We start from the raw sequence: 286,316 nt of genomic DNA on the forward strand, positions 1-286,316 counted from the left end.
TCAGTGATATTGTGTTTGGTGATTTGCACTTGACAATGCTGTATGGTTAGAATACAGTATAATTTAAGTTTTAGACATGTACTTGGCTCAACAGCATTCACATGGCTTTATTTTTGATACTTCAACAAATGTAGTCAATGTAAACAGTGAGTAAAAGGCTGTTAAAACACATTCAGGCTATTCACAGCCTATTAAAAAAACAACTCACCTTCAAATTTCATTCTGCAGCTGCACCCCTATCCCGCTTACTCAGAAATATTACAATATAACCTCCAATATTATGGGAATTATGTTCAATCTCTGCAGTAAATCACATTATGAGTGACGGAGACATAAAGCTTCATACTGATTTTTACAATTTGAACTGAGATTACACATGATGTGCAAATAATATGTCAGTGGAGCTGCTCTAACAAATGTGCAGTCACAGTGATGTAAAAACAAAAAAAGGACATGCTGAGGTAATATTCTGAGCTGAGGGTGACTTCATGCGGTTTGATATTTAAATGTGAGGCCAAAAAGCGCTTTTCAAAGAAATGACAGCTCAGTAAAGCAGTAACTTTAGCTGAGTGAGTAACAAATGTCCAACTAGGATTTTGATTCTGATATACTGTAAAGCTCCACTAATGAATGCACTTTAAATGCTTTATGCGCTTTGATTCGGACTGAATCAATGAAGGAATAAAAGTGTGTCTGGCTTCGTAAGTGGGAGGAGACAGAGAAAGGTTCATAGCATACAATGGTAAGTGACCCATAGTTTAATTCACCTCTCTTTGTGAAGCCCCAGAGTTTTGCGTGTCAAGGTTAACACAAACAGCATTTTCACTAGAGCTGCTTTCTGAAATACACCCCAGTACACCAAATTCTGTTAATACATTTGCAGTTAACATTAGATTCTAGTTTTCTTGCTTAGTGGCAAATGCACAGACCTTGTGTAACATGTTTTCAGGCATCCTCTGATCTCTGTTCAGCATCATCTGAGTCACTTCGCCGTGTTTCAAGAGTAACTTTTATAACTGGAGTAACTTTTATAGCATTTGTATTCATAACATTTATATTCCATATAGTACCTTATAGAAATAACGATTTTAGATATGTAAGTAATGTAAATAATGTAAATTACCAAAACATATTTCATTCATGTCATTACCTTCTACAATTTCACAAAAGCTTTTACATAATGGTCTAACATGTATGGTATATGTTTATGGATAAGCAGGCTACAGATACAGGTTTTCCTGTATCTGCTCCATAAAAGCAAGCTATCCTTCCCCATGCCTCTTGTTTGGGAAATAGGGGAAATTGTATAGTTTAGTGAGAAAACACTGATGATGACTTGGTACCAGCGTTGGTGAGCAGAAGAGCAGTTGGCATTGAAAAGTGTGCAATGCTTTTTCACAGGAGAAAATAAGAAAACGTGACAGTGACATTCGAGACAGCCATATTTCTCCCTTCAGAAAGCGTCTGACACAGCTGAACAACTGGCCTGTGTGTATGGACGGTGACAAACATGTAAGTGTTGTTGATTACTATCAAATTTAATATTTGCATGAATTTTGTATGTGAGTGCGGTAATGGTTGCAATGTCATGCCCTCTTTACAGGAGGCATTTATTCGAAGTATCCTGTCCAAGCCTTTTAAAATTCCAATTCCGAATTACACAGGTAAGATTTATTTGGCACTATGGCCTTACCTCTCCTTCACATGTGTAGTACAATAGGTAAAGAATCACTGACTCCTATCTCTTCGTGAATTCCCCATAGGCTCTCTGGGAATCAGGGCACTTGGTCTAAAGCGTGCAGGAGTAAGGAAAGCGCTTCATGATCCCTTTGCAGAAGATGCTTTGGTTCTTTATGATCCTCCAAGTTTGAGTGCTCACGACCTGATCAAAGCTGACAAGTAGGTTCTAACCACATGGGACCGTTCCTCCAGTAAACCATGTACTTGAACCCCTGTGAAAAGGTTTGACTCTTAGTAAGTTAAAGCTGCACAAGCTAAATTTACATGTTAGGTACTCCAAATGGGACCAGGTAAAAGACTGAAACTAGTAATTAAGGTCCAGCAGTCACTCAAGGAAATGCAGTTTTTGGCTCTTAAGCTTTGGCTTCAGTTTGTAAGTCGTAAGTATGTATACATAAACTGCAGTATACTTTAGTAAAAGAATAGTATGTTTTAGTAACTGCAGTCACCTCACAGCATTAATTGATTAATGCTGATCAGATTTGCAGATATAAACCATGCTTTGTACAGCTCTAAGAAAATGCTGCACAGCTTTTACTTGCAGAGCTATATCAGTGTTTTGACAGTAATGTTCTTTGTCCTGTCCAGAGAAAAACTACCAGTCCATGTTGTGGTTGATCCAGTTTTAGGGAAAGCGCTCAGACCCCATCAGAGGGAGGTAAACTCAAGGTTTATTTCTAAACTTTACTGACTGAAATAAAACAAGTAAAAAATATAGTAATAAAAGTAATAAGAAATGTAAAAGTTCTGTATTACATTTATTATAACACTGATAAACAGTAGAGATTTTGAATTTCACATTAATACATTGTTTCTCTTCAGAAACTTGAGAAAGGATTAAGAAGTATGCTCATTCTTGAGCTTGGAAACAGTAGATTGACTCACTAGCTTTTTCTGGAGCTTTCAACCACTCCATAGTTTTCACCTGTAAGATGTGTGAGGGGGACCATAAGATGCAAGCTCCAGAAAACGGGAGTTAGTGGATTATAAGAAGGTTTTTTTTCTTTTAAATTAAGAATAGATGTCTTTTCATTCCTTAAGGGGGTGAAGTTTCTGTGGGAGTGTGTGACGGGCAGACGCATCCCAGGATCGTACGGCTGCATCATGGCTGATGAGATGGGCCTGGGGAAGACTTTGCAGTGTATCACCCTTGTGTGGACCCTGCTACACCAAAGCCCTGATGCTAAACCTGAGATAGACAAGGTTATTGTGGTTTCACCCTCCAGTCTGGTTCGCAACTGGTACAATGAAATTGGGAAGTGGCTGGGAGGACGCGTCACACCAGTGGCCATCGATGGAGGTTCAAAGGCTGAGATTGACAGGCAATTAGGTAGTTTACCTCTCCCTTCTGTCTCATTATGAATATATACATACAAAGTTTATGCAAATATGGTTTTGATACATCTACCATGCACTAAAGCGAAGAAACTTTAACCTCATTTAACCTCTAATATTTGTTCTTGTCATATGGATATACCATAATAATGTGATGAAAATTAATTTATATACATTTTCAAACATCATACAGTGCATTCTGTAGTGTGATTGGATCTATAAGTAATCAAGCCATTATCATGTCACCTTTATTCTTACCCTTCTTTGCTGTACATGTTGTAGTGCATCAAGTAAATAAATCAGACCAGCTAAAGAACAAACAATATAACAAATGTACACATTTAACTACCCAGCCTGTCTGCTGAAGACTTTCTTCAAACTATGCCCGTCATGATCAGTGAAATCGATAGCTGCTTCATGGCTCCCTCCTTATTTGTCTCTTTTAATCATGGTTTCATGGTTCCACTGGCACATTACCAATGCCCACTTTACACAGCCTACATTACTTTAGACTTGATACGGTTATTTCTAGCCCATCTTTGTGGAACCGGTCTTGTTAGCCTAACATCTCAGTGGTCTTGGATGAAAAATGCTCACCGTCAATATAATGTGTCTGTCAGTGAGCTCATTGAAAATAGTTTAAATGTTGGGGGGCTCACAAGAACCGTTAGGAATCATCCTGTCCTATCCTTTTTCAGTATATGTAATAACAGTTGATCAGTAGAGATTGTATTCATTCCTATTCAATGTTTCCTGATCCCTAAACACTGTGTGAACTCATTAGAATCATTTTCATGTCAGATCATTTTCAGGCCAAGAGTAGTTCTGGTTCAGTTCCATTCATTCAGTGACAGCACACTGACTGAATGGAACTGAGAGCGGAAACATTGAAACTATTACATGTTCCCTGTGTACACTGAAAAATCTTAGATAATATCTGGTTCTAATGGTGTTGATTTGCAAAATGTTTCTTTTTTGAAAACATTAGTTTATTATTCGTCTTGTTTATTAATTGGATTGTTTTCTGTGATTTGTAGTGAATTTCATCTCTCAATATGGTTTGAGAGTACCGACCCCAATCCTGATCATTTCATATGAGACATTTCGCCTGCACACTGAGGTTCTGCACAGGGGTAAAGTGGGACTTGTCATCTGTGATGAGGTATTGTATCTCATTCATTACTATCACTTCATAGCTGTGAAGGACTATGATGAAGTGACATTAATAGCCGTGCATGCTGTAGGGCCATCGACTGAAGAACTCTGACAACCAGACATATCAGGCCCTAAATGCTATGAATGCCCAGAGGAGAGTGCTAATATCAGGCACTCCCATCCAGAATGACCTGCTGGAGTACTTCAGCTTGGTCCACTTTGTTAATGCTGGGATTCTTGGTAAGCAGTTCCACACACACACACAGCTAAACAGCTATTATACATCCGAGTTATTTCTGCTGTGTGTCCTGGTACCTTTTTATTAGTTTATCTCACCTTAATGGCAGGTACGGCCCAGGAGTTTAAAAAGCGGTTCGAGCTTCCCATCCTTAAGTGTCGAGATGCAGATGCCAGTGATAAAGAAAAGAAGACTGGAGAAGAGAGACTCAAGGAGCTGATCGGCATCGTCAACAGGTGAGCTGGAAGCACACAGATGAGTGTCCATCGCTTTTATTTTTGTCTCCTTTTTTCCATTGTCATGCTTCATTCTTTACATGTATAATTAGCATATTGTTATTATTAGATATATATTTTTGCCGTTTATTGCTTTGTTTTTCTTTTGACGTGATGTTGCTTTTCTAAGTTCTATTCTATTCTCTAAAGTCTATGCAATGCCACATCCTTTCTGAGAGATGCATGAGACTGCTTTATGTCTGTGACAGTGTTTGATCTGTTTCTCAGTATGTGCACCTGGCAATACTCATCTGTGCTCATCTGTCAGTAAGACTGACCATGTTCTTCCTCAACAGGTGTTTGATCAGGAGAACGTCTGATATCTTGTCCAAATATCTTCCTATGAAGATTGAGCAGGTTGTGTGTTGCAGGTAGGTTGATTAAATTGGTTTCCAGTTTTGACACAAAACAGAGGTGGAATATCTATATATTTATGTAATATTTGCGTTTGTCTCCTGTAAAATTCTAATGTGTTCTCAGTAACTGAATACCAAATGAAATCACTGTTGAATACTTGATGTTGAAGTTTGAAGAGGATACAGTTTATTTTGCTTTGACTTTGAACACCATCTGTCTGAATAGTCACAGTTGTGCAATTCCAAAAACTTTAATTCCAGGATCATTTTAGGGTTCTCAAATTCAGATAGACAATTGCCTTGAAGCTCAGACCTTATTGTTTGATCTGATTTGAGCTAACTGTGCAACTTGAACATAGTTTTTGAACATTAGGGAGGTGAATTTTGTATCAGAATTAGAGAACCTTAAAATAAATAACGTTTTCACAATCAAGCAACTTGAAAGGGACTATTGATAAATTCACTCATTGACATTCACTGACACTCAGTGAGCCATATGGAGCTCAGCTGCTAGCCACGTTTTTTCTTAATTATTAAGTAATAAATGTCAATACAAGCCACACCCTAATTTAAATGAACTTGATTTAAATTTGGAAAGATGTAAATATCAATCTTATTCAGTTCTGATAAAGTACTGAACTTCTATATAGCATCTGTTATCAAATATATTGTGACACGTTTCCTAAGGATGTTTAAAGAATCTATAGACGATATCTCAGCATCTCAGACCAAATGTGCACCTCGCCCCTCCCCTCTTTGCTGTGGCTCCTTCATTCTCGTTCCCCCTGTACTCAGATGCTTACTGACAATCTCTCTTAGCTTTGTGCTACTGTGTTAGTTTAGCTGAGTGTGTCAATGGGCAGCGTCTCTGGCTCGTTACTGGCTCAGCCTCGTGGTGCATGCTCAGTCACATTCAGTCAAATGACTTCATTCTCTTCTCAGGTTGCCATTACTCCACCATATCTTCGCATAGCAAATAGTTATTCAATGCTATTGTACTGTTCTGAATGTCATGTAGAGCATCTAATCAACTGTAGAAACATTATTAATGTGAGTGTGTCTCTGCAGGCTGACTCCTCTGCAGACAGAGCTCTATAAGCGCTTCCTGAGACAGACTAAACCGATTGAAAGATTACAGGAAGGCAACATAAGTGTCTCGTCCCTGTCTTCCATCACATGTCTCAAGAAACTGTGCAATCGTAAGTGCTTTAACCAAATATGAATGTTGTAATTGTAAATATTAACAGATAGACTGTCCTCTCACTTCCTGAAGCAGTTGCCGTTTACTCAGATGCTAAAATTAAAAGGACAGTGAACCGTGGTTGAAGATGTCTTAACTTAACTCTTGTATGACATTGGCCATATAGTATTCACATCATCTGTTGCTTGCTAGAATGAACCTTTTTGTTGTTTGAACCAGACCCATCACTCATCTATGAGAAGTGTTTAGAGGGTGAGGAGGGCTTTGAGGGGACTCTGGATCTGTTTCCATCGGGCTACAACACTAAAGCCGTGGAGCCTCAGCTCTCTGGTAAGCACACGCACAATATAGATCAGAAAGTTCAAAGGGTGTTAGAAGTAGTCCAGATATACAGCACGGTGGGCCCTGCTCATTCTGTTCCTGCAACTACAAGGTTTGTCTTGGTTAAGAGGAATAGAATAAAGGGGAGGTAACACTGATACTGCTTTTATCATCATCATCATCATCATCATCATCATCATCATTACATGGTGGTTGGATGGTTTTATCTCTGGCTGGGACATCAGTGATGTGTTCACAGCTTGTTTCTGCTTCTCCCAAGTGGACACATTGCACGTTTAATAATTGTGAATAGCATGTTGTCATTCCATTTCTGGGAACAAAGTTTTTTTCCTGTGTTCCAGGGAAAATGCTGGTCCTTGACTACATACTGGCAATGATGAAGACTACAACTAGTGACAAGGTGGTGCTTGTCTCTAACTACACTCAAACTCTGGACCTCTTTGAAAAGCTGTGCAGATCTAGAGGGTACTTTTGTTGTGTACCACCATCTAATTTTGTCTGTATTTTCTGATTTGTCAGTTAAAGTGAGCAACATCCCTCTGCTTGGTCTTTTCCAGGTACCTCTATGTCCGTCTGGATGGCACAATGTCTATTAAGAAGAGGGCCAAGATTGTGGAAAGATTCAACAGTCCATCTGTGAGTTGGAAACTATTTGAAACAACACCGCAAGCTTTGAAAAGCAGTTTTGAATGAATCAATCAATCTGTTTCTCAGAGCCCAGAGTTCATCTTCATGCTGAGCAGCAAGGCTGGTGGGTGTGGCCTGAATCTGATTGGTGCTAATCGCTTGGTTATGTTTGATCCTGACTGGAACCCAGCCAATGATGAACAGGCGATGGCACGAGTGTGGAGAGATGGCCAGAAGAAGACGTGCTACATCTACAGGCTGCTCTCGGTCAGTTTGGGTGGAGTAGATGGTGGACAGACTTTTTTCCCATTTTCTTGTTGGATGGTTCTATCATTGTATGTGGACAGGTGTGTGTGTGAGCCATCTTTTAGTGAATCTAGTGTGTTTCAGCTCACTGAAACTTCACTCTTCACTGCCAGCAGCTAAAGATATTTTTCTCAGGAGTTGTTGGAGACCAGACCAGAGTCTCCAGCAATATATGCACATCATAGAAATGTGATAACAAAGCTCATAAGATGCAGGTATAACATAAATCAAGCATCAAAGCATTAATATCCGGATGTTTAATGTTAATTATTCAACAAAGGATTTCATATGTGTCAGAGGAGCAGGATGGTGCTGAAAGCTGCACAGTTTCCATGTTTGACCTGTGTGTTTGTGTGTTGACAGACTGGTACAATTGAGGAAAAGATCCTGCAGAGGCAGGCCCATAAGAAAGCACTGAGCAGCTGCGTGGTGGATGAGGAGATGGACGTGGAGCGGCACTTCTCTCTGGGTGAACTCCGAGAGCTCTTCATCCTCAATGAGGAGACCAGCAGTGACACACATGACAAGTAAAAAAAAAGTTTTTTTATGTCACTCACTGCTGATTCTGCTGAGAATTAGATTTAAAATGATGGTCAGTTACCAAGAAACCTCTCAGGTACATTAAAATTGATCCAGAGAGCCCAAAGTGCTGAAAGATCTTTTCTTACGCATGCAGCTGATATAGCTGGCAAAGCTAAGATACAGTAGTACCACATAATCAAGTGGTATTATTATTATCAATTTCCATTTAATCTGCAGTTCAGTTCTGTAAATTAAGTCCAAATGTAATTATTAGTGAGAAAGCCCAGTATTTCCCAGCTCTTGTAGTGTCATTCAATTAGGGGGGTCCCCAACTTTTCATTGTCAAATTTGGTTCATCACGCCTTCCCCATCAGCAACTGATCGTCAAATCATTTTTTGTTTTGTTTTGCTCTTAAATCCAAATTCTGACCTGTGGCATTGGCTCCCACTTTTTCCACACTAGACAAGTAGAAATGTCGGCACAAGGTAGAGTATGGTGATATTGTGGTAGTCAGGAGATGTCATCTGGCGCAGACACGGCTCCTCAAAGACCAGAAGTATTCATTTCTCAAGCAATTCTAAACATGAGACCTCCATCCTAGTTGTAGCGCTACATGTGCCTGTAAAACATCAGCAGCAGTGAATCTTCATGAATAAACACCAGAAGGATTATCAGTAATTACAGCCCAAAGAAACAAGAACAACTCAAAGGAAGTGATTCATTCCTCAGCAGCACGTACAAGTGATTTAAGAGAAATTATGGCCATTTTCTCGTGCTTTTCCTAAATCTTCTCTTGGGTACACATGATGGAACGATCTTAATGCAAAATGAATATTCAGTTCACTAAATGATCTGTCTGTCATCGTGGCCTCCCAATTCTCTCAGAGGTGTCTTGGATTTGATCATTTCTACAACAAGAGTGGTAGACAGAAAGATCCCCTCTTGCACTATCTTACAGTCTTTACGCCGGTTGCTGCTGAGTGTCATCCGTTGTTGCTGAAGTCTCAGTCATTGTCACGTCCTCTTGACCGTGTCTCATATCAGTGTGTGTGCTACATTCACGTAGCCTGAGCCATTTCCCCCTTATGTCTGCAGTGTAAACACTTCAGATCTCATTTTCCCACAACAGGAACAGGTAGTTTATATGAAGTTAAAGGGTGTTGTGCTAATGATCACATCTCGCAAACATGCAGGTCTCTTTGCACGTGACTTTGCATTAAGCCCAATATGTCTCTGACCTTTTATATTACATTTCCACCTCATCATGTGCTGCTGGCCCCAGAAAAACAAGGTGATGACATCTGCATTAGGTGTGCGTGTTCTCATTAAACATTCTCTATTAATGCCAGTTTATGCACGATGTGTTTGTGTGTAACCATCAATTGATCTGACATTTTATCATACCTAATGATGTATGATTATAATGTATGTGATATAATCAATCAACCCCTGTTCCTGCCTCTTGTTGTGCTGTTAGGTTTCGTTGTCGCCGCTGTGTGAATGGCAGGGAGGTCCGGCCGCCGGCGGAGGACTCTGACTGTACCAGTGACCTTTCTCAGTGGAACCACTGCTTCGACAAGAAGGGCCTGAGGGACCAAGTGCTGAAGGCCTCCTGGGATGCTGCGGTCTCCTTCGTCTTCCACCAGCGCTCTCATGACAGCCCGAAGGGTGTAGTGTAGCGGGAGGCAGACAACAGACTTTTTAGCACACTGCCACATGTGCTGAAACTGATATTTATTTACTGTTGAGTTGTTCTATTGATTTTTTTATTAAAACAGAGAAAATAAAGGAAAATATAAGTGATCTATCCAAATCATGTAAACTGCTAATGGATCCACCAGTTGAACATCAAACTGGTGTGTCCAGCTCACTGTGGTGTTTGGACACCTTCTCATTCAGTGTTTTTTCTTTATTCTTTATTTTCTACATTGTAGATTAATACTGAAGACACCCAAACTATGAGGGAACACATATGGAACTATGTGGTTTCCTGTGATGACAGCTGTGTAGACTCTTAACAGTCCCTCAGACTTATTTTGTGGAATTTCTCATGGCAAAGGTACGGTTGGTCCACAGCTCTATACAGTGAACAGCCCTGTTTGACAACTGTTCTAGTCCATATTGTGCAAGAATCAGTCAACTGAGAGAAGAGAAAGGACAGTCCGTTGTTGTAATGCTTTGGGACGAGTTGGAGTGAAGGAAAAGCAGGCAACAAGTGCTCAGCACCTCTGGGAGCTCCTTCAAGACCATCCAGGTAACGACCTCATGAAGCTGACTGAGAGAAAGCCAGGACGGCGCAAAGCTGTCATCAGATCTACTTCGAAGAAGCTAAAATATAAAACAAGTTCTGGGTCGTTAAACACTTTCTAACATGTTGTTTACTATGTAACTTCATATGTGTTCAATATTAATCTACAATCTAAAAAAGAATCTCTATATGGTGGGAACAGTTGAACACACTGCACACAGCACTCTTCAGTAGTGCTGACAGCAGTGATGTAGCACAGGGACACCTTCCAACCCAACCTCACTTTTCATCTGAGAGGACTCCGTGTTGTTGAGTTACCTCTCTGACGAGGGGCTTGCTAGCTCATGGGACATTGCAACATGTTGTAGCTCTATTGTATTGTTTCCATCTAAAATCTGTCCCTTTAATCACAGTTATGCTGCTGTCCTCTGAGGCCAGGCAGGATGCTGTCTGGTGCTTTGCTGGCATTCAAGGAAAACTGCAACATGCCTGCAGAATACATTTAGCATGGCAGTGGCTGTTATTTGGGGGGAGTCTAACATTCTCGCTAATATTTACTAAGTATTAATATTAACAATATAATATTAATGGATACTAAAAATGAAACCATACTATTGTTCATATTCATCCATAGTAAACACTTTATAATCTGGTAGAGAGAAGTTACTATGAAACAAGTGAGGAACAAATGCACAATCATAATCTTTTAGTTTTAGTGAAACTAAAAGATTATGTTGAGTTATCAGTGTAAGTACTGGTAAAATACTCAGGAATGAATGAGGGATTACCTTTGAACCTCTCAGTATGATGCACCACTTTATCTGTGGGGACACAAAAAGGCTGCTTACTTTTGATAATGAGCTCAATGTGATTATGAGTTGTAATAAAAGATTTTTCTCTTTTCCATAACTTTGAATTTATTGCACTTTTCTAGGAGACGTGTGCATTTATGTCACTCCTGAAGAGTGCTCAGCGTTTATAACTTGATTACAGACTTTGTAAGTCAGTTAAAGACCTTGCCAGTGGACAGATTGGAGTGTACAGTGATCATTTTTAACACTGAATATTTCCTGTTTGCTGACCAAATGCCAATCCACTACAGCAGTCCGATTATAGCAAGTTCAGGGTTTTATGAATCCTGCATATTAGGCAAAGTATCCCCAGAGAAATACATTAACTGCCAGTAACAGCAGGGCATTCACATTGCAGACTCTTCTCCAGAGTGGCTCCTCCTGCAGGGAATTCAGTTCACTCTTTTCAGTCACAGGAGATACAGAGCCAGATCTCAAACCAGTGAGGCCACAGAGCCACAGAGCAGCTCTCTGCCACCGGGAAGCTGGCAAGCGGTCCGAGTCTGGGCTGATGTCGGAGTTCATGGGGTCAGAGGTCATCTGGGGACCTGTGAGGTCGATCCGATGATCCTGGCTATGTCTGGACCACCAGGTCAGCCTGAACAGCTGGACATGAGAGCAGCAGATCACACGTCTGTGTTAGTGTTTTCACTTGACACCTTTCAGTGCTCACCACGGCCTACTGTACAATTGGGGACGTAGTAGTACAGGTTCACATTTGAATGTGGACTAGCCCCTCCCCACTGCAGGAATTAAATGTGTATTAGCCATTGGGGGGGGGGGGGATAATAATTCATGCCAGGAATAACATCATTCTGGGTCAACGTCCACATTCACTGCATTCAGTTCCTAAACATTCGGTTGAGATAGAGTTTTGCCACTAAGCTCAACCGTGCATGAAAATAATAATTCTAATAATAACCCACTGCAGCCTTTTTTAACATGTAAGACGAAACGTTTTAAACCATCTACTATTGTGAAGTTCTGGGAAGCACCAAGTTGTGCTTTTGGCCACATGTAGACCCTGATTACTGGGTGATGTAAGCCCACCACAAACTGCAATGCTTCAACAAACACTGTTTTTATTGTGTTTGTGGTGCAGCTGTCAGTGGACTATTCAATATTAACATCAGTCTTTGTCGTCTGTGAGAATGCAAAATGCTCAGTAATAAAACTGTGTCACAGTAACTGTGATGTTACTTTTGACTATAAATCTTAGGAGGCTTCCTTCAATAATGTCTCTCAGGTCGGATAGAAGTGGTTAACACTTTGTGCACGGATTGTTGACGGGTTTGTAATTAAAGGCAGCATCTGCATGTTTCAGACGACACAGACAGCAGCCTTAAAGGGAGAAACTAGCAAGAGTCGGTAGATTTCATTTTAAACCTGAGAACATGAATCAAATCGATACGCGTACACTTCCTTACATGTTCTTTAGGTATTGGGGCGGTGGCCAAGCTGACAGCAACGATGATGAGGCAGGTGAGAGCCAACAGGATGAGAGCGAAGTACAGGTAGTGGACATCAGCCAAGACGGCAGGCCGGCGATCAGGCTGGCCGCAGGAAGGAGGTGTGTAGGAGAACTCCAGAACCATGCGGATCAGTCCCACTACAAGTCCAATCATCAGACCCCAGAATGCACCCTGGCGCACACACACACACACACACACACACACACACAACAATATTAACTACAGAAACAAATGAAAATGACCTCAAGGATCTGCATGTCTAATCTTGTGGCCGTGTCTCTATCTATCTCTTTTTTAAAAAAGAAGAGCACAGTTAGCAAAGAAACATTTATTGATAACCTTCCGCTCACCATAGTCACCACTCTACATCTCAGTGAAGGAATGAACAGAAATAAATAAACTCTTATTCAGTGATGACAGACGGTCAAATAGAGGTAACCTGGATTTAATTATGCTTGATGCAATGAGATGATTCTCATTGCATCAAGCTTAAATTTGGATTTCTACATCGAGGCTTCATCTTCCTAAATAAATGACACCAATTAGTACCAACTGAATGACACACTCACATCCTCCTTCCCATATTCATTGGGAGTAAGGAACATTCTGCCGCTTCAGACCTTCATCAGTGTAAAACATGTACACTACTCACAAAAAGTTAGGGATATTCGGCTTTCAGGTGAAATTTCAGGATGAACCACCACCAATACATTTCCTGCTTCAGTTAGAATTGGTATTTAAACAGTCCTCCTCATCCTGCTGTTCACATTCTGACATCAGGAGACCAAGACGACACCTAACAATTGATCAGCAGCACCTCACAGTCACAGAAAGGAGAGGAGTGGACGTCCTTTGGCCACATCCCAATGTTACGTTTACCCTCGTTTACCCTCCACTGTTGTTAGCTTTTCTTTCAATAAATTGTTTAAGATGAAGAAACTACCATTGCATGCTGATACTTAAATGCCCTACTTTCATGATATAATGTCACTGTAGCATTCACTTTTTACATTTTCCATACGTTTCACCTGAAAGTCGAATATCCCTAACTTTTTGTGAACCCTGTATTTGCTCGAGTAATTTAATGTGAAAAAATCCTCTGCAAGCAGGCACTCTACTCACAAGGTAATACAGTGACGTTTGGCCATGTGATCATCATAATTGTTTTGTTTTTGCCTTGTTACGTTTGTGGAAAGTGGCATGTTTGTGTGTGTATGTGGAAGAGACGTACCTGCTCGTTGGCACGTGGCCAAAAGATGGCCGTTAGGAATACAGCGGTAATGGGCGGAGCCAGAAAGCTGGTGACTGACTGAATATAGTCAAATAGCTGTCCACTATTGGCTGTTTGGATGATTGGAATCCACAAAAGACTAATGCACACTAAGACCAGGATGAAGACCCTGAAAGAACACGACATTAGGACGTCAAAGTGGTAAGAACACACAGTGACCTACTTTAAACTCCACCAACCTCGTGTCTGTGTGGTTCTAAATCACAAATGATACAAAAGATAACAAATACATTTCACTGCATCATCAGTTAAACTCGTCTGGAATGAATGGATGGCCAAGAACCATCCGACGCACAGGCAGAGGGAACACAGCAACACGTAGATGTGGTGGTCAGCACGGATCGCCTCACAGCAAGAAGGTTCCAGGTTCGAATCCAGGTTGGAACCTGGAACCTTCCTGTGTGGAGCTTGCACGTTCTCCCCCCGTGCCTGCGTGGGTTTTTCCAGCTTCCTTCCACAGTCTAAAGACATGCAGCTTAGTGTGAGTATGATGTGTGCATGAGTGGTTGTCTGTCTCTGGGTGTTGGCTGATGACCTCTCCACCCAAAGTCAGCTGGCTCCAGCTCCCCCGCGACCCTGACGGATAATGGATGGATGTACTGTGTATCCCTCCCTCGTGTTGTGTATTGTTGTGTAATGTGTCACTGTGATTGCTTGTTTCCCTTTTTGTATGTCTATTATGTATGAAAGTAAAAGTGTTCATAAAAAATACTCTCAGAATTCATTCATTACTCCGTTCAGACAACTCAAATGGATCAGTTCTACTCTACTAGGCACCAGATGTAGAGCAAACCATTTCGCAAAGAAACTCCAGAAGAAAACTAGAAGATTATTTATGCATCACTCTCTTGGCACTCCTGGGCTGATGTATCTCACCATCCCTGTAGTCTTGGAGACGCAGCCACAATAACATTAATCACACTAGTACTAGTACTCCTCTTGGCCATTACAAATGTCTGGAACACAATCCTCATTAACTGGAAATCAAGAAAGGCCATAAGCATTACATGGAGCAGAGCATCGTTTTTTTAAAAATCACAGATTATACAATCTGACTCAGCCTTTACCTCCCACTCATCAACTTCCTGCAGTCTTGTTTTGACCTTCCTTACACTACATATCACACCAGCAACATGCAGTACAAGGGTAAACCACCATCAGGCACAAATCTCAAATATTGTCCCTGGTTGTGTATTTATGTGGCAGAGTGTGATCTCCGGCTTACCCCTACCTTCCAACAACCATAAGTTCCATTTCTGAGGCTTTAGGCCTGGCTCTGTGATAGAGGTCCAGTGTAAACAGAGTAGAGCTGCTGTTAAAGATGGAAGTCAGAGATGACATGAGTGCAGCTAACATCACTGCTAGCATCAGACCACGAAGACCTGCACAGGCAGAAGGAAAGGTCTACATTACATTACACAGTATGTCCCACTGTAAAGGCACCAAGCAGTACCTCACTGCCTCCAGTCATTCCAGGGAGGGGACAGCGGGAACTGCCTGGCAGGTCAAAACAACTGAGGCAAGCATCTTGGTTAAAAGAGGAGCAATGAAGGAGCTGATAATGTGTCCATGCTGCTGGTGTCCAGATGTCCTAAGCTGTAGAGCACAGTTAGTTATAAAGAGCTGCCTAAAGCTAGCTTGCACAGCTACTACTATGTAAAATGAGTGATTTTTGATTTGGTTTACAAGCTGTTTGTGTAGACAGAGAGAGAAATAAAGAGAAAGAGTCCTACGAACACTATGATGTAATTACAGCATCAGAATGTCTTCAGGTGGGTAGCTGTCAGACAGGATGTCACACAGGGGTGAACGGCGACTCTAAAAGTGTGTAGTAAATAACGTTTGAATTTCAAGCACTGCATGGATTTAAGTATGTCCAAATGTCCTGTCACCAGGCACTGAGGATGAAAAGAGCCCAGCGACTGAGTGCAAGGTGAAAGATTTTAAGCGAAAACGTCCAAAAATCAAATCTGGACTAAAGAAGTATGTACTATGTCCAATGCAAGTGTTTAATAGCTCTGTACGGTTGTGTGTGTGTGTGTGTGTGTGTGGATGTGCTCTTGGATTACACGCTTAATGGGGTCAGAAAATTGGGAGAACACCCACAGTATACTGTAGGGCCCACAGTGTTTTTGTGGGTTCCATTTGGCTGGAACTCCACTGGGGGAACAACATTTTTCTGAACTATGCTGTTATTTTGTTATTGACAAAACTAAAATGATCCAAAAGTAACTAAAAGTATATAATAAGTACAATAGATTTCTGGTGATTAAGGTTAAGGTCAGAGTCAGGGAAACACTGTAGTCACAGTATACATTGTGTCTATGGGAAGTCCCCACAAAGATAGCAACACATATTGTGTGTGTGCGTGCGTGCGTGTGTGTGTGTGCGTGTGTGTGTGTGTGTGTGTGTGTGAGAGAGACAGACTCACCGACAGGCATCAGCTCCACCACTAGTTTAGGGTATGCAATGTTGGAGCAACCAACTGAAGCTCCGCACACTCTCTGACACACTGATGGATCGACACAACCCACCTCATCTACAAACACACAGACAGAGACAGAGAGAGGACACAAGACGGAAGACATGAAGTCACTGGTTTATTAGAATAGTTGAAATATTCATGACAATAGTGCATGTTGCCATAGAAGCAACACATTTGTCAGATTCATATGTTATAAAAAGATAGAGATTTAGGGGGCGGTGCAAATTTGGATGGCAGCCATTTTTTAAAAAATGGCACCAAATGTTAATGTATGTTGCAGAAAACTGATCTAATTATTGATGTTAGCCACGGCGTGTTCAAGCTGAGTGAGTCAGACGTCACAAGACAACAGACATGTTTTTCCCCTCTTTATGTATTTAAGGATCTTTTTTTTTAAAAAAAAAAGCTTTTGACCTGAAAAAAAGAAACAGAAAAACCTTGACTTCATAATAAAATGACAACAACAACATGTATAGAATAGCAAGCTCTTCAGCTTTCCCCTGGTGGCTCATACAACAGTTTGATTTTGCCTAACTACCAACATGGGGGCGGACTTAGCGAAGGGTCAATTCAACAAATACATTTGGCAAGAAACCCACGGAACTAAACATATTTGGGCAAAATGATGCATGTACAGCACGTCAACATAACAAAGCGTTTGATACGTCCAATGAGAGGCAGACAGATTTACCTGGGAACAACGCTCTGCTGATCATGCCGGGCATGACAATGAAGAACATGGGCAGTAATTTGAGGTAGCCTCCCAACACACTGCCTGCTTTGGCATGAGACAAAGACTTGGCTGACAGAGACCTCTGGACTATAACCTGCAAACACACATGTAGATATTTGTCTTTCTCTTCTTGTGAGGACCGACCACCACAACTAAATACCTTTTTTTGTAAACCCAAACCCTGACTCCTCGCTAGCGAGCCAAGGCAGCACCTTAAAACTGAAAATCTGGCGCTGAAATTAAAATGTGTCATTCAAAACAAACCCTGAGAGGTTGGCAGGGAAACACTTGTATTTCAAAAAGTTGTACTGGCACTGAAAACGTTTTTTTTTACATTTTTAAAAAAGGAAAAAACAGGAGAATTCAATTTTCAAAAACTTGACAAAAATCCAAATCAAAGGATTCTTCTGTTTTTCAGTGACGTTGTTCAGTTTCTTTCTTAATGTCACTCTTTTGGTCAGAGACAGTTTTCTCAGTCCAGCTCCATTCAGACGCCTCATCCTCACCCACCAGTAATGACGATCTTTCACAAGTTCACGAGGTCCCAAACCTCAAGCGTGTCCATTCTGGACACCACTAATGCACAGGTGCTGTAGTGTGATCTATAATGTTCCTGGTATCATTCACTATCAACAAAGCTAATGGCTGCTTGTCAGTTTTTTAGATCCCTCACCTGCATTCAAAAATTGCATGGACTGCATGTATGAGCGTAGGTTGAGTCACCTGATCTGCGCACCAGACCCATGTAGCCAGAACAGTGAGGCCAAACACCAGACCCGGCCAGGGTAAATCCCCTGACACCGGGTCTCTGAACAACCGGAAGGCATCACTGCGAGGTAGGTGGCAGGTGGTGTTGGTGACTGTCACAGAGGGAACGGCTGACATATAACGGTCCACGAGGCCCTCATACCAGCCAACTCTGGAGAATGCTGAAAAATGTACAAACACACACAGACACACACACACACACACACACACACACACACACACACACACACACACACACACACACACACCTCACTTTAGAATTGATAAATACTAGACTGGGTTTACCTATGAAAGACTTCCAAGGATTAATGTGAATGTGAGTGTTTTTCTGCAAAAAGACGGAAGAGAAAATTGGGCAGAATCTTGTGTGTGTGTGTGTGTGTGTGTGTGTGTGTGTGTGTGTCCTACCTATGAACATTAGTGCAAATGCTCCTCCAACCATGATCAGGGTCTGTAGTGCATCAGTGTACATTACTGCTGCCAAACCACCTGCACACACACATTCACACATATTGTTATTGTGTAAAATGTGTGTGAGTATCAGGATTTTTATTGTTAACTGTCCTATGATGCAGCATTTTAACAAATAAACCAGTTTGTTTAGACAGTACTGCGTGTTGGAGTACACAGTGACACTCTTCCCTGATTAATTCATAGTCTTTTTCCACATTTCGTTCTTTTAATAGTCCTATTTAAGCTGTGTCTTGGATAATAATATAGTCAGGGACAGAAGGAGGAAATATTTGGATTAAATGGTGGTTTCTATGAGGCTAAGGTACAGTATGTGTTGACATGAGATAGATTTCCATAATTTCAACTTTCCCTTTAACATATCCTGCTAAATTATTTCTACAGATTACGAGACAATCTCATCATACCATGAATTATTATATTGTGAACTGACAGACAGACGATCCATAAATGCCCACAGGAGATGCTTTTATTGACCCAAAGGGTCCTGTGTCACACCAGTGGGGGGGTCCAGGAAGAAAACCTAAGGACTTTGGGAAACTGAGTTCACAAAAGGGAGGTCCGTTTGTTAGATGAAGAAACATTTCACTTTTTTGAGGTGGTGGAGGCCCGACAGATGAACACAGCCAGACAGACTACTGGAAGTACCATCAACGGAAGAACATCAGCAGGACAGATACGTCACTCGCCACTGATTGGTCCAGAAGAAGAACCCCTGGCTGACTGAATTAGAGTGAATGAATACAGAACATTGAATTGTGTGTGTGTGTGTGTGTGTGTGTGTGTGTGTGTGTGTGTTGTTACCTGCTACAGTGTAAGCAGCAGTGACCAGCAGCAGTATGCCAGTGGACAGGTAGAGATCCCAGCCCAGCGACATCTGTATGAACAACGCCCCCGAAAAGATATCTGTCTGAGTAACAAACACACACACACTGTCATATGTATGTCACTTGGGACAAAAGACAAAATAAATAAGAAATATAAATGTGTGTGTGTGTGTGTGTGTGTGTGTGTGTGGCTCCATGTCTCACAGATATTTTGGTGAAGATGTAGAGGATAAGCGACAAAACAGACATATATATGCGTATCCTCCGGCCTCCAAAGCGCTTGGCCAGGTATTCAGGCATGGTCATGACACCAGCAGAGATGTAGACGGGGATAAAGATCCAGCCGAGAGCGACCAGGACCCACGCTGCCTACACACACAGCTTCAGGTTACTGCAAGACACTCGGGAAACATTCTCAGTCAGGAATCACACCACTCACCAATGTCACATTTGGCCCAGGCACCCAGGCAGGCTTTACTAATCTACCACTTCCATCCTGTGTGCTAGGAACAGTGGGACAATGACAAATAATATCCCAGCAGCCCCGCTCCACAGGCGCCCTGGCTGTTTTGCTTGATGCCCCTTGCCAGGCCTGCAATTCTAGGAGCTCTCTCTCTCTCTCTGTCCAACCTCCACCCTGACAGAAAGCCCCCCCCCCCTCTGAGCCTGGGTCTATTCCAGGTTTCTTCCTGTTAAAGGGGAGTTCTTCCTCCACTGTGTCCTAATCTAATATCTGATGCTGCTCATGTGGGGATTCTTTTCATCTTTAATGTTGAATTCCTGAATCGTTGGGTCTCTCTCTAATTAAAGAGTTTGGTCTAGACCTGCTCTTTATGGAAAGAGTCTGGAGATAACGCTGTTGTGAATTGGTGCTCTATAAATAAAGATTGATTGATTGACTGATTGATCTTTATTTATATAGCACCAATTAATAACCAGTGTTATTTCCAGTGTAATTTAACCAGTGTTATTCCATAAAGAGCAGGTCTAGACCAAACTATTTATTACGAGAGAGACCCAACGATTCAGGAATTCAACATTAAGGATTCACACATGAGCAAGCACATGTTTTTGACCGGCAGCAGACCCTCCACACAGCCATGGACAAATATGGACTGCTGAAATAAAGAGAGGAAAACAAAGATAAAATCTGATGGATAATAATTATTACAATTAATGTAGCGGTTATAGTTTAAAAAGCAAATATAAAAGTAAGTAGAAGTGTACATATGTGTGTGTGTGTGTGTGTAGATATATAAACATATATTTATATATAGGTTGAGACGATCATTTGTTTTTCAACAGGCTATGTGAGGGCTGTTTGACCAAGAAGGAGAGTGATGGAGTGCTGCATCACATGATCTGGCCTCCACAGTCACCTGACCTGAACTAGAATCAAACTAGATCACTAGATGAGGAACACCAAGAGTGTGCAGAGCTGCTATCAGAGCAAAAGGTGGCTACTTCTATCTACATCTAAAATCTAAAATATATTCTGGTTTGTTTAACACTTTTTTGTTAACTGCATGATTCCATGTGTGTTCCTTCATAGTTTTGATGTTTTCAATATTGATCTACAATATAGAAATATATACAAAACATACACATCTAGTCCCAGATGTGTGTCTTACATTCCATTCAAATCCCCCGACAGCGATCCCTCCGGCTGCTCCTGTTCCTGCCAGACCAATAAACAAACCGCTGCCAACATTACTGGACATCAGAGAGGCTCCGATCTGTAACCACATAACACACACACAACCAAAACGGCTTTTCTTATAGGCACCTATTCCGAGACACAGTTGTAAGTACATGGAATTAAGACGGCAGGTTAGGGAACAAAGGGACAACAACTTTGTGTTTAAGAGAGAAATAAATCAATTCAATAAATAATTCAATAACTATTGATCACAGAAACGTTAGTACTTGTTCACATGGCAGGTCAAATGGATAAAGGGGTAAAACGTTATGACATATTCATATCAAAGCCAGGGCAGTGATAGACTGACCGATGGTACATTTCCTTCAGTAAACATAGCTGCTTCATCAAGTCCATTGTCAACAGGCAGCTGGTAATGTCACTGCCACTGGCTCCACACAGACATTAATTGTGCGTCATAAGTCTTATTCTAACGTTTACCAACTTCCAAATGAGTCATTTCATTGTACTGTACCGTGAGGAGTTTTAAAATAAGGAGTAGGCTGCTATAAAACGATCCCAGGTGACTGTCTGTGCCTTTTGTGCCTGCTTAACTACCGCAGAGTTAAGACAACTGTAGCTGTACCTGGGTAACCAGTATGCTCTTTGTAGTTGTTAGCCAGGCTGCTATGTGTTAGCCAGGCACGTATGTGTGTGTGCTGGTGTCTTGGTTCTCGCCCCCCCGCAGGTTCCTCCTCTGCAGTAGAGGTGCAACAGGTGTCCCTAATCCAGTGATTAGCAGGAGTGTATATGATCTGCTGCTACATCCACTCTGTCCCCCTCCTTCATTCAGCCAACACCAGTGTGAACAGACGTGTGACTGTCGTTTGATCAGTGTGATCTTAGTGTGGTTGTTGTGAGGCAGTAGGTTTCCCAGTGGCAGTGATTTTGTTGTTAAGTTTTCCACAGTTGATTAGTGGCATTCAGCTTTTGAGCTCGCTTTAAGTTGTGTAATCTTTGGTTTACTTCATAAATATTTGTTTTCTACTCACAAAGCTGAAAGTTTTAAAATTTTGCCAATACACCTAATTTGCAATGGGGGTTGAATAATTTGGTACATTACAGGTGAAAATATTAATATAATAATATTTTGTGCCACATGCATCCTAAAGCTCAAGAATGAACTCACAGTACGGTGGCCTCTGACCACCTGGCTAACTACCAACTTAGTGTTACAATAGGTGCAAGAACAGCTGAACTAAATGATTCACTGTTAAAACAGAACAAGTATTCAGACAATAGAGCATACGGTATGTTGACCAAGCCATATAGTGCATAGCACATTAAAATGGAACAGAGAAAAAAACCTCATGGACAACAGTCAGAACTTTGGTACTCACAGGCCACCAGGTCATTGAACGGCCAGCCAAGAAGTACCCCCCCACGGTGTTGCGATTGGCTCGCACTGATGACTGTTGAAGAGACAGGGAAAAGATCAAAACGTGTGGTCTTGTATGCAATATCCTCCATTTACAACCGAAATAAAGTCCAAGTTTCCACATTGGATAGATCAGCCAGCTGTGAGATAAATCTGTTCATGATGCCTTGGCCAGAAATCAAAGTAGGGATGAGTTCCCAGGATTGCTGTGCTTTATTATGGTCTTCATAAGTATCATGATAAGTATCATGAGTAAATACTGAGGCATTTTCCTTATAAAAAGACTGATAATCTAATAATGGCTGTTCCCTTGCACGCACTGACTCATCAAAGAACAAGAGCCATAAGCAGGCAGGCACCTTTCAGGTAGCCTAGATTCTGAAAGAAATCATTTCTATCCATGTTTAGAAACAGTGTTTTCTTTATTTATCATTATTTTTTTCGTACATATTTTTAATCACATTTTTAATCTGTTTACCGGAGATAGGCCTTAAGATATCTGAAGGTGTAAGTGTAAAGTGAGTTGAGTCACTTCCAGGTCTTACCCAGATCCCAACTACCATGACAAAGACAAAGTAGATGACAACCACAGCGATGTCAGCAGCATCCAGACTGAGAACTGTGCTAGGAGGTGCCGTTGTAGTGAGCCCAGAGGAGCTGCTGCCTGCATGGCAAGTATAGAATAGAACTTCACTATGATGGCATTTCCCTCTCTCTGACAAACATATACCTAACTCTAAAATAACAAACACAAACCAGAAGGCACAGTACAATATATACAAAGTAGACATGTGTGAGGAACAGATCAATTGTTAGCTAAAGCTAGCAATGGAGGTGGGAATGGAGTCAGACAGCAAAACTATTCTGAGGATATCAGCACCATAAATCTCACAAGTAAGAGAATTATATGTTGTGATTGTGATATAATGTGAGCTCCTATAACTGCCAAACATTATAGGCACATTCTCTCTGCTGCAGGGGAGCCTTCCTGGCATCTTCATGTGTTAGTTATTTACTCCCTAAATTGGCATTCAGTCAGTAAAACTCTGAGAAACTCTGGTCTAAACATTTTGAAGTCAGACTCCAAATCATCAGTCATAATGTAATGTTGATAATGTCCCAAACCCAGTTCACAGTCAGTGTTTGTCTCCCACAGTGCCCACGGAAGAAATGGCAGACACAGAGACCAGAGAAATGACTGGTATTCACTTAGGAGCAATCAAAGTCTCCTGGAAGTTCATCCAACATTCAAGGAAAATACATATAGATATATATACATAAATACAGTAGGTATACTGGGCACCGGCTTGTAGTCTGATGTGAGGTGATCAAGATAGAGACCTAATATACAGAGCTCCCCCTCAAAAGGGATTTCTATAACAGCCATAGGTGAGACCAGGTTGAGTATGTCTCTCCCTAGAACAACTGGATTTTTTAGTATTCCCACACACAGTGCAGCAGAGCAGAATACCAACATTAGCAATGTATTTGGTAGAGTTGTCAGGAATGTTATCAATCAATCAATCAATCAATCTTTATTTATATAGAGCCAATTCATAACAAGTGTTCCATAAAGAGCAGGTCTAGACCAAACTCTTTAATTAGAGAGAGACCCAACGATTCAGGAATTCAACATTAAGGATTCAAGAATCCCCACATGAGCAGCATCAGATGTTATATTAGGACACAGTGGAGGAAGAACTCCCCTTTAACAGGAAGAAACCTGGAACAGACCCAGGCTCAGAGGGGGGCGGCTATGTTAGAATTATTCTGATGAAGTTTCGGTGTCACACAGGTTTTGAAAAGCATATTCTGACTCATTTTCTGCAATATCGACTTTTAGATCATCTGTCCAACCCCCATTGCAAATTAGGTATATTGCCAAAATTTACAAACTTTCAGCTGTGTTCAATGAACAACTCAAACAAGAACAATTGAAACAGCTCAATACAACTAAGATTGCAAGTGGTTTCTCCTAATTCAACACAAAATGCGACATTTGGATGCATGTTTGAAATATGGGTAAGTCAAGAGAACTGTTCAAACAGTAGAAAGAGGAGATCATTGACTTGCACAAACAAGGAAAAGGATACAAAAAGATAGCAAAGGTACTGAATGTTCCTACAGATGCTGTTGGAAGCATAGTTTGCAAGTTCAAAGATAAAGGAACACTGGCTACACTACCTGGATGTGGCAGAAAGAGGAAGCTCTCAATGGCTGCCACCAGATCTCTGAGGAGGCAGGAGGACAAAAAGACCTGCAGCAAGACTTGGTGGCAGCAGGCACTGAGGTTTCAGTTTCTAAAGTAAGGTGCATACTGAATGCTGAATTTGCAATGGGGGTAGAATAATTTTGAGAGCAACTGTGCAACCGTGGCAAACATGTCTTCAACCGTAGCCAACGTGTCTTCAACTGTGGCTAACAAGATAGGCTTCTGTCTTGCCCTGGTTGGAGGTAAAATGCTGTATCTTGATGAGAAGTTGCTTCATTAGCTGTTTTAACATGTATTGGTCTCATTGTATTTCTGTGCCTCTCCCCCAGTGTCCCGGTCTTACTTGCTCTGGAAAGCTATAAAGGCTGTTTCTTACATGCCATAAAGCTTGTAAGCTTGTTGGTACAAAGGCAGTTGTTCAAAGAGCTTACAAGTACAAAACGGAGTTAAAGAAGGGTCAGACCTGTAGTGAGACTGGTATGCATGTTGATTCCAATTTTCCAGATCGTGTTGACTTCTAACAGACGCTCAAGTCTGTCTCCAAGTAATTCTGACTGAGTAACAGAGTAACATCAATCCCGTTGGTAAACTTGACAGAAGCTTAATTATTAATCAGTTTGTTACTGAGTTGGTCAAACTTCACTGGTGAGCTATTATCTCTAGCATAAAGACTAGCATAAATGACGTAATTTAAAAAAAATACATATATGTCTATGTAGTTTATTCATATTTAGCTGGCCAATATGCTACTTAAACTTAATTTGACAAAAAAAAGTGTTTAAATCGCACATTAAGCTCCCAGTTTCTTGGGAAACCCCACATGACAACTGGTCTGTAATGACTCTGGATGGATGGATAGATGCTGTGATTCATGAAGCCAGAGAACCACAGCAGGAGAACCAGGACCAGGATCCACAGGAACCAGAGAACCACAGCAGCAGGACCAGGACCAGGATCCACAGGAACCAGAGAACCACAGCAGGAGAACCAGGACCAGGATCCACAGGAACCAGAGAACCACAGCAGGAGAACCAGGACCAGGATCCAAAGGAACCTGAGAGATGAGGAAAGCACAGAAAGGCTCCGGAGAAGATACCAAGTTAGTAACAGACATTAAAGAGACATGAAGCATCAGGATGGAGAGAAAGAGGAGGAGAGAGGAGCCCAGTGCATCATGGGAGTCCCCCAGCAGTCTAAGCCTATAGCAGCATAACTAGGAGCTGGTCCAAAGCCTGAGCCAGCCCTAAACTATAGGCTTTATCACAAAGGAAGGTTTTTAGTCTACTCTTAAATGTAGAGAGGGTGTCTGCCCCCTGAACCCAAACTGGAAGGAGGTTCCACAGGAGAGGAGCCTGATAGCTGAAAGCTCTGGCTCCATCACTACTTTAGAGGACTTTAGGAACCACCAGTAGGCCTGCATTCTGGGAGCACAGTGCTCTAGTGGGGTAGTACGGTACTATGAGATCTTTAAGATATGATGGAGCCTGACCATTAAGAGCCTTGTAGGTGAGGAGAAGGATTTTAAACTCTATTCTAGATTTTACTGGAAGCCAATGAAGAGAAGCCAGTACAGGAGAAATATGGTCTCTTCTTAGTTCTCATCAGAACACGAGCAGCAGAGTTCTGGACCAGCTGGAGAGTCTTTAACGACTTATTGGAGCAGCCTAATAATAATGAGTTACAATAGTCCAACCTAGAAGTGATAAATAAGTGGACTAATTTGGGCCTGATTTTAGCAATATTACGTAGATGGAAAAAGGCAGTTCTAGAAATCTGTTTCATGTGGGAGTTAAAGGACAAATCCTGATCAAAGATAACTCCAGATTCCTCACAGTGGAGCTGGAGGCCAGAGTAATGCCATCCAGAGCAGTTATATTGTTAGAAAAGGTGTCTCTAAGGTGTTTGGGGCCGTGCAGAATAACTTCAGTTTTGTCTGAGTTTAGCAGCAGAAAGTTGCTGCTCATCCAGGACTTTATGTCCTTAAAGCAGACTTGGAGTTAACTGATTTGATTAATCTGGCTTTATTGATAAGTATAATTGGGTCTCATCTGCATAACAGGAAATTAATAGAGTGTTTCCTGATAATATTACCCAGAGGAAGCATATATAAGGTAAATAGTATCGGTCCAAGCACCGAACCTTGTGGAACTCCATGTCTAATTTTAGTGTGGACAGAGGACTCATTGTTAACATTTACAAACTGAAATCGATCTAATAAATAGGACTTAAACCAGCTTAATGCAGTTCCTTTTATGCCAGTTAAGTGTTCTAGTCTCTTTACAGGATGTGATGGTCAATGGTGTCAAAAGCAGCACTCAGGTCTAACAAGACCAGTACAGAGAGAAGTCCTCTGTCTGATGCCAGAAGGAGGTCGTTTGTAACCTTCACCAGTGCTGTCTCTGTGCTGTGGTTCGCTCTAAAACCTGACTGAAAGTCCTCAAATAGACTATTAGAATTTAGAAAATTACACAGCTGATTAGCTACAACTTTCTCCAGGATCTTTGAGAGAAAGGGAAGGTGGGATAAAGGTCTATAGTTGGGGTAGGCTTTTTCAGAAGAGGTTTAATTACTGCTACTTTAAAGGACTGTGGTACGTAGCCTGTTAGTAAAGACTGATTGATCATATTCAGTAAGGACGTGTTAATTAAGGGTAGGACTTCCTTAAGTAGCCCAGTAGGAATGGGGTCTAGGAGACATGTTGACGGTTTGGATGAGGAAATAATTGAAGCCAATTCAGCAAGATCAATAGGAGAAAAACAGTCCAAATACACATCCGGTGTAACAGCTGTTTCTATGGTTCTTAGGTTTGAAGTTGAGTCAGAGCCTGTTGAGGGCAGGAGGTGATGAATTTTGTCTCTAATAGTTAGAATTTTATCATTAAAGAAGCTCATAAGGTCGTTACTGCTGAGCTCTAAGGGAACACAAGCATCAATAGAGTTCTGGCTCTTTGTCAGCCTGGCTATTGTGCTGAACAGAAAACTAGGGTTGCTTTTATTTTCTTCTATTAATGAGGAGTAGTAGGCTGCTCTGGCATTACAGAGGGCCTTTCTATAGGTTTTAAGACTGTCTTGCCAGATTAAACGGGAGTCTTCCAATTTGGTGGCCCGCCATGTCCTTTCTAGTTTGTGTGAATATTGCTTAAGCTGGGAATTATACCAGGGAGCTTGTGTCTTTTCTTTCATTATCTTCTTTTTTAGAGGAGCGATAGAGTCTAGTGTCATTCGCAGTGAACCTGCAGCACTATCAACCAGATAATCAATTTGGGAGGGGCTGAGATTAGCATGGGGGTCATCCATAGCACAGGGACACACTGGCTGAAATACTGAAGGAATCACCTCCTTAAATTTGGCAACAGCACTATCAGATAAGGATCTAGTGAGGACCTCTCTGTCATATAGTGCATAGTCCAGTAAGAAGAAATCAAATGTTATCAGGTAATGTCTGATAGAATAGAGTTATGTGGAAAGACTGTTAACTGTTCAGTTTCAACACCATAAGCCAAGACAAGGTCAAGAGTGTGGTTAAAACAGTGAGTGGGTTCATTTACACTCTGAGAGAAGCCAATTGAGTTCAATAGTGAGACAAAAGCAGTGCTGAGACCATCATTATCATTGTCCACATGAATATTAAAGTCACCTACTATAATCACTTTGTCCACACTAAGGACTAAGTCTGATAAAAACTCTGAAAACTCAGTTAAGAATTCAGAGTCTGGACCAGGAGGGCGGTACACTGTGACAACCAACACTGGTTTTAGAGTTTTCCAGGTTGGGTGTGAAAAACTAAGAGTAAGACTTTCAAAGGAGTTATAATTAAGTTTGGGTCTAGGTTGGACTAATAAACTAGAGTTAAAGATTGCGGCAACTCCACCTCCTCGTCCAGAATCTCGAGGAATATGAGTATTAATATGACTGGGAGGAGTGGCCTCATTAAGGCTAACATATTCCTCAGGACGTAGCCAGGTTTCTGTCAGACATAATAAATCAATATGATGGTCAGATATCAGATCATTTACTAAAACAGCTTTGGATGGCAGAGATCTGATGTTTAAAAGTCCACATTTCACTCTCCTGTCCTGTTTCATAGTGCCAATGGTAGTATTAACTCTGATTAGAATTAGATCCTCTCCTGTTGGACTTAAATGATCTGAACGGTCGAGGGACCTCTAATCACTGTAGTGACCTCTAATTTTGGAAATACACATAATTTGCAATGGCAGTAGAATAATTTTGAGGGCAACTGTGCAACCGTGGCCGACATGTCTTCAAAAGATAGGCTTCTGTCTTGCCCTGGTTGGAGGTAAAATGCTGTATCTTGATGAGAAGTTGCTTCATTAGCTGTTTTAACATGTATTGGTCTCATTGTATTTCTGTGCCTCTCCCCCAGTGTCCCTGTCTTACTTGCTCTGGAAAGCTATAAAGGCTGTTTCTTACATGCCATAAAGCTTGTAAGCTTGTTGTTACAAAGGCAGTTGTTCAAAGAGCTTACAAGTACAAAACGGAGTTAAAGAAGGGTCAGACCTGTAGTGAGACTGGAGTCGCAGCAGAGTTGTATTTGTGACACTCACCACCACTAAACCCCCAGTAACATCATCAGTACAGCGATCCTCATCAGTGGGGGTGGAGGGCTCAAATATGTAGTGTAAAGATCGGATACAGTTAGTTAAAAACATTACGTGATTGTATGAACAATCTCTCAACAAGAGGTGGAAAACAGCAGCTGCAGCACATCAACACAAACACAGTCACTCATTGTATAACCTGATTTAAATCAAAAGCTTCAAACAGTGGTGGTAGCTTAGTGCCAGGTACGTGCACACTGGCTTTAACTTACTTTAACCTTAAGCAATGTTATGTGTGTTTCATTTTACACATATTTAAATAAATAGACATGAACAGACACACACAAACATGACTGGAGGTTCTGCCCACGATACCGTGGTTTCTGAAAACCCAGAAAATCTAATATCTATATTTATTTAACTAGAACTAGGATATTAACACATATGTAAATGCACTCACTGATAATAAAATCATTAAAAGACACCTGTAAAAATAATGAACAGATGAACTGAAACAGAATTAAATTGAGTACTGCTTACATCAATGAGTGAACGGACTCGGAGTATATTTTCACAAAAACTTTATTACGCTCATTATTTTTACAACATATAGTTAATCTTACAGAGATCTTCATAGTTTGGGTGGTCCAGCTAGCTTCCATCCCTCCGTCTTGCCAACTTTTGTGAAGAAGGCCAGTGTACCCAGACCCAGACATGCTGATGTACCGGTCATAGCACTGTGGGCTGGAGACACACACACACACACACACACACACACACACACACACACACACACACACGGCTTCAATTAGACAAACTTAGCATCATTTTTACAATCTGCCATAAAACTCTAAGAACTAATCGATCACTTTATTTGTCCCAAAAAGGCATTTGGTTGCTTTTCAGTACTGCCATCCTGTTTCTCATAGCCATAGGTCCCCAAGCCATGGAGCAGGTGGAGCACCTGTTCCCACTATCACAGATGGGGGAGTAAACATGTTTTTGCCACGTTTTGATCATTTGCCATTTTTTTAACATTTTAGCAAGTCTGGATCAAAAGGAGTTCTGTCTGGCTGTGTAATATGTAGTATGTAAATTAAAATGTACTGAAGTTGTATCCGGAGCCATGCTTTCACAATTGTAGCACACAACCACAAGGTCTACACACACAGCAGGACTGACTGTTAGACACATTCTCACCTAGTGTTACTGGAATACTTTGTTTGGTTTAGGCAAATGAGGCAGGACAGAATGCAAAAGTATGCTATGGCTGTAATTCAGAGTTTACCAAAAATGAAACATCTTTTTTTTCTTTTTTTTTTTTTTACAAGAAATCTGAAGAAGTCCTCTCTCCCATTAGCACTAGCTTCACAGTGGAGCATTCAGGCCCAGTCAGGACTACAAACAGCACTACGGTGGTCCAAACAAATCACCAGACAACTACCTAAGATGCAATAACTAACTATGTTACTGCTCCCTGGATGTCTGTGTGGTTTGTTTTCAATCACTGACTTCAGGAAATCAGGCGATATAGTTTAAAGTCTGACAAGGACAATCATAAAGGTGAGGTCCTGGTGGGTGAATGGGTCTAAAACTTTTATCAGGGAGACTGGGGTTCAAGTCCCATGTTGATATACACCATCTCTGTGCCCCTTTAGGGTTTAGTTCTAAGTTCATTGATAACTGGAAGCTGAGATGTACATGATGTTGAATCAAAAGCTTGGTTTTGAGTCAGAATACGTCCACATAAGTTAAGTAGATTTGCAATTTGTCTTGGCAAACTATGAAATATATGCATCATGCCCACAAAATGTTATCAGTCGCTCACTGCTGAAACTAGTGCAGGGCACAATGAAAAACTAATGTTTTATGTCGCAATATAAACTGAACTGAAAATGCAGCTTTGCTGGTTGTGATTAAAGGCTCTATGTTGTAGGAAATGGTATTTTCAGGTGTTAATTAAATGAAAATTTTCATGCCACGTCTCCCCTTGCCTGTAATTTACCATGCACCTCCACTTTTAACAATAGCTAGGCTCCCATGGCAACAGAAATGCACAAAAATGGCCTTTATGACCATTGCAAACTGCCTGTCCCCGGCCAATGTATATTTCTATTTGTTATAGAGTTAGGTAAAAGTGTCGTAATGTATTTTCACTAGGGGTGTGAGTCTTTGGGAATGTCATGATTCAATGCCGATTCAGATTCAGACTGGCTGTCTGATTACATTCAAAAACGATTCTCAATTTTCAAACTCTCAAAAGCTTTTTGACTGAATGAATAGAAAAGGGGGGGGGGAAGAAAGTCTCTTGTGTCAACATACTGCGAACAAAACCATTCATTAGTGTCTTTGATGCACTGAAATATAATATGAAACATAACTGGCTATTAAGACGGATGATCTGCAGCCTTTCTATTTTCAAAGTTAACAGCAATGATTTCCTTCATTGGTGGACACTGATTGATTTGTGGGTGCTAGAGAAACGGAAGTCAGGAATAAGCAAAAGCGCACAGGACAGATACTTACTTCTGGCTCCCAAGAAGATTCCAGAGGCACAGCCCCCTATGAAGTAATTCAGTGGATCCTCTGGGGCTTCACGAGCCTGCGCACTGAGACACGTTGCCATGCCGAAGATGGCTCCCATGGTGGCTGGTACAACACAAACCAACAGTCATATCAGCATTACAGAATTTGATGCGATTTGTGTGATCCAAAGATCGGTACCTTAATGCATTTAGCCAAAAATGTCACATGACTTAGATATCGACAGTTTCACATCCATAATTGTTCTTGCTCTGAACTGCAGCTCATTGGGTTCAAAATGAAACAATGAGGTTGACATGCAAATGGGAAATCGAGTCAGATAAGATGCAACCGGTGTCTGGCACAACAGAGTGTGTGCATGTAGTGAGCCAGTGTGCACATACAGCAAGGAAAGGGAACAAATAATAGAAATAATAAAATGCCAAAAAGAACAAACAGCAAGAGGTTTCTATATTCATCATAACCTATATTCATTTCGTCTTGGTACCATGGTATTGTGAAAGAGTTGACCAGCATTGTATAACTTGTCCACAATAAATTAGTATTTATCAAAGGCCAAAAATGACAAATTCTAACCTTCCCTACTGGGTTCATCAGTGATGATGTAAGACTGGCCAAAAAATTGTTTCTTGTAACAACTACATGCATTTCTAAGGTTTCCACGACTTATCCATTAAGAGAAATATAAGGAGTGGAAATTAGGTCTTACTGAGGTATCAAGGTTAAAACAGAAATGTGGTGAAGTTACAAGGAGCTGCAGCCAAAGCCTCTAGATGCACAGCCATAAAACTGGTGACGCATGTTCACAATATGATGTGCCACCTATGATCTATAGTGACACTGTAGACCATGCAATCGTGTAGCCAGGGATTTTTAAATGACAGTGTGAATCCTTACCCATCGTAACAGTTGCGTTGGTCGCCCTCTGGAGCGCTGCCAATGCAGAATCAGGCTGGAATGCCACTATGTGATAGGCTGACCCCACCAGTCCTGAAAACAAAAAAACTTGAAGTAAACAAAGAGAAACTTTCATCTATAGCTGACTCTGTGTTGCCTGTGTCAAAGTCAACTGTGTCTCTAGTAGTCTATGGAACGTAAAACAGAAAAATGGTTCTAAATCTAATCTAAACAGACTCTAGAAAAGCCTAGATTACTTATCTATCAGCTAATTACTGATTTTAATGCTCATTTTGTAAATGTTCCATTGTATTTCATTCAGGCAACAGTGCTTGTTTATGTTGGCAAGACCATAGACTACATATAAGAAGTGGATACAGCCACCGTAACGTCACCCGTGGACTGTAATTTTGAAGCCTCGAGTTCAGCATTTTCAAAATTGCAATCTTCATTTTGGAGCCACGAGTGAGCCCCCCTTACCGTGGTGAAATAGGCAACATATCCCCGAGGTTTGGTGGTTTTCTGATTACCACAAACACATGTACCATATCATATGTGTTAATATGTTCCGCTGACTTTAACAAAAGAATAACAAAATGTTATTGCTAACAGTTGATCAGATTAGTTATAACAACTTTACTACATACCGCCACACTGGTTAACATGGATACAAAAGTAAATTATGCATAATAACAGTCTTGCATATTTCCGTCAAAGTCTGTGTTAAAATGCAAATGCATCCAAAGTGTGCTTCGGTTTCTGTTTTTAATGTTCTGCATCAACCCCAGGTGGAGCTTGAGGCAACAAATTGTAAAAGACTGATTACTGACAGTACATTGACATTACTAACAATGAATAATAGTTGCCGTATTTCACATAAAAACATTATATTACTGTCATCTCACGAGCTTATACGTGGATCTTATACGAGTGTGACTATGTGCTCTCTGGAGCTGTGTAGAACTACACAACTTAAGCAATGTTTCCACCCAATGTACCCAGGAGAAACTAAAGGTTCCTTCCTCCATGTCTTCTACATTTCCATCACGGTGTAAAAGGCCTGTGAAGATTTGGCAATTTAGTCCACTGACTAATGAAGAAGAGTGGTGGGCGAGCAAGCTAGAGACTGAATGTAGAGAGGGGGAAGTGTTAACAACGAATCGTAGAAATCAAGCATTATTTTCTGACTGTCTCACAGCAGTTATGTTCCAAAGAACAAATGAACACTGCCACACACAGAAGATTCACTGTGTCTGCTGTCAGGTCTCAATATGTGTGTCTAGTTGAGCCCTGCAGCTCTGAATACAGAGCAGAGCCACAGAGACAGCCATGTTAACTTCACACTAACATCCTCAGTGATGAGTGTATCCAGTGTATATTTGTATACATTGTATTTTAGGAAAATCAGTCTTTATAAAAAGGTGGCTGAAATAAAATGCTGCAAATATGCGAATGAACTTGAACTAATGAAACGTTCAGCGGTGCAAGTCCTGCTCCGAAGTTTAATACTGTGGGGGAAACACAGAGACCCTACGAAGGTTCCCAGTTACTGGGGAAAGTTCCTGCGATGGAAATCCGGCTTCAGCCTCACATCAACATTGTTGACGAAATCAGCCAAATCAAAACCAAGGTGGTACTTGACCGTTTCATTCCTGTATTAGTTCAGCTAGAGAGTCAACCTGTCCAACAAACCTTTACAGCCTGGCTAACGTCACTTCACACACCGGGGTTAAATAGCACTGTTGACTTGGTTGTAGAACTCAGACATTGGCTGTTCCTGACTTAAAAATACACTGCAAAACACACCTGCTGTCAAATTGAAATATATATATAGCAAAACAAATTAATTGAGCGTATCGTTTTGTTGCTCCCTGAACATTTCGTACCAGTCCTGGGTTAACTTGCTAGCTCAACCGCCTTAGCATGAATCACAACACTTACGCTAATTCAATACAGTAAGCTAGCTTTCACAGCCCAGCACAGCACCCTGCGTCTGTATACTTTTCTCAAAGATATTTACCCAAAGCAGTGCCTAGTTTTGTAGTGACCCATGTCTTTTCGACACAGTCGGTGCCCTCTGGTATGTCCCAGTACCCCATGTCGGACTTAGCAAGGACGCAGTTTAACTAACGGAGTTCTCGCGAGACACTTCTTCCCCCAATGCTTTGTCGGCTGATAACCCACTTTACATATTTACAGCGCACTACCGCCACCTCCTGGTGTGGAGTGTGATGCGTTGGCACTAAAATAGTGGGAAAATAGGGTTTTTGTTGTTGTGGATTAAATTCTTTTTTCCTCAGCTAAAAGTGTTATGCAGCAAAAACTGGCCACCCACTACTCTACTGTAACAATGAAGTTTACATTTTCACAATTATCTTGAAAATGGTCTAGTCTATTCTAGAATTTATCTAGTAAATACATTCTTTCATGGTAAGTAAATTCTTTCATTGTTAAGTCTCGCATGTCGCCTACATCATTGCTCCAATGATGTTTCTTCTTTAAAAATAAGAATGGTGTGCTAGGCGGTTAAGGAAGATGGTATAGGAGATTGTACCAAAGGCTGTGGAGAGGTCAAGGAGAATGAGAGTACTGATGTTTCTACAATCAGCAGCGATGAGTCGATCGTTGGTGATTTGGGTTGGGGGTGACTGAGGCCATTTAGAAAGAGCAGGATACTGTACCAGACTTCAAGGAGGTGTTGATGACACTGACCATGATGGGGCAGACGACAGGCAGACATGCTTTGACTACGGCTATAAAGGCGTGGCGTCCTTGGAGCAGGTGGGAGCCCCTAGTCTTAGCGACCAGCATGGTCACCAGGAGAGCATCCACAGGCGCGAAGGCAGAGAGGCAGCACGGTGACGAGTGAGCAGGGGAGGGGGCAGTGTCCTGAGGCGGAGCAGGGACTGGAATTGGGGAGGCAGGTGGCAGAAGTTGCTGATGGATAGCATCAACCTTCTTCTGGAAGAAATCCAAGAGCTTGGAAAAAGGGTTGGTGTCACCTGGAGGGAGGTTGGTGTCAGTGGGGGAAAGTAGGCAGCCTAGAGCTGAGAACAGTAGTCTGGGGGGGGGTTTCTGGTCAGTAACGATAGTGGAAAACTGCTTCTTGTTTTTTTAGAGATCCTCCTTGTAGGAGCTCACATGGTCTCTGTAGGTCTGAATTTTAAATGTAGAGACAAAAACACCCCAGTTTTGCACATGTGGTGTCATTGCCTCAGCTTGTGGGAAGTCCCACTTGAGAAGGATGTGTCAATTCATGCATGTGGTGCGTTTTATTCTCTCGAGTCAACAGCATCCTTGCTCTACTGCTCTTCTTTTCTAAAAATCCTATTTTCTAAATCTCAGAGACCGCTGGGCCAATCATCCCAAAACTTATCTTACTGTGAGTTGTTAGAGGAATTACAATGATACATCAATCCGTTTCAACTATACAAAGAAAGGTATATGAAAATAGACACGTAGTCATGTGAAACAGTCTTCACAAAAGCTCCTAAGCTGCATCAAATGTTCCTTAAAGTAGAATTTATATACACCAACAGAACGTGTATTTAGACTTTGTCTTAAACAAAACACTAATGTCACATTAACTTCCTTGGCTGCCTTGAGTAAAAACTAGTCTCTGCCTTTCTGATTCTGCTTTTCCCACATGCTAATGTTGCTGGGCGTTCATTAAAGTGTATGGATGATGCCCCACATCTGCTTCCAAACCAACAGACTTCTTTGTATTTGGTAAAGATGGCTCCTGTTTCATCTTCATGACAGTAGTGCTGTATGTACACACGTTTTTCAGATTCCATGAGCGTACTGAGAGTCCGTATTAAACTAAATGTAGATCAATGATCCCAGGAGGAGTTAACAAAAAAAAAGCACTTTATTCAAATGGAGGGTTTGTTTAACATGTCATCTAAGAGCAGGGAGATGACAGGCCGCTGCCTGTGGCAACACACCAGTGACAGTACACTGTCACTACCTACCTACTGGCAGTACCTCTGTCTTTGTGAATGGCCGACCAACCAGGGCACAACACGCCCATCAACATTTGCAACAGCAGAACAACAACATCTATAACAACAAGTGTTATATGAAAATTCCCCACCCAGATAAGCAGCTTTACAATAATTTATTACCTTAAAACTGTTACATATTCGAGGTTTAACAGGTTATGTACACTTCACAGAAGGGAACGTCAGAGTCCAAGTTTAACTCTGCAGCAGACCTCCCCCCCTGCTGCCCGTGATGTTCAGTCATCCTACCATAGAAATGTCATGTAGTCCAGGTTACAGTGTTCCATGATTGATCGTTATCTTTTTTGGTACATGAATGTTCCAATTTCTAAATACTTTGTGGGCAAACGCTGTCCCAGTTCCACTTTACATTCACAGACGAAGACGTTACTTCCTCTTCCAGAAGTGGCTGTATTTGTCAGCTTTAAAGTCGTCTTCATAGTAGACTGCCGTCTCTTTTTTCGTCTTCTTCACTTCTCTCTTTTTCTGTCGAGCTCGACGCTCTTCTTCCGACAGAGTGGCCAGATTAACTGGCATCTTTTAAAACACATGAAGAAACACCATTACATTTACAAAACATGAAACATGAACGTACATACTACCTGACTCATGTGCTACAGGACCAGTGCAGCTTCATATCTTCAGCATGCACATTCTGATTCTGTCATTATGTGACTGTTAGTTGTCAGTATTAACAGGATTGGGTTAAGGTAGGGTAAGGTAAAGTAGAGTAACCGGTCGGGTGATTAGACTTAACTTAACATATAAACCAGATTTAGTTAAAGTTAAAATACACAGATGCTATTGACAGCACAGTAAAGAGATCGTCCGACAAACTGGAAATGACGTAGCACCGGAGAAGAAGAACATCAGACACCATCAGACTCAAGTCTGATGAAATAACCCCGATCGGGCCGTAGTGACGTCATCAGGGTTATCTCAGCTTTTGCTTGGGGACTAGAAATGTATAACTGTTCTCAACCCATACATCACTTTAACCCCTGATGTGTTTTATCTGTCCCTGGAAGTCCCCAAACTCAGAGAGACGCTAGGATCAGTAGCTCTTGTTCTAGTGGCATATGTTGCTTCTGTTGATCACTGCTGGTTTATGGGATGTTGTTGTCATTTTACTGGCTTACAGCAGTTGTTGCTCCTCTTCCACTGCCTTAAAGGGGCGAGCACTGTGTAAAAAGCTGATACCACAACATTATAGTATGTTAAATACCAGGCACAGCTGCTTGTCAGGAAAACAACAGGTCATACAGCCTGAGGATAGAGGAGATCATTTTCATGTGGCACACAGCAGCAACACACCACTGCCAGTTATCTCTGCTATGCCTTGCAACAGTTTACCACGGGCCCTCACTACAGCTACAGGAAACAGTTCAAACTGGAGGCAGACAACATCCTTCTTTCGGCACTAGTATACCAGCATACTAACAGTGACCTGCTGAAATGAAGAGAACTAGTACATGTATATCATAACTATCTATCTATTTTGGTATTGGTCCAGATCTAGATGAAATGTCCGAGACATTGTTCTACTAAAAACTATGCATATTCAGTGTGTCCCTCATGTTTCCATAAGCTAGAAAAATAAAACCAGTGTTGAAAATGTAATTCATTCAGCTTGAGTTTATTCTAAGGAGACTTTCCAGTGGTTCCTGAAGAGCACACAGCTGAGTGGAGCAGGTGTTGTACTCACCATGAGGACGCGCCTGGGCTCTCTGTATCTAATGCTGACCGTGGATCCGTCAGGCCTGACCAGCAGCACGGGGTACAGCCGCTCGTATCTCTGGCGACCGTAGCGGACCACCGAGGTCCTGTTGGAGTTCAGCTGCGGCGTGTGGCTGTGGAGCAGAGAAGCCTGGCCACGGAGCGGCCACACCGGCGAGCAGTCTGTCCGGGGGGGGAGGACAGGGCAGACACACCTGCCGGACACACACACAGCATTATGGGAAACTCAAGCTACTTCATCCATGGAAGTAAACAGCTCGACGGTTCAGCAGTGACCCTTCGTCTCCTCCGAGCTACAGGTTGGACAGCCTAACTTCAGCTCTTGTGTTAACCTAGTGACAGAGCGAGTCTTACCGTGACAGCACACTCCGTGGAGAACACAGCCTCAGTAGAAACATGTTCGCTGTTTGGAAGACAGACAATTTAAACGTAGGACGGCGGCCGGGTGGTGAAGCAGACACACACCCGACAGGAAGCTCTTCACCGGAAGGTCAAACTTCTTCTTCTTCGTGTTTAATGGAGGATCGCAAAGTAACTTTCGAGGCGCATACCGCCACCTACTGTACAGGCCTGTGTAACACATGGCATTAAATCACCTGCATACTGATTCTTCTCTGAAGTCCTGCCCTGTTACATGTACTGTATTTATTAATGTCTCCCTCTCTGAATTATATTTCCTACAATGCCTGATAATGTGTTCTACATCTTCCAGAGTTGTACTGTTGCCCACATGTAGGAATGTTTCGGGTGTGACTCTGGTGGCCAGCTGGGGCCTTTCTGTGTGCAGTCTGCATGTTCTCCCTGTGCTTGCGTGGGTGCTCTCTTGGTAGCAATTGGTGATTGTGAGCAGCCCGCAGGTGTGAATGTGAGTGTGAATGGTTGTCTGTCTCTATGTGTCAGCCCTGTGATAGACTGGTGCCCAGTCCAGGGTGTACAGGGTCTCGCCCAACGTCAGCTGGGATTGGTTCCAGCACCCCAGCGACCCTTAAGGATAAGCGGTATAGATATGTTATTTGCGTGTCAAATGTGTGCTCGGTAAGTGCAGAGCTGGATGAACTTGTGTTAAGAGCTGAACATGACTACGAATGCAGACAGAGTTATCTCATTTGTTGTACAGAAACTTGTCTCAAAGATCACAATGAAACCCCAAGCCTATTACGATACTGACACATGTGAAGAGCAACTCTTCGACGAGACTACTTGAGAGATTATCTTTCAATCCTGCCAGGATGCCACTTGTGAATACAAGGAATTACTGTGAGGAAAAAGTGAAATCATTAAGGCAAAAATTGAGTTTAAAATAAATTGGAGGGTGAATTTGTAACTGGTAAAATAGGACAGGTGTGGGATGGATTAGACACTTTAATGGGTACGTCCAGTAGAAAGTGATAGTCTTGGATGCAACAGTCAAACCTTTAGTAATGAACTGAACAACTTCTTCTGCAGCTTTGACACTGCAGGTGGCAGGACAGCCTGATGAAATATGAAAGAAATCTTCCTAAGACAGCAACAGTTATCACTGTGGATAACTGCAAGTCTTTATAAAACTTAAAAAGCAAATAAGACCTCTGGCCCAGCTGGACTACAAGGAGATTGTTTCAGTCTTTCCTTGACTCGTGCACACTGCCACAATCATGGAAACTAGCAATAATCAGGCCTGTGCCAAAAAATTAAATATGCCAAATGACTTTCAGCCAATTGCTATATCCTCCATATTGTGTAAAACTGTGGAACAAGTTCTGACCAGTCGTTTGACCCCCAATGTGGCCACTTTGCTAGATCCACTCCTGTTGGCATATAAGAGCAACAGAGGCACAAGTGATACTGTGCTGACTCAGCTTAACACAGTGACAGAACAACTTATCCCAGAGGACATGCCAGGATTTTATTTGTGGATTTTAGCTTGGTGACGGCACTCTTCATTGATCTCAACATCAACGCAGGGTTAGTCCTCAGGGTCTGCCATCCACAGAGGGTCTGTGTCAGGGGCAGTTTATCAGTCATGGCTGCCCACAATGGTGTGCTCTTCCCCCTGTGCTATTCTCTCTCTTTACTTACAAAGCCAAGATAAATGACAAATATTTCAGGATGACATTCAGATGACTTGGCTTTAGTTGGACATCTTGAGAAAATTGATTTATCCTCTTAAGACCTGAGCTCTTGTTTGATATGCATTTTTTATTTCTCCTTGCTATTTGGGCTTATTGGACCCTGATAAGTATAAAACCTAAGCATCATCTTTTTACATGGTATAGTTTTAGAGAAACATTATGTCCACATATGTGGACAATCAGTCTTAATTTCCAGAAAACACAATAAAGTCACCTTTGTGCAAAACTCTTTATTTCCAGCCTGAACATAGCAGTTTTTTTTCCTGACTGCTTGTGCATGTATTTATAACACATACAAAACATATTTTGCAAAAAACAATGTGAAATATCAACAATTTTGCCCACATACATGTCCATACGGCCCCAGCTAAGCAAAATTAACTACTATGGTAATATAACCCAAAATGTGATGTCCACGCATGTGTACGCCAGGTCTTTAGAGGTTAATAGACGAAGCTACCTGTGTGGCCCACACTAGGGACCTTCAAACATGGTGTCATGTTAGCCAGCTGTAAATCATTGTGGCCAAGATGAATGAATTACTTATCTGCACAAAACCAGATCTAAAAGCAGAGCCAGCTTCACCTGATGGTCAATGTGTTGAAACTGTGGACATCTTAAAATACCTTGGTACAGCACTGGACTCCCAGGTGAGCTGCTCTAAAAATACTCAGTATCTTTCCAAGAGATGCTCCCAGCGACTTTATCTTCTTAGAAAAAGTCACTGTGTATACAAACTGTTGCCCATAAAGTTAGAATCAAATGTTTTTTACCTCTTCTCATGAAATGATTGTGACAGTGTGATTTATTCTTGATAAATAAAGTGTATATCTTCTCAACTTTATTGATCAAACTCTTCCAAACATATCACAGTGAAACTTAAACCACAACGAACCCTTGCAAACTGTGGATTCAGGCTTTAACTAAATTGGGGGTATTGAACAATTATTCCAACTTTATGGGCAACAGTGTGTATACTGTGTGATTTTAGAGCTAGTGTGAACTATTCTAGGGGACTTTAAATGAGAATATGGGACCTTTTAAAGGTTGTTTGTCTAGATCAGGGCTGTCACATACATCAGCATACTGGTATCCCTCAAAGGGCCACATGTAACTGGAAGACACTATAAATGTAACTAAATGTAATGTAAAATAAATGCAGCTACTCCTTAATGTTAAATGACTGAACTTTTTACTTATTCAACACAAAAGACATGCTGGTTTTTCTCCTTGAAGCACAAACATGTATTCGCCTTCCCATCTTTCTTGAAACAGCCTTCCATCTGCATCAATTTTTCAGAGAGGAGGTGTGGCAGGAACATTTTCACATCTGAAAATATAGAGCCTTCAGTCATGACTAATAAAGCTGCCACCCTTCAGTATTAAGTTCATTGCACTACACCATGAAGTATTAGTTTTTCAGTGTGTTCTGTTCTAGTTTCAGCAGTGAGCGACAGCACCTGGACCTGCCCGCTGCGCCCCACCTGGACCAGCCCCCCGTACTGCACCTGGACCAGCCCCCAGATGTCCACCAGTCTCTGAGCCAGCCACCAGGTGCCCTGCGCCCAAGCGCTATTTTACTTGCTGCCCTAATAAACTGTCCTGCGGTTTCTCTTCTGTTCCTCGCTTCTTTTCTACCTCCTCCTACTGGACCTCAGTGAACCCCCCCCCCCATTTCTACCTCTTGCTGCTCTTGCTGTTCCTGCCCCTGCTCTTACTGTGCCCCCCCCCCCCCCCCCCCCCCCCCCGTCGCTCTCCTTCCCCTTGCCTCTCTCATGTCTCTTGCTCAGATGTCTCCCATCCTGCTCGCCCAAGTTCCCATCAAAGCTCTCCCCTTTCTCTCTCCCCAGGGTGGGAGGAGGACACCTGGACTTTGGTGCACCCCCGCCAGGCCAGTGAGTTATGGCCAGGCCTGGAGCCAGAGTGGGTAAGAAACATGAATAAGGCTATGAGATTGAGAAATGTGTTTGGCAGCAGGTGGTGAAAGAGATCTGCAGAACCTGCAGGTAAGTCTTCAGATAAGTCTTAAGGTAAGACTTAAGGTAAGTATTAAGGTAAGACTTAAGGTAAATATTAAGGTAGGTATTAAGGTAAGTATTAAGGTAAGACTCAAGGTAAGTATTAAGGTAAGACTTAAGGTAAGTATTAAGGTAGGTATTAAGGTAAGTATTAAGGTAAGACTCAAGGTAAGTATTAAGGTAAGACTTAAGGTAAGTATTAAGGTAGGTATTAAGGTAAGTATTAAGGTAAGACTCAAGGTAAGTATTAAGGTAAGACTTAAGGTAAATATTAAGGTAGGTATTAAGGTAAGTATTAAGGTAAGACTCAAGGTAAGTATTAAGGTAAGACTTAAGGTAAGTATTAAGGTAGGTATTAAGGTAAGTATTAAGGTAAGACTCAAGGTAAGTATTAAGGTAAGACTTAAGGTAAATATTAAGGTAAGACTTGAGGTAAGTATTAAGGTAAGATTGAGGTAAGTATTAAGGTAAGACTTAAGGTAAGTATTAAGGTAAGACTTGAGGTAAGTATTAAGGTAAGACTTAAGGTAAGTATTAAGGTAAGACTTAAGGTAAGTATTAAGGTAAGATTGAGGTAAGTATTAAGGTAAGACTTAAGGTAAGTATTAAGGTAAGATTGAGGTAAGTATTAAGGTAAGACTTAAGGTAAGTATTAAGGTAAGACTTAAGGTAAGTATTAAGGTAAGACTTAAGGTAAGTTTTTTGGTTTTCAAGGTCCCTTTAATAAATCATTGCAGGGAACAAACAAAAATCACAGAGAGACCGTCACTATTACTAAGAGAAAAAAACCTGAAAACCAACCAAACCATTCGTCAATACAAAGTGAAACGAGGTGCTGCTGTAATCAAACATCAGAAGGTCAGCACCAGTTCTCCACCTCCTCCTACACAACACAGAACGTCCCCAACAGTCCACCTGTGAACAAAAGCCTGCACATTGTCCACCGTTTGATAATATGCGTGCTGCACCTTTAGACGAGCCTTCACCGGTCCCTTCAGGGTGGATCCACACTACCAGCACTCTGGGCACGGTTTCTCCGTGTCAGCCAGACAGCCAGCTTAGCAGAGCCAGACAAAAAATGAACCAAAGTGTGTACATGCTTCTTTTTCCCAGAGTATTTGGGGCCGTATACAAACAAATCAAAGGAAAAAACCTCTCCGAGACCCTGAAACCATGTCCTTAGGAGAGGTGACGGCCGGGGACACTGACCAAAAAGATGCTGTAAGGCAGGGCTGTCAAACTCCTTTTCACCGAGGGCCACATCCATCAGCATACTGGTATCCCTCAAAGGGCCACATGTAACTGGAAGACACTATAAATGTAACTAAATGTAATGCAAAATAAATGCAGCTACTCCTTAATGTTAAATGACTGAATTTTTTACTTATTCAACTTACAAATATTACATATATATTTGTATAGATGTAAAAAAAAAAAAGGTGTTTGTTATTATAACATAAATCCTTTTAATTTATCAGGTTATGAAACCCACATTACTCCATCAATCAACGCTCAAACGTCGACACTTTGGCATACATAGCTCCGTGTTTGGTGTCAAAATGCCGACGTAGATTGTACTCTTTGACAACCGCCACCGCCTCATAACACAAAAGACATGCTGGTTTTTCTCCTTGAAGCACAAACATGTGTTCACCTTCCTGTCTTTCTTGAAACAGCCTTCCATCTGCATCAATTTTTCTCTTCCTGGACATTTTGGGTCATTGTTGGTATTTCTAAATTCACTTCGCGGGTAACATAATCGGCATGCATTATGGGAAATGTAGTTTGTGGTTTTTGATTTTTGGATTTTAATACAATCAGACCTTTTAAGCTCTCGCGGGCCACATTTGGCCTTGAGTTTGACACATGTGGTCTAGATGAATTGTTAATTGGAAGATCACTTAACGGGGGCTGAAGCCAGTGCCAGCTGACATTGGACGAGAGGCAGGGTACACCCTGGACCTACGCTCTGGACTGGTCGCCAGTCAATCACAAGGCCAACACATAGAAACAGACAACCATTCACGCTCACACACTCACACCTCCTGGCAATTTAGAGTCACCAATGAACCTAACCGGCATGCCTTTGAACTGCAGTATTGTGACCAAGCAGCAGCCAGCCGCAAGCAATTCTGCTTCTCTGCGTCCTGCCAAAGCTAAAGAAGCCATGCTAGAGTAGCAATACTCCTCAATACGTCTCTCTCAGTTAGCCCCACAGAGCAGCAGTTCTTCAATGGTTAGCTCCAACACTTGCTACATGGGGCTCCATCACTGTTTCCCTGTAGGAGCAAAGAAAAGTAGCTCTATTTTCTCCCAAACTCACCAACTAAGCAGTAGCAGTACGTTACACTTTCACACTCACCTCCGTGTTTCACTAGGTTTAGGTACATGTATGAAGCTGACCTTAATGGGATGCAGCTGCCTGTAGCTCAGCTCAACTTAGGGTACTGGAGCTGCTTATGGAGCGTTGAGTCAGATGGAGACTTGGAACTGCTCATATCCAATGAGGAGAATGACTGCCTTAGTGCCATCATGTCAGGCTACAAAGGCTGCGCCATGGATGCATTGGACATGCAGTATGTGTGTAAACACGCTGCAAAGAAGCTCAGGCCCCACCCTGCAAGCAGAGACAACCACATCTCCCTATGACATAAGAAAAACTGCCCAAGATAAAGACAACAGGTAAATCGCTTCCTCCCATCTTCCCAGAACTCCTGGATGAGCTGGCCATGACATAGCAAGCCAAGCCATACAGAGACAAGATCCGGTAGTCCCTGCTCAAGAGCAAGGGGGTTGAGGCACGCATGCTGCATCAGATACTGCACTGGTTCCCAGTTATGGCTTCCCATCCTCAGCCCAACAACCCTATGACAGCATCGAGGTCCTCCAAACCTGACCGCTTTCAGTGTGGCCTGGCGAAGAGCTACAGAACTGGAGGATGAGATGATGGCAAGGCCAGGAAGAAAATGTACATAATTACCAGCCACTGTCTACACCTCCTGTCGTCCAGGCTACAGGCAGAAGAACGGGCCTGATGGTCCTACAAGAGAGAAGTAGGTGGTTAAACCTCACCAACCTCGCCACCAGGGGGAAAGAGGATCTCCTACACTAAAGCTCTATTTGCTCAGGTAAGCTCAGCTGAGCACAGCAGGTCCCTAACCCATGCCTGACCATAGGAACCCCAGGGCTCAGTCTGCTCAAACAAACCTCTAGTCTGTCCAGTCATAAAGTAGGTGCATCTGTAGTCCTAAATCTGGACTTACTAACTGAAACAGTGGTAATATGTTCAAGAGTAACAGAACAAGGCACTAAGATCAGAGTCACTTTGGTTCCTGCTCATATTATGGGTAATGACAGAGTGGACAAACTAGTCAAACAAGCTGTTAAAATATACAAATATGTCTTTTTGAACCTTGTCAGGTAGCAGGAACTGTAGAACATGTGTGTGTTATCAGATATATATATCAGAGACAAAAGGACACGATGAAAGAAATGAAAAGATCAGGACTAATAGGAGCAGGGTTCAAGAGAGGACTGGAGTATGATGAAAATGAACAAGGCAGAAGATTTTTTTGTCAGTTGCCTTGAGTAGGGAAGTACTATTGTTTCTTTGTGTATACACGGTTTTTTCTGTATATATTATGTTTATTTAATTTTCTATTTCTTTAACTGTGTGCTTTGTCTGTCCCCTTGAGCTGCTGTAAATGCTGCAAACTTTCCCCACTGAGGGGAAAAATAAAAAGTTTTTATCTTTTTATCTTTATCTGAAGGGAAACACCTGACACTACTCCCTCCGGTACAATAGGGGGCGGTGCAAGCCGCCATTAAACCAGGAGAGAAAGAAGAAGATGAAGAAGAAGAAGAAGAAGAAGAAGAAGAAGAAGAAGAAGAAGAAGAGTCTTGTGACCGAAATGAGGAAGTATTTGAAAGGACTCAGCTGCTGCCGGTAAGTAATCATCTCTATTGGGTCGGAGGAGGCATATGTGGTTCGCTTCTTCCATAGTTAACTGTACTTCACCGTGTTCCCAATGGAGGAGACAGAAGAGTGACCTTCTGAACTTATTGTGAGTAAAGACGCAGGTCCCTGTTATTTATCCTCCAGACACCCGGAAGAAAAAAGGTTTGAAGACTTAGAGTTTTTCCATGATTGAAGTAACTGGGACATAAAAACATATCACACAGGTTTGTTGTTACATACATTACAGTGAGCACATGAACTAGTGTTACATTGGATCAACCTTGTCCCACTAAAAGGACCCTAGCAGCTACTGTTGACTTCCTGGTACTGTCAGGACTGCTCTGATGACACAGGACCGAACACCTCCAACACCAAGGAGATGGTCATGGACTCACCCAGTCCCTTAGTGAGGAAGGGACATCAAGGTGGTGCAGTCCTACATGGGTGGACTGGAGGAGCAGCTCCTCTCTGAGGGAGGACTGAGGGGTACAGAGGGACCTGTGGCCCCACAGACACCAGACTGTACACCCCCTCAGCTGGGGGCAGTGGCTCATCACCCACCCCCCCTCTCTCCTTCTCCCCCAGCTCTCTGACTGACTTCACTGGAGCATTGACTTCATTGTCATTTATTATTTGTCAGTTTTATTGTTAGTTTGACTATTTGAGCTGTAGGATACCTGAACCCCCCCCCCCCCCCCCAGGGGATGAGTGAAGCATCTATCTACCCATTTATTTATTAATAAGAAAACGATACATGTTCTTTTCAGTTCGCTGTAATTCGATTATTTGTCTGTGACGCTGAAGTCCGGCCCGAACCATCACAGCCTTGGTTCTGTACTTACTCTGGTTTCATGTGCACCACGTCTAACCTGAAGCAGCGGTTCAATGTAATGATTTGACATTAGGAATGTGAATGAGATTGCTGTGTGTAGTTGCTGAGGTGCTTTGTGTGCCTTATGTCCTCCAGGTTGGCAGTATCCTCAGGTTGCTGAGATGTCTGGCTTGGCGAAAAGAAGGCTACCTGCTAAGCTCCTGCTCCTGCTGATGCTTACCAACATCTCTGGTGATTCACTGTTATGGCTATTTAAAGGGATTCCACTGGCTTCAGTGGGAAAAAAATGATTCTAATGAGCCCACAGAGTGTGTGCTGACACAGAGGGCTCTGGCAAAAAAAGTGTGTGTGTGTGTGTGTGGTTCTGAAAATTCATTCATTCAAAACACATTCAATAACGTCTCTATGAGTATGATGACAAAATCATGAACACGTTTGCTATATGATGATGCCAGTCTGTGTACTGTTTGTTTCTGTGATCATCTTGGATTAACTGTCCACTTTTTCCTTGTCCTTCAGAGTCTGGAGTGCATTTGTGTGCTCCTGACAGTGTCACACTGGAGGAATCCTCTAAAGCCAACATCACCATTACTTCCAGGTAACTACAGAAACACAGGCTGCACGAGAGTTTCACAAAAGGTCTAACAAAAAGCAAGGTGCTTGCGATTTGCAAACCTGCTGTATAATCTGGATGCTCTGCAGGATTTGTTAGGCTACAAAATGCTTTTAACCAACCACAACATTCATCTACAAGTTTGTTATTGTGTGCAATTGCTATCTCAGAATAGCAATTGTTATATGTATTGTTATATATTGCTGTTTAAAATCTATAGCTTCAACCTCTATACTACTACAGACTGTGGTTGTGAATAAATGAATGGCACCAACACAACCAGGAGCATAATGCATAATAACAATGTTGCTGCATGTGACTTCATCCAGCTCTCGCTGGATCCTTTTATCAGCAACCAGACAGAGAAATCTCTGCTCTCCGTCAACTGTCCTTTTTGTTAAAAAGTTGCGGTCACCGTTGTGCATGCATGTAACACACAGGTAGCAATTGTGTCTGCAGCGTTAGCTCCACCTTTTAGTATTGGCTCAGCTCACTTAGAACCTCCATTAAAAGTGGTACCAAAAAAGGTACCAGGTACTATCCACAACTTTGGCCAATGGAAAACCCAAAAGAACTGTTTTCAGTGAGGAGAGTCAAGTCAAGCTGTACCATTCAGTGGAAAAGAGGCATGATACAACACTCACTTAATACAGTACTACAGTGCTGCAGTGAAGCTACTGAATACTGCTTCTGCCTCATGGCAAAGGCGTGAGTATGAATAAAGGAGAAACTAAAAAAGCAAATAAACATTTCAAGTTACAGAAATAACCGTTGGGATCCTGCTAGCTGTTCTGTCTCTATAGCTTGCTGAAGCAGCTGTCAGGATCAGTGTTGTGCTGACAGGATGTTTGTGTCTTCCTCTAGTTTTCCTGTCACCCAGTCAGCTGTGCTTCATTTAAATGTAACCTACAGCTCCAAGTGGAACTACTCCTCTATAATCACAGTGCCTGAGCAGGTAACGCATGAAGCTTCTTCTGGATCAGTCTGGATTTACGTGTTATGTTTATGGATCACTGAGCTTGGCACCAGCTGATTGAAAGACAGACTAAGTTAGCCCTTTCCTCCAAACCCCTTTAAACACTTCCTGCACCCAGGCTAATAAGTTGTCTTTCCCTGCTTCCCAGAGGTGACAACATTCTTTTCCCTCCCCCTTCGTAGCCAGCCCCGGCCTCTTGCACCTGTAGCCACACCTAGCTTTCTTTCTCCTTTTACCCCTTCACTCTCTGTACTTCCCTTTACCAAAGGAGAAGAGGATGAATCTTAATGTTTTAGGTGACACCACTTTATCTTACCTCTAGCAGCATCTTCCTGTTCATATACCTTAGTATGAATCCCATGAAATGAAAGTTGGCGAACAAAATGCCTCATAAATGTAGAGATAATAAAACTGTATCCACACTATGCTTATAGTGCCAATACACTTATATTCCAAACTCCCCCTAGGAGAAAAGAAGCAGATAGGAAGTACAATCTGTTGCCGTCTTGTGTCCTAGAGCTCCACAGTTGTCCAAAAAAGATTAAGATGTTTCAAATAGAACGAACAGAACTTAGATCTCTGTGAGCTTGAACCACATTAAACTCATTATCAGTGTTGTGTACGCTGAAGAGAGCAGAATTAATAGCATGGATCACATTTAGCTCCGGTCTCGATGCCTAACTGAGCAGAGGATGCATGGAACTATGTACCAATCAGTTGTTGACAGTTTGTTTTCATCTTGTCTTTGGTTAGGTGCTGCTGCCAGTGAATGCAACCTCAGTCAGTTTCGATGTGAAATCCCATGATGTGGGTCAGGTGACCACATACCTGTTGAGCAACAACTCAGACCTCAACAGGTGAGTCAACACAGAAGCAGCATTTCACTTTCCTTATCTTCCATCAGTCTAGCATGGCAGTAAAGTCAGTCAGTGACTATCAGTGATACTACTGTGCACTATGCTACTTTGCCACTGTCCACTTTCTTAGTTTTTCTTTCTTCTGTAGTTTTCCTGTCAGAATCCGCTTTATGGTCGTCCACAGCCAAGCCCTGTCAGTAATCAGTCAGGTGATTGGCTGGATCTACTTTCTCGCCTGGTCGGTGTCCTTCTATCCGCAAGTTTGGGAAAACTGGAGGAGGAAAAGGTAATGTTCTGCTTGTCATGGCAGACAACTCCAGCTTAGATTTTTCCATTTCCAAACTAGAAACAGTTTGAGTCATTTTAAGTCTAAAAATAAGCAATGTAAGTGAAGAGTTGGGCTTTCTGTGACATCCACACCACCAGTTGTGTCATCATATAAACACTAAGCATCTGATGAGCTCAGAATTAATTCCAATCCCGAATTATTGCCATAGTGAAAACTAGTTACATTACATTGATTTTTGCACCAAAAATAAGCCACAGGGGCCAGGCCAAGAAAGCGTAGCCTCCTTTTCATCAATCACAGGTGGTCATCTGAAATTAAGAAGCTGGATTCTCTGTTGGTGCACATCCAAGATATATGCAGAAGAATAAAGTTTCACATCACAAATGAATAATGATTTACTTCACTTTAGATAGAGCTTTCCTTAAAAGAAAGTCCTCTGAAAATCAACTCGGCACAACTAACCAAACAAATAAAAAACTGTCTGACAACTGTCTATTTCCCTATGGAAGCCCAGCGGTCATGCTGTTTCGACTTATCACTCTGCCTCCGATGTCTACTGAGATCTGATCTTTGCATAGTTGTGATTATGGTATAATTATAATATATAAAAATGCTGTGACTCAGACAAACAATGCTAACATGTTTGCTTCCAGTGTTGTAGGTCTCAACTTCGACTTCCTGGCTCTGAATCTAACTGGCTTCATTGCCTATAGTGTCTTCAACATAGGGCTGTTCTGGGTGCCTTATATAAAGGTGACCTCATCCACTCACTCCATTTATATACACACACTTGTGTCTGATATATTTTCTGCTCAGGTCACTGTTCAAGGTTTTAATCTCAAGTCAGCTGACAGTCCAGTGTGTAGTAGTAATACTTCAGGAACACAACATGTGTCTGATGGACATGTAATCATGGTTACATGAGGACTTTCAACCACTCCTAAATGGCTAAACTGTTGTTTAGAGCTACAGTAGGTTTGGAGTGAAGCATGTACAGTTTATAGTGTCTATTGTGTGTTCAGCTGCTTTATGTCTGTCCTATAGGAGGAGTTTCTGAAGAGGAACCCTAATGGAATCAACCCCGTCAGTGCTAACGATGTCTTCTTCAGTCTCCATGCCGTCTTGCTGTGTTTGATCTATGCCAGCCAGGCTGTGGTGTATGAGGTGTGTCTCTGTTTGATCCATGCCAGCCAGGCTGCTGGATACAGTTGTGCTCATGAGTGTACACACCCTGGCAGGATGTACGATGTGCACCGTTCTTTAAAGAAAACACGAGTGGTCAGGCAACAACATGGGATTCACATGAAACTATCAGGCATCACAGAACAGCACAATCACTAAACAAACATACCCTTAGTATACACATACTGTGGATTTAGCATCAATGACGGCTTGCAGTCTTTGTGATAGTTGTGGATGAGGCCCTTTTATTTTCTCAGGTGGTAAAGCTGCCCATTCTTCTTGGCTAAAAGCCTCCAGGTCCCGTAAACTCATGAACTGCACATTTGAGATCAGGAGGTCAGGAGACTGATGGCCACTCCAGAACCTTCACGTGTTTCTGCTGGAGCCACTGAAGGGTGCACTGGGCTTTGTGTTTGGGATCATTGTCATGTTGGAAAGTCCCAGGCACAGCTTCCGGGCTGATGACTGCAAATTGTCCTCCAATGTTTTCTGCTAACATGCTGCGTTCATCTTGCCATCAGTTTGGACTAAATTCCCTGTGCCGTTGTAGCTCTTTCCTGGCCACTCGACCGTGCAGCCCATTTTTGTTAAAGTACCTCCTCATTGTGCATCTTGAAACAGCCACAGCTGTTTTTTTGCAGAGAAGCCTGTATTTCAGCTGAAGGTGCTTCTGGGTTTTTCTTTGCATCCCGAACAGTTTTCCTGGCAGTTGTGGCTGAAATCTTTGTTGGTCTAGCTGACCGTGGCTTGGTATCAACAGAACCACTCATTTTCCTACTTCTTTATCAGAGTTTGAACACTACTAATTGGCATTTTCAAATCTTTGGATATCTTTTTTATATCCTTTTCCTGATGGACTGGACAGTTCTTTTGCTTTCCCCATGGCTCAGTATCTAGAAAACCTGTGCAGCTCTGGATGAAATGTGCAGGGCTCTGCAGAGCTCAGAAACTCACTGACTATTTATACACAGACACTAATTACAATCAAACAAGTCACAGGCGTGGACACTTACCCCTAATAGCCATTTAAACCTGTGTGAATATTATCAGGCCAAACATTCAAGGGGGTGTACCCTTTTGATCAGGGCCATTTCAGTTCTCATTATGATTTAAAAAGGGCACACAGATAAGAAATGGCTTCACCTGACCACTATCTCTAAATAAAAGAATATATTCATATATAATATATATATATAGTCATATTTTCCAAAAAACGGCCAATATTTCACAAATTGTGCCGGGGTGTGTAAACTGTATGAGGTGTGTCTGTTTGATCAACATCCGCTCTCACAAGCATGAAAGTCCCAGTGAGTGAAAGTGAAGAGTGTCAGATATCTAAGCAAACGTTTACCATGCTCAGCAACAAAGAACTTGTGTGCTTACTTTTTCTGTCTGCGCTGTGTAGTTTATTTAGGATAGAGTAATCTAGTGCAGGGAAGGAAGGAAGGAAGCCTTAAAATGACATTAGTACTCATCTAAACCACACACTAACACCATATAGTGCATTATTACTACATTCATAACCCAAAACAACAAACGAGTATAAACCATAGTTAAAGAAAAGAGAGTTAAAAAACAGAATGAAGAGAAAACACCAAGAGAAGTAAATAAGCACAACCTACAGAACCGACGTTTCTATCAGGTTCAAGATGGAATAAGTTTTTAACTGTTGTAAAAGCTTACTCAGAAGACTTCAGTATCCAGTTCAGTGAACTCATAACTGTGGACCTCTAAATTTGATTATGACAGCGCTGCCGACCCTCAGGTGAGAGCAGAGTTTCTTTTGGTTGACGACCAGCTCTCCAGCGGTGGACTGGATGAACTCCACTGACCCACTGCTGGATGAGTCATTCCACAATCTAATGGCTTTACTGTCCTGGAGTAGAAAGCAAATACTAACTGTGGGCACAGTAACAGAAGAGAAGCTTTTGTAGGAAGTGTTGAGCTCCATTGAACTTGTAACTAGAAACTTAAAAGCAGTCGAGGTGATTTGAATGAATGCGTGAAAGAAAAGCATGGTTCTGTTTAACAAGCGGCTGTTCTCAGCAGAGTATGACATCACATTAGGTGGTTAGCACTGTTGCCTCACAACAACAGTCTGCATGTTTTCTCCTGTACCAAAGACTGTACAGGTTAGGTTCACTGGTGCCTGAATCACCCATAGGTGGGACTGGCTGTCTGTCTCTGTGTCCTGCCTTTTGCCCAGTGTCAGCTGGGATTGGCTATAGCCCCCCTGCGACCCTGTAGAATAAGCGGTATAAATGAATTTACCGTCATAGTTCAGGGAATTATCATTATTCCAATTTTTGAATGCATCTTTAAAATGGCTCTGCAGTTTGTCTGGATATCCTTGAATCTGTTTTGGTGTGTAATCCACTGTTTCCTCTCTCTTCCAGAGGGGGGGCCAGAAGGTCTCCTGTACAGCCTTGCTCTTGTTGCTGATTGGCTGGACATTTGCCTTGGTCAGCTTGTTTCTTGCGGTCGCCAAACAGATCAGCTGGCTGGTTTACCTGTACTACTTCTCCTACATCAAACTAGCAGTCACTCTGGTCAAATATGTGCCACAGGTACGTTGTGCACATGCACACACGAAGGGACCAAAGGAATGGAAACATCCTGCACGCAGGAAATACTACCTTTTTGTTTAAGGATTCCATTTATGGTAGTGTGTGTTTCCTATTGTGTCTGTGTCAGTAGTGGCATTCAAAAGATGGATTAATGTTCAGTATAACACCAGTTATTGTGAGAGTTCTAAAGGTGTGTTTTTCCAGGTGTATATGAACTACAAGAGACAAAGTACTGACGGCTGGAGTATTGGAAATGTGCTGCTGGACTTCACTGGTGGAATCCTCAGTATTCTGCAGATGATCTTACAGTCTTACAACAATGGTAACTACTGTGCTTCATGCTGTTTAATACTCTATGCTGCTATCATTCGTAGCATTAAGGACAGTCACACATTTAAAGGAGGGTTTGACAGAATGGTAATTTAGCTTCTGCGGTTGTAGACGTGTTCAGAGCTATTCTTAAAAAAAAAAAAAGTGAAAACGCTTAAGAGGTTCATTCATTTACAAAAAGTCTGAAAGGTAAAAGAAACCCGATTTAGAAATGTCTTTGCCTTTGCACTGGCTGGAGGCGTCGTGGTTCCTGGATGCTCATACGTACATATGTCGTCTGTCAAGAACACCTAGAATGAACTTGTTTAAGTTTGGCTCAGACGTCCACGTGGGCTGCAGGATGAACTGGTCAGATTTGGGTGGTCAAAGGTTAAAGTCAGAACATTTTGAAATCCTAAAGGTCCGATGGTCTCCTGCACTATAGGCCAATATTCACAAGGGCTGATTGTGACCATATTTGACTGAATACTGAATTGGTGTGACACTAATTTGGGTGTGGACAGACATGAATGGTTGGTGGACGCATTCATCTGTGAGGCTGTCATTCTAGTTTTCACATGTATATGTGTTTTCACTGTTTTGCAATGTCTATAGAAATGTTGAAATAATAATAATGATAATAATAATAATATTAATGCCATCAGTCAAACGAATCTTTAACTTTGTGTGTTGTCTCTTTTTGGCAAATGAAGTACACCCCTAATAAGTGGAGTGTAAAGAAGAATAAGAATAAGACGGCCTTTATTTATCCTGGAGGAAATTATTGTGCCAGAGTGCGATACAGAGGTCATCACAACAATACAAAATATTAAAATACAAAATTGAACAGAAACTTAGACACAATAAAATACAATTAAATAGTCTGTCCCTTTTCTTAAAACAAAAAGTGCAGATTTGTGAGACAGAAGGCTTTAACCATAACTGTACAAAAACCTTCACTTAATGGACTGTGAAAAGGCAACCAGAGTAACTGAACATCTGCCACCAGTGCATCACGAGGCAGCACTCAGGTTTACAACGAACCACTGTGTGCTGTATCCTGTTCAGGCCACAGGGCTTAGGACTTAGGACAAGACGGCAATGTTAATGAATTGAAACATGTCCACACACCGTGCTCCAGTCCCACGTCAACTGTCTCTGTCAAATATGATTAAACAAAAGGAAGAGACGCAGATTAGGTTGTGAGATGATGATCAAGGTTTGTAGCATTTGCTAGATGGCACAAAATATAGCAGAGGCTGATGGAGCGTCATTCGTTTTCAAGGTGTTTGGTCATAAACAAACACTTTGGAAAAGTTTGGAGCACAGTAATCACAAATTATCCCAAGGGCTGCATGAATGTCAGATCGCCATTTAATTTGGTTCAATTGAATAGTTAGTTCAGTCTGGAGCAGACCGGGGAACCATGGTGACTGACATCCTCACTGCTAACGTGGCTGAAGATGAACACAGAGGACGTATTTGCAAAAAAAATTAAAATGCATTGAAAACATTGAACTACTTTTACACCTGCACTTAAAATAAGTATTGTGCTGTATGTGTGACTGACAGCATGTTGTTTTCTGTCTGTGTGTCTCCTCAGAGGAGTGGAGGCTGATCTTTGGTGATCCTACTAAGTTTGGTCTGGGTCTGTTCTCTGTGGTGTTTGACATCATCTTCATGGCTCAGCACTACTGCCTCTACAGACAGCCGGCACAGTACGAAGCTGTTGCAGAGCAACAAGAAGACTGACACTGACTTGATGTTGTCTAGATGGACTGCCTAAAAACCCAATCATGAGGGAATGCACAGCTGATTTGTATCAGACAACAAGAATGAGCACAACAGATAAACCAGCAAGTGATTCAAGCTGCAGCAGAGGTCAGAGGTCGTCTGTGGCTCCAGAGCAGCTTGTGCACAGTGCCTTCCTTTTTCCTTTTCTTTTTTTAATATAAAACCACTGCTATGAAACTTTTGGTTGATAGACAGTTTAAGAAAAACAGATGTACTGTAATGATGATGATGATGATGATGATGATGAACACTTTATTAAATGCAATATCACGACTGTCGTTGCAGAACTTTCAGCCTGTTTCCTATTTTGGCTCACCAAGTATCAGTAGTCACGTAGATTCTGGTGAATAAGAAACAAAGGATGTCTAAGAGTCTCCGTTACGTAGTTGAGCTGTGTAGGTCAGGGTCACTACTAGTTGAAATACTGTGTGGCAGACCAGAACTCCTAATCAAAAATAAGAAATGAATATATGTATGAGTCAATAAGTAAATAAATATACCATTAAATTCACTAAAGGTAATATTAAAAACAAATGGAGTCACTAAAGGTTTCATACATTGATAATTCTGTTCCAAGTCCCCAGAGGTTAAAGTCTGCCCCCTGAACCCAAACTGGAAGGAGGTTCCACAGGAGAGGAGCCTGATAGCTGAAAGCTCTGGCTCCATCACTACTTTAGAGGACCTTAGGAACCACCAGTAGGTGTGACGCACATGAGATGTATGGTCACATTTATGTAATTTTGTTTGTTTTATTTTGAAAGGGTTATTTCTGTGAGATAAATGTACTAATATGAACCGTAATGGTCAATGATTATCTCTTAAATGAGATGACAAGACCTCATTGTATTTATACACTTAGAGCATTTCAGTGTTTCCAGTAGGAGGCAGAGTGGGACTCTCCTTTTGAACGGACTCTTGTTTACTTCCTCATTCTGCTGAGCGAAGCTGCACGGACCAGAAGCACTGTCACCTGTCTCATTCTTTCTCCTGTTTATACAGGACTCTTCTCTGTTAATGGGTTCTCTATCTGAGACCTGTTACATAGGCCTGCAGTCTGGGAGCACAGTGCTCTAGTGGGGTAGTACAGTACTATGAGTTCTTTAAGATATGATGGAGCCTGACCATTAAGAACCTTGTAGGTGAGAAGGATTTTAAACTCTATTCTAGATTTTACTGGAAGCCAGTGAAGAGAAGCCAGTACAGGAGAAATATGGTCTCTTCTCTTAGTTCTCATCAGAACACGAGCAGCAGAGTTCTGGACCAGCTGGAGAGTCTTTAAGGACTTATTGGGGCAGCCTGATAAGGAGTTACAATAGTCCAACCTGGAAGTGACAAATGCATGGATCATTCTGCATCATCTATAGACAGGATGGACCTGATTTTAGCAATATTACATAGATGGAAAAAGGCAGTCCTGGAAATCTGTTTCATGTGGGAGTTAAAGGACAAATCCTGATCAAAGATAACTCCCAGATTCCTCACAGTGGAGCTGGAGGCCAGAGTAATGCCATCCAGAGCAGTTATATTGTTAGAAAAGGTGTCTCTAAGGTGTTTGGGGCCGAGCAGAATAACTTCAGTTTTGTCTGAGTTTAGCAGCAGAAAGTTGCTGCTCATCCATTGTGATCATTTATCAGAATATGCAGCTGAAATAATGGGAGTGGATAAAGGAAATCAAACATATGTGAGTACTACTAGGTTTAGATTCAAGTGCAGTCCTGGTTAGTCTTAAATACACCTATTTTAAGATGCAGACAGGATATTCTCTACGAAATCTTACAATCCGTATAAAGAATTATTAGACTAGTGACTGCAGGTAGCAGCTCCTGTAGGATTTGAAACAGTCGAGCTGACTATACCAATAAGTAAGGCAGGAACTAAAGCATTCACATGCAACCAAATGATGTGGTAGAGGTTATGGCATAAAGATACTAAAGGAAGGCATTTATATTGGATCCAGCAAGAAGTAGGAGAGAAAGAGTGCCTGGTGAGCAGGATTAGACTGCACACACTACATGAGATTCATCTCTACACCTCGTTAAGAAGCATTAAGAACATGTGATGTCTGCAGTCACAGACAGACTGGATCGTCGGACACTCATGTTTTTCAATAATATCATACTGTTAATCTGTTAGTCACACTCCTATTGTCAGTGCTATAGTCACTGCTAGTACGTTGGTTGCTGTTTGTGTTGTCTCTCTCTCTCTCTCTCTCTCTCTCTCTCTCTCTCTCTCTCTCTCTCTCTCTCTCTCTCTCTCTCTCTCTCTCTCTCTCTCTCTCTCTCTCTCTCTCTCTCTCTCTCTCTCTCTCTCTGTCCAACCTCCACCCAATGCGGACCCCTACAGAAGCCGTCCCCCCCCTGAGCCTGGTTCTGTTCCAGGTTTCTTCCTGTTAAAGGGGAGTTCTTCCTGCCACTGTTTCCTAATATAATATCTGATGCTGCTCATGTGGGGATTCTTGAATCCTTAATGTTGAATTCCTGAATCGTTGGGTCTCTCTCTAATTAAAGAGTTTGGTCTAGACCTGCTCTTTATGGAAAGAGTCTGGAGATAACGCTGTTGTGAATTGGTGCTGTATAAATAAAGATTGATTGATTGATCCTGTCACTCTATTCTGTCCTAAATATGACAGTTATTAAGGAATGAACTGGAACGTAAAGGATTGAACAGTTGGACCTTAAAACAATCTTCTCAAGCAGCCCTGGAGAGCTGGTTTTAGAGCGTGTCAGCAGGTAGTAAGGTAAACATGTATGCACACTGCAGGTGTAAACAGGTAGTAATAAATCTGTGCAGTAAGATGTGAAGTGTATCGGTGTGGTGCGACTAAGTGGCACAGTGACGAGCCCACAAACGGTCCTACGGTCTGTGGATGAAGCTTCCCTGAGCCTGATGCTGTGGGACCAGACTCAGTGGTGCACCTGTGGTGACGTTCAGTATTACTGGTCTGAAGGTTTTACAGCTGGAACCCTAGTGCACAGCTGCTTCCATGGAAGCAAATGGGCCCGGGGACAGCTAGGTGTTTCCCATCATGCAGTGAGTGAGAGCGACTGCAGCCTCTTTGATCTCATGAGGTTATTGTTGCCTACATTTTCATGGCATCAGAACAAGTTGGGATAAGATCAAGTTGGACAGAAATCTGTACCAGCATGCATTGTGCCAGTTATCTATTGTGCACAGGCACGGCTCATGTCGAATAAACTTAACGGGATGTACTGTAAATAGTAGCGATGTCCTCCAGCATGACTAAAGTGAATGTGTCTGAGTCTGAATAACATAAATAGCAGCATGCATACTGTATCTACTCTACAAATCTCTTAGAAGCCAAAAAGGAATTCTATATTAGTTTTCAGCAGCTCAGCTGCAGCACATAAAACCACAGGTTAATGTCCCTTCAGTCCGGTTAGATCCTTACCTTACCAGCCGACCTGGCCGGGGTCGATCCGGTCACAACCATTTATCTAATAAAGGGATAAGACGACACATATTAATAAGATGGCTGTCACTGGATTGTTCTGTCAAATCCACTATTGCATCAGTTTAATCACGTTCAGTGTATTTTCGGTTCATCCAACAAACTCCTGCACTTAAAGCTTGAGTTGAGAAGAAAGATGGAATTGCTGTGCTTCCAACAGGATTTTGTAAAAGTTTAATTTAGATACGTTACAGCTTTCACAGCTGTGGTTGTTTATGGGTCTGTTCAGCTGCGTCAGAGGCATTTTGGTCCGTGCAAAGAAAAGTACAGGACATTTCAATCTACATACCCAACAGCTTAAATTTACAAATGACATAAAAAATGTGCAACCATACGCCAAAGAGTGAACAGGTTCCATATAATGAGTACCAGGGTAGTGAATAGTATAATACAGCCGCTCAACAAACGCTGCAGAAACTCTGGGAAAGAGGAGAGCTAACAGTTCTCACAACGCAGCATAGCTAAAATGAATATAATTAGGTCTCTACCCTCATAGTACACGTCATAAATATAAAGCTGGTTAACACAGTGGTAATACAGAGCATTTCAAAAGTACTGATCTGTCTCAACTCAGACGCTTCAGCTGAAGTTTAGCTGCAACAGAAATGCTAGTTAAAGGGAAACTCTGCTTATTTGTATCAGTCCAAAATAATCATACAAATTGTATTGTAGTATATGCAAATGAATCATGTTTAAGCGAATGGCACTGCCACTGATTCAGCAGACACTGATACCTCGGACTTGTTTTTGCTAGAAACCTCTCGGGTGACTTCTCACCGTGGAAGAAACGTTTGTTGAAGATCTCTGTCTGGTCTCAGGTTGAAGAAAATGATCTTTACTTAAGAATCATGTGATGTCCCGTGCCCTTACCTGTTCATCTGTGTGGCTCTGTCCGTTCAGACAGCTGCTGGGTGGGGCTGGGTGGGGCTGGGTGGGGCTGGGTGAGCCTAGTGTCTCTAGTTTATAAAGTGGTGACGGCTACCAACAGGCTCCTCTTCAGTTCCTCACACACCATCTCCATTGTTATGCACACCCTCCTCTACTGATTCTTCTGACCTCCACACTCATGTTGTGTTGTGTATTTAATGAATCTCAGTTTTCTTCAGAAATTACCTTGATCACCATTTGAAACATTGGCTGACTAGACGTCATGCTGACAGTGTCAATCCTGGTGTCACACCAAAAGCTAAAGTCATGACTGAATTTCAGGAATGCTGTCATGCTGTTGCAGTAGATCGGCTAGACAGACGGTCCGGAGTGGCCGGCCTGCATTTGTTATTCACCAACAGTTACTGGTTTTCAAGGATTACTACGTTTACGGTCATGCAGCATGGAGGGAAATACAAACATGTAGTATTTGCAGTCATCTGCTCTGCATCCTAAAAACAGGAAATGCATACAATAAAACACAGATGTTTGTCTGGAGAACCAAAAAGCAAGAGTTCCACACCTAATACACGTCTGTCTCACATGGCACACAGGCACAGAACATTCTGGGCTCTTACTGGAGAACACCATTACACTGTGGCTATGGCCCGAATGGTCTTTTAATATCTTCGGGCTCTGCGCTGCACCTCACCTCTCCGATGCTTGAATGTTGTACTTTCTATTGCTCGTCTGTAACAGTTAACCAGAACAAGGCTCGGAGAGTTTCTTTAGGCATCACAGCCGTTCTGCGCTTTCTTAATCTCTGATGCTGCTCATGTGGGGATTCTTGAATCCTTAATGTTGAATTCCTGAATCGTTGGGTCTCTCTCTAATTAAAGAGTTTGGTCTAGACCTGCTCTTTATGGAAAGAGTCTGGAGATAACGCTGTTATGAATTGTTGCTATATAAATAAAGATTGATTGATTGATTTTAACCAGGTTGGAGATGTGAGAGGACCATGACGGAGGGGGGGGCTAAACACACAGCCAACAGTCCAGAGTGCTACATTTGCCAATCAGTTTCTGTGGAGCTGAAATCACCAGTAAAGATGTGAAGGGCGGTGGGGATGTCGTCCTCTGAGTGACTGCAGGCTGGTCGGGATGATGTGCTGTGGGACAAAGCACTACATCAGAAGGGGGGGGGGGGGGTTGGTTCCTTGTGATAACAGGATTATTAGTCCTGAAACGTTTCTTGCGCTGCGACAGTCATTAAGAAACATATCGAGAATGTTGTGACCAAAACAGAGAAGAGCAGAGACGTCAGAGCTTAGAGTCTCCGTGCAGATTGTGCTCTGTGATAGATCTGCTGAAGACTGGAGGCAAACTGCTGGTATGGGTCAACATGTTTCCCATTAAAGTGGGTTTTGATTGTGACTATTCTTCTTCAATACTGTAGTCCCCCCCCCCCCACACACACTCACACACTCAGACAATCCGCACTTGACACTAAGGATCTCAATTTTGTTTTGTTTTTTTATATCTTTTAATTTTTCATTTACCTTAATTCAGCTCATGGTTTTCAACTGTCGTGTGACAAGTTGCATAATTAAATAAATTATAGTTACAGTGACATATGTTCTGCAAATTTTATTTCCCACGATGAGAGTCTAACCTAAATGCACTTTATTTATACGTCCTGACACAGATTCTGAGGAATCCCTCATTTATGGATTTATTTCATCGGCCTAAAAGTATTTACAGGATATGTAATGACGCTGACGCTGAAAATACTGCCATCAGTCGGAAAAATAGCCATCAGTGTTTCATTCTGTAATGGAAGTAACTAGAGCCCCTCCAATTCACTGAAAATAGAAAGGGCATGAACTTGGTGGAGCCGTAGCCCTGCTTGGGTTAGCAGTGTCATCAGCCAGTATTCACACCTGCGTCGTTGTGGGCTTAATACTTCCAACACACATCGTTTTATATACTTCATGAATGCATCTTCTGACAGTGTCCCTGCCCAGATATCAGACAGCCTCTCACAGTACATAAAGTGTCATTAGTTACATTTTTATTTTCTATTTACATCCAATTTGTTATATAAATATAATACATAATTTTAAGAAAACCTGTCAAGTCAAGTCAATTCATACAAGAGTTTGATCACAATATGGGGTGGTTAAACACAGGTTAGAGTGGGGGAGGGGGAGGGGGAGGGGGGGTGGAGGTTATGCTGACTGGACTGGCTGGACTCTAGAAAATCAACCGCATGCACATGAGGCAGTATGGGTAGTGTGTTGCACTGACAGGTTGAAAGTCACACAGAACGGGCAGTAAGATGAGCTTCATTCATCAGCCTGAAGAATGAAGGCTGCACAATATTCAGGAAGTAAACGCCTTGTGTTTGTTACACTAGTTAAGAACTGCTGAATCCATTCAGGGATTTTACACGTCTGATTCCTCTAGAGTTCCACATTTTGCAGATTGTGGACCGTCTGCTGTAACAGAGTCTGGAACTGAAGGCTAGTCCAGCTGCAGTGGACCAGAGGCACAGAAACCAATACCCCAGTGTTGTGATGAAGCTTAACATTGACACACACACACACACACACACACACACACACACCCTGTTCAAAACAAGTGCAGAAGTTTGTCTCTGACTTTGCTTTAAGGCTTCAGATCAGAGTCAACATTCTGGTCCGACACCAGTACGTCTGCTAGAAGCCAGATGATGGGATTACTGTTAGGTTCCAAACACAAGTGGGTGTTTGAGATGCTGGTGACAGGTGGGACTAAGGGCGGGTGGAGACAGTGGAGGTACAGGGGGCTGGATGGTAGGAAGGTACACCTGTATGTTGATGAGAGGGGCCCGCACAGAAAACCTACCATGCAAGTGAAACTCTTTGATGCTTGGCTGATGAAACTAAATAGTTCTGAGGTCCACAAACTGCCTGACCACTTCATCTGAGACATCAACTTGCCAATCTCTAGAAACTGTAGCCGTTTGTTTCAAATATTTTTTCCTGTTTTACTGATAAAAAATAATAAAACAAAAAAAAAAAAAAAATCATCTTTGCTTCTTGCTGTCCAGTATTAGCCCAGAGAACAAGGGTGTGTAGAGGAGAAGCTAGTGGAGTCCAGCAGAGTCCTGGTCCTCCTGTCTGTAGGGAATGATGCTCCACTCAGGCGTTGTTGATGATTATGAGAGCAGGACTAGCTGTCTGCTGACTCGTATCACACATGGCGCCCTGCTCGGCCGGCTTGGCAAACACTCGCGGCGTGTTAAGGTTGTAGACTCCTGCCTGGAGGAAACAGGCTCGCAGAGTCAGGCACAGCACCTCCTGAGGCTTCAGCTGCAGCTTGTACTGGGTTTGACCCACCCAGGTGAACGAGCTGTGGACCTCCAGAGACTCCGGGCTGAAAAAGGCACAAGTGGAAGGAAAGTAAAGAAAATCATTTCACTTTTACAAAGACGACTGAAGGTTAAAGATATATTTAACGGGATATTTTAATACTAGTCCTGTTCAAAAGTCTTTCTAACAGGACTCCTTAATTTCACTGCTATCAACATCTGGTTTTGCCAAAGTCTGAGTGCATAAGTCACGTTGTAAAGGATAATGTTGAGCAACGCAGCTGCCAAGGTGTTCATAAAATCTAAAAACAAAATCTTACCCTGTACTTTTGTGCCGCAACTCTATGATGACATCCACTTGAGCCAAGGAACAGTTTGACAGAGTCAGAGTCACCGGCACCAGACAGAGACTAGAGAGACAGACAGAGAGCAGCTTCACTAAGCAGTTCCTCTGATGTGTGCCCACTGTGAGGATGGCAAGAGTGTGTGTGTGTGTGTGTGTGTGTGTGTGTGTGTGTGTGTGTGTGTGTGTGTCCCACCTGTCCTGCACAAAGGGGTGTGTGTAGGTCTCAGGGTAGTGCAGATTGGTTTTGATGAGTTGGGACAGCTCTGCAGATGGGAGGACAACTGGAGGAGGCAGCTCTGATTTAAACTTGAGCAGCACCATCTCCTGAGCCTCCTGCGACAGAAACACAGAGTCACAGTGCACAACGCTACACCTCCTCTTCATGGCCTCATTTTCAGAATCAAACCCTACTGACACATGAGGCGTCACACTTTGGGTGTCAAGCTGCATTAGTTTTCTAGATTTCAGTGCCTGGTACGAACACTGTCTTAGCAGTTTTAATTTTGGCGAGGATACAATATGTCTGGTCGTGTCATTTCAAATGTAAGTACCAGCGGGAAACTATCACCGTGAGTTCCACGTGAGGACTGCCGACACACTGACACAGTGGTGACAAAGTCAAGGCAACGTGTTGACCACGTCAGACCAGCTGTGGGTCCTCAAGACCTTCTGCTTTCATGGTGTGGGAAGCATCAACAACTGGTCTAGGAACTACTTCTCAAGACCCTAGTCCTACAGCCAGTGGTGTAGCATCTACGCTTGATATCAGCTTGTAGAAAGGTTACGTCAATGTTTTCAACTTGCCTTTTAGGGAACAGACACGTTATGTGAAACCTCGGACCATGTTGTGGTGTGCATACTGTACCTCTCTGGGAGTCAGAGAGCTGGCCTCTTTGTCGATAGTCTGCAGGGCCACATGGAGCTGGCCCTCTAGGATCAGCTGTTTGTTATCCTCGACCATGTACGCCTGTGCAGACACACACACACACATCACATCACAAACTGGAGACAGAAGCACTAACAATCCATTTAGAGTCTCATTAAAGTTAAAGTTAATATTGAAATCAAGTTGATTGGTGATGGTCAGCCACAGCTCCTCATGTGACTGTTAGGATCCTCAAGTGCCAATTCAAAAAAAGGGGATGAGGAAAATCATCTCCTTCAAGCTGGTAAGAGTTAAAACTGTAGCTTGTCGTGTCATTTTGAATGACAACATTTTTATTCTAAGTCAGAATAAAAATGATGTTTTAATAAAATAAATACATTTGCCCGATGCAGCGACGTGCTGATTCCAACCCTTTTAGCTCAACAGAAGGAAGCAGCTCAGACAGCTACACTTAGCTCCTGCTCACTCCTGAGAGCTTAGTTCTGTTTAAAGGAGTGAAACCTCTCACACACACTTTCTGGGGTCTTTCTCCAGTCCAAACACTGTCCATAGGTATGAGTGAGAGTGTGAGGGGTTGCCTGTGTCTACATGTCTGTGATGGACTAGTGACCAGTCCAGGGGGCACCCTGCCTTTCACCCAGAGTCAGCTGGGATTCAGGGATGGATGGATTTGTGGTGTCATGTTTATTGGGAAGTAACTGCAACATCCTTTCAAGTTACTTAGCCAAGTGTCATGTTCATTCCAGCTCACAGAAATCTGAGCAACTGTGGAAGAGAATAATAATGCAGCTCAAACTTGAACTTTGAACCCTAAATACATATCAGGGAGTCCTGTGCTTTGTTGTGCTTTCTGTTTTGTTGAATTAGAAATCATATTCCTTTGTGACTGGTTTTGGGTTTGGCCTCACTGCCTACGTCACAAAGGGAGTTATCATGTCGCTCTGTTATGTGTACCTTCCAGATGACGATTATGTTGAGGTCCAACTCATTACACTTCTTGACAATGTTGATGATGTCAGAGGCTCTGTCCTCAGTGGGGGCGTGGCCCTGATTCTTGCTGCTTGACGTCCTGGATGACGCCACGTCCACTCGTTGAGATTCTGAAGTCCGACAGCTACGGAAGAAGAAGTCTCCGCAGGGTGTGGAGGAACTGACGATCTGCACGAAGACAATAGCAAGAAGTGGTGGGAAAGGCAGAAGTGGGTAGACAGAGAGAGGGAGAGCAGAAAATACCCAAGAAGAAGAACACAGATCAAATGGAGAAAAGGTTCTAGCTTCTAGTCGGCCTTTTTCACAGCACGGCTTGTCCCAGTGGGAAGAACACAGGTGTTGTTGAGAACATTAAGGATGGCTCTGTCCCAGTAAGCTGTGACGGCCAGAACCCTGAAACTAAAGCAGCTAAATGGAATTCAGCCATTATTCATTTAATCATCTACACATGTGCTTTTCCTACTGCGACAAAGCCTCTGTGAAAAAGGCCCATTCTGGCTGCAACAAACACCGAACCTTGTGAGGCAGATTTACCATCACATGCAAGTCCATCGTGGCATGGACCACGGAGGTTCACACCAATCATCTTTAAGTTCCAGTCGGGGCTTAGGTGTGACAGCAGCAGCTACTTAGTTAGTTCCAAAACAACAATGGCGGCTCCCTTAGGGGTTAGTACACATGCTGCTGAAGTATCAGTTATATCTCTGTACTTATTTAATCCCAGGCACTATTTCTCTTTAGAAAATGTACACTTTACATTTTGGATTTGTATTTAACGTTTGTATTTTAAGTTGCGTCAACTGTGTACTCTTGCAATGCAATTTCCTTCGGGATCAATAAAGTTGATCTTATTCTTATCTGATCTAGAAAAGATTTGATCATTGAGAGAAAAGCACCGAACAGCACTGAAGGATTTTCTCCATGGAAAAGAAGTGTTGGCTTTAGCGAGATTGTAAACTACTTTATATGGTTTGTTGATTTGATGTGGATGTGTCACACTGGGATGGACAGATACCCTCCTGCCTCAGATGGTTGTGTGCAACAACTCATCTGGAGCGTCACCACAAAGACAAACTGGAATCTGTGCTTGATCTCTGAGCTCAACACCATCAGATGACAAACGACTGCTGTTCTTTTCTAAAACTGTTACAAAGCATCAAAAAGAGAACACGCATCAGATAAATGAAACCAACAACAACATTTTGCTTTCAGTTTACCCGCTCATTTCCCAGATTCAGGTCTGCAAAGGTGTACTTCCCCACAGCGTCCAAGGTATCTACACACAACAGACACGACACAGTCAGACTGAAAGCCCTAAATCTACAATACTGACTGTGGTTTGATGATGTGACCTGTATGAAGTACCTTGGTAGGGCTTGCACCGTGTGGCCCTGAAACACAACTTGGCTCTTTCTCTGCTGGTGAGTTTACAGTCTAGAGGGGACAGGGAGAGATGCTGTGACTGTGATCAATCAATCAATCAATCAATCAATGTCTTTATTTATATAGCATAACAAACATTATCACAAGACATTTCTCATATAGAGCAGGTCAAGAACAAACTCTTTAAACAGGTTTGTCATATGTAGCAGTAACACTAGAATGGCCAACCCCTCCGGAGGCAGAAGTCAAAAGGTTTAGTTTACTTCATTATATATATTTGTTTCCTGGTTAGGATTAGTTATTTCATTTCTATTTAGTTCTCCATGTTTGATTCATGCTTAAATTGACCACAGATTAACCCCTAATGCATTTAGTTAGAGTTAGTCAGTTCACTCTGTGTTCAACTGTGGATCTTTGACCATCAAGCAGGATATTCATTTTGCCATTACATAATTACTACAGTATTATGTAACATTTCATTATTATTATTCATTTTTCAAAGCTCCAGAATATTAATGAACCATTTGTGTGCATTATTAAAAGCACCTTGTAGTATCAGTGTATCACAGTATCTTTAAAAGTGGGTCCCTGTGCTGATCTACACAGAACACAAATCCAGCCCCTATGTGAGAAGTAACTGATACAGATGTATGAGAGATAAATGGAAGTGGAAGAAATAAAGCCCAGGTGCCAGACAAACCTTTATCCTTGGCTGGGTTGATACACTTGTGAAGGCGCCAGTGTTGACTGCTGCTGGACACCTGGACAATGTGGAATTCACGCACACCAGCTTCACTCTGGGAGCCAAGAGGAGGCAGTTATAGGCTGTTCACCTTGACATGTGAGAGCTTCATACAGGAGGTGTGTGGCACGCCGTGCATCTCACCGTGTTAATGTTCTCCACGTCAACAAAGACCAGCGTTCCGCCGCTGCCTTTGTCATCCACACTGTGAAGAGGAGGAACGCTGCTGCGGCAGGCCGACACCTGCACACTCAGAGACCGACTTGCACAGATAAACACTGTGTGACGTAACACCCGATGACTTCGCACGAAGAGAAGGGAGAAAGAGTAAGGTGATGGAGACGCTGTGAACACACACCTCAGCTAACAGCCATTACATCTCTAACCATTTCTAATGGAAGTCTGTGAGAAGAGCAAGAGTGACCACACACAAAGAAGAAATGAAAGGGAACACTAACAATGTGGAGGGGGTCACAGAGCGACACAGGGTGTAAGGCTTATTTCTAAGTAGTGGACACTAAGCGTGTCTCTCCTTAATGATTAAGAGTTCATTACTTTTATCAGAACATTTTGGATTCTACTTTAAAGAGATGATGACCCCTTTCTGCTACAAGCATCCCGGCTCGGTTACCCCCGAACAGAGGGAAGTGACCGTAGCTCTCAAAAACTCTCACAACTATACATCCGGACCAAATTCTGGATTATGACAGGGCAAAGGTATGCACACATGAACACACACTCCAGTCAAGTCAAAGTAAGCCACTAAGCATTTCACAAATGTCTGTCGACCAAATGAATACTGGTGACACGCACTGTGTGAAATATGTTGTGCACAAGTTGAAACCCAGATGAAGTTCCTAGAAAAGCTCTCTACTGATCAGCTCTGTTCTAGTCTTATACAGGTTCCTAATACTAATGTTAAAATGAGACATTTGGATAAATAAGCCCTACTATGCATGCAGTCTTCTTTACCTGATTTTGTTTCCTTTCTCCGTGCTTTCGTAGTAGAACAGGAAATTGATTTCATGGACTCCCTCCTGGTCTGGTCCTCGGAGCCAGAGGGGCAGCTGGGTGGACTCGCCTGGTTGCAGCATGCTGCCTTCTATTGGGATCTCCACCACACCGGCCGGCTGGCTGAAATCCTCGGCTGAGACCAACATCTCAGACGCCACTGAACCTGGTTGGAGTGCCGTGGCCATGGTTTTATAAGCTGAGCAGTTTTCAGCCGAGGTGGGGCTGAGGGGCGTGAGGGGTGTCGTAGCCTGACTGCCAAAAGTGAAGAAGTCGGGGTGTGTGGAAGCAACTCGGACGCCGCGCAAAGCAACGCTGCTGACGTTACAGAACTCAACGTAGGCCTTTCTGATCTCACCGCACAGCAGAGCAGTCGGAAACTGCAGGAAGAAAACCTGAAATACACACACACACACACACACACACGGTGATAAACAGTCAGGTTTAGCACAACTGTGACCCTTTTTTTTTGCATGTTTGATAGTTTTGAGTTGTCCAGAAGACTGTAAATGACTAAAACATGATTTTGAATTTTGAAAGTGATTCTTCTCATGTCTGTATTATTCGTCTAACACTTTGTATTTTGTCATGGGATTTATAACACATTACTTTGACTACATTTCCTCTTGTCTGGCCTTGTGCTTCTCAGCCTGGGCTGTGGCTTGCTACGTTTCTGACGGACATTAAACTCACTCACAAAGTAGAGAGCCTCAGGGTAGAGACACAATTTGAGGACGGGTGGAATGTGTGCTAAATGTTGTCAGTGCAAGGCTAATCAGCAGTCAGACATACTCAGACATAGAGTGAAACAGCATCCCTTCTTGTAAGCAAGGCAGGTATTATGTAGGGAAATCCCATTTAATTCTAACACATACTCAACATTAAATGACAGACTGTGTTCAGGGGCAATAAAATACTAATCAGGACATCCTTAGTCTTTAGATTGGCCACATTCTGTTAGAGTGTCCTAACAGTACCTCCATTAGGGGCATGGGTGGTGTTATGATGGGATTCAGACGGAGATCAGGACCATGTCGAACCAACATCTTGTCCTCTTTGGTCTGGTTGAGTCGAGGTCCCTGGATCTTGAGATCCTGTCTGCCACGAACAACCATCAAATCTAATGTTTGCTGGCCTGTAGACATGGAAATATCCACACAGTGTGTTAAGAGTGGCAGTAAGAATATCTGACATTGGGAGTTTTCTTTTCTTTGATAAATGTTTTCTCTAAAAATGACCTTACACAGATCAAAAATGCAAATGCAGTACAAGTCAGTCGGTCAGAGTCAGCAATGTGTCTGTACTCCTAACACAGTACTTTCATTCAGCAAGCACAACTGCAAGTCGGTGACACGACTACTGACATCAGAGTACAAACTGATACTAAAGCATCCGACAGCAACGTCCAAGGATCCAAGTTAAAGTAAATATCAGCTGACAAAACTCTGTGCATTACCTTCAGCGGTGGGAGCCATCTCTGCAGAGACATCAGCAGCCAGGTTGTACACCACACCAACAATGTTCAGCTGGCCTGTTCTGTGCGGCAGCAGTCTGAGCCGAGCCTTGTATCAAGAGCAACAAAACAAACTCATGATCTGCACTCTTAATTCTAGCTCACTTGCATTACTGTCTCTGGTCTGCAGGTGGATCACATCTCATCAAGCCATATCATCTGGATAGTGCACTTCTACGCCACCAACAGTCAAATACATGTCAGTTCACCTCTAGACAGTCATGTCAGCACCTTACCATTTTGGTCTCCTCTGGACTGATGTGAAATTCAAGAATGACCTCAGAGGTAACGATGTCGTCCTGCTGTGTCATCTGCAAGAGTAAATAGATATTGAATGGACCATCTTTGTTTTGGTTTTTCATTGCATCTATCCATCAAACGGAACACAGATCACAAGATGAAATGTTGCCCACCCCTAGAGCCAGGGTCTCCTCATTGGTGATGGCCACCTCTTCAGTTGTCTTGTCCATTGATGGAGACACACCACCGGCAGTGAATCTCCAGAGGAGTGAGAGGTTGGAGAGAGCCAGAGAAACCTTCAGAGGGTTCCTGAACGCAACCTCCACTATGATGGGTTCTGTAAACGGAGCATGAGTAATAATTATTGTTCTTTATATTGTGGCCAGGGTCCATTCAAACTGTCCCACTGTGTTTGAGCACTGAAGATCTCTTACCCTCCACTACAGCCAGTGGGTGGCGCAAGTTGTCTGTCTGGCTGTTCAGGCAGCACTGGGTGGGCTGGAAGTTTGCTGGGACAATCCCCCGGTTGGCAGCAGCCACGAGCTGTTCCTCTAGATGGCACCACATGGCTGCCAAATCCTGGTCATACTCCTGGTCCAAGGACACATGAGTGGCTGCCTGCTTTTCCCCTGCACACACACACACACACACACACACAGATGAAATGGTAATTGGTCTCTAGAGAGGCACAATACAAGTAGTCATTTCGACCACTTTCACACTACATCCACGTTCATCCATTCACACATCATTCAAGGACACCTCGACATGCGGACTGGAGGATCCAGCTCCATCCTGCTCCATCTCTGAGCCACATTACTAACCATTAGATAATAAGAAGCAAAAAATCTATCACTGGTTAATCAACATAATCAATACCACTACACATTCACACCTTGGAACGCCAAATTAGAGTAAACCTTTATCTAAAGGCAGCTCATTGATTCATTGATTAATACTGCTGTTAACATATATGGTTCACTAGTATTGCGTGGTGTACTGCAGGATTCAAATAGAGGCCTGTTTGAAATCATTTCAGTGGCAGAGTCCTGCCGACACAGTTGCAGTTCCAGGATTGGTAACAACTGATCTACACTACAAGGCAACTCGAACAAAGGAGGATGGACTTACCAAACAGAGAGTCTAAAAGAGAGGCTGACGACAAACAAAATAAAACACTAATCAGTATTGGAAAAGCTGCCTACTTTATCTTCCTGTAACATCTAAACGTGTAGCAGGTTTCTGTTAGTGTGTTAGTGTGCTGTGTAATGGATGGAAGACCATGAAAGCAGGTGATGAGCGGCTATGTAGAATGCTGCTAATGGTCTAACCGTAGCGTTAGCCAAGGCTGCAGTTCATTCTAGCTCATGTTTATGTAACGTTCTGTAACCGCATCACGATTCCAATCGGGACCGGGATGCACAAAAGTTGGCCTCTGAAATAAATTCATTTTTCTGCTAGCTTGTGTATGTAGATCTGAAAGCAGGCGATGATGTTGAATGTTGCTAATGCTTATCCGTCAGGGTCGTTGGATCCAATCACAGGGCCAACCACTCGCACTCACACCTATGGGTAATTTCAGAGTCACCAGTTTACCTAACCTGCATGTCTTTGGAGGATGCCGGAGTACCCGCAAGCACGGGGAGAACTCCACACAGGTTCAAACCTGGATTCCAATCGTGTGCTAACCACCACACCATGCTGCTAAAGAATTGCTGCTATACTGTGTAATTGCATTGGAATCACATACACGATCAGTTGAAGCTGCTCAGACAACATTTTCCTTCACTGAGCGGCTGTGGGTTCGATCTCCACTCCACTCGTGTCGTAGTGTCCTTCCACAAGACAGTAATCCCCAACTGAATGATTGGTTTCCTCCATTCACACACTGGTGTGTGCGAATTGTAGAAATTATGTGTATGTAATCAACATTTCACATGGTGAAAAGATTGTTATATCATCTATTCATTATTTGCATCTGTGTTCATTAGGGATCCATGCCATGATGTCTGCTGCTGGAACCCTATAGTTTTTGTCCTCTTTATCCATTTATTTATTTATCTTTTGTTTCTCTGCTAAAAGCCTTTGTGCAGCCAAACTGTAAAACCTGATGACACCCTGCATCTGCAGATTTAGTTCATCATCCAGTTCAGATCAGCCTCTTTCAAGTAAGTATCAATGAATTTGAACAACTCGTCCTCAGTTGCTCTGTCAGTTACACATTCACAGTTGCCCCGCGCCCCCCAGTTTGGGAACCACTGCCTTAGCCCTTGCTCCTCAAAGATGCTCCTCCTTCAAGATGGTGGAGCAGAATATCTTCCTGCTCAAGCGAGAGATGAGGAGCAAGGAAATACCAAATAAGAGACATGGGAAGGACCCAGAGATATTTTGTTTAACGAAGGTCATGTGGATAGATTTTTTGATTACATTTTAGTTTTTTTAAATGGGGGGGGGATTGATCATTGTATTACCTTCTGCAAGGCGGCGCTCATGTCCAAAGTAGACCCTTGTGGCTGAGCTGTTGATGGAGGGCAGAGGCAGCTGAGGGAGGCTGACTTCATTTCCCCCGATCACACTCTGAAAACACACACATGCAATCACCTTGGTTATTTGTCTGCTTTCATTACTTAAATATCACTATCTATCTATATAGAATGCTATAATGACATATATATTCTTGATATTTGATATGGTTGTTGATTTTTTTCTTATATTATTCAATGAATTCAGTTATGAAACGAGTCAAATCCAAGTCTTCGAAACAGTTGTGCTAACAATGATCCTTGGTTATGTATCATTTCTGCTGCACACTGTCGAAAAACTCTGCTTTTTGCTACACTTAGATTGAAACTTTTATCTTTGTCTAGTTCTGGTTCAGTGCTCACACGTGGCCACAGTCACTTGGTGATATCATGATGTACAGCTGTGTCTGGTATGCAGAATTACAATGGCAAGACATTTTGCTATGGTTCTTCTTCTGAGCTGGTGGACGTGTGGGGATGTTGAGCAGAAGAGGTTTGAGACCAGAGCCTTGGGGAGCTCCAAGTCATTGTTATTTACTCAGATATGTAGTTGCTCATTTAGACAAAGGGGTCTCCATCCTGTACAGTTGGCTAATTCAGCATAGCGACTACAGTTACCTTGTAAACATAGAGGTACTCTCTGAGGAAGGCGCCTTGTTGTGTGGCCGTTTGCCTGCTGTCATTGGTCAGGATCTGTCTGAAGGCCGTTACAGCATTCTCTGGTTGGTGAAGTGTGAAGGACTGACGGCCAATCGTGAAGTTGATATGGTCCTCTGCCAGAGACCAGCCCCTCTCCTTGTACACCTGCATGGCTTGGCAGTAACAGCGCAGTGCGTGCCTCCTCTGCATTGGACACAATCCAGAGGGTACAAGACAAGAGGAAGAGGAGGTTGTTACATAAGGCAACCATCAAGGACCAGACACTTTCATCTGTGGTTCTTCTCTAACACCACCAGTAAATCAATCAGTGTGAGGAGGGCCGGCCATAGTGATTTGGAAAGTGGTAGGAGGCACACTCTAGATGCTCTGTCACAGTCCAAAATAGTTTTTTCTTCTGTTTTGTGATTTATAAGTGCCACTTATGGCACATATGTGCATGTGATGATCAGATATGTTGCTACGCATTTTCCTAGTTGACTCAAAGTAAATCCATTTTTTTTCCTTTTCACTTTTTGTGTTACATATGTACAACTGACACCCTTCTCTCCAGGCAGACTCAGTCTAGAGGCCCATACTTCTCATCAGGGGCATCTCTGATTCTGTGATATAGAGTTACTTTTATCAGCAAACATACACAGTACAATATCACTCAAAATAACATATCATATGACATAAAAGCTCTCAAGTAACATAGTTCTTGGTTTTTCCCATGATATGATCAATAATATCAGAAAGAGCATCAAAGCAAAATGTGTCTGGGTGCCTCCTCCTTTTGAATCCTGGATAGCATGGAGGCTATGTCAGGCAAAACCAAAGAAAGATAATGATTTACTCACTAAAAAAGTCTTGTAATGACCACCAGTAGTGATATAGGGTTGACATTTTGAATTTCTATGTATTTCAATGAGTGCCCTATAAAGGGTTAAGTACTGTAAACTGTAACAAAATATACTGCTGAACAAAAAGAATCTGGGACAGTAACTGTTTGCAATGCTACAGGTTAAAGATTGAACCAGTATGGCTATGAGAGCTGTACCGTCGGCAGGGACATCATCACACTCCCACATATAACCCTGTTTAGAGCTTCTGGGCACCAGTGTTAGGTTAGGCCACGCAGACCAGGAAGGGTTGAAAGGCTCACCTGTCCTGCTTTGCTGAAACGATGACCGGCCAGGATCATATGGAAGGCAAACTTGCGCACCATAGGACTACGCATATTAATAAAACAATGGGCGGCCTGTTCCAACAGCAGAGCACTGCGCAGGTCAGAGTCCTGAACAAAAAGGTCAAATAAAAAAGAATTGGTTGAAGTTTGACTTGATAATTCTACTTCTGTGAATTCATTCATCCATCGATAGAAAACCCCACAGCAGGTTACTAGATTCACAACTGTAAACTGGTGAGAACAGCAGTTCCCACAGTATTCAGTAAATCTATTACACAAGTAAACACAATGTATCACTTTTACCCAGTTGTGTGAGAATTATTAAAGCATGGTGCACAGACAGGTTTAATGATAGTGGAGTTAAGTGTGCAGTGCACCTGGGTAAGACGGGACATACAACAGGGCTGAACATGGTGTGATGTTTCCTCACCTCGCTGGTCATCTTGATGAGGAGAGTTGCAGCATCTGAGTATTTGCCCTGACTCTTGAGTATCTCCGCACTGAGTAAAGCACAGCGCTCAGCCAGCACCATGTTCCTGTAGAGGCAGAGGGAAGAATGTTAACATGCTGACGTCAAAGCTGCAAACACTGACAGCTGCCACAGACACAAAAGGGACGTCTGAAAGGACAAGCAAAACTTTATGGGATATTCTGAATTCTTATCACAGGCAGTTACAGTAAGTATAATAATGAGTTTTGAGTCAACTCATGCCTTATGTAATATTTTCCAATAATCAAACGTTTGTGTCTTTTTTTCCAACAACCTTCGATTATTTTAGTATTCTCAGGGCGAACACTGGAAAAACATCTATGAAAAGAATATGACACTGGAATAGCACAATATCCTGTTACACAAACACTGACTTTAAACTGGAATAGCAGGCAGAAAAAAATGTTCTAATCAGGTCATACTTGCAGACATCTCTGTACGTCTGTATCGCTGTGTCCATGTAGTGTGCTGGGTATGGTCTGGGAGCTCCAGCCTGCAGAAAGGCTGACACTGCAGCCATTTCCTGCAGAGCATGGCGAGATGAATGAATTGACCATGAGGACAGATGCAGTAATCCAGAAAGGAAGGGGAGAGAAAAGAAGGGTTGAGGACAATAAACGCCGTGATGCAGGAGTTAAAATAAGAGTATTTGCCTTTTGAAAGAAGAAAGAGCACAGACCTCTTACAACTGAAAAGTTGAGCTGATGAGCAGTATTACTATAAAACTGAAGTGACTGGGTCAGTTCACTGACTTTATCACTCTTTCCTATTGTACTGCTGTTACACTACGGCCACAGCCTTGGCTACTGTTCAGCCACACTTACAGTCTCACCTAAGGTTAAAACATTGGCTGAAGTACAGAGTGTATCCCCTGTGACATTAGCAAACACCTCAAATTGAAAACGAAGGCTTGAAAGCAGGCTTCCTTAATGCAGCGTTAAGATTTGAGTCAGGAAATGAATGCTATTAGCACATGAACCTCGTGAGGACAGATAGAAAGGTGCTGTGAGTGTGCATGTTCTCACCAGTGCCCCTGCAGCATACAGCATGGCCTGATCTGACAGGAAGTCTTTCTTTGCAGTGTGGTAACAGCTGTAGGCCAGCTCATAGTGCTGAACCAGGAAGCACAGGTCGGCCATCTTCCTGATCTGCAGCTCAGGGGCTTCTGGGGGATATCTGACATGACAAATGTGAAAGATTAAACCAGCAGCCGGTGTTTATGGTGTACCACCGTGCTAATATGTAAATACAAAGGAGCCTCATGAAGTGTCAGATGAAGTGTGATGCTGGGCAACTTACAAAAGGCCACATGTGCTCTTTGGTTCACTGATGCTCTTCTCTGGAACTTTGCCTCCACCAAACCACTTCTTGGTCGCAGTGAACAGAGACCGACTTAGACCTTTCCTGGAGACTAGCTGTGGAAAGGGAGGCAGATCATGTGTTTGAGTACTGGGAGGATGTTGATTGTCAAGATAAACAGTTGTCCAGTAGCTGCCTGTGAAACAGCTAGTAGTGTTCTCAAGAAAGTTCCGGGTTCAAATCCACTGGCCAGCAGGTTTGTAGTTTGTTCTAAACACCTAAGTGATGACAGTCTAATGTTGGATATTCAGACTTTGAGTTGATCATTAAATACAGCTGAAAGTTTATACATTTTGCCAAGACCCTTAATTTGCAATTGGGGTTGAATAATTGAGTCCAACTGCAAATATTTTTCAGGTTTTTTTGATGCTGTTTTGAAGGCAAAGGGAGGTCCCACCTAATATTGATTAGATTTAGATTTTTCTTCTGTTTGCTCACTTTGCATTTTGTAAATTGCTAAAAAATAAACATTTCAATTTTATATTTTTGAAAGCATTCTTATTTTACAGCATTTCTTCACATCTGCCTGAGACTTATGCAGTGCTGTATATCGCAATTGGGCTTGGGCATGGCACGTCAAACCTGTGGCACGTTAACCCACTAATTTGTTTTAGTATTTTAGAAGTACAAGGAGTGCTCGAAAACTCGAAAATTTGCATGTGCATCATCAGTGGCCAAATGTAATATTTGATATGGGTCTTGGGTGTGGTTGTGGTAAATCAGCTCAAGGGCGCCCCCTGGAAAATTAAAGGTCAGGTCAATATAAGCTTCCCCCACTGCCCTTTATCACTTTTTCTTGCTTTAGCTCTGCTGGACCCCTGAAGGTCCCATTCCTGGCCTCCAGCTGCAGCCTCAGTGTGGCCTGTACCAGAGCAGACCACCTGTTTCAGGGAAACGACACAAAGTCCTGCCTGAACCAAGTTTCTCAGCACCAGCAGGTATGACCTGAAGTCTGCCAGCTGGTCTTCAGAGCAACAGGAGCTCACCAGCAAGTTAGCACCGAGCTGCTAACTAGCAAGGAACAAAGGGGCACAGAGCCATTTTGGAGGTAGTCTCCATTTGGTTCTCCCACCTTTTGTAGTTATGTCTTACCTTCTTTTGCATATTCACGTGTATATGTAAGTCTGTTTTCTCTAGCACCAGATTGTGGACACAGAAGGGGACATTCATCTCACTTCTAGTGCGACTTCCAGGGGCACGCAGCCCTACTGACTGCACAAACCAATGCATGTGGGGGCAAGGGCCGATTCAACGCTGCTTGCAGCTTTCATTACGTTTGTTCTGTAAATCTGTAAACGTCATATCACATAGTCAATATTCTGTATGTCTTTTATTTTATGTGGCATTTTCTTTTACGGAGATTTAGCGATTTTAATGGCAGGGTTCACCTCCCCACGTTCTAACAAACAAAACAAATGCCCCCCCCGCCAACAGTAATTTGCAAAAGGTGTCATCACTGCCACAAACAAGCCTAAACCATAATGAGAATGGCTTCAGCCAGAGCTTTCGCCAGACCAGAAGCATGGAGATAGGTCTGGCTATGCGAGACAGACTCATTTATAATTGATGAGGGTAGGTTAAATAACAAGAACACCTCTCTGTAGAATGCAACACTGTTCAACAGCACCACAAACTACATCCTCCAAATGACGACACAGTTGAATTAATCCTTCAACTCTGAATATCAGATCCAGTAAGATAGTTATAGTATTACACGTTAGCTGTAGCTGGAGTTGAATACATTTTTGAAGTTTTGGTGAGTCAGTCACACTGTTAATTTAGCACAATCTAAACCAGTTATGTCAGTCAATCAATCAATCTTTATTTATATAGCAACAATTCACAACAGCGTTATATCAAGACTCTTTCCATAAAGAGCAGGTCTAGACCAAACTCTTTAATTAGAGAGAGACCCAACGATTCAGGAATTCAACATTAAGGATTCAAGAATCCCCACATGAGCAGCATCAGATATTAGATTAGGACACAGTGGAGGAAGAACTCCCCTTTGTCTGTCAATGTTCAAGAGTTGGAGTTGTACCTGGTCATTGAGTTGTCTGATGTTCTTCTCTATGTGTGGCAGCAGACCTCTGAAGGTGAACTCTTGGATGAACTGTCTGATGTGGTCATGATCATTCAGGGTGAGACATGCCCCATGGCTCCCTGCTCCCCCTGCCAGGCTCTCTGGAACTCTTGCAACTTTCTTCAGGTCAGTGTGGACAGCACTTAAGGTGTGCAGGCTCCCTGAGCTGCTCGCTGTGTCCAGATGCAGAGGATGGCTTTCCAGACTGTTGGACACTCCATCTGGTAAGAAACAGTGTCAAAACTAAGCTCACTGACAACACAGCAACCACTTTACCAAAGTCAGCCAAAAGCCCTTTGCAGATGAATCAGAGGATTTGACATCACTTATTCACTTAATGTTGACGGTTTCCTGGCGCCCTATGATCACATAGTAACTAGGGGCATGAAGTTTAGGTGTTGAGAGGCCAGAGAAGTGATGGACATCATTTCTTCTGGAGGCTTCTCCTAGGTCAGGTTCTTGCCACCTCTCTTACCAAAACCCATCCCCTGATTTTTCAGTTTGGCCCAGGAAGGCAGCTCTAGGAAGAGCTCTGGATGTTCCAAACTTTTTCCATTTAAGAATTATGTTGTGTTCTTGGGAACCTTCAGTGAAGCAGAATTGTTTTTGCAGCCTTCCCCTGATCAGTGCCTCAACTGACAACGGACCTTATACAAACAGGTGTTTGTCTTTCCAAATCATGTACAAAGAATCTGCCAATCAAGGTGTAGAAACATCTCAAAGATGACAATCTAAACAAGAGGACACTAAAGTTATTATATTAAGCAGCTTACCTTTCACTGTTGCATGGTGGCAGTCCACTTCAGCTGCACTGATAATGTTCTCAACAGCAGCACTGCTCACAGTTGAAGCTACATCATCAAGCATATCCTGTATTGAGGGTAACCATTTTAACACAAGGCACATCTTTGATGGAAGACATAACAGACTAATTCCATGGCTGATGCATGTGATGTGCTCTCTTGCAACTCTGCCACAACTGTAGTCAGTCACTGCGTGCTGAAGAAGCTAGAGTGCTTACCTGATTATGCAGATTATTCCTGTGCAGGTATTGACTCCAGGGGTCTGGAATCTGTTCATCATCTTCAGCTGAGAAGGTATGAGAGTTCATTTTCAACAGGTAGCAGCCCTGAGAACCATATCTCTGTTTCATATCCTCATAAATCGTATCTGCCCTGGAGAGGAAGGAACACGGATCAAACATGATTCACCTCCAGCAGTTTGTTAAACATCTGACTGCTTGTTTTACTCTAAAGCATGCACTGATGCCTTTTAAATCAAGGTGCATCCCCAAAAGACAAAAATCCCAATGAGAGAGAACATGATACAACATGGACTATTTCATTATTGTCACCCATTCACTCATGCCAAGAAAATAAAGCTCACACAACGTGGCATGCTGTAAAGGTATCTTTAACACTACTACTACTACATCTACTAAAATATATACATGTACATAATGAAGCTTGTTTCAGTACCTCTGTTCATCCCCCTCACTCATGTCATGCAGTAAGACGTAGTACTTGAGCGTGTTGGGGATAAACCACTTAGGGTTAGTGTATTCTCCACTGTGCTGAATCCTGTGCTGTTCCTGGGAAAGCTTGAGGAACTGCTCCACAGGGACTGCCTCAGTGGAGGACACCACCAGCAGGCCTGGCACGACTCGGACGTCAAGGACACAACTATAAACCATATGGATCCATCAAAGGAGAGCAGACACACTGAACCATGACAGCTTTGCACACTCTTGGCATCCTCTCAGTCAGCTTCATGAGGTCATCACCTGGATGGTTTTCCAACAGTCTTGAAGGAGTTAGCAGAGGTGCTGAGCACTTCTTTGCTGCTTTTCCTTCACTCTGTGGTCCAACTCATCCCAAAACATCTCACTTGGGTTTAGGCCAGGTGACTGTCGAGGCTAGGTCATAGGACTCAGCACTCCAACTGAGGGTCCAGCTTGACTCCCTCTCTCACTTCTCCTCTGGACCCCTGAGGGTCCAGCTTGACTCCCTCTCTCACTTCTCCTCTGGACCCCTGAGGGTCCAGCTTGACTCCCTCTCTCACTTCTCCTCTGGACCCCTGAGGGTCCAGCTTGACTCCCTCTCTCACCTCTCCTCTGGACCCCTGAGGGTCCAGCTTGACTCCCTCTCTCACTTCTCCTCTGGACCCCTGAGGGTCCAGCTTGACTCCCTCACACCTCAGTAAGATCTCTTCCTCTTACAGTGGCTAAAACGTCATATGAAAAGAGCAGTAAAGGTTCTCCTGGAGTTCATGAACAGCACACAATGTTGTATTTTAACAGAGCTTGTGAGATGAATGATGTCACACTACTGAATACTGCTTAACCTCAGTGGAATTTTAAAGAAAGACCCGACCTGAGCACGACGACTCATGACCAGTAACAGATTTGTATGCTGTTGGAAGGATACAGGCGAGGTAGTGATTGAGGAACTCATGGTCAGAGGCAGGCATCGACTGCAGGAAGTTCTCCCTGTAGGTTTCAAACCAGGGTGTGGTTGCTAAAAACACAAAGACAAAATGAGACAGATGACCTACAGCAAACAACAGCCATTGTCTCATGCTAAAGGTTTTTTCTTCTTCACCAGATGATTATAAAAAACATGGCTTTTAATTTATTGTCATGATTTTGATGTTAAAACACATGTGAACAACACTCTGTTTCCTCACAGTAATGCAGCCTAGGCTGCTTAAAGTTCCAGGGGGGGTTTGTCATTACATTATTTTATCTGTATACATTTGTAAGTGGAGAAAAGAAACCTTCCAAATGGAAATTTTAAAGTTTAAATGTTTTTTCCAGCCCATTCACCTCAGTGTGGAGGAGTCAGATCTGTGGGGGGGTTGTGCCAAATTACAGTGCTTAAAGACCAATAAGTAGATCTTGGCTACAACCTCATCAATTAAATCACAATGATGGGGGTGCCCTGGATGCATGAGAGTTAAGGTGCCAACCATAAACCACGTCTTCAGTTTGCTTCCGGCAGTTTCAGTTTCATGTCCTTCCCCATCTCTCTCTGAATTCACATTCAATTATTCAGTTCAATTAACTTTCTGAGCATGGAAGTTTTAACAGCAATGTTGCCAAAGCATCAAAAAAACTTTTAAAAAAAGCAAAGTGCAATTTCTGCAGATCTCTCTATTTTAAGAATCAAACCAGAGGTTTGGATTGATTGACTTATTGCATCTTGATACATTTCCATACTTTTTCTTACTATTCCACCACATTTGCAGTAACAGAATCATAAATCATTAATATCCATTGCAAAAAAGCTGTTTCATCATCGCTTTTCCGTTTTCCCCCACTTCCTCCACCACACTGGGATCTCAGTGGTCACTCAGATGAACGCTGTGTTCCACTACATCATGTATAATGAGGTCCTGCAGTGATATTACCTTCTAGCACGACACAACTTTAAAGGTCAGAGGGTAACCACCGTACACAAAACTAAATAATGCTGACTTTTTATTATTGCAAGTACAACTTTTTGATATCCATACATCTTGGCGATTTTTACTAAAACCAATATGGAATATTGGCACCGGCAGGAGGAAGAAGACGCTGATTACAGATTACAGAATTAAGCAATAGAAGTTATTTTTGACTCCATAATTCAAAGCTCTGTAAATGTACTCTGATCCTGCTGGGACTTGGCTACAAAACATGACCTCTGTGTACAGTACAGTACAGACACCCTTACTATATGGATATGCAGTATCAGAGACTACATTAGACCTTTAGATATGTACTCAACAGTGGCATTATCTGGGAATGTGTAGTATAGAACACTGTACGGTTAGGTAATGAATAGGGGAAAGAGCAAAACAGGAACATCTGCCCGAGGGGCGTGTTGCATTATGCTCATTGTAGATTTGTGTCCGCACTAAGACAGAAGTATGCATGCGTTCTTTTTGTTAAATGTACAATGGCTAGTTCTGTTTCAAGATTCTCAATCATTTTGGAACTGGGTGCACCTGCTTAACTCCATTTCCATCTCACAGCTAGCCATTAATGGTTGTAGATCGATATTTGTGCCTGCTCCAAGACTCGTTAGACCTTTCAGTTAGAACAGCAAAGTAGACATGCACATCATTACCAAGAGTGCTGGAACAGCTGGTGCAGCTGTAACTGTAAGTGGAAGTGGGGTGTTTGTTATGAGGAGAATAGAGGCGTGTTTGTGTGTCCGCTCATCTTTGAACAAGCCATTTGTTTGTTTCTCTCGCTTGCTGCATGATCTATCTGCTTGTCCGTCTGCTCGACAGCTCTCAAGCGTTTGAACGAAAATGAAGGACCTACACAGCTCTGCCAATCCCACCACTCTGTCAAAATAAAGGTTTCTTATCATTTCAGTAGCAGTGATGAGATACGCCTGAGTTTCAGTTGATTGGTTTTGAGTAGTCCTCATTAGAAGGTAATGATTTAGCAGCCGGAAGAATTGTATGAATCATGAAGGGAGATGGCTGACACATACGTCAGCTGTGTTCATAAGTGTAGTGATAGTGAGTGGAATGTGTGCATTTGTATGTAGATGGTCTTGACTTGATTCTGTATATACCTACCTGCAGTGGCTTTTAAATCATGATGTTACAACGTTAGAGGGCTCAGGAAACTGTGCTGTATCATTATGTGTATCCTTATCAGGACATGACATAACCCATATCAGGATAAGACATTCAAAGATAAGTTCATTTTATCGACAATTTCAATGCAGGACTTCCACCGTGACTGCATCATCTCCTTCTGGAGTTCTGTCTCCTTCTAGTCCATAAAGCAGTCAGTGTAAGCGTAATTGTTGGAAGGCACTTTTTACTTGTTAACAAATAAGTAAGAGTTCTTTGATAACCAAACACAAGGGATCCTTATCAGAAATGTTTGTGTTTTGGCAAATATATTATCGAAACTGGCACGATCCATAAAAACTCTGTATAATTTCAGCTCTAGTCCTTACCACTGAAGTTTAGGTTGTAGGCCCCAGCCGTGATCACGTTGGTCATAGAGCCCTCTTGTGGCTGGCAGGATAACACCACTTCATTGAGCAGGCGGCGCTGGGCGGGGCTGAGGGCAGCTGATGCTGTGCTTGGATTAGTCACCACATTGTTGACACAGATTCGCAGGTTTTTTACAACCTGCACCTGGTTGTTGGGGTCCCGGATGTGACCTAGAGAAGAAGACAAGAACAACACTTTGCTCAGTCAGGTAAACCCAGTGTACTGATTTGATGATTAGGGGAATGACAGAAAGTGCATTGACAATAATTTGATAATCATTTAATGATAATCAAACCACCTGCTATCACGTGACTGAAGTTCAACTGAGATTTCAAGGAAAAGCCAGTAGTAAGCTCGCCTACAGGTAGAGACAGGAAATGTGGCCCAGGCGTTAAAAACCACCACAATCACCTCAGTGCCTAAAGTCAACTGCAGCACACACACTAATCTCAATTAAGTGTTTCAATGAGCTACTCATGGGACACATCAAATCCCCTCTCCATCCTCCAGTTTGCATATCGGTCCAAAATGTGTTAGCTTACATCTATGTATTGGCTTATAATGTATTATTGAGGAGCTTTTAAGCGTCGACATTACTAATTTCCTTATTCAAAGATTATTATTTTGCCTTTATTGGACAGAGACAGTGAAGGTAAACGTGAAGAATGCTATTTATTGGCTTCAGTTGAGCAGTCAGCACAACCATTCTCTGGTAGCTGGCCTGAACACCTCCCTTCGGGGACTGGATTCACAGCGAGACACCAGACCCTGCTCTGCCAAATACCGCTCCGATTATATTATCAAGTTTGTGGATGACATAACAGCGGCAGGCCTGAGTTACCTTTATCTATTCATCGATAAGCTCTTCTAAGAAATGGTGAGGAGTAAACACAGTTGAGGTGAAGTGGCTGAGTGGCTGGCACTCTGATGCCCAGAAAACAAACCATCTCTCCACATTGATGAAACAGATGAAAAATGACTTCTTGAAGGCCCACGTTGCCCACCGTCCTCTCATCAACAGGCCATGCGTTGGGGGAGCACATTAAGGATGTAATGATACCAAACACTCTCAGTATATGATAGCAGAATGAAACGTCCACACTACCATATTGATCACAATAAAAAATAGATATTCATCTAACATTTTTCTCATATTCTTTATGACAACTTTGGTCCTCCTGTTTATAAATGTAAACTTAAGCTATATATACTTCATACAAACTATAATTGTTTCACTGTAGTTGGTTAAGAAAAAATAATTTCAGTCAAGATGGTGGTGAAAATAAACAGGGATTCATTTGTGTCATAGAGTGTGCCACTTGTGGATCATGGATCATAACATGCTGCGTATGGAATTCATCTGCAGACGCTGTGCTTCAAAACAAGACCAAACCTTTCTATGGATGTCTTTGAGCCATGACAAAGTTCCTCAACTGCAGCATGTGCTCACATCCAGGGCAGGCACAACACAACAGACTGACTGAGTGCACACGTGATGACAGACTGTAGCAGAGCTCCGGCACATTCATCCATCCATACATGACCCATACCACTCATCCTTAAGGGCCGTGGGGGGGCTGCAGCCAGTGCCAGCTAACATTAGGCGAGAGACGGGTTTAGTCACCAAATTAACCTAACCTAGTCTTTGGACTGTGGGAGGAAGGCAGAGAGCCTGGAGAGAAGACTGGCCCCATGTTCTAACTGCAAGTTGCCAGATTCAAATCTGCAACGTTCTTACTGTGAGACAACAGTGTTAGCCACCACACCACCATCGAGAACTTTCACCATACGCATGAATCCTGTTCTCTCTACAGCTGAGCATGGCGGCATACTGGCAGTGGTATTAGTTATCACTTTGGCACAGTCTGTCTTTGCAGTTGGACGCTGCCTGAGTGCTGTAGGGAGAGGGACTCGTCTTCATGTCTGACTTAGTCTTGTTCTGCTAGTACATAACACCACAGAAATCCTTCAAATATCTGATAGAATTCCTCCTTTTCACTCTGCAAGATCCTGCAAGCAGTCATTTTCAGCACATGCGCAGAACAGAGCAGGAGCAACATCCTTTTCATACCAAGTCTGGCAGTGTGTGAGTGTGTGGAGCATTGGACGTATACTAGTTTAGCAGGAATGCTAATCAGTATGCACTGGGAGTACAGGATGTACTACACTACCCCAGAATGCATTGCGCCATGGCAGACTGAAAAGCCAACAGTTGTAGCTCCACACTGTGGCTCTTAAGAGGTATGGCTGTAGAAAACACTCGGCAGTGATGGCGAGTCACAAGAAGCAGGAGCTACTCAGGATCAAGGACGTTAAGAGGTGAAACACACATGTATAGTGCAGTGTAGAAACAATATTTACACATAAATATTCAAGAATTATATTTAGCCTTAAAACAAAACTGAGAACTATCACACTGAGTGCTGATTTGATGCAGAGGAGACACACTGCTTCAGTATACTTCACTGTCAGGGCGCTGTTGACTGTTCATTTAGGAAGCAGCACATCCTGACTGACCATGTAGAGCTGTAGTACTGTAGAGCTGTAGTACTGTAGAGCTGTAGTACTGTAGAGCTGTAGTACTGTAGAGCTGTAGTACTGTAGTGTTGTAGAGCTGTAGTACTGTAGTGCTGTAGTGCTGTAGTGTTGTAGAGCTGTAGTGCTGTAGTGCTGTAGTGTTGTAGAGCTGTAGTACTGTAGTGCTGTAGTGCTGTAGTACTGTAGAGCTGTAGTACTGGAGAGCTGTAGAGCTGTACAGCTGTAGTACTGTGGTGCTGTAGTACTGTGGTACTGTAGTATTGTAGAGCTGTAGTACTGTAGTGTCAGACCTCTGGACACACTTCCCTTACTGCATCTGAAGCACTTCCTAAATGCTGCGCGTGTCGTCAAGTTCATTAAACTGTTTTCTTAATTTGCTTGTGTGTTTTCTTAAATCGAGCCGTCGGGGCCACCGTAGTATTCTGCCAACAGAAAACATTTCAGTGCGGTCGATGGTGACTTATCAGTCAGGCTACATGCATCAGACTGTTCTCTTAATACTACGGTAGTTGTAGTCTACAATATTAATATTACTGGTGTCATTATTTCACACAACACTTTAGCCAGCAGGCTGGCTGGAGGGGGTTTACTGAAGCCCTGACAGTCTAAATATCAGACACATCACTGATACATGCTGTCAAACGTCGTGGCACGGCTTGCATCTTGTCTTACTCGGCTATCGGGTTAGTTTAGCCTAGTTTATTTATGTGTGGACTGCAACTACAGCCCGTTAGCCCGCTAGCTTGTTTACTACAGCTCTTTCTTGTTCGGTCCGATAATCCGGCACCAACAGAACTGGTGTAATGAAGGTATCGTCGAGAGCAGCTTTCAAAGGCCAGACCAGGTGTCATTCGGCCCTCAAGTCTGGACTTCATCTTCCCTCCTGTCAACGTTCAGATGCTTAGTCACAATCCAGTGTGCTAACCGGCTGTTAGTGCGGAGCTAACGACGCTAGCTGTCTCGGAGAAGCTACGGCTGTGACAGCTGACACACCGACGGCCGGGGGTCACAGCGGGTTCTAGGAGGGTTCTAGGTGGGTTCTGCGCTTACCTTCGGACGTTAGTCTGCAGAAAGGCCTCAGCAGCTCAGCGAAACTCAGGTTGTTCTTGCGAGTCACTCTCTCCGCTTCTTCACTACACAAGACGGCCACCATCGGAACAAACGAGTCCTGGACGAACTCCTGCACTGACTGAACACACTGGGCCATGTCGGACCGGCGCCACGAGCAGCTACACACCGAACCGAGTCAACTGTCCTAGAGTCCGAGAAAGCCCGACTGTTTCATTGCTTTAGACAACTCCTCCTCTATTTGCAGACAACAGCCATGTTGAATTCGTAAAGCCACTTCCTGTGTGGCGCTGAGAGGATCAGGTGACGCCTGTCTGATACACTCACTTCCTGTTCCTCCCATGACGCCATTAAAGCCACCGGAGGCTCAAGAAAGTCCGGAAACTGAAAAGACTGTTGCACATGAGCTAGCACTTAGCTTAGCAAAAGTTAGCTTCCATAAAAGGAAACTTTATTACACAAAACCTGTCTATTGTTAATGAAATGTAACAAATAAACATTTCAGCCTTCTATAAAACCCAAAGCCTTTCAATGTATATAAGATTATGATGTTATATGTCAATATTTAATACTTTGGATATTATGACGTACAATTGTCCAAACTGCAGAGCCCTGTCTCCTTTTCTTTCTTTTTCTGATCATTTATTAATCCCTTAACCATTGGCATATGTTTGCTGTTTGTTTGTTTTTTTGCAGTTTTGCAATTAAAAATGCAACATAAAAAGAAGAAGGGAATTTCATGAACTGATAATTAATAGTGTGCTGAGATGATTATCACGTGAGTCAAATCAGAAACACAAAGTTGTGTAAAAGCACTGTATGATATATGGATTCACTTTAGCCTTGACATTCCTTTTGCCTATTAGTCTTTGATTATTTAGAAGGACTCTGTCAGAAAGGGATCCCTAAATTCATGCCACCTTTACCTTGGTGAATGACCGTGTCACCGTTCTGTCCTTGCTCTTTTCCCATTTTGATGAAATAAAGGAGGTCGCTGATGCAGGAGCTTTAGTGAAGACAAAAGCTTGTTTTTAGAGGGGACAGTTTTTGTATGTTAGATTAAGAAGGTGTGGGGCCATAAGCCAAACATCCATCAGGGTTCCCTTGCAGATTTATCTTTCTCAAATGACTGAATTATTTGCTAAATAACCTAATAATATTCTAGCTTAAAGCAACTTTATTCAGGCTTTCAGGCCAGTGGGGTGTTCCATCAATGCAGGCAATGAAAGCTACGCTTACTTGAAAAAGCCCAGCTTTCACTTAAAACTCAACTCTTCCATGAACACAATTCAGCTGTGAGAGAGAATAGAGGAAGTCTTAGTCACAGACTGTATAAAACGTGGACATTGATTCATTTCTGAAAGGTGAAGTCGATGTGGAAGCACCTTAAACTGGGGGTGAAAAAGGAGTTTGTAAAAAGAAGTCCAACTGTATGGAAGTGTATGACAAAATGATTGGTTACCTTAGTTCACTCATGTTCCTATTGAGTTTAGGGTCTCAGTTGCTAATTTCAGGTTTTCTTCAATGCAGTATGATGTTTATTTAGTAAATGATGGTCCCGTTCGGAGTAAAACAGACCATAAAGTAGCATCCTTTAGGGTACACTTTGTAACTAACCAATCAGAGGTGGGTCATCCCTAATCCTAACCAATCAGAGGTGGGTCATCCCTAAGCCTAACCAATCAGAGGTGGGTCATCCCTAAGCCTAACCAATCAGAGGTGGGTCATCCCTAATCCTAACCAATCAGAGGTGGGTCATCCCTAAGCCTAACCAATCAGAGGTGGGTCATCCCTAATCCTAACCAATCAGAGGCAGCATCGTTGCAGAATGAATTTCCCTTCAAAACCAAGAATGGCCAAAATGCCAAACTCAAGGCTTCAAAACGGCGGTCCACAAACCAATGAGTGACATCACAGTGGCAACGTCCACTTCTCATATAGGCTACAGTCTATGGACTTGCCCGGATATCAGTTATCTGTTATGTGGAGATCTGCTGGCTACACTAGAATCACTAAAACTTCAGCCTTTGCCCCAAATGCTGGTTTGTTGTTAGACAATAGCTGGTGGGTTTAAGATTAGGGGAAAAATATTGGGACAAGAGCCCTTTTTGGTGATGATCCCGTGATGGTTCCTCCCTGTAGCTCCATTAGCAGGCTTTGTTCTACTGCTGAGAAGAACACACTTCTTGTTTTCCCCTCTTTTTGTGACAGAGAACGGTCTTTTTGACAACCACCTGTTCTGGGAGGTCTGGTGGTCATACTGGGTGTCCTAATGACAAGTGGTACCTATTTCTGTTTTAATGTCTTTTCTATTTTATCCGTTAACTGTTTAAAGTCGTATCCTAATCACACTGACAAAACTGTGAAACCAATTATTTCTTTTTTCTTGAAGCAGATTCACTGGATCCTTCCTGACTGGCCCTTAGGTTAGCAGAAAGTGAGGCAGGGGTGCAGACTGAAGCTGTGATGGAGGAGCAGGAGGAAATCATTTGTCAATTGTCCGAAAAAAGGCCGAGCAGAGGTTGTACTTCCTGCGACAGCTCAGGAAGTTTAACCTGCCACAGGAGCTGCTGATCACAGTCTACTCTGCCATCATCCAGTCTGTTCTCTGCACTTCCATCCCTGTCTGGTTTGGATCGGCCACCAAACAGGACAAGCACAGACTGCAAAGGACAATCAGGTCTGCAGAGAGGATAATTGGAGCCGATCTGCCCTCCATCCAGGACTTGTACCTGTCCAGGGTCAGGGGGAGGGCAGGTAACATCTCTGCAGACCCCTCACACCCCGCACAGAAACTCTTTAAACTCCTCCCGTCTGGTAGGCGCTACAGATCACTGTACGCCAAAACCAGCAGACACAGAGACAGTTTGTCACCTGATGAACTCTCTCTAGTCTCAGAGACTCGGGAACCACTGTGCAATAGTCCCATACCTGCACATTGCACTATATCTGCACTACTTTGCGCTATATAACTGCACCACACCTACCTCCACTGTACACACTGTTGTTATGAGTGCTCATATTGTTCATATTCTTATTGTTGTAGTTTATTTCTTACTTTTTACTGTACATAAAGAGAGAAGTTGCACCGGAGTCAAATTCCTTGTTTGCTTTGTACAAACTTGGTCAATAAAGATGATTCTGATTCTGAACTCATTAAGCATCAGAGGGGAACTGAAAGAAATCATTGTGGATTTCATGCAGCTTCCTTCCACCCTGCCACAAATGATTTCTAAGAAATAGCCCGGAGGACGCTAGATGAATAAAAAAAAGCACTGTGTTGAAATAAAGCACAGCTAAAAGCACTGGATTATCCCCTGCCGGAGTCGTACTGCTACGACATGGCTGGATCAGATACTTGAGCAGAAGGCCTGTCATCTTGAGGGGAGGCCATTCCTTAATATTATGCAGCACACTGCATGCTTTCACAATTAGCATACCTACGCCAAATCGCTTCATTCTGCAAAGGTTTGTATTGTTATACTGTATATTGGCACAAGCCTACACACAGGCCCAAACATCCAATGTTAAGTCCCTCCACACCACTCTACCCTCCCAGCCAGCTGGCCAAACATTCAGCAGGTCTAAATGCACACCATAATACCTGTGCACTCGCATACTAACATAAACATCACACGGCTTTCGGTGACAATAGCAGCGACTGCTCGTCTTCTGCCAGGCTTAAACACTCACCACCATCATTTACCGCACTGGAAGTGTTTGATTCCAGTCCAACGTTGGCACAGATGTACTTTTCTCCTGCCTGTCAGGGCCATCTGCCTTTACACTGCTGCCTTTGACAAACCACAAGAACACTGTTTCGTTTCTGTCTTTTATACAATATCAGCAGAACTGTAGAAATCTTATATACAATACAGTCAAAACCATTTAGTACAAATTGTGACAATGGACCAAACAACATTCAACACTGTAGTGAAGAATACATGTTTTCCAGGTAGAAAGGCAATGTGATTTTGGTGGCGGGATGCACACGTAAGACAAAAGTGACGTGGGAGTCATTTGATGTTGCGTAATATGCGGCGAGCATGACTGCTTTTCATGGCCGCCAGAGCAGCCTCCAGTGTGGAGATGAGGTGCAGCAGGGTGCTGGGGTCCGTCTGGAGAGCTCTGCTGCTGCGCTCGCTACCACTGTCCCGCTCTCTTGTCAGGAGCAGACGCATCATCAGCATGGGACGGACCTGCTGACGGACTGAGCGACTCGCCAACTGGCAGGAAGAGGTGGGAGGGGTGGGGGGGGCACCGAAGTAAATAACAGAGAAACAAGGGCAAAAAAAATAGAGCACGTACAGTGTTAAGTGCTAGAAACACAAAATGTTAGAAATATAATATCTGTGCGCTCACTGGTTCTGATGGTGGAAAAGTTGATCAATTACCACAATAGAGTGTAGAAACAATGCAAAGAAGAAATATTCACATACAGTGCCTCACAGTTCCCTTCTTCCTGGTTTCATCAACAACTGTTTTAGAGCTTCAAACTAAATTGAATATAAGTCAAAGAACACCTGAGTAATGTTTCATTTGTTCTCTAGAGCCTACAAAGCATGGGTGTGTGACCCGGCATCGGAAAGGAATGAAATCTCCAGTCATTACTGTGCAAGCTAAAAATATTCAAGTCGAGCAAAACATATGTCTGGCAGAGAGCTCTGGTTTCCCACGGAGACGCCTTTAGCGGTCCTATTCTGCGGGGGAATCTCAGTGCTGAATAAAGCATCGAGTAGCACCCGAAGCTCTCCTCTCTCATTCACCGATGAACTCAAACGAACTGATAACTGAGTTCGATGAGACACAATCAGCACGCTGGGTCAGCAGTGGTTAGCACTGTCAGGTTCCAAGGTTGAACCATTCTGTGTACACTTTCTATGTTCTCCCTCTGCTTGTGTGGGTTCTCTCTCTCTCCAAGTACTCCAGGACCCCCCCCCCAGTCCGCTCAAAGAAAGTTAGGTTAAAGCAACAGCTGATAACTCTTAGAAATATCTGCTGAAACTGTCAGTATTTACGTGAGACAGGTCACGTGTGAAAACAAAAAAGAGAAATCAGCTTCCTTTGGCTCCTTCCAGTGCTCGTAATGTGTTCAAGACTCCACTGCGCCTGAATCAAACTGTCTCTCCTGCAGTGTCAGGCACTGCTTCTACACAGGCTCTGACTCAGTCCAGCTCAGCAGTTCTTAACAGATAGTCTCCCAATACAGTCTGAACATCTGCCACAAGTTAATGTGACAGATGTGCAAGAATAGAAGAAATCAGGAAGGGCACAATCTGTGGTGGATCCTAAACAGATCTGCTACAGATTGTGGTGGATCCTACACAGATCTGGGATCGACACCTCTTTGATTGGATCCATGTATGTTACATCAGATTTAAAAAGCCTGAGCCTGAAACGAAGCGCAGGAGCCTGGACAAAGACATGAATTACTGCTGCAAGTTCTATATTTACAGCATCATCCACTTGAATCCACAACAGATGAATAATAATGTCTACATTATCCAGCATATTAACCCAAATGCACACACCTGTACATCCAGTCTCCACTCCAGGTTGTGGTAGGCAGGCAGGTTGGGGGGCAGCTGCCCCAGGGTGCTTCGGATCTGACTGTGGTGCTGCAGGTAGAGCTGCAACAGAAAGCCTCACATGCTCACCTGGCCAGTACACTGTCATCCAACTGTGCACTGCTCAAATGAATCAAACGGATCCAAAGTCACCTGTAAGAGGATCTGGTTCAGCTCTTCACCAAACCCCAAAACCAGCACGGAGTCCAGGAAATCCACTTCAGAGATCTACACACACACACACACAGCTAGTGAACATGTGGGTTACCAGGTATTGGTGTTAAAGTGTTTCATGACCACACGTCACATGACCCCCCCCCCCCGTCTTCCTGCTTGTCATCACACAACAGCAGAAGAAATGGTTCCGCACGGACAATGAACCTGAGCACAAAGCACTGGTCTGTGGGACGGATCTTATCGTTCATTCAGGGTAGTCTAGACGACGTCAAACATGGTTCTGAAGCTGTGCCGATACGACCAGAGAGAAGTGTGTGTGTGTGTGTGTGTGTGTGTGAGTCACCATGTGCTTGGAGCTCTCTGTCATCAGGAACATCAGGCCCTCCACGCCGTGCTGCACCATCTCCACAGGAACACACAGCTTCCCTGCAAGCAGTCAGTCGTTACGGACTTACTTTGTAATCTGTGTGTCACAGCTGGAAGATGTGGGAAAATGACTGATTTATTTCTCAGCTTTGCACTACTAATAGTCAATCAGCTGCCTCGCTCTCCTCTGTCTGGTGGGACACTAGGCTGAATAAAAAACGCTTGCTGGAATATCCTGGAAGGTGTTTTAGGTGAGGGTTTACTGCAACGTGTGACAGAGAAATGTGAATAACGGGCGCTACATGTGGGGAATAAGGTGCTATTAAGCACCTGACCACCGAGGCACGTTATCCCCTTCACAACACAATGCCTGGATCCTTCCCGCTGTGTTATCCAGCACTGGGGATTTATCGGAGAGTTATTTACCAGGTTTTACAAGCTGCTGTCCCTTGACATACATATGTGAAATAAAAGAAGGAAGAAGAGCTCTTCAGTGAAGCTCTTTTTTACTGTGTGGATATCCACTCAGCGTCCACTTTCTTAGGTCCACTAGCCAACCAGCAGTACACAAAAGAGCCCAGCGACACTCTCATATTCACTGTGACTACTGTTGACATGAGGTTTTGATTCAACTCATCATTGTGGAGGCTGCACTTGTGTTATACTGAGGGGTGTTTCCAATATTTTGTCCACACGCTCTATCAGGTATGAATACTACTGACTGGGCTGTTGTGTCAGACTGCACTGCCTTCAGTAAGGTGAACCTGATAATAAGACAACTAAATACATGTTTCCAGAGCAACAGCAGAGGTGAGAACACTGGAGCACTACTGTATGATGTGTCTGAGGCGCTGCTTTAAACCACACTGCCTGTCACTGGTCCCACACTGTCTGCGGTGTGGACTAGAGCTTGGAACAGCAGCCCAGTCAGCTGCTTGGTGAGCACTACTTCGTGAGAGGTGCAGAGTCTTACTGGCTGCTCCCTCGTAGATCTTGGGGGTCGTTCCTCTTTTTAGGAACTCCAGCGCTATGCGGCCGAACTCTCCGACCACTGAGGACAGAAGAACACATGGACGCGTACACTTCATTTTCAGATTCCATGTCTTAAAGGGTTGAAATGTACACTTTGTTCCAGACATCCTCATGTTTAATCTGGAGGAGGAAACTGTTATTTTCAGGTACTTGTACTTTGAGGATTTGATGCTACTTAATAACTTTTTTCAGATTTAAATGTACTTTTTACTCTACTACATTTTTATTTGACAAGTAACTTCACTCATTTAGATTTTTACACTATATCAAGCAAAAAAAGGTAAATGTCTATCTGAACAGCTCCTTTCTAGTCATTTCACCTACTCTGAGCTCCATCACATCCTCATTCACACGTCATTCATTCAGGAGGAGACTGTTCTTTCACACACTGAAGCTGCTTCAGGAACAAGCTGGGGTTCAGTGTTTTGCCCAAGGACACTTCAACATGCTGACTTAGAGGAGCTGGGGATCGACCCTTTGATTGAGGGACGACCCACTCTCCCTCTGAGCGACAGCCGCCCACAAAACATCCCCCCCATGAGGCGGTGGTGGTGGTGTGTCTTCCTCAAGTACCTAGGATTACACTCTTCCATCCTGACCGTGGGACTTCCAGCCCACACTCAGTGCAGATGTTCCTGTTCACTATGCCAGCCACTTGGTTATAGCGCTTCATGTACGTTTTCCTGTCTGCAGCTTCCACCCTGTTATTATGTGCTGGACTCCTTCAGGAGCACCTCTGCACAGCCTGCCCCTGGGGTCCTGTCTGGTGTGGTAGACCCCCGCCCCCCCGCCTGCTCTTGTGCTGCCATGATTAGTGCTTCTGTGCTGTCTTTTAACAGCCTTTTCCAGCCACTGCTAGGATTTCTTCATACCAACCACTTCTTCAGGTTTCTGGGGGCCATCTTCCTGATGGGTTTCTGGATCTTGATTGTTTCGTCCCAGACAGTGGCTCCTCGGCCTCCCCCACTCCACTTAGCGTTAAGTCTCAGGGTGCTGGACTTTGGATGAAGCCCTCCATGCATCCTGAGGAGCTTCCTTGTCTTGTCTTTATGTCCTCCTTTAGCCTGTTTATTACTACAGCAGGGTGTCTGATGACTGGCAGGGTGTACGTGTTGATGGCTGGGACTTTGTTCTTCCCATTCCGCTAATTGTGTGTGTGTGGGGGGGGGACATTGAGTCATTGGCTATATCTCTATCTATATATCTATATATCTATATCTCTATCTAATAATACACTGTGTATTCAGTACTTCCTTTTAATACTTTAGCAGCTTATTAGGATTCTGTTCTGTCCCTCCACTGCTGTGTGCACACATGCTGTTCTAAAGGAAACCCTTAGAGTGGGAGTTCTGCTGACACCCCCAGCTTTCCCTCAGTCCCATCATCAGTGCTCCGGACGCTCTGTTCCACTGACTGGTCCCACTCATCACGAGCCCGCTGCCCTGCACACCGCCTCTGTCTGACTACTGTGAGCTGACAGTCAGCTGATCCGTCACCACGGCCCCGATCTGATCCTGAGTCAGTGCACTGACGGAGCTGGGACTCACCTGCGGCATCGACCGTGGGCAGGAAGGCCAGGTGTTCTTTGTGCTCCTCAGACAGAACCAGCAGCATCCTGACAGACAGACAGACAGACTGCAGCTCACAGCCAGCACCAGCCGAGATCCTCCCGCCGGAAACGGAGGAGTTCCTTCTTCTACGGAGTCCTCCTGCAGCCCGTGCGCTTCCTGGAACATGACTGCCCCCCTCTGGACCCAGAGCGACATGGACGGGACACCTTGTGGAAACGCAGGGCCGAGAGAGGAAGCGGACTTTTCTGAAGCGTGCACGTGATCTACAGACACACTGACACACTGCAGCCTGCCATGCTCTTCATTCACTTCCTGCCAGGACACTTCTCTTCTTCCTGTCCCCTCTGAGAACAGGCTGACTGCTGTCTGCAGGAGAGAGAGCCCATCCTCTTCATAGAGAGCCCATCCTCTTCATATTCCTACAGCACTTAGTCCACTCATGGTGCCTCAGCACTCCGTAGAGAACGGGGGGGGGGGGGAGCTGCTTGGGCCAAGACACTCAGTGGACATCTGGACTGGGGTCTGATCAGTCCCCCCTCCCATGTCTTTGTGAGACACAGAAAAGGAGAATGGATGGTTTCTACATGTGTGGAGAAGCAGGGACACTTAATCAGCATGGCCTCCACATGTCAAAGCAAAAAGGGGACTACTACTAAAATCTAAAACCTCCTGGACTGTTCTACACTGTGTACAACACAAGTCTGCATGCCTTCTAGAATAATCTAAAATGTAGAAAATAAAAAGACAGAAAAGCCTTTTGAGCAGTACTGATGTTCAAATCTGTCTCTTTTCAGGATGAAAGTCTGCAAGTAAAGTGAGATATGAGCAAACTGAGGACTCCTCCTCCTCCTCCGGCAGTGTGAAGACAGAGCTTTTAGTGAATGAATCAGTGCCAGTCTGTATACGTTTCAGCCTTGAAATCAATTCTCTGGCACCATTTCACTCATGTGTACTAATAACCACCAGGGATAAAGTGTGTATATGTAAAACATTTATTGTGTGTACAAAAAGTAGTTCAACAGTTAGTCGTGAACGAAAACATTTGGCAGCCCCCCCCCCCCCAAATGAACAATCCCAGGTCTCTGTTTGTGATTAAAACTTGGGTGTTAAGGAACGATCGGTCTACTATGGACATGTGAACATTCCCCTCTAGGACGTTGGCTTCTCTAGAAACCTGTCCTAAAGGCATTCATTCATTAGGGCCCGGGTTCTTTTCTAAAGCTCTACTGTGACTGCAGTTGAGTTGAAAAACTGAAAATCAATTGCAAAGAGTATCATTTTCTAAAAAACACGTTGATAATCATGCATACTAATATGCAGCCAGGTTCAGAAAACATGTCTACTTCCTAGGTAGTCTCTTATGGGACTTAGGGGATAAAGATTACATTTCATAATAAAATTGCAGTAACTGCTGAAATTAACATTTGGCCAGTTGTTAAGAAGATTATGATGTTTTTGAAAATCTTGCTGGCTGGACTGGTGACTTTTTCGGGGGGCACCAAGGCTGTAGTGATGTGAACGGCTTGGGGCCTTAGTGGGGCCTGCCGGGTTTTCAGGCTGCAAGGTGGAGCGTTTCAGGCCTGTATACATGTGCTCTGAGGTGTGAAATTATCAGAATCCAAACATCTATCTAAGCCCAGCAATCAGGTTTCTCCTTTCTGTTTAGGTCATGAACACCCAACCTTAATCACCACAGAAACCCTAAACACAAAATAATAAATGAAATACTTGATGTAAACAAATTGATTACATAGACAAGACCTCTCTAGAAAAATAACTACCAATATAAAGCACGGCATACAAAAACAAGAAAAATGGGTTTCCCATGAGAGCACACACGTCGAGTGCAACACACGAAAACAATGGAAGAGTACAGAGAACACACAGACCATCAGAATATCATCTCATACACTGCATCATGTCTCCAAGTGTTGCCTTCACTGTTTACCTTGTGTGTACTTTGTAAGTGGAGGTAATGTTTTGTCAGTTTAATCTTTCAGATTGACAAAGCCAGTCCCACAGCTTTTAATTTAGGCAGATTCTTTCATGATGTGGGGGCTCCAAACACTAAAGTCAACAGTTCTTCCATCCGCATTTTGGCCCCTCTGGGTTTTAAAAGCAGCAATGCTGCTTTGCATGGTTCGAGAAAATAAACCTGGGCCAGTCTGTCCCATCGCTGTCCGAGCAGAGAAAACCTTGTGTCTGTTATTACAACAGAAGAAAAACATTTTAACGCATTACCACAAGTTTTATGGCTGTAAAAGTAGTTATCTAGAGCAACACCCCTTCTTTATAGGAGATCCATGTGTGCCCATTCCTAGGAGACAGCTGGACTAGACCCTAGTCAGCAGTGTGGTTTCATACACTTCACTGCTAATTACATGACACAGTTACCAGATCAAGTTCAGTTTCATTTCCGTGCCCTGCTGTAGCATACATCCAGGATCTGTATGTACGCACTTCCTGTTTCTGGTCTGGTCTTGCAGCTGTATGTCCAGCTTCTGCTTCACATTTTGGCCCAAAGAGACTGAACATGTAGCACATAGGTGAGCTTCTAAGGAACTGTTTCATATCAGTAAAAAGCTTTAAGAACAAGTTAACACACCCCTGATTTTACAGATTTAACTGGTCACTTCACTGCCCCAAGCTAGCAACATGTCAACCAAGAGCTCCGAGGTAGCATGACAGGCCTTCTAGCAGCTGGCAGTATTTGCAAAAACTACTAATCATCACTCTGAAATGCAAAGATTCTTGATGTGCTGCCTGCGTGAAGATAGAGTTGGAGTCAGTCAGCCCATCCCCACAACATAGAACATTTTCTTTCCACTACAGCCTCCATAAAGGCAGCCGAGACCTAAATGAACCTGTAGTATTTCTGGTAAAGCTACAGGGAGCTCTCAATAGTTAACTGAAATATAGCTTCAACACAACAAGAGGCTCCAAACACCTCGAACGTTTGTCACCTCTGCCAAGTAAGACTGAGGAACCATCACATTTCAGTGCCATCTTCAAAGAAATAAAGAGAAGAGGACAGAAAGCACAGGGGCAAGGGGGGGTGCTTTCAATAATGTGATGAGAATTCTGACAGTAGCTGATGTCATGACCATGTGTCCCCCAAAATGTCTGACGTGGGTGGAGTCTAAGCTCAAGTCCAAAACCTGCCACTTGGCTACAAACAGCAGTGAATTTACAAGCCAACGTTTGATTAGAGAAATCAATTTCCAATAAAATCCCACAAGATTGCATCATTTCAACAGGCTTTCAATCAATCCATAATTTCAACTGCATTTCTGTGCAGATCTCAGGAAGACATAAAAGGTAAAGATCTGTTTAACCAAACAAATGTTACATATGGAAAACACTTAAAAACCTTTTGTCAGAGAGCTCCTGATTTGTACCTTTTACCTCAGATAAAAGGTTCTGTTTGTTGACTTCTGTGCGATCGTTTCACATTGTGTTCTACTGTACATGGAGGATGAAACTGACCATATGCTTACCATGGAAGAATGACAGTGGAATGAATCATTGTAAAGGACTATAAGTATGGGTGGAAACATTCAACTGCACCCCCACAGTTGACTCAATATTTGGATGTATCCTCTTTTCATGATCCACATACATTGGCATTGCAATATTTAGGGAAAGGACTTATCAAAGCAGGTCCAGAAATGTAGAGAGCAGTAAAGGCAGTCCAAAGATTCTTATATTGTCTTGAATGATAAAAACAACAAAAGATGAAGCAATGGACAGGATCATATCTGAGTCGCTCTAGAGAAAAAAAAATAAGGGGAAGGTCAAAGCAATCAAGAGAGCAGGAAGCTTCACATGATGGAACATTCTCTGGACGACACCTTGCCCTGTGGGAGAAACAAAAAGGTTCAGATCATTGTTCAAAATACCATTATGAGCCATTCACATGGTTCCGTTCAATATGCTTTACTTGCTACAATGTAGATGATATTTAGAATCATAATTGGGGCCCAGATGTTTCTGAGAAGCATTAAAGCATCTGATAAAAATATATCACCACTATGCAACTCCTTGTTTGGTTTTTTTAAAAACATGACATTTGGTGAATTGAGCAAACATGGAAGTGTTTGGACTTTAAACTTTTGTGGCAAACATACACATCAGGTGGAACTAGACAACTAATACAGTCTAATGCAACAGTCCAGCAGTAAATGCTACTGTCATGATTCCACTTTGATCATTTTGGGGAATGTAGTTTGTGCTGGTGTTCAACAGGATTGCATTGTCCAGAGGTGTTTGTTATTGCGCCCAGACTCATTGATACAAATGGGGCAGGAAAAGTAAAAACATGCGACACAATTCAGCAACACCCCACAGTGCAGCCCCCCCAATTGACTACACAGTTTGATCACCACCAATCTAAAACTGTTCTAACAAAAAAAATGAGCACAATGCTCTTCATGAAGACAGGACAGACTGCAGGACTGCTGTATTACACTGAATTCATTTGATCTAGGTGTACCTAATAAACTGGCAAATGAGTGCAGATAGTGATCACTAGAGCCACAGTGTGGTTCTTTCAGGACAGCCCATCTAAAGACATCAACAAATGTAAAAGGTCTGGACTTGTATAGAGCGCCTTTTCAGTCATTTTGACTTTTCCATCACATCCTCATTCACACATCATTGATACAGGAGGAATCTAAGTTGGAGGAGACTGTTCTATTCACACACTAAAGCTAAGCTTCAGGAGTACGTTGGGGTTCAGTGTCTTGCCCTCCGATTAATGGACAACCCACTCTAACGCTGAGCCACAGCGGGGTGTAATCAAAAGAACAAGTTTGGAGCAAGTAAAAGGAGAATCAGAATCAGAATTACTTTAATAAAGAAAGGAGACATAGAATGAAATGGAAAACTCTGTTTTGGTATGCATTTCACACAGGTAATACTCACAGTTTGTGCCACTTCCTCCTCTTCCTCTCCATTCTCTAACTCCACTTGAGTCTTGGTTACACTCCTTTGGGCCACCTCCTACAAGACAGTCAATCAGCCAACCCACATGACTCAAAACAGAAACACTGCGAATGCTGTGAAGCTCACATACACAGAGGAACATTCAATATATATCATGAGGTGATTTGTGCACAAGAGTCATGCATGGACATCTTTACCTCGCCGTCAGCGTTCACCAGAGTGGTGACTATGTGATTTCCTGTGCCCCATGAAGCCTGGCTCTTCCACAACAAGTCAGATGGTGGACTGTGGGCCACACCAGCATCAGCAGACCATACCTGTATACACAGAGGGCAGGTCAATACATCGTATAGTTAAAGGAACTGAACAAAATCAGCCATCTCATTAATATCCTGCCAGCTATTTTGCTACTTCACACAGTGACTAATACTAAACATTTCACACCGACAAAAAGACTGTTAAATTACTGCTATACCCAGTCACTAACATAATGCATTACTTCTTTCCCTCTCTCATCCAACCTGAGCTCATCACAGACACTAGTTCTAATGCCAAAATAAAGACTGAAGTATCGACAGGATCATGTCATCTCTTTAGTTTCAACACTGTCAGAGGCAGTTTTATATATAATATCATTTATATTACGCAAACACACACTCTTCTATTTCACATTTCTCACCGTGACCGACTGTCCAGCCTTGAGGACAAACTTTGGGGAGAACTTGTAGACAACCTCGTCCCCGTTGTCAACCTCTCTCTTCAACCTCCAATTGCCCAAAGGCTGATCCTGTAAAACACAAGACCCACACAAACATACATGTAGAGAATCTTTTAAAACCAGACCTATTGATCCATACTTAGACACTGTTTTTGCTAAACTTATGTCAGACCTCAGGAGGCTAGTAGGTTTTCAGCCTACATTACATGATTGGCTTTGTGTGATGCTACAAATTACTAACTTCTGGTCATCTCAACTAGACAAGATATGAAAACCTGTTGCATTTCTGGTATTAGTCCAGTCTTGCATACCTGCTCCGTATCATTGGTCAGTGTGACTGCGTTTCCGTCCATGTCAGTGGGTGATATGGTGACTGCTCCGCTAGCTGTGGCCTCTTCAGACACCAGCAGCTGGCCCTCTTCTCTTCTCATCTCTGCCAAATCCTGTGCCTCTACCTCCACTCTCTTCCTCTTGGAGCGGGAGGCAGACGACCCTGTGATCCTGGAAACGGAGACTCGAGCCGATGGGCTTGGGGACAGCTTCAGTCTGAAAGAAGCACACCAGTCACCAGTGAGTTAACACCATCCTTGTTCCAGAACTATTGTTCTATAACTATAGCAATGACCACTGCCCAGAGGCCTGTGTCCAAGGCCTGCAAGTTTGTGTGTCGTACCTGTGCTCCTCTCCCTCCAGCAGTTTTCTGTATGCATTGATCTCCATATCCAGGGCAAGCTTCACATCCAACAGCTCCTGGTATTCACTGAGCTGAGCGTTCATCCTCTCTCTAAGTTCAGTCATCTCCTGTTCTTTCCCTTCAATGGCACGGCGGTGCTTGTCGCGCTCTGCCGACAGAATTTCCTCTAGCTCTCTGATACGATCCTCAGAGGCAGCCACCTACAAATACAAACACACACATCCAACCAGCATAAGCTGTAATCAATTAAGGCAATTGGCTATGCAACTCATGACGCTAGATGGCAAAACGCACCATGAACTTGAAGAATTGTGCATGTCTTGATTTGTGTCCAGTGGTCATTAAGCAGTACCTGTTTCTGGAGGGCACTCAGCTGATATCCAAGGCTCTCTATTCTCACACGGGACTCCTGCAGCTCCTCCCTGGCTGTGCTCACTGCCTTGTCATTCATCTCTGAGGACACCTTGGCATTATCCAACTGCAGGGAGACGGACTATGTGTGAGAGAAGGTTCTCTGTGCATCTTCGAGTCATATGCAACTGAATCTGGTGCTTCTCAGCTTGAGGACAGCAAATTTCCAAAGGAAAAACACAGGACTGCAGCACACAGTCGGTAAATTTGCAGCCTTGAATAATGCAAATATTTCAGAGCTGCCAGAGTCAAAAAGCAATCAGAGTGCGTGTGGAAAAGAATGATTTCTCTCTCACCTTGGCCTGGAAGGTTTGCTCCAGTTCCTCCTTATAAAGAGAGACTTGCTCATCATGTTGCCTCCTAAGGTCCTGGTGGGATCACAAAACATGATTAATGCTGATCCTCAAGCAACATCTCCAACAGGTTAGTGTAGTGCAAGTCTAGTGCTGAGCATTAGGTTGTAGGGTTTTATTGCCTATGAAATTCTTGATTCTGCTAAGACAGTTTGATTTTTACAGCTTGATATTTGTTTAATTTCAGACATGTTAAGCCTTGCAGAAACCCTGTCACATGTCACACTCACTGTGGGTGACTTTTAACTGCCCAGCCAAACATGATCAGATTTTCTGGAGACATGCAGAACATTAACATGGGAAAACACAATTCATCGTACTAAATCAACAGTGAAAAGCATCACCTTAGGACAGGTTTAAAATTCAAAAACACTTGTCAACACGTACAGGGAAATTCATGACATTTGTTGCTTTGCATCTGTGATGTGACTGACTGTTGCTGTTGTCGAACAATCAAAAGGATACATGAATTTCATATATTCACATCAACTCCATACTTGCGTTCTTTTTCAGTGACATATTTACAGTATATACTGTTTCTATTATGCGTTAGGGGTGGTGATAAGACCAAAATGCTTTATCACAGTAACAGTATACATCACCATGCAGTCATATAGTCAGTCAACCCTAACCCTTACGTACAAACAGAAACACTTAAGTTAAAAACAGGACTCAAAACAGTGACAGGAACATCCTTTCGAATGGAATTTTTAGGGTTCCAAATAAGAATAATAATTTCAAGTGTTATGGGTTTTAAGGTTAATGGGTGCAAATAAATACCAGGCTGACTTCTGGCTTTATCCTGCTCTGTGTTTACAATTTCACTCTCTCCTCTCCTCCTCCATGTCTGCCCAAACCATGTTACCTCCATCATTGGACACATTTTTACCGTTGCACGGTATATGCCATAATATCACATCACCCAGTTCTACCAGACATGGCAACAGCCAAAATGACAGCTGCTGTAACATAAGACATGTGTAACAACATACCTGCAAGGCTTGTCCCAGTTTGAACTCATAGTCCTGTCTGACACCAGAGTCCACCTCCACTATTCTCTGCTCCTGTCGACGTCGGGATTCGCGCACCTCCTGAAAACAAGGAGAAAGATGGGATCACAACAGGGAGAAATCCTTACTGCTATAGACATTTCACAGGTTTGGTCTGTTTACTAAAACAATCTTTCTGCTTTGGTGACTCTATTAGAGATTGTATCATAGTGTAAATACTCATACACACACAAATGATTTATGGTAGTCATGCTTATGGCAGAAAACACAGTTGTGACCCAAAGGATAAATGCTGGGATTGAGCAGTAAGCGTTAAAACATATTTAATCAATAGTTAATAAACAGCAATGTTTATTGTTTTTATTGTCTGACCAGAGTTTTAATTTGACCATGGAACTATCCATCTCACAAAATGTCATATTCTTGTTGAAGACAAATTTATCACATCACATTGGGGGTGGACAGTATGGACACAGTGCACATGTGTAACTTGGGGAGGGGGAGGCTCACTCTACTTTATCCAATGCAAAAAAAATTAATCTAAAATCACTTCGACATCAATCAATTATTAGATTTATCAATGTCATTTGTGAGGTCAACAGTTGAGATGTCTCACCTCCAAGCAGTTGAGATGAGTCAATTTAGCAGTTAATTTGCTAAATAATCATGTACAAAACAATGGCAGATTAGTTGATGGTGAAATAATGATTTGTTGCCATCCTATGCAAATGTCATTTTACACAACATACACCCCGCTTACCTCTTCAAACATGCTCTTCCTGAACTCCAGCTCTTCACTCAGTGATTGACAGCGGTTTTCCAAGTCTACACGCATCAGTGTCTCTGTCTCCAGCTGGCGCTTAGCAACAACATGGCTGTCCTCTGCCTATGTATGATGTAACACCATAAGAAATATTAGGGCATGGACACCTCAACATTTTAACAGTTTTAATGACTCACATGAGCAAGCTGTGCTAAAACAGAAATACATGTCAGTCTGGCTTACAGTCCTCTCTGTAGGTGCAACATTTACTCCACTGATCCTGCATTTGGTTTAATACTGTTCTGTGTGGTGCTTAAAGAAGTACCACTTCTGTAACTTCATGTGGACTACAACATTAAATAAGATTGAAGTGCAGCCACACTAGCAAAGTTGGATCAATATAATGGTCATTTTAAATGCGACTTCAACATGTAAAATGTTCAGCTTTGTTACATGTGTTTCCTTTGAGATATCTACCTTATTTAATCCTGTTTTGTTACAATGAGAATGTTAAATCGAATGCCGTCATCACCACAGTGCTCTCTCCTCCCAGTCCCACATCAAAATGCTAACAATAGCCTCTTTTGAAGCTCTTAGCCCTACTGGATTAAGAATGCACCGTCACAATTTCTCAACCATTCCACACACTGTTTTACAGAGAAGATGTAATACTGTCACAATGGACTGCTCTTGTATACTCTCACTAAAAATCTAATAGGGATGTGTATTTCAGGCAAAAATACTACTTGATAGTCACTGAATTGTTCCAAGATTCTTCTACTATCAAAGAACCAGTGGCGAAAAAGATGCCCATGTCTGGTCCAAAAAGTTGCACTTGAACACGCCGTAAAATCCTACAGCCAATGGTCAACTAGCACATACATTGATGCATGTTATGTGCCTGTGAGGGGGGAGATAACTCTCCATCCCAGCAGGTGGCAGTAGTCTTAATCATCATTGAATAAAGGAAAAGACCTTGGGCTGTGGCTATGCAAACTGTAAACAGTAAGCACTGTAAACACTGTAAGCAGTGTTTGCTTACCATTTTCACACTACTTTCACTCATCACAGGTTAATAATAGAGTGGGAGTGGGGTGTTCGCAATTTCTTAAATTTACATTTTAGCTTATCAGGCGTGGAATAAAGTTATTGCTGTTATTTCTGTAGTCTGAATAATGCAACGGCATATCCACTAACTGCACCATCACATTTTAAATCTATAATATGTGGTTTTGAAGCAGGACAGAGTTAATGCTGAAGAGTAGCATTCACTCTCTCATTTATAAACAACTGAGTGTCTTTCTTTCCCTCTATTCCCACTGTTAGCCACCACTATGTTTTTCCAGGCGCTTCCAAGATGAGCCTTGTAGTACACACCTTAGCCAGCAGGCTCTTGACATCAGCCAGTTCAGAAGTCAGAGCAGCATTCTGGCTTAGAGCTGTAGAAAGAGCTGCTTCACTCTTGTTCAGCTGGCCCTCCAAACCACTGGCCCTGGACACAGCTGCAGCAAGATCACTGTCCTTCTTCTTGGCACTGGAACACAAGACAGACAGGGTGAAGGAGACAGTTATTTTGCCTTAAACTGGACATTGACTCTGCCCTTCCAAGTGATCCTGATTCCAAAAGCTTACATGGTCCTCACGTTAATTTGATCTCACACAATATGACACGTGATAATTATGTGTACTGTATCATATTACCTGCGTGTTGCCTCTTCCAGGTCAGCCTGAGCCTTGCCCAGGTCTATCTGGAGCCTGGCTCGCTCTCTGGCAGTTTCATCCAAAACCCGTCGAGCATCAGCTAACTCTGCCTCATACAGAGCTTTCAGGCCCGTCACCTAAAGAGGACGCACAACTACATTACTAGAGAGCCTGGCTGAGTGAAAAAAGAAACTACAAACTACATTGATCACGGTTATACATTTGGGATGCCTGCTTGTCTGGGACAGGTAAATCTAGCAACTCACTTGCCCATCCGTGCAAGTGGTAAGAAAAACAGGGCTAAAAAATGGCATAAAAATACAAAATTAGAAATCAGATGTGGTGTGCAAAAAATCTATTTATTTATGACACAATTCTATCAGCGCATGCTGCCATGTTGATATTTGACCAGTGTCTGAAGTGAATTCTCAGGTGTAACTCTTGTTTATGAACTAAGGCAGTTCAGTGTTGCAGTACTGGTTCCGTCCCGTAATAACTTACGTTAAAGTGAAATTTAATAATCATTTCTAAACATCTTTTCTTTCTTTTTTTTTATTATCTAATTTTATTTATCTACCCTGACTGTTGTGGGGCCAATCCACAAGAAGTCTTCCCAGATGTGACATCCTGTACAGTTCCAAGCTTCCACTGTTGGCAAGGATTCAGTGCCAGCATTGACAGGTCGCAAACTGTGGCATTCTAAACTATACTCTAAAACCAGTCTGCTCTGTGTTTGCTTTCAGACACCCACCAGAGTCACTATGGCGCACTACTTAGCAACAATGATGGTGGGGTCATTGTTTTCTTCAACTTTTTTCTGAGCCATAAGTATACTTTTGCTTCCCGTCATTGACAGGGCATCATCTGTGGTCATTCCATCAAGTTTATCTCACAATAGACCAGCACCAGCTGAGTCACATGACTGCTGAAATAAATCAGCGGCTGTAGTTATACCATGTCATGTCCAAATTAAGCAGCTCTCTCACCTCAAACTCATCATTTATACCCCAGAGGAATTAGAAAATGAGCACTATTAGTTACATCAGAGCATTATCAAGCACACAGAAGAGGCGCTGAATTCTTAGGATTAGTTGAGCAGCAGATCATAAATGTCAGTAATCAGCTCCACCGCTGTGACTGCTGACAGGACCCAGACATTCCTGCCAGCTGTGGTCAGTAAAATCCTCACATCAGAAGAGAAAAGGAACGCCTCTCTAGAGCTGTACAGCCCTGCCTCATAGTATAAACCATTGTGTAGTGTTATGGCGTCTGTCAAACCTTCAAACTCAGAAATCTATTAATGAAACCGGCCATTCTGGACTGTATTTACTGTCTTGTTAGTACCAGAAACCAACCCACACCAACTAAGCCCCTTGTGTTGTTTTAATACAGTTCTATCTTCTGACTGAACACCTGCTAAAAGCTTAAAAATAGTTATAATAAGATAAGAATCCATTCTCTATTACTACAGCTAAGCTTCAGTCCTATTCAGGGCTGGTTTCATTGGTTCTTGGTGCAGTTTGAGAGAAGTATTTTTATTGTTGCTGCTGATGGAAAACCAGCTCAACAACTCTCAGACCTTTTTGACGGCGTTACTGAACTTGTAGCGGACGTTCAAAAGAATCTTAAGTTTGCACAAATCCATGAGAAGCTCACTTTGTAGTTTCAAAGAACTACAGGAAATGACAGCCAGCGGTATTTCAAACGGTTTTTTTCCCGGAGAAGTAGAAAATAGAGCACAGTAAAATGACCGCTTTAAAGCATCATTACTGAAATACGATGTGAAGCTACAAGATAATAGAGGGTTGCAGTCAAATGAAGCTCACACTCTGGACACATGGGTCATTTTTTAAGATTGGCGCGCTTGTTACCCAGCCGCTCCCGGTCCGTTTGAATGCAGGCTAGTTCAGTGACTCTAACGAGCACCTCGCCGGTCAAGCTAGCCGTGTTTTAACGGTCCGTTGCTACTCTCAATTAGCGCTGACGTGAATTATTTGCACTGCTCTGTAAGTTAATGGTTTATCTCAATTCATTCTTAACGACATGTGGACGTTTCGTTTGGTCTGATTCACCATAACTAGGTTAAGACCGAAGCCGAGGCTACGTGTGGATGAGTGCCAACACCTCAACCTGGTATTTGACTATTTCTGTTGAACTCACCTCTCTAGTAGTCACCTCCTCTTTCTCAGACACTTTAACCATCAGCCGGTCGTTCTCCAGCTCCAGTGCCCGCACACGGTCAATATACACCGCTAGCCTGTCGTTCAAGTGTTGCAAATCTTGTTTCTCTTGTAGGCGAGAGATCCGGGTTGGGGAGAGGGGTGTAGAGGCCGACGACCGGCCAGCTTCACGGCTTGGGGTAGCAGTCGCCATAACGGTTTCTTTTAAACAACCTTGAGTTTGCTACACCGCTCAGTGAGCAATAAAAAAAAACAGGTGTCTTCTGTCTTCGTTAAATTAGAACGCAGAACCAGTTTCTCCTCTTAATCAATGGTACGGTGGCAATCAATGAGTGGTAAGAGCATGCAGTGTCTCGAAGAGTTGTCTGAAACAGTAATGTGATTCCAAGATGGCCGACACCGCTATTAGGACCGCGCCAAAAGCAGAGAACGCTTCCTGTCTCGCAATGGTTGATGGGTGACCGGGAAACAAAGAAGGCCCAGAGAGGGACAGACAGTAGACAAGGGGACAGACCACAGACTGTGGTCTACATGTTGATCCGTTCAGACAGACTGTGTTATGGAACAGACAGGACATATCTGGTGGTGGGAGGAGGCTTCAGTATAGGATCTGATTGATCTTTTTCGCCTATTTGCATTTGTGAACGTAATATTTTCCATATGTACTTTTACAATCATAATCATTCTTATAAAATGTCTCTCTTTTCACCTGGTTTACTGGTTAAATCAAATGTGTAATTTTGAATCAAACTTTTTAAATCGTATATGTATTATATATATGCTCGTATATATATATTTTATATTTGTTTCATGGTTCTCAGACTGTTCAAGTTCTGTTGTTGTGGAAAAAATGGAAAAACTAATAAAAAGTGAGTTACAAAAAAAAAAAAACTTTTTAAATCGTTACCCAATATTTATACAAAACTCTGATTGATTTTAACCTTTGCTTTGCTCGGCAGGGAGCATTGTGGAGCCCTGCCAAAGTGTCCTAAAATGGCTTTTAAAATGGCATCTACCATAAGGTTACATACAAACTGTGGATTCACATCAAACATATTTTTACCTTGCATTAATTCAATAGCCCAGAAGATATTGCACTACAACTAACAATTCAGTAGGAATAACCGGAATTTCTTGTTTCTTGAGACATGATGTATAACTACAGCCATGAATTATGTCATTTTTGGGGCAAGGCCATTTTGGCCTATGATAAAAACAAATGCCCCTATAAGGGTCATCGCAGCCCAAATGTACAATAACAATAAGTGATATTACATGTATGATGACAAAACAGTAGACTACACGATCAACAATCAGGAAGCACTTTATTGAAAAGCAAAGAACAATATGAATATAGACAAAGATTCAGGTGAACATGGAAAACATTTTATTATTCCTGATTCCAAAGTGTGACAAAATGCCAGTCTGTGAAATATTTAAAGTAAACAAATGAGATTACATATCAAAAATAAAGTGTCTAATATAATAAACAACAAGAATGTCCACATCTTAATCAATACAGACAACCTGATATACAACAGGTAGAGATTATTGGATGGCACAAAAAACAGATGCTCGATGCTCTTTTCACTGGACTACCATGACATTCAATAGGATGACTTCAACTCATACAGAATTCAGCTGCCACAGTTCTCACTGGTACAAGAAAACATCATTACATTACACCATTACTTAACTCACTTCACTGGCTTCCCATTAACAGAGAATTCACTTTCAAACCCTCTTGTTAGTTTTTACAGCACTACATAAGTCAGCTCCCTGTCATGTTTCTGACTTGCCTCCATCAGACCTCTCAGGTCTTCCAACTGTAGCTGTCTGGCTGGTCTCAGAATAAGATCAGGAGCTGGTAAAGGTGTTTTTTGTTACTGTGGAATAGTCTGCTTGATGAGCTGTGATCTCTAAAAACTGTATCTTTCTATCATTTTATGTCCCTTTAATGTCTCTTTTTTAATGTAAAGCATATTGAGTTTCTCTGTAATGAAATGTGCTCTATAAATCAAGTTGTCTTGCCTTGCCTTGCCTAATCTGTTGGTCCTTCAAAGCTTGTTTAAAATTCATCTGGAGCTGCTGTCATAGCCACAGGTCCTCAAGCCCAAACTGTGCAGGTTTGTCTACAGTTAGCTGGATCATGACCTGGGCATTTTAGAGTGGACCCAATACATGAACTCATTTCAGGCTTCGGATTTATCATGATAGAGTGTTGCTGTAATTCTCATTTTAGAAGAGAATAGTCTTTTCCCCAAAATGTTAATTGTAATTTTGTGTTAGGACAACACATCATAGAGACGTAGAGTAACAATTCTACAGTTTAACACTAGAAATACTCACATTACATATACACACGCTCAACTTGCACCAATATCAAAAAGAACACAAAGAAAACAAAATGCAGGTTATTGTAAGATCACTATGATCTCTTGGTGTAATTATCACAATGGAATGTTCATATTGAACAGATACCCTACTTACACATGATAAAACAAAACAAAATAATAAATAGGCTGAATTTAAAAACTGAAAATGAGAGTCTTTAACAAAAAAAAACCTAAACCTGATATAAAAAGACATAAACTTAGACCTTAAAAAGACCATTGGAGCCAGAACATATGATATTTAATCTGACATTATGAAGGGAATTTGTCTTGTTGGGATTTTGTTCACTTACTGTTGTACCTACTGAAGTGCCTTTGAACATCGATGCATTCACATCTGATGCACATACTAAATCTAAATCACATGACTAACTGCTGAAAATTGTTCATACAATTAAAACTTTGAAGAGATTTTGATAAGGTTTCATTTCTCTAGCAGGCTTATGATCATGAGTGGGAGAGCACAGCAGTCCCCGCAGTGTGAACAGTACCTCCTCCGGCCCGGCAGGGGCACTGCTCTGCGCACCGCGCTCTCATGTCTTCCGGGTCAAACCTCTCATCACCCCGCCTCGCTCCTCCAACAGTCCTTCCGGCTTCACCGCCATCACAGAGCGCAGGTAGGATTTTAATGTCGACAACAATGACCTAAAATCCACTTATAATCTCCGCCATCCGTCTAATTCTCCAAGAGCAATTAGATGTACGGCGACTTGCGGACATTACTGAATGTGTGTGTCCGTTATTGTGTCACCACAACAAATGACACTAATGAAAATGTGTATCCGCGCCAGTGACTGAATAGCACCTCAGATTATGTTCATTCAACATGCTGCATTCAACTAATAGTAACTGATTAGTAATAATTCTCTCCTGGCATCAGTGGGACTCTTAACTTTCAACCTCAGCCCGCATGTTGTAGAGAAACTGGACCTTGTTCTTCAGACACCTCTGAACGAAACCTGTTCGGACGTGCGACCCTGTCGGTTAAACCATGTGTATGTGCTGTGTGTGTGTGTGTGTACATACATGTATATATGTACTGTACTGTGTCTTTAGCTCGTACACGCACACGTCTGAGCAGCTTGACGTCCCCACGGTGTGTTGATGGAGCAGAGGAGCTCATTTTACTGCAAAACTCGTTTGGAGTTTTTGTGTGTGACGTAATCATTGGTCGTCAGTGCACCAGGACAGGAAGCTGAAATGTTCAACGTGCTGCGTTAAAGGCACGTTTCTAAGAGGGTCCCAAATAATTGTGCCTCGATGAAATACTATAAAGGAATACTGTAAGCTTGAGTGGCTTTTTCAGTGTTAAGGTGGTCCTTTATAGGTCCCACGAGGAGGACATTTGCAGCAGACAGGAGATGTATATAAAAAATAACTTTGAGTTTGTGTGCAGTGTTTTCAACAGTGTGCTCCTGTTGCCAGGGGCGACGGCAGCACCCAGCAGTCGGTGTGTGTGATTGCTTTAAGGAAGAAGTGATGTCCCCTCCTGCTGGATGGTCAAGTGGCAGTTGTCACGTACTTGATCTTATGTTTGTGTGTGTTCCTCTACAGACATGGCGATTCGCTACCCCATGGCCGTTGGCCTGAACAAAGGCCACCCAGTCACCAAAAACGTAACTGCTCCCAAACACAGCCGCCGGCGCGGGGTGAGTATCTGCTGCTGAGTTTAGTGTGTGTGTGTGTGTGTGTGTGTGTGTGTGTGTGTGTGTGTGTGTGTCCTTAGATATCTTCTACCTCAGTGCTCCATCATAAGGAGCCACACAGTTGCCTTGCATGACACGTAGATCAGTAAAACATTGTCGATTAGAGCTGAAACAATCAAGTAGATTGCAGAAGAATGTTGATGACGACAAAGTAATAACTGGTCAGTTTCATAAATGTGAATATTTGTATTTCTATGATATAACAGTGTCTTGTGGTTTGGGGCAGTTGGTTGGACAATACAAGCAATACAAACATGAACCTCGCCTTTGGGAAACTGATGAGCACGAGCTATTGACATTTTGTAGCCCAAATATTGAAACGATCAAACATCTGTCAGATGTAGTTTGTGGCAGGAGGACGTTACTGAAGAGTGATGGTGGCTAAAGCTCCAGTGGCCAGCTGCTTTTTACACAGCGGACATGTATACCTGTTAGCGGTTTTGAAAGATGCGTTAGTGATGGATTGTCGGATCATTTTCAGTGATGGACTGGAACAAGCTAGAGCATTGTGGCAAAAGTATCTCTCAGGGCAAATCTTTAAGTTTTGAATGATAAAATCCCTTTGGTAAAGCCAGTTCAGACCAAAGTAAATGTTAAGGTATGTAAGTCACACTGTTAGAAGACAGAAGATTACATTTACAAAGGGGTCTACCTCCATTGCCCACTAATAAGAATCTGAACCGATGAAAGGTTTCAGATGACGGTGGTTTTGTAGAAACTTTGTCTTCATGCATCTCGTCTTTCCTCTGCAGCGTCTGACCAAACACAGCAAGTTTGTTCGGGACATGATCCGCGAAGTATGTGGCTTTGCTCCGTATGAGAGACGAGCCATGGAGCTGCTGAAGGTGTCAAAGGACAAGAGAGCCCTCAAGTTTATCAAGAAGAGGGTGAGTTCATCTTTCTCTGCCTGTGCTGTGAAAGGTGCAGCCATGGTAGTGTGTTCCCACTCATTTCTGTCATCTAGAGCTATGGGGGAGGAAAACAGTTCACATGCACACAGTCACAGTGATGGAGCTTTACCCTGAGCTACCTGCACAGTGTTATAGATCCAGAGCCGGTACTTTTGGCTACTTTCCTGAGAGAGAGCTCCGTTTACAGTGCTGAAATGAGTCAGTCTAATGTCGCTGTGTTCCTTCCCCAGATTGGCACTCACATTCGGGCCAAGAGAAAGAGAGAGGAGCTGAGCAACGTACTGGCTGCCATGAGAAAGGCTGCCGCCAAGAAGGACTAACCTGTCACTTAATAAAAGTTTGATAAACCATCAAATCTGGACTGATGGTCTGTTTATCGTCTATTTAGCTGTTGCTAAACTGTTGGCAGGTCTGGTTCTGAGAGCCCATGTCCAGCACATAACTAGTAACGCATTCCAACTCCACGGCTCTGTGTTGAGTACTTTTTTTTAAAATCCAGAATTAAAGTGAATTGATTTACACAAGCTGTTGCAGCATGAAGCTGCTGCCAGCGGTAGAGTTGTGGGAAAATACAGAATACAACGTACAGAACAATATTGTTGAGATGGTAAATGTATCAGATTTATGATGAGAAAACAGTCCACATAGTTTCATAAGGATAAAAGGAGTTACAACTTTTAAAATTTGACTGTATATTTACCATGAGTGGTAGTTGTGTTGATTTAGAATTGCTGCTCTGGTATCTGGAATCATCAGGGACAGATGTGGGAAACAAAGATGGCATTTTGTAAAGTTCTGAAAAGCACACTTTTCAAATATGTCCGAGTAGGGTAGCATTAATATAGCAGAGGGAATAGCTTCCAACACAATAGCCGAATGTTTCAAGACAAGAACTGTGTATTATGAAGAAGCAACCAGGGATGATTTCAAAGCTCAACTTAAACTAGTATTAAACACTTGTGAGGTGATTGTGAAGCGTGTTACTAGACTCTCCTGACAACTATTCTGCTCAGAGCACAAAGTTAAGTTTCTTTGGGAATGAAAAGCAAATATTAAGACATGACTCAGTGCTGTGGCTGTGGGTCACAGTCGAACCCACAGCAGCAGAGAAATAGGTTTGCTTGACGGTCTTCAGGTGGACTCAGAGGCACGATGGTAGCAATGTGGAGGTACTGGTAATAATCTCCCCTCCTGTTCTATCAGTCAAGCAATTTTGAAAGTCTGAAGTTATAGTTAGTACCTTTGTTTTCCACATAGTAAACCACGAAACAGAACAAAGAACATAAGCTCAGAGGAACAAACTTAAGGGTGTACAAAGAGATCGACCAGTGGGTATGTGTGAAGTCAGCAATGTGTTTAGAAAAAGTAGTGACTGAAGTAGCATTTTTGTTTTGTATCATGTTCCAATGTAGGTCATGGCAGGTTTTGTAATCTTGAGATAAAATCAATAATTCATGGAAGATGGATCAGTCTTGTCTTGGATCAGTTTTTATAATTTACTGTAACCTACTTATGGCTAAATACTTACGTTTATTATCTCAGACATCTGGTAACCACCGACAGGTGTCTGATCCACTGTTCCGTTCACGGGAAGGTCCGGGGGGTGAGGGGAGTAACAATTAAACCCAGAAGAAGAAAAGACAGGGAAGTGGGACATCAAACAAACCAGGGATTTATTCTCAAACTCTAAACTTTTTTTTCTTTACAAAAAGAAAGACTCATTAGGCTAAATACAATCCTCATGACTTCAGTTGTTGCTGCTAGTAACTTCACTGGTGTGTTTTTTTTGTCCTGGATAGAGACGACTGCTGGCTTGATGTCCACGGTCAGGTTCCCCTGCAGCAGTAGACCCTGTTCACAGCTCACAGTCTGACTTGTCATAGCAGCAACAACACCAGAAAGGGCTCCAAGCAGTTTCCCCCGCGGGATTATTAAAGGAATTCTGATTCTGATTCTGATTCTGATTCCATTAGTCAGTGAGCAAACATCACACCAGAGCCCTGGATCAGGCTAACCTAAATGGAATGCAGACACATATCGATCATCAGTTCCACCTGTGCTTGTCCTACACTTTCCAAACGTCTGCTGTGAAGAAGGTCTGTTGGTCTTTTCCCTTTAAACCCATCAGTACTGTGTGCCAGCACCACCACCACACCTGACTGTTAGTAACCCAACTCAAGCCACAAGCTCAACTATATTCAAAAGAAAAGGCTAGAGACTTTGATGTCAGATTTTCACTTTTCTACCAAAACCTCCAACCAAATTCTCTTTATTTTCAGAAATGTTCCACCCTGCAGGTCACCCAGGCTCCTGAGTGTAGTACAGGAGGCCATATCAGTCACGCTTCGTAGTGTGTGCGGCGTTGCCCCTGGTGACGCGTCTCTATCCACTTTAGACCCACCCGTGCTTCTCATTCTCGGCCTGTGATTGGCTGTTAAGAGTTACCCTGCGCCTTTGACTGGCTAGGCTAGCTGTTTGTTAGTTAACTGGGTATATTAAGCTGATTGCATTATCGGATCAGATTTAACCTGCGGTCCAACAAAATAGTTAAGTACACATAGTTTATGCTATTTTCAGGCAAACGCTCCCGTTAGCCGGCAGTGTAGTTAGCTGAGCGTGAAGCTAACGTCAACAGCAGCCTCGATTTTCAGCAGATCCTGGGTTTTCTGTGAGGAAGGAAAACAGGCGATTTCTGAAATGTCTTCAGACGAAGACAGGGCCAAGGAGATTTTGAAGGGCTTCAAACTGTATCCTTTTCACTGCTGAGCCGGTTTGGTGGTGTTCTGCGGAGGTCAGACACACGGCGGTAGGCTAACTGTCTGCTCTGTTTCTCACTGTACAGCGTCATCTAACATTAGCATGGTGGTAGTAACGTCTGGTGGCACTGCCAGGCTAGCAGCTGCAGCTAACCGCTCACTTTCTCCTCTCATTTGATAACGGTAGCTCCTTGGCCGGTGTGCTGTGTTCATGTGACGCGACCAGAGCAAACGCTCCTGTCGCCCGGACCCTTAGGTTAGCTGCTCCCCCCCTCCGAAGGACGGCCTGCCGGCCGGACTGAGTGGCCTTGCCCCGTGGCTAACCTGCCGGGCTACGAGCCCAGTGTGGCAGCTCTCAGGACAGGCACACCAGCGGTGACATGTGATGGAGAAGCCACGATAGATCCAGACATGTTAGTCTAACTTTGACTCTTCTTGTAGTCAGCTCTTCGCTCATAAATGTTCCTCTGTTACTTCCGACACCAGTGTTAATGCTTTCCGCTTCCCTCGGTGTGTGACAGTGCCGTGCGGTGACTGTCCCGTCCTTCTGCCGCGGCTCAGACAGAAACAAGAGAAGTAAACGAGGAAACAGAAGGATCTATGTCAGCCCACGGGCAGACTTGAAGTATTTTCTATTATGCATGTTCTCCAGCATGCACGGTTTTACTTTAAGTTTCGCTTTGGCTTCCAATACATTGCTTATGGTGAGGTCACTGATCACATAGGAAGTGCATAAAAGCAGTATATTTTAAACTGTGAAGTGTACTAATGGTCCGATAAGCTGATGTGACAATGTCAGGTACTGTCACAGTGCTGCTTCAAGGGCTTTCCAAGCACCAGCTGCCAGCTTCAGAGCAGCTACTCCACCACAAGTAGCCACAGCTACTGCCAGCCGCATTTCCATCCATTAGAAGATGACAGATTAATAGATAGTGGGGAAAACAGTTGGGAAGGCCTCCTCAGATTAGACTAGACAGACAGTAGGCCTAATGGTGCTGAAGCATTTGTTTGAATTGATTTCACTGCTTGAGTGTTTACAACCTCTGTGTTTAGAAGACGATGACAGAAGTTGTTGCAGACATCCATCAGCCGCTCACCTTGTGGGGAATCGTTTGTCACCTTGTCATTAAATGAAAAGCAGGTCACCAGTGGAAGCTTGGTTGTGCAGTGTTTGCAGCAAAATGCCCCAGTTCTTCTCGACATTGAAAAGTTCATCCTCTCAGTAAGTCATCTGGCTTCTGTTTCCACAAAGCATCTTGAGGCTTAGTTTATTATAGTCCCATTGTAAGCTGATGGTCCAAAGTCATCTGAGCCTTAAAATACTTTTGGGAAACAGGTCCCTGCTGGGTCTTCTTGGCAGTGGCCACTTTACCTCTTGTCAGTACACATGTTGCAGTTTAGTGATGTTTGGTGTAGAGTAAACCAGTTGTGTTGTAGCTAAGCACCATAAACAGAACAATGGTACTATCACCTCTAGCACATGCCATTAGTTGTGCCATTGTTGTCGTGGGACATATGGTTTACAGTTTTATCATATTTTAAAGATCACAACAGGAACTACCAACAGAATAACAGTATTTATTGTTGTGAATTGGCGCTATATAAATAAAGATTGATTGATTGATATTTGGTAAAGCAAAAAAGTAAATTAATTGAATATAAAGCCAAAATGGAAAAATGCAACATAAAATTTCAAAGAAAAAGGTGTTGCTTATTATTCCATGGGTTTGTTGAATACTTGATTCTGACTGGTCCATCACAGCATTCTATGGTCTGTTATTTCTGTATAACAGACTGTTATAGACACAGTTCTGATAACGGAATAAAATGGTTTTTAAATAATTTAAACATTTTATTTTTTTCCAGAAGGGTCCTGCATCATCCTATTGGGGTTAGTTTTCCAACAAAGCTGTACATTATCTTGTCCATGTCACAATTCGCTGCAGAAACCCTGCAATCAGTGCGTCTATGGCCTTGATATCCCAGAGTCCATTTGGAGGATTTTTTTGAGGATTTGAATGAATAGCTGTGCAAGGTTGCTTGATTTTAGCAAACGTCATTGATTTTTAAATTTTTTTTTTTTTTCTCCCAAGTCTCTCCCTGATGTACCTTTTTTTAAAAAAAACAAACAAAACTGCATTTATCCAAATATGTTGTAATACATATTGCTGTCCTAAAATAAAGAATTTGAATCTGAAAATGCTTTTCGTAAGAGATCACGTCTAGACTAAAGTCTTTCAACTTACAACAGAATGTGAAGAAATATCAGTATTGACATCATGTCAAAAACGTGTACTGCATTTCAGCGATATCCACTGAAGTTAGCATGTTAATTAGCTAGCCCTGGCACGCACGATCTCTTAATACCACTTTGTAGCTCAGGGGCGATAGGGAGTTACTGTAGTGTCCAGTCACTCCAACAGGAGAGGAAGAAGTAGCACTGCCCCCCAAGCCCCCAGGCTTTGAAGCCAATTTTACATAGTAGCCAAACCATGTGATTACAGCAACGGCATCCACCACGTGATGCTATTGGGCCCACTTTTTTTCCCCATAGACTTACATTGTGAAAGAGATGCTTGTAAATCACAATCCCCGTTAAATGACTCATTTCGCATTCAGAATTTGATCCATTCGATCCGATGACATTTAGGACTGAGCAACTTTCAAGCGAATGAAGGGAGCCCCCCCCTCCAACACTGTTCCCAGTTCTCTTTATACATCTATTGCTGCCTCAGCTAACAGCTAACTTTGGTTCTATAGTGCAACTAACGACAACACAAACCATACCTCTGTCATTTATTTTGCTGTGGATTAAAAGCGTTAGACTTTGAAACGGTGACTGCCCACAGCACTCGAGGCGAAGTGGGCTATGTGTCAGAAATACAGTCTTTAGCATGGAAGCAAAGTGTGGGGTTTGGATTAACACATCTGTGTATGCAGACACCTAATGTAGTATACACAGAACCACGTGGGCAAGCGAGGGAGTATATCCGGCCTTTTAAGCTGATCCACCTGAGCTGAGCAGGAAAGCAGGAGGATGATACACACACTGTAGTCTGATCTATTGATAGCCTTAAACCTTCATCACACCTAAGCATAATATTATTTGACATCAGTTTGTAGTCCTTGTTGTCATCCAGAAGGCTTTAGATAGATAGTGACATTAGCTGGAAACCTTGCTAGAAAATATAGTTCCAAGAGCATGAAGTCAGACTCATCCACAGTATGTGTGGAGTATGTACCAAGTAACATCCAAAATCAGTTTCCTTTCATCTGAAGTTGCACTGTTTGCTACATTTTGCCTGCTGCTACTGTAAAGACCAACTTTGCCAAGTGCCACTCAACTGGGAATGTTGTGTTATCTAATCCTTGTGCAATCAAATTTTTTTATGAAAGCAAACTGTAGCCTTATATCAAGGGTGTGATTGTCTGTGTGTGTGCGTGCGTGTCTGTTGGTGGGCTACACAGCAAGTTGATGTTTTCCATGTTACTGCCCGGACCGTGTCTTCATGTGACCATGTCGGCCTGAATTAGCCCCAGTAATACCCTCTGGAATAAGTAGCTGAGCACTGCAGCATGCAACACTTACTGCAGCTGAGTGCTCACCACACAGATAATGTGACCATACAACTTTAGTTTAGCTAAAACTAAACTTTTATTCTACCTAACGAACCTCGTCTCTCTTTAGCATCTCAGTCTGTATGAAAGATGATGGTGTGAGTGTCTGTATGTTTCTTGGTAAGGTCAGGCCTCTTGTTGTAGTGTGGTAATGCCTAAAGCCACGGTTTAGTGGAACAGGGATTTACTACCTTCTGTCCAAACTGTACAGCCTTATTATAGCACACAGAGGCTACACAGCACATCATTTCCTTTTTTTCTAGACTGTAACATTGCTGCTATTTGTTGTCAAAATCCTTCTGAAGAGTACAAATAAGAATATAAAACTAGACCTGTTAAAGTGGAAATGTTCACCAGAGCCTCTGGTGTGAAGCTGTCTCACTTTGTTGGCAGCAGTACCTGCTGCAGTAGTGTAGTTACTAATGGTCTCACATATTCAAACCCAAAGTCTGGCTGAATTTATTAGGAATTAAGAATTACCACAACCAAAAATAATAGAACAGTTTCTTCTGTTCATTTTCGTTCACACACACAGTGAAACTGTGCAGAGACTATCATTTTTATCCTGAATTAGTTAAAGCAACCAAAAGGCTAATCATGTGCCTTATAAACAGGCAAACCTGATGTCAACATTTTCCTTTATTTCCAGATAGCTTGTGACGTAAAATGACATTTTAGTCTCTCAAAATGACAATGGAGAGAAAGAATCAGAATTCAATAGTCCAAGTACAGGATGTTTATCTGACTTTATCTGTCGATTCAGTTGTTGGTAGCAGGTGAATCACGGAGTGTTCTGGACTGGCACAGCTTGGATTCAGCCTGCCAGGAGCACTCCTTTAACTCCACGTGGGACCTGTTCGATGAAGCAGGGTGACTAAGTTATCTAGAGAAGCATGTGTTCAACTTGAAGCCCCAAAACCTACAACATGGACTGAAATAATGAAGTTCTACAGGTAACTGTGTAAAACCTGTTGAATCAGCCCTCTGATCTGGTTTGAACTTCACTGGGAACATTCTGCGGTGCAGAGGTGCTTATCCATACACGAATTTCATTTAATAATTCATTGGGCTGGTATTGTATTGTATAATGGTCGGGTGTAGAAAGCTTCCTGAACTCTGAGTCATTAATGTGTCTTTAAAAATGAATGGAGACTAAACAGTGACAGCAGCTTTTCACTGGGGGCTCATTAACGTGTGTGTGTGCATGTGTGTGTGCGTGTTCTGACAGATTTGTGCAGGCACCCTGGTGGTTTACATTTACACAACCTGCAGCCGGCCCTGAGGAGGCTATTGTACAACCTTGTATGATGTTGTTGGAGCTCAAATGAAAGATTTTCTCATGTTTGGAAGGAAGTGATTTGAGAGAGAGTGAAGGAGAAGGACACACTTGATCACATGTGAACTATATACTGCATGTGGGTGATGGATTTTCCTTCCTAAAACTGAACAAGTTGCCAGTTTCTATCGCTGGCTGTTAATATAGACGCCCTGCTGAAATGATGAATGTTCGTTTGTAGCACGACCTGTTGAAAGAGCATCAATGAGAAAGACATTGTTCAGGATTATTCTGGAAGATGTGGAGGATGATGAGTTTGATTGGAGATTGGATTTAGTTTGACTTGAGAGGATTACAGAAACCATTCAACTCAGCACACTTTACTAGAAAGCCAGAGGAAGAGGTGGGGGATGGTGGAGCTCCACTGTCAGTGGAATCTTACTTGGAAGGGTTAGGTGATGCACGTGTGTGTTTATTAATGAGTTTGAATTAAAAACATAAATAATGTGGATATAAAACACAAGCTAACAATGTATAAATAATGATTATGCATAATTAAGTTAGTTAGTTGAACAATAAAGAAAAGTCATTTCATTTTATTTCTGTTTTTTTAGAACCTCATTAATTAATATTAATTTACAGGTTATCAGGGCTTGCTGCTTTGTAAATCTCTACTATGAGTAGAATTTGAAATTTGATGACACAAATGTGAAGATAATTTTGACAGTGATTTGAATCGAAAAATAGAACTGCAAGAAATTCTAGTTCTCCTGGATGTAGTCACTCCTAGTTTTGAGGAAAATATAAAATATGTGCTCTTTAATGTTATTTATTAGATAATAATTATAAACCTAATATGATGTGATGTTTATCCTGTAGTTCATATATGATCCGTTGTCCCTGGCTGTTTCACTAGCTCAGTAGTCGTTGGTCTTTGTTAGTACTTTTATACCCGTCGCTCCTACATTTTTAAAAACGTAATTAACCGAAGCAATTAAGCAATTAAAGGGATTATTGTTTGAGATAAAAATGAAAACATAAAGACATGTATTAAGGTAAGACCACATGTTTTCTGTTGATGTTGATGCAGAAGTGTTGACACACTTAGACAAACTAATCCAGACTAGACTAAACTGTAGATGAAGTATTGTAATATGACATCATTTACAGAGCGTGCTGGTGGAGATGCTGGTCATCGTACAGTGCCACTTACACAAGTTGTTCTTCAGCATATCAGCTGTCAGACTCATAGTATGAGCTCAGGAAGAGTTCCTGAATGCAACAGGACGCACATGAAAGCAGGTGTGCCACAGAAAGTGCATCCTTCCTGTTTAGCGGGTGTATTAGTAACCTGTATGCTGCTAGATTCTCTTCACTCGTGTAACAGTATGCTGACATGGTCCGTCACAGTCCTGGAGCTTTAGAAGCTGTGTGTTTTGAAGCTGTTGTTGGTTGTGAAGTGGGATGAAGGGCTTCACAGATGGCGTGGAGTCGAGTGTGTGTGTGTGACACTAAGTAGTATCTGAGTGTGACAGGATGCTGAGCAGAGAATCTTCTAGAACAGAGGGCTGTGGGATGATGGTTCTTTACTGGCGTCCATCAGCCAAATTTTCAAAAAATAACATTTGGCTATCTCAAGTCTAGGTTTAATCAGTGTGTGCTATACCTAGCCACTGGCCCAAAGCCAATGTTGGAGTCTCATAATGGGCCCAAACGTCTAAACGGGAGCATAGCATATTTAATCAGGGGAAGCCATAATGACAACCATATCAGTGTGTTGGACTGAAAAATGAAAATGAATGGATTTGGCATCCACACAGGGTAAAATCCTTTATATTGCCCTTTCCCACTCCTGCAGCAGCTGTGTGTGTGTGGACACATCAGTAGTATATTATAAGTATATAATGTATGCATGCTGATGAACTGGTGCTCCACACCCCAGTGCCCCACCGGCTGAAGAATGACCCCAGGTGTGTTGCTGAAGACTGAATGACTGTGAAGACAGAATGAAAAGCTTTAATGTACAGTGGGAGCGCTGACTGGGTCCTCACAGGCTCTGTGAGTGACGGTTGTATTGTGTATATAGTGAATGTGGAGGTCAGGAACAGCTGACCATTTGACAGACTGATGGGACAGCTAGCAGCCAGCATCATCTGCACAAAGGCTTCTCCAGCCTTCACGGTCCCACTTGCACACTGATGTCTTTAGGGTACCTATAAGCTTGCAGTATCCTTTTCTTTTATCCTTGGTTGAAACTTGGCCAATATGGGTTTCTAAAGCACGATACCGTTTGCAGGAAGTTTGGGCCAATGTTGTGCTTCCAGCTATCCAAGTCAAATACTAGTGCCTGCTTAGCCCTGTTGCTAATAAAGGACCTTTGGGTGTTCTTTGAAACAAACTGGCAAACGTGGTGCAATTAAATTTGTTGGAACGTCAAATCAGCGATGCAAAAAACTATTAGTGTTAGTATTAGCATAGCTACATAGTAACTTTTGATAATAATGTGTTGTGCTGTACGGGAAAGAACTGTAGGCACACAGAAATGTACAGACAGAATAGGATGTAATATTCAGTGGCAGCGGCGTTTTGATGTGATCATTATTACTTATTATATTCTTTATTATGTATTTGTTTGTTTGTTTTTTCCCCCAAACTATAACCGTGTCCAAGAAAATCTCAAGCCCACAAAATGTGATTGTTTACAGAGCTTGTGGCTAGTCATCAAATAATTTCATTAAGAGATTCATAGAAAGTCTTCTGCAGAAAATAGTGTGGGTAGCTAGGCAAGAACCCCGGCCATGTTACCTCCAGTGCTGATGCACAGGATCCACAGGACCCTGAGAGATGAGGAAAGCACAGAAAGGCTCCAGGGAAGATAGCAAGTTAGTAACAGACATTAAAGAGACATGAAGCATCAGGATGGAGGGGAAGAGGAGGAGAGAGGAGCCCAGTGCATCATGGGAAATCTAAGTCTCAGCCTGTTGCAGCATAACTAGGGGCTGCTCCAAAGCCTGATCCAGCCCTGAACTATGAGCTTTATCACAAAGGAAGGTTTTTAGTCTACTCTTAAATGTAGAGAGGGTGTCTGCCCCCTGAACCCAGACTGGAAGGAGATTCCACAGGAGAGGAGCCTGATAGCTGAAAGCTCTGGCTCCATCACTACTTTAGAGGACTTTAGGAACCACCAGTAGGCCTGCATTCTGGGAGCACAGTGCTCTAGTGGGGTAGTACAGTACTATGAGTTCTTTAAGATATGATGGAGCCTGAACATTAAGAACCTTGTAGGTGAGGAGAAGGATTTTAAACTCTATTCTAGATTTTACTGGAAGCCAGTGAAGAGAAGCCAGTCATTTTTCAATTCAATTCAATTTATTTGTATAGCCCAATATCACAACAGAGTGTCTCACAGTGCTTTACAAAGTTCACTGAAATAAAGTGTAAGCGAACAAACAATCTAATAAAGAGTCCAGCAGTCGATGAGGCCAATGGATCAGTCCGGTGGATCAGTCCGAGGCATCACCTGCCCTTTATGACCCTCCTTCTTCGGGAAGGAAAAACTCCAAAAACCCAGTGGGAAAAGAGTACAGGAGAAATATGATCTCTTCTCTTAGTTCTCATCAGAACACGAGCAGCAGCAGCGTTCTGGACCAGCTGGAGAGTGATGGTAAATGCTCAAAGACTGTTACGACTGCATTAAGGGCAGATCCCTCTAGTGGTGTTATTTCATGGATCTCTCAGTTCAGTTCAATTTGTATATTGTTTAGGTTGGTTGTTGTCACTTAACCCTTTCCTGGCAGAAACTGGATGAATCTTCGAGATGCAGAGACAGGCAAAGTACTGTGGCAAGGAACTGAAGACCTCTCCGTACCAGGAGTAGAACATGAAGGTACAGTCACACACCAAACTTCAAGTGAGACATGTCTTAGCAGTTTCAAGTTCAAGTTTTCTTCTTTGTTAAGCATAGTAATTGTATTTATTTGTAGTACAGGTAGATACTATTCAAGCCAACAGGCAGGTTTCATATGAGACCAACAACTGGATGTGTAAGATCAATATCCAAACAATATAAAGCATAAAACAGTGTAAAACGTTCATGTCACATTATGCCATACTCATAGAGAACATATTCAGGAGGATGCACACGGTTTCACAGTGCAATCAACATTTTGAGTGCATGCACACATTTTTTCCTTCCTAATGACTGGTTTAGATGGTTGGCTTAAACTGGATATGTTTGGTTTTTCTTTTCACATTTCCCCGTGGACCTTATTATACCGTCATATCACAGCATCAAGCAGTTATTGTGGCAAAAAGTTTATATGTTTTATTTCTATATTTACATTTCATGGAGAGTACCAATTTTCAGTGTCATTAGTGAAAGTGTGTAAATGATTTTAATTCATTTGTTAACTAAATGAATTATGGGAAATGCCCTGAGAAATGATGTGAACAGACTCTGCTGTCTCAGCTTTGCTGGCTCTGTGCAGACTTCACTGGGGTTGCTGGATGTCAGCATTGTTCATGACTGTGATTGAACAAAAAAAATCATGATGTACATGTTGCCATGGAACAATCTCCAGTTAGTTTAAGAAGTTCAGTAGCAGGCCTTTGAGTATGAGAGCATTCTGTAATGTTTGAAAAGCAACGATGTGACATGTTAGGATGTAATGTTGAATACCTGGTGGCTTCTTCTAATAATACAGACAGTTTTACAGGTTGTTAGTATTTGGTCATTAAATGCTTAGAAAAACATGGGACAAGCACAGTGGCAGGCCTCAGTCAGCAGGTGGCAGTCCACCAGTGCCCCGTTCTCAGTTTAAGGGAAGCCTAGAAAGCTTTAAGAGGAAAAGATCCCCTAAAAACAAAGTGGTCTGCTTTTTGCTTTTGGTTTCTATGAGTCTCATTTTGCAACTGGACACGTTGCAAGTCTTGAATCCTCTATTGTTTGCTTTTAAAGCTGACTTGGTCTCATTGTCAGCACAACTAATTTTGTTTGACTGTTTCTCTAGCTCGTGTCCCAAAGAAGATCCTGAAGTGTAAAGCAGTGTCCAGAGAACTGAACTTTTCCTCCTCAGAGAAACTGGAGAAGTTCAGACTGGAGCAAAAGGTGTTCTTCAAAGGACAGTGTCTAGAAGGTAATCATCTAAAACACTGTAGCAGTTCGCCGGCCATTCAGTAAAAAAAGAAATCACATATTATTCTGTGAATGCTATTGCTTTCAAGGTGCAGGGGTTTATAATGTGGACTGTGAACTCTACATCATGTAAGGCAGCTGAGTTCATACAAAAACATTTATTTTTAATGGTAACGTACCAAAATGATCCAATATATTTCAAATGTTGTCTTTTTTCATTTTTTTCATGCATATAACATGTCAACGTGTGCTCCTCCCCATCACAAGAGAACTCAGATGATGACTTCAGTGCAGTTGAGAGGGTGTGAATAACACACGTCACTCCAAACAGGGAAAAAGAAGGAAAATGATCAGATGCATTTTGTTGGTACATTCAGAAACCACAAGAAAAGTATGTCAAAGAGGAACACAGGAAATGATTGTATCGCCAAAGATAGTTCCATGTGAGTCTATCAAAGAGCTTCTCTAGAAGGTAGATAGTCATAGTAGAACTATTTCAGGTTGTTGTTACGGTAGCCAAAAGATGTCTTATGCTAAATGTGCCAGAAGTACTTTTAACACCTTCAGATCTTCAACCCTGTGCCACTATTCAAGTAGTAAAGCACACATGCCTCTTATGACAGGAGGGTGGGAGAAGAACAAGAACAGCATGTTCAATCACCAGCAGACAGCTCCTGTAGCTGTGATCTGTTGTAGCTGGTTGGTGATATTGTCACTTACCTGGTGCTGTGTGTTGTAGTGCCCCCCCTGGGGCCCCGTTGTACAGAGGTTACACAATCCGCCCCGACACAGCATGTTTATGTTGCTGGAGAGGAAAAGGTCTCTGAAACACTACTTGGACCGTTGTGCTAACCTAGGATTCCTAATGGTATGATCTACTGTCATGGCAGCACTGAGCTATCTGTGTGTCTGTGTCTCTCTGTCCAGAATGGTTCTTTGAGTTTGGTTTTGTTATCCCCAACTCCACCAACACATGGCAGTCTCTGATAGAAGCAGCTCCAGAGTCCCAGATGATGCCAGCCAATGTTTTAACGTGAGTCTCCATGCAAAAGTTTAGTGTTTCTGCACCGCTGAACCACGCTGTAGATCTTATTTCTAACCTCTACGTCTTATTCTTATGTTGCTGAGCTACATCTAACCAACATACAGTGATACAAAAACAAATGTATATGCACATGTCTGTTACAGGTGTCTAACATATTATAGATAACTTTTTTTGAGGAAATGTTGGGAGGATTGTGCAGACATACATACATACTTTCTGCTTCAACTTTGACCTGCAGTACTGGCTGTAGTAGTGTGCATCCATGTTCTGCTGTGCACTGTGGGACTGTTAGAGTTTATTTCATAGAGTAAAAGTGTGTTCACCTCCAGTCTGACTTCAAAATAACCAGGTTTCGATCATTTGGATGAACTGTTTTATCTGACAGCTCAAGTTTCACCAGAGTGATTGAACCACATTCTCAGTTGTCTCAAGATGTTTGACTTTACTCTGAGGACAGCATTACCAAGACTGTCAGGAGTGAAAACCATAAGATTAAGTGCCAAGTTGTAATCAAATGAAATGTTCCTTTAACTTTGTGTTGATGCTCGCAGTGGCAACAGTACATGGACTCATGATAATGTCATATTATTATAGAATATTCTAGAGTTTTGATACCTCAGTTAAAGTTGACATGTGTCTTTGTATTCCAGCGGTAATGTGATCATAGAGACCAAGTTCTACGATGATGACCTTCACGTCAGTACCTCCAGGGTACGACTTTTCTACGTCTGACCTCTGACCCCTGACTCTACCTTGCAAAATGCTGATGTCCTGCCAAGGTCTATAAATTACCAAGGTTAGCTACAGTTTGCAGCAGTAAACAGCTCACTGCTGTCTCGGGATCAGCACATTTGGGTGAAACCCGACTGTGGTCCCACAGTCAGTGAAGTGAGCTTTATGTTTGGTTGTTCTCTTGTTTTGTGTCGACCTGAAAACTTCTTCTAGACCTTGGGAGGAGAGGGAAGAGGAGGAGAGTGCACTCTGTTGTTTCCTCTGTTCCAAGATCATCTCTCCCTGCATTGTCCCTTCCAGACTGTTCCACTGTAAATACATTACCACTGATCTCAGCCAGGGAGCCACTCTGAAATGACACGTTGTTTTTTTTTTTGTGTTTTTTTTTTAAATTTCTGCCCTCTCTCACTCCAGGGTTGCATTTTCTCAGGAACAGAACACCAGACTTGTGACCTGTCTGATCTGATCTCCTTTCTGTCTGAACATGGAAACACTGCTCTCCATGTGTTGTCCATTTAAACTCAAGCTGCACATCAGTGTCAAGGGAAGATGCAGCTCAGTGTCACCCCTGAGCTCCATTGAAAAGGTCTTCATCATAAAAAACTAGATAATATTTCCTGCTGTGTCCCATTCCAGAGGCTTCCTTGTGTGAAGTCCAAATTACTTGACAATTCATCTTCATGGGTAAATAAGGCCCCTCCATTTAAACGGCCCAATGAAATGCAGCTCCTTTTGTATACATTTGAAGGACACAACAGGTAGACTGTTTGAAGTCCTCAATTTCCCCAAAGCCTTTGCACAGTTTTTGTCTACTTGTATACTCAGAAATTTGTTCTGTCTATTATCAGGGAAATGGCAGTTATACAGATATATTTAGTCATATTGTTGACCGACAACTCAACTCTGACATTTCTACTTCTAATAGTTGACGAGGACTGCCTGTATGCATTGATAATGGTGGTCTCTGTGAGGCCAAGTACTTGAACTGCTGATGCAGCTGTAGTCAGGATACACCTTTGCATGCAGCCTCTAAAGTGGGACACAGCTTCGACCAACTAAACCTTTCCTGTTTTCTGACTACATCAGCCAGTGTAGACCAGTGGTTTTCAGTGCAGTGCGATGGAAAACCAAACACCTGTTTGATTCCAGCCCACCACTAGAGCCACTGGCTCCACCGCACTGCTCCCTGTTTGTATTGCATGAAATGAAAACCTGCACACCCTTGTCACGATGACACACGTTTGAAAAGCTGTTTGAGGGACATTCATCAGCAAACAGGATGGGTTTTTGTCACATTCATTATTGTGCTTGTATTTGGCTTTAAGACGTACTAAATATTCAACTTTCAAACAAATCATCGGCAGGTGTAGACCAAGACATGCACCACTTCCTGTCAGTAGTTCACCTGTTTACAATTCTGTTCCAACTAGACCTAGATGTTAACAGCTACTTAAGGTCTTTACTGCTCTGCTCCTTACATCCTGGCTAGAATTTTAACTTTGACTTCCCTTCCAATTCACTGTGTTCATATCATTATTTGTTTTTTTTTTATTAGCTGCTAACTGAGCTGTGTACAATAGACTTGTGTTTTAATATGACAGGAGTTGTGGATTAAAATCATCCAATGTTGTAATAACATGATGAGTGTGTGTGGTCTGTATTGCGTTGCTGTCAAACAAGATCATATACATGCACCCGTGTGGATTAATCATGCGTGACCTTTCAGAACCTTCTAATATAGCGACTAAAATGCATTGTGATCCAGCACAACAAGCTATTTTCTGAAAAATGTGGACACAAGGGGGAAGTAGCTGTCACATAATATTTGGTTTGCATAGCAGGAGAAGCAGATTCAGCTAAACTGCCATCTCCAAGAATGAAAACACACGGACACTGAGTGCACTGATTAAGGTGACAATGTAGTCTTATTAGGTTCATGGGAATCTTGAAGGCTTTTAGTACTGATGATCTTAACTCATGCATGTAGGTAACCACTCCTGTGGTTTAGCCCAGAATGGTCAGCCGACTGTAGGACCTGTTTAAGGGAGTTTTTGGTTTCTCTACTCAGGGGGGGAGGGAGCCCATGTAGCTGTGTGCGTGTGATGTTGCTCTAAATTTGATGGCTGAATGCTGAGAATAATGACAATTAACAATGTCCAGAGTGTTACTCCGTTCAGACTACCCCACAAATATTTTAGAATTTGTCGGCTCCTCTTTCGTATTAGCAGCCTATTCTTATCAGTATCCATTAGTGACAGAGATCTTCCACACTCGTGTAGCTACGTGTGTCTTTAATCTGACAGGTATTTGAAGATCTGTGAGGCTTGATGCTTGAGCCTTTCCTTTGTGAAATGTTTGCTTGGAACATTAATCCATTACCTTCATCAGTCTCACATTCAGCTGAACCATCATCCTTTTGGTGATTATCCTCACACATTACTTTGCCCAGCGTTTGGTTGTTGGCCTCAAACATTGTCTCCTGTCTTTTATTTTCCAATCCACTGGATGCAGATGGATCCTCACAAAGTTTTACAAAATGTTTCATTTTCCATCAACTCAGCTGCCTAAGAGAGATTGATTTCAACAGTGCATATTTCTAGATAGTAACCCCACTTGTCACCCCGCTGGCTGACCAAAGAGAGCTCCTGTTACTGCTGTGCTACAGACTGGCCTCCTGTGTCAGATCCATGTGCTTTGGTAATCAAAGTATGAATGCATGTTACTTCCATGTTCTCTCCATGCGTATCCACGCATGGAGAGAACATACACACAATAACTGAAGAGGGATTGCTGATTGTTCTACTGAGAAAGGTGCCGGTGCTGGCGAACTACATGTCCCAGCAGACTTAGCGGTCCACCAGAAAGGGGCTTGTCTCGACCTTGGAGTTTGACGTACAGCAGCATGGCGAGTAAGGAGCCGAATGTAAGTGTTTGAAAGCTAAATCATCTCTGTGAGGGGTTGTTACTGCGTGGCGCGTGTATCTCCCACTATACTAACTAATGGCCTCGGAACCAGTTAGCATGAACTCCATGAACCAGCCTGTGGTTAGTGAAGCAGCCAGGGCAGGTAGTTACCGTTAGCATGTTGACTGCTAGTCAACTCTGCTAGCTCTGCTAGCTTGTGCGCCGCTAAACTTCACAAACCAGCGAGGTCAAATGAAACCGTTTAAAAGAGGTTCTTCTCCTCAGTGTGTGTGTGAAAGCTTGAGTGGACTGTTAGATACCCGAGGCTGCTGAAGAAGCCTGTACAGTGTGTTTACTCCACACTGACAGTATATACTCCCACTGATGTAAGAGGGCAGAGCTGCTCACTAGCCTCTAACTGTTCATTCATTTCAAGTGCGCACTGCTAAATGTTCCACACACACTTAGACAAGTGAGGGCCTAGTCCTACTTTTTCCTTTAGTCTGTGTTGAAAGCTGTGTTTCAGGAGTAAGTGGGGATTCAGTGTCTTGCCCAAGGACACTTTGACATGCTGACTCATAGGAGCCGGGGATCGAACCGGCGACCTTCTGATTGATGGACGACCCAGTGTACACAGCCCACAGCCTGGTTAGCTGGTTAGCTGTCTGTAGGTTGTTCTAATGAAGGGACCTGTCAGTCTAATAAAAGACTATCTAAAGATATCTTCACTCCTCTGCACACAACTGAGACACACTGAGACATCTTTCATGATAGCTGGCCAGATAAATTTCTAGATTACGTGAGTAGCAGAGGGTGAGGAGACATGGAATGAGGCACATGAGACACACTCCTAGTTAAATTAGACCGTTACTGTAGTCTTTTGTAATTGGACAGTGAAGCTACCCATTATTCTTAGTGGAAACATCAGAGTCCAGTCAGTCCTCATGTTATCAAGTCCAGTGTCTTTAAGAGACAAATGCTTTTCATGTTAGACGTTACCTCTCAATAAGATAATCATCCACTGAATGGAACTGCATGGACATGTTCTTATTTTCACTGTCACTCTCTCATTCCCACTAAACTGTAGCGCTTCGTCCAGCACCTCAGGGATCTGACGAGTCGGCTGTCTTCATCTGGTGGCAAAGGGGCAGGATTAGGGCTGAAGTTGCTGCTAGGAGCTGGTGCTTTGGCATATGGCATTAAAGAAGCAACCTACACAGGTAAACGCACTCTCGTACCAACAACTCAATATGTGGCAGATGTGGTTCATATCAACTCCACAAAAGCAAGTGAACCATTAATTGTAGGGTTCGTTCTTGGATCTCACACTCTGCCCTGTTGAAGTCCTTGAACAATACACTGAAACTAGATAGTAGCTTAGAGGTATCAAAGGCTTAACTTGCAACTTAAAAACACAAGCAACTACTTGTGTTGCATAAAAAGAAAATTAAGAAAGTAGTGTGGCGGTGTGTCAGAGTGGACACAGTGTAAAGAAATGCACTGCAAATAGAGAAAATACAAGCAATTAATGACACTTCATGCAATCAGAATGTTAGAATTCCTCATTTTCTGATACCACCTAGGTCTGGTCATAGCTTTCTTACAGGCCGGTGTTTTTTCACTCCATTCTGTGCATCGTATGTGGATTGATATATTTGATAACATGCATCTGTTCTTTGACTCAGGCGAGTGATGAATGTCGCTTTAAAGAAAACCTTTCTGTATAGATTGCCTATTGGACTGTCTCACTGTGTCTGTTTCTATCTACTTTCCGTCATGACGTATTAGATCTCAGACTGAGAACAATGTATTCCAGGTCAGGAGGTTTCATTCTGGAGACTTGGAAATGTCATGTTTATATCAATTCAAGTTAAATCCTAATTATTAGGGATGCACGATATTATCAGCACATTATTGGTTTTTAATAATTTTAATAAATTAATCGGATGCCAGCCAACACGCTATGATAATAATTCTACACTTTGTTTGTGTAGGACTTTCAAAGAAATATATATATATGTGTGTATAATATATATTATATAATTATATATATATATATATATATATATATATATATATATATATATATATATATATATATATATATATATATATATATATATATGTGTGTGTGTGTGTGTGTGTGTATATATATATGTGTATAATATATATTATATAATTATAAAGATAGTTGTTACTGGATGTAAGTCACCAGTTCTATCAGCAGTGCATGCACCTAGTGCTAAACATTAGATATATATTTCAAATGAGACTTATTAGTTAAATAGTGAAAGGGAAGGCAGAAAGTTGTGCAAAACATCGGCATATCAGATATCAGCAAAAACCCAATATCGTGCATCCTACTAATTATATTATTCATAAAAGCTGTCATTAAGAGCAGCATTGTTATTCAGAAATCTTTGTTGAATCTTTCCCAGTGCTTACATTTTAGATTATTTAGCCTCATACTGTGTGTGTGTGTGTGTGTGTGTGTGTGTGTGTGTGTGTGTGTGTGTGTGTGTGTGTGTGTGTGTGTGTGTGTGTGTGTGTGTGTGTGTGTGTCTGTGTGTGTCTGTGTGTGTCTGTGTGTGTCTGTGTGTCTGTGTGAGCAGTGGAGGGTGGTCACAGAGCCATTATCTTCAGCAGGATTGGCGGAATGCAGATGGACACTATTCTGTCTGAGGGGCTACATTTCAGGTAGGACCAGGAGATTTTTGCATGAATTGTTTCTGTGACTTTACAGGTCAGCCTGCGTATAACCAGCAACCAGCCATGCAGTCAAGTGTGTCATGGCCTGTGAGTAGCTGGTGTCGCCATAAGGCTCAGTGGAAATGAATCCATAGACCTAAAACAAAGTCATTTTACCAGTACTGTCTGTGGGCTGCTGCGGATCAGCAGGAGAGCAGGGCTGAAGATCGGTGGTTCGATGTCCTTCGGCAAGTTACTGAATGGCGAATTGCTGTGAATGGTTGGCACCTTGACTGGCCCCCCGCCATCAGCGTGTGAATGGGTGAATGTGAGTTTAGTGTTGAAGTGCTGAGTTGTTGAAAAGACTAAAAAGCAGCTGTAAATGTACAAAGCACTTACCACTGTCTTACCAGGCAAAGACACAGACTTTTAAAATGGAGCTGTTGTTTGAATAGAGGAGACTTTGCTATTTGTTAAGTTCATTAAGTACAGTCCATCACTACTTAACAGATAGATGGAGTAAAGTAAAACAGGTTTTGTCAGCTAAGGGTGCTAATTTACTAAACCGTACATTAAGAAAGTGCTTACTGTGAGTGAGTGATGTAGGGGGTGATGTACTCTGTGTGCGTTTCACTGTGAAGAGGATAGGAGTCACCTCTTTCAGAGACAGAAACAGCAGGAAGGCATCAAGACCAGATGATGCGTCACATTCCTGTCTGAAAGCCTGTGCTGACCACCTCTTACATCATCCCCGTCCCCAAGAAACCCTCTATCACAGGATTAAATGACTACCGGCCTGACATCTGCGGTCATGAAATCCTTGGAGAGGCTGGTGTTGGCCCTCCTGAAGGACATCACAGGGTAATCAGCACTGGCTCCCCCCAGAGAAGTGTGCTTTTCCTTCTGCTCTTCTACCTTCTCCACACCAACACCTGCACACCAGGAGCCCTCTGTTACACTTCTGAAGTTTGCAAATAACACAACGGTCACTGTTCTTATCTGGGACGGTGACGAGTCTTAACAACCTGGAGCTGAACCCCCCCACCTCAGCACTGTGTCTGCTGTGGAGGAGGTTTCTGAGATCTGCAATCTCCCAGGACCTGAAGTGGGCATCCAGTATTGATACAACGAACAAAAGGCCCAGCAGAGGCCAGAGAAGAGGACCAGTGTGTATCTTGATAGTAGCCGGTACCACCAGGAGTGCTAATGAAGCCCTGTTGACCTGAAACAATCATTTTCCCAGAGGGACCAGTGGCTTGATATTATCATCTGTGTTGCAGGATCCCATGGTTCCAGTATCCTATCATATATGATATCAGAGCCAAACCGAGGAAGATCTCCTCTCTGACGGGAAGCAAAGGTAAACACTGGACACACACACCACACTCACACACACACACGCTGTTTATGATAAGCTAAATATTGAAGTGTTCTGCTGCCATGTCTTGAGCCTTATCTTAAGGTTTTCACAAAGACACATTCTTCTTAACTAAAGCTTAACTTTGGAGAGCATGTTGGATTTCAGCTGTAGGAAGTCTAAAAAATGTTTATTCAACAGTTTTGAAACAATAATGTAAAGTAATGCTTTGAAAACAGTAGCGTTTCTTATTGGCTGGGCTAATCTGAAATAAGGAAATGATTATTATTATCATTATTATTGAGATAAGAACTCACAGTGCATTAAGAATAGATAGCATATATAGAGGTCTACTATCAGAAGTGTAGAAAGAAACAAGGATGCAGGAACAGTATGGCCTCTCATTGCATCACTCCAAGTTACTGTATAAAATAAAGTCTTTTGCTTCATCGACAGCATGACGCTGAAGTGGAGGCTCATCAGCTGATGGTCATCAATGTTTAGCGGGAAGCTCTGCACTTAACACAAGTGAATATGATTGTAGACGTTTCTATCACGGACAAACGTTTGATGTCAAAGGATTACTGCTATTGCTCAGATCACTACCAGTGCCACCATTCAGCACATAAAACACTGCCCAAATCTCTGATTAAAAGAAAGAACAAGGTTGAACATTTGAAGAGTTGTATACTTCAGGAAATACAGTGCAGTGATGTGGTGAAGAGAGCGTGATGCACAAGACCTGTGAAGTCATGCAAAGATGGGTTGCACCAGAAGAGGGCACTAAAATGTGAAGCAGAAGCAGACCTCAGGTGGACGCTGTTAGCTGGTAGCCTGTGAAGCAGCACTGAGTCACACGTGACACTGGTGACGAGCGAACATAAAGAATGCCTTGTGCGTGTGGAGCCCCAGTCGGAGGCTGGTCGGCGCTCCGTTAACAGCTTCGACCGTGTCATGTCTTAGTGTCGTACAGCAGATAACTTGAGATGAGGCGTCTGTGTGTAGATCTGCAGATGGTGAACATAGCGGTGCGGGTCTTGTCCAGGCCTCTTGCGTCCAACCTGCCGACCATGTACCAACAGCTGGGGAAGGACTACGATGAGAGAGTCCTGCCCTCCATTGTCAACGAGGTCCTCAAGTCTGTGGTGGCAAAGTTTAACGCCTCGCAGCTCATCACACAGAGAGCACAGGTACTGTAGTCACTACAGCCTCATGTGTCTGTACACTGTGCTATTGTTTTACCCCAGCCTATATTCATATATTCGAGGGCGGCTGTGGCTCAGAGGTACAGTGGGTCGTCCATCAGTCGGAAGGTTGCTGGTTCGATCCCCAGCTCCTATGAGTCAGCATGTCCAAGTGTCCTTGGGCAAAACACTGAACCCCCACTTGCTCCTGAAGCAGCTTCAGTGTGTGAATGTGTGTGAAAGAATAGAGTCCTCCTGAGTGAATGACGTGTGAATGAGGATGTGATGGAAAAGAGCTCAGAGTAGGTGAAATGACTAGAAATACAGATCATTTTTACATTTTCTCTTGATCAATGAATGTAATAATTAGCTGTTTCAGCACAACCTGCAACAGTTTCTACTACTGAGAAGCTTGTTCCATTGTTCAGGCATCCAAAAGCCTAGAATGCATATAATGCAGTGCATATTATGAATGTGACTTGTTATAGTAATGTCATTATCACTCGACACTGTGGCAACACTGTCTGTCACATTCATGCCAGTAAAGCAGAGTGAACCGAATGAATGCAAACCAGTCAACCCCCCCACCTGAAGAGTTGCCACAGTGTCCAGCCCACAGCTGTGATGTTTTCGGCCCACTGTTAAATGTTGATGGTCTTTATTGTTTCGCAGGTCTCCCTGCTGTTGCGCAGGGAGCTCTTTGAGAGAGCCAAAGACTTCAACATCATTCTTGATGATGTGTCCATCACCGAGCTGAGCTTCAGTAGCCAGTACACTGCTGCTGTGGAGGCCAAGCAAGTCGGTAAGGCTCTGTGGACGACACCCACCTCATGCTGACTGACAACATAAAAGGCATCGTGTTGTTGTGTCGGCTGCTGCTGTTTTGGTTCCTCTCACTGCGGTGTTTGAATCTCCTGTAACATGCAGACAATGTTCCCAGAAAGGGGCAGAGTATTCAATACAAAGGTCATACATTTGCTGGTAGAAATTGTATTCATTCTCTTTTACTTCAGAGGTTTTTGAAGAAGTCTTGAACAGTACATTTGCAATAAGAAGAGTAATGATATAATGCCTGTGTGTGTGTGTGTGTTGTTAGCCCAGCAGGAGGCCCAGAGAGCCCAGTTCTATGTGGAAAAAGCCAAACAGGATCAGAGACAGAAGATCATCCAGGCGGAGGGAGAGGCTGAAGCTGCCAAAATGGTGACTCAGTGAAATAACAGCTCTTCCACTTTTGGTTTTGACATAAATTAGACGAATCTGTTGAGACTTTCATCTATATATGACTGTGAGGAGTCATCTCTGTTATTGTCCTTACATTTCTGGTCCTGTATGACTGGCATTGGTATTGACTAAACAAAAACTGTGTGTGTGTGTGTGTGTGTGTCAGCTGGGCCTAGCAGTGACTAAGAACCCAGGTTACCTGAAGCTGAGGAGAATCAGAGCGGCTCAGAACATAGCAAAGACGGTCAGTGCTATTGTTTCTCTGTTCCACTTTGATTTTAACAGGAGCGTTTAAGTTCTGTGTGGGTATTGCATGATGCCAGAATTGGCACCCAAAAAGTTACTGGACATTGATGATGATGATGATGATGATGATGATGGCTGTGTCTGCTTCCAGATGGCATTGTCTCAGAACAAGGTGTACCTCAGTGCTGATAGTTTGGTCCTGAACCTACAAGACAGCACAGTTTTTAACAAGTACGTTTGCACACAGAACTCTCTCACACACTCTCACTCTCTTATCTCACACACACACACACACACACACACACACACAAGAATAGTCAGTGCGATATAAGTTCAGTCTCTCACTGATATCACATTAAGCCACAGGCAAGCGGTCGGCTTTGACTCGCTGTCAGCTTGGAGAAAAGCGTGAGTGGTCGGCAGCCATACATTAGTGGTACTGGTGCGTCGGTCCACCCACTGCAGGCCGTTAGGGTTAGGTGTTGCTGACTTCAATATATATAATATACATAAAAAGCCTGTCATTTAATATTGGCGGTTAATGAAGTGTGCTTTTGTTTTTTCAGCATGTCACTGGGCCAAAAGAAGTGATGAAGAGGACACGATGAGGAGCAGTAGAACTATCCCTGTGATCAACTTCATCCAAAGAGTCTCTGTAGGTTTTGCTTTTGGCATAGAGAATCAGCATATGTGACTATGAACAAAAATGAATGTGGACAATAAGAAAAGAAGCATTTTATCATTGTTTTTATGTTCTTTACCTCTCTCCAGCTTGTGGGAGTGGCCTGTATTATTTTGGTCAATGAATAATTTTAGTGGAAGAAAACGGGGATCTCATTTCAAATCTGTAACTAATTGTTAAAGAGGACAAAGTCAGCAAATCATAAAGATGGGCGCATGTCTAATTGATCGTCAGCGGTCATGCAATGGGCTTCTGTGATTAAGAATGAATGCAACAATTATTCCAAATAGTCAGTGTGTTCTGTTTCTGATAGGTGTTGTGTCCACGCTGCACGAGGCAGCGCTAGCACTGTCCCCAGTGCTAAAGGACAGATTTCACTGCTCTATTCGTCTCTCACAGTCTGGCTGCCAGTCTTTTCTAGGCTCTACACACATCAGTTTCAAAGTTCCATATCTCTCCTGAGGTGGAGCTGGTGTCACAGATGGGTTTTGATGTGTGTGGGTCCATGCAGGAAACCTGATAACCACCAGTGTTGGCAGTCTGGTAATAAACTATTAGTAGTAGTAAACCTTCTCACACCATTCCCATATTTTAGCAGTACGACTTTATTGAATTGAACTTAAAACAACCACATTATTACACTTTGCATTAAAAGATCCCTTTGTAGAAGTTCCATGTAAGAGGTCCACAGTAGAAAGTGTGCAGACTATAGCTGTGTAGCAGGGATCAGATGAGGCCCATGTAGTCACTACCATGTGGTGCAACTCGATTCACTCCTACTCCTGTTATGATGCAGTGTGAAGAAGTTGCTCTGCAGTGAGTTTTACTTCATTGGCTTTTCTTAAACAGCAGATCATAAACTAAAAAACACATTGCACATTTGTTTCTGCAGTGCAGCAACTCTTTCTTTTTGACCTCTAACACTTGGCTCTTCCACAAACAGGCCTTTTCACAAGTCCTTTGCTGTGCAAAACATTTAAAAAAAGATATTTGTATACATTAAAACATATTTATTTATGGCAGAGACCTTAACCTTTCATTTGCTGCTGGTTAGAATCTTCTAACGTCAATGGTGCAAGAGAAATACGGCAGAGAGAGAAAAGTGTTCCAACCAACCCTGACAGTCCACATGGCAGCAAAGAGAACAGACAGGGATTTGTTAGTGTCATGTTGTGCCTAACGTCAGTGGTTCATAATATATGCAGGTTATTTCCATAGGTCTGCATCTGCATCTGCAGGTATACACACACCCTCACCACCACCCTATCCAGCCTTACGCCTGGCAGAGATGACAAACGGGGTTTTACAGATGCAAAGATGGTGGAAAGAGTGCATCGCAAGTTCATACCACATTTCATCTGATCCATATTTCTTTAATCAGGGCAGTCACTTCATGAACTTTTGTGCTGATGCACTGATGCAAATTGGTGAATCTTACAATCCACAGTGTGTATGTCAGTGTCTCCATGGTAACACAAGCTGTCAGGTCCTTTAACCATGTGTTTATCGAAATCATGCTCATGTTTTTCTGTCCAATGGCAATGATGATTGTTAACTAAAGACTTTTTCTCTGGAGTCCGGCTCAGCGGAGTTTGTAATACCAATCATCACGGTCACAAATGACAGGACACAAGGATTCACTGAATGGTGTGACTTTGAGTGCGAATGATGTCGTGTGCTCTTCAGTTCCTAGATCTAAGCCAGACAGTGTTTTCCTTCTATACCACCAGCACGCTGTATAAGAGAACACCCTTTAGGGGGGGGGATTGTTCAGCCCTCCACTCTACACACTTGAGAAGCAGTGATGAGGAACACTGAAGCTGTTCACTCTTGTCAAGGCCAATACCATTGTTCCTGTTTAAACTCCAACAGATCATATACACACCATGTGGTCAAAAGTGGACCCTGACCACATGCTGCATACTTTTAACCTCGGTTTGTTTTCCCTGGTTTGGGTTTCTTGGTTCCAGTGGATGCAAATCCTAACGCCACAACACACAGTGGGACGTATTTTAGACAATGTTGTTCTTTGTATCAACATTTAATGTGTCCCCGTGCACAAAGCCAGGTAAATAAAAATAAAGAAGTGATTTTCACAGTTTGGTGTGGAAGAGCTTGACTGGCCTACACAGAGCCCTGACCTCAGTCCTGTCAGCACGATGAACTGGAGCACCGACTGTGAGAGTCCCTGTAGCCAGGTTGTAAGATCTGGTAGAAAGACTGAAAACGGGGGGGCAGATGCAGTTATAGCAGCAGATTATTTATGTAGCATTGCTGAAATCAGGTCCATCCTGTCTATAGATGATGCAGAAAAATTAGTACACGCATTTATCACTTCTAGGTTGGACTATTGTAACTCATTATTATCAGGCTGCCCCAGTAAGTCCTTAAAGACTCTCCAGCTGGTCCAGAACGCTGCTGCTCGTGTTCTGATGAGAACTAAGAGAAGAGACCATATTTCTCCTGTACTGGCTTCTCTTCACTGGCTTCCAGTAAAATCTAGAATAGAGTTTAAAATCCTTCTCCTCACCTACAAGGTTCTTAATGTTCAGGCTCCATCATATCTTAAAGAACTCATAGTACCGTACTACCCCACTAGAGCACTGTGCTCCCAGAATACAGGCCTACTGGTGGTTCCTAAAGTCCTCTAAAGTAGTGATGGAGCCAGAGCTTTCAGCTATCAGGCTCCTCTCCTGTGGAACCTCCTTCCAGTCTGGGTTCGGGGGGCAGACACCCTCTCTACATTTAAGAGTAGACTAAAAACCTTCCTTTGTGATAAAGCCTATAGTTTAGGGCTGGATCAGGCCTTAGACCAGCCCCTAGTTATGCTGCTATAGACTTGGGTATTTTTCACCAAAGATATTTTGACGTTTGGCAGCGTCCCTCTTGTGTAGTGGCCTTTGCTGAAGGTGAATGTGAAATTAGTTTGATGTTTTGGATAATTTTGTCATTTCACGTCTCTACATAAGTGTCTCAGGTCTCCACAGTGTTGTCAGCGTTCCTAGGATGCTCATGGGACTTGATGTATAGTTTTTGTTCAGGTGTAACTGTATGCTCAGGGGATGGAAGATTCAATGAGCACTAACTTGTTAATGCCGCCCCTCATGACAAACTTCAGCCCACTAATGCAGACTTTGCAAGCACTACTGTGTGATAGCAATAAACCCATCTATCTAAGTGAATATAGCCCTGAGGTCGGTCAGGTCAGGAGTCTGGTTTGGTCTTAGATCTCACAAATTCAGATTTATTCAGATAAATATTGTTCACTGATTGCACACATTTGCACAAACACGGCCTTCATCTGCACTGTTTTGATGTCCAATCTGGGTACGTTAGGAGTTTTTTCTTATGAACTAGGTGGCAAACCAAGGAACCATCCACATTTCTTTTGCCTTGTGGAAGAAAACAAGAACATAGTGCAGGCAACAGTACTGATAAGAGAACAAAGAGAAAAGGATCCTTTCCTCTCGTGGAGTGGCCTTTGCTGAACTGTATGTGATGTGTCGTCTGGGAGGGCATGACTATGTACTAACTGCACAGAAGAACTAAGCTTATTGCCAAGTCAGGCAACAGTAGTTTCCACTAGAGGGAAGTAAAACTCAACTGTGTGTGGGAGAGAGAGAGAGAGAGAGAGATGGTTTGACTGAAATAATTCTACATGTCTGTTGGTCCTTAGCGTGTGCGTTGCTACTATTATGTTCAGAGGGAAGACTTGGCTGAGATCCACCTGAGAGTCCTCAGCTCTTGGGTCTAGTGTAGTAGACTAAGCAGTCTCTGACATGGACTCTACTATCAAATGGTTTTCACATTAGACAGTGAAAATGTATACAAGAGCAAAAAAACATTATACCCACATGAAATAGGTACTGAGGGGGGGAAATCATCCAAATCAGTTTTGGTATATGTGGAACACAGAGGGACCGCCAGCATCACCCAACCAGACCGAAGACATACCGATGGATCTGATGGCTTCAGATCAGTGTTTTCTAAAGGACATTCCTCAGACAGCATTAAAAGCACAGTCGCCCAGAGATGCAGGGTGCTGTGTTAAAGCTGTTCTCACCATGTTTCATCTGCTGTTAACGGCTCAGACCGGGGGAAACTACCACGGCACGTGTCAGCAGGTATTCTGCTATCCTAAATAAAAGAATACTAGATTTTCCTCCCAAAACACCACACCACCAGCCACATGTATACCCTTCATACCTCAGTTACCAAACATGGACGCCAAACAAAAAAAGATTCCCCTGTTTTATTGATTTCAAGAAAGCTTCTAGAACGTCTTATGTGTTACGACTTCTACATCTACACTGTGGTAAGAAGAGGAGTTCTTTGGGGCTGTAATTTAGGTCTGACTTGGCAGTAAATCTATCCATTCATCTATCTATCAACCATAATTATCAGAAATTCAACATGGCAGTGAATGCAGTAAGAGAAATGCGAATTCTCCAAATTCCAATTCAAATCTGGCTTGAAGTATTTGATGTGATCAGATCCATTGTGCTGGGTGGTGGTGAAGTGTGGGCCCACCTACATGCACAGTTCTGTAGACATGTAGAGCAGAAGTAAGCAGATACCCACTGATTAGTAATATTAAAAAGAAAGCACTTAAATGTTTTACTCTTTCTTAAATCCAGCCATCCAAGACACCCTCCAGTCCTCCATGGCGTTATCAGGACTCGAGCTATTGGTCATACACATTATTTTACATCCCAAAGTCTACAGTAGTAGAACATTTAGACAGTCTGTGGTACTTTGGCTCTGTAAGGGAATCCACTGTACACACCAAGTCAAGCCCAAATGGCCCACTGGCCGTGTCCGTAGTCTTCCTCTCCTCTTCACCCTCCAGGCCTGATGGCAGAGTGGACACAGGTGTGACTGGAGGTGTGAGGAGGAGGAGGAGGATGGAAACCTGAAAGGACTGGAGAGGAAAACACACGCCGACATGCAGACAAGCACGGCGAACTTTGGCTGTAACACTTTCTAATAAGTCCACAACTCTGAAAAACACAATGAATATAGACCCACAACTCCGCTGTGCCTCGTTCACTTTGCACATGACCCCGGACAGCTTGGCCCCCGGACAGCTTAAGCAGCAGCGTGCTTAGCCAAGTTCAACGTATTGCTGAGCGCCTCACGGGACAGCAGCAGCCACACCACCGGAGCAGGGGCACACTTTGTTAGGCCTTGACACTTTTGGACGTCCATCCACCGACTCAGCGACTCGCGGCAGCAGCCTTTCTTCAGACACAACAGAGGCAAAACAGCTTCTCATTCTGAGCGGGCTGGTGGCCTTGAGCTCTGGCTGAACACACATCAGAGGATGGCGGGCTCGGGCTCCACTATTAGGCTCAGAAGAGGACACAACAACGTCAAGAAACACTTTACCCCCCGATATGTTGTTTCCCATGACCAAAGGAAGACGGGAGCAGAGGACCACGGGACAGAACCCAGCACTGACGTCAGACTGGACATGAATACCATGGAGTGGCTGGTCACTGTGTTCATTTTGCAGGTAGACTTGGCACAGAAGGCAGGACAGTGGACAGGATGTCTCAGTGCTGTAACAGGCTCTCCTGTGACTGACACAGTCCTTTACAGACAAAAAGCTACTGACAGTCATCAAGCACATTCTGAGCGGCTAGTGTTACCGTAGGAATCTGATATCTTAATGATCCACACTTCATATAGATATAGGCAATGGACCCAACGAGGCATTACCACCCTCTGCATCGTGATCATTCTCAGTCCAATTATTTGAATGATCTGACAAGATTTTTATTGGTATTTACAGATATTACTTTCTAAAGGAGATTAGGGGCCTCAATCCGGAAAATCTCTCCAAATTTAAAACGCAGCTCAACAACAGACTGTCATGGTTAACTGGCATGAGGAAAGCCTGAGGGGGGGGGGTATATTCAGCTGGACACTAGGATACTTGTAGGTAAAAATCTAGCTGCTGTTGCTAGTTTGTCCAACATTGCAGAACCTGTCTTTCAACGAAGCAGATTTGTGGCCAAGTGCTCCACAGAGCCAGAGGACTGTGGGATACCTGCCTTCTGACAACAGGTGGGAGCTGGTCGCGCCCTTCAGCACCACAGAGAAGAACGTCTTCCCTTCTGCCTCCGAATTGGCTGATGTTGAGGATGAAGGAGGATGAAAACGTCCACCTCCTCCCTGAGTGCACCTGGCGTTCATTTCGCCATGTAAGTAACGGAGACAGCGGAACATTCACAAGAAGAAGAAGTGACGTGTGAAAGAGAGAAGAGATGACTAAACCTAAGCCAGCACCTAAAACACAAACAGGTGTCCTTAAGTCCAGATATTGTCTTTTTATCTTGGATTTCATGAGTGATGTATTACTATTGTTCTCACTTACCCAAACGTATCTTTCTTAAGCTTAACTAAACAAAGGAAGCTGTTTGTCCGAGTGACACACAGAGGCCTTTCATAACTGCTACAAATCACTCTTCCAGGATGTGATAATGCTCTGGGTCTGGTGATATATGGTGCTTAGAATAAACGGTTAAAGTAAGTACAGGTTGTTGAGGTCGGGGCCCCTAAACTCGAGCACTGTGAGGTTAGGGGCCCTGACCTCAACAAGGTGGAACGACGGTGGAGGTCTGAGTAGCAGTCAGTTGCTGTGTAACAGCTTCACTTAATTATGATTACTACATGTCACTTCATCAGAAACAGTGGCTGACATGAATGCTGGCGTCACTCTTCATGGGAGGACTCATAAAGGGACCCAGCACTTCCTGCCTTTATGCTCTTGCTGATGTCATCAGTGATTACGTAACTCGTGTATTTGTTTTTACAGGTTAAGAATATTGGAATCTTGTTTGTGCTGATGTTTGATGATACAAGCAGCTGTTTCAGATGATAAGAACGAGTGAAATCTTCTGCCTCGGCTGACTGATCGGTCGAGTGAAAGGCCGAGAGGAAACAGTCAGTGGAGCTACGTGCTATGAGTTCATTATTCTTTAACTGAGTGAACTGTTCCTTTTACCTGTATCATGTTATCACATCATGCACCAGGCTGGCCAGGACTGTCATTTCTAATCATGTTTTTTACTGCATAGAATATCTTTATGCTGATCTGGAGCTGAGTTCCTAACATGGCAGAATAACATGCTAATTGATCTGTGATGTAACATAGATATGTCTCTGCTCTGTCTGTACTTCCTTTAACATATTATAAAATTCCAGGCATTTGTTAAAGATCTTGTTATTGATTACTACAAATAATCATTTTTATTTTCCTTTTCTTGCTTTATGAAAAAATGTGATTTTTGTATTACTACATCAAGTTTAATACGTTTAAATATGTATAATATATCTAATATTAAATGTTTAAACAAGTATCTAAGCAGTGATTTGGACCAAACTTTAATGAATTAATTGTCACTTTGTCACCAGTACTGATAAATGATAACACTGATTACAGAAACTTCCCACGTCTGATATCTTTTCTGATCTCAGTTTTAGAGGGACGTTTAGGGTTTCTGGTGCCTAGGGTTAGGGTTAGGGTTAGGAAAGGTATGCTTTGGTGTGTGCCTGTTCTTTTCAATTAGTGAATGGGTGAATGTGAACATAGTCATAAAGACTCGTGCTATACAAGCACAGTCCATTTATCCTGAAGTCTGAGATAGGACAGGACATAGCTGTTGATAGGATATTATCTATCTTTGAGACGAGCAGTTAGTAGTCACGTCCCTGTAGAGTGTCTGTGGTGAACTGTGGTACATGTGAATAGATTCCAGTGTGAACACATATCAGGCCATCAGAAACCATCATATAGCCTTCATATCATATCAACGGGTGACGACATTTGTTCTGACAGCTGCAGCTCCTGACTTCGTGTTGTGGAACCCGTCGGTCCGTCCAGGTCCACTTGGAGATCCACTCTGGGTTTTCCATGCAGCCGCTGTGCATCGCTGCTCTTCTCTTCCTCTCTGCTCCGCCATTTTGAACAGGGGCCCACAGTGTGCCCTGTGATGGAGGAAGAGGGGAAGAGCGCTGCTGACGGAGGAGGGAGGGAATGGACAGAGATTTGACAGGAGGAGGCAGAATTACAGCTGCGAGCTCGACAGTCATCGCCCCCGGGAGGAACAGGAAGGACAATCAGATGTGTTCTTCGAGGTCAAAGTTGTAAAATTGGCAAACAAACAAACAAACAAATCAATTTTATGAATTTATTATGGTACATTACACTAGATGACATCACCCCCCAGTGCATCAAGCCTCTGTGTGGACATTGTATTGGTTTAAAGTTCTGAATACACTCAGCACCACACTGCAGGAGTCAGACGGGCAGACAGACTCAGACAAACAGAAGCAGAGTCACTAAACACAGAAACACTAGAGTCCACACCAGGCATGTCAGGAAAAGGACCAGTGCACATGTTTAAAAACACACATGACAGCATTCTGATCATTTCCCAAAGGCTGTCATTCGTTGCACACTAGATTAGTTATATTATTATATTAGTTATTTATTCATCTGATTTTTGAGACCAAACTGGTTGTTTTCAGCTCCTCTGACCCCAAACAACCAATAATGTTTGAGCTTTAAAGGATTGTGTATACTGCACATACGCAATCAACAGAAATAAAGCTTGTAAACCAGACGGATGACGAACACGGGGCTCTTTAACGTGTGCTTTAATTGCCTCCAGAGATAGATTATCAGACAGGCCTACTGGGAACAAGAGGAGCAAGTGTACCTCTAAGACAAAGTCACTTGCCAACATTTTTGTCTGAAGATAAAAGAAAGAGGTGGGTCCTGATCCTGGTCCCGCTGATGTGGTTCTCTGGTTCCTGTGGATCCTGATCCTGGTCCCGCTGATGTGGTTCTCTGGTTCCTGTGGATCCTGATCCTGGTCCCGCTGATGTGGTTCTCTGGTTCCTGTGGGTCCTGGTCCTGGTCCCGCTGATGTGGTTCTCTGGTTCCTGTGGATCCTGGTCCCGATCCCACTGATGTGGTTCTCTGGTTCCTGTGGGTCCTGGTCCCGGTCCCGCTAATGTGGTTCTCTGGTTCCTGTGGGTCCTGGTCCCGGTCCCGCTAATGTGGTTCTCTGGTTCCTGTGGATCCTGGTCCTAGTTCTGCTGATGTGGTTCTCTGGTTCCTGTGGATCCTGGTCCTGGTTCTGCTGATGTGGTTCCCTGGTTCCTGTGGATCCTGGTCCCGCTGATGTGGTTCTCCATCAGCCAATGGATGTGCGTCTGTCCAAGGCTACAGCCTGTCCGTCCTTGGGAGCTGGATCTCTCCTTCACTGTGGTGCTCCTGGAGGTTTCTCTTTTCCCACTGGGTTTTTTGAGTTTTTCCTTCCCGAAGAAGGAGGGTCATAAAGGGCAGGTGATGCCTCGGACTGATCCACCGGACTGATCCATTGGCCTCATCGACTGCTGGACTCTTTATTAGATTGTTTGTTCGCTTACACTTGTTTATTTCAGTGAACTTTGTAAAGCACTGTGAGACACTCTGTTGTGATATTGGGCTATACAAATAAATTGAATTGAATTGAAAAAAGATCGTCCCATCACAATGCTTTTTCTTCTAATCTAATCCAAGATATTTTAAATCATTTAATACTTCTTTTATTGTTCTTCTTCTTCCTCCACAGTCCAGCTGCACACTTACTGTACTTAGGCTACAATAAGGCTGAGTGATTCAAATATGGTTTTACAGCTGAGTACTTTTGCTTTAAGCGAATAGAAAGTGCACACTGACGGTTTCTTGACATACTTTGTTGTCCTGTTGGTTCAGTTTGTGGAGAGGAGTGTCAGTGTGGTTCTACTGCGGCACAAAGCATCAACACAATCAGTTTTCAACCAACACTAAAAGCCTGGAGTTATGGTTTCCCTGGAAAATGCTTGAGTTCCTTTCATCACTCAGGACTGACTATCACAGAAGAAGACAGAGGAGGCCACTCTGTCACACACTGAAGATGTCCTTCTGGAGCCAGCTGAGGTTCAGTGTCTTGCCCTAGAACACTTCACCATGCAGACTTAGGAATTGATTGATGGACACCCCACTCTACCTTTGCTCCTCGGCTGCCCCTGTGATGCTCCTACAGCGGTCTGGTTTGCTTTATTGGACGAGTGCCAGATTGCAGCATGAATTCTAATGACAGAAGAAAGACGTGTGTGCTCTGGATCTCAGGAGAAAGTGAACATGAGTTGAAACAGTTGTTGTTATTATTATTGTTGATTCCTCAGTAGAACCCCTGCTCTCTCACACTGTCACTCTCCATATACTTGTTCAGTTGTGTGTGTTCCTTTCATCAGCACCGATGCACTGGCTACTTTTTCATACCAGCTACTAAGCAGCACAGAGCCCAGAGCCGTGACATCCTGAGGTGTCCACTGCCTGCCCCCTGCTGTTGAGCTGCCACACCTACACATACTTTAGATGACCATAGTCACCTGGATGTGAACTGGATAACTGAATATTTAAAGGTGCAGTTTGTAAGATTTGGCCTACAGGCAGCACCCTTTTCTTCCTCTAATAAACCCTGCAGTGCCCCCAAAAATGTAGAGCAACTGTTGCATGCTCTCCCTGTACTTGTGTGGGTTCTCTCCGGTTTCCTCCCACAGTTCAAAGACATGCACGTTAGGTTGCTCTAAATTGCCCACAGGTTATAGGTAAGTAAGTAAAGTAAAGTTTATTCAGTATAGCACTTCTCACACAAAATGCTTTATAGGTGTAAAAGAAAATGAAGAAACATTAGAAACAGTAAATCATTATGTAAGATCATAAAAACGATAAAAGAAACAACAATAATGAACAGATCTAAAAACACACCAAATCACCCCAATCATATCCCATAAGTGTTAGAGAGCAGGAGGCGAGGACAAGGCCAAAAAATCATCAACTGAGACCGCAGATCTGATGTCTAAAGGCTGTTCCACCACTTCAAACGCACAATCACTTTGGTTTTTAGTCGAGTGAGGGGGACTGACAGTAAACCCTGGTCAGAGGATCTCAGGGACCCACTGGTGGTGTATGGATGTACGCTGGTGCCTGACCATGCAGGGCTCTATATTTAAAAACAAGAACCTTGAAAAGAATCCTGAATTTGATGTGAAGCCAGTGTAAGGAGGACAGGATGGTGTGATGTGAGTTGATCTGTTGGACCTGGTTAGCAGCCTTGCAGCTGCATTCTGGACCAATTGTAGGCGGTCCAGAGACGACTTGCTGAGGCAGGTGGAAAGAGAGTTCCAATAGTCCAACTGGGATGATATGAAAGCATGAATAATAATCTGAAACTCAGATTGTGAAACGATGGGCCGAAGTTTAGCAAGCAATGTTTCTTCCTGTTTGTGTTGCCTCTCTCTCTCTCTCTCTCTCTCTCTCTCTCTCTCTGTCCAACCTCCACCCAACATGGATGAATGGATGAATTGGCGCTATATAAATAAAGATTGATTGATTGATTGATTGAGATGAAAGAAGCATGTCCTGGTCAATGATCTGATGTGTAGATCAAACAACATGGCACGATCGAATAGAACACCCAGGTTTCTAAGCTTGGGCCGATGATAAGGACCTCAGTCTGCATTTAACAGTAAAAAGTGATTTGCTATCCAGTCGTTAATGGCAGACAGACAGTTGTTTAACCCTCCAACACTAACGTCGGGGGATTGTGGTTCCCAACTCCATTCTTTTTTATCATTCACACAGTTGTCAGTGATGCAGGGAGACTGTGCCTTCACCCGACCAGGCTCACGTCCCAGGAACGATTGGCCCGAAGAACAACAGCTCTGACAACTGACAACTGTGTCAGAAGAAAGGTGGTTTAAAATACGAGGGCAACACACACGTTTCCTGGGCAGAGAATTAAACTTAACATACAGGTTGAATAAAACACATTCATGGTCAGAAACATGCAGCAAGTGTTGGCAGCAGTGATTCATGAAGCCAGAGAACCACAGCAGGAGAACCAGGACCAGGATCCACAGGAACCAGAGAACCACAGCAGGAGAACCAGGACCAGGATCCACAGGAACCAGAGAACCACAGCAGGAGAACCAGGACCAGGATCCACAGGAACCTGAGAGATGAGAAAAGCACAGAAAGGCCGGGGAAGATAGCAAGTTAGTAACAGACATTAAAGAGACATGAAGCATCAGGGTGGAGTCCTGGTGAGTCCGGGTGTGTCCTGGTGTGTTCTGGTGTGTCCTGGTGAGTCCTGGTGTGTCCTGGTGTGTCCTGGTGAGTCCTGGTGAGTCCTGGTGAGTCCTGGTGTGTCCTGGTGAGTCCTGGTGTGTCCTGGTGTGTCCTGGTGTTTCCTGGTGAGTCCTGGTGTGTCCTGGTGTTTCCTGGTGAGTCCTGGTGAGTCCTGGTGAGTCCTGGTGTGTCCTGGTGTGTTCTGGTGTGTCCTGGTGAGTCCTGGTGAGTCCTGGTGTGTCCTGGTGAGTCCTGGTGAGTCCTGGTGAGTCCTGGTGTGTCCTGGTGTTTCCTGGTGAGTCCTGGTGAGTCCTGGTGTGTCTGTGACAGGAAGCAGGATAAGACAGTGGATGGATGGACTTATATACATATCCACCCATGAATGTGTGTGTGGTTGCATACAGCAGCAACAGGATACTGATGATGATACAGTCTTCGTCTTCGCATTCAAAGTTTGACATCTGAAAAACACCGTCTTTGAACTTTGGCTGTTTTTGAGTATTGAGCATCACTGATGCAAACACAGAGTCCACCTGGTCTGAACTCACCGGTGTCCTGCTCTCTGTCAGCTTGGGACTCTAGCCCCAGCTTGATCTGGGCCACCGACTTGACAGCTGTGGTCAGTGAGTCTTTCAAGGCTTGCTGCTCTTAACCTGAAACCAAAGAAATGATATGGCCGCTGCATGTGGACTGGTCCTCGGTACGGTTTGTGTTATTGTTAGCTGCACTAAAGGTGTGAAATGAGCTCTTAGTGGGGGCAGCGCCTCTACTTCTCTCTCTTGTTTGACTGATGGTGCCTTCAAATGGGGTCATGATTACCGGGCCCAGGAGAAGAGTCCATATGAGTTACATTTCCTGCACTACTGTTATGTTACCCACTCATTACATTGCTAAATTCTCAGGCTCAGTGGTGTCTAGACGCTGACAGGCAGGACTCTTTTGGTGCTTATGTTGCTGAGCAGCATTGTCCAGCAATGGTGTTTTAATGGTGTAACCACTTTAACCATAAGAAAAAATATAAAGAATAAATAAGAATCCACCTGTATACAACAGTGGCGGTACAACATAGTGGGGTGTGTGGAGAACAGACCGGAGGATGAGTGGTGAGGTAGTGAGGAAGACGAAGGAGATGCTGGTGGATTTCAGGAAGAACATCGGTGGACCAGATGTGGAAATAGTAACATCGTACAAGTGCCTGGGTGTTCTACTGGATAATGAACTAGAGAGGTCCACCAACACAGAGGCTGTGAAAGAGGCCTGAGGAAGCTCAGGTCCTTCAACGTATGCAACAGGATGCTCCAGCTGTTCTACCAGTCTGTTGTCTCTTTGTGGTGGTGCACTGGGTGCAGGCATCAAAATAAAGGACTGAACAAAGTCCAGAACATGTTTTATATTTTAGATTCTTCAGAGTAGCCACCTGTGTCCTTGCAAAGAGTTCATTTGTTTCATTTCTTGTGTTTGAGCCCATCAGTTGTGTTGTGCAGAGGTAGAGGTGGTGCACAGTTCAGTCCAGGGATCAGCCCTGCTGACTACTGTTGTAGAACCACTGAACTATAACTCCATATGTTAATCTACAATGTAGAAAATGATACAAATAAAGAAAAAACATTGAATGAGAAAGTGTGTCCAAACTTTTGACTGGTATTGTGTGTTTACACTCACACACACACACACACACACACACACAAAATATATATAAATTAATTTAAAAATGTTTTAATGAATATTAATGTATATATGTATGTTTATATATATGTTTGAGATAATTTTGTATCTCTGTTTTTGTCAGCTCCGCTCCTCCTCTCACTCCATCCCACAGTTACCTGCAGTCAAACAACACGCCCACTTGATAATGTGCTCTACTTGATTGACAGCTGTATCAGCCACTCGTCGGGCGCAAAGCGTCAGCCCTATGTTCACTCCGGTTCACTAACCAATCAGAGGACATGTTAAACAATCGCGACGCCATACGGACCGCACAGGCCGCCATGTTGGTGAGGACGGAACCCCGCCAGGCAGACTGCGTCCCTACAAGTCTCCCACACCCGAGTCATCTTCTCTTATCGATTAAATATTGTAAACTTACCCCCGCCTCACCCATCGCCCACACTATCCCCCTCCCTGCTTCCCTCTCTCTCCCCATCAGGTTATTGCCTCCTGTCCCTTCTTTCTTCTGTCGCTCTCCCTCCTTTCCTCCCTCACACCCTCTGTGTCCCTCTCTCGTTCCACGTCGGGTGAAAATGTAAGTTCTGTGATAGAAGTCCGGCCTGGACAAACACAGCAGGAGCCCCAGGACCTGGGTCAGCCGGTGGTAGGGGCCACGGCCAAGCACTGTAACAGTGGCTGCAGCCATATTGTTTTGAATGGGCAGTATTCTGGAATGTGGTATTGGTCTATCATTGTTCGGTTCGGTTCGGTTCGGTTCGGTTCGATTCGATTCGATTCGATTCGATTCGATTCGATTCGATTCGATTCAATTCAATTTATTTTGTATAGCCCAATATCACAACAGAGTTGTCTCACTGCTTTACAAAGTTCACTGAAATAAACAAGAAGTGTAAGCGAACAAACATTCTAATAATAATAAGATAATAATAAGATTCATGTGAACTGTGAGCTGGTTGACATGACGGCGGTGCCAGAGGGGACCGTGGGCACTACTTCCTGGGAAATACTCAGATATACAGTTCTTTGGCTCACATTCATTTAGAAACACTTGCATTTTGGAATGAGCCAACTTTGGGCTCATCTGATGGTCTGATGATCCAAAACTTACACGGATTCCACACGCAGCCTAAAGCGTGGTTTGTTTTTAGATCCCAGCAGTAATCCTCCTGGTAGCAGGTCCTGGATCAGTTACATTAACACGCAGCCTGTGGTTCCAATGCTTCACTGCTTCAATAAGTGTGAAAGGATCCATTTCAACAAAGCCAACACAGGCCATGTTTAAAGACACACACACACACCCTTGGGGGGTGGAGGGGGGGGGGGGGGGGGGTCTATTGTTTCCGTCTTACTGGTTGCTGGCTGAATATTTTCAAAGCTAATGGACCAATCAGGGAGGGGCTCCAGACACCTTTCCCACCCACTGCGCTATAAAGGCTGCTGGACACGCTGCTGCCAGGACATCAGCTTCCTCCGACCCCTCCCGGACCGAACACTCTGCGCCTCTTCTTCTCGTTTTGTTACATTTTGCATTCTTCTCACCGGATACTCATTTATTTGTCATTTTCTTTTAACATGGCGGACAGTAAAGTGGCAAGCAGTGGAGAAGTGAGCGCCAAGGTAAGGACAGGAGGAAGAGGAGGAGGAGGAGGAGGAGAGAGAGAGAGAGAGGGACACAATGCTTTCTGCAACTCCTTCCTCCATTTCTAACTGATTCCTAATGTGCCTGCTTAGATCCTGTGTGGTGGTGGTGGTGGTGGTGGTGGTGGTGTGGTGTGGTCTGCTCGGTGTGTGACAGTGTGTGGATGATGAGGAGTGAGGAAGAGGAGAGCTCAGCCTCCTTAGTTTCCTCTGAGGTGAAGGAGACACGGGGAGGTCATGGAAGGGTTACCTGTGCTCATTGTCTCAGCACATTCAGCGCCACGTTGTTTCTGTGAACGGTCAAACTGTGGAAGTGACGGTGGGGGGGTAGTGAGGGGGGGTGTCCCCGCCGTGCCGGCTGACTGCTGCGTGTCATTACCGGCGACTTTAACCGGCTTACGGGGCTCTGAGGAGCTCTGTGTCAGCGCAGCCAGAGAGTGAAAGACACACTGTAATCAGGTGTTACCTACGCTGCCCCCCCCCCGTGGGGACGGCACGGAGCCTGTGGGGGCTGATAGAAACCAAACAGCTCGGTCAGTCCGCTTCATTTTTAAAGGGACTGTTAAATGTCGGCTCGGTGGCTGCTGATGTGTCCCACCATGCACACATTTGAAAGGTGATGTCGAAGGAGGTTTTGTCTCAGAGTTGGGACATTGTAGTGGACCAGCTCTGCTCCCCGCGCACCGTGTCCTCCTGCTGTTGTTTCCACTGTGGAGGGGAGCTTCAGCCCCCACGGTGTCTCCTCTCCGTCCTCTTGTCCCTCCGGTACCTGCTGGTCCTGTGGCTGAGGGATGCTCTGCCCCCCCTCGTCATTTAAAAACAATGTACCAGAGCAGCGCTCGTGCTCTCCTCTGCTCCGGTGCTGAGCAGATGGTGCGCGAGAGGCAGCGCGTGCAGCGCTCGGTTTGACTGCAAGCGGCGGGAGGGCGCGAGACGCACGGAGCACTTTGCAGACAGCGGGGCTGCTGGGATGGAGGCGCTCTGGGTGAAGTTAAAAGGATGGAGGCTGCTGTCCGCTACACACGCGGGGACAGGAGACAGGCGGAGTGATGTGTGGGTGTTAGAAATGTGACAGTTCATGACAGAAGACAGCGACAAGGTCTTCAACAGTAGAATAACATGGCCGTTGAAACGAGCAGAGAGTTCACGGAGGTGCTGACACGGACATGAAGCCTACTGTCTTCTCTGACAGCTCCGTCAGAGGAACACTGTTGGCTCGCTGTGGCACCTGCTCTGATAAGCCGACAGTGATTAATCAGCTGCCGGGCCGCAGGGAGTTGTAGTCTTTGTACTGGTGTGTCTGTAGTCCCCCCAGGCTAAGGCTCCGCGCTGACAGAGGTGCTGCGGTGATGGACGGTGTCAGGTTTTAGCCAATCAGTAAGAGGGGGGAGGGACTTAGACAGGACAGACCAATGAAAGCTCGACTCCTTGAGTCACTACCTGTCTTTAAAAGCCCGCTCACAGCCCCGCTCGGTAGGGGTGAGGAGGCTGTGTCTGTGGGGTGTATAGCAAGGGATGCATGCCAGTGTGTCTTTCTCAATATGGAGTACGCAGTCATTTTGGTAATTTTATCCTTTATTGATAGGATGTCATTGTAAGCCCCCTCCCCTGCCATCACCATCAACAAGTTTCCAGTGTTACACAGTTCAATATTGCCTAAATCGATTCAAACAAGTGAATTTAAATACATGTATAGTAAAATACAAGTGACCCATATTCCCTTGTAACTAATGAGTCATCTGCATATCACAATGATGAAATAGTGTATTACGCATATACTGAACTAGACACAACTCCACACAGATTAATGGAATGCAGCCACGGTGCCTGAACGTTTGATCACTGAGCCAACAGAGAGACAGAACACACTGTCCCATCTCCACGTTCCTAAAAGACATGTTGTGTGTAACGATACGGCTGCTTTCAGGAGCTGAAGGAGAAGAAGCAGGCTGAAGACGCAGAGAACGGAGAGGATGCTGCCGCCAACGGCAAAACTGTAAGAACGGCTCCCTTTGTTGCTCTTACAGCTGATTTGGTCACCAGGAGACACGACAAGGATCAACCATGTTCTGTCTCCCCGGCAGGACGAGGAGAATGGCGAGCAGGAGAACGAGGTAGAGGAGGACGAGGAGGATGTTGAAGAGGAGGAGGAGGAGGAGGATGGAGAGGGTAAGTGGCCCTTGTTGAACATGAGGTTGGACTGTTTGAGCACCAAGCATCATTCATGTAAACACAGTCCACTGTTTAATTGACTGCTGCTCATTTGTAGAGACGCTCAATCAACGTTTCCTTCACTATTTGTGAAGGCGGCTGGATATTTATCACAGGAATCCAGATAATACTGAGACGCCATAGCAGCTCTCAGATGAGACTTGTCTTGCAGGTGTGCCCTGGAGCTTGAAGCTCAGTCCATCCATCCCTCTGTAGAGGACACGAGTTAGCCCGACCACGTTCAGCAGTACTGAGCGTACAAATGCAGAGTAAGGGAGCAGGATGAGTGATGTTTCCCACCAGGTGCAGAATGCTTTGGAGTTTTTGTGCAAAAAGACAGCTCGCGTTGTCCAACTCAGACCGTGAGCTCTGTAATGGGAACCTCCAAACACCGTGCACTTATACTGAATGTGTAATTCTGTGTCTGCATTAGTTAAATAATTAACAGGCTTACTCATTTCACTGATCAATTCATCACTTCATCATGTTGGTCCAGTAAAAGTGTGGCTCTGCCACCTGGAGGCCAGACTGTGTAACTGCTCAATATACTTGTGTTGAGCATAAGAAAGCTCATGTAAAGTCAGTGGGCCTTTGGGAAGTGAACCATTCCTTTAGGAAAGACTCTCAAACATGCAAGGAAAGCAAAGCATTGACCAGAACTCATCCCACACAATTCAAGTTCATGCTGTCGCTCTGAAGAATAATTCAGACTGGGAGAACATTTTCATTTGCAGTGAGTAATCTGATGCATAATGAGCTCCAACTATTAGTTAACCAGTCCCCTGACTACTGTGAATCACAGCAGCGTTTGTACACATGTGCTCCATAGTGGTGTGGTAGTAAAACAGGCTGGGATGTTCACCTTGAAGTACAGATGAAGTGGTGCCCCCCCCCTATGTGTCCCTCACTGCTGAGTGATAGAACCCAAACACAGAGCTGGTGTACTTCAGTGATTTTATTTCAAAAATCAAAGGTACAAAAGGACAGTGGTCAAAAGCAGAGGGCAGTCCAACACAGGCAAACAAATCCAAGAGGAGCAGGCAAGAATCCAAAAAGCAGGTAGGCAGAGACGGGTTCAGCTCCAGGACTGAAGCAGAAAATAGAAGCTCAAAAGCAAACAGCCTGCATGATCGCTACAACTATCTGACAATAGTCTAAAGGATCTGGGCCAGTTTATGAAGTAAGTAAGCTGACAAGGGAAAGAGATGAGAGGGTAGATGGGAGTGGCAGGATCTGGACAACAAAGAGGCCTGAGGAGGGGGAAATGCAGCTGGAGGAGGAGACTGGGTGAAACTAACACTGGTTTACTTCAGTTGTACAAAAGGGTTCAAAACGTATTGATGACCTTATTATTGTAAATGAGTGTGGTTGCAGATCTGTTTTCATGGAAGGAAATCCCTCTTTAGCAGCAGTTTCTTATTCAGCCCCTCTCTAACTAAGGCAAAGGTTAAGTTCATGAAGAGACAGGCTGCACACCTACCTGGTCTGTCTTGGATCATAACACCAGTCACCCTTATTCATTCTAGAAGTTTAGTTTGGAAGCCTCATGGGAACATTGTAGCAGTAACGTTTGAGGAATCCTCCGTTCTAACGTTCATCCTCAAGGTGTTTAATGTTTATCACCACCAGCCTCATGCTTCATACATACATACATACATACATACATACATATATATATATATATATGTGTGTGTGTGTGTGTGTGTATATATATACATATGTGTGTGTGTGTGTGTGTGTATATATATAAATAATCAGGGATCTTTGTTATCCACTCCCGTGGTGGTGTAATAAAAGATGGAGATGCTCTGTGTGGTGCACAGCTCCAGCAGCTGTCTCTGAGGGTTCCATGTAATCTTGCTGCTTGTGTGGATTCTTTTTGTGAGTTTGCTTTTTCTCTTGCAGCCACAACATTTCCATGCCAGCATGTGTGGGAATGATGCTTCCCACTAGACCAGCGCAAACGAGCCTTTGCTCACATCAAATTTCACTGCCTTCAAAGGAACAGTGTTAGTGTTGCCTTCTTAAACGTGGTCTGGGTTGTCATGAAAATTAAACTTGGTGCTTAAAATCATTCCTGAATATTTGAAATGACCAACACATTGCTGTCACAGCTTCCTTGGTGTTAGCTTCTAGGACCAAAGCATTCTGTTGACACCATGCTGATTGGTAATGTGAATAATGCATGAACTCTGTAGTTCATTACCCTTTAACACACATGAACCATTGCCAAGTCGTCTGTGTACTTCCAAAGACCACACCTGACCAAAGACCACAGAAAAGGGTGCAGGGGCTAAAAGACAACCTCTGGGTGACCTCATGTTCAAAGTGAAGTCATCAGACAGAGAGACAAAGTGTCCATCGGTATCAACTTTCTAAAGTCAGTTTAATCAAATGTCAGAGCTGATGGTGTCTAAAGTAAAATCACATCTTTTCTCTTTTGTGTTGTGAGGTCACATGAACCCAGATTACACACCTGAGTCGCAGAGCTGAAAAAGAAAAAGTGAAAGCCGTCGACGTCCTCCTTCAGTGTAGACAGCTGCTCAGTCAATGCAAGAAGTTTCCCTGTCTTACTTTTACGGTCATGTTGAAGTGAAATGGCGTCTGTAGCCATATTTACTGTGAGGTCAGTGTAGTCAGTGCTGCAGGATGAACCCAGCAGAACACACTGTACCAGTGACTGTCTGTGTGTGTGCAGGTGATGAAGAGGATGAAGATGACGATGACCTTGATGGACCAATAGGGAAGAGAGCAGCAGAGGATGATGATGATGACGACGATGAAGAGGTGAGGAAGAGTTGCCGTCAAAAGTTGTTGTTACCAGATGAACATGAGCAGATCGGTCCCAGTGCCTCTGCCCCGCTGCACCGATACAGAGCAGAGCCGGGATGCTCAGTGAGGGGGGGGGGTGGTACTGTCCTGATATTATATCTGTTATATGAAAAATGACTTGACGTCATCATCGTCTTTATATTCCAGTAACAGGACAGAGAAGGTTCCACTGAGACTTCAGGTCATTGAGTAAAAGCTCCATTTAAACTGAAGAAATAAAACCTGAACACATTGACTCAAACCCTCCAGTATTTCTAACATCATGGGGGCAGCTTTTAAAAGCTCCACTGACTTTTTGATGTTCATTTTAGTTTCCTTTTTGTCTTTAGTGTCACCATAGGAAGTGAACTGCTCTGTTCTTGTGACACTTGAAGTATAAGAACCTCTTTTCTCTCCCCTGACCACCGTGGATGTTGGGCTGTGACTTACTAAGACAGCCAAACGAATGAATCTCTGCTCTTTGCACGTCTCCGTCGGCCCGAGGAGGAAGATGAAGGGGCTGCTGTGTTTCCTGAGGTAGCACCTCTCACCTTGTTCTTCCTTATTGGCAGGATGAAGTTGAAGCCAAGAAGCAGAAGACAGACCAGTGAGTCTGCAGCGCCCGCTGTCTGGAGGACGAACATCAAGAGACAGCCAGTTTTCCAGCAAAGCCTCAACACCTCAGTCCTCCCTTCTTAACAAGAATACTTTTAAACAGAGAATTTGTTTGTATTTTTATTTACATTTTATATTTTTGTAAATATTGTAAGGAGGACGGCCATTTTGCAACAGTGATCTTTCTGGGTATCGAGTGGTGCTTTGAAGACTTTTAGATCCAGACTCGTCATCATTATTACAATATAGGGTTCTAGGGTCGGTAGGAACAAGGACCTGGAAACACACGGGGGGTGTCCCGGTGACTTGTGGCTCCTCTGACTGACCGAGTTTGCATTAGTGGTAGTTTGGATGAGATTCCAGTGCTCTAGTTTCTGCTTGTCCATCTGTCTCTATTCCGTCCGTCTATCACGGCCACATCTGAATGTTTAACGTCTGCTGTTATGTTGAACAATAATCATCTGGTTTTGTTAGTTTCCACCTGTCACAGGTTGTATCTACCTGCAGTGAACAGAAAGAGGAGAATCACTCATCAGTGATGTCACCTTTTCAGCAGGGAGAACTGCTCAGATGTGACCCCCCCCCTCCACTGGCCGCTTGTCCACACTTTAAAACTAAAAATCAGATCACAGCTGGTTTGGGCGCCAGGAAATCATGTGTAAAGCTCCTGGATGTTGTCTTGTACATTCCAGCTGTGTCTGGGTCGTCTCCTGTCTTTTTTAGATTACTGGTTAATGTGGTTGACGATTGTGAAACTAAGTGGTTGGTTCGCTGTCGGCGGCTCTCCTTCATACTTTCCTTTTGAGAAATATTCAGCTTGTCAGGTGGCACCTGTCCTGGATGACAGTTTCAATAAAGTTTGATCAAAACAGTCACTGCTATGTACTTCCTACCTTTTTATCTTGTCACACTGCACCCTTCTAACAAGTGTAGCCGTGACTCTCTGGGACATAATCTAGACGAACAAATAAATCCTGTTTGTATATGCGTGTATATATGTGTGTGTGTGTGTGTGTGTGTGTGTGTGTGTGTGTGTGTGTGTGTATTAGTTAAATGCCTGGACTGGGCTACTAACTGCTGCTACACAAAGTTCACACCACTCTTTATTCTTAACAGCAACTTTATAAAGTCAAGTGCCTCTTTTCAGGCATCACTTTGAATGGGACTGTACAGAAATCTTTATCAAACACAAAGCAGATCTCTGCAGAAACATGAATATTCAGACTTTAAGCTTGGCTACTGGTCTGCTTCTGGAAGTCCACAGTGCAGTCATGTTGTTGGCTGCTCTGTGTGGCTCGTTGCTGCTGTTGCTGAGCTCATGTAGGAATGCGGCTGCGGAGGTACTCCAACACAGCATCTGTTCCTTTGGCCACGATGGCTGCTCTGGGTGTGCGGAAAGGATTCCCCTCCAGACTGAGACACCTGAGGGACGACACTGGGTGTGACTGGGGGGGGTTTCAGTCTAATTTTACAATTACTTTCTTTTTCATTCAATTTCCACCATTCAAAATAGACACAGATCAATTCCTGGATTGTTTTGGAAAAATAAAAAGCCTTAAACATAATCAGGTTCTGTAAGGTTTGTGCTCTGAGAATAGCATTTGAAATGAGCTGAATGACTTCTTCACTTTACATTTGGGAGACCCAACTTAAGAAGAAGTCTGAGGAAAAGTGGATATTATCTCATGGTCATGTAATGAGTGTTCACACACAGCACCAGTGTGGTCGTCCTATCACATAAACACTGGAGACAGAGGTGTGCTCCATACCTGAGGCTGGAGCACAGGCCCAGTTCAGGGGGAATGTTCAGCAGGTCATTGTTAGACAGGTCCAGCGTTGTCAGATGAACCAGCTTCATCAGAAGACCAGGGTCCACCCCACTCACCTGGTTGTTACCAAGCAACACCGTCTCCAAGGAAACTATCTGATAGAGGACTTGAGGGAAGGACTTGAACCTGTGATCAGTACAAAGTCTCTGAGTGGACAAGCTGCTGCTGTGTAGTTAATCACACACACATTGGAGAAGTGTTTACTGAATCATTAGACTGTCTGTGTTCTTCCCATTTGGCTCATCGAGGGAAAATCCAGTAAGTGTCCTATCATTTCTGCAATATTAGCAAAGCGTCTTTCATTCCACCTCTCATGTCTGCTCTTTAATACAACCCAATAATAAAACTAGTTATCGATTATTTAGATGAACAGATTGTGTGACACCCAGATGTCATCACGTGTTTTTCTTTACAGCTGTTACCAAATTCTTTTACACACTAGTGAGTGAGGATGGTGCCTGTGGGGAGTAAAACCACTCTCAGTCTCTCTCTCTCTCTCACATCCCCTTTGGCAGGAGCTGAGACGAGAGGGAGAGACTCGAGTGGGGGAGGAGAGGAGCCACGTTAGCCACAGGTCACACCAGCACAGTAGATGATGTCACGGCGGAGCTGCTCCATTAGAAACTTTTATTAGGAAGTGATTTGGAGTTGAACAGCTGCTCAAACAGTGACTTACCTGTTGTAATTGAGAATAATGGAACGTAATTTAGTCAAGCCCTTCATTTCAGATGGTAAATCACTCAGCTGGTTATTCCTGAAAGACAAGCAGGTAGGACAGAAACACAATAATAACCTTTTTACTGGTGGTTCTATATCAAAGTCCTACAGCAATCCTGTTCCTGAGCACAGACAGACAGTCACAGACAGTCGCAGACAGACACAGACCGTCGCAGACAGTCACAGATGATCACAGACAGTCACAGATGGTCACAGACAGTCGCAGACAGACACAGACCGTCACAGACAGATAGACAGACACAGACCGTCGCAGACAGACACAGACAGACACAGACCGTCACAGACAGATAGACCGTCACAGACAGACACAGACCGTCGCAGACAGACACAGACCGTCGCAGACAGACGCAGACTGTCGCAGACAGACCGTCACAGACACAGACAGACACAGACCGCCACAGACCGTCGCAGACAGACACAGACCGTCGCAGACAGACCGTCGCAGACCGTCACAGACAGACACAGACCGTCGCAGACAGACGTGAACCGTCGCAGACCGTCACAGACCGTCACAGACCATTGCAGACCGTCGCAGACAGACGCAGACCGTCGCAGACAGACGCAGACAGACGCAGACCGTCGCAGACAGACGCAGACCGTCGCAGACAGACGCAGACCGTCGCAGACAGACGCAGACCGTTGCAGACAGACGCAGACAGACGCAGACAGACGCAGACAGACGCAGACAGACGCAGACCGTCGCAGACAGACGCAGACCGTTGCAGACCGTCGCAGACAGACGCAGACAGACGCAGACAGACGCAGACCGTCGCAGACAGACGCAGACAGACGCAGACCGTCGCAGACAGACGCAGACCGTCGCAGACAGACGCAGACAGTCGCAGACAGACGCAGACCGTCGCAGACAGACACAGACGGTCACAGACAGTCTTCTCAGGCCTGGCTGTAAATGTTTCCTAATGGCTCTGTTTAGACTACTACAGACACAGCTGTGTGAGCAGCAGAGCAGTGAGCTGGACAGTAATGACAGACTGTACACATTATTTTGCACTTCAATGTTTGTCTCCATGGCTTCATTAGAAATGATCATCATTAATGTGATGGACACTCCCTGCTCCTACTCCTAGCTAGTCCAAGGAACTCTGTAAATCCTCTTAAATCCCATTCAATCATTATTAGATACCATATACATCTCTGCTGTCTGTTTTACACAACATGACAGTACAACATGACAGCTGAGTGGATTTCTTATTTCCATGCTGCATACAAAGCAACAGGAGACATGAATAAAGGCCAAACGTTTCAGCAGACCGATGGTCTGAACATTATTGTGCCATTTCCAACATGAATAATTGCAGCTTTGCTTGGTTTTGTATCACAGTAAAGTGAATGTCTTTGGGTTTGTTGGACAAAATGAGAGGTCGTCACCTCGGACTCTGGGATGGACTCTTTTTATTATACATCATAGAAACTTTGATTCATTGACAAAATAATCCAAATCCTACATATTAATACTGTCTAAGTAGAACTATGAACAGCGCTAACAGGCATGGGTGGAGTTCCACTGTAAACCTGTGTGTGTGTGTGTGTGTGTGTGTGTGTGTACCTGAGGTCAACGTGTGTCAGCTGCAGGAACTTGCAGATGTCAGAACAGCAGGTCAGTCTGTTGAAACCCAGACTGATATCTGACACTGACGACTGGATCTCCACCAGTCTGCACACAACACACACATGTGGGGTTAGTCTGTGTTCAAACAGCCTGTGCCAGTGTGTGTGTGTGTGTGTGTGTGTGTGTGTGTGTACCTGGGAGGGATGGAGGTCAGCTGGTTCTTGCTGAAGTTAACAGTGGTAACACTGTGATCTGCTGCAGCATCAAACAGCTCATCTGGAATATCAGATGCCTGCCTGTCACTGAACACAGACACATACAGGTTACACTCTACCAACTCCAACTTGTACAGTAACTACAGTGTGCTAACAATAATCAGTCTCTTCAACCGTAAGCAACATTTTGAAAGAAACCTTTTGATGCAAACGTTGCTGAAACCAGTGGATGTATAAGTATATGTAAGTATAATGCCAGTTTATTTCATGCTGAAACAGGAAGGTCACTGGTGACAGCAATATACTGGCCAATATTTTGGATGAAAACACTTTTCTTTGTGAAATGGGCCTGACAGGATTTTAGACAGTACCCTGAACAGGATCAGCTGCTTGGATGGCAGGTGTATGAGAAGCAACGATAGCAACACACAAGTCTAAATACTACACAGATACTACATCATATTGTGTGACAGGTGTGCATCAACACGCTGTGATGGAGGCGTTCATCAGCTGACCCAGAAGGTTAACAGCTGACATGAGTCTTTAGCTAATTGTGATGTCTGATGTTCTGGAGTGCCTCCTTCTTTCTTGACTTTGCTTTTGGGAAATAAAGACAGATTTGGGTGTCACTAACCTGTACACCAACATCTTCAGAGTTTTAAGGTCATGGACATTGACTGTGGCCTGGCTGGGTAGGGTCATAGCTGTGTGTCCTTCATCTGCTCTGGCAGGCTCCTCTGCAACACACACACACACACACACACACACACACACACACACACACACACACACACACACACACACACACACACAGACACACACACACACACACACACACACACAGAGACACAGACACACACACACACACACACACACACACACACACACACACAGACACAGACACACACACACACAAAGTGGAGTGAGGACAGTTGGTAATGTATTCAGTCCACTAGATGGAACTGCTGCAACCAGGAAAATTCATTACAGCAAGTAGAGTGAGTCAGAAGTCTGTAGATTTGAGGGCTGTGATGGTTTCAAACTAGTTCACAGCTGAAAACTGCAACAGTTTAATTCAACAAATGTAATGATTTGCAAAGATTTCTGTTCAAGAGGATTTGGTGACAGCCTTTGATGGAGTGGTCATATTAAAGTGGGTCACAGCAACACAGTTTGCAGTTTCCAGCTGCCTGAGAGGAGGCAACGTTTAACTGAGGCTGCCAAAGAAGAGGCAGCGTGGCAGCAGAGAGCATGTCCCACGATGAAAACACAACAGTTCTCTGAGTGAACTCCTCATCAGTTCATGTGTAATCCCTCCACCAGGTCCACTTACTAGCTTTTTCAGAGCTCCCACAGTTAGAGGTGTTATCACATGACCTAAGAGTAGAAGTGCGGGGGAGACGGCAGCTCTTCTGTTCAGTTGCGGGGTCTGGTGTCACATGTGAATTCTTTTCTTGATCCTTCACGGATGGTCTACTCACTCCTGCCTCCTTTGACCTTTTCCCAGTAGAAGCTGTTAGTAGTGTTGCTCTGGGCTTCACAGACAGCTGATGGCAGCTGTCTCTGCTGTCACTGAGTCTCATATCCAGGCTCCTCGCTGTACCAGACAATCTGGGAGCCCATCTGACAACACAAGGGTCAGTGTTTCAGTGCAGCCAGCAGATACCTACACCGCTGACATCCGGACCAAGACTTCCTCGCTCCTCTCATTCAGCTAATCACTATAAATAGATATGTGCATATGAATGCAGATACATAATGAAAAAGATAGTAAAAAGCTAAATCACTGTCAGACAATAGCTGATGGGTTCTGAGATGTTCTGTCTCTGTTGCTCTGCACATGGACAGTCCACTCAAACACAACTGGTCAATACCACTTGGACTACAAATTCATAACAAATAGAAACTTCTGATACAAAAATGTTCCCCTTGCCTACAGATGTTGCCTGCATATGAAGATATGTTTGCAGAGATTATGTACCAAGGGGCTGGCCAGTGACTGCACCGGGTGTACGCAGCAAAAACATGTTCAGGCTCTTTCAGGCTTGTAGATGCTGCGCGCAGAACCGATGGCCTTATGAAGGGCACAAACACAACTGGTACGGTTACAGCACACACCCACACAGTCACAACCACGGCCAGGTCATCTCCCTCTCTCTTCCCCCTATCCTGTCTGCCTTTTAATCTTGAAATAAAAATAAATTGATTCAGTGATACTACAAAATGAAGTGTTGGTGACGCTCATGAAAGAAATGTCTGTAAAGCGATTCGTTCACTTTGCTAACGGTTGTGTGGACCTCTTGTGACCTGCAGTCACTTCACATGGCAGCACTGTTCCTGATGGCTCGAGTCTGTGAAGACTTGCACCACTCCAGTGCTCCTCGGGGAGAGTCCTGGGTGCACCAGCAAAGACCTTAAGGTGCTGAATGGTTTGTCGTACCTGCCGACACCCTGTGACACACCGGGCTGTTTCTGGTACCTGCTGATCGACCAGTGTGTGCCCTGATCAGAATGGGCTATGAAACTCCCTAGCACTCACTGAAGAAAAACTTAAGATGCAGGTAAAAGCTCACAAAAAGCTAGTTGGTGGACCTCGATCTGAGATTATTTTGTCAATCATGCTAATCAAAAGTTCAAGAATGAAAGAAAGATAAGATAACTTGAAGAAATGTTTTCTGTTTCTTCTGTTGCTGCTATCACCAGTGATGCTGGTGGAGAAGTGGGAAGAACGACCCACAGATAGATAGAAACAATTAAAATCATTATTTACTCTCCAGAACGCTGCTGCTCGTGTTCTGATGAGAACTAAGAGAAGAGACCATATTTCTCCTGTACTGGCTTCTCTTCACTGGCTTCCAGTAAAATCCAGAATAGAGTTTAAAATCCTTCTCCTCACCTACAAGGTTCTTAATGGTCAGGCTCCATCATATCTTAAAGAACTCATAGTACCGTACTACCCCACTAGAGCACTGTGCTCCCAGAATGCAGGCCTACTGGTGGTTCCTAAAGTCCTCTAAAGTAGTGATGGAGCCAGAGCTTTCAGCTATCAGGCTCCTCTCCTGTGGAACCTCCTTCCAGTTTGGGTTTGGGGGGCAGACACCCTCTCTACATTTAAGAGTAGACTAAAAACCTTCCTTATTGATAAAGCTTATAGTTGAGGGCTGGATCAGGCCTTGGACCAGCCCCTAGTTATGCTGCTATAGGCTTAGACTGCCGGGGGACTCCCATGATGCACTGGGCTCCTCTCTCCTCCTCTTCCTCTCCCTCCTGATGCTTCATGTCTCTTTAATGTCTGTTACTAACTTGATATCTTCCCCGGAGCCTTTCTGTGCTTTCCTCATCTCTCAGGTTCCTGTGGATCCTGGTCCTGGTTCTCCTGCTGTGGTTCTCTGGTTCCTGTGGATCCTGGTCCTGGTTCTCCTGCTGTGGTTCTCTGGTTCCTGTGGATCCTGGTCCTGGATCTCCTGCTGTGGTTCTCTGGTTCCTGTGGATCCTGGTCCTGGTCCTGCTGTGGTTCTCTGGTTCCTGTGGATCCTGGTCCTGGTTTTCCTGCTGTGGTTCTCAGGTTCCTGTGGATCCTGGTCCTGGTTCTCCTGCTCTCTAACCTCCACCCAACAGACAGAAAGCCCCCCCCCCCCCTATGAGCCTGGTTCTGTTCCAGGTTTCTTCCTGTTAAAGGGGAGTTCTTCCTCCACTGTTTCCTAATCTAATATCTGATGCTGCTCATGTGGGGATTCTTGAATCCTTAATGTTGAATTCCTGAATCGTTGGGTCTCTCTCTAATTAAAGAGTTTGGTCTAGACCTGCTCTTTATGGAAAGAGTCTTGAGATAACGCTGTTGTGAATTGGTGCTGTATAAATAAAGATTGATTGATTGATTATTCAAATCAAGACAACTGTCGCCCCCGTCAGCCCTTCAAGTCAACAAAAAAGTTAACTGTACCTTTAATTCTTCCTCTTAAATACTTCAGAAGCTCGTTGGTTCCTTTCTGTGGTGAGGACAGCAGAAGAGTGTAAGCAGTGACATCATTAAAAAAAAAAAAAAAGTGAAGCAGGGCAGAAACATGACCAGCTGCCTTTGTACTCACTAAAATGCAGTGTTGTACACTGTGTGTTGTATACTGCATTTTAGTGAGTACAAAGGCCACTGTGGTCACTGTGTGACAGTGACTAATGCCAAGCAAAGCATTTTTAACTTTATGACAGAACCTCTCATAGAAGACCAACATCTTTCCTGACAAATGTGTTGAATCTCGGTGACTTTACTGGATGTTACTGTCTCTGAGCTGGAGCTGATCTGTTACCTGGAGTTGACACTGTGCTACTTCCTCTAGCTACTTACAGTCTACTGTGTTTATATTTGTACTTCATCTTGATGGATATGAACACAACTGTGAACACAACTAAGCCTTCTTGTTCCAGAAGAAGAAAACATGTCTGCACACATACACATTTTGTTCTTAGTGGAGCGGTGGAATAATAACCCGCCTGCCCCACATTATAGTTTAACACTGTGATGTCAGCTAGCATTCAGCGGGCTGAGCTTGCACTGCATTATCTTCCTTCCTCCACCAGTCTGTTTCAGTGTGTGTGCTCTGTGTGTGTGTGTCCTCAGTCACCTACAGTGAGCACGTCTCTCTTGATTCCTCGCAGAGGGTTTCCCTCCAGCAGTAGCACCTTCAGATTGGGCAGCAAGCTGAGAGATGCTGGAAGACTGACGGAGACAGATCCAATTCACATGATTCTACCTGGAGCTCAAGATAATGACAGTGTACTACTGGGTAATGTTTTCTCAAGCTAGTACTTCATCAGCAGCTGTTACTTACACTATCACAGTGTCCCATCATTTAGGATTATATCACATAACAACCAAGTCAATATATTTATGAAATACAACATAGTGTAGGACTGCGTGTACAGGAATGTGTTTAAACGGCTGACTAAAATCCACCTTGTGAAATTCCTGTGAGCTACTGTATGGATGATCAAAGTGAGAACTGCTGGTTGTCTTTGTTACCAACATCACCTCAACCCTGTGTCGAGTTTGTCCATGGACCTACGTGGAAATGTCATTGTTGGTGAGGTCCAGGCGTGTGAGGCTGGTCAGTAAGGTCATCTGTTCGGGGAGGGCTTTGATCTTGTTGTCTCGTAGTTCTAGAAGAGATATGCTCGTCAGGCAGGCCAGCTGCTCTGCTTCCAACTGCTCAATGTGGTTGTTCCCAACACACAAGTCCTACACACACACACACACACACACACACACACACACACACACACACACACACACACACACACACACACTTATATAATAGCTGAACACCATTTAAGCTAATGTACTGTAGATGGTAGTTTTGAATAGGGATGTAAATTCCTTGAATGGCAAGCTTGAAAAATACAAATCATTTGAAATTGAGACATTAACAATAGTGCTCTCACTGCTCTGTACGGGTGGGAAATCTCCTGCCACTCTAACCTTCCTCCACGAATAGAGCCCTGGAATCTACACTGCTCAAGAAAACTAAGGGAACGCTTAAACGTCACAGTATAACAGGAAGTCAATTTAACTTCAGGGATATCAGTCTGTCCAGTTTGAAAGCATAAGTGACTGTGAATCAATTTCACCTGTTCTGGTGCAAATGAAAGTGACAACAGGTGCACTGGAGAGGCAACAGCAGCAAGACAACCCTCAAAGGGAATGGTTTACAGGTGGTGGCCACAGACAGTCGCTCTCTCCCCATCCTTCCTGACTGATTCTCCTCTAGTTTTGCATTTTGCCAGTGTCCTTGTCACCACTGGTAGCACTACTGGTACCTGCAGCCCATTCAGGTTGCACAGGTAGTCCAGATCCTCCAGGATGGAACATCCATATGTGCCGTTGCAAGAAGGTTTGTGTCTCTGAGACTGTGTGCTGGGAGAAGTGGAGAGACAGCAGGAGACGTGCCGTTACACAAGGAGAGCTGGACAGAGCTATAGAAGGGCATCAACCCAGCAGCAGGACCAGTATCTGCTCCTTTGTGTGAGGAGGAACAGGAGGAGCACTGCCAGAGCCCTACAGAATGACCTCCAGCAGGCTACTGGTGTGCCTGTTTCTGACCAAACTGTCAGAAACACTCCATGAGGGTGGCATGAGAGCCTGACGTCCTCTAGTGGGACCTGAGCTCACAGCCCAGCACCGTGCAGCTTGACTGGCATTCACCAGAGAACAGCAGGATTGGCAGGTCCACCATCGGTGCCCCGCTCTCTTCACAGATGAGAGCAGGCTCACACTGAGCACATGTGACAGGCGTGAAACAGTCTGGAGACGCTGTGGTGAACGTTATGTTGCCTGCAACGTCACCCGCCATATCCTTGGAGGGTCGCACAGCCCACCATGTGCTAGCCTGACTGCTGTCAGCTACCAGGATGAAATCTCAGAGCCATTATCATACTGCTGGTGCAGTGGGCCCTGAGTGTGTAGACAGTTCCTGGTTGACAAAGGCCACCAGGACGTTGTCTGGAGTGCATACAAGCACGTGGGGGCCATACACACTACCGAGTCACATCATGAGTTGTCATGCTGAAATTCACGCAAGTTGGATCAGCCTGCGATTTCAATTTTTTACATTTTCAGTGTGATTTGGAATCCAGCCCTCAGTCAGGTGGTGACTTTGGTTTCCATTGACCGTTATTACGTCATGTTGTTCTCAACGAATTACACAATGTGGAATAGATTAATAACATAATGAATATTTAGTCCATCTAGATCCGATGTGTGATTTAAGTGTTCCCTTACTTCTTTTGAGCAGAGTATATAGACAGCCAGCTCACCTGTGGCAAACCCCTTTTCAGAAAACAAAGAAGCTGGCTGGCCTCACATGGATGCTTCATCCTTCTGATAGTTCCTGTGTTCATGTTATGGACGTTTTCTTTTATTTGAAATAAATATTGTTGTACTGGCTATGATTTAGAAGTGGTTAAGTTTACACAGTAGTTGTTTTGAAGAAAAACTGCCTTTGTTGGAGGATTAATTATTGAGATTCCAAATGATGATGTCTAGATTAATACCCTTTGTTATCCAGAAAGCCTGGTACATCTGGTCATGAATGCCATGTGTTATTCCCTCTCACAAATGAGTTTTACACCTGGAGAAACTATCATGTCGCTATGGTTACCTTGAGCATGGGTGCAGAGAGCTTTGGGAAGCCATGGAGCTTGTTGTGTCTGAAATATAGCTGCTCCAAAGCGAGCATCTGTGATAGGCTGGCAGGAATCTCAGTCAGTTGGTTATTGCTGCAGTCCAGCATCTTAACATCTGTGAAAGCAGGTCAAGGAAACAGACTCTTACAGGACTGGGCAGCAGATCACCGATTCTGATTGTTAGGATCAGAATGGAATACTTCACTTTTCAGCTCCTCAAATGCAAAACAGTTTTAGGACGTCAGTATGATAAAGTGCAGAGCACCGTTCCAAAGACAGAACCATATCCCCATATCACAGATACTGCGGTCACTCACTCATTACTTCCAAGCACTTCTCCTACCATTTCTACAGCATGACCATTAAACTACTGTCTATGAAACGTCTGCAGATATTTCAAATTTCAGATCACACAGATATGATAACATATAAACACAGTAAAAAAAACTAAACTAAAGTCCATTCTCTAATGTACGCTTGTTTCAGATAAGGCCTTGTTCTTTCTGGTGAGGTAAATAAAGGCCAACATTTGATCATCGCCACACTGATTATGAAAAGCGGCAGAACAGCTGATGTACAGTGTAGCTGGTCTTACTTATGAGCTGGCCCACGCTGTCGGGCAGACAGCTGAGCTTGTTGTGACACAGGTTCAGTTTTTGCAGACAGGTGAGATGGCCCAGGCTGGGGGGCAGGGCCTTCAGATGGTTGTTGGACAGGTCCTTAAACAAATCACAGGACAGGACACCCTGTCAGCCAATCACAGAGCCTGGTGGGACGTAGCACGCTACATACGTTATACGTTAGTTACCAGCTCGGTCAGGTTCTGCAGGTGTCCCAGTTCCTCTGGCAGGCTCTCTAGCAGGTTCTGCTGGAGTGTGAGGATACAGAGGTTCTTCAGCATGCACAGCTCCACCGGCAGTGAGCTCAGCTGGTTATGACTGGTGCCACAGGAGAGCAAACACACATTAGATTTTAGTTTAGATAGATTCATTCATTCATTCTTCCCTCAGTGGTTAGTCCCAAGCAAATTTTTGATTTCATGATGACAATGACTTGTTGAGGATTCATTGTATGTGTATGTGTATGTTTCTGTGTGTGTGTGTGTGTGTGTGTGTGTGTGTGTGTGTGTGTGTGTGTGTGTGTGTGTGTGTGTGTGTGTGTGTGTGTGGGGGGGGTGTATTCAAGCTTGATGAAACAATTCATATTCAGGGAAGAGACTTAAAAGACTGATCAAACAGCCACTGTTCACAACACAACAGATCATCTTTGCCATTTGTTTCTTTGTGTCAGTCTATGAATGCCAACCAAAAACACCAGCGCCACCACGAGCGGTGTGACTGTCCCCAGTAGCTCCTGTCGGGTCATCACGCTCCTTCTTGCTCAAACAGCCCTCACACAGCCTGGAGGAGTGTTTGGGCTCATTGTCCTGCTGGAAAACAAGTGATGGTCCCACTAAGGTCAAACCGGATGGGACGGCATGTGGCTGCAGAATGCTGTGGAGGCCATGCTGGTTCAGTGTGCCTTCAATTTTGAATAAATCCCCAACAGTGTCACCATCAAAGCCCCCCCACACCATCAGAACTCCTCCTCCATGCTTCATAGTGGGACCCACACATGTAGAAATGGTACATTTGGTACAGCACAATGGTACAGCTCCTTTCTAGTCATTTCAACTACTCAAAGCACTTTTCCATCACATCCTCATTCACACATCATTCAGGAGGAGACCACTCTTTCACACTGAAGCTGCTTCAGGAGCAAGTGGGGGTTCAGTGTCTTGCCCAAGGACACTTCGACATGCTGAGCCGGGAATCGAACCAGCGACCTTCCGATACAGGGACGACTCACTCAATACACACATTAAGAAGGCAAGAAATTCCACAAATCAACTCTTGACAAGGCAAACATCTGAACTGAAAACCATTCTGCACTTTTTCTGTTTACTACACAATGTGTTCCTTCATAGTTTTGATGTGTTCAATAACGTAAATATTCATAATATCTTCATTCATGTTCATAATGTCCAAACATTCGACTGGCACTCTACATCAACAGGGACATCATACATCATCAGATGTACTGACTGGGGATCACAAAGATCCCCCAACCAAAATGCCTGAATGACTGGAGGGGTGTGATGCTTTTTCGACAGGTGACAAGGAGACATACTGCCAGAGCAAGACTGAAAATAACTGGGTCCTGTAGCGCGCGCACACACACACACACACACACACACACACACACACACACACATTTCACAGCTATTCACATGCTTCCACATATTTCAGTATTAAAAATTCTTTCTGTAAATCCTTATAGTGGGCCAGTAAATATTTCATTGAGCTGTGTGTTTATTCAGAAAACACATCCTCTTACATAATGAACTCAAGTCATCTCAACCTACAGTCATAGACCACACCGTTCTCTCTGTGCCATAAATCAGAATGGCAGGGTCAATAAGAAGGGCTTAGAGGCATATCCATGTGCTTTGAAACAATGGATCCTAATAACGCTGTAGTTGCAACAAAACAGAGAGGATGAGGATGAGGACGAGGAAGAGGACAATGAAAAAAGAAGAAAACAACATAAGAGATCAGTAATCTAAGATGAAATCTGTATAGTCCCCAGAACTACACACTTCCTGCACCAAAGCAGCTACAGTGGCACCACCAGAACACTTTGATGGAGTGGATTACAGCTAACGTTTTAATCTGAACTGATGATAAATGACAAAAAACATCATCACCACAACATGCTGTAATATTCAATGCAAAAGCATGGATACATCAAATATTAGGTTTGCACAGTGTCTGTGTGTGTGTGTGTGTGTGTGTGTGTGTGTGTGTGTGTACCTGAGTCGCAGTTGTTGGAGATCATGCAGTTCTCCCAAAGCACTGGGTAAACTGCTCAGCTGGTTGTCATGGAGCTGCCAGAGCAAAGGTAACATGTTAGTTTGACTTCATCACTAGTTGGTAGATGCTACTGGTGTCTCACAGTAACACTTGTTTCATCAATAATAAGCAACAAACGTTCCAAACAAAGGTGGATCGCAGGAGCTTTGGTCCAGTTCATCTAAGATTACTGTGATTATGAATCCACCAATCAAAATCAGTTTCCCTTTTCACACCATTTCACAACCTCCTAGTCTTAATTTGATTCTTGAAAGAATCATATATTAATTACCTTAGATAATTATTAATTATTTCTGAGAGCCAAATTGCCCCAGACACGGTGCAAACCCCTACATTCTGCCGCCGCCATGTGAGGCAAGGTACCATTCACAACAACGTCAAATTGGTTTGGTACTCTACTCACTTTACTGTGGACGTATTCATCACATATCATAGGATTGGGTTACTTCTTGGTGGATGACTTATTAAGTCAGGCTTCTTACTGATGGAGCCGGCGTTACTTACATCCACTGTAGTGAGTCCACACAGGAGTCTGATGTCATCAGACAGTTGGACTAGCTGATTGGATGACAGCAGCAGTTTTGTGAGGTCAGTCTGTTCCCACCAGCGATCTGAGTCTCCAAAGGACACATTCTGCTGGGCCTCCTCTGGTGTGTCAATGTTTAGACGGTACACGGTCTGAGGGACTGAGAGAGAGACACACACACACACACACACACACTTTTAGTTTTAGTGGTGGGCTACTGTAATACCTGGGCCCCGTTCTTCAAATGTGGTTTAACTAATTCGGGTTTGGCATGCTGCTAGACTCAAATAATCCTGTTTATTCACATCCATCTCACTTGGTTCTTTGAAAGCAGTTTGAGGATTGATTTGTTCATCTTGAATTCAGTTATCTTAAATGACTTTGTGGACATTTTTCTGTGTGACAACCCCCACAAAATGACTATTGATACTACCAATATTTGGAAAGTCTAGAAGAGCTGCATGATTACATCATTTTATTCCCATTCAAGTTAGCGAAAGGTTAAACCAGACGTGTGCCGGCTCGGCTAAATCTGCAGGGCCCTCGGTGCATGTTAGAATTTACTAAAAGACTACGAGTGATGTCAGCACTTCTTTAACCATTCTCAGCAAAGTGGGTTCTGCATGATACACTTAGTTTCACTGGCCATATGAATGTCACATAGCTCACACAACTATCATCTTGGTTTAAAAAGTCAGGAAAAGTAGATCAATACAGGCTTTGAAATGGAGTCAGGTCTGTGTAAGCACACCTAACACAACGCCAGTGAGATCCGTCAGTGCTCTACTCTCTCTCCCTCTGTCTTTTTTTGTCATCCGTTCATCTCTGGTTTCTTAGTCTCTCACTGTTCCACTGGCACCTCACCGCTGCTCAGTCTAGATCACTTTAGACTTGACACAAGGGTTACCACCCGCCCCATAGAATACAAGATATCAAATACATTTAAATCCTCTATCCCGTACTGAGTGAATGAACTCTCCCAGTGTACAAGGACTGTTGTAACATCTCTACAACATATATAATGAATCAAATACAATGATAAAGATTGTTTCTCCTTCACATTATTGTTTATTTCATATTACTTTTGTTACATTTCTGGTGAAAAAAGAAAAAACCAAAGAGCTCCACGGTATAAATACTGCATGTGAACACAATGTGTGTACGACCCACACACCAGAATCACCGTGCCTGTAACGGCAGCCAAAGAGATGTATGGAGGCCAAGTAAGTAACAGACCAGTGACAAAACAAAGAGGATGAATAAAAGGAGGTTGGGAAACGGTGGGAGGGGGAATCAGGAGAAAAAGGTGGGGAAGGCTGTTAATCTTAAATATTGGGATCAAATTCCTTAGCATCAAAAAATGTATTTGTTTTTTTTAATCTTTTCAAAGAGCCCTCAACTGAGCACCTGATTTATTCTCATTTAAGAAGTGACATTCAGTTCAAGCTCAGGTCTGTGGAGAGAATTTACTTGGAAAAATATCCTAAGATTTTTTATTACTCCCAAGATCAAAAGTTCCCAGACTAACAGACCTGATCTTGGTTACTGCTGGAGGATGTGTGGCAATACATCTGCAGGACATTTCCATATTTTTTGGGAGTGTCCTGCGCTTTCACTGTTTTGGGGAAATGTGATAAAAGAGATCAGACCAATTCTAGGCTCAGATATAAACTGCTCTTTCAGTCTTATGTATCTAGGGAATTTACCAACAAGCATGAAGAAACAAGATAGGTACTTAATACAAATTCTATTAGCTAGTTGCAAAAAAGCAATAAGTAGAAAATGGCTCAGTAAGGAGCCTCCGACTATTTCAGAATGGAAAGAGATCACTGGGGAGATTTATATTATGGAGCGTCTGAGATATGCCAGTGCTAAGTTTGAGAGGTACTGGGAACCTTGGAAATCTCACATGAATCTAAGATAGTGAAGATTGTTCTGTCCTGTACAGATGTTTTATTCTATAACTTTGTAAAACTGATATATTTTTTCTGCGACTGCCAAGGATGTTGATGTGTCCCTGAGGCTCAGCTTTTGATTACACTTTAGAAATGACCAAATTCATTCACCTGTACCGACCCTGTCTGCTATCCCCACTGTTATATTCCTGTTTGTTGTTTGTTCCATGTAAAAATAAGTAATAATAAAAAGAAAGTTGAAAAAAAAAAACATTGCCATTATAGGATCCAGGTCAGACTGTGTTTTTCTTTTTACATATAGGAGAATGAGTCAAAGGTCTTCAACCAGAGTGTAAGCAGTTTGTGCCTGTCCAAAATATATGGCCTAGGGTAGCAGGGACTTCTACCCATCTCATACAGCTGGGGTCTGAGTCGGGATACAATCTGAGCCCGTTTGACTTGACAGAGTTGCAGGTAATAAAGTACCTTAAAGTGTAAGGATTCATGCCTAATATAAACAGAGGGTTATTGTGGCTCATCGTTTCCTTTTTTGAATAATAACCTTTTCTTACATGAAAAAAGAATAATAAATAATTAGCGTGCTACTGATTATCATTACCGAACCATGGAACCTAGTGTGTGTACATCTTTAGGCTTTCACAATAGAAATGAAAGTACTCTAAAGGAAAGGAACAACATTAACATCTGAAGATGAAGGTATTTTGTCATAAAGCCCAAATAAATGTTCCAATGCCTCCCATCATCTAAAATGAAGACACAGACATACAAGGCAGGACTCAAAGTTTATTTTCTTAAATGTGTTGGTTGATGTTTTAGTATTTGTGTTAGAAAAAACTAAATTAACAATCAAATAAATGACTTTGACTGAAGCTGTGTGAGGACTCCATGTCTGTGTCTTTTGAACAGAGGGCTCCCTCTCTGAACTCAGATTCCCAGAGGACTTTACCGTCACACATACTAACGCACCCCTGGACCCAGGTCTACAGCCGCCGTTGGTTTTTAATACTAAAAAAACAAGAAATATAAAATGGCACAAGAGGCTGCATGTTGGGGCATCAACTGTCAGACAGCTGAGCACTGGAGTGGCTGCATGTAACCAGGGATATCTGTGGAATATTCCTTTTCACTAGCTTAGGAGGAATAAAGGAAAACATCTCAGATTTGGTGTATTGAAACATTGTGACATGTATTCTTAATAATATATTGCCATCACTCAGGGGCTGTCTCCCTTCTTAAATGTGGACATCAAAATAAAATGATCAGGGCCGATTGTAATAACTAAGTCCTTCCTGGCATCATCAGCAATGATTGACACATGTCAGTCATCTCTACTTTCTCCTAATATTAGTTTGGAGGACTTGATCTCTGATCTCAGGACGATGGAAAGTAAAGACTTGATCTGAACAGGCTCGTGCAGAGTGAGGGAACCCACTCTGACTTGTTTGTGGCTGAAGGAACTCGAGGTGTTCCAGCTGGCCCACGTGACTACTGGCCCAGGTGGCCTCTGATCTGATGTCGTAACTGTAGGAATAGACGCGCCTCCGCATCCAAGCTGTCTTCCCCCACCGACCGTCTACACACTTTAACCGAGTGAAGCAGCTAACAGGAGGGACGTACCTTCCGTCAGCCCCCGGCCCGACAGGTTGAGCTGCCCGCTCTTTCTGGCTGCCTTCAGCAGCCCAGAAGGAATGGTGGGTTCGGTCGTCACCGCCCTGAAGCCCGCCAGAGAGTCCACCTTATCCGCTCGTTTGAATCGAGACATCGTCAGGACGCCTACTTAGACGAGCTCACACTACTACTTCAGCACAGTGTGTGTGTGTGTGTGTGTGTGTGTGTGCGCGCGCGCGCTCCCCTCCGTTTACTTCCACACCCCAACTGTCCGCGTGCCGCCCACCCGCCCGCCGATGAAAACACTTCCGTTCAGACTCCTTCAAAATAAAAGCGGCGTATCTTCAATCCAAGCCAGGACTATATTCCATTATCCAAACAGACCAAAGGCTTACCACAAAGCCGCATAAATGATATGTCAATGTACTCCGCGTGGGCATGGCTTGCACTTTATCTTCATACCACACAATTTATCGTGGTTTTACACAAAACACATAGCCCTTGTCATCTGCCTACATGAATGTTTTTTAAAGCCTTTTATTCTGAAGGTCAGTCAGGCCGCTCTGGGGAGAAGAGGTAGTCCCTCACTGGTTATTATGCTCATGATACACTGGGCTTTGGTTAAAGGGCCCTGAACAGTTCTAAAAAGGCGAATTAAAAAAAAAAAAAAAACTAGCTGAGCCCTCCATTCCTGTCAGAGCATAGAGTGTAGTCTATTGTGTTACCCATAATTCCCATCATCAATTCCCCCTCCTCTTGTTTGATGTGTCAGTGTGTCTGAATAATGAGGCTTAGAGTGGGTTTGAGCACCCATGGGACTCCTGTGGGACTGATGAGGGCTGCAAACCTGTCAGTTATCAGCAGGCCTTGTAGAAGACAGGACATTACCAACCACAAGGGTGTGACTAATCAATCAATCAATCAATCAATCAATCTTTATTTATACAGCACCAATTCACAACAGCGTTATCTCCAGACTCTTTCCATAAAGAGCAGGTCTAGACCAAACTCTTTAATTAGAGAGAGACCCAACGATTCAGGAATTCAACATTAAGGATTCAAGAATCCCCACATGAGCAGCATCAGATATTAGATTAGGAAACAGTGGCAGGAAGAACTCCCCTTTAACAGGAAGAAACCTGGAACAGAACCAGGCTCATGGGGGGGGGGGGGGGGGGGGGGCTTTACAAGTGTAAAGCATTTATAAATGACAAGCCAAGTGAATAATCATGGTCAGTGAGGAATAAGGTTGATCAGTATATTAATATAGATAGATAGATAGATAGATAGATAGATAGATAGATAGATAGACCACCACTCGCTGTACATTATTCCACTTATCTTCTATATTTTGACATAAGATATTGACTTTTCTTTATCCCTTAACATTTGATTGATTTAGAAATGATTTTGTTAACTCTGCTATCAGAACCATGAGCAACAGTCTACTACACGGAAATAACAGACCATATAATGCTTGAGAAGTTTTTCTTTCCAGCTGCATCGTGTTAAAGTCCATTTTTAACACAGCTTATGATTAATAGGGATTGTATTCAGGTCAAAATCACAGTGCAGGAGAAATTAAACACCACCGACTTTTTCAAAAAGAAGTTCTGGAATCATGTACCATAGTTTATCTTTTCTTTGGAAACATAGTTTTTGAAGTACCAAAATCTAATACATTTAACCCCCCTTGACATTATGTGTTAACACTCACACACTCATTTGACCGTTTGACTGTTGCTTTTGGAACATGAAATACCATCACAGTATATACAGACACCGATAAACCTTCACTGTTTGAGAACATTAGATGTCCATTTAATGCTACATATCTCAATAACCAAATGTCTGTTTTTCAATCAAAGTATTGAAGTTTAAGTCCACCCTTTCCTCTTCTTGTTTGTATATTCTAATACACAAGTACGATCCAACATCTTTGATCAGAATCCCACTTATTACAACCAAATCAGTTGGCGTATCCTTCACGGCAAAGAGTTCAAGTTTTTAAATATTCAATGTTAGACTTTGATACCAAAGATAATTCAACAAGACAATTGACAGCTTTTTAAACTGCTTTTCCATTTTGTAAAATGATAGTTGCATTGTCTGCTAGCTGACATCACTTGAATTCTTTTCCAGCCATTTGTATACCTTTAAAATCAGATTTTAAGTATCTTCATTTACATCACTAGCAAAACTAAGACAGGAGCACCTGGATCGCCCTGCTAATCACCCTCTGCCAATATCAAATGTAGGAGTGGTTCCATTTGGTAATTTAACTGAACTATTACAGCCTTTGTATAATGTTTGAATTGTATGTTTAAAATAATTACCAAAGCCAAAGAAATCTAAAGTATTGAATAAGGTTCCTGTGGATCCCGTGGATCCTGGTCCTGGCCCTGCTGATGTGGTTCTCTGGTTCCTGTGGATCCTGGTCCTGGTTCTGCTGATGTGGTTCTCTGGTTCCTGTGGATCCTGGTCCTGGTTCTGCTGATGTGGTTCTCTGGTTCCTGTGGATCCTGGTCCTGGTCCTGCTGATGTGGTTCCCTGGTTCCTATGGATCCTGGTCCTGGTCCCGCTGATGTGGTTCTCCATCAGCCAATGGATGTGCGTCTGTCCAAGGCTACAGCCTGTCCGTCCTTGGGAGCTGGATCTCTCCTTCATTGTGGTGCTCCTGGAGGTTTCTCTTTTCCCACTGGGTTTTTGGAGTTTTTCCTTCCCGAAGAAGGAGGGTCATAAAGGGCAGGTGATGCCTCGGACTGATCCACCGGACTGATCCATTGGCCTCATCGACTGCTGGACTCTTTATTAGATTGTTTGTTCGCTTACACTTGTTTATTTCAGTGAACTTTGTAAAGCACTGTGAGACACTCTGTTGTGATATTGGGCTATACAAAATAAATTGAATTGAATTGAATTGAAAAAACTACTTCACAGTGTCTTACAGTAGGCCTTACAGTAATCTAAAAATAAAGTATAGCTATTGTCATCAATGAATTCACTGATTGATTCGATCAAATCCAAAATTAGGCCAATGTTATTACATATATCTTCCATGCATAAAACCAGACTGACATCATCAATACTTGAATTAAGGCACAGTTTTGATCTCTGAACAAATATAAGTGCAAACAATTCAGCATCATTGTTAATTAAAGTTAGAGGCCGCCATTTTTCAGTGATCAATTAAACCATATCTAACCTTGGTATTAAAGGAATAAGCCCTTGAGACATAGTTGGCCGTAGCCTCCCAGCCTCTATTGCGTACATTTTTTTAAATTTGATTTTTGGATGTCCTTTAACTCTGCAACTTAAAATTAACCACCTGCTTAAAACATGAGCTTTACTCTTCCATACACAACCATTAAACTTCCCTGTCATCATGACAATACCTGCTGACTTATTACTACCATAAGACATCCAAATACTGTCTCCCCACCGGCTCTCCCAGAAACTGTAATCAGATATTGAATCATTTATCTCCTGTATAAACAATAAACTGAGCTGCTTAGCTGGTCTAGCTGAAAATAATGCAATCATCAAGCAAATTAAAACAAATATCAATTTATGCCACAGTTATAAATGCATTCAAACCTATAGACGTTTTTAATATTACTTTGGTGCATGTAATGACATATTAATTTCTTTATTCAGTCATTATGCCTGTCGCTCAGCCTTTTGTGGTCATGAAATCCTTTTGATAGACTTGGGTGACTGCTCTATCGACCAGTAGCTGGTGCTTGGCTCCCCTAGTAGATAGGGGAATACCAATTCCTTTCTGGGCCTTGCTCATGCATTGGGCCATGTGCCTACTCATCTTAGCCGCTATGATGCCTGACAGGAGCTTCCATATTGTACAGAGGCAGCTAATTGGCAGGTAGTTGGATGGAATTGTGCTCTTGTGGGGGTTCTTCATGATCAGGACCATTCGCCCGTGGGTTAACTTTCAGCAGTCAGCATGCGCACCGCAATTTCTTCAGAAATGACATTCTCTAGCTGCAATGTTAATGTGTATTTTGCATTTTACTGCTGTAGTTTAAGGTAGTTTGAAGTGGTTTATATACTGGTGGGTAGTTCTTGAATCAGCTTTGTGACAGTGATATCAATTTATTGTAAACATTCAGAATCACCACCTTCAGGGATACATGGTCTTCAAAGGACAGAGAGGGGCTGAGAAACTGTAATATGAAAAGTATCTAAAGCCACAAGGCAAATGTGGTGGAGTAAAAAGTACAATAATTCCATCTGTGATGTCGTGGAGGAGAAACATGAAGTTGCATTAAATGGATGTAGCTCACTCAAGTATGCTGTAAGTACAAATACCTCAAATGTGTACAGTACATGAGTAAATGTACACAGTTACATTCCACCACTGAGGGGAATAAGCACGAGGCTGATGAAAGCGTATGCAGCCCGTGAGTGTGGTGGTGTGAGTTATTATTTTGTCAGACCATGTGGTCCTCGTCTGGGATGTTTGACTTGGTAATTTATCGAAAATCAGACAATCACAACTTGTGAACTCTTGGATTTACCTTCATGCTTACTTAGCATGATGGAACTGGCTGAACGTTGCTAATGAGTAGCACATCAGATAACACCCAGAGTGTTGTGACAATCTTTCCGGGGACTGTGGACTTTAACCACAATTAGAGTTAGGCGTGAGTGATAGCGAAGGTCCGATGGTGGTGGATTGTGTCGAGTCCACTTGGTCTGTCGTATTCAGGATGGATCTGTCTTTTCTCGTCTTGTGTGTGCTGCTGTCTGCCACCAGCTGTTTAGCTAACAAAGGTAAAACATTTCTATTCTGCTCCGTGTTTCGCTTTGTAAATATGGAATAATAAGTTATAATAAGTGTTAGAACAATGATAGACAAAGCATTCTATATGAGCCCAACCTGAAATGCACTCCTTCTGATAACCTACCATGGTGCATTAGTGCCAGTGAAAAAAGAGTATTGTCTCAAAACATTGTGACATTTTGTGTGAATTCTATAATTTTGTCTTCCAACATCTCAGACTCAAAATTCTCAAAATCTCAGCTGTGTGTGTATGTATGTGTGTGTGTGTGTGTGTGTGTGTGTCCAGGCGTGCGGACTGGCATGCGAGTGACGGCAGGATCTCAGTCAGTGACTCTTCAGCCCTGGCTGGTGGGTCTGACAGCTGTAGTTGGTTTCCTCTTCATCATCTTCACCATCCTGATCATTCACAGACTACTGAGGAAGAAGAGGTCAGCTGCACGCACACACCCAAATTGCACTTCAGTATTTAAATATACTGAATGGACCCTATTACTTTCTACTATATACATAATCAGCATCTTAAATTGTAAGTAACCATAGTAACAGTGAATAAGTAAGCAAGTAAAAGTTCACTACAGCACAGAAGGCTGCCTCGGTTGCATTACCAGTGAACTGTGTGGTGAAACTAAGGACACCGTGGGGCGAACTGACTTATAAAGACTCTAAAAATGGCAGAGCGTATCTGTTTTGTTTAGTAAGTGATCATAGTAAAGTTCTCTCCACGGTAAACACCACCACATCCAGTAGAGATTTACACGCACCACTACCAAGTGAAAAGTAAATAACTAACCTATTTGTCCGTCTTGCATTGCAGAGAGGAAGGAGAGGCACCGGGTTATGACAACAAGGCTTTAGAGATGGATGGAGATGATACTAAACAGACCAGTCTGTAGAGTCACCTGCTCACTCCTGACAGGTCTATTAGGGCTCCTTCACTGAACTATATGACCGCATTAAATTCACTTTTGTAGAGAAAAAGCTGTCATGTTGAGTTTAATGAGTCATTAACAATGTCTGGTGTGTCTGTTGTGGCCTCATACATCTGTCTTTTTCTCTGTTGATCTTTTTGTTTCTTTTAGAGCCACAAAATACAGAAATCCAACTGTTCTGTCTAAATGTAGATGTTCAGAAATAGCTGGAATAAAGCAAACAGAGCAAATCCCAGTGCTTATGGAAAATGGAACCTATTGATTTCTGCACTCTGTGGATGCATGCATATGAACCGCTGTTGGCAAACCCACAGAAGTTCACTGTAAATTCTAGCTGATATAGCAGATTCCAGGGATTCTAATTCTGTCAGGCTCGTTGTGGAAATGTATCTACATTTTACACAAGACAAGTAAATATGTGGAATGGTACAATCATAAAATGGAGCCTTTGAATGTTTCACTGCTTCCACCCTGTCCTCTACATTTACTGCTCTAGTTTTCTGTCACCACTAGAGGAAGCCATGACACAGAAAAACAACAGAATTCAAATACTGCACACTGTAGGAGTTATATAATGACTTACATCACTGCTGCTCCACTTACAGAGCTGTGTACTGAGTGCGATGGGTCATCCTCGACTAAGGGAGCAGCAGTTCATCTTAATTCAAAGTCCACAGTCTTGCTTTGCACTGCATTTTACAGTCATCAGCAACAGAATTTACAGTAGCTTGTCTATTAGCCTCATTTCAACAATGTAGTTTCTGATTTGAGTTTTTCCTTTCATTGGGCCAAAGCTGCCCAGACGGACAGATAGCAGTCTTTGAGTGTGAATACGTGTGTGAATGATGAGCCTTATGCGCTCTAATTAGGTTCCTCCTGAATGAATGGTGTGTGAATGTAGTGTCAAAGTGAGTGGTTGAAAAACGATGGAAAGGGGCCATAGAAGTACAGTCCATTTACCACTGTCAGTTAGATTGCAGGGGTCACACAACAGACACAAACTAGATTGAGACTCAAACACTCAAACACACCACAGACTGGATTTCATGTAACTTAAAAGGAGGCTATGGATTTAGGAGTCGTATAGCTGCAGCAACAAAGCTCCTACTGAAACGGACCATCCTGTACATGGGTAGTGTGAATAGTGGTGGTAGAGTGGACGGTCTGGGTCGTGTTGATGTGTTGATGGGCTGAACAGTACAAGAATGGCTCTGTCACCTGCATGTCTGAAGAAGAAGGAGAAGGTTTTTTTATACCCACTAAGGCTGGACTGCTGAGTGAGTCTGTGGCTCGGAGGCAGAGGAGGTCGTCCGTCACTGAACCCCAACTCGCTCCTGAAGCTTCAGTGTCTCCATCTTAGGTTCCTCCTGGATGAATGATGTGTCCAAATGACTTTGCAAACACAGACCATTTACTGCAGCACATTTGTGGGAGGTGTGAACATAAGTAGTAGAGACATTTGGAGATTTGTTTTTTCAAGATGGAATTGCTATTATATATATAGAAATGATCAAAGTTGTATAAATAAGTGAGCCCACTCTGCCACAGTGTAGCTGAGCACTGTAATGATAATGATTTAACAGAGATAGGAGAGCAGGGTGAGAGGGTCAGAGAATCTTTCTTTTTGCTCTTTTGAAAGTGATTCAACTGATAGGGGGGGGGGCAATACTCCTGGATGATGTATTGACAATGCGCAGCAATTTTTGGTGTGTGTGACTGTCCGACCTGCTGTAGCAGATGATGAGAGAGTGCGCTGTCAGTGATGGCTGTGTGGAAGTGAAGCAGAGGGCTTTGATTTACTCTCTGTCTTAGTCTCTTTGGTGATGTGGTCAGTATTGATGCTCCATTTGAAAGTATTAGGAGTCGGACATGCATGTAGTTATGTGTTCTCCAGAACTGCATATGGCGGTTCTGGGGGAGGGAGCTGTGCCTGAAACTTATGATGAGGTCTTGTGTTTTTGATGAGTTGAGTGGGAAGTTATTCTCAAGGTGGCCTGCTTACAGCAATGGTTATGATTCCTTTGAGGAAATACTCATTTTCCCCCCCGGCTGCAGGGGCATGTTGGTGTGTTTGTTTGACAGCGGCTGAGTCCTGGCAGGGGAATGATAGATAAAGCAAATTAAGCTGAGCTGTAATTACAAGGCCTGGGAACACAGTGTGCTGTTAGCTGTGTCTTCAAGGATAATGGTACCATCTAGACAGACCAAAGGGATATTTGCAGGTGCGTCCACACTGTACGCTGTCATACAGCTATAGCCGTCCAGCGATTCCTATCACAGTGAAGCTGAAGTGAAATTAGTGGGTTAGTCAGTTTTTGGGGGCTTGGATCTGACTGCAGTATCACAAAGCTGGATCTCTTTGGTGCCAGAGTTAGTGCCACAGCAACCATCGAGAAAAGCTCAGCAGCAATGAAGACGCAGCGTTCAGTTCATCATTCAAGTAGCATTCAAATGTTTTGATTTGCAAGAGAATAATCAGTCCATAACATTTCTCTGAGTGTCAGTCTTTCTTTCAGTCCATAACTTAAGCTTCAGTGCATAAAACATCCGTGAACCCAGTGGTTCATAGCTCGGGCTCTCTCACATTTCTGGTGTATTCCTTAGAAGCCTCTACCTCAAGCAGCATTTGAGACACATAATGTGTGTGTACCCTGTGTATCAGGGCCACCATAATGATATCGTGCAAGTTACAACAATACTCAACTGTAATTAAAGCTAGCAACATCTAGTCTGCAGTGATTCTAGGCTCACACACTTAACTAGAAGACAAGTGCCATGTATACATTTTCACGATAAGGCTGTGACAAATATCACACACATGTCTATCTGTATATCAAATGTTTAGCCATTGTATAGGCTGATGTATAGCCGTTGCCTTATCAAGTTGTCATTTGTCAAGACAAATGTTGCTCAACGAAATGCTAAAATTGTAGGTCCTTCATGCTACACACACACAGCACATAATGTCTATACCGATTGAATTGAATTGAATAAATTGAATCAGGATCAAACAGAAACTAAAAACTTTAGAGTTATTTATTTACATGTATGCATACACATGCACAGAGAGGAAATGATTCCGGAGTGAGTTTGGGTAAAAGTAACACTGTCCTAACAGCACGGCTGCGTGGCACGACGTCACACTGGAGGCTCTCTGTCACATCTGGTGTTGTCACCGTGGAACCAGAGCATGTACATACCAGCTGATCACTGGAGACGCAACCGCTGCAGTAAAAGATGGCGAGTGTTGACTCTCTTGCCACCTTTGTGCTTTTTAAACTTAAAGCACACATTTTATATTGTGATTCACTGGAAATGACATGACCCAGTCCACAGCAGAGGGTTATTATTACTGATATCAGTTCTCTGACAGTCTCAATCCAGCCAGCTGCCTCATTATTGAGGTTTTTCCGGTGAAATGAAGTGGTAGCCAATCAGCTGTTCCTTGTCCATTATGGTGCTTTCAAAGTGTAGAAATAGAAACCAGCTATATCTCCAGTGAAGAGACAGACTCTGACAGAGGTAATGGTGTTTACTGAATAGCCAAGCAGCCACACACAGGTAATCAGTCACATCTCAGTGACTCAGTGGTACAGTGGGTCGTCCCTCAATCAGAAGGTCGGGGGTTCGATCCCCAGCTCTTATGGGTCAACATGTCGAAGTGTCCTTGAGCAAGACACTGAACCCTAACTTGCTCCTGAAGCAGCTTCAGTGTGTGAATGAGTGTGAAAGAATAGTCTCCTCCAAATTAGATCCCTCCTGTATGAATGATGTGTGAATGGGTGAATGAGGATGTGATGTAAAGTGCTTTGAGTGGTTGAAATAACTACAAAGGTGCTCTACAAATACAGACCATTTACCATTTACAAGCAAGCAAACAAATCCAGGCAGGGAGCCAGCAATATCCAAAACCCAAACAGACAAACTCTGGGAGTAATGCTGGAAGGTGATGAACACATAAGGTTGAGCAAAGACAATCTGGAAAGGGAATAAAGGAGATGTTAAAGGAGAGGGCAGGAACTGAAACAAATAGAAATGTAGCATTTCAAAGTAAAACAGGACACACCACAGGTAAATGATGTTACAAGCTAGGCTTTAAGAGGCCCAACCACTAATCTGTTAAACGCAGTTTTACAGTTCAGTAGAAATGAAGGCACGTAGTGTTCAGTTAATCATCCACAGTACTGCTCACCTTTACCATTTCTCTAATTAAAAGAACGCACTACTTTGGAGTGGACCACAGTGCTTTCCTGTATGGCTGATCTGCTCCAGAGCACAACCAGACCAATCAGCTCACTGGTGAAATGGAACCATTATTCTTACAGGGTGAGTTAGTGACAAGGATCACTAATAATTTTGGCTAACACGCTGTTATCAAGCTAAAATAATCCTTTTTATTCTGGTGCAGACAAGATGGCCGATGTCCATCATGATGGCCATCTGTATGTTTATACAGTAAATTACTTTGCAACAACAGGCAGAAGTAATTCTTCTGTGTCAGAATCTACCAGTTTCCACATGTTTGGTATTTTATCCTGTGTGTTATCACTGTTGTGATGCTGAATCTACCCAAGTCCTCACATCACTGCTCCTCTGCTCCTGCACCGGCTAAAGTTGGCTGCTCCAGTCCGCATCAAGACTCATGCTTACCGACTGTGCTGCAGTTTTTTCAGTCTCTCTTCAATGATACTAAACCAAATATACAGTAAGTCTGGTAATCTTAACAAACTGCTGACAAAAGTGTGCTCTTCCCATTAAACTCTTAAACAGATATCAGCAGGCAGTTGTTATGGAACACACTGTGTAAGAGGAGCAGCAGCACTGGATAAAGGCTGTGCATTGACAGAGCAACTACCGTGGATTTTGAAGCCACAAGGTGGAGAGAAGGCTGTTCTGTTTATGTGTGTGTGTGTGTGGTTATACTGTATATATGTGTGTGTGTGTGTGTTCTGTCCTGTAATTTTCTCTCTTTAAGTCCTGTTGTTCTTCTGGACTTCTTCTGGCGATTGGCTCAGGGCTGTTGTGTTTAAACCTGATTGGCTGGATGTTTACACCTCTGAGGGAGGTTAATTGGCTCATTAACTGAGGGGGTGGGAGCCATGAGTTGACTGATTGGACTACTAATTACAAGATTGTGTTTTTGTTTCTGTGCATGTGTGTGTGTGTGGGAGAAGGGCTGTTTTACAACACTAAACATTAAGTTTAAGTTTCAGTCCATTCCTCCCCTGTAGCCCTGAATATTTTGTAAAAGTGCACTGAAAAGAACAATAAAGAGCAACTCTACCATAAATAATGATGCCAGTTAAAGGCGAGCTTAAAACAGCAGTGTGACATTTGGTGGAGGAGTCCTGACCTTCTCCACAGTGGGCTGTGGTTGGTCTGATCCAGAGACCTCAAGCCCTCAGCTGTAAGGCTCCTGCTCTGTGGGCTGACATAGATGCTAACCTGACCACACTGTCACCACACCCTGAAGAACCACCGATCCTCTTCACAAGGGTTCCTTCCCGAGGGTAACAGCGTTTACAAAGAGCTCCTAACTAAGATGTAACTATTCCTTGTGGAATACTGAAACGACCCATATCAGTGTTTTTGGATCTGATGCCTTTATTGCCAAGTCAGCTTAGTTTCTCTGTGCCTTCTAGATCTCATGCAGTTCACTGGTGATGTTGTTGCTGGGTACATGCCTGTATCTCTGAAGCGTTCAAATCCGCAAGGACATAGTAAACGGAGAATGCCACATGGTGGACAACATCGTCAAAAATAACCCACCAGTCATCATTTTCTCCTTCAATCTGTCTTGCACGGATGAGATCCTGTGTTCATAATCTAAACGGAATGAAGCTAAATAACATTTGCGAGACCAATCCTCAGATTTCATTTCAGCAACTGCAGCTAAAAACGTAATAATTAATTTTGAATAAACTGAACATGGCCACTGATTGGTGCTGTGTTCACTCATGTTTATGACGACCAGATGGAGACGCCGCTTGTCGTGTTTTCACCAGCCAACATTTTCTTGCCATCTCTCCATGTGACAAGATCCCATTTTGTGCACAATTATTCCAAACTTACACTGCTTCTTACACTGCCTGGAGGCTAGTCTTTTCTCACTTTGCTGACATGGAGTGTCTCTGTCCTGTTATGTGCACAGAGCAGCCATTAACCTACTATAAGGAGATAAAGGTAAGGAGACCGAAAGAAATGCTGGACAACTATCTCACACATGACGCATAATCCATAACTTGTTGAACAAAATGCCCGTACATGTTAAGCTTGTAAGTTAAGCAAGTTATATGAATACTATTTTAATGCAACTGTGACTGTACACTGAAAGTGTCAGATCTAATTATCACCTAATTGGACTGCTGTCAGGTTATGGAAAAGTGTTATCATCACACATCTGTCCCAAACATACGGGCTAGACGAGGCAGACTAAGCCCACCAGTAAGCTCAGGAGGCTGTTGTCACCCAAAGCTGAAGTTCGGTGACACAGAGAAGTTGGTTAGATGGGTCAAACATAGGACTGTGACCCAGGAGGCCACCATTCGTGTCCTGGTTCAAACCAGAAGTCAAAGCTGAATTAATTTTTTTGAAAGTAATGGTTTTGTTAAGGAAAAGTTGGTTTGATAATATTTTGTAATATTTGGCCAACATGTTGCGTCACCCAGACGTTTAATGTCTCGAATACATTGAACCACTGTAGATTAGCGGAGGACACACTATATCATAAAGCCTCGAGCTGACTCTGAACTGTCCACATTTTAGATGCTTGGGACCTGGACCGGTCTACAGCCGGTGACCATGGACAGCCAGGACACGGTGTTTATTAAGAAATAGTTCCAACGCATAATGCCTCCTAATACCACAAAATGTTATAGCTATATATTTCTGTTTGTGTATGGATTAAATACACCAGATACAATATGATATAATAAAATGGTAAGTGGTGAGTTTTAGAGATGTCGGTAGGTGTATTTTTGAACTCTGGACAGAGCTAGGCTAGCTCTCTCCCCTTGCTCTCAATGGCACCATGGAAGTTTCCTTTATTGTCCAACGTCACAGAACCATTTGAGGTCCCCTGCAGAACCCTTTTAGTTCAGAGGGAGTGAGAAAGATAGAAAGAGGGAACGAGAGCTAGCGAGGCACAAACAGAGAAAGGTCAATGCCATTATTTCAAAACGGGCACTGAGTCACCGTGGACAGACAGACGCTATCTGTTATTTGTGCTTTAACCATAAATGATAAAACTCTTTTGGAACAATATGTTGTATATTTGTATGTGTGTGTGTGTGTGTTTAGACAGCTGGTAAGAAGCATTTGATGTGTGTGTGTGTGTGTGTGTCTGCCCATGTGTGTATCTCCTAGTTCCTAATCCGCCTCTTCAGAGTGACAGCCCACTCAGTGGAATCAAGAAAGGGGGTGGCTGGCGGGCTGGTGCTTATTTCTACTCTAAATAATACACAGGGACTGGAGCTCCATTGGACTTTTTTAACAAGGCGTTCCTATGTTAAGGCACTGTTGGACTTGAACAGGTGCTGAGAGGACCTGAAGAAACAGCACTGGGATCTATTATGGACTGACAGACAGTGTTACAGAGCCATATGCTGGCATTATCAGAGGAGGCCTACTTAACAAAAGCAGCGAATTGAGTTTTACTCGATCTGAAATTGATCCATCTCAGTGAATATTAACTGCTGTCTGACACAAAGATTCTTCTGGTGTGCAGAGGATTTACTGTGGGAGGCTGTGGGAGACAGGAGGACCGCAACGTAGAGTGGCAGGTAAGAGGCTGAGTGCTAGAAGTGCAAACTCATAGTGGAATTGTGAAAGTCAGAATGGCTTTTTGTTCGAAGGTTTGTTTTGTATAACCACTGTGGTTAACACTTCTGTGAGCAGATAACTTTATATGTGTGTATATATATATACATATATATATATATATATATATATATATATATATATATATATATATATATATATATATATATATATATATACATACAATACATACAATACCATATTTCTACAAAAGCCCTCTTGTCTCTTGGTTTTACCATGAATACTGTTTTTTCTCCAAAGCTATGGTTGTTTGACATTTCGACAGCTTCCCTCTGTTGTCATGGCAACATCAGCTACACAGAGAGGATGCAATGAGCCAGACAGCTTGGTGAAGTGGCAACTGTGTTATGATGTCACTGCCAAGACATGGTGGATGGTGAGTTTTACCTTTTACTCTTAACTTCTTTAGAGTTCTAAATCTGTTTTAGGGATCTTGACCTCAATATTTTGATTAATGAATGTGTTTAATTTATATCACTCCATCCATCCATCCATCCATCCATCGTCTATACTGCTTAAGGTCGTGGGGGGGCAATCCTAGCTGACATCGGGTGAGAGGCGGGGTACACCCTGGACTGGTCGCCAGTCAGTCACAGGGCCAACACATAGAGACAGACAGCCATTCACACCTACATGCAATTTAGAACCATCAATTAACCTAAACTGCTCCTTGGACTGTGGGAGGAAGCCGAAGTACCCAGAGAGAACCCATGCAAATACAGGGGGAACATGCAACCTCCAGACAGATAGGCCCCAGGGTCAAACTGCAAACCGCATTTTAACATCACATTCAAACCTGGAACCTTCTTTCTGTGAGGCAACAATGCTTACCCTTGTGCCACTGTGCTGCCCTCCATATATCGATATAAGATAGATTGATATAAAATTCTGAGATGTACCTACCTAACAACAACACTGGCATGACAACCAATCAAAGAACCACTGACCCAAGCTACAAAATTTAAACCATATATTGCAATACTGTGTTTTCTTTTAAGGAAGCAAATAGTTTCCTCAGATAGTTTATTGGACTGCCAGGCCTTTATTAAAAGCAGGCTTATATTAGAGACAGAACTTCCTCTGTTTAAGAAGTCTTGTTTCCTCTTCTGGTCCTGTTTTCCCTGTTAACGTTTTGTTACTGCTTCATGCTGTTAATAGAAAGTCAACACACCTTTTCAACTTAAAAACCCATTCGCTTTTCAGTGTTTTCAGGGTTCCTTCATTTCAGGGAATTCAGGGAAAATCATTAACTAAACCCAGCTTTAGTTTTAACTAAGGATAGACACTACCATCTCACAAGCTAACTTCCCTGTTACTTTAGCTGTCTAACTAGGAGTCCTACAGCACACAGGCTACCAAGGCAGACACCTCGGTTTAAAGTTACTGCAAACTTAAACGCTGATTTCACAGAAACATTATGAAATAATATTTATCTTTACAAATACATAATATTTCTTTATATAATAAAACAGTGATTCAGATACAGGTTAATACTCAATTTTGATCAAATATACTTTTTGCCTTTGTACGGCAGTAACTTTACAGTGAGCTTACTTTATACTAACAACACCATAATATTCAACATTTCCTACAATGATTGACAATAATGTCTCCGTCAATAGTGGCTTTGCCCAATTTTCTGTTTAATCTCTCATAGTGACATACGTAGGCCTATTTCTGAGTGTGATATTACAGGGATTGTCAATCTGTTGTGCTGCCAAGGCACTGATGGGGAAGAGATTTGTTTTGAAGTTGTCTTTCACACTACAATGTTGAAGCTAACAGTAAAAAGTTTCAAATAAAAATCCAATATGTGTGCATGTGCCCATGTGTAATTATTACATGAGGCTTTCGATCAGTTATCATCATGACTGAGTCACAGTCCGTCTTCTAGTTAACCCTCCTCTCAGTATTTATCATATCACATGTTGCCGACCCAGCCTGTCTCATCTCTGTCCCGGTAATCACCTCAGCCTTCTGTCTCTTACTACGAGTTCTGTCCCTGTCCCTGCTGGATGCTGGTTCCCTGGCTTTCAGCTGCTTTGATTTCCCACCTGGCTTGGTTGACCTCTACAGCGGCCGACATTCAACAGGCTGCTGCTAACCAGGCAGAGGGGCTAGCTGCACTAGCTCCATTCTCTTTGCCCTGCAGCCCTAGACTTTTGCCTCCTAGGAAACCAGAGTGGCGTTCGCCATTAACCACTTAAATGGCAGAGCTCACCTGTGGGGAACTGCTGAGTGGGAACGCTAGACGCTTGCCTACTCCTCTTTCCAAGCATTTTGCCACGGAGCGCCGCAAAGTATTCGGTGTGGCATCCATGAGGCCTTCAGCATGGTGCAACGCCTTTCTTCTGGGTCTGGGAGACTACACCAAGGATGACTTGGTTTCCTACTATCTCCTCTCCTCTCTAGTTGCGCTGAGCAAACTGGCATCCTGGATAGATGGATGCAAGTAAGCACGGCACCAGGAGAGGCAGCAGGGGCAGGCAGATGCTGGGATGGTTCATCCTGCCACCAAACCTGCCTCAGACAAGCTGATGCTCCCCAGTCATCTCCCAACCCCAGTCCCCCGCCTGACCGCATGGGGGTGTCAGCTGAGGACAATGATTAAAGAGAAGTCTTCATTAAAGCCAAGGCAACTTCTCTACCTCCATCGACCATACAATCAATCAATCAATCGATCGATCTTTATTTATATAGCACCAATTCATAACAGCGTTATCTCAAGACGTTTTCCAGAGAGAGAGAGAGAGAGAGAGAGAGAGAGAGACTAATAGCAACTATAGTACTGACAATAGGAATGTGACTAATAATTACCATTATGGTAATATTGAAAAACATGACAATAGTTAATATATTAATAATAATAACATGAAAAGTGTTGGTGGCTGACGATCTGCAGCAGTGATTCATGAAGCCAGAGAACCACAGCAGGAGAACCAGGACCAGGATCCACAAGAACCAGAGAACCACAGCAGGAGAACCAGGACCAGGATCCACAGGAACCTGAGGGATAAGAAAAGCACAGAAAGGCTCCGGGGAAGATACCAAGTTAGTAACAGACATTAAAGAGACATGAGGCCGTCAAGTTTTTGGACTAATAAACTCAGCCATATTTCTAGATAAGAGAGCAGCTCCTTCCAAAGTGGGATGGATTCCGTCTCTTCTAATCAGACCAGGTCTTCCCCAGAAAGACTGCCAATTGTCTGTGAAGCTCACAAGTTTGCTGGGCACCACCTCGACAGCCAGCGGTTGAACGATGACATGCAGCTATACATGTCATCATGTATACCAGAGAAAACTACGGAGTCCGACATTGTTTTAGTAAAATTGTACACAGACTCCACATTAACTTTTGTGACCTCCGATTGGCGTAATCGTACCAGAATCGTACCATATCTACTTTTAGCCTTTGCCAGCAGTTTCAATGTAGAATAGCCTTTATTGTCATTGTGGTACAGTGAAATTAGGAATGTGATTCAATGTCTCCCGCTCTAGCCCCAGGAATACACTTCACTATGGTCGCTGGCGTCGTTAGCGTCACATTTCTATTCAACTATGGAGCTTCCAATTACCAGAGTCAGTTTCTCAGAGGGTGTGTCGCTGAGTGGGGAGAGGGGCACTCGTCACAGGAGGGGCCTCCAATACTTGGTAGGTTGGTAAGAGTGTGGCCTGGGTCCTGAGTTCCAGCTCAACACATCCTGGATGCCTCACTCATCAGGGAGTTCCATTGGCGCCACCCAGACCTGTCCTGGTCTTCCACATCATCAAGAAGCATGGCCCATGAGGAACCACCCTCCTGTTCCCTGAGCTGTCAGACCACACTGACAATGATGTGGAACTCTTCCCCGGATGAGATACACCCCAAAGTAGAGCAGGAGGTTGACATGGACGTTTCTGACTAGAATTGCTCGTGGCTCCCTGGCTTTCAACTGCTTTGATTCCTAACGGTCCTGTGTGTGAGCTCTCCAGCCTCCTCCAAGCCCAGACTCAGAACTGTTCTGAACTGCTTGCCAAGCGAAATAAGACTTTTCACTGGCATACTGTACACACTCCTGTAACAGACTGGGCTTAATGCAGTATTGAACTGTGCAGAGATGGCTATGCTGTGGAACTACAGCATTGTTCCTGTGAACACAGGAAGATATATTTAAGTCATTCCTGTCCTTGGGAAAGATACTGTGAGCGTGTGAATGATTAGCCCCTCCCAGTGAGCAGGTTGGCACCTTGCATCGTATGTGTGTGAATGTTGTGTAAAAGCTATTTTGAGTGGTCAGAGGATTATAAAGGCGTTGTCCATTTACTGCAAAAATAACAGAAACCTTAGAACAAAAGCATGATAACTGATCATTTTTATTCACTTTTAGTATTTGTTTGTAGAACAAATACTAGAAGTGAATTGAGGTTAGCCATAACAGCATAAGAAAAGAAACAGCAGCAGCTTTAGTTTCTTTATACAACGCCAGTCGCATACAATTCAGACAACTCAGTGGGTGGCATGTGATGTGCGGGTGGGCAGCAGGCAGTAATGATCTTTATAATGAAGGGGAAAGAGGAGGGGTCACACAGAGAGGGCAACAAGTACATCTGGAGAGGATGAGGAACTGAGACTGAGTGAGAAGCCTTTCATTAGCAGCATAAAGAGAAAAAGTAGCACTCACCCGAAAGCAATGGAAACAGATAAACACACAGACAAAACAGAGTTTCTATAAAACTGCTACATATTGTAACTCAGAAATGAAAACATTCGTGTCCGATTAACTTAATGTAACTTGTATTAAGTGGAAACAAATGAGACCATTGTGTCAGTCCATGCAGATAGAATAATTCTGGCTGATTACATTCAACCTTGAGGACTCTCTGGGAACTAGAACTATGTCACTCCAGCAAGTGAGATTATTCTTGTTTTTTTAGAAGCTTCAGTTACCCAAACCAGGGACAGACGTGAAGAATTAATTGTCCGTAAAACCAACACCCCATCCAGCCGTTTCATATTGTCTGCTTTTAAGAAGCACATTCTTACTGTAAATCTCACTTCCACAAACTTCACAAGTTACCACAGCTTTGTGATCCCACCACCTACCGGACTATGCCTGGTCGGGTACATTGACAATAAGGTGTCAGTCAATGAGAAGGCAGGGTCCACGGCATGGTGACCATAGACCCCAGTCTATTGGCTCAACAAGTCCAACCTTCTCGTTTCATGGGCCAATCCCAGCATTTTCACATTCTCTCTTTTCATAATTTCATCTGAAGAATTATCCGTTTATCTGAGATACTTATGTGTCTCAAATAGATCAGTATCTGCAAGTTCATTTTCAGGGTGAAATCAAATCAAATCAAATCTATAATCTGAAAGTAGGACTGAAGTATATGAAGTGCGGATGAAAGGCTAAATGCATGCAAAATTAGTAATGGTTCTTCAGATTCGTTGACTGTAAGTACAAATAAGAGAAGAAGAAGGTTGTAAGTATACTCCAAAGCCACACAAATGGAACTGTAGAGATACTTGTAATACTAGTGCAGATGCAGGTCCAGCTGAAAAACGTAGTTTTGAGTTTGCTTTTAAAAAGTCTTACTCTTGTGGAAGGCATCAGATCAGCAAGCTGTTTGCTTGGAGTAAAGTGGCTAAGAGCCAGTTCATCAGATTTACTTGTATGCATGTAAAGAAGGCCAGCGGCTGATGACCAGAGAGAGGTTCATGGGAGATAAACTTGTCAGAGTAGTACTGATGTGCTAGGCCACTCTTAGCTTTCAAGTCTGCCTGTAAAATCTGAACATCTGCTCTGAAACTGAGCGACCAGTATAGTTACAAACTCAAATGATGTGATCAGGTTTCCCTGTTAGAACACGAGGAGATGCATGTTTTTCAGTTGACCCTGAAGTAGGAATAATGTGTCTGACTCTGGAGTGTCGGGAGTGTCTCACACATTTCTTCAATCACCAGATGTCACAGAGGACCCGAAGATTGAATTTCTTCACTGACTTCTCACTGTCCCTCATCAATCCTCTCAACAGCTCCCATTTCTGCAGAGAGGCTCTTTTGCCAGAACATTTGTGTGGATGTGTGTGTAAAGAGCATTGCCAACATCAACCGTGTATTTTAGTTGGTGCTTTAAGTCAGCTGCCAAGGCACTGAGGTAGTGTTGAGGTAGTGTTTGCAGAGCCAGCTGTTGATGGAGGCAGTGTTCAGATCATTAAGACAAAGTAGCTCTAGACACTGTAAGAATACTCCATTATAAGTAAAAGCCCTGCATGAAAATGCTATTCAGATAAAAGTTTAATGTGCTATTGGGTGTTTTAGCCTACAGTAATAATCATCTTTAATCATAATAATTATTCATCATATTAGCAGGCGGCCTATAAACCTTTCAACCAGAAGTGGCCAAGTGATTTTCAGCTTGGTATTGAACTAAAGGAACTTTGCGTAAAGTTACACAAAGTCCCAAAAATGTTCTTTCTTTGGATGCTTTTAGATGCCAGGCCAGTGAAAAAGACATCCAAGTGCAAGTTTATCACAGATGTAGTTTTCACAGAAAAGTCTCATTAAACACTACTACTGTGGGATGCGTGGATCCAGCAGACAGAGGCTGAGCTCTGTAAACCCAGCTGATCAGTTTTAAAGCAGATAATTCCTACACCAACATCTGTCCTCTGTGTGCTTAGAGAGACACAGCTCTGTCCCACTCCTCATCCCCCCCCCCTCCTTCTGGCAGTGTGTTAGACAGAGGGTGCACCCAATGCAGAGCTCCCATCAATAGTGAAAGGCTGCCCTCTACCAGCAAGAAAGAAAGAAACACACCCTTAAAGTGTGGGGGTACGTTTGAGTCTGAGTGTAACACTGATGTTAGTCTACTGTCAAACGTTTCTCACTGCACCTGCTGAACTTAATAAGGAAATGGTCCAAACCAGACACCAGATCAGTGTGTAGCCGTAGCTGGACCTTTCTATTGTATCACATGGGCTACATCTGAAACCACTCCCCAGTTATTTTATGGTGCTATTTCAACTGAACTGAATGTGAACTCTATGTTTTAATTAGGGTCCTTGAAAATTCCCACATTGGAAAGAAAAAAGTATTCCCTTGCTTTGTGTTAGCAATCCCACAATGCAGTGTGGTCAACTCTATGCTTGTCAGTGATGACAAAATAATGATTTTTAAGTGTCCAAAATCTCTACGTACTGCTCACTACCGTGAAAGTAGAGAGGACTACATTTACAAAGAAAACTGTTGTGCACTGGTTTTCATTAGGTTTGCAGCTACAATCTGTGTTTTCAGATTTATAAATATTTATTGAGTGATTTAGTCAGACAACAACTTGTCAGGCAGTCACCTCCGGGATGCTGCAGGTGGCCTTTTCATTCCCCCCCGGCCCCTCAGACAGCTTGTGACTTCTACTTCATCTAGTCAATGCAGCCAAATACACACATCTTAAAAAACAAAGAAAGGTTTAGTTGCAGTGTGTAGTGATTTTACAGTCCATTTATGGTCAAGATTGTGTCACAGTAATTACATATTAGGTTTAATTGTGTCATTTTTGTTTGTCATGATCAGTTTTTTGTTCTGTACAAGCCTATATTCAATTCAACAACCATCCGTGTGATCGGTACTATGTTTACACCACCTTTTCAAAAGGTGGAGAATTCTTCCAACAAAGTTGACTTACTAAATCCAGCAGAATACAGACTATATCATCTCCATTATTTGTGTGATCCTCCTTTAAATGCATATGTAATGAGGAGAGAGGCGCACATTGCAGAAACGTACACAGCTAACATACAAACCGTGACTCCAGCCTGCTGTGTCTGTTTGAGCAGAATGCCTGAAAAACAGTCCCTAGTAAAGCCTTACATTACAGCTGGCATTTGAAGTGCCTTGTAGGGCTCAAACTCAGGCTGCTGACTCCATGGAATTCTAAACTGCACTGGGAATATATCAAAAATTAGTTTTCTTCTCTTCGCTTTGTGTTACTATTATTCTTATTCTCAGCACTGCAACCGCCTTTTAATTTGTGTTTGTAGGAAGAGCTTTAGGCAGTGAGTGTGTCTGGGTATGAGTGAACATGCAGGCCTCCAGGGGGAGTCACTATGCAGACTGAAGGAGGCTGAGTCAGCAACTGCTCTCTCTTACACACACACACACACACATCCTTGTTCCTCTACAGCTACTTGTGAGGAGGATCCTCTGTGACATAATGCATTCCCCAGCCCCTTACCCTGACCTTCACATAATAACTAAATCCACGACACTAAAGCTAACCTTAGACCTAATCTACACCTAATTCTAACCTTAACCTCAAAACCAAGTCTTAACCTTAAAACAGTCTTTTGAAATTGTGAGAAACTGTTGTTTAGACTCATTCAGATGTGTAATGATGAACATACTGACAGAGAATCGAGACCACACGTCCAAAGAATCACCACCATATCATGGTGGGGGGGTGGGGGGCTGTAAACCTGGGAGCTGTGTTGGATCTCCCTGGGCAAAGTGGTTAGGGGAGGGGCTAGACTAAAAGCGATTCAAAAAACCTTTGTATGAAGTGGAGCCAGAAGTTCAGTGTTCCCTCACCCTGGTTAGGGAAACCGGAGCTCCTTCCTGGAGCCAGATGTGGGAAGAGAGCTCACCGGCAAGCGTCTGGTGGCCGGGCCTGGCCAAGCCTGAAGGAATAACTTGGAGCTGCCGTCCTGTGGTACCTGCAGTCTTAGTCATGCTATTGTGTTTTACAAGAGATGTGGTGTGCCCTATTTGTGAGCTTCTCCTACTACATGGGATCTTAGAGCTGTTATTTCAAGTACATTTTAGTGTGGGAACTGTTGTTGGAAACTTACTGGGAGTAGTAGTATGTTGTCTGGACTTTGAAATGTATTGAGTATTTCAAGTATTTTGAGGTTTGGAGTATTGACTGTTTCACAGTATTCAGGCCACAAGAGTGCAGGTCACACTAACGTGTAGCGCATAGAAGTAAGGGAATATGTTTCATTATGGGCGTTAAATGCTGAATATCAATCAAACTGCAGCAGCTGGAGTTAATATCCACAGGCTAGCAAACTCCAAGTGTACTGCCAAACTCTGGTACATGAGTAAATCTGGTCATCCCTGAAGCCTCCGTCAGTCACTTTGGCATGTTCTGACACACACGCTGCAGTATGGACAGGTCATGTCGAGGGCAGTGAGTATGGATGAGAGCTGGTATCAGCAGCAGCCGAGTCGAGTACACAGGTTTATGGTAGTTTATAGTACGGAGCGGTCTGAGCAAAGAGAGCATACACCTGTAGTAAAGCCAGAGGAGGAACCCTGCATCAGTCAGTCACCAGCTGCACTTCTTAAAGCAAGATGTCTGCTTGGAAAGCTGCCCTGTCACTATAATTTCCTGTAAAGGATTATTAAAGTATCTATCTATCTATCTATCTAAGACCGACCTTGTAACACAGTACTTACTGAGTTTGGAACACTGCTTCAGGTTGTAATGCTTATATCCACTTATATGGCTGCCACTGACAGTTTGGTATCAAATAAAGGCAGAGTGGGCTGGAGAAGGCGAGCACGGGGCGGCTGTGGCTCAGTGGTAGAGTGGGTCGTCCCTCAATCAGAAGGTCGGGGGTTCGATCCCCAGCTCCTATGGGTCAACATGTCGAAGTGTCCTTGAGCAAGACACTGAACCCCAACTGGCTCCTGAAGCAGCTTCAGTGTGTGAATGAGTATGAAAGAATAGTCTCCTCCAAATTACATTTCTCCTGTATGATTGATGTGTGAATGGGTGAATGAGGATGTCATGGAAAGCGCTTTGAGTAGTTGAAATAACTAGAAAGGCGCTATACACATACAGACCATTTACCATTTACCTTGTCAGTCCGGGACTTCAGGAGTGCCACTTTATGATTACTTCCTGGAGGCTTTACGTTGATTCTTTTTTGGCCTGCACTGTATCAATGTTGATGGTTGTTACCAATAAGAAAACAGAGGACAATGTATTTAGTAACACAAGTGTTTGTGATACTAGTTTGGTTTGTGATCTGACATTAAGTATGATTTGAGTGACAGAATCAGGTTTATAATAGATTTTCACCTACAAGGAACTTGCTTTGGTATATAAGTGTAGCAATAAACACAGTAAACATAGAAATATATAGAAATTGAAAAATCCAAAAAAAGATGAAACAAGTACTGAAAGTCAAAACGTAGAATTGAAATCGACAATAAAATATGCAAAAATACTATAAATAATATTTAAGTATAAAACTAGGAAAAAGTGTAAAATATGAATCACCCATATTATCACCAACACTGTTCTATTACTGACATCAGCTAAGGTATTATCACGGCAGCCATGAAGTCCATTAATAGGCTACTTTTGAATACATAATAATGATAATTATAATAATAATAATACATTTTATTTTTAGGGCACCTTTCAAAGCTCACAAGGTCACCGCACAGAATACACACAAAACATACAATATAATAGATAAAACAGGTGTAAAACAGGTATAAAAACAAGCAATAAAATACAGTAGCAGTGCAAAATGAATCAGAGGGAGTAGGAAAGTGTGAAAAGATGGGTTTTGAGTCTGGATTTGAAGAGCAGTAAGGAGTCGGTGTTACGGAGGTCAGGGGGGAGTGAGTTCCATAACTGGGGAGCCGAGCGGCTGAATGCTCGGCCCCCCACGGTGACAAGGCGAGCAGAGGGAACGAATATTATTATTATTATTATTATTACTTTTGAATACATTTCCATTGCCACTGAGGAATTTGCCAAATATTCAAAATTTCTTTTAACTGCTGCTCTAATTAATAAATGACATACATGGTGATAAGTGAATTGTGTGGGTTCTCTAAACGAACTGGGTGCTTAGTTGCACACAACAGCAGCAGAAAAGTAAATATGTGCTATATGTGGTTTAAATCAGTCAGTCCTGTCTAAAATAAAGTAAAGCACTGGTGTCACTGCATGCGGTTAGCCATGACGTTTGCCAGCTACTTGAAAATAACCGGGGAGGCTTTATTGTCTTCCTCGGCCTTTGGTTTTTGGATTGTTGTTGAATTATGAGTCAGGCTGACCAAGTCCAAGCCCTGTGACTCTAAATGTGTTTCTCTCAAAAGGCGTTTTTGGTGACTGCAATGTTGAAGAAACTAGAAAGGGTAGCTAGATTCTTTTTCTCTTTTTCTCACAATTGTTGAACAGATAGAGTGATGGTGACGTGGTATGGTGGTAGACCAGCGACAGAAAAACATCCAGCCCTGATTCGAAGCATATTGGGCCGTGGCTTCAGATTATGTCAAAACAAGCAAACATGTGAACTGAAAGGCTTCCATGTCGCATCTGGTGATAAAGTGTGAGAAAGGGCACCTCGGCGGCTGTGAAATGTGTATATGACAAGTCAAGAATGGGGCCAATGTTCTTCACATCTAATGTGTACACAGATTCATGCCACTGACAGCTACAGCGATGCCTTGAAGTGGAAAGAGTCAATTCTCGCCAGTTTATATAGCCGACAAATCACAGTTTGCCTTAGGCTGCGTACAATCTGTACAGCATTCAAGACCAAGAACGGACATACAACAGATGTTGTGTGTACAGTACAGACCAAGAAAAATCACAGTGCATATAAATCATGACTAGGGACTGAGTGGCGCCTCTCTTTTCCACTATCATGTGGCTAATGTCCAGTCTTGTAGATACTCATTTGTAAATCTATAGTATAGTAAAAGTTCAAGTTAGAAAAAAAACTTTATTGTCATTCACGACATACACACAGTGCACATATGAACGAGATTTCGTTGCATCTGTTCTCCAACGGCATTTTCCTTTATTAAGAAATATAAAAATATAAAAAACACTGCACACATATTGCACTTCTATTTACACCTGCAGATAAATGATTGCACTCAAATCTATACATTTCTACATTTTGTGCACATCCATCCATCATACTCATGCATACAGTACACCACCCACCTCCATACATACACACACGCTTGCATACTCACATACCTTCCTATATGCATGCATACACCTACCCACATAACTGCAGACATATGTATACATGCACCTGCAGACACACGTACTCTAACAGTCATACGTGCACATATACATTCATTGGACTGTCGTGGGGCCTGAGTTCAGAAGTCTTATGGCATGGGGCCTGAAGCTGTTCTTGAACCTGGTTGTCCTGGTTCTCTGGCTGCGGTACCTCCTGCCCCGAGGCCAGCAGAGAGTCAGTCCCTGGTGTCAGTTGTGTATGTCCTCTTTGAGCCCCCACCTCAGTGACCTTTGACCTCTACTTAGCTGATGCTGTGAGCAGCTTTAGCCTGCTGTGATGTTGTCTCTAGTGTTCACTCCGTCTGAAGTCCTTGTTGCTTCATTGATACAGCTCCCCATAGCTGTGACCTGTGATGTCATAATGATGTCATGTACCACTCATGGGAGGGGGTCCTGTCTTTGGGGTGTCCCAACAGAGATCTTAAGGTGGTGGTTTGTGGGAGGTGCTGATGCCAGACAGCAGTCCAGCCTGGTGGGGGAGTCCCAGCAGCTCCATCTTATTTCTAGCACTGACAAATGAGCCTACGACTCCATTAACTGATGAAAAGGGTCAAATGTTGTAGAAAGCCCCAGAAAGCCCAGTAAGTGGGCCTTGAGTAAGACTAGAATCAAGAGGTCAAGGTTTGCTCCTGGGCTTATTTTTCGGGTGATGGGGACAGGATAGGCTCTGTGAATGTTTCAGACAGCAAAGAAGACATTACTAGAGAAGGAAGAGGGGAGGAATCTGATGAAGGAGAGAGGGAACAGTGAATAATGGAGTGACAGGTGGAAGAAATAGAAAACAAAAGGATAAAAGGGCAGTGGAACAGAATGCAGCAGAGAGCCGGCTGGCCGAGCTAACGGGGAGAGCAGAGAAGATGTAGAGGTGAAGGTAAATGTAGCACTGTTCTATTCTGCCGCAGCCTACCGGGTGGAGGGTGTGTGTGTGTGTGTGTGTGTGTGTGTGTGTGTGTGTGTGTGAGTCGGGGGGGGTTACTGCCGTTGAGCCCGGAGCTTGACGCGGGACGTTTCTGGTTTCGAGCACCGCGGATTTACTCCACCTGGCACGCGCACGATGATGGAAATGAATATGGAATGATAACGACCGACAGCGCAAGATGGGCAGGCGTTGAGCTCAGCTTAAACCTCCCCCGGTGGCGGCTCAGCTTCGAAATGGTAGGACATACCGTGTTCCGGTACAATAATGTGGTAGTGTCCCTTCCTACTGCTGTGCTGTTCCGTGTTTTCCAAAAAGACGCAATGCGAGGAGTTGAATGAGTAACATTAGCTACGCAGCAGTAAGTGGAGCAGAAAGCGGCAGCAGTTGAATCCATTTCCCGAATAATATCAGCAAAGCTCCTCTCACTGTTTCTCTCCGTCATTTAGTTTGGAGCGGAACATTATACTGTAGTCCGATACGTCACGTTTGCCAGCGAAGAGAATCTGTCGCTAAATTTCATTCAAAAATATGGCAAATAAAATATCTGATGCACGCCGGCGAATAGAAACAGCAGGCACAACACAATGTGTGGACACTATGGAATTCTCAGGATCCACTCTTAAATTCGGCGCACACACGACACGCATAACACCTCACACTTAAATGCAATCTTAACTTTTCCGAGCCTGGTCGCCTGCTCTTCCCGTTGGAGTCTTCCAGCAAACACACTGTGCGGGGCGGAAAGCAGCCGTGTCAAACCATTAGAAAAGTTGATATTTTGTTGACATTAATTTCTATTTGAGCATCATATGTGCGCCGAATTTGCCGAAAGACCACCAAATAGGAGACTATTTCACGGCTCGCGTGAGATAATTAGTATGTCTCGCATTAAGCAGGTCAACTTTAAACTCCCACAGTTTTGAATGAAGTTTGGATTAACGTCGCATCCGTTCTGGAGAGCGGGGCGTATTGGCGGTACAAAGCTTCATCCCACCGGCAAATGCGGTTCCCGACCCCTGGCGGCGCTTTAGCACACGGACATCATGCCTAAGTGTGTGTGTGTGAGTCGCGGATGGAAGTTGTGGATTTTTTGAGGATTTTGAGGAGGCGCGTGCAGCACAGGCCCTTCCTGTCGCTGCGCGGGACGGCGGTAGGCCAAATACAAGTTTACCTCCAGCCTCCTCCGCTCGGTGTGTGTGTGTGTGTGTGTGTGTGCGCGCGCGTGCGTGCGTCTGTGCGCGTGTGTGTATGTTAGTCAGCAGAAAATGGCCGCAGTTAGAGCCAGCGGCCCGAGTTAGTATGACAGGCCGAGAGAGGGCCTCCTGTCCCGGCGTGCAGCTGGAGCAGAGATCCGCTCGGACCAACAGAGCTGCAGCGGGAGGGGGGCAGCTCTCTGCCCCTCTGGACCAATATTCCACACTCACTGCTCACGAAGAGAAGTGAACCACTTGTCAAGAGTTCACAAGTCAGTCAGCCCCCCCCATCAGCTCCAGATCCATCAGATGTGACTTCTATTAAACCCCCTGAACCCACCCTGTGCTGAAAGGCTGAAATAAAAGGCGCCTGCTCTCCATGCCCTGATGTGACCGTGTCTGTTTGGATGCTGCTCCAGATGAAGGATCACACAACACTTTAGAAGCATGTGGCCACAACTCCAGTGAATATGTTCTATTTATCATATTTAAAGTACACGTGTGTATAAAGATATGTGTTTTTTAAAATATCACACCAGTGTGTAAATACTCACAGAGCCTGCCATAAAAAGTTCTAATCCTATGACTTGGATTATAATCCAGCGAGGTCATGAGGTAACTAATGAGGTCTGTAGCACAACAGCAGGCTTTCAGAGACAGCAGTGCCATATAGATGAAACAGTGTGTGGAGTAGTTACATTTGTTCATTATTGTGTTTTATGTTCAAACATTAGCAGCTTTTAGCAGTGGTAGCAGCACGGCCACACACACACACACACACACACACACACACACACACACACACACACATATATATCTTCATTTTTAAAAATCTTTTTAAAGTAGCCTAACAACTATCAAAGTAATGCAGTGGATGATTAGTGCAACATTGCTTTCTGAATTATAGTTAAGTGTAAATTAGCATGAAATGGAAATGCCAGTGAAATACTTTAACTTTGTATTTAAGTGGCCCACAGTGTTTTTTGGGAGCACATCACAGCCTGGCATGGATAACCGTGGGAGTGGCGACCTAACTCTGTGAAGGTGGAGCTGATGAGCATCTTTAGTATGCACACATGATATTTTCAGAAGTCCTGGTCTGTTCGGCCTCACTGTCCCACAGACCGGGCCGCAGCAGCCCCGTGGCCCCCGTGTGTGAGCGTGTGAAGGCCGCAGAGTGGATGTGGAGCTGCCGTCTTCTAACCCACTTAGACCCGGGAGGCGGAGTACAGCAGCTGCTGCGGCTTTAAGCCCCAGTCGTTTGGGATGGGCTGAACTTATAACGTCATTTCACTTCTCTTTCTTTTATTCTTCGCCCCCTTCTCTCCTTCCCCTCTCTAAATGACACAGCCCCCGTGCTCCGTTCCACCTACGGCCATATCTCCTGAGAATGATTATTCCGAACTTTCTCTCTGTGTGTTTCACCCCGCGGGCCTTTTTTCCGGCGCCTTAACTTTTCTGGCGTGTCATCATTTCTGGAGTTACCGCGGCAGAGTCATCCGAGGCTACCGCAGCTCTCACAGCTCTCACGGCTCTCACAGCGGGATCCTTAGAAAGCCCGGTCCCAGGAAATGAGCCAGAGCAACCGCTGCTGCAGAGAGCGCGTTCAAGTGTTGCTGGAACAAATGACGCCGCTGTGGACAGTGAACATCTCAGCCAAGGGATGTGTGTGTTAGCGCAAAGCCTGGCCTGATTCAGCTCCTCCTCATCAAAATGATGTTTTCTCCTCTCTCCCTGTCTCAGGTAAACCGCACTGTGCTTCCCTGCGCCTCCCGAACGGACACTGTGTTGATTAGCTAATTCAGTGTGCATGGGTTAAAGTCATGCTACAGTAGCTACAGTAGTTAGCATTGTGCAGAACAGGGCAGGCGGTGATGTGGATCAGAAGAGTACCAGGAGCAGGTAGACAGGGTGAAGGGGTGGAGAGCTCGTCCCCCTGGCTGCACCAGGCCTGCTGGACGGGGACTAGAATTAACGTGCTTATTAGCAGGGGCATGCTGAGAGGAGTGTTTGGAAGTCAGCTTTGGTTTGTGTCTACATGTGTTTGTGTGCCAGTGCTCTGCTTTCTGTCTCAAAGCTTGTGATAGCAGCAGAGTTTTCCCACTCACCTCCTTCCTCTCTCTGGGAATGCTGTGTGACAGCCTATCAGTGCTGCTGTTGACTTGATCACTATTATGGTTAATTACTGCTGCCGCCTGTACTCATTTATCAGTGTTCCAGTGCTACTAGTGTTTAGCTCAGGTATAGTTGATATTTTATTTTAGCTTTATATGACTATTGTGGCTACAGCTACACCTTTGATCACTCCCACAATCAGAAATGCTTATGCCTCTATCAAGGCTGCACCAACCCGTCAAAGGCAGCAACTGAACCCAGGATTCCCTGGGGGCCTCCGAATTCCCAGATTTTATGCATGTTAATTGATTTTGGCTTGTATGACTGTGTGCAGACTTGTAAAGGAATTTTACCACAAATTCAGTATCAACTAAAGGGGGCTCTGTATTAGCTATACAAGCCAAAGTGAAGCCCGGTTGTCTTTTGTATCATAAATAGATGATACTTCTTACGCAGGAGGTCAGGGAGCATAATGACCAAATCTTCAGTATTAACATCTTATGCCAACAAAGATCTATGTGATTATGTGCACAGTTCCAAATTATTTAGTGTGGAGCTCCTCTTCAAGAGAGCTGGACAGCCACTTAGCGTTGGTGCCAGTTTGTCCCAGTGACCACTCACATTATTGTGGCAGACATGCTGTAGCTACCATTGAGGTCCTCTAGGTCTGAACCTGTGTTCTACCTGAGTTTTTTTTTTTTTGAATGAAAGTGATTTCATGAATGATAGGATCAGTGGATATCAAGTGTTAGGACAAGTGCAATACAATTGGTTGATAAAAGTAAGCAAACCAAGTGCTGATGCAGATCTCCCAGTAAAGTGCGTCTGCTGGGATGCCGACAGAAGAAATGACATGAGTACATGTGAGCAGCTCTTCTCAAACAGATGTTTGTCTGTGTAGGTTGTGCAACTGGCTTATATCTGCTGCTGTGTCGACCAGTACTTCATGTTATTTTACTGATCAAAACAGCGTCCACTGATGAAGTTAATCTAAAAACTTTTCATTTAGTTTAGCTGTAGACTGGGACAAATATGAACTTGGCACTCTAGAGTCTAGTGAGCCCCCTGTGAGTGCTACAGAGAGTCTGGTCTTGTCAGGTCAGACTGTTTGTTGGATTGGTTGGTGGATTTTAACAGTGCAAGTATCACACTGCCTGCTCGGTCAGCTAACTGGCATTTTAGCATTTAGTAAAGTTCTTCTCAGTTATTTAAATAACAGTAGAAACAATAATGATATATAGATAAAAAATGTAAACTAATCTGATGTTTTAAACATGGCAGTGAAAACATCCCAAGCCTTCTGGATCTTGTTATGACCATAATTTCAGTATATAAAATCGTAGAGACCATAGAATTCAACTTTAAAGGGCAGCTTGTAAGAGACAGGACAGGAGAGGAGATGCAGACACAGAGGATGATAATACAGAGACCAGAAATCAAATGTGAATTTAAGAAAAAAACTGGAAGCTGGACTGCAGGATCTTGTAACAGGTTGGATTTTGAAAGCTTGTGATGTCATCCCAATGTAAAGTCTATGGGCCTAGTGGGAAAGCGTGGACACATACTAATGTACATGTGCAGAACAATGTGCGCTTGGCGAGCAATTTTCATCCAAGTGATCTTTGAGTCCAGTGTCCATTTCTTGTTGGAACCATGTTGCCTCTTGACTCTTTCAAGTGAGTTGATCTTTTTGTGTTTGTTGTGCACTGTGAGTTTTCCTAGTGTGCTTGTCCAGCCCAACACAGTAGCTAGTTAGCTGTTAACAGCTAGCACTTAGGGACTTGTTAGTTAGACTGAGTCAGTAATGGGTTAACAAACTTCCAGGTATTGTACCTGAAGCATGCCTGTGTGATTACGTTGTACACATTACGTTGCCATAATGTACATTGTGGGACTTTTTTTTTTAAACGATTAACATGACACAGCAAAGTCATTCACCTGACCTCAGTACACCTGAGCAGGTGTTTCACCAGCTGAAAAGCAGACTGAAGGCAAACGTTTCAGAGACGGCTGTAGTCCTGACAGAACATCACCGGGGAATATAGCAAGTGTCTCTGTCTGATGTCATTTGATCGTAGACCTGCACTACACCATATTAAAGTGTATCCTTCTGTGTAAACTGTTTAAAATGTTCATTAAATTGTTCACAAAAAGCTACAAATCCGACACAGTTTGACCTGTGCTGTCGTAAAGTTAGTTTTACAGTGCAGCATGTTGGCCGTTTGGTCTGTGTGTTTTCCAGATTTACTGACAGGATGTACGAGCACAGACCTTACATGTGCACTAAAGGGTGACTAAGCCAGACCCACACTAAGGTTACCATGTTACTAAGACATCTGTACACTGAAGCAATAAACAAGATTAAAGGTTCTCTATGATATCTCAGCATCTCAGACCAAAACAAATGTGCCTCTTAGGATGACTCATGGGTGTTTATTAAAATGTAGTACATTTAGTATGTCAAAACTGTTTTGTGGAATGTGTAACTTTACCAAGTTGATGGGGATTAACACATTGACAATGTATACATTATTTATGACACAGCATTTTTAACAGGCTTTTGAAGCAAAGGATTCACCGACGCCCTAATGTTTCAGTTAGAGGTGAGTCTGAACACAGCACATTCTGGTCTTCAATTGGATCATTCACAGCTCAGTGAAACTCCAGGAAACATGCAGTACTCCAGCAGAAAGGATATTAGCTAGAGTCAGTGAAAATCAGAGTTTCAGTACAATCATCAATACAATAGATGAATTTGTTAAGGTACAGACTTTCAAAATGCCATAATTGTAACATGGTTTAAGTGTTATCAAATATGTTTTATATCAATATAAATTAATGGAAATTGCCAAAGATTTCTAACATTGTAAATGCATTCCACAGAGTATTGAGGTGCTCAGAATTTACAGTGGAGCTTTGTGACAAGTCACAGGGCTTTGACCATAAACTACAGCCTGATCATTGGGGTATGGACAGTGTGATAGGTTGGAGTGGAAGAGAAAAGAGTCTGGCAGTTACTCTGATCCCAGTTCAGTGCAGAGATGCAACCAGCTGTGGGTCTCCGTGCAGGTCAGTGGACCTGCTTTGGTTTCTGCTCTGTCTGGACTTAGTGGGACTAACTAAACTCCTCAAAAGTTTGGAAACGTTATTTCGGTCAATTATTTCTCCCCTTTAATAATACTTATTGGTGTTGTATTATATATCGTTGGAAAGCCTGATTAGTCACCTCTACAACGAGTTAGAACTTGTAAGGATTGTGCTTCTGTGGAATGAGCAACACAGCTAAACGTGTGGGTAGCCCCAAATAAATGTGCCAAAATATTCTCCTGTTGGTATTCACTATTGATGTGAGCTGCTTGGTGGATTGGATGATTGCACTCTCCCACAGTAATAAGGACAAAACAACACATAGTGGCCATTTTTACTTTATTCATTTCACACTGTCAGGGACCTCAGTAGCGTGTGGAAGATCCATACGCAGCCACAACAGCTTGGCACCTCCTCCTCCTCATGTGTACAGCAAGCCCAAGCTGATCCCACAAGTGTTCAGTTGGGTTGAGGTCTGGACTCACGGCAGGCCATTCCATCCTCTGTGATGATCCTGGCTCTGTGGAAATAATTGACTGAAATAACGTGTGTGTATTGAAAGTTGTATTAGAAATATTAGAAAACTCAGGCATTCAGTGGTCAGAGGGTGAGGGTTAGTGTTTTCTACAACTTGGTTCCCTTTTGTATGGTTTGTAGAAACTCAGTCTTTTACTTCAGTTACTTGTAATAGAAAGTTAACCCAGCACCCTATTTTTTTGTTCCAAACCTGTAGTGCTAAGACTCTAACATATAACTTTAGTAGTCCGAATCTATTTCTCAGTAGATGTTAAGCACAGTTTTCTTTTTCTCCTCCTTTGACTTTTTAAACATGTATAGTCTACTTAGTAATTATTAATGTGGTCTATTGTTCACTAAACGTATATGTATGTATGTATGTATGTAAGTGCATTGACCTCGGAACTGTATCAAGTTAACGCTCAATTGAACTATACATCCTGAAATATTAAATATAAAATAAACTATTGTGGGTTGTCATATAAATATACCAGGCTGTTTTGTGCTCTTTACATTTATATTCAGTGAGGATAAAAAGTGATTTATATGACAGCAGTTAAATTTTGTATGCAAATATGGTAAAGACAGAGTCAGACGCCTTGTGTAAAGCCTCCTCATGTTGATGCTGAATGGCAGGTGAGGAAAGAAGTTGGGTATTTGCTACAGCATGTTGCCACTGATTCTTGACCTACTCAATCACACCAGAAAATGTGCGCTATGTTAAGGAACACTAGAGCTGTGGATGAGTAGTAACAAGTTGATATGCTCTGTTGTGATGCACCATTTAAGTCAGAGAAGCGTGCAGTGTGCTGTATGCAGTGCACTGTATGCAGACTATTACTCAAATAGGAGTAAGAGGAAATGTTGTGTGCTCCTCTGTAAATGTCTTGACTTTTTAAGCTATAAACCAGTGTCTCGGTAACATATGCAGCTGAAACCTCTGTAGCAGTAACTGTAGTGACAACAGAGCACAGTGTTCTTCAGCTGTACTGTATAGTATGTGACACATACAGTACATGTCCGTGCTGCTCATCCCACATCTCATTCAGTCTCCAGCACCTTGTCCTCCACTGATGGCCTTACTAGTGGAGCTGCGTCAAGCAACTAGCAAAGGGACGGATTATTTCCTTCCCTAATATCATACCACAAAGTCTTACTTCTGGAGGTCGGGTGGAATCCCTTTTACTCTAGTGTAAAATAAGTAACAATTTCCACCAGCTGTTTCGAGTAAGTGCACAAAGCAAACCATTTTCATAACCATAACTACAAGTGTTGTGACTAACCATGATAAACTGTTCACACAGTGTTGACGTTCCACGAAAAGTAGACATGTATGGTCTGGTTTTCCAGTAAGTCCATTATTTGATGTTCGCAAATTCACACTTTGGATTGTCTCATACTACACAAACAAATGTCACAGCAAATAGCAACACCACCAGCCAAACAAAAATACGGCTAGTGGAATGATAGAATTTAAATTTGGGGGATTTTGTTTTTTGTTTTTTTTTTAAAAAAACTTTAAAAATGTTGAAATGTCTTAATAGGAAAAGACAAACAAGAAAAAAGTGTTTTGCTGTAGGCCTATGCAAGTAATGGCAGTTAATAAATAATGAATGCAGGTTTCAAGTCAATTGCTATTAAATACACAAATAATTCAGCCTTCAGGGGTGCAAGCTGTTCTTAGTACACTTTGTGTGGAAAGGTAGCAAAGCAGAGCAAAAAACATCAAGGGAGATCCTCTGTTCACATGTATGGCAGACATGGGCACACTGGCTAGAATTGTAGCAGATCTCTGCCAGCTTTGATAGACTGCTTTTTCTCTCATGCATGTGGATATTGGACCACGGCGCATTACACGTGTTGCAAATCTCCCAACTCTCTGTGCACACTAAAGCAAGCCACCTAAGCAGTGCTGAGAAAACACCCTTAGAGTACCTCTTTTTGACCTTTTCTACCTCTTTTTTAGAGCCTGTCGTAGTAGAGCTGCTAGCTACAGCATAGCTCCCATAGACTGTATATGAAAATGGATGACATCTGAAGCCATAACATCTCAATCGCTCCCTGTTGGCTGGCTGAAGGTTACAAACTTTCATGTTAGTGACGTGGGCCAAACTGAAATAATCAAACATGTCAAGTTCATCTTTCACAAAGTTATTTATGTGATGCTGTAAAAAAGGAAATATGATGCCATGATTGACAGCTAGAAACTTTTTTGGCATATGCGCCACAATTCCAATAAGTCTGAACATGCACCGTCTTCAGCCTGGTATCCAAGTCTTACAATACAGAGGCCTAAATGGTGCACGGACTTGCCAGTACAATATGGCAGCACCCATTTCTGGGATGTTTTTGCTTTATCTCTGTCCAACCCTCAGGAAGCTGGTGCTGCACTTGGAAGCATATTAGCTTAATGGGCAAACTGTGGAATTAAAACTATGGAGTCTGTGACGTGGGGTCCAAAAGGATTTTTGCAATAGACTTAACACGCTGATAGAGATATCCATCATAAACCCCAGAAAATGATTAGTTTCGCTAACAGAATTTGATCCATTGAGTCCGATAACACTTCTAATGTCTAAATGAGTTGCACAATTAAATCATTTTATTGTCCTTCAGGTTAATGAACAGCCAAACAGGAATAATAGCTGGCTTAAACGAGGGTCCTACCTCCACCGCTGTATCTAGTGCTTTAAATACATCCATGAATTTTTGTGCAGTGGGGGAGAGGAGATGTGCCATTCATCTTTATATGGAGTCCATGGCAGCTACGCCCACGCAGTGACTCTTAAAGAGAGAGTTCAGTCATTCTTAGGTGGTTCTGTTTTTACAGAATCTCAAACTCAAACTGAGGCCAACATGAGCTGTATAAGCTAATTATAGATCATTGAATGATCACTGGTACATGTGGTAAACTAATGGTACAAGCAAAATAAATAGCCACAGCTGATTGAATTAAGTATCGATTGATAACTGGATGTTTAGGGTGTTTCTACATGAACCAGAACCAGGCATACGCTCATCTTTATGTGTGGATGTAATCTGTTTGGGTCAGTGTTTTAGTTGTGAAGTTGTATGTGGGTCGTTGTCTGTTTCCAGTGTTTCTTCGCTCTCTTGTGTGGGGTCATTGCTGTCTCGCTGATGCTTCCCTTAGCTACCACATGTGATGTCATCATGATGACGTCACACACCACTCCAGTTTCAGCTTACATTGGCTAATGATGAGTTGTGAATGTGCTTGGGCTTGTGTTATACTTTTGTAGTGCTCCTGTGAATAGCACTCCATTCACGTCTTAATTTGCTGCAGTACTCTGTCACAAGGTTTTTATTACCATGCACCACGGCAATTTCTGACATGTTGCAGATACAAAGGGTCAAAGTCTTTCTAGCTTGATCACCCTGACCAGCTCAGTCACACTTTATGGTGGCTGAATGCTATACATTGTTGCACTTCAATCTAATGCTGTTGATAAGATGATGCTGTTAACCAAAAGGCAAACTCATTTTTGCACTGCTGTGCTGAGACTGTAGAAAATTACTTGTACACCTGCAAAGCCATTTGTCAATATCAATATTTTTTCTATCTTGGCATTTAAAATGAGTGACCACAGAGAGAGGCAGAGGGAACAGAAAGTTAACTTACCAAGATCCTCAACCGATGTTACTGGTGTTTTTCTATATTTTTCTTCTTGGCCAAAGACCAAAACCACCAATGTGTCTACCACCGTCTGTGGTACTCAACCCTAAGCCCACTGGTTCCTGCTGATAATATAAGTCTTTAAAAATTCCTCACAAACATATCATTTCATTTCACAGTGGGAAATAGTGCATTTGGGGACAATCTGCAGTGGCCCATCGATGCAAATTTGGAGTGCTAATAAGTATTTCCAGCAATAATAAAACTCCTTTGTGTGTGCTCATGGTAATGAAGGAGCACGTCACTCAGCACAATGGTGTGACTTGACGTGCCAACAGTGGAGCTCCATGGTACAGAGGAAGTAGTACTCATGTCTGAGCAGGTATAGTCATTATATAAGGATAAATAAGTCATTGGATGTTGTAATGTGTTTAAATTTAAAGCTTTAAATTCCACTGGGGAGGCATGAGACAGAGGTAAAATACAACACATCAGCGTGGCCTTTATTGTTTTCCCTCCAGACCATAAGGCAGCATGAGACACACCAACAGCAACCCCTACTGCAAGCATCTAGCTGTCTTCTATACCCTCCTGGCTGCAGGTAATTAGGTGGGACTACCACCATGCCACGTTAAATACATACAGAACATAAAAATAGACTTTAAAGAATAAACAATACATAAACTAATAACACATACACTTAAATGATCACACATACTAGCCTTTTTTGCTTCTGCTCCCCCCTGTCCCTCATCGTAATGGTTTGCCTCCGCCCCCTGCTTAAGAGACAACCAGAAAGAGGTGAGTACTCATTGTTTGACTGGCAGTTTGAGCTAGCTTGCTATTTATCAGTAAAACAGTAGAAAAACACAAATGCTTTATCCCGAGCTGTGACTATTATTGATCAAGGTTTCCTTCCTCGGCACAGGTAGGATGGTCCATCTCTCTGGTTGCCTTTAACCTCTTCTGGAGCTTCACCAGCAAAGACAGTCCCCAAATGTTTTGCTAACTAAATAAAGACTCTAAACCACTATGTGTGTGACTGTCTATCAAATATCACTGAAATGCCATGAAGCACACAAGGTAATGGAACCGCTGGTCTCCATTACATAGTGATACGGCAAAAATCTCCAGTATGCATCGGACCAGTCTACCATGCCTATAGTTTTCCACAATGCAAAGCCCTTATTGTCGTATGAAAGCCATGTAAACTGTCACTTACATTACATCGGCAGTCAACCAGAATCTGTGTCTGAAGAAATCTGAGGAGAGAAATTCACTCATATTAGATCTACAATCTGGAATTCAAAAGTTTGTTCCAACTTTTAGAGACTTGTAGATTTTGCATAACTGGCTTGATTATCAATCAATCAATTATCAATTAAATGGAAGTTTGCGGTGCATCACAGCATATATTTCATATATGTGGCTGTGGCTCAGTGGTACAGTGGGTCGTCCATCAGTCGGAAGGTTGCTGGTTCGATCCCCAGCTCCTATGAGTCAGCATGTCCAAGTGTCCTTGGGCAAAACACTGAACCCCAACCTGCTCCTCAAGCAGCTTCAGTGTGTGAAAGAACAGTCTCCTCCACTTAGATTCCTCCTGAGTGAATGATGTGTGAATGAGGATGTGATGGAAAAGCTCATTGAGTAGTTGATATAACTAGAAAGGTGCAGTACAAATGCAGACCATTTACCATATGTTTTCATATATATTGATATGTGATGATATTAGTTTGGGATATTTGTTTTTGTGCATCAGTAGTTATTTTAATATCTAATTTTGGTGTATTTGATATTGGTCATATATTTCTAGTTAGATTTCTAATATGCAGTCAGCTATAGTTTTCATATGCAGTTGCACTCAAAATTATTCAACCCCCATTGCAAATTGTATTGGCAAAATGTACAGACTTTCAGCTGTGTTCAATGAACAACTCAAACCAACTAATATTACATGTGGTTTCTCCAAGTTCAACACAATATGCCACTTTTAATGACTAATGCAGTCTCAAAATTCTTCAACCCCTTCTTGACAAGCATCTTTAGGACTTAGCAGAGCACCTTTTGCTGTTATGATCTGCTGCAAACATGATGCATATTCAGACTCCAGGTTCTGACAGCGTTCCTGAGGAACCTCTGCTCATTTCTCATGGCCAACAACCTCCAGCTCTCTAATATTCTTGGGTTTGCGTGCTGCAACCACCTTCTTCAAACCCCACAAGTGACTTTCTATGGGATTGAAGTCAGGCGACTGTGACGGCCACTCTAGTATCTTCTAGGACTTCTCCTGAAGCCTTGATGGACTTTGAGGTATCACTGTCCTGTTGGAAAGTCCAGTGATGTCCAAGTTTCACCTGAAAACCTGAATAAGAGGTGCCTGAACAAGATGCTTTACAAAACCAACTATACCTTGCAAGAAATCAATATAACAGTTTCATACTGCATTCTACTATGAAAAGCAGTATGCAGTATGGGAACAATGTGCATTAGTTTGTAGTTGGTGGTTCTGTATACAGCTCTTGTCTTGAAAAAGCTTTTTTCAACAACAAAATGCGTCTTTGAAAAGCAACATTTTAGGGGACAAAAGGCTGCAGTGATGACTCGTTTATTCTTATCACCACGTAATGTCTCTACAAGAGATAGATCTTAAGATTGGAATTATTTCAAATACCATTTTTGATGTTGTTAATGGCTAGCATTTTTCTGCAGTATCCATCAGGTGTACAGCCAGTAACTAGCTCTATAACGTTGTTACGCTTTTTGTTACTGTTGGAGTCTACCTTTCACCTACCACAGAAAACTCTGCTGTAGTTAATCACTAAACTTATAAACTAAACATTTATCACAAGTCTTCCTGCTTGTGACCAGAGTGGATCATTGGTATGATTATTTGGGTCAGGGGGAGTAATCTAATCATTCCTTGTGTGCAGTAAATAACATTGTTTCAATTATTAATATGGGTTATTATACCTGATATACAGATAGTCCATTGCATGTTAGGTTCTTTGTCCAATGGCAATAGCTTTATGCAATATTCCTCTCTCATTGAGGAAATACAATTGCGTAATTTATGCTGTCTTTATGTTGCCTAGTTTTACTTATGTATCCACACCTTGCTGATGGAGCAGACATTATCTTCTTTATTTATTAGATAAAGCAAATCAAATGGATCTGATTCATTTGCACTTTTGTGTACAATGTGAAACTCTAAATAATGGAGGCCATGTTTTTACAAATACAGTATTTTAAGTCCAAGGCAGATGAATGCTGGCTACATTAGTAGTTGAAAGAATAGTTCAACATTGCGCGTCTATTGGTGTCTTTGTATCAACTTTGTATGAAACTCACTTGCGGAAAATTTGCTTAGAGTTTGGTGGAAACACACCTTTACTTTCTCTAGTCGTTGATTCAGAAATCATTTGATGTAGAAAATGTCAAACAGTTGTAATCGGATTTCATACATTACACATTAACATGTCAAACATACATTAGATTAACAATGCAGGCAGAATATTCATAACACTCCCACAACAGGTGTGCCAAATTCAGCAGTGTGGAAGCTTCCTGTAAGACTGGGGGTGAAAACATAGCTCTATGGTGGTATTCTGCTGGAGCCCATGCTGCATGTTCTGATTGTGTGTGTACTGTATGTGTGTGTGTTTGTCTGTTTTCTGTCATGTAGGATGAGTTCCATCCGTTCATTGAGGCTCTGCTGCCCCAGGTCCGTGCCTTCGCCTACACATGGTTCAACCTTCAGGCCAGGAAAAGGAAGTACTTCAAAAAACATGAGAAAAGGATGACTAAAGAAGAAGAGAGAGCCGTCAAAGACGAACTGTTGGGGGAGAAGGCAGAGGTGGGATGGCTAGGTTCAGTGGTGAATAGTGGAAATAGATATCTTTTTGTTTTGTATCACAAATCAAGCAGCTAAAATGAGGGTACCATACTTAGCGTTAAACGTACGATTCAACAAATGAAAGACATGTTATGTGTTGTGCTGTTTTTGATATGCAGCAACATTATTCATTACAGTGTATTAATGACATAATTGCCATTACAAACTCATTCCGCTCCTAGGTGAAACAGAAATGGGCCAGCCGTCTTTTGGCCAAGCTAAGAAAAGACATTAGACCTGAATGCAGAGAAGACTTTGTCCTGTCAATTACTGGGAAGAAAGCTGCATGCTGTGTCCTGTCAAACCCCGACCAGAAAGGCAAAATGAGACGCATAGACTGTCTCCGACAAGCTGACAAGGTAAACTAAATCCAGCTTAACAGTACGTGTTCATTTCCAGTAGTTCTGTTCCACAGTTCTTGAAGGCACACTTTAACACTGAAGATTGAACATTATCTCATAGATCATTTCTCTTTCTGACCTACAGCAGCTTCTACCTTGACATTATCCTGCACCCTTAAAGCAAGGCAGAGCCATAGTTGAGTAAAAATCTAAAGTTAGTTAACAGTGCAATGGAATTCAGTGTCACATGTTGGCAACTACCAATATGTTGTTGAAATGACGTGAAACATGTTTGATCACAGTTAGCAGAACTTCAGCAGCACATTCAGAGCTGTGTTTACAGCTATCGTGGTCTGTGTGAAAAGCCTTGACGGCATCACCGGTCATCAGCGGTAAATAACGCGTGCTTTGATACTGAACGATGCCCTGGACACAGACATCTGGTCTCATACACATCAGGTTACAATATCATATGATCTGATTTATATTATTTTGCATTATGAGCTTCACAGATCTGTTGCCTGTACCAGCTTCATTCATTCAGTGACAGTGGTACTAACTGTTCATTTAGCACGTGGCTCAAACGAAAAAGTTGCTGGAATATTTGGTCAACTTACAGGCTCAATGTATAAAAACCCAAAAGCTTCTCTGGTCTGACACACACAAATACAGAAGACTCTTAATGTTGTTTTTACAAGAAATGCTGTGTTTGGTCTTTTGCAAGGTGTGGAGGTTGGACCTGGTGATGGTCATCCTGTTTAAAGGAATCCCATTGGAAAGCACAGATGGAGAGCGGCTGGTGAAGGGAGGCCAGTGCTCCAACCCAGTCCTTTGTGTCCAACCTCGACACATCTCTGTCTCTGTCAAAGAGCTCGACCTCTACCTCGCTTACTATGTACAAGAGAGAGGTATGTAGCACACACACATTTGCACGCTTTGATGTACTGTCTATGTTCTCCTTCATTTGTAATTGTGGTATGGCCCTGGATGTATTTTTTTGTTCCAAAGCGAGTGAGTGCTCTGTTTCTGCAAAGAACTTTCATTAATGCTGCTACCCCCCTAGATGAGGAAGCAACAATTGAGATAAAATATACTACCGGTAAAACTTGAGTAATGGCTAACTACAACGGAATGTTGCCGAATTATTTGAAGACACAACTGTGAGAGGTTGTGGATTCTACTGTCATAGTTATGTAACACACACACACACACACACAGATATTAGTTTTGTCTGCAACGACACATCATAACCCTAATTTCTCTACCTGTGATATCATCACAGCAGGTTTCCAAACAGAGGGGAAATGTTCTACACCTCAGTCAGTGTCATCACTCATCATCATCAAGTTAAAAAATATGATTGTAAACTGAAATACTGCAAATCAAATTCAAACAGATACATAAAATGATTTCCTCACGTTAATGCCTAGATGGATGGATGGCAGCTTATCTTCGTCATAGCTAAGTATCATTATTCTATTAATTACATTATGTTCATTAATAATCATCTAGAATTGTTCAGTCTGTCTCACAGAGATACATTTGGTAGACTATCTGTGTGTGTGTGTGTGTGTGTGTGTGTGTGTGTGTGTGTGTGTGTCAGCCTGTGTCTGTGTGAGTGTTGATTTGGGTTCCCATGTTATTTTTAGCTTTGCTGCATCTCTCAGACCAGGGATCCAGTGAAGAAGACCTAGATTTGATTTTCCAGCCAGGCTAACAATAAGCAAGCTAGCACCTTTGACTTAACTTCCAACAAGAGAACAGTGAATAGCAAAAGCTGTGCTGTTTGGCATCATGTGAAAAAAACACAGTGCCATCACCATTACTATCCCTACTAAACTACATCACTCCTCTATACTATTTAAGTACTAGTGATGTTGGATATCTTCTGTGGCCATGCTTCTTTTTAATGGTTTATCTAATTATGACTTCAGGGTGGAACAGCACGGATCTTAAGTTGTTAATCTTAAATTGTTAAGTACTGTCGCCCTGTGATTTTAAGAATTTGGCTAGGTGAAGTCCCACTGTGATGCTTTTGGTGGTCCTATTCTGGTGTGCAGGCGAGGTGGATTCTCATATCTGCTGCTAACCCCCCTTTTTATCCACCTCCTCACTTATAAGATGTGCTCTGTGTGGGGATGTTCTCACCGCTCATCCTTTATGTTGTCAGAGGTGGTTAGAGTACGCATTGAGATGCTAATCTGTGCTGGTGGGCTTCGTGTACACTGGTTCTGCTTATGTCAGCCTGTACATGAACAGTGGTGGCAAAGAAAACAGTTTTAGATCTCTTCTTGTTCACTAGTGGACATAGTGTATCAATTGAGCATAAAAGTTTGTGACCCATGAACACCTGAGCCAACTTGAGAAGGCCATTAGAAGTGCTTGAAAGCTCAGTTAAGCAGAGGACCTTTGAGCTGAGATCATCTAGTTACATACTCTGTTGCTAAAAGTCAACAAGAAGTTGAATGAAACCTAAGTGAATTAGCCTACATGAACATGACCACAGATGTTAGGATACTGAGAATCATGTCTGTCTGTTGGAAATGCAGGTCGTCTTGATGCCTGAGGAAGAAGGGCAGTGTGGGAAAAAGGAAAAATAGAAGAGAATATGAAGTAAATATCAAAATCAAAATGGCCTGTCTGTGAAATGAAAGTTTCCGTATAGCTGAAACACATTGTTAGAAAAGAAACGAGGGAGAAAGGCGAATTCATTGTATGCTGTAATTATTGAACCAAGGGCATTTGAGGATACATGCTTCATTCCACATCGCAGGAGTTGAGAACAAAAACATGTGAAAAGACAGCAGAACAAGGAGGAGACAGCACACAGGAGGAGTGCAAGGGGAGAGGGAAGGATTGAAGGAGGAAGAATGGAAATATAGCAGAGGGAAGGCATTAGGACACCTTTTAACAGGTTCCAGAGAAATGTTTGATGAAGTTTGCTCGACCTGAATAGAGAAGAAAAGAGAACTAGTAATGCTACAGAAGGAGAAAGGTTAGCTGTTCTTCAGACTGCTACACAGTCTGACTGAACAACCACTTTACCACTCCATTATTGGATTCTATAACTTGTCTTGTGTGTGTGTGTGTGTGTGTGTTAGTGACACAGAAATTGTCTGTTTTGTTCTCCTTTCTCACTGGTCGCTTTAAATCATGTGTAAGATCATGTGCTTAATGTAACTTCGCGTTCAGTCCAAAAACAACTGAGAGAGAACGCAGTGTTCACATCTGGTTTTTATATTGTGGCTTCAGGAGCTGTGAGAGTTTCATTCAATAACACAATGAAGCAGCAGTTTGAAGGAACAGAGCAGCACGAGTGCTCAAGTGACACCAGTGTCATCAGGTTTCTGCAACAGTAGATAAATCAGAATAAACATGATCAACAGCCAGCCAGGGGAACAGAAGAGGTGTCGCTGCAGGATGTATTGAGGGGGAGCTCTGACTCATAGTGGCATACCAGTGTCAGGACTGTGATTTTAATATTGTGGTTGTAGATCAGCAGCACTCACTCTCACTCACTCTGTGTGACCTGAAATTATACTGGACACACAGTGTTTCCCCCAGAAAGGTTTTCAGGCCCGGTGACAGGAGCTGATAGAGATTATGTGCGGGCACCAAATTTGAACCATTTAAACACCTGAAACAAAGTGATCACAAAACTAGAATTATTTAATAAATTGCTTTTATTTCAAACACATTGTGCATTGCTGATGGCTGCACGTTAACTTGGCTTGGAGAAGAATTTCACCATGGCGTCGTGGTGAGGATATCTTCCCCCATTGATGGAGATTTTCATCCAGACTGCCCAGTTCTGCCCTTGCAGCCTGTTCCTGAGGTCATGTTTCACCTACCAAAAGTCAAGATTTGTCTGTTTTTTTTAGAAACTTCTTCTCTAAAGACTGACTTATATTGCTAAAAATAATGAGTTGTGTAAGTTGTTCATGGTGGAAAAACCTCTTTCACAGTTCACACTGCTCAGAGGAATGATGAGCGCTATGGCAGCGAGCTTGCTCAGGCAGGGATAGAGCTGACCAAGCTCATCATACTGTGATGCCAGCTCTGTCATGACATCAAGCTGGTTCTTGTCTTACAATTAAATAAATCAGCAAGCAAGGCACGTGAATATGAGATGTGATAAGGGACAAAGCTAGACTCTCACCTTCAGCCCGCCAGTCAGAAGATGTTCTTTAACCCCTTGAAGGTCCTCAGAAATAATCACGTTAAAGATCCTTACACATAAATGTGTATGCATAAAAACAAGCCATAAAAATGTTAAAAATCTTTCTTTTTTTAAAATTTTTTTAAAATAGTTTTTTAGACCAGCATCAGCCCTAATCATACATATCAAATTTTAATTAGTTTTTTAAAAAATTAACCCTTAAATTGCCATGTTTTTGTCATGATGCGCATCATTTTATGGTCTAAAATACACAAAAAATACATGAAAAAAATTGAGAACTCTGAAAAATTCACCATCTTGCAAAATTATAAGCAATATGCATGAAAAACTGATAAAATATGCTAAAAATAAAAATCATAACACACTAGAAAGTGCTGAAGACCCTCAAAGGGTTAAAGGAAGACCATTCCCCCAAAGGTGTCTGCTCATCCATAGGGGGGAATTTGGCAGCAAGACTCTTCGGGTGACTCACAGGATCCTTTTGGTCTGGGTTCCCAGCTGCTTGTGGGCCCAGTGCACTTGAGTGCATGCAGAATGTGCAGTTGTTGGAAACGCTGATTCAGTTGATGTGTTGATCCATCACCTAATTTGTTTTAAAGAAATATCTTGTTATATTGTGCTACAGTTGTGGTACAAAGAAAGTTATACTATGCTGATATTCTGATATATGCTGAATCCAGAACACATCCTGGCCACTGTAGTCAAGAATGGCTGGCCTCTCCCTCCCCCCTCCTCTTCAGCTCTGATGTTCAGCAGTCCCAGCCCATTGGGATCATCCAGGCCACGGTGGGGTGTGGCCATGGCTGAGCCAGGAGGCTGATGGTCACCTGCCTCCTTAATCTTGTGAATTGTCTCAATTTTGACAGGTACCTGAGGGAAAGAAGTTACATTTAGTATGCAGAGTGACATCAGCACACCTAAATCAGTTGTCTTGTTTAAAAAAAAAGAAGGAGGGAGAATGATCTTACTTGGTCTTTCACAACGAGGAAACATCCTACTTTTGGAAGACCTTCGACATTTTTGCCAGATGAGGCAGCACATCAGCGTGCTGCTACAAATCGGTATGTGGCACAAAAAGAGTAAAGACCTTTTACCACAGGAGACGTGTTCTGCTCTGCCTCCTCTGCCTGGGCCGTCAGGACTGCAGGGAGACTGCAGCCCGGTGCTGAGAGAGCCAGCGTATGTCTTTGATGTCCCATGAATTATTTTGGTGGAAATGAACACATTTCTGGCACAATGAAAAAATGAATATTTGTTTTACCTCAACCTTCAGATTATAGATGCCCAAAGTTGTGGCTGCTGCTCTCAGGACTTCAGTTCTGTTGCAGAAATACAGGTGAAGTTGCTGCGGGTGGTCCCTGAACGTCTTCATATGTGGTGTTTACCAAACAGGTGCAGCACTGTGCACTGTTACAGGCCATGGCACGGTGTCACCAAGTTGTTTAGCCACACCATTATGGCGTCCTATTTAAAAAAAAAGAATGAAAGAGGACAAAAATTGTATTTGTAAAAACATGTTGAGTGCTTTGGAGTGGGGAAGGATGTGGTCAATTTACCATCACTGCTGCACCATCGGTACCAAGACCAAATATGTTGTCCTTCAGAATGCCCTTCTGATTAGTGATGTCATGGATGGCGGTCACAATGGTGTCAGTAAACTGAAACTGACAAAAAGCAACTCCCTCTCTGTCAAGGTAATCTGAAATACAGTTGTTTTAGAATTACATACACAGACATTTACTATTACTGACAGGATGCATATTTGTTAGATTTCAAACGGAATGAATCCATGTTTTATGTCCCATTTAAAAAGTGTATCACTTCACCAAACATGCACGTCTTGCTGTTTAATTACAGCAACATCTGTGCTCTCATCAAGTGTGAGCCCGAATGTCTGGGAGTTTCTGATGTCTTCCAGGAAGTGACTCTAGTTTAATTACAATAGAATGACAATTTAGCTATTATGATATGCATATAGTTACCTGAAGTTTGGCAAAATAGTCACAACCAAGCAGCTGTGCTAGCTCAAGGAGAGCTGGACAAGCAATGCCATGCTTCACCAGCCAGTAAAGGCATTTAAAAGCCCCCCCCCACAGCCTCATGTTCAATAGTCAGTACTGGCTCAAATGCTGCTGTAACGGAGTGACCTGGACAATTAGTAAATGATTGTAGGTATACATAGTCAAATTATCACTGAAATCAAACAGTGGGATTACATTTGACCTTGTGACCACAGGCCTGGAAGGCTGCGGTGTGGTGGTCCGACATCCCAGAGGGGATCTCAGTGATCACCCTCTGGGATGATTCTGTTTTGACGGCCTGCTTATGATGACGGCATAAGAGACAGAACATTCCTGTAAATAAAAATTATGTCAATTAACCCTCACTTTTTATCTATCTACATAATTATCAGACTTGATTAGAAGAAAAATGTCGCATCTCAGTTTGTTTTAAAACTTGAGATCAACTAATTCAAACCTACCATGAGGAATGTGGTATAACCAGGGGCTAGACTTTTGGTATTTTGGGTTCCACCCAGATTTGCGATGTTTGCTCATCACATCGTCAGCGACAATATTGCTAATGCTGCGAGCCCTCGCTGTCCCCCACACCTTCTGCTCCCCCATCTCTCCCCATCCTCTCCTCTCACCTGCTGTACTTTTACTTGGCTCAGTGGTTTTTGAAAAACTGTTGAAATGTCATGTTGTCCTGTTCCTGCTAGCCTCTTAATACAGAAACATTGTGGATATATGAGAAATGTACTTCCTCTGTATTGGAGAATGCTGGGAGGAAATATACAGATATAAAACCAGCAATGGTCCAATCCATCTTTAGGTTGCACTGCAGCATCCATTCAAATAGTCCCGGATTAGTTTACTAGTTCATGACAGAAGGAGGGTGGGGGGCGCACAGAGGAATTAATAAATAGCTTACATGACGATATTTGGCATGTATAAAAATTATTTTTGGCCTGTTGATGGCCTGTAGAATGGTTGGGGAAACACTGGCTCTCTGCCACTTCCCCCTGTGTAAAATGCAAACTCATTATTTACTCTTTCTATGTTCAAAATCATTCTTTTCCACATGGCTGAGCAGCCTGATACACAAGCAGAGCTACACAGTCACAAGTACCTTGTTAGTTTCCTGAATGATCACCTGCACACACTGTTTAAAATGCCCCACACCCACACTCACAAACACTTGTGAGAGCACTTGAGACCTCACAGAAACATAGGCATATTGATTGGCTGTGTGTTTGAAAGAGTATTCATGCACATTCCCAGCACACATATTCTGTGATGTGGTGGAAACAAGTCTCATAGCAGTCTTTACATTTTGTGTCTGCAGGATTTGCAAATGTGTTTCCCTGCTGTTGTAGGCTTGGTTGGTAGTTCGACTGTTTGTCTTGCATAGAATATTGGTGACACCAACCAGTGCATTGGCGGATTTGATTTGATTCACATCTTCTCATTAACCCTTTCTCATAGCAAACATCATAACAGGAGGAATAGAACTGAAGCCAGTCCTCTTAATGATGGCCTCTGTTCCAATGTTCCAATACGACATTAGTGAGCCAGCCTGTACGCTACCTGGCACTCCTGAAATGAACGGTGCCCTTAGTAATGCTAAAGGTCTGCTATGAAAATGGTATGCAGTAGCAAAATGTGTTACTATGTCCTGCCCTCTACTGGCATAACGTGTGTGGTAGAATCTGAAGGATATAAAGACCTGATAATGTCAGGCAAGATTCCCAAAAACATTGTTTGATCCATTCATCACTTTGTCCGTCTTGCTATCTCTCCAGAGGCAGAGCAGAGCAGCAGTCCCAGTCGTACAGGAGTGGGCTCTGATCAAGAGGACAGTCGAACTGCCACCCTGGGTAATGTAAAGGATCTTCCTGGACGAACGTCCTCTTTCTCCGTTTCTGTGTAGCCTGGTTACAGAAGAAGAAAGACTGGTCGATAGATAGATCCCTTTCTTCATTTATTGTCTGTTACTTGTTTTGGCTTTTTCAATAATCTGAACAAATTACTGATGACATAAATTGGCCATCAACTCAGTTGGATGTGATAGATGGTTAACTTTGCCTCTAGATATTCATTCATTATTCCGTATCAGCAAGCAATTGAATTGACTGCTGCTGCTCTAGACTCTTATTCTCACACACACACTCACACACTCACACACTCACACACACACACACACACACACACACACACACACACACACACACACACACACACACACACTCGGCTTTAGTGTCTAACTGCTGTTGTGCTTCTACAGATGGGCCAGAGTTCCAAGAGAGTTTTGTGACATCAGGGGTTTTCAGTGTTACAGAGCTGGTCCAGGTCTCAAGAAGTAAGTCTACTTCACCATCATGTTTAGCCGTTGTAACACCCACCCTTTGTTTATGAGGTCACACAGAGCATATCACGTCGGTGGACACCTCAGGGTGGTGCTTTGACTGCAGGATTGGGCATGAGTTAAGAAAACTGCACTGACATTACAACACTATGGCCATCGGATTTGGGAAACATGAGTTTCCCGGTCATGATTTTGACTTGGACGTTGATGCAGGCACTGTTTTCAGGTCAGAGGCTGATAATTACTGCCATATGATATGAGCATGGCTCAGCATTCATTGCATATTTTGGAGGGAAATTTCTCCTTGGACTTGGAAATACAAGTGCAATTTGATGCCAAAACAGAAATTGCCATGTGATATGCAGTAACACATATTCTGCACAACCTCATCTTAATGAAAGTGGGTTAGTTTGAAGCCATGAAATGTATGAAATTAAGACTTACACCAAACAAGTCTCATTTGGAGTCATAAACAAGTCACTGTGTACAAATGTCACAAATGTAAAGCCATTTCAACTATCTAACCAAGGTAAGCATAGTGCATTTTGATTTATTTCTGAAGGACTTTATGACATTTAAAAGCCTAGTGTGTTCTGAGCTGAGTGTTTTCTATCTTCAAATCAAAGAATCTTTACATCTGAATGTGATCATCTGAGCCCTCATCTCTTATTTGTCTGAAGTGACAAACACGCCTATCCCTGTTGCTGTATAACCTGATTGGCTACTGTTTGTCAGGAGTTGTCCAAATAATTCAAGTTTTGCACAGTGCTTTTACAGTCTTTCACAAAATAGTAGAGAGGAAGGAAGAAATCTGCTGTTTTCAGCCCGTCTAGTTAGGACACCTGATGTGCTTCATGTGTTGGGTGACATTTTGCATTCCATTGGCTGAGAGATAGAAACACAGTGTATTGAGTAGTAGTATTGAGAAGATGATATTCAATTTCCAGTGGAGGCCATAGGAGCAGCAGAGATATGCAGTGGTTAGCGCTGCTGCCTCACAGCAAGAAGGTTCCTCGTTCGAGTCCTTGAACCTTCCTGTGTGGAGTTTGCATGTTCTCCCCGTGCTTGCGTGGGATTTCTCTGGGTTCTCCGGCTTCCTCCCACAGTCCAAAGACATGCAGGTTATGTTCATTGGAGAATTGTAGGTGTGAGTGTGAATGTGTTGGCCCTGTGATTGACTCGTGACCGGTCCAGGATGTACCCCGCCTCTCGCTCAATGTCAGCTAGGAATGGCTCCAGCCCCCCCCGTGATGGTATAGACAATGGATGGGTGGATATTAGGTCATAACCAGTGTGTGTTTTCCATGTGTGTGCAGCTCCAGTAGTCACAGGAGTAGGACCCAGTTTCTCCATGGGGGAGCTTCAGGGTCATCTGGCGTACGACCTCAACCAGTCTGTAAACCAGCCAGTCAGCCTCAGACGATCACTGGCCAGCACCTCATCCAGCGGGTAATCACACACACACACACACACAACAGTTACCACATGACTAACATCAGTCCCCTACCATGAACGTAAACTCAGCTTAGCTCAAAGACTGGATTTCAAATCCAAAACTGTAACAAGTTGACAAATCATATTCCAAAGGGGCCACATATGTATGCTGTTCAGGCAACATCCTAACAAGGAGGACGCCCTGAAAAAAGACTTGTGGCTTGATAGTTGTGAAAACCTGAGGTTGTGAGCTACTGGCTTCAACATACACGCTCGATATATTTTAACATTTACCTGCTTGAGTTTTGCCTGGTGGCTTCAGTTCCCTCCCACAATCCAAAGACATGCAGGTTTGCTTAACTGGTCACTCAAATCATCCTTATAGGTGTGAATGTTGCACAGGTAAGGAAAAGTGTTTAGATTAGAATGAAACCATGAAACTAAAAAAGTTAAAGAATGACGTGCATGACTGATTAGTGGGTTAATTAGAGTTTTTCTCCTTTTAATTTAGTTGAGTTTGAGTTTTTCAATTTTTGCTGAACTTTACAGCAGCAAAGTGCTATACAGACATGTTTTCTTGCCTGTTATGTAAGATTTTTGGTTGTCACACCAAAGGAGCTGCTAGGCTTTTGAATGGAACACCTCTTTTGCAGGTGTGTCATTCAAAAGCCTAACAGCTCCTTTTGTACATAATAAGCAGTAAGCAGTGTGACATAAAAATCTTGCTCATAGTAAAACCATATTATAACTGCGTACTGTGTATACACACGTGGTAGTGACCATATTGTGGTTCAGAACAGTCAGAGTATTGTGATGCTCATATTATGTTAAGCAAGGGTGTGGTGGTGTGTATGGGCATGTTGGCCTCCAACACTGTATCTCTGTCTCTAATTAATATTTGATGGTATCTTATTATTATGTTTTATTATTGATGATTTTGTACTTTTCACATCAGAACAGTACTTAAAGAGTGCTTAAAGAATTACTTCACCGCTGGAAATGTGATCTTTTCAGAAAGCCGAGCTGTTTATGTACTAGAAATACACAAATACTTTTGAAATTGGTGCCACATAACCAGAGAAAACAGTGGTATTATCTTTTGCTTATCACAGCTGAGGCTTGGAGAATTTACATAAAGTCTGTGTTACAAAGTGACATCGTGGGGTTTGACAGATGTGGGTACTTACTACTCAGGGAGAGTCAAATGAAAAGATGCTCACATTATGGGAACTGTAGGATCCAGGGACCAATGATATTGTGGCCTCTGCTACTTCAATTCTGACCAGTTCTGTTCAAAATCTGTCTTCTGTGAGTGCTCTTCATAGATCAAACTGCACAAGGCTGGAGTGATGCAGTGGCTTTCAGAGAGTATTGTCAGCAGGACAAGTAGCAGGTTTATTCAGTGAGACTAAGACTGACCCACAGATAACAGTAACAGATACAAGGTCTGGAGTAATCAAGGGATAGGCAACTGAAATACCTCAATGGAGTCAGACTGTCTGATGTCAGCAGGGAGGTTATTCCAGAAGAAGGAGGCATGAGAGGAAAAGGCCCTGAAGCCCTCTGACTTCTTGGAGTGTACAGTGATTAATGGTACCAAATGCTGTACTGAAGTCCAGTAATAGAAGCACAGAGGAGGAAGTTGTGTCAGTACTAAGTAAAATGTTATCTACCACTCAGGACACTGAAGTGGAGTGTCAGGCCCTGAGAGCAGAATGAAAAGGTTCAAAAAGACAACACTTCTTAAGTAGAGGTCTACCCACAGCGGTTTTAAAGCTAGTAGTTGTCGTAATAAATGACAAATAAATAATGATGATGATGATGATGATGATGAATAATGATAAATTAACATTATTCAGCTTTAAAGCTTAAAGTTAGCTGGCTGGGAGTCAAAGAGGCAGGTTGTTGTTTACCCCAGGTGGACGATGTTCCCAGAGTGTAACTGGGATTCAGCATATGAATATTTTACTGCCAATTTTACAGAAGAAGCTGGAGATGAGGAACTAATTTAGCATCTAATGTCATCTGTTTTTTGCAAAAACAACAACATTAAGAACAGTAAAGAGTAAAATGGCTACAGTGTCAAAAAGAAATCTAGGATTCTGTTTGTTGCCGGAGAAGAGTTGGGCTGCTTGGGGTGTGGACAGAGCATTGTTCTAACACAGCGCACCATGATACCATAATCCAAAATGTGAAACTGTCTGTGTATGTGTCTGCAGGAGTAAGCGTCACAAGTCTGGCTCTATGGAGGAAGAGGCTGACAGTCCAGGAGGGGAGTATTACCACTCCCCTTCCTCTCCTGCCAGCAGCTCCAGGAACTGGACTGATGACATGGAAGGAGGTAACAGAGTAAAAACAAGAATTAGACTTATAGTATCCAGTGTCCATACTTGGAGACACACAGGGCATTTATCCCTTAGATTGGGCCAACACAACACAGTGCAGTGCACACATGCACACTGTGTCTTTCAGCACGGTTGGAGGCTTCCTACTTTTCTGTAGAGGGTTTGCGTGTTAGCTCAATATGTACTCTCTTGCTATGTAACATAGCAGCATTTTGAAATAGTGCAACTACTTTTCAGTTTTCTCCAATATTGTGCATTTGTCTAGTTGTTATTCTCCATGTTAACACGTTTAGTTTTTACATATTCCTATCTGTTAGATATTGGAGGTGGGCACTGGCCTGAGGCCTGAAGTTCAGGTTCTTTTTTTTGGTGGTGGCATCTAGTTCCATGGTAGTAAACTGGCATAAACATGAACAAATAAAAGGGCTCCAGCACCTTTAGTGGTTGCACCAATAAATATGTGTGTGTGTGTGTGTGTGTGTGTGTGTGTGTGTGTGTGTTGTAGGTCTGTCTCCTCCAGTGAAGAAGGTAGAGTTGGACAGTCCCTCTCCCCAGGAAGATTCACCAAGACTGGGCTCCTTCACCCAGCACCACCGGCCAGTCATAGCTGTTCACAGTGGTCAGTGACTCACACACTTCACTCCCATAAGGACAACACAAACAAAACATAAGCTAACTGGATTGTTTCTCCCCCTGTCCAGGTCTGTCTCGGAGTCCCCACCCCTCCTCATCTCTTCATTTCCCATCCTCCTCTTACTTCTCCCATGGAACTATCCGATATCCTCCTCACCTGACCCAGGATCCACTAAAAGATTTGGTCTCATTGGCCTGCGACCCTGCCACTCAAACCACCAGCTCTGTGAGTACATCTAGTCAAAACGTCAGCTCTAACAAATGTACGTTCCAGAGCCCCAAATACTGTGTTTCCTTTCTCTGCTACTGCTTAAGCTGGCAGAACAGTTAGCGTTTTACTGCACAAAGAACTCCACGAGTCTTATTACACAGGAGAGAGTCCACCTCTACTCTAATTCCAGGCAGCTGCAGAACAAAAGTGCCAGCAGTTTCACACCTGCGGTTCTGGAAAGAGGAGTAATCTGTTTATTTGTAGAACATGTAGCTTTGGACAGATACTGCCCCAAACATTTGTATGAACAGTTGAGACTGAACTTTTTTCTTGTCATGCGCCTGACAAAATCTAGGAAGCAAAAGAAATTCTAAATTCACTAGTTACACACTTGTTCTGAACTGGCGGTACATAAATAAAGACTAAAATAAAAATTTTAATGTGCTGAAATTTTCTGTTTTTCTGTTTGAGTGTCCACTATCTGCAGTGAGGGTAGTCAATAATAACATTACAATCATTTGTAGTTTTGATATAGCTTATCCTACTCCTTCAGGGTTCCACTACTGCAGCTATCACGTCACTGCGCTGCTGTGATGACAAGTGCAGATGGGGGGGCACCAAGAGATTTTCTACATTGGAGTCATTGTCTAGTGGATATCATAGATTTGTGACTGGTGCGAGATTTGAGTGTTGGGTTAGCAGTGCACAATGACACACAGCACGTACAAAAGAGTTTGGTAAATACAGGGTTACCATCTAGATGAAACATGCATTGAAAGCTCCGTCTAAATGCCGACAGATTGCCTTGTTCGTGGTTGCTCAAATTGATCCACAAGGAGCCTTTGAATGCAAAAGCTGTTATTCATAAGGGAAAAATGCAAGAAATCGACAGAGAAAAGGTCCACATTGGCTTGTGAACGTCCATCTGCAGTCAGGGGGAGCAAAGCTGGATAATGCTTGTGCTGGCAGTGGCTAATATCTGCTGCCGCCATCACTCCTCTACATAACAATTGGATCACATCCAACATATGCTGTGATTTTCTATTTATGCCGTTCTCACATAATATCATCTAAATTAGACATCTAATCTAAAGAAGTAAAAACTAAACATTTAGACTAAACTTCTTCCATCTTATCTGTCCTGCTTTTCGCTTCCTGCCCTCCATCTCGATATCAATCACCATCAGAATCACATGACTGCAAACAACGCATTACCCGAGCGTATGTGCATGCACAGAAATAGACAGCAAACACACACAGGTAAATGTGTAACGACTCTAAATAGATATATACATACATTTAAAAACAGACAGTATGTGCATGTACCAGTGGTAAAGAACCCCTGCACTAGCAGTATGTGCATGCATACAATATAAAGTAAATACAGCATGGTTAGATTTGTATTTGGCTATGATGACATGTATATGTTTAAACTACGACAGATATTCTAGAGAATTTGTACTTACAGTAGATGTTCAGATTTATTGCATTGTTCCTGTCTGTCACAAGAGTGGCAGCTTATGGAAAGAAAGTGTGCTGGTATACAGTGCTCTGCAAATACTCAGAGGTTCCTCCGTGGTGTAGGTGATCAGTGCTCTGTAGTGCCTGCCAGCGGGCAAATACTCAGAGGTTCCTCCGTGGTGTAGGTGATCAGGAGGGAGAGCTGAAAACTGAAGCAGAAGAAGCACCAGAGCAAACAACACTGAGGCTAGCATCGTTAGCAGCCACAAGGGGTTAATGCCTACTGTGTCCCTACATGTTGGACATGCAGTGTGATGCATATATGTGCCCCCCCCCCCCCCCCCCCCCCCGTGAGGTCCAATCCACACTTCATTATTTGGTGGTCTGTCTTTCTGATTTATCCAGCTGAATGGCAGCAACCAGGTTAAAGTGCCCAGTCACTATATCACCTCTCAGATGTTGGCACCCCCTGGACCGGCACCCTCCCTGGCTTCTCCCCCATCCTCGCTCCCCAGGTCAACGTTGTCTGGAGAGTCAAAGGCCACTACCACCTCGTCTGATGGGGGAGCAAACTCCCCCACATCACCCAGTAAGTGGTCAAACCGCTAACAAACAGCATTGGCGTGACACATACATTAGGTCCATACATAACCTTGGTGTTAGAATAGAATGTTACCATTTATAGTCTTCTATTTGTTCATCCGGATACAGAAATGTTAAGATGGAAGTGACACCAAGGGTTTACTCATGTAAAGGCTCCTGTGGGGTATTCTGACTGACTGACTGACTGACTGACTGACTGACTGACTGACTGACTGACTGAGAGTCCAACTTAACTTAATTCCTCACTGGAGAAAGAGCATAACTATGTGTGGGTAGCAAAAAAGAACCATGACAATGCACTGGATGACATGTTCCCACATCACAGTTGGTAGCCAGGTACACAGGGAAAAGACCCAAAGGCAGACACAGGTGGCAACAGATCTTCAGAGATTTTAATAAGAAAACATCTGACAAGCACATGTAGGCAGGTGCAGGTGTAAATCCAGATACAGCTTAAAATACAGGACTCCAGACAGAGGTACAAAAACCACAGGAGAGAAAAACAAGGACAGAAACCAACCATAAATGGAGGTTAACTGACAGCAAACAAAGAGTTTGGGTGGATATAAGATATGACTGACTAATGAGGGGAGTGAAGAGGTTAGGTGAGGTTAACAAGGAACAGCTGCAGACAATCACAGGTGTGGGGAAGCACACAAAGGCAGCAGGCACCAGGAGGGAAATACTACAGAATGAAACAGTTAATGATCAGAGACTCTAAAGAAAAGTGCTGCCAGTGCAGAAGTGCCTTAAACCTGCATTCTTTCTAGTGGCCTGCAGGAGGCGACTCCCCTGGCTCTAAAAAGAGGGCTGACTGCACAGAAAGTGTTCTCTTCTCCTCTGATTCACTACCTCAGTAAACACAGGCCATGATTTTATGATCTCAGTCGCTAGTTTCAGGTCTTCTTCGACACAGCATGATGTTCATTTAGTAAATTGTGGTCACCTTTAGGACAAAATAGACAATAGGACTACCTCAAAACGGTAGTCCACAAACCAATGAGTGATGTCATGGTGGCTTCATTCACTTCTTATATAGTCTACAGAAACAATGAATGAATAACAAGACTACAAAGACACGACCAGGGACATGAGAACCAAAGTGACAACTTTCTTGAATGCCCCTAGAATGTCTTTGAATGGTCTCTTTGTGGGACACGACTACATGGGAGAGGGTGTAGGTCCGACACACAGCTGCTCAGCACACATGTAAACCGCAGTTGTGGAGTGGTTTCCAAAAAAGAACAGAGCTACCAATTTAGTGATGAACCTTTTATTTCAATCTTTCCCCCCAGTCTGAGTCTGTAAAAGGGACTATTGACAGTAAATAAATCCAGACCAGGTTTGCTAAGAAAATGTCATCATGGAATGTGATGTTGTAATCTGTGCATTCAGAGCTTCCTTTAGGCAGCAGCTCAGTCAGCTTTGGGCTGAGAATGGGCTTTAGATGAGCAGTTTGGATGACATAACATGTTTCCAATACCTTTAAATGAATAAACAATCAGATTAGAATACCCCTAACAATGGAGTTGTCGCTAAGAACCTATGTCACCATGCAATTAGTTGGGACAAACTTGAGAAATACACAGGCAGGAAGGCAGCTGCAGCCTATGCATGTGCCACACACACAGACACACACACTCAGGTCAAAGAGAGACTCAGGTAACGCTCACTCTAACACCTGATCAAAAGACAAGACAGTACAGTTGGACCCAATTGAAATGTCACAGTTCACTCATTGGGTTTAGTGACATGGACACAGCTGCTGTTAAATGTTAAACATGCTGGCTCTGTTGATGCTCATCGCTCTATTTTCCCTCTAAAAGTTGGTAAGGTTTAACCCTTTATAGTTTGGGGGGACTCAAGTTCTTATTCTTGACCTTGGAAACAGCACTTAACAGCAGCCCCACCTCAAAGTCCATCAAGTAACTGTTCTGGAGCTTTCTATCGTATGTTTGGTACTATTGCTCACAAAATTTGCAAGTTAGGTGCATTGGAAAAATGTCCAAACTCTCAGCTGTGTTCAATCAGCAACTTCAACAAGGGATTCAGAGGGAGTCTATTCAGGGGGTTTGAGACTGCAGTGGTCCTTAAAAGTGTCATTTTGTCTTGAATTTGGAGAAACCACCTGTAATATTAGTTGTGTTGAGCTATTTCACTTGTTCTTGTTTGAGTTGTTCACTGAACACAGCTTCTTTGCAGTGTACCTCATCTGCAGCGGGTGTAGAATCACTTTGAGTCGTCTGTAGATGAGTGAAGTAAGCAGTTGTGGGACAGACATTAATGGATGAAGCGGCAGTCAGAAAATGATTTTCTTCACCAGTTTGTATCCTGTGTGGAGCTCCAGATCCCTGCGGGGGCCATCACAAGCTGGGTGGTTCCCACGAGCAGGGCCCAGTGCTGATATAATACCTGCAATAACAATACAGACAGTGCTCTGACCGGTGACAGGGAGATTCACCAACATCAGACATGTTGCTACAGCTGTCTATTTGGTGTCCCTTGGTACAAAATCAGAACTCCATAGGTATAAATGTTGAGTGTGAAGAGAGCCAGAGTTAGATCAGAGTTGTGTCAGACCTTTGATGTGGACAGACTGATAAAAGTAATGCCTCATGCAACCTTACAAGTGACATGGAATTATGATAGACATTATGACATATACTTATAGACTTATATTGTTAACGCAAACACCCTCAGCATATTCTACCCCCGGGACCCCCCCTGCCAATCGCACCTCCTTCGTTGGAGTCACCCCTCGAGACCCAGGTGGACTCTACCAAGCCCAGGTTAGTATGGTTCATTTGATATTGTCAAGCTCAATTAAGGGGGTTTCAGCTGAGCCTACAAAACCCAGATTATTGGAGGGTTAAGAGCCTTCAAGATCTTTTAAACCCAGTCAGTTCCCATTTAGTCATAGTGGTATCTAGCCACAAAGATAATCACATGCTAAGGTTTCGGTATATCCTTCTGTGAGAATCCTGCCACTCCTGAACAACAGTTGGTTTGGGGTGCTCACAGCCTTGATGGTTTGACTGTATTTTAACATTGTGAAAAGTCACTTGAAGAAAACAGTGCATTCTTTCTTTGTGTTAGATTAAGTTGGCTGAATGTGATTCCATGTATCCACTCTAGACTTTGCATGCTGCTCTTTTATTCATCTCATCTGGGAAAGCATGTGTCTTTCTACTGACACTCCTCAGTATTGGTGTAGTAACTTTGACTTGTGCTCTGTGCTCTGAATGTACTCTGACATGGATCAATCTGACGATAAAACAACACAGAGACTTTTACTCATTGACTCCTTAAAAAAAAATATATAGTGTCTCAGAAGCTGGAGCCATGAAAACCTTGCAGCAGGTAGGTACGTGGGTCGTTAAGTGGCAGGCTGCACATACAGTGTGTGGGTGAGGAGTAGATACTAAGGCTTGTGGGTGGGTGCATCAACAGGTGGTTAAGGTATTTAGAAAAGTATCTACATTATACAATATGTGCTAATAAAGAAGAGGGCTGGACCTTAAGACCGTTAGGTTTGGATTGGGTTGTTGCTGCTGCTGCATTGCAGTGCCTCTGCTCGAGAAACAGCTCAGCCAATACTGCTGAGCCAGGAGTCCTCTCTCCGCCTCTTTGTCTCTCTCTCGTTGTCTGTCTGTGTGTTTCCAAAGTTTGTTGCGGTTGAATACATGGTGAAATAAGTTTTTAGCTGGAGTAATCACAACTAGGTTCATAGGGATACTTAAAAACTCAGTGAATTCATGTTGGTTTTGATCAATGAAATGTGTCAAAATGAACAGGAGAGAAAATGATGTTGCAAATTTGGTGAAACATTTGGTCTTATTAAAAATACAGCAGCTTCACTATGTCCAATCTGCCAAGAAACAAATGGAGAGTTTGTTTGTGCAGAGCCCTGACAGACTGTCAATGCTTGCATGTCACAGATGGGTCTAAAAAATGTGTGTCAGACTGTGATTCCAGTTTTAAGGTATGGCAAACCAGTGATGGAAGATTTATTAAGTAAAAGTACAAAAGTATTAGCACCACAATATACTTAATACACTAAGTACCGAAGTAAATGAGCTCATTTCAGGGCACTGTCAGTGGACCTGTTTCAGAGTGAGATGTAGGAGCAGCATTTTTAATTCATTCTCTCATCAAACCTGTTCTACCTGTAAGGAACCACAAAAGACGTGCTTCATTATGATATCTGAATGTCTAAAGAAAGAAACGATATCTTTAGAATTACTCACAGTGTGTGACAAAGCATTTATTAGGTGATTAAATAGTTAGTGAAGTGCCGGTGTTGGGTTTATATCAATAAACTCATGACTAACCTTATTTACAGTGTGTTTATAAAGCTGGGCCAAGAGACAAATGCAGGCTGAGGTAATACATTTTGAAATAATTCAAAGGGAATTTTAATTGTCTTTATGTCTCCTTTGCAGTCTTGGTATCTGGGCAACTGAGTGACGTCTGGAGGAAAAGTGATTGTCAAGGCAGTTCTGTCCTTGAGGAAAGGAAACAATGTTGTCAAGACATTGCCAGAGGAAAAATATATTCAGCTTTGTAGAAGCATAACATGTGGTCACACATATATATAAATATAGAGTCATATATTTATATATGTGTATGTATACACACAGGAGACAAGCTGGATGGAAGAAGGATGCTGTTTTCACTTTTGCAGCCACAGATTATGACACTAAATGATTCTCACAAATGGCCCCCGACGCGAGTTGTGATTTTCAAGTCAAAGTGATGGAGTGATGGAGACGTGTGGTTGGTCCAGATGAATTGCAGACCAGAACCAGGCCTCAACACACCAGATCCTAAGAAGTCTGTAACCTAACTGTGTCCCCAGGATGAGGCTCGTTCCCCTGGGATGGATGTCTGCCTTTCCCCCTGTATCCTGAATCTAGCATAAGGCCTCCTCCTTGGGACAGATATTGAAGTCACCCTCCTTCAACACCCAGAATGCCCCTCTCCGCTGCAGGTGCTGCTTATAATATATGCAAATAAGCCTCCCTTATTTTCTGGACTGACTAGAAAGAGATCCCGTTGTTAAAATGTAATGTTTCTTTGCACTTTTTAATATGTTATTGATACGTCTGAAGAAATTTAAGAGTTGAAACAGCGCCATTTTTTTCTCTCTTCCCACCAAAAGACAGAGGCTTTGTCTTTTTTATTGACAATCATCAGCCTGCAACCATTAAGTTGCTTTGCTAAGCTCATATCTTTAAGACTGTTTGATTGTGCTTTTTTATCAGAAAACAATGAGTTCTAGTAGAATTTAAGAGCTATATTCATGCCTCCTGTAACACAACACACAATGCTATGGTTGGACACAAGTAGAGAGTTAGGCCCGGTGCTGCTGGTGTCAGCAGAGGGCATCAGCTCACATGAAGATCCTGCTGCTTCCTTTCCTTCAGATGCTGATCAGTTTTATCCAAACGGCTAAAGGCACAGTTTTGGGAGACATGCAGCGGCCACAACGATCCAGCTCAGTAGGACTGAGAAAAGGCAAAGCAAACAGGATTGTGAATTCAGTGTGTTTGAAACTGTAGCATAGTGTGTGTGTGTGTTTGTGTGTGTGTGTGTGTGTGTGTGTGTGTGTGTGTTCATGCGTGTATCAGAATGTGAACATGGCTCCTGCATTTCCACACTCAGCTCTGTTCTGTTTGGAGGAGATGTTGTGCAGACTGTGTTCGTGTCTCAGAGAACACAGCGGTGGGCTTTGTGCTTATGTGTAGGTAGAGTAGACAGACGTAACGCAGGCATTGCACTAAGCCTAAGTGAAATCCCTTTTTGAAAAAGGTGCGGTGATGTGACACGATACCCAGCTTACGGGCTGTTGTGTGTTTGTCTCGATATTTTCGGTGGTTATGGCAGTAGGTCACGTGCATACTGACTTGACCTGAGCACAAATCCAGGTTTCTTGTCCAGCTCTAGAGTGACTGGGTGTCTTAGAGGGTGTCCCCGGCAGGCTCTGCACTGCGTAGCTCTAACCCACCCCAACCTGAACGATCTGTGGAGGAACAGTGGGGTGGAGTTCAGGCAGGGGATAGACAGATGAATGGAAGGACAGTGCCAGGGTTGGTTTCTAAGTCAAACCTTGATTTTTTTTACCACTGGCAAAAAGCAACAAATCAAGTTTTTAGGCCACAAGCTTACTTTTTGTGTCCAACCAAGACACAATAATGGCATTATGACAGTGCTTTTTTGAGGCAAAGCAATATTCTCTTATGGCTGGCTTTTCACAGCTTCATTTAGTCTATAATCTTTTTAAAAGGCATTTAATAGCTTCAAATCCTAAAAAAAATACATGGTGCATTTGACACGGTTAGCATTTAATAGAATTCGTACATTAACAAAAACAAAACGGTGATGGCAGCACCTCAAAACCACACATTCATACAAGTAACAAAGAGCGAGATGTCAGTTCAGGATGGCAACAACTCAGTGTTTTTAGTTGTCAAAGATCTGAATGTAGAAGCAGAATAGAGTCCAATCAAATGATTAAACATATCACCATTGATATTTGTATTTGAAATTCAGTGTAAACTCCAAATGCAGCAGTGGGACAACATGTGCACGCTGGCCTTCTGCAATCTTTGCACCATCTCCTTAGAGATGAGAACACTGAATAGAAATGTGATTTTTAGGGACTAATATTTAATGATTGGTGCCATAGTTTAATCTCCAAGGCTTTGTAGCTATGAAGCAGTCTGTTGAAATGTGTTCCCTGGGGATGTGGACTGGTGTTTCTGTGTTGATGTGCGGTCAGACTGAATGCCAAGCAAATTTTTCACCTAGCAGTACTCACAAAGAAGTGAGTGCTTCTGCAATCTGCAGACTTTACTCCTAATGTACTCATATATATGTGTTCCCTGTGCAAACATATATTATCACATTATTCTTGTACTTGTACAGCGAGTGCTTGTATCTTGGAAAGCATTTTCCTGATTCCAAAGGTGTCTTTCATGGAAGCCTGGAAAGTTTTTCAAGGGCAAAACGGTTTAATTCCCATATTTCTGACCACCATGATCTAAGCAAGAAAAGGAGTGGAGTAGTGTGAATTTTAGCATTCCGGGCAGAAACAGGGCATCTGTGGGATCACTGAAATAACTTGAAAGATGCAGCCCTCTCCACTAAAGGATAACGTTAAGACTTTTCCCTTGAGGCTCACACAATAGCAGAGTGCACGGTGAGGTCACAAATGGGGCTACCTAAGCAGCCAGTGTGCAGGCTGTTGATAGCCTCACTGCGTAGAACCTCATCATCATCTCGTGTGTGAGAGAGCTGTGGCTGTGTGTGTGTGTGTGTGTGTGTGTGTGTGAGAGCTGTGGCTGTGTGTGTGTGTGTGTGTGTGTGTGTCCTTGTGCTTTTGTATGACAGCTCAGCTCACCAGGATCTCTCTTTCTTTTCCTCTTGTCTTGTGTTTAGAACTGTCAGTGTGAAACAGTGTTGGACTAAGTTGGATGTTTTATGCTGAAGGTGAAACATTTTCAATTCACACAGATGCACCCCCACATGACTTTGAACCTCCTAGGATTAACTCTGTCTACAGGCAGGTGGCGTCTAAAATTTGCTTTGCATTCAGTCTGAGGAAAGGTGTCCGTGTCTTTTCCTCTTCCTCTCCCAGGGTTGGGGGTTAAAGTTGAAAGCAGTCAGTGCCTACTAGGGGTTCAGATTTTCAGAAACTGAAGGTGCTGACATTAGCTAGGTTTGGTTGGGTGAGGTTTTAGGTTTGGTTAAAGTTGGCTCTAAGCTAATGTATACTGCATGGTGCTGCCCTGGTCGCTGTGCTGACCTAATGAATGCATGGCTCAAACTGATGATACCTCTTCCTCTCTATCCTGCTCTTCCTCCTCCTCCCCTTGCTCCGCCTCTTCACCCCTCTGTACTCTGTACTACACCAGAGGGCAGTGGATGGATGGGCTGTCCATTTCTTTCAATTTTAATAATAACCCTGTTGTTAAACTTCTATTTTGCACGATATTTCATAAAACACATTATGTGCCTTGCCTTTAGTTAAAGAATAATAATACGTTATGGAAAAGTGAGCGTACTTTTCATGTTACAGCTGGAAGCTTTAAAAAAAAAAAAAGAAAACTACAAAAAAAGCTGCATGTGTGATTGCTTGACATTAACCAGCGTAGCAGGTACAGTTTTAGGTTCAAATGCAATGAAAGCTTTCATTAGCTTCAGTAGAGGCTGGGACAGTGCTCATTCTCTACTACCATTCATCTAAAGGCACAGTAACTTTTTATAGTGTGAAAGGAACAGTGACATTTTGGGAAAGACACGTGTTTCCTGTTGCACTCAGAGTCACATGAGAAGGTCAGGTTCATCCCATTATCCAGGAGCCTGCAGACACACAGTGACATGTTTAGACATCCCCGCCCACTTATCCAATGTTAACTCAAGGTCCATTTACTGTCCTTTCCCATTGCTTTTAACCACATCCCACAGGTTTGTGACATAAGTATGGAACTTTGGTCACATGGTAATTATAGATACACTGGGGGGATTTAAACTCCGCTCCTGGCTTATTATCTACCCTCTAAGTACAAACTACTGTTTCACGATTGAACTGTACACATACACATGCTGTCGTCTTATTCTGCGTAGACACAAACTGTTGTTCCCAAAATGTCGGACTGTTCTGTCAAATGTTATCTTCTTTTCAGTAACATCATTTGTTGATTGCACTCAGAGCTGATCTAGTTCCGTGGCTCTGCTGTCTGAAGTTCAAGTGTCAGCATGCAGGTCTGTGTGGAATGAGGTAAACTGACAGTGACAGTGTTGCTGTGTGACACACCACTCACACAGTGTTCAATATTAGGTGTGTGTTGTTGTCCCAAAATGGGAACTGCAGTGTGTTGTAAGTGAAACACTACTTGAGGTTGTGGTTACAGTGTTGCTACCTTGGATCAGAAAATGGCAAACATTGTCTCTGAGTGTAAAGTCTGGTGGTCCAGAGAGAGATGCTGCTCAGCTCTGTCCACATCCAGGTTTTTTTTTCATCAAGTATTAATATTAGTACACATGCAAACACATTTGATAGTATTTATTGCAGGGAAAACTCTTCTACTCTATTGTGAATATTTTCATGCATTTAGCCAATGTGGCCAAGCCACTCGATCCCATCTAATGGAAACATGTTCAGGTTTGAGCTTCGAGGCTCAGCAGCTCTATGATTGGCCATTAGAACACCGTCCATTAGCCTGTTTGATGACTCTGACCACATGACTAATCATTAGACAAGATACTACAAAAGGCCATAGGTGAGTTTGACTTTTATTTGGACGCATGCACTTACTCTTCTCACTCAGCTTGGCTTTTAGCTTATTTTTGAGTTATTATTATGTTGCCTGTAGAGATCCTTTTAAACACAGCGGTGTGTAGAAGAACATGTACAACATGGACTAGGACTGTCTGTAAGATGGTGGCCAAGCCACAGAGTTTGGGACCCATTAAATGGGAAAAATTGTGAGTGGGCTGTTCGTAAAGTTTAGCCATGTCAGGGATGATGAATAATGAAGGGTGAAAATGATAGTGGGAGAGACAATCTTGGAAGTAAAGTTACGTTAGAGTCATGTAGTGGAGGCTTCACGATCCTCTAAAGGACAGACAGATGTGAGTCAAGGACTCGGTGATAGACACTAATCTATCTATCTATCTATGTTAGCAGCTGGCAGCTTGTTGTCCTCAAATATTGGGGCTTTGTATGGGATGAAATGTGCAAAAATTCCACACTGAGGTATGACCAATTAAATGTTTCTACTGAGAGCAATACAACCCCAGAAGACCAGGCTTGATTATTATCAAGTCAAAGTGAGAAGTGCATTATAAATGTCCACATGGTGTCTCTATTCTTCACATACATCCCTGAAACTTTCTTTCTCTCCCCCAAATCTTATTGAAATCTTTTCAGTGGTGCAGGATCAACAACTGGGGGTAATAATTTGGATGAGTTGTGTTCACTGTAGAACAACAGCAGGCGATTTTACTACTGATTGTGATTGTTAACCTTGAGAGGATAGATTCTCGGAGATCAGACTAAGCTGGAATAACATTTACATGTTTGGACTCCCCAAAGATTTCTTGTCTTAAATAATGTGCTGAATAATATAATGTGGCTGTGGACTGTATAACCAGCACCACCAGGTGTGAGGCTGGATTGTGGTACTCACATGGCTGCCGGATAAAGGCTGTTTGTGTGACGAGAGAGTGTTAAAGAGATGAAGCATGATAATGAGGAGTATTAACCCATGATGGGATTGACTCAGTTGTGATGTTCCTGAGATTAGGTGCTGGTTGCCTATTAAAAAATGCACTACAGGAATAAAAGGGAGACCCTGTGGGCCCACAGTTCAATCTAACACTACATAACCCAATATAATGACAAAAACAACAGCCAAAGCTCCATCCATTTAAAACCAGAATACTGAAAGACGTGCAAAGGTTCAGTCTGTTGTCGATGGTGTAGAGGATTACAGAGAACTCTGTAGTGGCTTTGGGTCGCCTCCAGTTGTTGACCTGATGACAGTTGATTACTGTGCACATTATACTTGTGTTACTGCCTCATACTATCTACCAGAGGCTCTACCTGCAGCCAATATAGATATCAATGTTTAAAGGCAAATGGCTGAAAGCATTTTGGGTCAGAGGAGGTTTGATTCTGGGTCGAAGTAGGTTATTAAGTAGGAAATCCTTTTCAGTTCTATTCCGCTCTTCTTTTCCTCTATCACTGACTACCAGTCTGACACCACAAAATGCACACAGAAAGCCAAATAGCTTCCGTACCCAACACGAGCCAGTGGCTGGGGCTCAGCTCAAAGTCTTTTCAGCTTGTGCACTGTAATGCCGCTTCATCCCATTCTTTTAAGTCTACGAAGTAGAGACATTTGAGTAACATAACACACAGTATGCCCAGAACCCATTCAAACAAGGTAAAATACCATGCAGCTCTCAGTAACTCTGGTATTCCTACTGCCAATCAAAGTGGACATTTCTCCCAGCTGTTGTGAGAGGGAGATGTTTCCAATTGAGGAATTGACAATAATCAACTTGAGCGTATTCAGGATGTCTGGAACTTCTCCACCTCAGTCAAGAGTCTGAATGTGGTGAGAATAATGTGCACATCACCAAACTGGACTGGAGAGAAAATCGTACACAGTTCAGTTCAGCCTCTCATGCAGCAGGTCCTCTGGTCAAAGACCACTGGGGTGCAAATGCATCACTTTCTCTGCTCTATTCAAATAAACCAGCAGGTCATCAGCATGGGAACTGAAAAAAGTAATGTAACCAAAAATGATTTCAGCAAAGCAGTGCCTACCACTTTACTGCTAGTTTGATTTGAGTTCTTTTGTATGCTGTGCTTTGCAGTCTGTGTTGTATTCAGACACTACATGGTCGTGTGACAAACTTTAGCCCGGGGGCTGGTGCTCAGTATTGAGAACATTACCAGCCCCGGCCAGAGGAGATGGACTGTGCAGGTCCTGAGGTGATAAGCCATAAAACAACCCAAAGAGTTGAAAAAAAATCTAGAGGAACTCCGACATGCCTGCAGTTCATGGTTCTTCGCTTTAGGTGGGGACTATAGCTGTGTGCTGTGTTCACCTCCTTCCAATGAAAAGGCTGTCACGTTCTGAATGCAGCTATAAAGTGTGGTGATACCGCTCTACAAAAAGGTACTACAAATTGTAAACAGTTACCAAAGACAGAGTTAGACACTGTTCAGCAACCTAATGCTCATTAATGACTTGTTATCAATTTCCTGAACAGCAGTGAAGCACCAGCAGCAGCGATCCAGTCTACTAATGATAACTTCCTTCATCTGCTTCGTCTTTAACTCAGCATACTGACCTCAGGCCTTTTTCACAGAAGACCCTTTTTGACATGGCACAGGTGGAAAAGCACAGATGGAACTATTCCAATGAATGATGGCTAAACTCCATTTGGCTGCTTCAGTTTCAGCCTCTTTTCTATTTGCATGCTGGCTCACTGTCACGTTGTCCTGACTGACTGGGTGATGCTGCTCGTGTGGGGATTCTTCAGTCCTTCACTTAGAGTTCTAGAGTTTGGTCTAGACCTGCTCTTTTATGGAAAGTGTCATGAGATAACATTTGTTATGAACTGGCACAGTATAAAGATTGATTGATTGATTGATTGATCAGTCAAGGAGCCACCATTATTATTAGTAACACCAAGGCCTGTGCAATATGGCCAGACTCTCATATCCCTCTACAGCTCATTTCATATCCAGATAATGATGCGTAGCACATTATCTGGAAATTCTGTGTCAGACTTTTCACACAGGAACCAAATCCATGCAGCAGAAGGAGCTGTTTTCTTTATTTTGGTCAGAGCCCTTCTCCTGTAACCCACTGTGTGTCCCATTCAGTTTACTCTGTTTCTGTGTGTTGCCTTCATGCACATTTCCTGCCTGCATCTGTTTAGAGGAACACAAAGCATTATCCAAAATATTGCAGTGAAAAGCGCGTATCACACAATATATACCTTTATGTTACACAGCTCCAGGAACACCTGTGATTTTCCTGACTAGTCAAAATGTTTGCTGTTGAAAAGGCCTGTGCTGACTAACTACATCAGGAGCTAAATGGGACATAAGATGTAGCTGATGGTTGATTTATTATCATCATGACACATATTAATTACTGTAGTAATTGTAGAAATATAGTAGAATACATTTTGCATCGTATTGAATTGTTTCTTCATGATTTGAGACATAGACTTAGACTCGACTAATATATGAAATATAATATAATCTATGGAAATAGACCACGTGTACATAATAAAGATGCAGTGTTATCTTATTGAATATGTACTATTCAGCTTGTGATGAAGCATTTGAGTTAATCAGAAACAGTTTGTCAGTAAATATAGGAACAAATCATGGCATATTGGTTCATTAACATGTCTGTCTGATTTATTCTCTACTTTACAATCCTGGATTATTAGTTAACTCTGCATTGATTAGCACCCGTTTTCATCCATAATAGTTGGGAACTACTTAGAATTGTGTGTACCTTATGGTTTAGAGTCACTACCACGTTTCTGTTGCCTGCATGTTAAGCTGGTGTGTCCCGTGCACATGTCAGTACCTTCGGTGTCCATTGAGATGAAGTAACTACACAGTTCACCTGATAACTCTAACTGAAGTGTTTCGCAGACTCAGAGTTGTTGGAAGTGGCTAAAGTGACATGATGGCAGATTGAAAAATCTAAAACATTTGGAAAATGTTCTGTAGGAGGGGTCAGTTTCTTCAAAATCACACTAAATTTAAAGCACCATCAAAATGTGTAAACTACTTGTTGACTCAAATGATTGGTGTAGATGTCAGAATGAAGTTTCCTCTAGATTTTTCTTTCCTCTGTGGTACAAACCAAGCGCTGTTCTGACCACTGTTAGCACTGTTAGCAGAGAATAACCAAACAATATTTCTGGACGACTCCTGTTAAGATGCATCATATCAGAATCCTGAGTGCTGCCTGGTTTGGATTGGCAGGGTATGTTTGGTATTGTAAGCAGTAATAACTGCGACTGAACTGTAGTTCTGCTGGTGGTGATTCTGTTTGTTAGCATAGCAGCTGCACTTTAGCTGAATGCTGTGTGAGGAACAAAGGGACTGCTGGATATCTAACCATTACATTTTGGGGAGGGTTTTGGGGAATGTTTTCATAGAGGGCTCTTTTCTATAAACTGTCATTGTTATTCACAACCTACTGCTGCTGTTGCCTGAAAACCTTGTAACTCCAATATGTGTTTCTTTTTTGCTGTTTCTTACTTGAATTGCATGTTTTCTTTTTTATTTGTAATGGCCCTCAAAACCATTTCTGTAATTCAGACTCAAAACAGTTGGAAAACCTTCTTTAGTTACTGAAAATCAGATTTTGTAGATCTACAAGTTTTCCTGTGACAGTGATGCCATATTGATTCCTTCTGTATCTGCAGGTACATTGCTCCTGCATACTGTTTACTCCATGTGCTGAAAACAGTTTGTAATGAACGAAAGAGTTGTTTCTCAGAGAACATTTTAATGCAGTCTCATATTTTAAAGATTTTTTTCTCATAACTTTTCAGATGTTATGATAAAGGACTGCTTTGCTTGCTTCCAGATATATATCCCTTACATCAGAGAGAGCATAGGCATGATCAGCTTTCATCACTTATTGCATGACTACAATCCACACAGAACAGAGTCCTTTTCACATGAACTGTGCATCAGGACGTTGTAGAGCCATTAAGTTGGATGACAGCACTGAATCTTTAGTGATACATGATGAGGTGGAAACAGTGGACGAGGTGGAGGTGAAGCAGAGTATTTTCTATACTGGAATACCTCAGAGAACATTATGATACATAAACGTGAGTGCTGTTGCTGTGTTCACTCATTGTCTAACAAAGAATATCACGACTTTCCTGTATAACTTGACCAGTTAACTTAATTGACACCTGACAAACACAAAAGAATACATGTTTTTTTTTATCCCAGTATAGAGAATAACAGACGAGTTAGAGGCAAGTTGTGTTTGTCATTATGTTCCAGCTTGGGAGAGCTGGAGCGCTGACAGTAACCCTGATCTGAGATGTTCACTGTGGAAAGGGCTGCTGCTCTGGACTGGATGTAGTTTGTAGCAGCTTTAAACAGGAGTTTTAAGTGCTTTTTCCTTTGGATGTTTTTCACTGAAGCAGATGTCAATAATCAGCCCTTATTTGCATGCTGTAAACTGTTCCTCTCAGACTGCATTTAGACAGGGACAGCAAATGATGTCAACACTGTGGCAGAGTTATGTCTTCTCGTGGTTATCCAGACTGAAGTCATGGACTAGCACTTGTCTGTTCAAGGTTGGACTTTCTGTTCCTGTTTGTATGTGTCATGAGTGACAGCTGTCTGAACTCTTCGGGCCTAATGTTATTCATCTGCTGTGGGGGATATTAACACCTTTGATAATATGTCATTATAACCATATTTAGCCATTGCTGTCAGCCAATGCTGATGAATTCATACTGGAAATGACTATGTTTCCCTATGCAAAAATATACCATTAATAAACAAAGTATACCACAACTCAGCCAACAGATGTGTTTGTTCATTTCATTTCTGCCTGCTCACGACCGTGGGACTTGTTTGTTCGCTTGGCCCGAGATCAGAAAGAAAACAGCCCCTCATCAAGTCAGTGTGTCAGTGATAATACATGGAAAGACGTGAACTGGTCGAGCCACAATCAGCTGCTCATTGTGCACGATTCAGACTGGTTAAAGGTACTGTATGTAGAGCAGGGTTAGAGAATGGTGTCACCTGTTAAAGAGCTCAGACCATTTAAGGAGGGACAGCCTGATACAACTGGGGCCTAATTATGCTCCTTTATCAATCAATCAATCAATCTTTATTTATGTAGCGCCAATTCACAACAGTGTTATCTCCAGACTCTTTCCATAAAGAGCAGGTCTAGACCAAACTCTTTAATTAGAGAGAGACCCAACGATTCAGGAATTCAACATTAAGGATTCAAGAATCCCCACATGAGCAGCATCAGATATTAGATTAGGACACAGTGGAGGAAGAACTCCCCTTTAACAGGAAGAAACCTGGAACAGACCCAGGCTCAATGTGGGCAGCTTCTGTAGGGGTCCGCGTTGGGTGGAGGTTGGACAAAGAGAGAGAGAGAGAGAAAGAGAGAGAGACAACACAAACAGCAACCAACGTACTAGCAGTGACTATAGCACTAACAATAGGAGTGTGACTAAAAGATTAACAGTATGATATTATTGAAAAACATGACGAGTGGCCGACGATCCACAGCAGTGATTCATGAAGCAGAGAACCACATCAGCAGGACCAGGACCAGGATCCACAGGAACTAGAGAACCACAGCAGGAGAACCAGGACCAGGATCCACAGGAACCTGAGAACCACAGCAGGAGAACCAGGACCAGGATCCACAGGAACCTGAGAGATGAGAAAGCACAGAAAGGCTCCGGGGAAGATAGCAAGTTAGAGGCAGACATTAGGCTGACATGAGATTATGATGGAGAGGAAGAGGAGGAGAGAGAATAGAGAGGAGCTCAGTGCACTATAGGAGTCCCCCGGCAGTCTGAGCCTATAGCAGCCTATACAAGACTTCCATGGAATGCTCAGTGACCTTATGACCTTTTGACAGATTTAACACTATGTATTGATAGCTGCTCCTCTGTTATTCTGTGAAATATGCACATATTATGCTTGTTACTATTCATAAAAGAATATTTCATCAAAGCCCCTAAGTAAAAGAAACAAAGACACCAGACTGTCTGCAGACCTAAAAGGAAGGTGGACTATAAGTGGACTAGTTACATCAGCAACAGCAATATATAGTAAGTAGTGAGTACAACAGATCAAACCTTCGCCTCTCTCAGAGACTCACCTTACCATATTGGACTAGACTTGTGCAATTAAATTCAGACTGCAACTCACTTTACCACAGTTTTGCACTCTGCCCCGACATCCTTCTGTGCCATCAAATCCGTCACCACCTGAAAAATATCTCCAAGCTCCAGTCAGTAAAACATTTTACTGCAGTGAATAAGATCAAACGGAAAAGTCCTCATCAAAACATCTGGATGGCCTGAGAGCTTAATATACAGTATATAGCTTCTAAAAAAGTGACTGCGGAATGTGGGCTCGCTTTTACGAGCCTCCCCACCCCTCTGGTCAGGGCTCAGTGGAGCAGTCAACACTGTAGCTGTAGCTGTAACGCTGGTTATCGAGGTTTGGTGAACTGCAGTGAAAACCGTTAAGTGGTGTACACTGTGTTACAGTGTGAGCAAACAACAGAGTAGAAGGTTTGCCCCTAGGCTAATACCAAGATAACGTGACCTAACACTGCACTTGTCAGCTTGACGTTAGCCCTGATAAAGTACCAGTGCAACCGCATCGGAAAATGAACAGATTAAAACAGTCAAGCGAGGAGGGGGAGACACCGCTCGGCTCCTGCCTGTGGTGATGTGAGCAGAGGACTGCAGACTGTGATTACTCTGAACAGTATGCAAAGACCTACAATATAATATATAATGTTAGATTTTACGGCTTGCAGATTTACGGAGCTTGCGCCTATTACATGATTGAACCATCAAATAATTCTTAAAACACTGAGATATGTAAACATAGCACTAAAAGTAAGGACATTTGTGTTGTAACAATGCTTCTTGGCAATAAATCTGATACCGTTGGAAAGTCTGTTTATTTCACCATTAAATGGTGTCACATCTGTAAGGAACATGCATCTGTAGGATGAGCAGCAGAGTGAGTATGTGGGTCGTGCCCATGAAAAATTTGCCAAATCTCCTCTGCCAATGCCAAACATCTTGTTTTGCTGTTGCTGCTGACTCTTGCTTTGAGCTTCTGATACCCCCAGGTGTGACCTGTGAGCATGGGCCCTGCTACAGTGGTCCGTTGGTGTCTGCTCCAAGAATCGGCATGCCACGTTTGACTGATCTGGATAGGGCCCGGACAATAGGGCACCTTCAAGCTGGTGTTCCGCAAAACCAAGTTGCGGCATTATTTGGAGTGAGCCCAGGTGCCCTCTCCAAACTGAAGGCCAAGTTCCATATTGGGGGGATGTCAGAGACAGGCCGTGAAGTGGGCGTCCCAAGAAGACGACACCCCAAGAAGACCTTCCTCACCCTGTCAGCACGTAGGAACCGTAGGCAGTCTTCTACAGATTTGCTATCATCTGTAAATTCAGTAAATGTGATGTACAGTAACCTACAAATGTCTCTCACAAACTGCACAGCAAGGAGTCGAACGGACACAAGATGCAGCGGCACAGAGTGGCAGACAGCCGAGCCTCTTAGCCTTAGCTAGCTTGGTAGCATTGAGCTAGATGGGCATGTTTGAGCAACCAGGCTTCATTCGTCCCACTTTTGGCTCCACCTACACTCCACCTCTTAGCCCATTTTTGGATTAGCAGTTGGAGTCAAGCACTGCCAACATGGCGATGGCTGGGGGTCACCCACTGAGCTTCACTTTGGCTATGGCCTATGGTGTGGGAAAGTGGGAAAGGTGAAAACCTTGCTGTCAATGGAACTATGGCAGGACCTGGTAAAGATCACACATATGACATCAATGAAAGGAGTACTTGAGAGTATATAGTGTAGCCTTCTGAGCATTATGACCGCCGCATACCAGTTACAGAACAGCCACAATGACAGGGAGCTGCATTTAAAGTAAGGGCAAGAATGGAAAGTGGCTGGTGAAAAGTTGGGCCGTGTTCAGAAAGGCATACCAACGTACTATTCATACTGAGTGTGACGTCAAATTGAGTATGAAGTGTGTTACAACTGCATAGTATGTATATTTTGCATAGGCAAGAAATCCCCGGATGTGTACTAGATTAGCAAGAATTTCTAAGTATACTTACTCACGTGAGCTCACTTGTCATACTTATTTGCCTCAAAATGCATTGTGGTGAGGAGTGATGCTTGGATTACATATGGATAAATCATCCTTTGCCACACACCAGGATGAGAATGAAGAATGAGAGAATGAATCATTTCATCCTTTTAAATAACGTCAAGCAGCGTGAGCTTTCTAGATGATTTCTAAATTATTTCTTGTTTGTCTGATAATGATTTAAGGAGAAGCTGTTTCCATGCCTGCCATAATGTCACTGTACCAAATACCGTGGGACATTTAAGCTGCGAAACTGTACAGACAGAGGAAACTTTACAGGGGAAACATAGATATTTTTTTAGCTTCTGAAATAAGTGTTTCAGTCAGCTCTGATGGAACTCAGGATTTATCAGGAGGGTGCAGATTTACTCCAAACGATCTCACTGTAGGAACCTGGGCTGTGTGTGTGAGCTCTTGGATGTGCAGAAGAACACAGAACATAAATCAACATTAAATCCTGATCGATCCTGTCTGCGCGTCTGGAGATTTAAATAATCAATGAAGTTGAGCTGCTGTGCTTTGTGCGTAAATGCACACAGCAGCTCTCTTAAGGTGGAGATGTGCTTATTGTTTGTATTGTATTTATCTTCCCCATTATTGATGTGTTTATTTCAACCACACAGCCCATCTGCCAGTAATCAGAATGTTCATTTTTATGAGCCTACCTTCGCTATTGTTGAGTGAACAATTGTTTTAATAAGTAATATTGGCGTGTACATAATTTAGTATTTGTCATACATATTATAGTATACATAGCTGTCATATATTTCTACTTACATTTCTAATACACAGTAGGCTGTGTGTGTTTTTCTGGTTATATTTTGTAAGCTATCCTCCAACCAGCAGGGAGCCACAATACCAACATGATGAGCCTGAGGAGAGAAGTCAGAGCCAGCCGCTTTCCACAACCGGCTAAACCTGGCAGCATACTGCAAGATACGCTGACATAACAGTTTTAAATTGCATGCTAACATGAAAAGCAGTTCACAGTATGGAGTACATACTGAGTACATACAGAATATAAAGAGCTGGGATTAATATTATTTCACTGGGTGTTTATGCTGGCGTGGAGGGTAAGAATAAGCAGACAGGATTGCAAATAGAGCGTTAAAATAAAATGATGAAATAATGAAAGAAAAGGTGAGTCCATGATATCACTGATTAAAACCAGCAGCAGGGGATGCGTAGGAGAGAGAGTCACTGTTACAGCATGCAGAGGTCATTTCACATCAAGGCTTTCAAAGAGAACATTAAGATTTGGACATTTGGGATTGAAATCAGCCGTTTATTTAATGGCAAAGTGTGTATCAGATAATATGATGTCTGCAATGTTTCTGAAAAGGTTAAACATGTGATTATGAGATGTAAATCAAATTGAGAGGAACATCTTGGATGGGTGAGGATGAGGTGGAGGGATGCTGGGTGGCTCTCTGAAAGCTACGGCCTTCATTTAGAATTGCTTGTTTGGTTTTTGTTTTACTTAGTTATTAACCTTGGGTATATAACGCCCAGATGTTACTTCTCCGGCCCAGTAGGTGGCGATATGCACCCTAATATGTCGGTTGGCGATCCGCCTTTTGAGCCAGAGAAGAAGAAGACGGGTAATAATTCCTGTTCCGTTTCCGGGGTGATTCCGTTGGCGGCTGGAAGGCGCCAAATTAAAAACACTGAGGAGAAACATTCAAAATGTGGAAGGTCGAGTGACGGAAGCCTCTGGCTCTCAGCTTTGACCGCTTCTCCTCACACTGTTTAACCGTAACCGGATTACTAACGTGGCAGCTTCGTTCCCAGTGACATTTTAACAGGTTGTTAGAAATATGGAGGAACTCTTCAGCAAAGTGTTACAAGTGAACGTGAGGTGCAGAGACTGTGAGGAAAGGTAAGACTGGCTGGTTTAAACAAACGAGAGAGTTTAATAACCATTTCAGCTGTCGATAAGACAGGGAGAATATATTCGATAGCACAGCAGCCGAAATCCACCGATGCTGAAACGGCAGCACTGTGCCAACAGTATCTCCAGGAGCGTTCAGTGCCTCTGCTAACTTTCTGTAAAGATCTCCTCTCATGACTTCTCTTCAATCAAACTGTGCCAGCTGGGTTATCTGGTGTGTTCTGTCTGAAGCACACCTGGTGCTACTAATGATGATCAGTTACCTTACACCTGATCTGTAAGTGAGTTCTCTATGAGGATTCTGTTCAGGAGGCTGAATAACTTTGAGACTGCAGCAGGCAGTAAAAGTGGCAGATTGTGTTGACTTTGGAGAAACCACTTGTACCTGAACACAGCTGAAGGTTTGGCTGTGGTAGTGCACTTTCAGCTTACAAACCTTGCATCCAGTAGACTTCCCTACTAGTAAGTCGTGTGTGTGTGTGTGTGTGTGTGTGTGTGTGTGTGTGTGTGTGTGTGTGTGTGTGTGTGTGTGTGTGTGTGTGTGTGTGTGTGTGTAGTTTATGGTGCAGTGCACAGAGGAGCTTATTAGTGACCATAAATAATAATACATTTTATTTATAGGTGCCTTTCAAGGCACTCAAGGACACCGTACAACACAGTTAAAAACAAACCAAAAAAGCCATAAACCATAAATAAGAATGTCTGCTAACAAGTAAATGTGTGAGGCGTTGGAGATGCCGTCCTTGGTGGTCATGTGTTTCGACATCATTTTCCTCTCAAAGCCACCTCGGCTACACAGATTTGGGGCCAGCTCAAGTCAGTCAGTTGCTGGTGCGTGTAAATGATGCCATCAGCTATAAAAAAGCCTTGAGTGCCAGCTCAATCAGCTGTGCTGGATGACAGTTTGAAATGATTCTGCCAGAAATCTCTTTTTATTAGCTAACATTACGTATCATAAGCAGCATTTGAGCTCTGGTTGTTATTGACCAGTTTTAATGGTGTAATTTTACAGGAAAGCAAATATCCGTGTCACCATTGAGCTTCAGCTGACGACAAGTCCAGTACACAAAAGGGTGAGTAGGAGTTTGGTATGAACAGTTCAGATAGTGCTCTGTGTAGTTTTCTAGTGGTCAGCTAATTGGAATAAATGGCCAGATGTGAACACATTGCGTTCCACACCTACCCCCCCCTCCGTGCACTTTAACCTTTATTGTGGAACTCTTTATTAAAGACAGGTTTTATCCCTGGTGACTAACCTTCTCTTGTTTTTCTTTATATCAGGATCTTCTAGTAAAACTAACAGATGATATAGATCCGTATTTACTCTTCAAACTCTCGATATCAGAGGAAGATTTCCAGAGGTAGGTATCTGTAGAACTGTGTGAATAACCAGGCTCAATGTTTGAATGTAGGCTGACAAGAACCAGCTTTCTGTAACTCTCTCCTGATGTGTCATTCTTTGTCATTGTCTGTGAAGTCTGAAAGTCCAGCAGGGGCTTCTCATAGACTTTGCATCATTTCCTCAGAAGTTTATAGACCTGCTTAATCTATGCTATTCTGAACAAGAGTCACACAGTCCAAGGTAAGAAGCAATTCAACCATACATGTGTACTGATTTGTATCTGTCCTAACAATTCAGTTTTCTTGTCAATTATAAACAAAATTGCAAACCTTTTTAAAACTGCCATCAGTGCTGAGATGAGTGGGTGATGTTTACCACCACCACACACTACCTGACTGGCTGTTGTCTTTCCCCACAGGTTTCTTCTGCACTTGTCTTGTCAGGCTCCTGTGCTTGAAGGACCTGCCAACTTCAGTGTTGTAGAGACCAATGCATTCAAACACCTGAACCACTTGTCTTTACGACTTGCTCAAGGCTCTGACAAAGAGGTTAAAGACTTTCTGGCAGTGTGTCTCTCCTCTCTGAAGGTTGGCTCATTCAGCATACTTCATCACAGTACGCTCTGGCCCTCTGAATAGAGCTTTGAAGTGGAACGTTTAGTTTAATGTAACAATGCTAATCACTTTTATATTGACTGTACGTTGTTTGTACATTTTAAGCCAGTTGAGTTTAAGCAGCAGTAAGTATTGTTTACATTTTAAGAGATCAGAGCAGGAAAGTAAAAATGTATCTAAAATGTATGTATTCTAAATGGTTCAGATCCTACCATGGGTATTTTAGGAAAATGTAACTGATAAGCCTTAATGTAATGGTGGAATCCTCCTATCAAAGCATCTGTTATGTTGTTTTTTTGTACATAACTAGGGTATAGCTAGGGTCCATTTCCTTCAGTCAGTGTTTTATGTATTATCTCATTGTTTCAGGCAGAAAAGCAGGCCCTAGAGACAAAGCTCAAGAAGACTGAAGAGGATCTATCCAGGCAGCTGAATTATGCTCAACAGGTGTGCTTTGCTCTGGGTGTTGTACTTGCATGATTAAAGGGCTTGAAGGCCTCTAAACACTAAGGAAGATAACAAAGTGCCCAAGCAGTACATGTAGGTGCACCAGCACTACACTCAAAAGGTGCTGGGGCAGGTGGAGTGTAGATTCAATCAAAACACCTATCTCACAGCTCTGAAACCGTTGAGCCAATCACAGTGGAGCAGGACAGAAATACATGAACCAATTGAGAAACAGTGAATAGTAGTGTTTGGCTAGAGCAGGGCAGCACATGCAAACCTCTCCAATGGAAGCTTTTACAGCTGAGGCTTTTATGCTTGTGGAGAGATTGATAGTCTGATCATGTCAGGTTTATGTTGCGTAACATTATGGTTTAAATATTTCATGCACAGGATCACTAAGTCCCACATAAACGGGCAGAATGTTGAATGTCTGTAGAAGTGAGCAGCCTGGTGCCATTAGTTTGTGACCTTATCAGGCAAAATGGACTGCAGTGTGTAATGGCACTGCACTCAGGTGGGGCCACATCATCACCTCATCTGTCTTTACTGCCTTCAGGTGACTGCAGCGATTTAATTATTAAAATCTTTTTAGGAAATTTAAAGCGTACGCTGGCAAATCAACATCAACCCCAGCCCACAACACATGCATACATAACACATGGTCAATAACTGCCACACGCACTGCTCAGATGGAGCCTGTAAAACACAAACACGACACAAATGTAGCAGTAGCCTAATTCATACGGAATGAACCAGAGCAGTCGCTAACAGTCTTGTATGAAATGGATGTTGCATCGTTTAGCAGTTGGTCAAGCTCCAAGCAGTCCCTTAGGGTTTAATGAACTGTACAATGTTTTCAATCAGTACAAAGCTGCTGTCACCATCCATATTCATTTATAGTTGAACACAGACTGCTGTAATCCGCATGAAACTAAAGTTCTGTGTAAATTTAACAGCAGCAGTAATTGGTAAAGAAACTATTAATATATCTAAATGTTATCTAGGGACTGGTGCTGCCACATCTGTATGTCCTCTAGAGACTGGTGCTGCCACATCTGTATGTCCTCTATAGACTAGTGCTGCCACATCTGTATGTCCTCTAGAGACTAGTGCTGCCACATCTGTATGTCCTCTAGAGACTGGTGCTGCCACATCTGTATGTCCTCTAGAGACTAGTGCTGACACATCTGTATGTCCTCTATAGACTAGTGCTGCCACATCTGTCTCTAGAGACTAGTGCTGCCACATCTGTATGTCCTCTAGAGACTGGTGCTGCCACATCTGTCTCTAGAGACTGGTGCTGCCACATCTGTATGTCCTCTAGAGACTGGTGCTGCCACATCTGTATGTCCTCTAGAGACTGGTGCTGACACATCTGTATGTCCTCTAGAGACTGGTGCTGCCACATCTGTATGTCCTCTAGAGACTGGTGCTGACACATCTGTATGTCCTCTAGAGACTGGTGCTGACACATCTGTCTCTAGAGACTGGTGCTGCCACATCTGTATGTCCTCTAGAGACTGGTGCTGACACATCTGTCTCTAGAGACTGGTGCTGACACATCTGTATGTCCTCTAGAGACTGGTGCTGCCACATCTGTATGTCCTCTAGAGACTGGTGCTGCCACATCTGTATGTCCTCTAGAGACTGGTGCTGCCACATCTGTATGTCCTCTAGAGACTGGTGCTGACACATCTGTATGTCCTCTAGAGACTGGTGCTGACACATCTGTATGTCCTCTAGAGACTGGTGCTGCCACATCTGTATGTCCTCTAGAGACTGGTGCTGCCACATCTGTATGTCCTCTAGAGACTAGTGCTGCCACATCTGTATGTCCTCTAGAGACTGGTGCTGCCACATCTGTATGTCCTCTAGAGACTGGTGCTGCCACATCTGTATGTCCTCTAGAGACTAGTGCTGCCACATCTGTATGTCCTCTAGAGACTGGTGCTGCCACATCTGTCTCTAGAGACTGGTGCTGACACATCTGTATGTCCTCTAGAGACTGGTGCTGCCACATCTGTATGTCCTCTAGAGACTGGTGCTGCCACATCTGTATGTCCTCTAGAGACTGGTGCTGACACATCTGTATGTCCTCTAGAGACTGGTGCTGCCACATCTGTATGTCCTCTAGAGACTGGTGCTGCCACATCTGTATGTCCTCTAGAGACTGGTGCTGACACATCTGTATGTCCTCTAGAGACTGGTGCTGACACATCTGTATGTCCTCTAGAGACTGGTGCTGACACATCTGTATGTCCTCTAGAGACTGGTGCTGACACATCTGTCTCTAGAGACGGGTGCTGACACATCTGTCTCTAGAGACTGGTGCTGACATGTTTACCTCTCCCATAGACTCTGTCTGAGAAGACTAGGGAGTTGGACAAACTGCGTTCAGAGTGGACGAGTCAGAGCAGCTGTCTGTCCAGCCGTCATTCTCAGGAGTTACAATCAGAAAGAGAAAAGGCTGTAGAGGTAAGACTCCTACTCCTCACTGGACTTTGTTGCTAATCCAACTGTTATTTAACGCCATTCAATTATGGAAATAAAGCCATGTAAAAAGGAGACCCAGGGTAAAAAGGCTTACTTTAGCAGCTATGTTTTTTTCTCTCACTCTATGGTGTGATTGCATTACCATGGCTCTGAAGCTGTGTTTATGATTTATGGGGAAGGCAGTCATTGGTTTGGAACATACAAGCATACGGATCAGCAGCAGAGAGGTGAGTTATACTGCAGGAGTTGTCAGATATTTATTCTGAATGTTTCTATGTTGTCTTTCAGTTACAGAGCAGGCTTCAGCAGCAGACGGAGAAGCTCCGCCAGGAGCTGGAGAGCTCTCATAAGACGAGCAGCCAGCAGCTTCAAAGCAGACTGACGGAGCAGGAGGCTTCCTGCAGAGAGCTGACGGAGAGGAAATACAAGAACGAGTCTGTCATCAGAGACCTTAAGATTAAACTAATGGGTGCAGAAGAGGTTAGTGAATGAGGACTGACTGGGCCCAGTATACTGGACTTTTTGGCCACTTGGCCAAAGCACAACTTTGCTCTCTGTCTCCTTTTAAGGTGATACGGTGAACTTGTTGGCAAACAATTGTGAATTTACACATTCAGCAGTCACAGTGCAGCATTATGGTGTTTGGCTCCATGTTTGGTCTCTACCCGCTGCTAAGGGAAGTGTGTTGCTCCTCAAATGCTGCTATATGCTTCCCTGTGTTCATCATTTACTCACTAACTGCATCTGTGTGTCTCTGCTAAGCAGGTAGTGTACAGTTGGCTTTCAGAAAACAGCTGTCTGCTGCAGCCGAGATAATGTTACGATGACAGTGAACCTAAACGGTAAACTTGCAGTCATGCGGCTAAACAGTGAGCTGAGTTCACTATAAAGCTCTGAAAAGCCAGCAGATTCAGCTGATAAATCTCTTTGTCAGTATGAGCTTTCCCTTACACAGTTTCACATAATTTAACATTTTCATTTGATTATTAAAAAGATGTCCACGGTTGTCACTTTAAAATCTGGACATAAATACAAATTTCAGTGCGTATCTGTTCACACACTGGAATTACAAAAGCAGAGGATTACTGTGAGTCTTCATCTGTCCAGCAGAGATGTCTCAGATACACAGGCTTACCTCTACTCCCTTACTATGTTGTACACACACACACAGTGTGTCAGCCTTTTGTCCACCTATTTGGATGATAATGATTCTAACGATATACCACATCTGTTATTTCCCTGCTGTGGTGTGTGTAGGAGTGCCAGCGTTCAAAGCAGCAGGTCCTGTCCCTCAGGAGAGAGAATAGCACTCTGGACACGGAGGCCCATGAGAAGGAGCGCCTGGTCAGCCAGCTGCAAATGAGAGTGGCTGTTCTGGAACAGGAGGTCAAAGATAAGGATCAACTAATGCGCCGCACAAAAGAAGTGCTGGAAGCCACTCAGCAGCAGAAGGTAAGAGCTGCAATCTCAAATATGTTTGGGATTGTGTGTGTGTGTGTGTGTGTGTGTGTGTGTGTGTGTGTGTGTCTGACCACAGTAGGTTTTGGAAAATACTTGAACATTCAACCTAAAACATTTATGCGTGTACGCTGAATAACCTCTGATTAACACGTTTTGAAAAACCTATTTTATTAACTGCCTAATACTGTGACGGACTGACTCGTCACTCCTTAATGGGCTGGTAGGGGCCACAAGCAAACTGCTTCAGTCTGACATCACAGAGCAAAAGGCTGAAAAGAAGGTGTACCCAGTCTGTTCAGGGCACATGTTGGCCTTTGTTGTGGCTCAAAAACTTGCAAAAGAAAATTTTGGACTTGTTTTGAACTGGAGCATCTGTAGATTATTTCCATACCTGATATGTTCTGATCCACTAATGACTAATAACACATGATATGACGTGAACAAGTCTCCTCTGATCTTTGCTTCCCTCTTGAATGTAGTTTTTTAACGCCTTTATTATATCAATTACAATATGCAGCGTATACAGCTGGAGTCTATCATTACAAACACCATGAGGACCTAAGGCTTTATGAGAAATATCTTGTAGAGCTAACCGTGGTTATAGATTATGGTTGGGTATGCTTACGTTACGGTTAGATTATTATTATAAAAGCACTTTGAGTAGTTGAAATGACTATACAAATGCAGACCATTTATCGCCTCCAAGCTCAAAGCCCACTTCAGCTCCAAGGATCGGTTTGAACCATTCCACTCCAGATTCTGCTCCCAACACGGCACACAAACGGCTCTCTCCAAAGTCACCAACAACCTCCTCCTCCTCCTCTCATACTCCGGATTCCTCAACATTCTCATCCTTCTCGATCTCATTGCAGCCTTTGACACCATCAACCGCAACATTCTTCTCTCCTGCCTTGAATCCTCCCTCACCATCACCGACATTACCTCTCAAATCGACAACGATTCATCAACAACTGTACATCCTTCACCACTCCTCTGTCACAGGGCGTCCCCCAGGGTTTGGTGCTTGGTTCTCTCCTCTTCATCTTCTAAATGCTCCCCCATGGAAACATTATACGCCGTCATAGTCTCTGCTTTCCCTGCTATGCCGATGATGTCCAGCTCTACATCTCCACCCAAATCCATCACCACTGCCACTCACTCTACCCTGACCAAGTGCCTCACAGATATTAAATCCTGGATGCATTTCCTCAACTCAACTGCGACAAAACTGATATGATCATCATCAGTCCCACATCCCACACCAGGTCCACTCAGGACTTCTGCCTCACCATCGAATAACTTCACTGTGGTCACTCCCCACACATCCGTAACCTCTGAGTCATTTTTGACAGCAACCTCTCCTTTGAACATTCAACATATCAACCAAATCACCGGAACTGCCTTTTTCCATCTCAAGAACATAGCTCACCTCCGCCCATCACTCTCCCTCTCTGCTGCTGAAACCCTCCTCCACGCCTTCATCACATCCAGAATCAACTACTGCAACAGCACTCTTTACGACACATCATCCAAACACCGGTACATCCAAAAGTCTGCCACCCGTCTGCTCACCCACACCCACTCCCGAGACCACGTCACCCGTGTCCTTCAGAACCTCCACTGGCTCCCATCCCACAACGGATCTAATTCTGCAACATTCCTTCCTGCGAGGCTGAAAACTCCTCCGAGACTGCACCAGTCACTCCTTGTTTTTTTTTTTTAAAAAGTGAACTTATCAAAACTCACCTTCAGAACTGCTTTTAACATATAATTGACTGTGTTGTTGTAGTTATGCTTTAATGGGTATTTTCAACCTCCTTTAAAGTGTCTTTGAGTTTGTAGAAAAGCACTCTATAAAATGTATTCACGTAAGCGCAGTTTGGTTTGTTTAACTTCATAATTTGATTGATAACCTTTTTTCTCACATGGTGATCTTGAATAATGTGAAATGTCCTCCATATGACACTGAATGTTTGTATGTCTATATTCATATTGTTCAGTGTTAATGTCAATACACTAATTGTTTGTACTGTTTTGTCTTTATACTGATCTAATATCAGGTATTGTTATTGCACCAGTGATATTGGTCTTATTGTTAGGTTTTGGCTGCGATGCCCCTTGAAGTTGCATTTATTAAAGACCAAAGTGGCCTTTGCTAAAAAATGACTTAATTCCAAATGTGGATGCATCCACTGCGGAAACTATTCCCAAATAAAGTAACCATTTCTAGTAGTGTTTGCTTTTGAAAATGACTGAGCTGTCTTAGTTTATTTTTTTTAAATGAAACAATGTGTTTTTATTGTGTGGAAACCAATGAGCTTGAAGCTGAAAGGATTGAGAAAGTCACAAACGCATTGTTTTTTTGACAGTGAGAAATTTGGAATGTTCATTTATGTTGGTTCTGTCTAATTCTGTTTTTTAATGTGTGTGTATGTATATGTACGTGTTTTTCTAGGACTCAATGGAAGAAAATGCCGAAAGTAAAGAAGTCCAGTTTAGAAAACTTGAAGCAACAGTAAAGTCACTGTCTGAAGAGCTGATAAAGGTTTGTAAAGCTGCCTGCAGGCGGCCTGTCTGCTGGGATGGTTTAACCCCAAAACTGAACACACGAAGGAGAAACTTGGCTGTTACCCATTAATATCCAATTCCCCATATCCATATAAACTTGGGTTTTGGGATAATTTCAAGGATTTGGTTAATGTTTGAGTTCTGAACACTCCTGTGTTCTGTATAGGCTAAACATCCTGAAGGAAAAAACACTTCTTGTATATATGTAGACATTCAACATGCTGCCAGGTGCCAGTTTATTTGGGTACACCTAGTTAAAATCAATGCAGTCTAATCCAACTGTCCTGCAATCCGACCATCATGTTCAGTTAGTGATAAAACTTTCTTAGAGAGGCCTTGATTTATCTGTGCAGTCATTTTGGAGGAAGTAGGTTGGGGTGCCGTTGAACTGTGTTGCATTACAGAGTGAGGTGTGTCCGTTAGTCAGTCTGCCCTCGTTGCTGTGGAATGGAAAAAATAATAGAAACACCTTTTGGTAGATCTAATAAACTGGCAAGTGGGTGTTTAACTGCACTTTGAATATGATCCATTACACTTTCTTACCTCCTTTTTATATAATTTCTTATCCAGGCTAATGGAATTATAAAGAAGCTACAGGGAGAAGTCCGAGGCCTAGTTGGAAAAATCAAAGTCAAGAACACTGTGACTGTGTCGCAGGAGAAGGTCCTCCAGGACACGTCAGAAAGACTTCAGAATGTTGTGAAGGATCTGCACAGTGCCCAGGAGCAGCTCATCACCAAGGATGAGCAGGTATGTCTCCACGCCGCCTTTGATTGCATTACTACACTTGCTGCTTCTGAGGAAGTTTTGCTTCTTAATTGCACAGGGCTCACCACATGTCAATCATTTCAATAAAAACACAAGTGGTGTGGGATATTCAATGTAGTTTAATTGTAAAGGCACATAGTGAGGACTGTAGTAAGGTGTGTTGAAGTATAACCACCCAGGCCCTAGCACAGCACTAGCACAGTTGTCCCAGGTACCTGTTCTTGCCTGTTCTCACAGGCTGCTCACACACACAGGCTCTAAAGCTGGGGCAGTGATATGCTGCTGTTTGTAGTGGGTGGGGCCTCACTGCACCCAGCGACACCACAGCAGAAAGTTTGCTCAGGCACAGAAAAAAATTATTATGTCACAATTTTAAGGCAAACTCTACAATAAAGTTGTATCCATGCTAAAATGTAAATGTGAAGGGTGGTGCCAAGGACCCAGAGGACAATGTGCTAAATGAGGCTGAGGATATTCAGAGGTCATTGACCTGAGGATGGAACTGGGCTTATCGTGGCCAATGGAGACATTTACTTTCTAAGTTTGGACACAGACAAATGAGTTTGAAGTAGATATTCTCTGAAAGGAAAGTGATATACATCTGATAAATTAAATAAAAGATTATTACAAACTGGTTTGTTATATTGAAATGCATCCTTTATTCTAAGGCTGGTGAGGGATCTCTAAACTCTGGTGTTGTATTAGAAAAATAAATGAGTCAGTCAAAAATAAAGCCTTTAATGTTCCCACTTTTGCTCTTGTGTTATTGCTAATCGTAGCTTCATCATGTATTGTTATTGGCCCTGAAAGTGAGAAATCTGCCCGTTAGAACTCCTCAAAGGGGAGGACGTGCTTTTTCTCTTTTCAGTCCAACTAAAAGTAAATGAGATGTTTTATGTGTTGATGAACATACTCATGTGTAGACACACGTCCTGTCCTGCACCCCAGCTTGTAAAATGAGCCACCAAACAGACATTGAGCAGGGAGAAGTGCCCTGCTAACATCAGTTAGGTAAAGGTAAATGGCTTATTAGGCTAATTAATACAAAGGCAATGATTTGACATGAAGTTGATGACAACATTGTTTGTGTGTTGCAGGTTTCCAAATTGAAGGAACAGTTGGAGACGACTGTGCAGAAGCTGAATGAAAGCAGAGAGGTGTTAAAAACAAATGAGAACGGTGAGGAAGCTCGTCTTACTCATTTCAACATGGTGCAACTCATCCGAACTATTCCTGGAGTTCTGGGCCCAGCAGTGCAGGATCAAAGTGTCTGTTTTGCTAGTTTTTTAACACCAATCTCACCTTATGTTCTGTTTTTCTTTTACCACAGTTATAAGTTGGCTTAACAAGCAGCTAAATGAAAAGCAGCTGTCCAGAAAGCCACAGTTTCCTGAATCTCTGGAGAATCCTTCAGTTTCATCCACAACAACAGGACTGAGGGTAAGAGAGGCGTCCTGGCTGTGTCTGGGGGCCTGACTAGGCCACACTGCTCATTAACTTAGCTGGCTTTGTCCCTCCCACTTCCACACCAGTGTAAACCTTAACAACACTATTATTAGACATTACATCATAGAATACATGAACTGCAGCTCTCCTCTACTTAATTACATGCATTTGATGCTGCTTATTTACATCGCTGTGTGAGCTGCATATATTTTTTTGGGGTGAGGTGGGGGGGGTTACACCATTTACAACTGACACCAGTTAAAGATGTGAATGTATCTTTTCAGGCACAGTTTTATCCTCAGACAGTCAAACCTGCTGCTGACGTCACTCCTGCTGAACAGACGGCCAACAGACAGATGTAAGTCTGGGTGATCTCTCCCTCCTCCCCCAACTACATTCTTTCTTTTCAGTTTAAACTAGGACTGTAGTCATAATGTTCAAATCAACATTCAAATACTGCATAGCTTTTTTTTTTTTGTAACGTCTCTGTTCTGTTAGAATCAGTCAAAATGGACTCCCCACCTCTACAGCAGCATGTCAGCGTGCCACTGAGAGCCTCTCTAACCGTAGAGACATGAGTTTATGAAGCACGTTCAGTGTTCAGACAGTAAAGTAGATACTTTACTAGATGTTCATTGTTCTCTAAGCTGTTTCTAAGTGTTTCCTTTGTGTCCTCAGTGGAGGCTGTGCGGGTCTGGATTCTAAATACTTTGAAAGGAGAGATGATAGCATTCCAGTCTACAGCCTGCCAGCTAATCCGCTTCACAGAGGTAAATCCATCCATCATTAGAGTGCTGCATGGACTGTAAGCTTCAGAATGTTCATCACCATGAGTTAATGCTGTTTCCATTCAGCAGAGAAAGTGGTGTCACCCAGGGCTAGTAAGATGTTAGTGTGTGAGACCAGGTGAAGGGGTGGATATAGTGTGGAACTAGGTTACAGTCACCTGCATCAGCCTGATCTCTCCATCAGTCTCACTGTCGTAGCACAGTGGCAGGATGAAAGGAGGTCCCTCTTTACATTCAGGGTCACTGCCCACTACAGTGCACACAAACATACTGGGTGTCATGATGATTCCAAGCAACAGATCGGTTGAGTTGAGTGTTTGTGATGTAATGCTGATTTGGTAAATGGACTGAACCTGTGCAGCAGCACCCCAACACTACACTGAGCCATTCATCCACTGATGCACTGGTCCTCCACTTACTTTGGATGCCATAGTAGCTTCTGTTTTCCGATGCTTTGACATGTGGACTGGAGGAGGCAGGACTGAGCCGCTGATCCTGCCTGTTAGTGGACAACCTGCTCCACCACTGAGCCAGACGCCCCAGAGTGAGGATAGTGTGACAGAGGTTTCAGTCATTTTTTTTCTTTCCTTTTCAGACTTACCTCAGCGAATAAAGCCGTCTGTAGCCTCTGCCTACTTCTCTGCGTGAAGCAGCAGCTACTTTAATGATCAGCACACAGGATGGAGTCCATCAGAACTTCACCATCACCTTTATGTCTTCAGCCATGTAAAAAACTGTTCAATAAACTTGTTTTTAAGTCGTAATCGATGCTGTTTTAGTGTTTGTGCTGATGGCCTGCATGTCTTCTAAGTTGTAATAAATGCTGTTAAGTGTCTGTATGGTGAATTCCAGTGGTCACAGGAAATAACACAGATGATACATATGTTAAGCTTACTGACTGGCTGTTTGCTGTGCATTTGTTTTCTGTAGTATTTCAGTACTGTAGTGTAATTTAATTTATTTAATGTCTCTTAGAAGAATTGTAATTGTAAATACTGGCTCTAGTCCATGTTTGTCAAGTTTACTTTTTCATTGTAGACACACCGAATGCTACAGTTTGAAGTGTGTGCTCTGCTCACACGCTCATTTAATCGATTTAATCATTAAATACAAACTACACATTACTGCAGCAAACACAGTTGTGAGACAGAATATGATAGTTGCACTATGGGGTAGGTAGAATTGAAAAACATTTTGTATATAATATATCTCTCCCTTTACTTCCATGCAAGGGTTAAAGTTAGATGTTCTGTCTCTCCATCTGTCAGGTGAGCTGCCGTCTGTCTCCCTCTAGTGTTGTGTGCTGCTGTGTCTGATATGTTTGAATATGCCTCATGGTGCTGTAGAATAATTCCACGTGGTTCCTTCCTGTGTAAAGACACGGCCATGGTGGTGCTGGAGCTCTGTGGGAGACAGACGTCTGCTCTAATCTACAGTGTGACCTGTGGAGGGATGATGTAACCTGCCATCGGATCACTAATCCTATCTGCTGTCACGTGTTTTCTCTCTGTTGTGGTAGATGAGTCACAATCTTTGATCTGCTGTGATTACATTAAGTGTTAGCAAAATAAAAAGCCATTTGAAAATAACAAAAACAAGAAATTATGGAAATACTTGGAGACCTGCTCTGTAGCTGTGGTCTAACATGCAAAATCCTTTTCCCTTTATTCACCATAAATTATATGGAATAAAATTAAAAATAAGATAATGAACTAGACATCCAGGGTTGACTGCAGCTCTGAAGTCATGGAAGTCTGATCTCACAAGCATAAAATGACTAATTAAGCTGCTCTGATGGCCGCGGCCACCAGCTGGACGACATGAGCATCTCAAATCAATAAGGGAAGCAAGCTTTTTAATGTCTGTACCTGTAGAACATGATACAAACGTGAAAAATATATAACTCGATAATTCCCATATCCATTTCAGATTAGAAGCCCTGTAGCATTTCTGTGGACACAATCACTTCAGGCTTTTATTTGATGGCCATTATTAAAGTGTAGAAAGAGAGGCTGGCTGGCACTGCAGCATGTGTGAACATCTGCTCCGGTGGATATTTTTTTGATTACAAACTGTCTGGTAACAATGTGTTACCAGACGGGCTGCCACGGCACCACCATCCCTCCTGCATGCTACAGTAAAGCTGCACCACTGAGAACAGCAGCTCCAGGATGGACACCTCTCTCATAGTGCACAGAAGAGAGACAGAGCAGGAGGGACAGAAATACCATGTTCCATGAGGACATGCACAGACTTTAACCAGAGCAGTGCAGCTCATTTTGAAATGTTCACTGGAACACACATGTTTTATCATAGTTTTCATATTTCTTGATGGGACATGACTGTAAATCCTTTGCAGGGAGTTGACTGGACTTTGGACTGTGGACTGTGGACTGTGTGTGTATGTGTTTAACAGACCTGAAGAAAGTGAATGGCTGTGCACTTCTTGTGGGGTTTGGTAACCAATTCGGTTTTATGTTCATAAAAAAAGTAAAATGCATGAACTTCCTATTTCATCTTCTCACCTGCAACAGCCAGATCCTTGTTGTCTCTTAAGCACAGGACTATTTTTGGTCTGACACGTTGGTAAATCTGCTTCCCCAATGATCTGGGCCCCGAGAAGCATAAATCAATTGTTGGAAAATCTAATAACCAGTGTTGACATGAACTTTTCAAAAAATAGTCAGCTGAATACTGCTGTAATGTTACCTTACTGATTCTCTGACTCGAGTAACTAGATGCACAGTTACCAAAGCACTGTTATCTCAACCCATTGGTTAGAAAAGGTTTGTAAACATTTTACAGAAGGCATATCATGCTCATTATTATTAGTTATTATCAATAACACTATCAATATAACACTATATACAATATATATATAATAATATAATATAATAATAATATATACAATAATATATACTATACTAATATATACTGGGGACATTAAGAAAGCTGCTTTCATTCATGCAAGAGTTTCAATTGCTTGGTCTGCCTTAATTATGCAAGAGGATTAGGGCCCCAACTCTATTTGAGTTCTGACTTTATTTTCAGAATTCTGAGAATAAAGTCAGAGTTTTACACATGTTCATCAATTTTGTGTCATTTGTGTTATTTCAAGATGTGTTTAATTATTTTTGTTATTTGAGTTCAGGAGTTTGTAATGAGTTTTGAGCTAGTTATCTATGCTGCCATCTTGTCTGCCTCTTGCAAACTCAGACTCATTGGCCTTGCCTCATATTAATGAGGATCAGTCTCTGTTTTCACTGGCTTTCAGTTACTTTTAGGATCCATTAAGATTCTTGTACCTGTCCAGTCCTGCTAATGTGTTTAGACTTGCTACCCTTGCATCATCATCACATTGAAGTCATTGACTCTGTTCCTCTTGATAATACAATCTGGCCAGATATGGACTCAGCAGACATAACCTGCTGCCAACAAGTGCAGGAGTGAAACAAAGAAAGTAGGATCATTCCTAAAGGATAATTCTGTTTATTTTTGACCTGGGTTTTGTTTTCTCATCACTTGACATGTTTTTATCACGTTGACCTCTATAGTGCCTGGACTGTAGTCCAGTAGTATTCTAAACGATTCTAAAGATCTTCTTCAACATAAACACTTATTTCATGAAAATCCAGACAATTAATCGGCTCCCACATATTATGTGGTAACGATAATATGTTGCAAGGCTCTTACACTGGGTTACAGGCATTCCTAATAATGCTGTTTGACATCAAATGCTTCCTCCGCTTCCCCATGTTTTCTATTTGCTAACTGGGAAGCAAATAATAAAATGTGAAAAATAACATTTAGAACGCAAATATTCAAATTTCATATATTATATTAATTTCGTATATATCATATACTAGCTACCATGCTCGCATTCCACAAGGTGGAATCGACACATCTTTGTATTCCGAATATGGATCCAGCAGTACGACAGAGTTCTCTGTGGCCGTATGAGTACAAACAACCCGTTTCAGACTCCACACAGTCATCTGGTAGAGGGAAAGCTTTTGATTAGTGCAGCTTCACAGTATGGACTCAGTATTACCGTAGACACTGCGTTCCACAGCACCATCATCCTGGCAGACGGTGGAGGACACGCTGTGGGGGAGAGCACACACTTTAATGAGAAGCCTCCATTGTTGTGAAAATATCCCCAAACCAGATCGCTTCTACAGAGATGACAAGGTGCAATGCATTATGGGACAGTTTTGACATTTGGGATCACTAGCTCCACACCTACAGTGATAATACCCTCCGTGTTCTATGCCTTCTCACAACATACAAAGTTTGCCTACTTGCACATTTTGAAATTTCCATCCATGTTCCAAAGAATTCAAGCAGCTTCCTCATGCTGCCACTGCGCCTGTCCCTGCACTCAGTGTGAGCAGTAACCTTCCTCTACAGACAGAGACACTGTTCACAACCAACCATCATCCCGTTTCACTCCTCTCCACACGCCTCCTCTGGTTGGGGATCGATAGTCATGCCATTTCATCTGCACAATTCAGAAGAAATTCTTTTACTGAGACTTTGACCAGGGGCCTGTATCATGATTCCAAACGTGTGTGCTCATCACGTTTTCCAATATTATGAAGTTGGCTCTCTGGAAACTGGGGTAGATCACCATGGAAACAGACCACTACTAAACCTGCTCCGAGCAGTTTAAGTCATACACCGAAAGAATGTACAGTGGTGTTCGATTCTTTGCTAAGAGATGCACTGATGTATGTTTTTAGAAACTGAACATCCTTCATCCATCACATATAGCATAACATATATCATAAGGCTCTTCCAGGGAAATATTTTTGGGCCTTCCTTTATGGTGATAAATACTGTGTTGATAATAAGGTATGGTGTCTTTTAGAATTTTTACCGAGTGTGAGAGAGGTTTAGACTGGACACTGAATATTCTTGTAATCTGCCAAATGTTTTTTTTAAATTGTATTTACTCATAAGAGATGTGATATTCTGGATGTTCACTGAACATTACATAAGGAGGAAAAGGCATCCTTTGCTTTGCTTTTGCTTTATTACAATGACAATGAGGACAATGATTGTACGACTGGTTTTAATGGGAAAATTCCACATACATCATCATTCCAACAGGATCAAAAGGGACAAAAATGCCTTTATTATACAATGAAATGTCAGATAGTTAGGACGGGGCGTAAATATTAAGTCTTTTTAGGCTCAGCAATGTGATTTTGAATTCAACAAGTCAGCTGTAGACCTTTTTGGAAAAAAAAGCTGCTTACTCAAAGTAATCTATAAATGTTCAGTCAGCTAGACCTCATCCTTCAAGCCGCTAGCAACACAGACTTTCTCTCTGCCTTGGCAGCAGAAACAATCAAACTGTTTTGAAGTGAATTTCTCCCTCCAGTAGTTTGTTCCTGAGAGTCTAGAATACAGAACATTTTAATAACATAATAGTAATCCCATCCATGTATACTGGCCTCTCATCTAACTTTCTATAGCTTTCTATTCAATTCAACTGGTGTGATTATGTTCCATCATGTTTACCTCGCTGTATTACTTTCTGCCACAGCAACAGCCTCATCTCTCCACTGTGGTAAAATTAGAATTGATGTTATTTCATATCAAATATTCTGCTGAAATGTTCATGTTGCAAGTGACTGGCCTCTAATGAAGATCATCTAAACCTGTTTATATCTGAACTGAAGCCCAGGGATGGGCAACTAACTCATTTGATAACCAGCTTCATGATACCAGTGAACCACAATGACCACTGTTAGGGTCAGTGAAGCCAGCTGACCCAAGGAGAGCCCATACAGACTGTTGGTGTCTGAACTGACATGATGCTGATTGCAATTGATCAGTATGACAAGTGCTGGGAGATGAAGACTAAAATTGAAAATAAGCAGAATTTTCTTTTAAGGTCCTTCCTCTGTGATGATTACATGTTCCCACACTTTTACACAAATAGTTACAAAATTCAGTTGTTGCTGTCCCACCCTCAGCGTACAGCCCACACAGTCTGGGATCAAATAAAAACATGTCCAGTCATTAACAACAGTTATAAAACACACTAGGGGTCCCACATGCTCATGAAGTGGAAGATTCCATGATTTCCCCATTTTATTATACTCACCCTGAAAACAACCAATGAGCTGTGTCTAAGTCCTTGAGAGAACAGAAGTTAACTCTTGTTCAGCAATGATGGGGGAGGTTTTCTGCTTCAGATAAAAACTGACCCACATATTCATGTACACGACAGTTCAGATGTGTGCAGCTCAGTGAATACCTCTTCCAATGGTCTTTGAGCGTACTGTAGGGTATCAGAATGGCTTTCTATCTGCCATCATACTCACCACTGATGCTTAGATGGGCACGGTCACAGTGTGTCCTTTGAAAGGTCCCAGTGCTACTGCTATTGTGAGCCCTGCCAGGTAAGTCAACTGTCTTGTAGAAAGTTACTCAGTTAGATTCCAGCAGTAGCAGCCTGACATTCTTTAGATAGGATGGGACAAGCTTTGCTGTAGCACCTCTTCAGCAGTGGATCTCGTAGGCGATCTGAGAGTCCATGAAGAGGCCTGTGTGATTAAGAAACATCCCCTCAGCCTCTGACGTGATCACAGGCTCCGCCTCCCCCCCCTCCCCCGCCATTCTCCTCATTGTCTGTATGTCACCCTCCTGCAGCTGTTGCTGCTGTTTGTTGGGGGCCAGAGTGGGACTCGTAGTCTGTCCCGGCCCTGAGGAAAGGGTGTGGCTGGAGGTATCAGATGGAGCAGGGCAGCCCAGGTTGGTGGTGGAGACAGCTGTGGGTGGAGCAGGAGGCAGCACAGGTTTGGCCCTGTTCAGGACGTACATCTCATGGCCACGCTCGTCACGGTACTCCTCCAGCTGGGCGAAGGTGGTGGGACCGTCAGAGTAGTCATTCACATACAGGATGCTCTCTTCCTGCAGGGTCAAATTCACCTTGATCACTTTTGGGTACAACAATATACAACACAAAGGACAAATGGGAGTAGTGATGCTTTACAACTGTGGAATGAGTTAAGGTAAGATGTTGGACATCTTTATCATGGCAGGTGACGAGGTGCTAATCCATGAAGAGTTTCATAGGTAATACGTTTATGTAATACGCACACAAAGTAGCTTATTTCTTTATCCGCACAATATTTATTCCTCCATTCTTGCAGCTCTGTGCACAAAGTTGAACTGTTCTGTGTGTTATGGCCCATTTGTTGTTACATATCTATTCTAATAACTACTTGCATGTATGTTTACTCATCCTTGTAATATTTGTTAGTTTTTTGTCCTTGTTTTAGCTCTATGTCTACATGTATCATCCTGTACATTTCAGATTTATATATTTGTCCAACCATCCAAACTTTCAAATAAGGCTAAATGAGCTTGGTGCTGGAAGCTCTCATAGTTTACTGCAGTTCTTGTCTTTACAGTCAGACTTCTGAAATTTTAGATGAGCACAGAACTAAGTCTCGCACAGTGTGGCTTTCCCATGAGTGAGCTGCTGATCCTCTGATGCTGATGGCCCATCATGCCTCTCAGGTATCAATTCTCTGAAATGTTCTTATTATATAACAATTTTTAAATATTCATTCAAATATTTTTCATTGTCTTATTTTTCTTATTAGTTTTAGTGACTGAAACTTTAGTAAGTTTGTGTGGTAAATTAAGTTTTACTTCAGCCGCACATAGGCTGAGATGTTACCAAGGGGTCCATGTTACTGATTGTTCTTTAAAATCCGCAAGGTTTCCTTTGAGAAAGCTGCTTTCATTCATGCAAGATTTTCAATTGCTTGTCTGAACTATGCAAGAGGATTAGGGCCCCAGCTCTATTTGACTAGGGCCACATGAGTTTTACACATGTGGCCCTAATCATCTTAACAGGTTGGACAGGTTGGATGCTAAAAAATGTTTTCTTGCTAATTTTAAAAATGTGCCAATTGCTCTTGTTCAAAACAGGCTGACACATACCTTCTCAGCTCCATCAGCTTCCTTGTCCCGTTGGTAATGTCGGCTATAGATCATGGCGACCAGCAGCAGAGCTGTCAGAGCCAGCAGGGAGATGCCCACAGCGATGGCTGTCTGAGTGGCAGCTCCCAGGGCGCTGAAGGCCATGCTGCCCAGGGCGTACAGGGGCTCCCGGCTCACATCTGAGCCCAAAGCAGAGCCGTGATTCCTCAGCCGGGGCCAGACGGGAGAGTAAGGGGAGGACACCTGGGACCATGAGGCCCAGATAGAGGAGGAAGAGGAGGAGGAGGAAGTGGATGAGTTGATGGCGAGCTGAAAGGTCACCCTGGCCACCCCCCCTGCGTTCCAGGCCTCACATTCATAAAAACCTGCATGAGCCACAGTCACATTACTGAGAAACAGCATTCCACTGCCGGTGTCGGGGTCAAAGCGCTCGCCTTCAGTCTTCTGCAAACTGACTCTGTCTTCATCTGAAGGCTCCTCTGCTCTGCCCACTCCACCTCCTCCAACACCCAGCTCCTGCACCAGGCCTCTGGGAGACAGCACCACTTTACCCTGGGACGCTTTCCTCCAGGTCACCTGCAAAGATATTCCGCGTTTCCTGTTCAGTGGTCTTATTAAAACAGCTGAAATCATCACATGAATATGACAAAAACCAGACTCATGTAACATCAACACAGCTATTTCAAATTTACTTTATTTCTTATTGATTTCTGGTGACACATATAACCAAGGGCAAACAAACACATAAGACAGGTACAGAACAGCCATGGTCACAGCAGTCTCTTATCAAAAGGGGTGAGCATACAAATCCAGTATCTTCAGGTTTGTCTGTCTCTTAGTCCATCAGTATCTTACACTGTCATAAATCAGTCTTCCACTTATTACTGAAAACATTTTCTCTCAACTTTAGTTGGTAAGTCATTTTTCCATAAATCTCTCTTACAGTGTGTATGATTTGCGTCTTTAATCCCACAATTTCGCCAGCTTGTTTGTTGGATGCCAGTTGGTTTACTTTTTATTTTAGGTGTGATGAAGTAGCTGGTTAAAGTCTTCCAGCCAAACTCTCTCCATGTCCTTGAGTTAGTAGCTGTGTGTTGTGTTTCTTCTGTCTATTTGCAGTAGTAGTGAAAAATTGAAAAAAGTCAGGGCAGACTTCAATTCTTGAGCTTAAATCTAATGGTAGAACTGACCATCTTTCAATGTCTTTTCTAATTTGGGAATGAATATGGTCATAATTTCTTTTATACAGATGGGTCAGTTGCTTTGTTGAGTGGTGAGTGGGGATAAACACCCTTGACGAGTACCCCTATGTAATAGTATTCTTTCAGACAAACTACCATTAATTGTAATTCTAGCAGTATACTCACTAGAGTAGAAGCACTTTCTTTTGTTCAGTTCAGTCTTCGTCAATTAGGTCAGTTAAGAATTTTTCATATCTCCTTGCTATATTTGACGTATATATTTTGTCATCCATTGAGAATAAATGTAGGTCTAAAATTGCTGCAGTATTTTTTTCCCTCTTTTGGAATTACAGATATTATTACCTCATTCCATGAGGGTGGCAATTGGTGGCATCCTTATGATGTGAGGAGAGGGGTTAGAGAAGAATCTCTGAAAGAAGAAAATACCACTCTGATGGGAAGCCATCGCTTCCTGCAGATTTATTAGCCTTAAGACTGGATATTGCCTTGGACATCTCTTCAGAGGTGAGAGGTCCTTGTTCTGAGATTCTCTTGGTCTGCTTGGTAAATCTAGTGAATTAAGAAACTGTCTTTTAGCATCCTCACTAGATGAGGGTGGCTGTGTGTTTAAATTCTTATTATAATCTTTGAATGTGTTCTCTATTTCTATGGTATCATGTTTCACCTGAACAGAGTTAAGGTCTCTAATTAGAGCCTGTTGCTTCCTGGGGTGCCTTGCCAACAGTCTGGTAGCTTTAGATCCAGCCTCGAAATATCACAAATCTATGTTTTGTCTCTATTTCCCCTTTAACGGTCTTTATTTCATATAAAAGTTGATTTTTGCGAGTACTTCGGTATTTCACCTCTAAGCCTTTCTCAACCAGATTAAGCCCATTTGAGTTTCTTTTGCAGTGAAGTGATGGCCACTAATTTCCCGAGTATGACAGCTTTAAAGGTGTCCCATAAGATAGTTGGGCTAATTTCCTCTATATAATTCTCCTTGATGTATCTCTTTATCTCCATTTTAATTTGTTGTTCCATTTAGTCTCTAAGTTCTTCTGTTGTTTTTATAGTTAAGTGGATTGCACTGTGGTCTGAAATATCAGCCATCTCTTTTACTTTGTGCAAATGCAAGCTATTTAGAAATTGACACATCAACCATGCCCTGTTCCTTTAAGAATGTATTCATGGGTTTTAATAAGTGGGTCTTATTTCTATTCAAATTTGTTGTGTCCATCCTGTAATTTACATTGAAATCCCCAGCACACATTACAATGCCCTGATTCTGATGTTATTACTTTAAGTAATAATTTGTCGCTCTCTGGAGGGGCATACACATTGATTAGTGTCACCATAAGTACTGCTGCTCCTCTTTTGTGGCTCTTTCTGCATGTGCTATAGAATGTGTTTCTAAAGTCAAATTTCTTCAGCTTCTCATGTTCATCCTGTGATAGATGGGTTTCCTGGATGAAGGTATTCTGGCCTTTAATTGTCCTCAGTCGTCCTTAAGAGCTACCGCTCATTCATACCAGGGAAGACCAGAAAATAAAGATACCAATCTATGGTATTCGACCAGTGTTCTTCCATCTTATTCACGCTCAGTGCCCTTATTTTGGTCATTTTAATGTATTAACATACCTAACGTGTCCATTATTTCTCAGGAAATTCTCTTCGTTCTCACCTTGACCTCCACTCCTCTCCTGTTCAGCTCTTTTGTAGCGTCTTGTGCGCTCTGGTACCTCCACAGACCATTTTCCCGGTGGATTCAGATTTTGGCCAGGGGTGCCTGGAAGCGGATTTCTCTCAGTTTAATATTGCTTTCTTTTCTGGATTATTTCCGTGGCATAATCATGGTCAAATGACAGTATCCTGCCTTGGTTTTCCTCCAAGCCTCCTTCAGGATCATCTCCTTTGTTGTATACTGGAGAAAGTTCACTAAGATGGATATTGGGGGCTTGTTGGAGTCCAGTTTGGACATCAGGGCTCGGTGTGCCCGCTGTATCTGTAGATTGGTTTCTGCTGGCAGGGTCAGCTCCATTTTAAGAAGCCATTCAATGAACTGCCTTCTGCCCCTTCTGTCAGGCAGAATATGCGGAGGTTGTAAATGTCCCTCTTGAAATCTTCGAGTTCTTCCTTAATTTCTTTTTATCTCTTCCTTAAAGGGTAAAAAGTTTGACTTTAGCTTGTTTTTAAAGTCTTGAATTTTTTTGCTAATGTGTATTACTTCTGCTGCTCCAGGTTCCATGTGTTCCATGTGCTTCTGTGTCTCATCCATCTTCGCCAGTCCTTTCAAGTGATTTCATTAGGCTTATATCAATTTTATGTCTTCTTGATTTTCTTCCTCCTTCTATCGCTGTTCCAGACGTGTTTAATATTTTTGTTATTTTAATTCCGGAGTTTTTATCGAGTTTTGATAAGAGCTAGTTATTTATGCTGCTATCTTGGAATGGGTCACCTCAACACATAGTTTTACAGTTAGACATGACATCTCATCTAATCCATCCATCCATCCATCCAACAGATCAAGCAGGGCACTCCAGACTTCTTCCTTCTCCCGAGCAACGCTTTCCAGCTGCTGATATGGGACCCCGAGGCGTTCCCAGGCCAGATGATAATCCCTCCAGTGAGTTTTGGGTCTACCCCGGGCCTGGGACATGCCAGGTAAACCTCCAATGGGAGTAATCCATGGCCTCAGACTTAGAGGTGCTGACTCTCATCCTGGCCGCTACACACTCAGCTACAAACCAACCACGTGCCTGCTGAAGGTCATGGTCTGAGGAAGGCAACAGTACCGCATCATCTGCAGAAAGCAGAGATGCAATTCTGAGGTCTCCAAACCGGACGCTCTCCTCGCTCTCCTCACCTCTGCACCTTGAGATCCTGTCCATGAATAACAGGATCGGTGACAAGAGGCAGCCTTGGTGGAGTCCAACACCCACTGAGAAAGTGCTTGACTTGCTGAGGATGCGGACACAGCTCTCACTTTGGTTATTCAGGAACCGGATGGCTCGTAGTAGCAAACCCGGTACCCCATACTCCTGCAGTACCCCCTACAGGATTTGGTGAGGGACACAGTCATAGGCCTTCTCCGAGTCCACAAAACACATGTAGACTGGATGAGTGAACTCCCATAATCCCCCAACAACCCCGCAAGGGTAAAGAGCTGGGACCACCAGGATGGAATCTGCATTGTTCCTCTAGAATCTGTGGTTCGACAACTGGGGGGAGCCCCTTTTCCAGCACCCTCGAGTAGAGGGTTCCCAGGGAGGTTGAGCAGTGTGATACCCCGATAATTGGAGCACACCCTTCGGTCCCCTTTTTTGAAAATGAGGACCGTTGAAGAGGTATGTCAACCATAACAGCCCAACAATGTCCAGAGCCTTCAGCATCTCAGGGTGAATCTCATCCACCCCTGGCACTTTGCCACCGAGAATCTTCTTAACTACCTCGGAGACCTATGGATACGGTTGAGGCTTCCCCCAAGTCCTCAGACTCTGCCTCCTCCACAAGGGACGTGTTGATCAGAGTTCCTGAACTCCTGAATACGAGTTCCTGAAACCACTGCCCTTTCCACTGCCTGACAATATCCCCAGTGCGGGTCATTAGTTCTACTCCCCGGCTGAACACAGCCTAAGCCAAGCCCTGCTTTCCCTTCCTGAGTTGCTGGTTTGCCAGAACTTCATTGAGGCCACTCAAAAGTACTTCTCTATAGCCTGCCCAAACTCCTCCCACACACAGGTTTTCGCCTCAGTGACCACTGAAACCGAAGACCTTCTAGTGCCCGGTACCACCTGTCACCCTGTCACCTGGCTTGACCACATGGCGTTGGCTTCACTTTATTCCTTTGTGCTTGGCCCAGCTGGGCCCCATGGATCTAGGTCTGACCACCAGACGGTTGCCGGCAAGCTCCCCTCCCATGTCTGGCTCCAGGAGGGGGCCCTGGTTTCCCTAACCCAAGCAAGGGAAGACTGAACTTCTGACTCCACTTCATACAGGGGCTTTTTGAATCACTCTTAGTCTGGCCATTCCCCTAGAACCCCTTTGCCTTGGGAGACCCAACACAGCTCCCAGGTTCACAGGGGCGCACAAACCTCCCACCACAATAACGTGGCGATTCTTTAATTATCAAAATCCCAATTTCATAATTGAAATATTGAAAATTTAAACATCTTTTTCAAAGCTAAAATTTAAAGGTTCTGTAGACAATATATTCTGAATTGATGAATGTCACGTGCACCAGCATCTCAGACCAAAACCTGTATGACTGTTAAGTCCACCAAAAACAACTCCATAAATTCCACTGTCATTTAAAATATAAACCGTGTCAGGTAAGATGTGAAGGTGCAAAGGTTTGCTCTTTGTCTCCTGAAGCCCCAAGTCCAAGCTGTTCACCTGCTGCAGCAGCCTGCACACCTCACACCAAGGCCAGACAGACAGCCCAGCTCCTCTCCCCACCCCTGCAGCTCTCTAAACACTTTGTAACTGCTGTTTTAAAAAGTGCTTTATAGATAAACTATACTTTCTCTCTCCACCCTGAACGCAGTTCAGCCCAGATTCCGCTGTCCTCCCTCCATCTGTCTGTGTCACAGCTCTGTGTGTGTGCTGTTCAGTTTACCTACAACTCGGGGACTCACAGATTGACACTAACGTGTGTGAATATCTTTTGTTGGAGTTAAATGTTGGAAAGATACAAACACAAGTCCTCTCATTTTCTTTCTTTCATTCTCAGTATTCAGAATCCAATCCAATATTAATTTTGGGAGTATTTTGTTCTTTTGTAGCTGCTATGTACAGAGGGCCTTTTATGTATAATTGCCCCTATAGTCTCATTATCCATCCAAGATGAAAACAAGAACATTTTCCTATTTTCTTCTTTTTCTTTTTTTGATAGGTATTTATAATTTTACTAGATTACAAGTAAAAATTCAAGATGTAAGAATAGTGTATTGTGTGGGTCTGCTGACCAGACTACAACACAATGCAACCATTTTCCATTACTCACAATAAGGAGATACATTGTGATGTTAAACCTGAGCCACTCGGCTCATCGTGGAGTTTTTGGGCCCAATTGTTGCCATGTATACATCTTACTCTTGTTTGATTCAGCAGGGTTTTGCAAAAATTGAAAAGAAAACCTAGAAGTCTAGCACTTCATTAGAGCATCTAAGTTGGTCTCTGGTTATATTTGACCATGTTTAATCATCATCATCATCATTATCATCAACTTAACACATTGGAAGGCCACAGTTTTGTAACATTTCCTGTACATATACAGTATATGATGTCACTATCAAAATCCATATGGCTACTCAACCTTTACAAGCTGTTGAAAGCCATCCTAAATCTTTTTGAACTCATGTCTTGCAGTAAAATGTTCGGAGAAAAGTGAATGTGTGTGGAGCAGCAGCAGAATCTCTGTTGCTTTCTGTTCTAGTTTGCTCCACAGAAAATGAGGTGAAATCTGCTTTGAGAGTACAGAACAAAGCAACATTTAGACACAGCATGAGCTCTACATTGACCAAGAGAGGCAGATCTGTTCTTGATGGTAGAAAGTCTCTGCTGCTGCATTCAAAATGTTTTAGCATTTTAAAAAATCAAGCTGTATTGCTGCACTGCACAGACAGAGAAGTAGAGAGATGGGTGGGGGGGACTGGAGAAAAATGAAGAAACCATTTGAGTTCCTGTTTTGTTTAGGAAAAGACCCAGTCACCACTGATAATATACAGTGTTTATGGAGCTTGCTATTGTCACTGGGCGCATGACCCTCAAAGTTACCATCAGAATTGTAAAATCAGTATGCAGGGAGCAGCTAAAGGGGGGGAAGGACTGTGATAATTTATCTTTTTTACTGTTTGTTAAGAGTGGGTGGTGCCATTTTCGATAAACTGAAGATGGAACCTGAATAAAGGGAACTGCATTTTGCAATGAGAGATAAAACCATGGACAACCTTTTCAAATCCCTGCACACACGCTGCTATGGATGATGGGCAGCAGGAACACAGATTTTAATCACCTAAAAAAGGCCTGTGTACAAAAATCCACATCACCACTTTACGTTGCCATCAGACAGCCCTTTTGACAGGGAACTAAAGCTGTTCTCTTTCACTTCACTTGCTTCACAGCCACCAGACTGCGTTGAAAAAACAGTTGTTTTACTTTGCTGAACATACAAACTGACTGACTGTGTCAGCGCTAGATGAGGAACTCCTGCTTTCTGCGAGGTAGTAATGTTCTTGTCAGTGGAGTCTGGTGGCTTTGAGGCAACCATGGAGAAACAGAGGACAGCTGTAGTTCCCCATCACAGGGGCTGTCTGACAACATGTGAAATGGTGAAAATATTCTAAATATAGCTTACACCCACCTTTTTTAGGTTGGGCTTTCATACTACCACAATTCAAATAATCCAAAACACCTCTTTAAGGTGCTTAGGTAGAGAAAGCATGTTTGACTCCAACCTTCTATTAGAAAATCAAGTGATCTGGGTTTTTCAATCATGCTTTCTTTACCTAAGGACCTTAAAGAATAGAATTAATAGTTTGGATTCTTTGAAGCATGGTTTAAACTCTGTTGCTGCTCTAGATGATCATTGTGGATAAACACTTCACTTACACACATTATATATTTTTTTTGTTTTTATAGCCATCTGTAACTTTTTTGGTGACAGTAATGGAGTCACAACTACCTTTAGAATTCAAATTCTCAAAAGCTTTTACACTCATTATATGTTAATAAATGATTCTGATCTTTAGACCTTTTATTGCCATCAGAATTAAAGTTCCTTGAAATCATTTCATCTTGAAATACAGCGAGTGAATAACCTTCAGTTGATGACACACCAACTCTCCCTACCTGTGGCCGAGGGTAACCAGAGGCATGGCAGGACACCCTGAGGCTCTCTCCAAGGCGGACAGCTAGCCTTCTGGGCTCCAGCTGCACCAGTGGAGGGATACACACAAGACTATTGAGGGGGACCTCCACCAAACTAAGGTGGGAGAGGCGTGGCGGCTCGGTGCAGACCAACCGACGTTCTGCAGAGCTGAGCAGCCGCTGGCCCTCCTCATCAATCCAGCTCCTCAGCCAGTGGAGAGCACAGTCACAACGCCATGGGTTGTCTACAGCAGAGCAGAGGACAGGGTGGTTAGGCAGGAATGCCTTGATGCCTCAAGCAGTGAAGGCCCTAGCCACTGGTGATAGTAGGAGGAAGACATTTCAGTTTACTGAAAGACAACGTAAGAATTTAAGGTATATAATGAATGCATATGTGTTGATAAAAAGGTTTTGGACTGGAAGAAAACTGCTCTGTCTGGATTGAAGGTAACCATGGTAACCACCACCTTTAGGAGTTATATAATTGTAGAGTAATTGCAGTGAGTCTTATAAGACACTATATGTGAGTACACAAAAATAGGAGCTTACAGTTTTCCCCTTATGTTTTTACATGTATGTCAGTAATACAGTCTCACCTGTGATGCGCAGCACCTGCAGGCTGACCAGAGGCCGCAGGGATGCAGGGCCAATAGTGTGAAGGTTATTCCTGCTCAGGTCCAGCAGAGCCAGAGAAGTCAACCCAACTAGAGCCTGGTCTGCTAACATTTCTATACTGTTGTGCTGCAAATGGAGCTCCTGCAGACGCTGCAGACACATGGAGGCAATGGACCACATCATTTACAGAGCTTCATGTAGGAACAAAGAAAGCTGCTGTGACAAGTAGCAAACTGAGAATGCATCTTGCATAACTTCTGAATCTGCTGTTAAAATGTACAAGACTGAAATATAACGGATATCAGACATGGGCTCGAACATGCTTTAATGTACCTGTAAGCCACGGAAGGTGTAGTCAAGCAGGCGTGTGATATCATTTCCTGCTAGGTAAAGAATGCGGAGATGTTCAAGTCCCTTGAACATGTCAGCTGTCACCAGGTGTATCCGGTTTCCATTCAGAGCCAGCTCCAACAACTGACCCTGGTTCTGGAACGATCCAGGCTCCACTGCTGAGATGGTGTTGTTCTGGAGGAGGAGGAGGAACATGAGCAATCTTTGCTACTCTTAGTGGTTATTGCTCAGGTCAGACCAGCCTTTACAGTGACTGCTTTTGCACCACATTAAAATCAGTTTCTTTACTGCATTGGTGACAAGTCTTCTGTTTTGATCCTGCTGGAGCAAACATCTGGCCTGGCCTTACCCACAGTTACCCACTCGATGCTGCATTAGCTTGCTGCTAGAATACCACACCTGCATCTGGACTAGATAGAGTACAGCTTCTAACTAGGAATACTGAGAGCAAATCTGACAAATATGTTATTGTCTCGCTGTGTTGTGAAGATGTTTACAGATGTGAAGATTCCACTGAATGGGGACTGTTTCATGCAGGAGAGGCTCAAACATTAAAACAAACATCAGAACCTTTGGAAAGCCCCCGTGGTAAAACTACTTGATGCACCTTTGTTGTGAATTTCTAATAAAAGTGGTAACAAAGTATGTTGAAACTTTTCCCTTTAGAAGCCATGACCTGCTGGCTCAAGGAAAAGGGCCCCTTTTCTCTCGTGGGTACACAGACTTTGCACAGTGGGCTCCCTGGAGTGTGAATTAGGTGGTATAATGTAATTATTATCTGTCTCTGGTAATTCACACATTGAATAGCCAATATCTGCGTATTTCATTTTGTGTTGTTTTAACTTAAAGTTGCTCAAAGATCTCAGTTCTGTTCTCTTTGGTGGCACCGATGGCACTAAGTGGCATCGCAGGTGTGTTTTTCACCTTCACTCTCTCACAGAGATCCAAACAGCATCCTCGCTGGCTATCGTCCGCTTTTTTTCTTCATCTGAACAATAAATGTGTTTCTCTTCTTTTGGATTTGCACTTGTTTTTCTTTTTTCTATTTTGAAGTCATCAATCTTTTCTGCTCTGAACTTTTTCTTGCAACTCAGCAGAGACTGAAGAAAACAGCATGCTGCTCTCACCTACACTCTCTGGCGGGCCAACCACTGCTGGGTGATGGACGCCATGTACAAATTTTCCCAGGAATGCCGACATGACACACAGTTGCTAGACCTTTCATCTGTGGGCTATAGGCTTAGTCGCCACTTAACTCATTTGGCGATTTATTTAACAGAAAATCTTTGAGATGAAACTTTAAGTAAGTAAGTGTTTGTTGATCAGTCATTCCTAGTAGTGGAAACCTAAACCTATGTTTTCAGGTGACTGCATTTTGAATGGGAGAACAGGAATAGGAAACATGCTGCATTCTGTTCCTGCAGCGTGAAACCCGTCGTCATGTCAGTAAGACTTCCTCTCTGGTTTTAAGACATTTTGGGGCAGTGATTACATTTCACTACATTGTATCACTGCTGGGAAGCTTAACCACACACTTGGCACAAAATATATGTTACATGCAATATACAAATACGTGCGCATATGATATCACTGGTGATGCAGACAAAACCTTACACTGAGGTATTAGATAGAGATGTTGTCCATCTCTATCTAATACCCATATTCCTCAGAACCACTTTTTCATACTGAGCCCTGCAGGTGTCTGTCTGTGTGTGCTGTTACCTGCAGGTACAAGTAGTGCAGGTGCTTCAGCGCAGTCAGGTCCTGTCGACGGATCTGACCAATCACATTGTCCTGGAGGAAGATGGTCTGGAAGAGTTTTGGGAGAGTTTTGGTCAGCATTTGTGCATGTTACAAAGAACCATGACTTATGGTGAAATCTCTGTCTTTGGATCATTAACTCAAGATCAGTGTCACATCTGCAGTGAATATCTCTTTCGGTACAATGACCCAACCTGTGTGGATGGAGGAACGTGCTTGGGGATGTCCCTCAGGCTGGTGGAGCCGCACTCCACAGTGAGGCTGTAGCAGCGACAGCTCACAGGGCACGAAGGAGATGCTCGAGTAGGAGTGTGGAAGGACAGGAAGAGCAAGGAGAGAAGAAGCCCTGAT

At 43.0% G+C, this 286,316-nt stretch overlaps 16 protein-coding genes and 1 long non-coding RNA gene across 20 annotated transcripts in view; 9 read left to right on the forward strand and 8 right to left on the reverse strand.

Moving 5' to 3' along the window:
• Positions 1-1,407: 1,407 nt before the first annotated feature.
• rad54l (RAD54 like) lies at positions 1,408-9,901 on the forward strand. Its single transcript, XM_070832452.1, has 16 exons — positions 1,408-1,512; positions 1,604-1,664; positions 1,764-1,899; positions 2,329-2,398; positions 2,782-3,070; positions 4,113-4,237; positions 4,320-4,470; positions 4,578-4,704; positions 5,040-5,114; positions 6,168-6,298; positions 6,520-6,630; positions 6,984-7,107; positions 7,200-7,278; positions 7,357-7,536; positions 7,939-8,102; positions 9,576-9,901. Exons 1-16 carry the CDS (start codon positions 1,495-1,497, stop codon positions 9,775-9,777), a joined length of 2,043 nt encoding a protein of 680 aa, XP_070688553.1. The 5' UTR covers positions 1,408-1,494; the 3' UTR covers positions 9,778-9,901.
• Positions 9,902-11,034: 1,133 nt separating this feature from the next.
• Positions 11,035-22,982, reverse strand: slc5a9 (solute carrier family 5 member 9). The gene is made up of 13 exons (XM_070831600.1): positions 22,867-22,982; positions 22,284-22,355; positions 20,876-20,980; positions 19,449-19,613; positions 19,222-19,327; positions 18,355-18,435; positions 17,902-18,107; positions 17,137-17,272; positions 16,392-16,499; positions 15,192-15,342; positions 13,901-14,069; positions 12,625-12,840; positions 11,035-11,803 (listed from the first exon to the last, which is right to left on the reverse strand). The coding sequence occupies exons 1-13, from the start codon at positions 22,882-22,884 to the stop codon at positions 11,492-11,494; spliced, it is 1,845 nt and encodes a 614-aa protein (XP_070687701.1). The 5' UTR covers positions 22,885-22,982; the 3' UTR covers positions 11,035-11,491.
• A 6,676-nt stretch (positions 22,983-29,658) lies between these two features.
• On the reverse strand, positions 29,659-34,681 carry ndufa11 (NADH:ubiquinone oxidoreductase subunit A11). Its single transcript, XM_070832705.1, has 4 exons — positions 34,556-34,681; positions 32,536-32,628; positions 31,621-31,743; positions 29,659-29,838 (listed from the first exon to the last, which is right to left on the reverse strand). The coding sequence occupies exons 1-4, from the start codon at positions 34,632-34,634 to the stop codon at positions 29,726-29,728; spliced, it is 408 nt and encodes a 135-aa protein (XP_070688806.1). The 5' UTR covers positions 34,635-34,681; the 3' UTR covers positions 29,659-29,725.
• A 1,706-nt stretch (positions 34,682-36,387) lies between these two features.
• mrpl55 (mitochondrial ribosomal protein L55) lies at positions 36,388-38,751 on the reverse strand. Its single transcript, XM_070832543.1, has 3 exons — positions 38,631-38,751; positions 38,245-38,470; positions 36,388-37,076 (listed from the first exon to the last, which is right to left on the reverse strand). Exons 1-3 carry the CDS (start codon positions 38,672-38,674, stop codon positions 36,927-36,929), a joined length of 420 nt encoding a protein of 139 aa, XP_070688644.1. The 5' UTR covers positions 38,675-38,751; the 3' UTR covers positions 36,388-36,926.
• An 8,579-nt stretch (positions 38,752-47,330) lies between these two features.
• On the forward strand, positions 47,331-56,056 carry ctns (cystinosin, lysosomal cystine transporter). The gene is made up of 10 exons (XM_070832475.1): positions 47,331-47,426; positions 47,715-47,793; positions 48,673-48,763; positions 49,538-49,641; positions 49,790-49,927; positions 50,584-50,683; positions 50,975-51,094; positions 53,509-53,679; positions 53,884-54,001; positions 55,592-56,056. The coding sequence occupies exons 1-10, from the start codon at positions 47,357-47,359 to the stop codon at positions 55,738-55,740; spliced, it is 1,140 nt and encodes a 379-aa protein (XP_070688576.1). The 5' UTR covers positions 47,331-47,356; the 3' UTR covers positions 55,741-56,056.
• A 5,613-nt stretch (positions 56,057-61,669) lies between these two features.
• trappc8 (trafficking protein particle complex subunit 8) lies at positions 61,670-87,730 on the reverse strand. The gene is made up of 29 exons (XM_070832087.1): positions 87,449-87,730; positions 83,821-84,030; positions 81,286-81,375; positions 80,338-80,512; positions 79,881-80,034; positions 79,633-79,729; positions 78,818-79,080; positions 76,717-76,832; positions 76,443-76,593; positions 75,840-75,940; positions 75,358-75,463; positions 74,904-75,035; positions 73,721-73,945; positions 73,052-73,157; positions 71,015-71,209; positions 70,754-70,917; positions 70,577-70,651; positions 70,284-70,389; positions 69,805-69,962; positions 68,789-69,222; positions 67,961-68,117; positions 67,775-67,871; positions 67,057-67,125; positions 66,909-66,967; positions 65,656-65,859; positions 64,681-64,782; positions 64,009-64,148; positions 63,790-63,879; positions 61,670-63,534 (listed from the first exon to the last, which is right to left on the reverse strand). The coding sequence occupies exons 1-29, from the start codon at positions 87,603-87,605 to the stop codon at positions 63,300-63,302; spliced, it is 4,368 nt and encodes a 1,455-aa protein (XP_070688188.1). The 5' UTR covers positions 87,606-87,730; the 3' UTR covers positions 61,670-63,299.
• A 3,568-nt stretch (positions 87,731-91,298) lies between these two features.
• On the reverse strand, positions 91,299-96,292 carry commd2 (COMM domain containing 2). Its single transcript, XM_070832607.1, has 6 exons — positions 96,156-96,292; positions 94,550-94,627; positions 93,554-93,636; positions 93,187-93,261; positions 92,998-93,096; positions 91,299-91,692 (listed from the first exon to the last, which is right to left on the reverse strand). Exons 1-6 carry the CDS (start codon positions 96,220-96,222, stop codon positions 91,483-91,485), a joined length of 612 nt encoding a protein of 203 aa, XP_070688708.1. The 5' UTR covers positions 96,223-96,292; the 3' UTR covers positions 91,299-91,482.
• An 865-nt stretch (positions 96,293-97,157) lies between these two features.
• On the reverse strand, positions 97,158-109,334 carry lmnb2 (lamin B2). Its single transcript, XM_070831924.1, has 13 exons — positions 108,934-109,334; positions 106,774-106,910; positions 106,450-106,606; positions 105,070-105,195; positions 104,292-104,390; positions 103,243-103,314; positions 102,888-103,013; positions 102,515-102,735; positions 102,153-102,387; positions 101,803-101,910; positions 101,321-101,440; positions 101,103-101,180; positions 97,158-100,036 (listed from the first exon to the last, which is right to left on the reverse strand). Exons 1-13 carry the CDS (start codon positions 109,144-109,146, stop codon positions 100,001-100,003), a joined length of 1,728 nt encoding a protein of 575 aa, XP_070688025.1. The 5' UTR covers positions 109,147-109,334; the 3' UTR covers positions 97,158-100,000.
• Positions 109,335-111,860: 2,526 nt separating this feature from the next.
• On the forward strand, positions 111,861-114,318 carry rpl36 (ribosomal protein L36). The gene is made up of 4 exons (XM_070832356.1): positions 111,861-111,963; positions 112,901-112,995; positions 113,805-113,939; positions 114,194-114,318. The coding sequence occupies exons 1-4, from the start codon at positions 111,882-111,884 to the stop codon at positions 114,281-114,283; spliced, it is 402 nt and encodes a 133-aa protein (XP_070688457.1). The 5' UTR covers positions 111,861-111,881; the 3' UTR covers positions 114,284-114,318.
• A 2,013-nt stretch (positions 114,319-116,331) lies between these two features.
• pde6d (phosphodiesterase 6D, cGMP-specific, rod, delta) lies at positions 116,332-130,105 on the forward strand. Its single transcript, XM_070832516.1, has 5 exons — positions 116,332-116,710; positions 125,411-125,499; positions 126,623-126,748; positions 127,675-127,780; positions 128,443-130,105. Exons 1-5 carry the CDS (start codon positions 116,661-116,663, stop codon positions 128,522-128,524), a joined length of 453 nt encoding a protein of 150 aa, XP_070688617.1. The 5' UTR covers positions 116,332-116,660; the 3' UTR covers positions 128,525-130,105.
• A 1,296-nt stretch (positions 130,106-131,401) lies between these two features.
• Positions 131,402-139,086, forward strand: LOC139203107 (prohibitin-2-like). The gene is made up of 10 exons (XM_070832774.1): positions 131,402-131,447; positions 132,516-132,648; positions 134,041-134,125; positions 135,397-135,476; positions 136,479-136,663; positions 137,330-137,459; positions 137,754-137,857; positions 138,045-138,122; positions 138,276-138,355; positions 138,691-139,086. Exons 1-10 carry the CDS (start codon positions 131,427-131,429, stop codon positions 138,713-138,715), a joined length of 921 nt encoding a protein of 306 aa, XP_070688875.1. The 5' UTR covers positions 131,402-131,426; the 3' UTR covers positions 138,716-139,086.
• A 15,052-nt stretch (positions 139,087-154,138) lies between these two features.
• ptmaa (prothymosin alpha a) lies at positions 154,139-160,793 on the forward strand. Its single transcript, XM_070832698.1, has 5 exons — positions 154,139-154,260; positions 156,209-156,277; positions 156,366-156,450; positions 159,191-159,279; positions 159,876-160,793. The coding sequence occupies exons 1-5, from the start codon at positions 154,216-154,218 to the stop codon at positions 159,912-159,914; spliced, it is 327 nt and encodes a 108-aa protein (XP_070688799.1). The 5' UTR covers positions 154,139-154,215; the 3' UTR covers positions 159,915-160,793.
• A 227-nt stretch (positions 160,794-161,020) lies between these two features.
• Positions 161,021-178,567, reverse strand: lrrc40 (leucine rich repeat containing 40). Its single transcript, XM_070832025.1, has 15 exons — positions 178,418-178,567; positions 174,863-175,044; positions 174,299-174,372; positions 172,255-172,384; positions 172,042-172,165; positions 171,422-171,561; positions 169,331-169,503; positions 168,894-168,984; positions 168,214-168,259; positions 164,905-165,007; positions 164,250-164,357; positions 164,053-164,160; positions 162,424-162,501; positions 161,688-161,873; positions 161,021-161,340 (listed from the first exon to the last, which is right to left on the reverse strand). Exons 1-15 carry the CDS (start codon positions 178,560-178,562, stop codon positions 161,235-161,237), a joined length of 1,794 nt encoding a protein of 597 aa, XP_070688126.1. The 5' UTR covers positions 178,563-178,567; the 3' UTR covers positions 161,021-161,234.
• Positions 178,568-183,068: 4,501 nt separating this feature from the next.
• Positions 183,069-184,501, forward strand: LOC139203142 (uncharacterized). Its single transcript, XR_011584373.1, has 3 exons — positions 183,069-183,199; positions 183,496-183,637; positions 184,024-184,501. It is a non-coding gene; the product is annotated as an uncharacterized lncRNA (long non-coding RNA).
• A 20,521-nt stretch (positions 184,502-205,022) lies between these two features.
• On the forward strand, positions 205,023-241,799 carry nfic (nuclear factor I/C). Of its 4 annotated transcripts, XM_070831966.1 has the most exons (13): positions 207,671-207,797; positions 219,171-219,335; positions 219,557-219,733; positions 220,440-220,623; positions 227,701-227,775; positions 228,183-228,257; positions 229,580-229,712; positions 231,917-232,038; positions 232,548-232,661; positions 232,744-232,901; positions 234,753-234,936; positions 237,651-237,739; positions 239,393-239,496. In XM_070831966.1, exons 1-13 carry the CDS (start codon positions 207,702-207,704, stop codon positions 239,411-239,413), a joined length of 1,593 nt encoding a protein of 530 aa, XP_070688067.1. In that variant the 5' UTR covers positions 207,671-207,701; the 3' UTR covers positions 239,414-239,496. The 4 variants fall into 4 exon arrangements, with proteins under 4 accessions (XP_070688066.1, XP_070688067.1, XP_070688065.1 ...); XM_070831965.1 differs by lacking the exons at positions 207,671-207,797; positions 237,651-237,739 and adding an exon at positions 205,023-205,173 and having other exon boundaries at positions 219,165-219,335; positions 239,393-241,799; XM_070831964.1 differs by lacking the exon at positions 237,651-237,739 and having other exon boundaries at positions 239,393-241,799.
• A 13,282-nt stretch (positions 241,800-255,081) lies between these two features.
• On the forward strand, positions 255,082-268,012 carry sass6 (SAS-6 centriolar assembly protein). The gene is made up of 16 exons (XM_070832605.1): positions 255,082-255,286; positions 256,311-256,371; positions 256,580-256,659; positions 256,776-256,880; positions 257,059-257,227; positions 257,624-257,701; positions 260,057-260,176; positions 260,483-260,674; positions 261,452-261,646; positions 264,111-264,200; positions 264,794-264,973; positions 266,089-266,170; positions 266,322-266,431; positions 266,722-266,795; positions 267,116-267,207; positions 267,821-268,012. Exons 1-16 carry the CDS (start codon positions 255,225-255,227, stop codon positions 267,871-267,873), a joined length of 1,743 nt encoding a protein of 580 aa, XP_070688706.1. The 5' UTR covers positions 255,082-255,224; the 3' UTR covers positions 267,874-268,012.
• Positions 268,013-273,738: 5,726 nt separating this feature from the next.
• LOC139203194 (leucine-rich repeat-containing protein 24-like) overlaps positions 273,739-286,316 on the reverse strand; it is a 12,589-nt gene continuing 11 nt past the window's right edge. Inside the window, exons 1-7 of the mRNA XM_070832872.1 lie at positions 286,160-286,316; positions 285,927-286,013; positions 284,187-284,378; positions 283,835-284,003; positions 283,221-283,483; positions 275,191-275,766; positions 273,739-274,149 (exon numbers count right to left, since the gene is read on the reverse strand). The exon at positions 286,160-286,316 is cut by the window's right edge and continues 11 nt beyond it. Coding sequence (XP_070688973.1) covers positions 273,739-274,149; positions 275,191-275,766; positions 283,221-283,483; positions 283,835-284,003; positions 284,187-284,378; positions 285,927-286,013; positions 286,160-286,316 — 1,855 coding nt within the window. The remainder of the gene's footprint in view (positions 274,150-275,190; positions 275,767-283,220; positions 283,484-283,834; positions 284,004-284,186; positions 284,379-285,926; positions 286,014-286,159) is intronic.

This window comes from Pempheris klunzingeri, chromosome 6 (assembly GCF_042242105.1).
Source record: "Pempheris klunzingeri isolate RE-2024b chromosome 6, fPemKlu1.hap1, whole genome shotgun sequence".
Lineage (NCBI taxonomy): Eukaryota > Metazoa > Chordata > Actinopteri > Acropomatiformes > Pempheridae > Pempheris > Pempheris klunzingeri.

Excerpts from the sequence above, each read along its gene's own strand:
- rad54l (XM_070832452.1), top strand. Across the intron at positions 4,471-4,577 it reads TGTTAATGCTGGGATTCTTG|GTACGGCCCAGGAGTTTAAA; the intron begins GTAAGCAGTTCC and ends CCTTAATGGCAG. Across the intron at positions 8,103-9,575 it reads AGCAGTGACACACATGACAA|GTTTCGTTGTCGCCGCTGTG; the intron begins GTAAAAAAAAAG and ends TTGTGCTGTTAG.
- slc5a9 (XM_070831600.1), bottom strand. Across the intron at positions 15,343-16,391 it reads GGTGGAGCTGATGCCTGTCG|GTCTTCGTGGTCTGATGCTA; the intron begins GTGAGTCTGTCT and ends CTGCCTGTGCAG. Across the intron at positions 11,804-12,624 it reads CCCCAATACCTAAAGAACAT|CTGTTCAGGCTGACCTGGTG; the intron begins GTAAGGAAGTGT and ends TCTCATGTCCAG.
- ndufa11 (XM_070832705.1), bottom strand. The coding sequence starts at position 34,634 with ATGGGGTACTGGGACATACCAGAGGGCACCGACTGTGTCGAAAAGACA. Across the intron at positions 32,629-34,555 it reads AAAACTAGGCACTGCTTTGG|GACTGGTGGGGTCAGCCTAT; the intron begins GTAAATATCTTT and ends TTTTGTTTTCAG. Across the intron at positions 31,744-32,535 it reads CAACGCAACTGTTACGATGG|CCACCATGGGAGCCATCTTC; the intron begins GTAAGGATTCAC and ends GTGTTGTACCAG.
- mrpl55 (XM_070832543.1), bottom strand. The coding sequence starts at position 38,674 with ATGTTTCTACTGAGGCTGTGTTCTCCACGGAGTGTGCTGTCACG. Across the intron at positions 38,471-38,630 it reads CCACGGAGTGTGCTGTCACG|GTGTGTCTGCCCTGTCCTCC; the intron begins GTAAGACTCGCT and ends TGTGTCCGGCAG. Across the intron at positions 37,077-38,244 it reads AGCCCAGGCGCGTCCTCATG|ATGCCAGTTAATCTGGCCAC; the intron begins GTGAGTACAACA and ends GTGTTTTAAAAG.
- ctns (XM_070832475.1), top strand. The coding sequence starts at position 47,357 with ATGTCTGGCTTGGCGAAAAGAAGGCTACCTGCTAAGCTCCTGCTCCTG. Across the intron at positions 50,684-50,974 it reads TCTGGGTGCCTTATATAAAG|GAGGAGTTTCTGAAGAGGAA; the intron begins GTGACCTCATCC and ends TCTGTCCTATAG. Across the intron at positions 51,095-53,508 it reads GCCAGGCTGTGGTGTATGAG|AGGGGGGGCCAGAAGGTCTC; the intron begins GTGTGTCTCTGT and ends TCTCTCTTCCAG.
- trappc8 (XM_070832087.1), bottom strand. The coding sequence starts at position 87,605 with ATGGCCCAGTGTGTTCAGTCAGTGCAGGAGTTCGTCCAGGACTCGTTT. Across the intron at positions 73,158-73,720 it reads AGTACCTCTATGTTTACAAG|AGTGTGATCGGGGGAAATGA; the intron begins GTAACTGTAGTC and ends GTGTGTTTTCAG. Across the intron at positions 70,390-70,576 it reads GTCCAGAGGAGACCAAAATG|GCTCGGCTCAGACTGCTGCC; the intron begins GTAAGGTGCTGA and ends TCTTGATACAAG.
- commd2 (XM_070832607.1), bottom strand. The coding sequence starts at position 96,222 with ATGCTGCTGGTTCTGTCTGAGGAGCACAAAGAACACCTGGCCTTCCTG. Across the intron at positions 93,262-93,553 it reads CAGAGAGCTCCAAGCACATG|ATCTCTGAAGTGGATTTCCT; the intron begins GTGACTCACACA and ends GTGTGTGTGTAG. Across the intron at positions 91,693-92,997 it reads AGTGGAGACTGGATGTACAG|TTGGCGAGTCGCTCAGTCCG; the intron begins GTGTGTGCATTT and ends TCTTCCTGCCAG.
- lmnb2 (XM_070831924.1), bottom strand. The coding sequence starts at position 109,146 with ATGGCGACTGCTACCCCAAGCCGTGAAGCTGGCCGGTCGTCGGCCTCT. Across the intron at positions 105,196-106,449 it reads TCAAGAGCCTGCTGGCTAAG|GCAGAGGACAGCCATGTTGT; the intron begins GTGTGTACTACA and ends CATCATACATAG. Across the intron at positions 101,911-102,152 it reads TGACCAATGATACGGAGCAG|GATCAGCCTTTGGGCAATTG; the intron begins GTATGCAAGACT and ends TGTGTTTTACAG.
- rpl36 (XM_070832356.1), top strand. The coding sequence starts at position 111,882 with ATGTCTTCCGGGTCAAACCTCTCATCACCCCGCCTCGCTCCTCCAACA. Across the intron at positions 112,996-113,804 it reads AACACAGCCGCCGGCGCGGG|CGTCTGACCAAACACAGCAA; the intron begins GTGAGTATCTGC and ends TTTCCTCTGCAG. Across the intron at positions 113,940-114,193 it reads TCAAGTTTATCAAGAAGAGG|ATTGGCACTCACATTCGGGC; the intron begins GTGAGTTCATCT and ends TTCCTTCCCCAG.
- pde6d (XM_070832516.1), top strand. The coding sequence starts at position 116,661 with ATGTCTTCAGACGAAGACAGGGCCAAGGAGATTTTGAAGGGCTTCAAA. Across the intron at positions 116,711-125,410 it reads ATTTTGAAGGGCTTCAAACT|AAACTGGATGAATCTTCGAG; the intron begins GTATCCTTTTCA and ends CTTTCCTGGCAG. Across the intron at positions 126,749-127,674 it reads CAAAGGACAGTGTCTAGAAG|AATGGTTCTTTGAGTTTGGT; the intron begins GTAATCATCTAA and ends CTCTCTGTCCAG.
- LOC139203107 (XM_070832774.1), top strand. The coding sequence starts at position 131,427 with ATGGCGAGTAAGGAGCCGAAT. Across the intron at positions 137,460-137,753 it reads TGTGGAGGCCAAGCAAGTCG|CCCAGCAGGAGGCCCAGAGA; the intron begins GTAAGGCTCTGT and ends GTGTGTTGTTAG. Across the intron at positions 138,123-138,275 it reads CTCAGAACATAGCAAAGACG|ATGGCATTGTCTCAGAACAA; the intron begins GTCAGTGCTATT and ends GTCTGCTTCCAG.
- ptmaa (XM_070832698.1), top strand. The coding sequence starts at position 154,216 with ATGGCGGACAGTAAAGTGGCAAGCAGTGGAGAAGTGAGCGCCAAG. Across the intron at positions 156,451-159,190 it reads GGAGGAGGAGGATGGAGAGG|GTGATGAAGAGGATGAAGAT; the intron begins GTAAGTGGCCCT and ends GTGTGTGTGCAG. Across the intron at positions 159,280-159,875 it reads ATGATGACGACGATGAAGAG|GATGAAGTTGAAGCCAAGAA; the intron begins GTGAGGAAGAGT and ends CCTTATTGGCAG.
- lrrc40 (XM_070832025.1), bottom strand. The coding sequence starts at position 178,562 with ATGTCTCGATTCAAACGAGCGGATAAGGTGGACTCTCTGGCGGGCTTC. Across the intron at positions 165,008-168,213 it reads TTTAAGAGGAAGAATTAAAG|AGGAGCCTGCCAGAGCAGAT; the intron begins GTACAGTTAACT and ends TGTGTGTTGCAG. Across the intron at positions 164,161-164,249 it reads CTGACCTCCATCCCTCCCAG|ACTGGTGGAGATCCAGTCGT; the intron begins GTACACACACAC and ends TGTTGTGTGCAG.
- nfic (XM_070831964.1), top strand. The coding sequence starts at position 207,702 with ATGAGCCAGAGCAACCGCTGCTGCAGAGAGCGCGTTCAAGTGTTGCTG. Across the intron at positions 229,713-231,916 it reads GCCAGCACCTCATCCAGCGG|GAGTAAGCGTCACAAGTCTG; the intron begins GTAATCACACAC and ends ATGTGTCTGCAG. Across the intron at positions 232,902-234,752 it reads CCACTCAAACCACCAGCTCT|CTGAATGGCAGCAACCAGGT; the intron begins GTGAGTACATCT and ends TGATTTATCCAG.
- sass6 (XM_070832605.1), top strand. The coding sequence starts at position 255,225 with ATGGAGGAACTCTTCAGCAAAGTGTTACAAGTGAACGTGAGGTGCAGA. Across the intron at positions 260,675-261,451 it reads AACTAATGGGTGCAGAAGAG|GAGTGCCAGCGTTCAAAGCA; the intron begins GTTAGTGAATGA and ends TGGTGTGTGTAG. Across the intron at positions 266,171-266,321 it reads GTTAAAAACAAATGAGAACG|TTATAAGTTGGCTTAACAAG; the intron begins GTGAGGAAGCTC and ends CTTTTACCACAG.